Consider the following 250,612-nt stretch of genomic DNA (forward strand, 5'->3'; position numbering starts at 1 on the left):
GAAGAGAAGATGAAGCTGAATTCAAGTAGATGAAGGGAAGGAGTGAAAATGTTATTTATAAAACCTCTAATAAGTTCTTTGAAAAACAAAAAAGCAATCTCAAAATGCTTAAAACCAAAAAAATTTTTCTAAAGGTTACACATCCATGGTTCCACTCAGCCACTCCTGGGACTTTACATTCCCTGCACACATGGCAGCCCTCACAGCTCTCAGCTGGATGCCCTGTCCCACAGCTGCAGAGTAGACCCCGCGCTTTACAGGACAGGGTCCTGGTATTTCTCAGAGTCTTTGGAGCCCTGATCTCCGTGAGGGGGCCAAACCCAGTGGTGGCAGGGTAGGTATGCCAAGCCAGCTTAAATTCCCTATCAAATGATCCTTTTGAAAAACAGTTTAATCCAGTGCACCAATAAAATTTGAGGGTTGAGAACTCTTTAGAAGCTTGTCACGGGGAATTGCGTATGTGGGGCCTACAACCAAAAGATAACAGAGCTGAAATGAAAGTGCTATTCCCCAAGCAATCTACACTCACCTCAAGGTCTGCCAACCTTCTATATTTTTTAATATATTTTCCTTTCTCTTCTTCAAATGGAAAACACGCCTGTTTTTTTTTCTCCACTCTACTTTCTTCTGCAGTCCAGCCTCTTAATATGGTCATTAATACTGCCCTTGAACATTGACTAAAGCGATTCTGGCAGTAGCATTTTCCTTTCTTGTGGCCTCTTCCACCACCCTTCCTCAAGTCAGATCTTCCACACAATCACACCCATATGGCTGCTTCCCCTCCACCCAGACCATCAATTATCCAACCCCTTCACAAGCCTTCTCTTGGCCTGTGTAAGACACTCCATGTTACAATGCCTTAGAGCCCACCTTCCTGCTACCTCCAAAGTACCTCTTAGAGACCTCTTCTCTAACCTGTTCCATTTGTGTGAACTGCTGCCATTCTCTGTTTGTTCTGCACTATTTTGTAACCAGCTACAATTTTTTCATAGAATCAGAGAACATCTCAAGCTGGAAGGGACCCACGGATCATCTGAGTCCAATTCCCTGTTCCTCACAGGAATGCCTTACCTCTTACAGAGAAAAAGGTGTTTTATTCCGTGCTGCTCTGACACACAGAGATCATACTAAACACAAGGCACTCATCTGCTCATCCAATCATCTCATTTATTCAGTATATAATTCTTAAATTTCTAGAGACTCTCAGCAAGAACATCTGGGAAAAAACTCCAGAGTAAACACAATTCAAACCTCAATTACGTTGTTAGTGTGGTTACAGGAAAACCCTGAAAAATCCAAGAGTAATTTTTGCGATATTTTAAATTAAGAATAAGAAATTCAGGTCAATCCATCAGTTTTTGGTTTTTAATCCAAGGCACAACAACTTTCCTGGCTTTCCAGCAGTTACTACTACAAATCCTGCCATATGATGAGCCCAGAAAATGTCAATCCCCTCTCGCAGAACCTGCTTTTCAAAGCCGTATGTCCTTGATAGTTTATCAGGATGACATCTCCAGTTTGCTCACACTGGAGTAATGAAAATAGTGTTTGAAAAGCACTTACTATAGAATTATAATCAAACAAACAAACAAAAAGCCCCTCACTTTTGACAAGCAATTAGAACTACAGGAAAGCAAAGACACCCAGGAATACTCAGGCTCATCCATCTTCTCACCATGAGGACACCTCAGCGGGTGGTTTGTGTCACTGTGGCGGCAGGGAACGCTTCCAGCTGCTGGAAATGGAACCTCAGCCCAGACCTCCACTCCACCACAGAGCTTCTCCACTCCCTGGGGTTCTTGGCTTCCCAACCCCTCTCTTTGGTGCATATCCAAGAAGCAATTAGCCAAAAAGAGATGGATAAGCTGTGTCCCTTCTGAAGCTGTTCCTGTGTTGTCTAGTGCTCAGCTAACAGTGGAAAAAATCATCCATCTCCCTTCTCCAGCACATACTGACACCAAAGGTCTCCCACAAATTCTCACACTCACTTGTCACAGGAAATCTAAAAAACTTGAAGTATATTAATTGCTTGAGTTTAAATTTGGGAGGAAGATTCCTGCCTTGTATGATGGAAACAAACAGCCACAAATCTGGCTATAACTGAATTTCCCTTCTAAATATTAGTTACTATAGAAAGAAACTCCAGTTTTTGCCCAGCTGCTTTTGTAGGTGCAGTTTTGAGGCAAAGTTTCTTAATGGATATTAAGTGCCTGGGAAAGTCTACTTGCCTGGTCACTCTTTTAAAAACACATGTAACAGAAGTTCATCTTTTCATTTACCATTCTGAAGACTTTAAGACCCTTAATCAATATTTCTTGTAAACAAAAGCTTATTTCTTCCCTCCTCTTTTTTTTTTTCTTTTTCTGCTGCAAACAGTAGAAAGACATTACATCAACAATAGAAAAAAAAATCTCCTCCCTATTACAAACCTCTTACAGTCTCCATTCCAGTTCAAAGTAGTACTTTATTCCTCTAAAGCACCAGTGGACACTTGTTTATGTCTTTCTAAATAAAAATTTCTCAATATATGCTTAATCTGAGAATGCCACAGATGGCCAGAACTTTGTTTTGGGTTGTCTCTACGAATGTTGGAAACACAACAGCCCAGCATGGCTGAAGATAAGAGAACAAACAATCCAGTGAGGTCTAAATTGGAAGTAAAACAAAATTTCTGTAGTCCAGAATAATTGCACTTGGAAAAAGATCTGAACTGTCTAGAAGCACTGGCAGCTGTTGCAGGTCTAAGAGATGGAGCAGTGACCTCAGCTTATGAGAAATGAGAAATAATGGCTTAAGTACAAATATTTATGGGGGTTAGAGTTTAGAATTAGCAAAATCACCCCTCTCCTTCTCTCCAATATACATACAAACATGTATACACACCCTCTCTCTCTGTATCCACATCACATAGAGCAATACATCTAAATTAGCAAAATTACTCCAGGCTAAGAAAAGAAACAATGTCAGTATAAAGATTGATGATATACATTAAAAATGAAAAAAAATCAAAAATACTTTGCAATCAAACATCATGAACTCAAACAATTTCAGTTAATATTGGATTTCAAAGAAATTCAGACTCATTGAGAGATTCCTTAATGGGAACAATCACATCTCTTTCTCATAGCATTGCATTGTAACCATAAGATCGTGGTTTAATTATTTATCTCTCCTGATCCCATGTCACTGGAAGGGTGGTAAAAAAATGTCCCAAGATAACTTGGCCCCTGCTCAGGACTCAAGACACATTTTGTTGTATTGCTACAGGGTAAAGCAATTGTTTTTGCACTGGAAGTGCTTGAACGCATGTTCAGAGATTAGAGGGAGATCTTTTTCCCTGTGTTTGGGGGAATATCAGTGTTTGTGGGGCAGATACAGCCAGTGCCTGCCTGTGTGGCTGTTGTCATTTCAGAAACCCATTATCCCATTTGATCAGAGCACACACAAATTGTTAGGAAGCAGATATTCACATAAACACAAAATAGTTAAGGTTGGGAAGCTCAAGCAAGGCTGCTTGCACCAAGTCTGCCTGCAATAATTATAACTCTAAATATTTCCACATCAACTACAAACCCCTCGCAAGTCACAAATGTCTCTTTCACTGTCTCTCCTAGCAAGTGATCATGAAATAGTGGAAGTTTTGTTATAGATTTGTCTTTCTCTTCTTTTAAATTAGATTCTTATAGAGGTCATAGAATTCATAACTTACACGTGGGCTAATTCTGCAGAATGTTCCATTATTCACAGGACTGCAGCTGGAAATAGAAATATAGGTGGAAGTGGGGAAAATACTCTTTCCATTCCCTGGTATGTTATAGTACAAAGCCAAAGTAACCTCATGGAGGAATACAGCAGACAGACTATTCCCAAGGAACAGCAGTTACCACATCATGCAGCTTTCATCATGTCACACTGAAGGGCAAGAAGAGATGAGATCAGCGGGACATTACAAAGAAAAAAATTGTTTTACTTCATCATGAATTTAATTTCTGCCACTTGCACAACCAAAATCTTGCTCTGCGTCATTTCTGTAGGATGTTATTAGCTGGCAGGTAGAAAACAGCAAGAATAAAGAAACAACCCCAAACCCCTCTCTCTTGGTAACAATCTGTGCTGATAGTATTCCAGAAGGAATGTCACAACTCTCCCATTTGTTTTCTCTTTGTTTCAGGACTGTTTCCATGGATCCCCAAACCTAGGCCCCACTGAAGGGTTCCCCAGAGCATAACACCCTGCAGCAGCAGGTCACAGACCAAACACCACATGCAGAACACAAAGAGAGTGCCAGTGGCACATTAAGTGAACACATTAAGCCCTTGCAAAGACCACTCCCTGTACAGGGTATGGGCACAGCAGCATCTGAGAAAGGAGAGACAAGCCCTGGAATGCCTTTGGAAATGCAAAGAAATTATGTGGTCCCTTGTGCTGCGTTAGCTTTTATTTCTAGGGAGGGAGAACTCTCCCAAATGAGCCTGAGGCAGTGTTCAGTGCTGGGGTGGATGCAGTTATTGCTCCACCACACCCCAATGCATCCATCCATGCACTGACCAGCTGGGGACAAACACGTTCTGCAATCCCCCCCTTTCTGAGCTAGGAAACCATCCCTATATGTCTTTAAGTTCACCATGACTGCATCCCCCACGATATCTGAAGTTACAAGTACTGTAAGTGCAACTGAAGCCAGCTGGCTCTTGTGAAATCTTGTTTGTTTCTTGGAGAGACCAGAGCTTAGCGCAGCTCTTCGTGGTGGTTAAAGGACTGTAATCCACTGTCCACATGCCAAAATGGAATCTGTTATCTGCCAGAAAATTACTTTCCCAACACTGCCCAGGCTATTATCTCAAAGCTGACCTGCAATCATTAACTTCCAAGCATCTGGGAGGTTAAATTGCTCAGTGTTTTGTCTCCTTTTATGCAAAAGCAATACTCATTACATAAGAACCACTAATTTATGTCCTTTTCCTCCTCAGGAAAAAACAGAGAATGAATGCCTGCGTAAGTCACGTTGTTATACCCTCATTACTTTTATCAAGTGCAGTCTTGATTGTTTTTCTCTGTAAAAGCTGAATTACCTGCTCCATGTGCCCCCAGCAAATGCTGAAGAGGAAGTTCACTCTGTCATTAATGTGGCCAGCTACTAACCTCTGCCTTGTTTAACTGCTGAACTCAAACTGCCATGAATTCCAGCCATCACATACTTCACATGGCATTTGGGAAGACTTTTCTAGGGAAAAACCTAGAAAGAATGTACCTTAAAAAGAATGATGAAGGTGCAAACTCCAAGCAACGGGGACCTAAGAGTGAAAGACGAGAGTTACGGGTGGGTGTCATTACAAGTCTGAATGTTTGCTCTGAAACCTTTGTGGGCTGTTCATGTTGTTGATCTAACACTCACAAATTCCCTACCCATCCCCTGTGGGGGCCGTCAGCTGACACCGGAGATAAAGCTGGGCCCACTGGCTTTGCCACAGGCCACAGTGACTCTGTGTCCCAAACAGAGAAAGGTTGTCCTCTGGGGCAGGTCGTCTGCTGTGTAGGAGTCCCCGTGTGCACATTATCAGGGGATGACAGTGTCTCCTGACAGCAGATGAAGGGAAAGGCTGTGTAATGCCAGACCCAGGAGTGAGAACCAGGAGGACACTGAAATAGGCACAGACTCATCTTCCTTTCTCTTGGCTGCCCCACCCTCCACCCCCAGCCTGTTTCGTCTCCTCATCCTTTGTCCCCACCCTGTTCTTTTCCCTTCCCCTGCTGTCAGGCACAGGTTCCTGGCCTGTTTCTAAATCTTTCCCCAGCTCCTCATGCCAAGCTCTGTCCTCTGGACTACTTTTGCTTTGTATCTCACTATGGCTCCTAGCCATGTGCTCCAGAGCTGTGTTTCCTTTCCCCAGTGCTTCTTAATCCCTGCCTCCTTTCTTGAAATTCAAAGCCCACGTTCTCCTTCCTCAGCCAATCCTCATAACCCTATAGTTTGTTTTTTCCATAGGCTCCTTCATTTTCCTTTCCCCTGGGACTTCCCCATCTCATGGTAGTTCCCAGCTCCCCATGTCACTCCTGGCAGGGTGGCAGTCTCCCTGAGTCCCATCAGACTGCCCATCACCTGCCTGCCACAAGTTACAAACCTCTTCAGAGGTCTTCTTCAGAGAAGGTACCATGGCATCGATTACCTCAGCAAGTGCAACCAATCCCAAACCCATACTTTGTCTAGGAGTGCTTCACTGCAAGGAAAAATAACAAAAATATACGTGCCAAACTTTATTGCCATAAGTATTGAGGGCTTATTCTGACTAATCGCATGCCTTGAGTCATTGCACCACAGCCAACAACTACCTTGGAAAAACAACAAAAAACTCAGCAAACAAGCAATGATAGAAGCCTTCCCCTCAAAGACCAGGAAATCAAAGTCATTGCAATTAACAATATTAATGAATTAACTGAAATCCAGGTGGCCAGACAGCATTTTTAATGCATCTGTTTGCATACACATATTATACATGCAAGGATGGATAGAACTCTGAAGTTTATTTTGTAAAATTCATCCTGGCCAAGATGAATGCTGGATTTTAGCTGTTATTTCCATTCACAATTGAATTGCAATGTTTTAGACAGATTAATCTCAGAGTTTTCATATTAAGATGACAGCTGTTTATGAATCAATTTATGGGCTTTGTCATCTAATGATTCATTTGTTTTAAAATGACCGAGCTAATATCGATGATTGCTTACACTGGAAATAGGAGTTACACATCCCATTTTACATCAGTTGCTCCTAGTCTGAAGTTGGCTTTTCCTTTGACTGCTTCCTTGCCCATTGTCGGGTTTGCCACTTTTGTGGCTGACGTGCACACAGAGACAAGGAGAGTCACTCTGAGCTATTGGCTGCTCTCCTGACATCAGTGTGTGGGTGCACAGCCAGGGTTAGTCACTGAGCCCAGCTGTGTGGGCCTGCAGGGAGCACCGTGTCATCTGTCACATCTGGGAGCACGCAGCGGCCGTGCGCACGCGGGGCTGTGCCGGGGCTGGGATCCCAGGGCAGCTGCAGCCTGCCAGAGCCTGGCTCCCGGGGCTCAGCTCCTGCAGCAGCTCCCTGGGAGTCCACACATGCTCAGAGGGTGCTGCCAAGGCAGGCCATGGAGCAGGCGCTGCTGGCCAAGCCCTGCTTGTATTAAGTAGCGCTTGTACAGTTCAGAGCCAACATCCTTCCTTGTTTTTACTGATGTAAAAAAAATTGCTCTGGGGTGATTTGAAGACCGGCAAGAAGAGAGTGGTTTTAAGGTTAACATTCCTTTAAGGTTTTTACTTCCCAGTGTCTTCCCTGGTCTCCCTGAAACTACCGTGATGCTGTAGCTGCTGTACCTAAAGCTGCTGTCCCTCAAAGCAGGAGAGGTGGGGACACCATGCCAAGGGAAAGGGTGGATGCAGTTAGCAGGGATTTCAATCCCCATGCAGAGTATGGAAGGAAGAACAGGATGTGCACAGGATACATCCCCAGGCTACCTCACCTACTTGGTTGGAAGTTATGGTAACATTACTTTTTACTCACACCCTTCAAATAGCATCTCTCACTGACTTCTTTGGCAGCCACCTCCAGATGGTATTTTTAGTGCACACAGATATCATATGAAGGTATTGAAATCTTTTTACCTACAGCACTTGTGCATTCCCAAGAAAAGTGTACAAGAGCCTTTATGGCCCTGCATCAAATGACCTCAACTCATGCTGAACAATTCCTGTAATTGTCACTAACAGGTCTCTTGTCATAATCCCACCACCACAATGTACAGTGACACCAGTGCCATGCCAACTACTTCATTTTTATCAAGGATATTTGTAGAGGTGACTTTCAAGGACAATAATTTCTTCCAGCTTCTTACAAGTAGCCCATAAGGCATCATTAGTTCATTAGTTGCTGAAGTTTGGCTCTTTTTTTTTTTTTTTTTTTTTTTACTATTTAGCTATTTATTTTCAGATTAAGAGTATGACCTCATGCACAAATTTATTATTGAACAGAGTTATTTTTATGGAACATTGGGTTTTTTCCTAGTGGCCAGTTTCACCACAGAGACATGAATGAGAATAAATACCTTTCCCAGCTGTGGCTGTGGAATGGAGAACAGAATGGAGCAGGAGAGAACTGTGATCTTTAGAAAACCAAAGGTTCAGAAATTCTGAAGGGGAAGAGGCTGAGTATAACCTGAGTACTGCCCAAAGAATTTACTTAGGGAAGTCAAAAAAATGCCTTTCATTATGTTTGTTTGCGGTTTTTTTTCTGTATGCACTAGAGCCAACCCTTTCCTGCTTTTCTCCATCTATATTGTGTGCTCTTTTCTGGTTTCTAGAAGATTCCATGCTCCATAAAGGCAAATAGATGAGACAGTTATAAACATCATAGCAAAACTCAGTAGCTCAGGGCAGAAGAGCAGGAAGAAGTGGCAAGTGCAATATAAGGAATGAGTTACTGCCAATGCATGTTTTCTCCAGAGCTGATAAGAAATAAAAAGTTAGGTTAATCATCTAATAAACCTGTGATTTTATTAAGCAATTAGTTCAGAACCAGCTGTTCTGAACCAACCTGATTCCACGTTTAGTGCAGCTTGGCCAGTGCCACTCGACGGCCAGACACACACAATCAGTGTCTCAGGAGTCAACTGGACCTATTTGGGAGCTCTGTTTGAAACTTTTTTCAAGCTTAGGGGATGCCGACAATTAAATTCCTGTCACTGGAGTTGTTAGCTGGACAACAGACCTTTTCTGTCATTCTTCACTACACTCTCACCTTCAGTACCCCGAGCATAAGCTTCTAGGGAAATTAATGTTTTAGGGTATCCCTATATTGCCTGCCATTTCCAACAGTTGATTCCCAGACATCTCCCATGCTGTCCAAATTAAGCACCAATAAAGCATCTCAGCACTCTGGAGTCAGTTCAGGCATCAACCCAAATCCCTTAAAAAGCTATTGGACTCTTTGAAGTGATGATGGCAGTCATTGTTTTTAAGGCATTTGGGTTCCCTGCCAGCTCTCACTAGAAGTCCTGGCTCCATGCATCACATGTGTGAAACTGCTTGGGTCTGGGACGTGCAGTAAGGACAACGGAGTAAAGATGTGACAGAAATAATGATGAAGTGATTTGTATTTAAAAAAAAGTAAAAAGCATAATTTTTAACTTTATCCAACTTTTTTTTTTAACAACTGTACTTTGCAGATGGAAGTCATTTTTTTGCAAAGAGGAAGGAAAAGAGGCCCTTGAAAATTATGAGAGGGTAAACAAATGCTTTTTGGCTGCCACATGCCCAAGACACAAGACCAAATTCCTAGGAAAAAAGCTGTAGCTTGTGTGTTGCTATATCCTGTGTTAGGAGCCAACAGAGGTGAATAGGTTTGGTTGTTAGGAAGAGTGAAGTGGGGTGCCTTTGTTCTTCCACTGAAATACAAAATAGATCGGCACTGAATAGCCTGTATTCTTATTTCAATTTTTTTACAGGAGCTTTGTGTACCATCTTCAAAAAAAGAAATTAGTTAATATTATGATGTTTGGATTACTCCCACAGAGGATAATTGAAAACACAATTACATTACCTCTCAGACACAAGTCTTGTTTCCAGGATGGTTACATGCAAGAAAGGCAAATGTAAGCATTGTAAGCAATGGGGATGAAGAGACTGGAACAAACTGTATGCAATTATCACAGGAGACTGGATGGAACTGGCCAGAATCCAGACGTGGTACAAAGGAGTGTGAACAAAGGAGTTGCATTTGCTTACCTCCTGTCTGAATCCAATCTATTGATTTTAGCATATGAAAAGCAGTGGTACTGGGAGGAATTTAGGTGTAATTCCTACTCTGTTGTGTGGAGCTGAACTCTCATTCATTTCAACCTACAAAAGATTGAGAACAGAATTTTTAAGAAATTCAAAGCAGAACAGGAGTAAAACAAAGCAGAGACAGGGCCCAGAGGTCTGATCCCAACCACTTTTAAAAGAAAACACAAATATTACTAAGATCTTTGCTATGAAACTTGAGTGGAATCAGGATTAAGGTTCTTGGCCACAAGAGAAAAATCACATGTAATAAAGTAACACTGCACTGTTCCAAAGGGGTATAAGAAAAATGTACTGGAGTGTGCTTCTGGTGTTAAAAGACAGGCCAACCAAAATTTGTTGGATGAAACTCCTCACAAATCAGCAGGAATATGAAGCTGTATTCAGCACAGCTCAGAGGAGGGTTACACATAACAAACAAGTGACGTTCCTGGTGAAATGCACTTTCACTGGAATGTATTTTATGATTTTCATAAATTTATTCAAATTAGGAATGAGCCCATTTTCTCTGACCATAAAGTGTAACCTCACAACATTACTTTTTGTTGCTTTTTCAAGGAATTTATTTGTCAGAAATGTTTGTAGACACAGCACCTGCTGCTAGCCTTTTCCCAGGAAGCAGCTGCCAGTAGGGCAAAGATACAGCCCTAACAGCTCATTTTTATCTCCCTTTGCTGCACAATTGCCCTTGTTGATCTTCAACTCCCAGCTGTTAGAGAAAGCAGAGATTTTTGACTCCAGGGACTGCAGCCACAGCCCATGGAAAGCAGAAGTGAGCAAAAGTCAATTTTGGTACACCCAACTACCTCCCCACAACAGTCAGACCTCATTTTTTCAGATGAGACACATCCCCGTCACGCCACTAAACAAAAATATTTTTTTTTAAGTGCATGACACAATGGAGGAAAGAGGTTAGTGCTGAGGATAAATTCCAAATGGTTGGGATGTTTTCCTAGACTGTCTCTTACGTAACCCCCAAAATTCAGCCTCCCAGCAGCCTGCTGGGAGCAGAGGGGAGTGGGCAGGGAGCTCATTGACAATACCAGGCACATGTGCACATACACACACAGCCACCACACACGAGGCAATGAGAATTAGCTAGTCCACTCCAAATGTCAGCCAATTTATGTAATATCCTTTTACTCAGCATTTCTTATTCACTGGAGGGGAAAAGAATCTCAATAATTTTGTCAGCAGTCTCTGGAGATCTAAAAATGGGGGAAGTCAGCTGTATTTATAGTGTCTCTCCAGTCATTGCTGTTGTTGTCTGCTTGACAGTCTGTACATCAACTAAATAACCAGTGAGCAAGCAGGTATTCTCTTCTTACAAACCACCAGTGGACTTGGTTTTAATAAGCTCTAATTGTTATTAAGAGCAGTTGTCATTTCAACTTGACTTACCATAACAGCTCTGGACTGCTGCTGCTGCTCATCTTTATCCCACGGGGCACAGAAGGCTTATTCCAGAAAGCTCTTTTCCAGGGAATGGTTTCTCAGATGGTGGAAAGCCAGGAAGCACAGATCAGATGACAGCAGTGTGGGACTTCCTGATTTAACACACCTAGGGCATGAGGGAAGAGGTGAGAAGTGGAAGTATGGAGATTAACAGACTGGATAGAAAGAATGGCAATTATTTCCCATACAACCTCTCTGTGAAAGAAACACACTGGTGGTAATTACAATCAGAAACAGAAGTTTTTGTGACCAAAGTAAAGCTTACAATCAAACAGAATTCTGAAATTAAATAATCTCCCTTCAGAGGTATTGAAAAATCTAAGAAAAATCTAAGGTTGAAGTTCCAGAACTAAGTAAAGAAATTCACAGTGAAATGCATGGTTTTTATTTCTGCAACAGGAAAAACAAGGGAAAAACAAAACACTGGATCAGGAAACAAAGAAGCTTGAATTTTTACATTTATTGCAGTACTTGTGTTTATCAAGGACATTTTCATTGGTTTCAAATGTTCAAAGGAAACTCTGGTGGGCCTTCCCTTAAAAGCCATTGGTTTATGCTCCTCTTCAAAGCAGAAAATTCATTTTTTCCTATTCCAAACATTTTAATAACTGTTTATTTATTTAGAATTATATATACAAGGTAGAGAATTTTTCTTTTTGTTTAAATTAGGAAGGTTCCAAAAACTGTATTGTGTTTGATGTACTCTTTTGTGCCTGACAAGTCAAACCATTTTCTTGCAGCTACTTTCAACTTTCCTGAAGAAAAAAAAAGTTTATTTAGTCTCAGGATTAATCTGATCTTCATGGAGAAATTTTTCTGGAGATTTTTGTTTCATTACAGTTATCTTCAGTTCTTAGGAATACTTCTGGTTTCAATGGAGAGGAAACCATCTATTTAACAGACGGATCTAACCTCTAAAACTGAGGGTAACACTTTTCTGGGAAAGGCAGGGCATGCCTAGAAAAAAAGAGTCTTGTTTAAATGACAAAATTGTTCAGCAATAATTTTAAATATTGTGTCATCATCCATTTCATTTATTTACAGAATTCTTCTACTGGCTTTTCTTTTTCCAGGACTAAAGTTTCCATTTGTTCCCCTTGCAAATACAGCAGTAAATGATAACATAAGTTGTCATCACAAATACTTAGATGATTTTGCTGAAAACATTTTAACCTCAAGTGTGCCCCAAGAGCCATCAGATCCAGTCTGACTAAAGCCAGAAAAATGTTCCTTTAGATAAAAGCAAGAAATAAGAACATATTGGAGAGTGTGTCCTAGTTAAGTGTAAAATGATTATGTCTCAACATAAAATGGCCCTTTATTTCAATGAATCCAGTTGCTATGAGCTGAATAAGCCATCTCCTGGAACAAGAGGCACGTTTCTATATGCCATGAACACAGAATGTCATTACCTGCCATTATGTCAGAGCTCTAAAAAACATAGCAAGCTCCACACTTGCTCTGAATCCTCCTGAACTCAGTCTCTTGAGTGAAACATGGATTTGAGCAATGCCCCATGAGGTGCTCCCTCCAAAAAACCCCACCTGTGGAGGGCATGCAGACTCCCCAGACCTTGCAGTTTGCAGGAGGATAGGTGGTAATTTCTAGAACTGAGATTAATATCATCCTCTACCACAAAGAAAGAAGCAGAATTCATTTTTATTTTCAATGTGGAATTTGTTTTAGAGATGTTCAATTTGTAATTATATCATGCTGGCTGAATGCTTGTGTTGTGGCACTCTTCCCAGGGATCCTTGTGGATGCAGCTTTTAACAATTTCTTTCTGTTTCACAGATGGTTTGTATTTGCCTTTTGCTTTATTTATTATTTTTTTAAGAACACTAATTGCAAGATTTAAAAATGAAAACTAAGAGCAATAATGACAATGGAACAGTTTTAGGCTTCAGGTGGTAACTTGTCTCCAAAATTTCTTGTGGAACAGAGCTGCTTCAGATTACTGCAAAGGCTGCAACATAACACTGATCTCCAATTATGGTTTGAAATTTCAGCAATATGTAATTAATGCCCTCAGAATTATGTCTGAGCAGGTCACACAGTTCTCACAGGTATCCCTATTATCAACTGCAGCCAACCTCTGCTAATCAACTCATGAAAAAAACCCAAAGCAAACAGCAACAAAAAATGGATTTGTGATATTCTCCAGGCAGGTTTTCCAGACTCCAGATAACAGCAGGAAGGGGGTCCCAGCCACAGCTGCTGCTATGCCCCAGGGAAGCTCTCCCTTCGTGCCCTTCATTCCCAGTGACATTTCTTTGATGGGACTGCTAAGTCCTGATTGATTGCAGCAAATCACAAGCAGCCCTAGTTCTCAGAAGCAAACACTGGGCTCTTGATACCAAATATTCCGTATTTGAGGATGTTGTGGAGCTTGGCTTTAAGCCCCTCACTTTCCTGCCAATTTCAAATGTGATTCAAATCTCAGTTAATTTTCTCATCTGTTACAGTCATTCTCACAGGACTTTGTTAGAAGCAGAATACAGAGGGGATTGTAAGAAAATTAACTGGGAGAATTTCTAGAGCTGGCACCTCCAGAAGGATTTAAGAGGCCAAATCAGATGATGAGGCCATCATCTTAATATTAATCCCTTCCTTCCACGCACATTTTTTACCCCTATGAAGAATTCTCTCTTGCCTAGACTGTAAATACAAAAAGCTACTCACGCAGGGACAACCTCCACTGCAGAGGATGTGCTGTTTGACTGCTCTGTCATTGATGAACAGGAAATTACCAGCTAATAAAAGATGGTGACACAGCAAAACAATCCAAGAATAAATCCTAGACCACTTGTGGCTCCTTCCCAGTAAGTTAAATTTCAGTGGAATTTTCACTGCTGTTCTCATCTGACCACAAAGAGAAAGTCAGGCCGTAATCAGCAGCGATTTTAAGGCAAATAAAAAGAAGTAAATAAATGCCACAAGGAATCCTTCTCAGGCTGCTGGCAACAGCACAGCTACAAAATTAGCCTCTGCTTGGGACACTCAAACAGATGGGTGTCACCCAGGTGGAACAGATGACACATTAAACAACAGACAGTCTCTCACTCCATCATATTTGACCCCAAAATGACAAAGCTCATATTTAAGGAACAAATTACCCTGATCTGTTAGGCATACTATTCTAAGTCATCCATGTGCATTTAGAAACCCAGGTACAGAACAGATTGTGTGATGCAAGGGCTTTATCTTCACTGAATTAACCTACAGGCATTACAGAAAGATAAGCCTGTAGCTGAGCTTCCTACACAAAACAAAACCTTTTTGCCCTGTCTGCAAAGCAAGTATTTTGTTGTAAAAATACCAAGAGGAGGGAAGATCACAGTTAGCTCCATTCCAAACAAAAACACGAATCTGTACACTGCACTTTATTTGTCCATTGTAAGATTTGCTGTACAGCACAGACAGGCCCCAGAGGATAAGGGACATTTTAAACACAGCTGGATCAGGTCAGGTAGAACTGAATTTGAGCCCTGTGGAATTCCTGAGATGTCGAGCCAGGTAACCCTCAATAGCTAGAGATGATTGGTGGCTTTACAGCTTGAATATTTCAAAGAGAATGTTTTCCATCAATATCACAAGAGGGAAACAAGCAAGACCAAAATAATGTCTCACAGCTTTTATTTTGGGTATGAATCAACTGGTCTAAAGGAAATAGTTCTTTGACTGGGAGCGTGGAAGAGTTCAGGGATACAGTATGTATTTTTAAAGGAAAACCTAATACACATGTTTGGAAAGGAAAAGGACAAGACTTAAGCTGCTGGCAGTATTTGCAGACATCCCCAGACATTTTGAATGGAGGTATTCTTCTGGGGGTTTTCACCTTGTCTGAAGGTTTTGTACTTGTTCCAGGTCTTACACTGTTTATTATATTTTATAAAGTCAAGTTATTCTTTCCTACTGCACTGCTAACTAGAACATTACTCTTGCTAATTTTGGGGACTCAAAAGCAAACAGACCAGAGGAAGAGGCAGACAGATGAAAGCACAATTCTAAAAAGCATTTTAAGTTTCCACTTAAAAAAATAAACCACAACCAAAACAACCCCAACTAAACCAAAGAGGAGAAGGAAGGACTTTCCTCTAACCTGCAGCAATAAAGTCTGTCAATTTTTCGCTTGCAATATTAAAACCATTGCTACAAATCTGCCTGACCCAGCACTGCACCAGCAATACAGAAAATGAGACAAGGAGCAACTTCCAACACTTTTGTCAGACCAAGACAAACAGACACTCAACCCTGGAGATGAATATTAAAGCCACAAATAAAGAGATGGCTTGCAAAGGAAACAATGGCAGATTATGGGGAATTATTTCAAAGATATGTTAAAAAGAATTAGTGAAACTCCAACCCCTCACACAAATACTGTGGTCTCACTTCATTTCCCAGGCATTTGAAAAGACAACATTCCTTCCATCCTGCCAGCTTGGACGTAGAGGAACCGTTCTGCTCCTCTGAGTTTGCACTGTGTGTTGGAGGACTACTCAGAGCTCTGCTTGGCACATTATAACTGCTGTGGTTTAATCTTCACCCTGCATTCCAAAATAGAGCTACTGTGTTCATTGTCAAAGTCTACTATTACTCTCCAAGAGCTACTCTGATATTATCCCTATGGAGTTCAGACTTGTGAGAATTGTGTATGGCAAGTGAGAAGGCTTTTAGAGAAATTCCATCAGCTTCATCAGCTTTGCAAATCAAGGAAATTTCTTTTGAGGTGAAGAAACTGTATCTTTGGTGACATCAAACATTCATTCATTCCTAAACAATTCTGACTCCTGATCATTATCCAAGGCCTCCTTTTGTTACATACCATATGGACAGAGTAAAGAGTTTCTTCTCTACAGAGTTTGCGGTTTTAAGATAAGAAACAGATGGACAGACCTGGATATGCCTGTTTAGAAAGCTGACTGTTCTTCCTGAGTGACATTCCCTGCAGGAGGCATCCCTTCACCTAGGGATGAGCTGGGCTTCTAAACCTCATCAAATTCTTCTGTGGATAGCATGGCTCAACCTATTGCATCTCTGAAGGAAATATTCTCCATGTCATCCCTAACCAATGGTTATTGCTTCCAGAGCTTATTAGACATTCATCTGAGAGAGAGTGGCTTTTAATGAAGGTTCCACTCCACATCATTTGCAGTCTTCAGTTTTGCATTTCCTCCTACTAAGAATTATCCAAAAGCCACCCTTTGCCAGAATTTTGAAGAAGGACAATCATGGTTTTGCAAAATTCAGTTTGTCAGGGACTGATCCCCAAAACCACGGAAACTTCACTGATGTTTTTAATGAGAAAGGGATCGGTCCCTGTATTAATTCAGGACCCAAGTGTGATTTCTCCTTTCCCTCCAGTCTCCTGAGAATAACATATCTGGGAAATTTCATCTTGTCACACACGCACATCAGCAAAACCATCTGGGAATTCCCATTCAAGGTGAGCAAACACAGTTAATTCAAACACAGTTAATTCAAGCAGGACCTCGTGGCACAGACAAAACTCTTTTAAATCAGCTCCTGTATTTTTGGAAGGCCTTTCTTCAGCACTTTAATAATAAGTCTGTTCAATAATGAGATGTGAACAAACAAGAGACACTGGATTTCCTCCAGCTTCTCCTGGCCTTGAAACTTCTCTCTTCTTCCACAGTTTTATGGGCCTTATGAATGGCTGTGAGAGGAATCTGGGAAGCTGGAGGTCCTCCTCAAGCTCTGCTGGGAAACAGTCCCAAGTATCCAGCACTGGAGCTGAGATGTGAGAGCAGTTCCCAAATTAGCCACAGTAATTCTGTGTACAGCAATGACTGCTCTGACATTTGGCAATTCTCAGTGCTTTTTTACAGCACTGCTCTTGTGTTTGAGATGTCAATTACAAGCCTGAATAATTGCACAGCCAGGGTCACAATAAATGGCCATTTTTCAAGTTAACTGCCTGGTACTTCAGATAAACAAAGAGAGATTTGGGCTTCAGCTCCAGAAAAGCTCCCTTACTGCCACTGACATCTGAGTTTCCTGGCTTCTGGCAGCCATGAGCAACACTGTCCCAGCTGAACAGCTCCAGAAAGCACCAGAATTTGGGTGGGATGGTTGGGGGGGTTATTTAAACAGTGCTCACATAAACCAAGAGATGAAGGGCACTGAGAGGTACTGAGCAATGATTGCCCCTTACCGTGAGCAAGGAATACTCAGGGAGCTGGAATAATGTTATATTAGCAGGGCTTTGCCAGTTAATTAACCTGATCTAATCAATATTATCTGTATTGCTGCAGATGTACCAGTTAATTTTCATCAGTGTAGGGAATCAAAGACATACTGATGTGGAATTACCCATGTGGAATTGTGCTCACTTCCCCTAAAACTGGTACAGGCGTGTCTTGGAGCTGTGACTCACAGGTAGAACTGCAAATGCAGGGAGCAGCAGATGGAATACAGGAATTAATACCCCAAACAAGACACAATTTCTTTCAGTTTACTGCAGGGATCCTTTTCTACAAGGCTCTTTTGAAAAAAAACCAAAACAATTACTGATAATAGGTAGCCATTCTAACAAAGGAGGTTTTTGGATGGTTTTCTTTGACATAAACAGGAGGTGAATCAGTTCAATCAGTTCAGAGTTGTATGACTATGTTGTAAATTAATGCTGCTGATTGAGAAAGTGCTCTGCTCTAGAATGTGTGAATATATGTACATATATAAATAAAATTTATTTTATACAGCTCCTGTGGGGCGATTCTGGCTCTCCAGTCCTAACGAATAAAGTTTTTGTTGTTTGGTTTTGTTTTGTTTTTAAGCGTAGTCAGTGAAAGCAGTGACTCAAATCATACCTTGGAAATAAGTAAGTTCACCAACTGTGTTATTTTTAGTCATCCCTCCAAATCTGCAATGCTGGTTAAATATTTGGTCTCACAACACAGTGGACAACAGTTGTGAATAGCACCAAACCCCATTCTACTGATTTCAGCTGGAATAAAACACAGTCAAGGCAAATCTTCCCATTACTTCTAAATCAAAACTGCATGCTATCTTTGCTACTCCTGCAATAATGAAAAAATAATCCTATTGTTTGGAGTAGCACTTGCTCCCCAAGGAAAGAATTCCTTTTGAACTAAACAGTTTTTTGTTTTGAATCTCTGCTAGGCAGGGAAACCAAATACAGCCCTTGGTTTCTCTCCTGTCTCATGAGCTCTTTCACCATCTGTGCATGATCATGGCCCAGCCTTTCCTTCCAGCCTCTGAGAAAGACTCCTCCCAAACACCATGGGAACACATGGCTGTCTCACCATGGGAACACATGGCTGCTGGGAACTCCAGGTTTGATTGCATGTGACATGAAGCCACTCCACAGGGGTCATGAAGGGCCTGATGCAGAAGGAGAAACTGGGGAATACTCTCTCCTTCCATTCTTCATCTCTGCCCCAAACTGCCCTTGTCCCTATAATTTTCAGGGATGCAATGCAACAAGCTGAATCCCAGTACTCACAGCAAACCAGCATCGAAATCAGCAGAAGCACAACTGTGGGTGCCTTTCAAAAATCTACAGAAATGGGTATTATGAGAGAATAAACAGGTAGGAAGCCAAAACACACAGAGGGGTGTGTTCTTTTTTTCCTCCCACTATTCAGTATCAACCCCAGTCTCTGGTTTGTGCATGCACCTGAGCTGTTCTCCCTCTTCTCTAACCTGGGCTGGAATCATTCCTGTGGACATTAGTTCTTGGAGCAACATTATCTGTAAAGAAAAAGCCCTTTAAGACCATGGATCTATTCATGCTTGGTTAGAAAAAAGGTCTTGGTCCTGCAGCTTTGCAATAAATGGTTAATTAATGCAATGATGCTGGTGGCAGATGGAGGAGTTAAATTTGTAGTTTTTTGATTTTTCCAAATTATGTCATACAAACTATGCTGTGACTGTGCTGGTGTGGAATTATCTCAAAAGGATTGCTGATCTACAGAGAGAGGGATAAAACTGGGTAAAACAAATCTTCAGGCTTATAATGGGTCTCTGTTACCTCCAGAAATGCCTGTTGTTCACAGCAGTCCTGGCAATTCAGCTGGTTCCAGAACAGCAAGTCCATCCTTGAAGCAGCAGCTCAGCCGCATTTGAGTTTGGCATTTTCATGTAACGGGGAGTTTACACTGGAGTTTTATAGAGATTACACACAAAAAGATACAAAAAAAACCCCAAACAGTTACAAGACATTTCATTCACTTGATACCTGGTGATGTTGGTTGAGCTCCTGTAGATGTTCGTTATGGGAAGCCAAGGTGCTTTGCATGGAAGAAGGTCAGTTCTTCCCCTTCTTCAGAATGATTTTTTGCTGGCAGTGTGACTGATGGGATGACTCAGGCATGCCAGTCGCCTCATCCTTGTGAGCAGAGCTAAAAATCTCTTGTCACTCCATAACTTTTCTCCTAGATTCTACTGCCCTCTCCAACTCTCTCTTCTAAAAAAAAGGAAAACGTTCTCCTAATTTCTCCATCAGCCCTGGTCTAGGGTATCTAAGGGAGTTCAGTGCAAACAAACAGTCTAACAGTTTTCTCCTCACCTTCCCACAGTCGCTGCTTTGCCTGCCTGGGGAGCACTGTAGGCACACACAGTCTCCTACATTTCCCAGCTCACATTTTCAGCACACCTGGTAGCAGACAAACTCTCAGGTGCCTCCTGACAGCCACTGATCACTGGGCAGAATTTGCAGGTGGCTGTGTCCTCCAGGCTGGCTCAGCTTGGGACAAGAGTTGCTATGAATTAGGAGACCTCTACTACATTTCAGGAAATCCTCAATGTGCAGAGGCCTAACATTTTGTTTTATAGAGAGAAATATCAAATACAATGCCATCAGCCCCAAACAGAAGGTGGAGTAAGATGAGAATGACAATACTGGGATGCAATGGAGAAACCAGGCACCTGACTGGGACTTGGTTCCAGCGGGGAGCAAGATGTGCCAACTCCAGAAATCTCAGCCATTTCCCAATTTCCCAAGCACATCACATGTGAAAGCTTAGCTCTGCCATCACACCATGCTCTACACAAACAGCCTTTGTGTCCAGAGGAGGAGCCTCTGCCTGGCAGGAGCTGGAATTGCCTGTGGCAGATGTTGAAATCATTTCTGTGCCGAGCGCCATGGCACACAGGCCCAGGATCTCCACTCCATGGTGCAGAGAGTTTTAGGAGATCTGAGGCTGAGGGAGCCACACCAGTATGCTGTATTCCAAATTGCAGGAGAGGATGCCTTAAGGAGAGCTTGCATGGTAATCTTCTGTGCATATCAGACAGAATTTTAAGTAACCCAGGATACAGGATGTACCTAGTTTATAAATGGTTCCATTTCGTTGGCCTGTAGAAAAACAGGCATTAATTAATCCAAATGTAACATCTGACAGCTTTTTTGAAAACCTCTTGTCCTGGTTTGGCATCACAACATTTAAATATATCATTATGTGCTTTTCAAAAGCCTGATTGGAAAAATTACATCATTTTGGACTTTCTCAACATTTGGTGCGTCAGCTCCCAGTGTCTAAGAGTCTCATAAATAGATGTTGGACCACCTCAATACAATTCCTGTCTGCAGATTTTCCATAACACGCTTCACTCTATTATTCAAATAAAGTCCAAGTGGATCTTTCCCTGGGAACAGGGGTTATGCAATGCTCAGCACAGGAGGCTCAAGAAAAACAGTGTAAAGCCAAACATGAGCTGCAAACGCTTGCAGAGCAGCAGAGTCTGTTTATATTTATTTATATGTTGTGTTTCCATTTCATTCTCACTTAACAGCCCCCAGCTCCTTTTGTCTCTTTTGATCTACCAGACTCTTTCTCACAGCTTGGTACATCAAGAGTGCAGCCCAGCAGCTACACATTAAATTGCCAACCTTTTAATAATGAAAATAATAATTGTAAGATGATCAAAACTGTAATCTAATGAGATCCTTATGCTGCTCAGAACTACTGTTCCAAATTAAAATTATAAGCCCCTATAGTATGTTGCCAAAATCCATCAAATTCTGGGATCTGACAGAAAACTAGAATATTTTAGTTTCAGGTCAGAGATGTAACATTATTTTAATACAGATACCCCAAATAAGTATCTAAACCTTATTTGTGGATGAATTTCATTATCTGTGCTGCCAGCCATGAGCATTTTAATGAGAAAGTTCTTGAATGCAAGGATCCTCTTTAGCATCACCATTTCCATTCGTTTTCCATTCTATTTTCACCAGACTGGTGAGACATTTCACTTTTAGTGTGACTCAGAATGCCAAGTTCAGAAAAAAAATATCTCCATAGTTACACACCTCTCTCTTGCAATGAAGTGCCAGCTCTCCAGTGCCCAGCTTTCAAACTGCCAGTGCTGTAACACAGCAAAAATGCTGTGCCTCAGTCATCAGGAGAGATTCGTTCCCAGTTGTTAGCCAGCACCTAAAACTTACAGCAACATTTTCCTCTCTGCAGGGACAGCTGAAAGACCCCATGGAAATTATCTAAAAATCCAGTTGGCAATGTAAAAGAAAATTTTGTGCAGAGATGCATCCAGTCTGTAATACCAAAAGGAAGGATTCAGCCTGAATTGGTCAAAACCAGAGAAATTCCAGAGGGTCTACACCAGAAAATCAGAGATGTATGGACCACATAAATATGCAAGAATAGAATCTATTCTTTCAACTTCTCAGTGTAAAATGTAACACTCACATTATTTCAAGTTTAACTCTTCTGTTTGCAATATACAGAAATTAAGAACAAGGTATTAATTAAGAAATAATTACAGAATATTCTTTCATTTAACACAAGTACAGCAATGTAATGTAAGAGATCTCCACCTTTCTTCAGAAGACATTAGGGGGCATCCATACAGGCAATACCATTAGCTAGAAATGCATGGCCTGGGTTAGAGATAAACCCACAATGTTTTTTTGTTTGTTATTTAATTCTCATTCCTAGAAATAAGAAATTACCTTGTGACTGTCTCTCATTCTGACTTCTGCTGTTACATTCTAAAGTCACAATCACATCTCACTGATTGCTTTATAAAGACATGTAGATTGCACCCAGGCTTCTCCCAGGGACTTACAAATTTGACTCATGGACTTACAAATCCTCAAAATCCTATAAAAACATAAATTCGCTTGACACAGGTGAGTTCAGGATCTGATTCCCTCTGGGGCCTGTGATAATTTCGGCATCAGTTTGAAGCACCAGCAGCACCAGGTCCAGAGCTCTCCTCCACGCCTCTGTCTTGGCTGCAACGTTATCACAAACCTTTAAATCTGTGACCTGGTCAGGGAAGGGCTCATAGCCACTCCTGAGCAATCCACCTCTCCTAAACTCTTCCAAAATGTAAGCTGAGGGAGAGCCACAAGCCGCTGCTTTCTGGAGGTGATGATCCACGGATGCAGCTGCTTCCAGCTCCGAGCCGGCCTTTGCAGTGTTACACAGGAGCACGGAGAGGTACCGCTTCCAGCCGCTGGCCAGTGCCTGGAGCACAATGGATTTATACTCTGCCAGCCAGGGAATGGGAAGTTCTCTCACAGCTCTGTCGCTTCCCGGTCGCCCGGGCTGCTCTGCGAGCGCCTGGATGTGACTGAGGCACAAGAGCTCCACTGCACCGCCCCCAGGGAAAACCTTCCCGTCCTTTAGAGCGTGATGGAGTCGATAGAGCAAAGCCCAGAACTGGTCCTCGAGGAGCTGCGCCTTGGAGGGCAGGGCGGTGGTGAGCACGGCCGTGAGCAGGGCGATGCCCCCCGCGCTGATCCGCGCCGGCAGCAGCTCAGCCAGATCCACAGCGCGCCCATCGCTGCTCTCCCACAGCTCCGCCCAGGCCCCGTTGCCGACGGAGGAAGCGTTCAGCTGGCTCAGGTACGTCACCGCCTGGGCACCAGTGGCTGCCCCGAAGGCACGCAGCACATCCCGAGCCACATAGCCAATTGCCAATATCCTGCCGGCGATGCACCTTTCCATGAAGTTTTTGCACACGTTTCCCTTGACCAAAACCAGGTTTACTTCAAAGCTCATCAGAATATCCGACATTCTGCTTAGCCACACATCTCCTGCCCTGCCTCCCTGTGGATTGGGACGCTCCAAAATGGTCCTTACGTTAGGTGGTCTGTTAAAACCTAAGTGTCGGTACCCTTCCGCGAGGTCACCGTCCACCAGCAGAACCCGGAGGGGTTTGTCGGCAAAGTGTTTGATGACTGCGGCTTGCTCCGGTGACACCAATGTGACAAAGCCTGGGGAGACACAGGAATAGCTCTCGGGCAGCCCCAGCACACAGCACGTCACAATCTCTGCGATATTAACCTGGGCAGAGCCACTGCGCTCTGCTCTCTCTTGCTGATAAGCAGCAATGCTTTGTAGCAGCTTCACGCTGGTCTGGTTTCCGTGGCTCAGAGCCACTGCCAGGTGTCCTAAACCACAAGATCCACACAGATCTGCTGATGGTCCTGAAAGGTGTCCCTGAACGTGACCGTGCTGACTCGCAAAAGGGCTTTTCCCTAGAGTGCTGAAGTGCCTGCTGTGGGTTAACTTCCGTGCGAGGCAGCTGGAAGCAGTAACACCACTTCCAGACAGCGCAGATGAACTTCTGTCACCCACTGCCTTGACAACAGAAGCCACTGAACCAATGCCAGCCAAGGGTGAAACCAGGAACTTGTTAAAATTACAATCATCTCCTTGATGGGAACAAGAATTTATTGGAATTACCTCCTCTGTTGCAGAATGATCTCTCTGAAAACACAGCAAATTCCAAGGATTTGTAAGACCGTCCCATCCAGCTTGGCCAGTTTTGCTTTCAAAAGCCTTTGGCCTATCTCTGCTAGAACACAGCTCTTTGTTTACGTGGTGTATTGGCATTTGAAGACACTGGACTCTCTCACAGCAGGAGTCCAACCCCTCAGACATCACAGACACTATAGCTGGAACAGGAACGTTCTGCTGGAGGCACTCCAGCACAGCACTGCTCCATGCTCCAACCAGGAACAACAGGGTACTCACCCCCGTCTTAAACTCCTTGTTCTGAGCCTGAATGGTTTCGTTAAGAAGCTGTCCAGCAGCACTTGTCAAATCCAAACTTTCCATCAGCCTAACAGCAGAACAAATCAATGTGCTCTGGTTGGTGATGTCATCCACAATGAATTTATGTGATTTCATTGGCCCCAGGAATGTTCTCCCAGTGGATGCTAAGGCTGAGAGCTGCTGGAGTCCAATGTGTCTCCTGGCATTCACATCGCTGAAAGCCATGGGCAGTGGGCAGCATCTGTGAACAGATGACAAATTACTGCCCCATCCTCACAGCACACCAGAGCACAAATCACCAAAAAAATAATGTATCAGTCTACCCCTGAGCACAGCTTTCTTCCACATAAAGCTTTCCTCCTGTGCGCTTATTACGAGAAATCAATGGGCAGAGTGCTGAAATGGGGCACTGTTAGAACACCACGGAATTGTTTCTGGCTGGCTGATAGTAAGGAGCTGTTAATTCCCACGGTTCCTTACACTCCCGGCAGTAGAGGCTGAACTACCACCTCCTCCTGCCCTGATGTCTGGAATTTCAGTTATTTGCCTTACTTAGGGCAAAAGTTCATTAGAGCAGAATGGACAAATTACACGCCAAACTCAAGAGCTCTGTGCGGCTCCTTCCTGGTAACAACAGTCATGCCATGCTGAATTTAACCTTCAACTCTGGAAAAACATATTTTACTCCAAATCCTGTTTAGATGCCACTTTTTCATAACTTACAAACTGCCGAGATTTAAAGTTCTGATCGACTATTCATTCTTAACACAGCAAAAAGGAATCTGTCCCTCAAAATCTCTTCCATGCCATGGTCCCGTGGCAGAAGACATGGATCAAAATAAAGCTCCCTTTTTGAATAATGAAATATACACATGAAGAATTGAGAACCCTGAGTCCTGTATCTCTTATGCTCAGATTCAAATCACAGAATGGTCTGGGTGGGAAGGGACCTTAAAGACCATCCAGTTTCAAGCCCCCTGCCACGGGCGGGATCATCTTCCACCAGACCAGGTTGCTCAGAGCCACATCCAACCTGGCCTTGGCCACTTCCAGGGATGGGGCATCCACAGCTTCTCTGGGCAACCTGTTCCAGCCCGTCATCCTCCTCACAACATTTTCTTCCTAATATCCAATCCAAATCGACTATCTGTCAGTCTGAACCCATCTCCCCTTGTCCCATCACTATATGCCCTTGCGAATAGTCCTGCCCCGTCTAAGTTCCCTTCAGGTACCGGAATTTATTCACATAATTTATCCCAGCTCCCTAAAGGCCCCTTTGCGTAGCTACTGCAAATCCAAAAAGCTTTTTTTTTTTTTCCTTTCTTTTTTTTTTTTTTTCTTTTTCCCATCCCTCACAGCGAAAGTCCACTTGAATATTATGTCGCAGTACTGCTAGGGAGAGGAAGCGCGTCCCGGCCCGCCTGCTCCACACGGCCACGGGGAAGCCGCCCGGAGCGGACACACCGGAACTGCATTGGCGGCAGCCTGGCCGCTTCCTGCGGCCCGGAGGGTGCCCGGCGGGCCGGCGCGGGTGTCTCACCGGAGGGGCCGCGCTCCCGGCGCTCCCCTGGACGCGGAGTTGCCTGGACACGGCCGCCGCTCCCTCAGGCTCCCCGCGGGCCGGCCCGCCCTCGCGCTCCCTCAGCTGTCCCTCACGGGCACGCTGCGCTGTGATTGGCCGGCGCCGCGAGGGGGGCGGCTCCCCGCGCTCGTTCCGCCCGCTCATTGGCCGGCTGGGCGGCGCGTGCCGGTTGCGCGCGGCGGTGCGGAGCTCCCGTCCCGGCCCGGCCCGGCCCGTTCCGTCCGGTGCCAGCCCGGAGCGGCATTCCCGGCCGGATGGTGAGCGCGCTCTCCCCGCCGCGGGCTCCCTTCCCACCGCCGCCTCCCCCGAGCCCCTCCGCCCCCTCCCGCCCACACCGTGCCTTGTGCAAACCCCCTTGAGGTTCCACCCCTGCCCAGGCCGTCGCCGCTGCCCGGTTGCCTCGCACAGCGCACCCCACTCCAGCGGGAAAAAACACGCCCGGAAAAAAACACCGGGATTCGCGAAATACGTCACCTGCTCTCGGCGTGCCTGGTTCTTCTTGGCACGGCTCACAGAGCTCCGCATCGCTCGGGCCCCCGCAGCGTTGTCGGAATGGCAGCGGCCAGGCCCAGAGGTGGAACCTGAAAGGGATTTGCAGAAGTCGGATGTGAAATAAATGAGCAATAAGTCTCCGTGGCCAGGAAAAGGTCTCGTGTGGCTTCTTCCCAGAGCAGCATATCAAGAGTAAAAGTCTGATACGTGTGCTAGTAGCAGAGGGAGGTCAGGGGTGAGCCAGGCAAATGGCTTTGCAGTCCAACCTGGGAGGGACAAATCACGTTGGAACACGAAATTTTATTAACAGATAGAAGAAAATGGAATATTCTGTGTTAGAAGAGAGATCCCAGCCCTAAAACGTTAACATTTCAGCAGAGGCAAATCAAATCACTGGTCAGCAGTAACTAGGTAACAAATTCCTTGTGCTTGTTTTATTTACTTCTATAAAGCCGAGCCTCTTGGAGCTGGGGGTGGCAGCGACTGCCTTTCCTCCACCATTCTGTGCAGATTCAAGGCTGCAGGACGAAAATCTGTCTGCTGCCGATTTAAAACCAAAACTATACCAGAGGAAGGTGTTTTCCCCTGCTTTATGGACGGGGTGGAAGACACCCTATACTGCACTGGCTTACACCAGAGGCAGGAAAGGTCTTGGAAGTGTCCTGAATAATGATGCACCAGCTCAGCACAAGTAGATTAGTTCTCCTTATGAGACAGATTGTGTGCTGATCTCACTGCTCCCACTGTTTTTTTGCCATTGTTCCTTGAACTGATAATATTTCAGTTTAAAACAGAAAACAGGTCCAAATCCTCCTTCCCCGGCAACAAAATTTGTTTTTTTCTATCTACAGTAACCTAAGGAAATTAACATAGAGACTCAGTGTCTACCACTTGCAGCAAGGAATGTCTCTCACCTGCTGTCATTTATGATTAAGTGTATTTGAAATTCTCCCAGGAAGGTGCTGTTTCTTATCTGTTCTCTCCCTTCACTTTCTGAAGGCATCCAACTATAGAAAACCTGGCTTAGGTACAGCCCAGAGGAAGAAAAGTGGCTTGAAACCTGAACTTACAGAAGAGCAAAAGCAGGAGATCAGAGAAGCTTTTGATTTGTTTGACACTGACGGATCTGGAAGCATCGACATAAAAGAACTGAAGGTTTTAAAACTTTTTTTTCTTTTTCCTCTGAGGTGAAAATATCTTTGATCTCAAAATTATAGCTGCTTTTTCTGTTTGTCCAACCCTATTTTAAAACAGTTTTGGAGTACAAAGAAGAGTAATGGTTTGCTGTCATGACTGAATTTGGGGTGCACTCTGCATGTAATGCATGAAGCAGACAGGCTTCTCTCCTATGTTGCTATTTAAATCTGACAGCTTTGAATTAGAGAGCATTAGAGAAACTAAACAGTTTCAGGTTTCGTGACTAAGGTGCTTGTTCCTGGGAAGTGGACTTGTGTTGTTCTGGGATGAGCAGCAGAGTATCAAATATTACTTCACCTGAGAACTAAACACAGATTGTGCACGCACTCAGGAAAGTTACAACCGTATTTGCATATATGTAATCCAAAAATTACCTGGTTTTTAATTTAAAAAAGAACAAAACAGAGATCTGAGTTGTGTTTCAGTTACGAGTCAGGCAGTGTCTGTGCACTTGCACACATGCAGTAGTACAAGGAGGAAGAGATTCTCAGTTGTCTCCCTGTGATTTTATGTGTTTGATTTTTTTGTAAGCATGAACACTTTATATTTAGTTATCTCCTTTACCTATCTCCTTGATTTCTCACATACACTCTGCTCAATTTCTGCATCTGTAACCTGAAAACATAAGTTACCTATGCCTGATACAAACTATGGATTTCCACTACCATATAAGAAAAACAACACCTTAAGAATATCAAACCTACACTATTATTGCTCAGCAAGATGAAAGAATAGGTGTTTTCATGGCAGTGAGTTGTGACTAGAGTTCTGGACAAGGAAATAAAACAGGCTTTAGCTCAGCTCTTACACCAAAATTCTGGTAGCCTCCTAACAGAATTGGTTTTGCTATTTTGGCACAGGTAGCAATGCGTGCCTTAGGCTTTGAGCCAAAGAAGGAAGAGATTAAGAAGATGATAGCAGACATTGACAAGGAAGGGAGTGGCACCATCAACTTTGAAGACTTTTTGGCCATGATGACACAAAAAATGGTAAGAATTCTTAGGAGAAATTCTTGTGGCAGCATAAGAGAAAGGAACATCTCAGTGTCAGAGGTTTTCTGATTAACATATGCTTTACTCTTGGTTTAGAGTGAAAAGGATTCAAAAGAAGAAATCCTGAAAGCTTTCAGATTATTTGATGATGATGGCACAGGAAAAATTTCATTCAAAAACTTGAAAAGGGTTGCCAAGGAGCTGGGAGAAAATTTAACAGATGAAGAACTTCAGGTAAATTCTGATTTGCCAGAGCTTTTCTAACAGGCACAGACCATTCCTGTAGCTCCTAGGGACTGGGTGGGAATTTCATCCTATACCAAAAGGGCTGAGAGATCAGAAATATGAAAAGAGTCAAATACATAGTTGTTTTCACATGATGTGATTCTGATTTATTGTTGTTTTAATGAGTGGAATGTCTTGTGTTTAGAGTCCAGTGCCTGATCAAATGTACACTGTGTTTTGTAGGAAATGATTGATGAAGCTGATCGAGATGGAGATGGGGAAGTAAGCGAGCAAGAATTTTTGAGAATCATGAAGAAAACTAGCTTATACTAATATTTGTTGCCTTGCTATACTGCTGGTCCAAAAGATAACCTGGAAAAGGTTTAAAAACTGGGCTTGTGCCTCCTGCATGTTTTCTCCATGTGAACAAAGTCTGAAAGGGCAGATTTTTTGGTTTATTTCTCTTTTTCAACAAAAATAATTGGGGAAGGAGGGCTGCAGTACCCAAGACTGCCAAAATGAGATACTGCAGAAGTCAAAGAAGATACTGCAAGGCAGGATCCCTTCCCCTCTACCATAACAACTTCCCTGATTGCCATTTTGGATAAAAAACACTGTGTTTTACTATTTAACTAAAAAATATTCATTTGAGATGAGAAGATGCCCACTGCTGTTGGGAAAGGCTACTTTGCCTTTCCTAAGGCTACTGATTGAAGGGACAAGCACAGTATTTTTTATTCCTTTGAAGGTTTTTTAAGTTATCTTTTGGTATTTGTCTCCTGTTGTTTATTTCCATGAAAGACTCTAAAATTAATTGTATATTTGTCTGTATTTCTGTATGAAAAACTGTTTTCCTATGGCAAGTTGTTTTTGGATGTAATGGAAAGCAAATGTAGGTTTGGTTCTTCCTTTGGAGCTGTGTGCCATCCATACATGTTCTTGTGTTTATCTGATCACCTGAAACCAGAATGAAACTTGAATGTAACCTGCTTGGGTGACCAAAGTTTATTGTTTATAACCAGGCAACACCTTGTGCCATTGTTCTTACTCCCCAGACATCACAGAGCTGCTGTTACTCCAGGATTTCAGGTACCTAAAAAGTTCAGTTCCATGCTGCAGTAGAGTAAATTTTGTCTTGCTGACAGTTACACTGCAGAGAGGATTTGCATCTGAAGTGAAAAAGTAGCTCACCATGACAGACATCTGTGGAGCTCTGCATATGTTTAAATCCACGCAGTCCAATTTTGCACATCACAGGTTTTGGGGTGTTTCTTGTAGGAGTACCTTCATTTTCTTCAGTGTTTCTTTCATATACTGTCAATGCAGGACTTACTGGAGAGCCACATTTCCCTCTGAATTCTAGAGCAGTGACACACAGCCTGCTATCTGATTATGTTGCTCTGCAGGAGGGTTTATCCTTTGTAGACAATCAGCTTCAAAACCTTCAAATCCTGTAAAGCTCCAGAGGCCTGAGAAGTCCCCCTGTTAACATGGTGGCTGTAGATGTAATCTGTAGTACTGCAAGTGTTTTAAAATGTCTTACCTTTGTATAAGTGTGAAATAAAACTGTTTTGCAAATTAAGAAGTTTTTGTGCTTATTCTCTTTTTTTCCTTAATTATTTTAAAGTCTTAAATGGTTCACCAAGCACATTTTCACTTTCATTTATCTCTTCTTTCTAAGAGAGGAATTCTTAGGTGCAGTAGTCTGTCACGTAATTCCTCTTCCACTCTGCTGATTAAAAGTTACTAGTACTAACCACATATATTCAGAAAGGGAAATTTGAAGTTCTAGTTGATTATGGGGAATCCCAGAGCCTATTAGAGTGACTGTACTTTTTTTTATGTTGCCACAGGAAGAGACTGATGACTGTGGTTTACCTATGATGCATGTCACTTCTCGCTTCCTGTTCTAATCCCATTATCTGCCCTGAAGGTAGGAAAAAGCCACACAATCATCCCTGCCATATGTACTACAATGGTGAAATGTTATTTCTGGCTTGCCCATTAATCTCTGAAGTCTGGAATGTCAAGCAGTGTCTGGATGAGCACAAAACTTGCAAGTGTTAACAAGTGTCTCAAGGTGCTTTATTTTGCAAGACAGTGAAGGAAATCATCCCCTTTTCAGCCTGGCAGCTGGCTGTGAACGCATCCTTTGCATCCCTCCTCTCCTTATGCTGACACCAAGTGGGTCCTTACCTGGCACCTGCAGATTCCCCTCAGCTGGCTGCAATTCAGGCATTCATTGTGTGCACCCAGCTGAGATCCTCCCTCTGCACCATCAGCAAAGCCTGGTTTTCACTCTGAGTGTTCATTCTGGGCAGACACTGCACAGAAAGGAAAGTGGAACTGCAGTTTGTGTCTGGCAAACATCTACATTTCAAAGCATTGGTAAGGCCAATAAACAGCTGCTTGGGAGATAATATTGCAAATGTCTTCTCATGAGATATGTTTTGAACTGAAAAAGTACCAGGCTTTTAATAAAATACAAAATAGTTCAAGAGGAAAAAATTGCTTAAAAAGTTATATTCCAAAATATGACAATTGTATGGCAATTTTAATCTCCCATGTGCAGCTTCTAACTTCTGCATCATCTCTCAGGCCACAGTACAGTCCCACAGTCCTGCCAGTCCCACACTAAGGCAAATCTTCAGCTGGCTTTAGGGAAAAAAGACCCAAGGAACTGCCAAGGAGTGCTGTGTTCTCACTTCATTAGGTGTGAGTTTATTTTCAGAGCAATAAGCACAGGATCAGCTTCTAACAGCAGAAGAAAAAAGGCTTCTTTTCAGGTACACCTAATCTTGGCATTTAAAAGAGGATGGGGGGGAGCAACACAGGAAACATTTGTGTACATTCACATGCCAGGAGTCTTACTAACAGAGCCCAAATAGTTCCATAAACTGATGAGGCATTTAATATTAAAATATTTAAATTGGTCATTTACAGTTTTGAAGACTCTCGCATCCAGCAAACTGCCTGGTGAAGTCACACTAAGCATTTGAAACGTTCAATATTAACTCCTTGGAAACCTCCTCGCCGAGTTAAATAAATTAAATATTGCCATACTACAGCTGCTTTTAAATGCCCCTATGATAGCATAAGTGGATTTGGAGCAGGGCTCAGGGCAGCAAACTGCTCCGTCTAGAGGCTGAGATGAGCCCCTAGAGGGCATCCAGTTACTGACGTGTGAGGTGCGTGAGGCTTTGATGCTTCTTTGCCTCCGCTGTGGCTTTCAGTGAGGAGGGAATGCAGGCACACAAACATCATCCAGACTGGGCTTGAAATACGTGGTTGAATACAGAATTATTTTCTCTGAAAGGAAGAACGCAAGGCTTCTCTCACAACCCATGTGCAAAATGCTGTAATTATTAGTCAGTTGTTCAAAGCTAAACCCCCAAACCACACTTTCTGAAACTCCCACTCTGTATCAATAATTTCAGGCACTCTCTCAGGAGAGCAGAGAACTCAACTTGCCTTTCACACAGTCCCCCCGAGTGCTCTGACCACTCTGTAGAGTTCTTTTCTCTCTTTGGGAATACTGCTATCAAATGGAACCACTTCCAGCTGAGAGACAGAGCCAGGCTTGCTGCAGGATGCTTGTGGCCCTCCCTGGGGATGTGGGAAAGCTGGAATCATGGCCTAGCTTCGAGTCAACAGGAACAAGGATTTGACAATTAGACTCTAGTCCCCAAGGTGAGTGTGTTGACCTTTAGGGATGTGGCATAACTCCAATGGCCTTGTGGGGACCCAAACCTATAGCTCGTGAACTCTTTGCAGCCCTGGATGCCACTAATTGCAGAACCTGAAATTGCTCAAGGTGGTTTTTTTTGCCTTTTTTTTTTTTTTTTTTGCTTGTCTGAATTGTATTCAATACAGAAAATATTAACAAAGCAAACTGTAAAGCCTGGGCTGCAAAGGTGTAAAATTCCCATGCTCTCAAGGCCACTTTATTTCCTCTGAAATCCTCGGACTGGTTCTAGCAGTGACATAAGTTTCACTATGAAATGAACCCCCCACATTAAATAAAGCCATAAAAACCAGGTTTCCATAGGAAGCAAATGGAACAGCTAACCTAGCACATTTCCAACATTATTTTGGACCACTCTCTACCCAAAAACATAGCTTAGTGCAATGAAACAAAACCAACATAATTCACACATCTATGCTATTGTGTGAAATTGCTTCCTAGTATTGTTCCTTCTCCACCTCAATACAGAGAAAACAGATACATACTTTCCTCTAAATTGTTTCAGACATCCAAATGAGAAGTACTATAAAAACTCTAAACATCAAGGAAAAAGTGACCGCAAACATTGTAGATTGAAGGTATTTCAGTTAAAAAAGCAACATTTAAGCAGCTTCTAAAAACATGGTATTAGATCATCTCAGTGTAAGTTTTAAGTCTGTGCTTCTCATGTTTCCTCTTTAGAGAACTTAGGACATGATTGGCCAAGAAATCCACAGAAGCATGGCTTCCACAAATCTTTTGAATGTTTTGTTTAAATCAGTCCATAATACAGTTGTGAGGTTGAACAGAATTGCTGCAGAATAGCTCCTTTTGGAAAGGACATAATTTTAACAAAGTTTTTAGGGTTTGTTTGGGTTTTTTTCCTATCGGGTTAACTAAATTATTGGTGAAGTTATTGATGTTAGTTGTGGAATGACAGGTACCTTTTGCAGAAGTAAAAAGAGATTTTTGCCCAGATGAAAAAAATCCATGTCAGTGAAGGTACAGTCCATCTAAAGCAGAAATCAGGCAAAACAGGTGCTAAAACTGCTACTAATTATTTTCTCTAAGCAGACTATTACCATGCTTGAGACTAGTGTTCAGTAAACATATCCCTTTACATGGCTCTTTCTCATCCTCCTCCTTAACATTAGGAACCAATAAAGTACTCATCAAAATGGCCAAGAGGTTTGAATATTATTTCTTCTTGTGCTGTGAAATATATATAAATATTTTTTGTTGAATCCTGATAAACTGGGCCACTGTCTGGCTGGGCTAAATGCTTCAGCTCATTCTGTAGAAAACAACTCTATTATTGCCAATGGCATTAAAAATAGCAATATTACAAATCCAAGAGAAAATGTGAGTTGAAAATGCTTATGTATCACAATTAAAGGAGTTTTTCAGGAAATGAAAGAGCTTTTTGAAGGCGGGAGGGAAGAAACAGGTACTTTTATTCTTCCTACTATCAACCCAAGATGCAACAGATGAATTAACAGGATATTATTTATTGTGTGGGGATTTTTGTGCTGAGATTCAGAATTCTCCCGGCTCTCAAATGCCTGCAATGCTGTGACTCACTGAGTCAAGGTCTAGGATGGTGCAATCCTGACCCCCTCCTGCCAAGGGCTCAGCATCCTCTATTCCCATTGCCTGCAGCGGGACTAAAGCGGTGCTTAAGCACTTCTGCAAAACTGGGCCTTAGACAATGGAGGCTTTAGGTATGGGCTTCCTATTTCCTGCGGTGGATTTGTGTAGGTGGCCTCGTTACCAGAAATCCATACTCCTACACAGCAACTTCTGACTGTGTTTCTGCAGAAATGACTATGATGAAAGGAATGAAATATTTTGCAAATAAAAATCATCTGTTTGTTTCTCCAAACCAGTTGGGGTATCTCCTGCTGGCGATCAATTTCTTCTCTTGTGTGGCAAAATTAGGAATGGGGTGGAAAACAAAAGGATTAAGGTTTGCAAGGGCACCGTGGCTTGGGCTGCTGCACACACAGAGAAGGGAGAGCCCGTCTGAACTGTCCTCTGCCCATCGCTGGCAGCTGAGTCACTGGCCCAGCCTGCAGAGCTTCTTGCTGCTGCATTTTGCAGCCAGGAAAATCCCACATCCTCCCAGTGGGTGTAGGAAACGCAGCTACAACCTCTGGATGCATGGGCACCAAAAACAAAGGGGAGACTGTGGTGCGGGCGGTGGCTGCGGGCTCAGGGCCAGCGTGCCCGGACCTTGCCGACAGCATCCCGGGGAGCTGCGAGCAGAGCCCGGGCCAGCACTGCCTGCCCACAGCCCCACTGCTTTGCCAAGCCCCACACTGCAAGGTGTGTGACCCACAGGGACATGCCAGGGCCACCAGCAAACGGCCTCTGCCGTCCCACCTCATCCTGTCTCCCTGCTTTTTGGCGAGGAGCGCGTCACACCTTGCCCTTCCTGGTCTTGCCCAGCCAAGGCTGTTTGCCTTCAAGCACAGGGAAGTCTCGGCTCTTGCCGGGCTGTTGTGGCCAGCACAGCCCTCGTGGCTCCAGCGAGTGTCACCAGAGGTGCTGCTCTCACCTCCCACCCATCTCCATCCCAGTTTTATTCCATGATTGCAGAGCTGGGTGGATTCAGCCAGGGCAGCTTCAAATTCCGATTTTCCAGTACTGGCTGAATACTGCCAACGCTGGTTCAGATGATGGCTCTGCAAGCATCCTGCTGGGAGAGCAACCAAAGACATGGCTCACGGATCCATCTTGTTTCCTGCCATGTGTTCCCTGTGGCACTTGCCAAGCTCATGTTGAGGGTGATGTTATTCTGAGAAGACCGCAAGCATCCTGGGTCAGGCAGCCAATGCCTGGCTCTCCAACCTAGGGCTGGGTATTGCTCTTGGGAAAGGAAACACAGGAACAGACCAGCATGGGTTTGCCCAGCTGTCTGGGCAGTTGCTCCAGACAAAAGCTCTTTTGAGAAGCTGCTCCTGTAAAGGGGACAAGAAGAGACCTGACATCCCTAAGTGTGTGCTTCCACACTGAGGTGGCAACCAGAGAGCTCTGCTGGCACTGGGAAAGGTTGCCTTATGAAAGCAATCAAACAGCCTCAATCAGCCCCGGGCAGTACAATCCCTCCCACCCCAAATCTCCAATGGCTTATAGGCCACTTGGCTCACAACTGGCATCAGTGCCCCTGTGCTTTCTGTTTAGCCACCTGAAACTTCTCCTAGGAAGGTTAAGCAGCAAGACTGTGCAGAAAATAAAGGAGAGGAAACTTCTTCTGACATCCATTCCCTGTCACATTTGTTCCATGCCCATATTGACCAAAACACAGGAAAGGACAGGCAGGAGAAAATAGCTACATGTCAAGGGAAAAACAAACCAGCCTTTCCTAGCTCGGTCTAGGCATGCATCCATTTACCAGACCAAGTGCTTTTGGCCAGCCTGATGGGCAGGCCAGAGCCTGCCTCTGTAATCTATGCCAACAAGGGAGGAACAAGACCCCACAACTCCTCTACCATGACTCGGTAGCCACTGGCATGTTTTAACCAACATTTTCTTCTGAGGAGGTATCACAGGTTGGCTCCATCATGGGCCTGGTTACACCACAGGTGCTCCCTTTACTGGGTTCAGCATTTCCCTTTTCACCCAAACTACTTTATAGTGATAATTCAGAGATCTATCATGGCCATCTGGGACATTTCTAAATATCTACAGCTGCATTCTTGGGCTGAATTTCCTTCTACATGTTGGAGTCAGAATGAATTTACATCAAGGAATTGCAGCTGAGCTGCAGCCTCATTGTCCTGGAGTTCAAAAGTTTAAGGTGGCTTTTGAATAGCACCTACAAATGTCAAGGTGGCAGATTAATTACCTTTAAGACACAAAACTATTTGTTGTTAAGAGTGAAGCACTGATTCAAACTGAAGTTAGGTATTTAATGGAAAATGAGTCTAGAACAGTAATTATTTGTGGCATTGTTGCCACCCTGAAACTTTCACAGTTCAAAAGGTGGCATAAGCCTTAGACAAAAAGAAATCATTTCACACTTATTTCAGCAGTTTCCATTGAGAGACTGGCTTGTTCAAGGCCCCATCTCTTTAAAAACATTGCATCAACCTCAGTAGATGTTACTTGATAATGCTCACTGAGTTCCTAGCAATTACCACTATTTTTTATCTGCATATGAGTTGTTTTAGGGACTATCCAGGCAGAACTGTAATAGCCCCATGCCCTAGAAAGCTTTCAGCCTCAGCAGAAGACAGATAAAACCTAAGACAGTACTGGCCAGAAATCCAGGGAATGTTAACATCTTTCCAATAATCATTTCTTAGAAAGGCAGCCTGAAGAGGACTAAAATTGGGATGCTTTGGAACCACCCAAAAATGTGCACTCTTAAATATGTGACAGGAGGGTGACAGAGCCTTGGAGCACAGGTCAGTGGGAGGTGGAAGGGAATGTACCAACAGCAAGTGAGAGACTATCACGAGGCTGAGAGTACATCACAGCTGGCCTTGGAGGAACAGGCATTTCACTTGCACCTAATCTGGCACAGACATCACAGAAATTATTTAAGCAGAGAGGTAGGCTTGGAAAATTAGCTTTGCAATGGCAGGCAAGGATTACACGAAAGCCAAGGAGAATCCTGCAGTAACAGAGATATAAGAGGAATGTTTAACCTTGTGAATAAAATCTTCACATTACTGAGTACACACATCCAGAGTTAAGCATCACCTGGATACAGAATAGTCCTAGACTGATGATGCTCTGTCCTCAGTCTAACTCCTAATAGTAAACATTAGTGCCATTTTTCCATATTTCCTTCTTAAAGATTAAAAACTGAATTCTAAAGGAGATTTGGATGCATTTTCACCTTTTACTGAAGAATAACACAACAGAGGACCATTCCAAGACACAAACGAGAGACACACACCAGAGAACAATGGAGGAAGTTCTCCAAGGCTTACAATGAAAGTGGAAGTTCTGTATCCCAATCCCTCCCAATGGGCAGATTGGCACAAAAGTATGAACATCTTTAAACACAAGGATGTGTTGCACAGTGTGATCACAGGTAGCTGCTTGTTTTACATGGGTATGGGAGGGAATAGCTATGAGAGAGATTTTTGGCAGATACAATGCACTGAAACCAGCCTGAGTATCATCTTTACTCCTCCCTGCTTTCTGCAAAGATGATCCTTTCTGCAATGATGTAATTGCCAATACATTCCCTGCCCACCTGTGCCCAGGGAGCTGTGATTCACTCAGGTATGCACAATCCAGAGCCCAGGGAAACATGGTGCTGTTCTGAAACCAACAGCAGCCATGCAACTTCAGGGAGTGGCTGTTGATCTGACAGCAAGCAGAGGGATGGTACAGTTCAGCTCACTCCTTGAACATCTCCGGTGACATGTACCCTTCCTTCTTTATTCATTTATAATAAGCTGACAGCTTCTTCCACGTGCAGTAAAGAGTTTGCCTTCAATTATTAAAGGAAAGGGGCAGGGAGCAGGCTTTAACAGCAGTGTTAAAGACTAAGCACAAAAATGCACACTTGCATGATAAATTTACTAGTTGTCAAGCTTTCCATTTGAGTTTTTAGACACTACAACACAGCCTCGGTCCAGAAACTGTCCAGAAAATTTAGCAGCCCACGCTCTGATGTTAATAACTCAGCAGCTCATTGGATACTCAGTAAAGTCTTCAGGCACACAGGTCTATGTGGCTTTCAGTGGTCATTTTCCATCAATGCTCTTTGCTTCCTTCCTAATTCAAGTCAGTCTCTCACCGTTATTGATCAAAAGATAGAAACCCTTAATAATTTCTTCTTCAAATAAGCAGACAAGGTTTGATTTATTTACATCACATCATAGCACTTGCTATCAAATACAACTTCCATGCTTTAACTAAGGATGCAAAAGATGAGGAAAACCAGGATGCTGTTGGTACTACACAACTTGCACAACTCAGTCACAGGTGACTGCTTGTTTCATGTGGCTGTGGAAATGCATCCGAGGGCTTATTTTTGACAGATACTGATCTACTTTAATCAAAGGATTTTAAGTGGTTCAGAAATGCTTTTGTGCATAGAAACCCTGTGAAACAGTTCCAAGCACCTCCTCTTAGTCCCTATCTCTCAACACTGAGATTTGCTCTGGTAGAAAAGCATGGGCAGGTGGATGAAAACACAAGTCAATAGTGAGAGACTAATGCAGAAAATAAGTTTATAAGAGCAGACTGTACAGGCATGGACCACACCTCTGCCTGTGGCTCTGCTGTCAGTGAGGTTACACAGTTGGGAAAGAAAAGCAAGAGATAGAACTGCTTCAATATCAGCCAAATCTGGTTCATTACAGAGGCGTTTTTACAGCAATGCTGGTTGATGTATCTGGAGGTTTTGGAGGTTTTGTTTTTGCAATGGATGGAAGAACACACAGGCTTTTTCTGCCTTTAAAGAGGACAAATCTCATTACACAGACCTAAAAGGACTCTGATATGTCTCAATGTCTCAAGCACAATGTCTCAAGTTTTACTTTGGGCAGTTCAAAGGACCCCAAAATGCAGGTTCTGACAGGAATGGCAAAATTTGAACAACATAACTGAAAATGAGGGAGAGCTGGGAGAAATTTTTGAGATTTTCGAACTGATCTTGAGAAAAGTGAAAACACACAGTATTTCAAAATTATACTTGCCACTTTGTTAGATCTCATTACGCCATGATTTAATACCGTAAGGTTTATGTAAGAAAACAGCACTTTGCTTTTGGAGTAAAACTGGAATCACAAAGAAATCTGTCTGTGAATCCAGGAAAGGCACAATTAATTAATCTCCTCAGTGTCCACAGATCTCTGGAGGAACAGAAAATTGCTAGGGAAAGGCAGCACACTTGAAAAGCCCAACTCTCATAATTAAAAGAGCAGCAGCTATATTCACTTGCTGAACCTTCTTTCAGCCTGTTGCTGAGTTTCATTATTAGCCTTTAATTGTATGACCTTGCCAATTTTCCCATTAGATTCTTGCTACTGAGAGAAAAGGCACTAAATTTGTTAATCTTTCTCACTGTTTGCATTATTCTGTACACCAGATAAATCCAGCATGAGGTCTTGTAAAAAAATCCACAGTCTTTTGTGTGCTGTACTTTTCCAAATGCCCTTACATTCCTTACAAATACAAACACATTTGCTTTCAGACAGCTGTTAGGCAATATTGTGTTGTTTCCCCATTTTACTCATAAAGTGCAGGAAAATTATTGGAAGTGAAGATTAACAGTAGTGATAATCGCTCTGCTGCCTGACATAAAAGCTTTGGCCAGTGTGATCTGCAAACAAAGTGCTTGCATCTCAACTTGTGCTGGCTGCAATCCACACCCTGAAAAAACCTCCGCTATCCCCCAAAAGCAAACCCCTTTAATTTTTTGTTTAGAATAAATCACTCTAAAACAGGCTTAAGGATTTTAGGAAGAAATATTCCCTGAGGATGATGCCAGGTTTTCTCAACAGGACGTTTGACTATGAGCTCTTTTTCGTTTGACGTGATACATGCCCTCAACTACACATTTCATTTCATGAAAATTTGGGGACTTTTAAAAGTCTAACATCCAAATTTGAATCCAGAGGAGTCAAGCACAGTCTATTTAATCAGTAAAGTCTCTCACCTGTAGCTGGAGACTTTTATCTTGTTGTACTGATATTCTCTATTTTATACATCTAATTTTTTTCAGTGTCACATCACACCTTTTAGCGATCTTTGCCCTGAAAAAGTGGGTGTCTCCTGGCTCCTGCAAAAGTTCATTCCAGTAACAGGAGTTTATGACCTCTGTATGTTTTTCATCTTGAACAGATCTTAAAAACTATGTTGCAAATGCCAGTACTATCCTAATGCATTACTCTTTTCTGTCTAATTTAGTTGCCATGGTAAAGGTTCCATGTGGTTGATGGGATACACGGCAAACAAATGTTCCTGTGAATCTCACTTAAATTCTGAGTAACAGAAGCCCCCACAAGCCAACAGATGTATTTAATACACAGGCAGAACCAGTTAGGCTGAATTTGTTTTAAGAAGCCTCTTTGCAGACCTGTTTCTTCTTATACCAAAGAAATGCAGAACTGCAGATATAGGCTTTTGTCTTGAAGCCATTGATGGAGGCAAATTGTTTAATCATCTTTTTTTTCCCTTGGACACTCTCGTGTCAGTATTAGCATTTGCAATTTTATGGATCAGTAATTTGGAAGGAGAATGCACACTAAAAAAAAGGTAAGAATACAGATTAGTGTCTCTAGTTTTGTGAAGACTTTAGCTCTTGTTTAAGGAGATGTTCCTGCTCTGCATTTCTAAGGGTGGAATCTGGATCTGCTGAAGAGCAGATCTTTCTGAATAACTTCATGTGCAGACAGGTATATTGTGGATTAAGATTGATGCGTGCCCATATAGATTATCTATTTTTATTCTTTCTTGTGGAGGTTACCAAAAGAGAGGAAAAAATCTTGCAATGGTGAATACTTCTACTAAATATTGAATTTCTAGGATGCATAGACAGACTTTGTCTAGCACAGTAATTCTTTTCGCATATTTCTGACAGAAAAAGTGGTTAATAATCTCCTGCAAATCTTTTTCCCCCACAAATTTAATTTTGTCTAGATTAAATATTAGACAGTGCTCCGCCTCTCACAAGCCCTTTCAGGAAACCGTTTTCTCCTTTATTATTCAATCAAAAAGATGATGTTTGAGAAACTGCAAGGTTGTAGCCAGAGACATAAATCAAAATTAAGGATCCCTTTCTTAGTCCACTTAGACTAACACTTCAGCATATGTATTGAGTTCTATAATGTCCATCTAAATCCAGTGATTTAAAGGAAACTACTCTTTCTGACAAGAGCTTATCTCTGGAAAAATAAGTATTCTTAACTGGAGCTAACTTGAAGTGAAATCCTAGTGGAGATTAGGCAGGCTTTAGTTATTCCTATAAACTAAAATTAGGGTTTTTGGGGTGTTGTCTTCATAACACCAATGACAAAATCAAATGTGGTATGGTATATTCATGTTCCCTGACTCCCAGTTGATATCAATCTGCAGCCAGACCGTGTGCAATTTGTAACAGTAGAAATACACAGCCCAAACCCCTGTGATGCCCTAGCTGCCCACACAAGTTCCCTTCTGTGCTCGGCACCCAGGACCTGTGTGCTACTCTCTGACATTGAGAACAGACCCTGTCCCAAGCCTGCAGCCGACAGCAGGAAGTCTGCTTTGGCTCTGGTAAACTGAAGCTAAAAGAAAGCCAGACCTGATTTTCTTGGCTACAGATACGCTGAAAGAAATCAGTGAAAAATCCGAGGGCAAGCTCAATCCACGCTGTGGCTGTGGTCTGCAGCAGTCACTACAGCTGCTGTGGTGTGCCATGAATTCCCCCTGCTCTGCTTTCCTGCTCTCACTCGCGCTGCGGTGGATTTTCTGCCCCAACCCTGCTCACCCTGGTAAAGCAGCATGGCCAACAAAACCATCCTGGATCGTCTCCAGCTGCTTCTGATCGTTGATTGCCACTGGGCAATTCCACACTGCTTAGAAAGAACATCCCGTGCAATGACAGTCAAAGCAAAGGCCAGCAGACAGCCTGAATATTTCTGCGTCATGGAGGACTCCGTAAAGGGCAAATTCTTCCACTTCTAAAAACAAGAATTCTTCTCTTCTTATTCTAGGTCACTTGTGGAACCACACAGATAACAGATCTCAACAATATGTCACTAATGATAAGGTCTGGGGCTTTCAAAAGTGTTTTTGAAGGCGGGCATTTTATTTAGGTGTCTAAATAGAGGAGGCAGTTTTCACCCACTATTTCCAAGACTCACTTCTGAAAGCACTGGCTCTGCTATCACTGGTATACTTGGCTATTGAAAAATCAAGCAGGCTGCTCTGGGTGTTGCACCAGGGAAAGGAAAAGTGCAGTGGTCATTGTAAACACTGATTTGCTCAATAGGTTAGGACCAGCCACAGCACCCTGCGTGCCACAAACATTGCTATTTTCTGACTGACTGTGACCACACAGGACTGAGTCACCTAATTTGTAGCTGCCAGTGCAATGTAGGCAGCTCACAAGCTGGGAACAGCAGACTGGACTTTATCCCAAAACACACTTCTTAGCTCCCTACTCTACAGATTGTTGCAAGCTGTTCAATAGCTTGCAAATAACAAAGTCTAAGCACACACAGGCAAAGGATGATTTTGCAAAATATAGAATTGATCCTTGGCTGTACCGTGGATTCTGGAAGCTTGGCACCTGGATGGTGCTTCCCCACAATCTCCTCTGTGGTTCAGCCATCCCCAGGGGAAAATCCAACAGTCACTATTCCAGATGGTAAAATAATTACTGTTGGCTGCAGAAATTATATGCCACTGAGCCATAATCAAAATATTGTTTTGTTTTCAAAGAACACTTCAGCTCAAAGACCACTGAGTCCATCTCTGACTGTGCTGTGTCTCAACACATAGGAGGAAAAATACATAGCCTTGTTTCCACTTTTCTGTGTTCTCACCTGAATGACTGGATCAAGGTCGCACAACCGCAGACAGAAGGAAAAAGATCTGAACAGGAATGGAAATGTGAAATACGTCAAATGGCATTCTTTTTTTTTTTTTTTTTTTTTCTTGTTGTCAGAAGTGCTCAGGGCTTGTGGCCAGCCAGGCAAGAACAGGCAGGGTGTCTGCAGAACGGGACATTTGTGACGGTGAAGTCCTATTGGGGTTTTTTGGGACAGTTACATATAAGACAGCAAAGGAATGGCTCAGAACTAAGATCCCCACCTACAATGTTTCTTTTCCTTTACACTTACGGTAACGATGTTTGGGCAACAGTTTGCTTTTTTCAGTTCCCACCTACGATTCATTGTGAAACTTGGTAAGATTGGCCATGCTATAATGTACTCCATGAGTATGTGGATAAAGACATTTTTCTTCAACACCTTTTTGCTGTATTCACGAACCTGTGCATTGTTTGGGTAATTCCTTAGGGGACAGAACATAGGTGGCATTGCTCTGACAGAAACCTTCTGCTATCCCTTTCATGTTTATTACTGTGTGTATGAAACAGATGGTTTCTGAATTAATTAGTCTGAAATCAGAGTTTCTACACTAACCCTCAACATGGGTGTAAAGGAAAGAAATTCATTGGCTATACTAAAGGACAGCTTTCTAAACTGTACAGTGAGTGCTTTTTTTTTTTTTTTTTTTTTACTTCATAATAATAAAATTCTTATTTTAGGTTGCCTAGACCTCTGATTCATATAAATGTAAATTTAAATTAACTTCACATTCACTGATGTTAAGTCACTTTATTCAATTCAGAACTTCATGGAATATCTGAGTCTTAGTCTGCTTAGTGAACCTCGACTTTCTACAGCGGCAACCAAGTAAAAACCTCTCTTATGCCATTCCCAGCTGCAGAAATTATATCTAAGGAAACACCCTCTGACAAAGTCTTCAGGAATAAACATTTCCAGTAGACGGACAAAATAATTTTAAAGGCAACCCTGAATGAGAACTTTTGACATCTGATAATCTTTTCAGTACCTGTGGATTACCTGCTGCTGGAAAACTCTCACGTGGCTGAAGACTGCTTTGGCAGATGTGTTTATCTTTAATTGTCTGTAATTAAGACCAAACCTACAAAACACCTGTCTATACTACCTTCAGAAATACAAATCTGTGAGCAAATTTTTGTTAGAATAAAAATTTACTGCTATTCATGTATGGGATTGCAGATTGTAAGGCAAAACAGTAGAAGTGACAAAAGATCAGCCTACATCTTTATATTTCACTTCATTAAAACAAAGGTATCTTTAAATCCCTTATTAGGCTGCCTTGTTCTTTTTAGAGCACTTTCTTATTGTCATTCACAGGCTTAATGTGCTTGTGGGTAGTTACAGCTTTGGTCATCTCTTACTCACCATCTGGGTAGAGATGTACATTACCAGGGTACATTTCTAAGCTGTAAGACATGGCCTGGGCCATGAAACCCATAGAAAGTGTTAGTGAACGTTCTCAGGGTCCCTTTAGCCACAAAGCAGCACAAGTTTTCACACACTGACATGAGCTGGCAGGGAACAGACGGACACCCACTTGTGCCCATGTGTGAGTTCAGTGACCACACAGCCCTAAGGGATTTCTGGAGGTGCAGGTTTTGACACTTGTAGACAGAGAGCTCCTGGCTGGTCTCAGGTTTCGGGTCACTGAGGGAAGGGGGGCACCAATGTGCATGTGAAATGAAATTTTAGCACCCTGGTAGGAACTGCAGTGCTCATGTTGCTGTAGCTTTTGTGACTTATGGGTGTGAGTGAATCCAGGTTTGTGAAAGAAAGCTTTCATTTCTGCCCTTAAGAGGTGGTTGCTTACCAGTGTGACAGCTCATAGACTTAAAATACACCAAAAGCAAGAAAAATAAATGTATTCTTTTCTCTCTGTGATATATTTCAGCTTGAAATTCAGTTATTTCAGGGGATTTCATTTTTTCCCACATGAATATGACTACCCTTAGAATGCTAAGAAGAATATCTATTATACACTAGAAGAACAGTAAATTCCCCCAAACAAAGCACACTAGTTTAATAATGTAAAATTATTTCTAAATAAATGATAAACAAATCATATCTGCTATCTTTGCAATAGATGTGGTTGGTAAGTATATGAAATGCAGCTGTAATAAAATGTGTAGATTGTGAAAATTTGGTTAATCTTAGAATAATAGAATGGTTGGAAGGGACCTTAAAGCTCTTCTAGTTCCAACACCCCTGCCTTGAGCAGGAAACCTTCCACTAGACTGGGCTGCTCAGAGATACATCCAACCTGGTCTTGGAGCACCTCCAAGGATGGGGAGTGCCAGCTTTTCTGGGCAACCACTCTTTGTGCCTCACCACTCTTACAGTAAAGAAGTTCTTCCTAAATCTAATCTAAACCTACCCTCCTTCAGCTTAAAGCCATTCTCCCTTGTCCTGTGTACTTGTGAAAAGTCCCTCTTCAGCTCTCTTGTACCTTTACATAACTAGAAGGTGCTATAAGGTTTCCCTGGAGCCTTCCTTCTCCAAGCTGAACAACCAAAGTCTCTCAGCCTGTCTTCACAGGAGAGGTGTTCCAGCCCTGTGATCAACTCAGGGGCTCTCCTCAGGACTAGTTCCAGAGACAGTTTGGCTGGCAGTGCTAGCAGAGCCTATCTGGGGAAACTGTCAGCACGTGGAGTTTACGTGCAGCTGCAGATGTCACAGCAGCACTGCTGCTGCTGTGCCTGTGCCAGCATGGGAAGTATGCCCTGCCAGCAGCACTGCTTCTGGCCACACTCAGCACTGATCCCTCTTCATACTGCCCCCACCCTTCACGAGTATTAATTAAAAGTGATTCACAAAAACCTTTCACCAGGCAGCAGCTGATTTCTAGTCCAGACAGCCCTCAGTGAGAGAGCCAAGGAGCTCGGCCATCCGACCTCGTGTGCCCTTCCTGCAATTCACACCAAGTATGTCAGCACTGCCATAAATGTCACACCTCCTGTGACAGGGCTTCATGGCAGCCTCCACTGACTTTTGTCACCCTCTTAGTCACCCTTCCTCCTGGAGTTACCAGGCACTGCACTGACCTGCAGGAGCTGAGGCTGGCAGCCAAGCAGGAGGGGCTCAGGAAGAGGCTTGTGCCACTTCTCTGCTCCATTGCTCTCACCTGGGTAGCAAAGCTTTGTTACTTCACAATCCTCCCTGCAATAATTTTGAAAAAAGCCTGTTAGGGAAATGGAAAATTTTGAAGTATTTCAGTACCCTTTATTTACTACTGCACTTATATTTTTTTTAATTTAAATCCAGTGCAATTTGTTGTGAGCTCAGGAACTTCCCTTACCCTCACAGACCAATCCCCCAAGTGCACCCAGTCCTGCCAGTCCAATAAACACTGCTGGGTCTCTAGAGCGCTCCTGCAGCTGGTGCACAGCTCAACTTCCACCAAAGCTGATCTGTGGACTCCCTCTTTGGGAATAATTTGATAACAGAAAACTGCTCACCATATAGAACTGGAAACAGACTTCACGCCAGACCAGACTTTTGGTCTGATTTAATCAAGAGGGACAGGAATTTTGGTGCAGGTAGGGGAATCACTGTCCTTTAAAGCCCCAAGAAAGCCAATGCACCACCAGATCCAAGCATCAACCATGCTTGCCAAGCCTTACAGAGGCTGCAGAAACACTCACAGCCTTTGCCCAGGTGAAGGGAACTACAAGGTCAGGTCCAGCTTGAGGGGACTGAAAAGCAGCCCCAGCACCCAGCTGGGGTAGCCCTGGCAGCCTGTGGCACCAGGCACTACTCCTGCATCTAAAGGAATGCGTGACAGGCATAGCTGTCCCCCAGGTTTGATGTTTTCTTTTCATCCCTCTGCTGTAATTTAACTAGAGATGATGTTACCAGTGTGCCTAATTGCACTCGGCCTCACAAAGGTCTTGCCCTGATGACATTGAGGTTCCACAGCTTGTGTGTCACATAAAAAAGCAGTGCCTCACACTGGCTTTAAGTGTGTTGCATTTTGTACTTATTGTTATGTTTTATTATATATTTACTTTTACTTATATTTTCTATAGTCTGATATATGCTTCAAATACTTCATGAAAGAAGCAAAAATAACTTTGTTGGTTCTAATTTACCAACAAAGTCATCTCCCAGAATGAATCAGTAAAAGCCATTTTCAAGTAAAATGATACCACATTGCCAGAATGACAAGCACAGAATTGCCTCACAGATTATAAACCAGAACTGAATTTGAGAAACCTCATGTAGACTTTCTACTGTGAATCATCCTTTTTTAAAATTATTTTTAGCTAGAGGTTGAAGATAGGGTGATTCATCCCATTCTGAAATTGTTTTATGTTTCAATACAATATAAATTTGTTTTCTGCAACATCTTTTAAGCAATACTGGGAGAGCAGAATAAGAATTAAATCAGTCCCAGTAGAAGAGAAAAACAAGTCTGGGGACAAAAGGAGGCATTTTCCATCTGAGATTTAGGAAGGAGTGGAGCAGCAATGAGGCAGTTTTACAAAATAGTCTCTCTCAAGGAAAACAAAATTAATCTGTTTAAAACAAAACCAAGGTTTCTGAAGGCAGAGAGAGAAATAGCCAGTATCAGGTGAAAAAGAGGAACTGGGAGATATGGGCTTCACAAACAGTGAGGCCCTGGGAGCTGTTCCTTTGCCATCAGGGGAGCACAGGGCTTGTGATGTGGACAGGCCATAGCAAGAAATGAGCAGGATAAGTCAGGTTTGGGAGTGAATCTCTTGCCCATAATAAGGATGTCTGGCTTTGAGACTTGTAGCAAGGAAGCTGAAACAAACCCACAATTTTTTCTTGCTCAGACAGCCTGAGTGACTGTGGGTAGCCACTAGCTGTGACTAATGCCACAGAGATTCTTACCAGTGCCAACACCAGGCAGGTCCCACTTCTTGCAGCAGGACATACATGGCTGGCACTGAAGGCACTCACTCAGGTACCTCTTACCTACAGATTTAGGAGGAAAATATTGCCTGTACATTTAATCCTCAGAGCTTTGGGTAAACTAATGTATTTGGTGAAGTCATCCCAGGAAAACTTTTGCCAGCCTTTAGTGTAAAGAACTGTCTTTACACTTAAACAACAACAAGAACATTGGTGAGGAACAAGGCATTAATGAGGTCAAGGTTTCAGGTTATTTACTTCCCTCCTAGGTAATGGTCTATCAAAATATAAATCACCCCACCCTAGTTTCAAAACACCAACATGCGGCACTAAGGTGGGGCAACCCAAGGGCATTCCCTCCCTAGTGTTTTCTTAACAAAACATTATTCTTGATCTTTATTTAAGCAAGAGCAGTTGGGCACAGACACAATGTCTATGAGACCCACCTCAAAGAAAATCTTGATTGCTGCTTTATGTCTTGAAGCTCTCAGGGGACAGGGATTATGGGCAGCTTCCCTGTATGCCAGCCTTTTTCATTTCTAAGAGGCAACTGAGCTTTATCCTGCATTGCTGTGCACTCTATAAAGCAGCAAAGAAATAAAAAGGGAGATATCTATTTTTTTTTTAATTGAGATGAAAGTTTTTAAATTTACTTTGATTTCTAAAGCAAATAAAGTGCTTTGACATACACAAGGCTGCTTGTCATGGAAGCAGTATCCAAAAGGAAACTCGCTCATTCTCTTATGCAAGCTAAGTTAGAGAATGCGGCCTCCTGGTGATTCCTCTTAGCTCCTAAGTAAATCCACCAAACCTTTCCCCTGAGCCTCACATTTCCCTAAATCTCAGTCTTGGCAAGGAAGGACTATGCATGTATTTTGTAAAATCTTTTGTAAGAAGACTGCATGAGTTTTGAATTGAAAGTCCTCAAGGCATTTAATAATTTAGAAATAATATGAAAATAATTTAGAAATAATATGACAATTTGTCTTTTGAGTTACTTCCTACCGTATCCTCTTGATGAAATGAAGGCTGTACGCCTTCACCATTTTCCATTTAGATAGAATTCCACCAGTTTAATCAAAGTGAAACATTAGGTACTGTTATGGTCCTTATACCTTCAGATTTCCTTACTGATAACCCACATACTATCCGTTAACCCATTGCATCATTCACAAGAATAAACAACCTGGGCTCTACATACAGGAAGCTGAACAAAAAGGAAATAGACAATATTAGTTTTCATGTACATATTTTCACCTCTGCAGAGATCAGACCGACATATTTTCACAGATCAAGGTGATCCTTCAGATGTGCCTGTTAAGTTCCCTATGGATAAAAAAAAGCACTTCCTGTTTTTAAAGATTGAGCCTTTTTCATCTAAACCACCATTACCTCACTCCCACCAAAGGATGGAAGCCATGGTCCATAAGGGTAGCAAAAGTCAGATTTACATCCCATTCACTGCTATCATCTGTACTGCAATATTAAGGGTTAGGTGCTTGTGTAATGCCAAAGAACAATACCTCACATGTTCAAATGTACGCAATGGAAAGGGCAATAGACAATATATCCATTTACTTGGGGACACAGACTACAAAATCCCAATTTTTTTACTTAATAAGGTAAGGAAGTCTTTCCTCAATTTCAGTAAAAGGAAGGTGTTTAATACTCTGCTCTGCAGTGGTGGAAGCCCTTCCAGACTCTTAGTTTAGCTCCTCACTTCAGGCACAGAACCACATACCCTCTTTCAAGATACTTAGATAGGAGAAGGACTCAGTGAACTCCTTCCCAATGGGAGATGCAAACAACTATTCATGAGCAACAAAATAACAATGAGAAACTGTGGACTTTGTCCCTGCCAGAAAAGAACTAATGTGATTTAATGTAACCAGAGAATTCATAATCAAACCAGTTTTATCACTGTGAGTGTCCCAGCTCCTGCAAGGATGGAGTTGCCTTTCTTCACAGCAGTGTCATTGGAGCTGTTGTTTGGATTTGTGACTAAAATACTCTCACAAACAGACCAGTCCTTTCTCTGAACAATTCTTGCACAGCACCAAGGCTCTCTCCAGAAGGCAATTTGTTGCACACTTAATTTTGCTCATAGTATTAAAGACTAATTTTTCAGTCTCTCCAATAAACCTTTAGTGGGTTTGAATCACGCTATTTGGTTCCTAAGTTATTTCAGGGGCTGTTTATGAAATGTGTCACTGATTTTTTGCTGAAATTATTGCAACAAAAGATTGTAACTGATAGGTTTGTTCTCAAATTCTTTTTAAGATTATCTTTCAGTGAATCAATACAGGCAGAAGATCATTGCTTGGGGCATTTTGGTGGATGTAGGAGAATTCCTTGAAATGTAGTGGACAGCAGGCTAAACAGTGAGTCAGTGCAGCTGCTGGGAAGGTCAGGAATAGCAGTGCTGTCCCTGGGGGTAGGAAGCACTGCATCATACAACATCCAGCCCCAAGGACCTGACTTCCCAAGGCCCTCTGTGTGCATGCACTTATTTGACTTCAACCCACAGAAATCATTAACTTGTCTCCCGAGAAAGCCCAAGAAGACCTCATGTTCCCAAAAGTGAAGGTCCTTTGTGCAGCAGATATTTTTCCTTCTGCTTTCCGTGCCGCCTCAGGAAATAAGCACTTGTGCTTTGAACACCTCCCTCTTTTCCGATAAAACAGTTTCCCTTAGCTCTAAGATACTTGTCACTCTCAGGATGCTAAGTGGAAACACTGTCCTCTGCAACCAAACCCACAGCATAGAGACAATTAAATATTGCCTCTCCACAGCACTGGACCGGAGATAATTTTTAAAGCTTTTTTTTTTTACTGTAGCTCTGGTATAAGTCAGCCACAAAGAGAAGGGGTGACAAGAAGGTGAAGCAGCTGAACTCACAGCTGTAGGGACTTTTCACCTTCTATCTCTCAGCAGAATATCTATATTATTATTTTCTGGGGATAAGTGTACTCAGAGCTGCTGACACTATTCACAAGTCCACTAGAGAGCAGCTATGCCTCACACTCAGTGAGGTTCTGTTTTAATTAGTTTCTCTGACATTTATTGCACTTCACTCAAATGACTAATCAGCCCTGGGAAGCTTTCTCAGTACTAGACTGAGAGGCAACAGGGGTGTGGATTCAGCTGCTCTGATTTATACACAGATATGTGAATGCCCACCCTGGCACTGAACTGCTCTTGTTCATGCACAGTTATTCTTGAAAAAGTCTTGGCTCACAGGAGAAGAAAAGTCAATCAACAACCTGGAGGTGCAAGTTCCCTTAAATCTCTTCAGTAAGGAATATGCAGATTTCTTGGAAGAAGTGTAGGGCAAGAGGCAGCTAAAGGGATTCATTCCAGCCAATAGATAAAATGGGAACAGAAAAATAGCTAAATAAGGCTCTTTTACCTCATTTTCACTAGGTGCAATAAAGTGCTGTGTAGGTCTAAAGAACTAATAAGGCACAGCAGTCCAAAGCAACCCATATTAGGCCATTTTCCACTAACTTATGGAAGATTTTAAGTAACACTGAAGAATGATTTACACTAATGAGAAGACAATGTATTGTATGAAATCCAACTTTATACAGAGAAGACAATTTAAGGTACAAATTACTGGCTTCTCCTGACCATCCTCTCAGCTTTAATAAAAACATTTTCTTTCTTTAAACATCAAGGAGCGGTGTAAAGACAGTTTGAATTCCAAAAGTTTCATTACTTGTTTTTTTGTCAGAGAAAAAGGAAACTACTACCTGTCTGAACAGCTGGCAAATCCACATTCCCTAGCCTGGAAGTTAATGAAAATTGTCCTGGCCCTGTTAGAAGCAGACAAAAAGTATTAAGGCAGAAGTTCTTTTACCTTTAACCTACATTATACCTGCCCCTTATGAACTGCCTTCAAGTGCCTGGGTCTTTCTACTTTGGCATGCTGGCTTACTGACCTCCTTTTTTTATATCAGATCACTTCACCCTCCTGCATCAAGTACAAAGGACAAGAACCAACTTCAGGTTTTTTATACCAAAGGTCTGGTTTTACTTGTGTCATTTTCCTTTGTCCAACATCTTCTGGAATACTGGTTACTCACTGTATATAACCCTGGCACTGTTTGTCACCTGTGAAAAAACAAAAATTTTTCAGAGCATGCGTTCTGAATTATAAAAATCTAAGAAAGCACAGAGAATGACTGTAAATGTTAGACTGATCACCTAAACAAGGGAGAGCATTTTTAATTTGGCAGAAACCATATGAAGTGGCATAAAACACACTGCAACTATTGAGATGAGCAAGAAAAAAAAAAATCTCACTACAGGTTGGACATTCTGCTTTAAACAATGAAGAAAGGTCTATTTCCCAGCTTTTAAAACTATTTCAGCTAAAATTTCATCATTAAATATAATTAATGGAAAATTGAAATGATCATATGAAAGCATCCCCACAGAACACTTTTATATTTCTAGTTATTTATTAGCTTTGACATAAATTGGCCAAACTTAATAAAATAAATCAGGATACGATGAACAGAGCTAAGAGGGAAAGTTTGTGCACTGAACTAGGTCTAGCAATAAAGGAGAAAACAATGCAGCTCAGACAACGAGTAAGGAGAGCTTCCATGGTACATGATTATATCAGAGGGTAGAACTGCTTCATCTCTGCTCAATTTAAAGGCAATTTAAAGTGAACGGCGACATTTCTCTCAGCGTGGTCAAATCAGTGCTGGAGAGGGCAATGGCAAGGAAAAGAGACCCCAAAAAATCCTCAGGGTCTGTTGCTTCTCTGCCACACTCTGCATTTTTCACAGCACGTTCTTTAACCTCTCCCTGCAGATCCAGCACAAACAGTGTTTGAAAGCGCATCAGCCTCCTTTGACCTCCGGGTATTGTTTTGGAAATTACATCTTTGTCTCCTTTTTTCTGCAGCCCGTTTCTGAGATTCTCGTGAGTTTTCCTGTTCTCAGGTTAAATGTTTCCACTTCCCTTCACATTTTTGCCCTTTGTGCAGCTGTGTCAAGTACAAACATTCTGCAGCCTTTGGAGTGCCATCGCCATCTCTTCTGACTTTTCAGCTGTGCCCTCAGCATAGGGGTTCAAACCTGCACAAGGGGAGATTTAAGAGATGCAACTATCCTGGAAGGGTTACCTACCAAGTAGAAGAGGCATTGACAGGGTTTTTCCATGGGTTGAATAACAAAGTAGTTGTGTAATCCTTATGGTAATCAGAAGAGGAGGATCCAGGAGTGGAAACTGAGCTATATGGGAAGGAATGATGAATCCTATGATATTGCTTCTGGGTAAAATTTGGGTGCTTCAAAAGAAAGCTAATCCTTGGTTATTTGCCTATCTGCATATCTTGCAGTGATAATGGGAAAAAATGTGATTTTCAAAAGCCACCATTGTTCTGGGCTAGGATCTTCATTGACTCCTCGTTTGCCTTTTGGTTTCCCACAAGAAATCAGAGAAACAGCACTGTCCTGTTCAAGGAACATGCATCAATTGTAAAGTCTGCAAGAAGCTCACAGGTAACAGGCAAGAAAAATGTCCTTGAACAGAAGAGTAATTTTAGAAACCAGTTTTACTATTTTCTTGTATATTCATTGACAGATGCAGACATCATGTTTACTGTCTGAGATTTATGAAAGCACAAGCAGGACAAGGCTTGTGGTGGACAATTTTCCAGTCAAAGGTACAATGTTAGAGTAACACTTTTAATTTTTTTTTCCTTGAAAAGGAACAACTCTCCACGATGGACCAATGAGACAGTAACGAGGAATTAAAATCTATGGTCTTCTATTGATGTTTTGATATGGAAATTACTGAAAATTATTAAGATGAACCGTGCTATCATCCCTCTGAAATAGCTAAGGGGGTGATAACACTTTCAATCTTTATTCACAAAGAATGCTTTGACTATGTTTTCAGACAGATTTTGGTACTCCCACAAACACACCGAGTAGTTTTTTTCCACACAAACAGTAATTTCACTTACATTTCAGCAAGACACTTTGTTTTATTAACTTGAATGTTATTTTTATTTTCCTTTGTTTTCTATCCAGAGGTCTTTGCTCATTTTTAAGTCATTCCCATAGGTTCATTTAGAGTGAATGGTGAAATGCCTCTGGGAATTTGCCTGGCAGAGGCAAGACTGTTGTTGGTGCAAACTCAAAGTTTGGGCACAGTCAATGCAGCCACTGCTGCCAGCAGTGAAGAGAATGGGATTTGGCAATATTAGAGGTTCAGGTGTTCTGTATTGCTGCAGCTCAGCTTTCTGGGGAATTACAGGATGGGAGGCACTCACCAGAGCAGAAGGGAAGAGAGTGAGGGGAGGAGTCATACAGGTGGATCCATAGCTCTCCTGGCTCCAGTTAAGCGATGATTCTGTCATCCTGAGAATCAATTCACTGATTGCAGTGTGGAACTCAACTACAGAAGGAAAAACATTCAACTGATCAACTGTCCCATTATGTTCTGTTGTGATTGCTACCACTTCTGCTGCAGCTCCCTCTCTCTGTCCTACTTTTAGATTCTTTAGTCTTGGATTTAAAAAAAAATAAATTTATTTAGACCACCTTTTCAGACTAGAAGAGATACTGCTGGTTACCTTAAATGGTACCAGTACCATCATTTATTCTAAATTATCTTATTAAGCTGTTTGGGGATTTTAAAACCAAATTCTCAGGTGGAAGATTTTATTTTAAAATGCCTCTGTCATTTCCCACAGTTACTTACTCTATTTGTCTTCACACTTCAGAAAATGCTTTCCTCTCACATCTGGCTGTCTGTGTTTAATTTAAAATTTCCTTCCTAAACTTTAATCATAACCAAGAATATCTTGACTTGTCTCGCTTTTTGAGGTCAAAAATGCTCACAATGCATCTTAAAAAATTTCCATTACTGTTTCTACTGAATGCAAGGAAAATATATTGACTTCATTAAAACAAAAAGAATAAAATTGAACCAGAGATAATTTTCATAAATTAGATGTACAGATTTCACAGCTCAGAAACAAGGATGTTGAATGTGTCCAGCCTATACAGCCTCCTACACAGAAACCACAAAGTTTCAACGACAAGTCAGTGAAACCACAGCGTTCAGCTTTTTATCCAAGACAAGCTCTACCCAACGGGTGCTGCTGCCTTGGTGTGCTGACTGCTCACACAATAGTTTTTCCAAGGTTCGCTTAAGGTGCTGACCTGTGAAGAGAAATGAAACTCATTATGCAAACAACTCTGCTATATAGCTTCTCAAATCTGTATGTGTGTGCACATAAAAGATAAATCTGCAGGCACAGGTACACATCCCTGAGTTAGATACGGCTACTTACAGATGAAGACAGAGACATCTGGAAAAAAATTAAAAAACAAGACTGTTTTTACGATGTTACTAGTTTATCTGTTAAGGATAGCACAAGCTAGTCACCTCAGCATTCTTCAACCTCCTGTAAATGTTAAACAGCAGATCTATTTATGAAGTTAAAAGTCACAATTAAGTGCATTTCATTACCAGAGCAATTAATGTATGAGAAACAGAAGAGTATTCCCATTTAAGAGAGTTCTAGACTAGTATAGCTACTTCTGCATCAGGGCTTTTATTGATACAACCACCTGAAAAGTAACGACAAATCCTGCCTGAACAATACCATCATACCTTCAAGAGTCCTAAAGGTAGGCAAGGGTGCAGAGTTAAGATTCCCCTAAACACTCTTCTATAAAATAATTCTGCCAGAATCCTGAAATACTGTCTGCGCTGGCACCAAATTGCTGTTCCGGGAATGATGCTGCTGAGTGGGAGCCACTGGCCCCTCAGCCTCATGTGCTAAGGAGGCACTGGTTGCATAGGAGATCACAGTTATGTTCAACAGTAAAGCCAGCAGAAGGCGAGTTTCAGGCTTCTGGCAACTCATTTCTATTTGCAAATTTGTTAGGTGTGCTAAGGAGAAAATAGGGTTGACAGTCAAGTGATTGCAATTAAAACAAAGCTAAACAAACAGGCTCTCAAGGCCTTTGCAAGAGGGATTTCACTGTATTGACCCAAGGCCCTGGTAACAGAGGCTCATCAGATTGTGACAAACTGTGACAGAGAGTAGCAGTGACCTGAAGTAGGAATTTCTTTAAATGGCTTTGCTACTGAAGAAAGCACCTGCATTTGTACTCCCTGAGAACTGCAGACGTGGCTTCTGCCTCAGCCTTCCTTTCAGCTACACAGTGTGACACCAAAGCCTCCCCTCTGCTGCAGGGGCTGAAGTACACATCGGGTGGCTGACCCAGTGGTCTGCAGCACACACAGCACAGCGGTGGTGCTCAGGGCAAGCTGAGGAGCTGGTGTGCAAGCGAAGACTTGGAGTCACTCCAAAGGGAGGCAGACCGCATCCTCCAGTGCAATGTCACACTGCTTCTCTGTCCTCACTACTTGCTGTGCCAGCGGTGCCCCAGCACCATGAGATGGGACACCGTCCCTGGGAAGACACAAAAGAAAAGGCAGGAGAGCAATGTGACTGAGTTCATAGGATTTGGAATCAACACTATCATTAAAAATAATTCTATTAGAAACTGAGTATAAACAGTAAACACATATACATAGATGAAAGAGGGTACAATCTGTAGTATTTTGGCAGTACCTGAAAACCAGAAAGCAGAACTAGTCAGAAATAAATGGCATTCAGTCGTCTGCTTCTACCAATAATAACGATAATTAAAAGGAGAAAATTGCATTTTATGTTGAAGATAACTTTATGTAAAAATTATTATAAAGGCCAAATCAGAGGAGATCTGCTGGAGGAGGCAAAAGGGGCCACAGCCCCTCAGTGGCTGTGCCCTGTGTTTATCTTTAGACTATGTAAGAAGGAACAACTGCACTGCTGTGGAAATCCCACACCAGCTCAGAAGCTTCACCAAACCCTGGGAGTGACTTCCAAAAGAATCTGTAACATCAAACCATGAATTCTGTTATCAAACTTCAAACTTTGGTATCATGCTGATCACATGCAAGGCACATCAAGACATAGGGAGCCCCAGCTCCCAATGTACCAGACTGTGCACCACACACACCTTGAACCTGTAACGGTTCAGTGGTTATTTGTTTTATGCTACTGGTATTGTAACACAGAAGTGAGTCAGTCTCTTCTGACTTTTGCTCCTTCTGTTCATTAACAACAGTAAATGAACAAAGGAAGCATCTTGCATTGTTCCACCCTGCATCCTCCATTCACTGTCCAAAACCTGTGTGTATCTCTTCTGATTTTTCTTTCTCAATATTTGGGATGAACACGATACACGCCGTTGGGTTTCAGCATTACCACATTCCTGCTTTTCACACATAGGCTTGTCTCTTACTGGAATCATTGGGAAATGTGTTGGGAATGTTGGGAAACAGACAACACTCCTGTGGTAGAAAGGTGGTGCTGTGTGCCTTCCTTCACAAGGAGACCTGCAGACCTGCCATACATCAAACCCCTGAGCAGCAGAAGTCCTGGCTGCCACACAGAGCAGAAGCAATGACTAGCCTCAGCCTGTCCCTATCTGTGGCTTTGAGCTGAACAACTCCCTTCTGCCCTCAAAATTTTAAGAGAACTGTGGTAGCCAAACATCCTGTCAGCTGCTGCCTTGTCTTCTGAACGTGGCTGTCCTCTGGTATGAGGAAAGATTATGAACACGACCTTAAAGAAGAATGAAGCTCTCTATGAAAGCTTGAACACAGCTCAGGCACAGCTCTAAGCTCTTAGTTACAGAGATCAAACTGCTCAAGCCTTATGCAGGAGGTTTTAGCTGAGATGTGAAAGGAACTGCATGATATGGCTTACTGCAGTGGCAGAAGATCCCACTAGGTCACGCAGTGAGGCTTCCTCCATCCTACATGCAGGGAAACATCCCACCTTCCAGGAGGTGGGAAGCTGCTCCAACCACTAAAGGAGACTTTAAAAGGATGTGCCCACAAGAGGACAGTTCTGAATATCTGGCTCTGTGCAGAGTGGGTCTAAGCTTGTCTCAGGCTCTAGGTGTTGACAGGATGTTTCCTTAGTACAGTTTGTCATTAGTAGTTGTTAAGGACATAAATACATCAAATTATGTGCCTAAAAAGCATTACTGGCTTGACCTAGGAGCAGGATAGGAAAGAAATAGGCTACAGGTTAGTCCTGGAGGAACATTATAGAGAATGTAAATGATTTTAGATTGCTGCCTATTAATATTTTAGTATCTGTGTCTCAACATTCAGAATTATATTTACTCTGATTTTTTTTATAGCAAATACAAGTTAATAATAGATTTTTTCCCAGGTTAGGTTTTCTCTTTACAAAGCAAAGTCAAAAGACCAAAGAATTATATCAAAGCTTATAATAGGAAAATAAGATTACAAGAGGTCTTGCAAAGCTGTCAGGAATATTTTAAAGACTAGTTTTTCTAAATCTGTTTCACAGGAATCTTCTTCCTAGTCTTCCATTTTCCAGCATAACTCTCTCCCCTTGTCTCCTAAAATCCCCCAAGTCATGGATAGTACACACATGAAATTTCACAAACCTAAGTTATAAAAATTCTTTGAAAGCAGCCCTGTATATTACAGACTTTTTTGGCTGAACCATAGCAATGACTAAGCCATGGGAAAAGCCTCCATTCAGTTCTCCTGTAAAGGAAAATGTGGGTGGGGGAACCGGGCTTTCAGGGTCGAAGTCATGCAGCTCTTGGGTGGCACCATCGCGAAGAGGAAAGAGGAGGACTCGGCCCGGCGGGGCTGGGCCGGGAGGTTTCTCACATTTCCTCTTTCCAGCCATCCCTGTGCGGCCGGGCCGGCGACAGGGTGAGAGAGGCTGTCATTGTTTGACTCAGCGTGTTCCTAAGCCACAAGAGAGCAGTGACGTATGTAAAAAACTTGCTGCTCACCCTTATCTGATAAGAGGGATATCAAGGAGTTTTCTCCACTGCCTAGACAATAGAGGAAGTCCTCCTTTGTCCCTGCATTTCACTTTCTCTGTCAGCATGGCTTCCTTGATGCAGTTCTTGTGGCCTTACAGCCTCTAACACAAAACAGAAGACTATACAGCAGCTTTAGAGATCTGATATGCAAATACAAGTTACCACATTGTCAAATGCCTGTTTAACTTCCCATTTACTCCACCAGCTTTAAAACTGATCTCAGATATAACTGATTTAATCTGGAGTAGCTCAGAAGAGCCTGCCATGATTTTGGTGGAGATCTGCCTCTGCCCCTTTAACCCCTGTGCTTCTGAAAACACAAGGAGAGTTACACTGTGCATTAACTTCATGTTTTAAGTGGTTCTGAAGTTGTCTGGACCAGCACAAACCTACACGGATCTCTTTGCATGAAACACTGCCAAGCACCACAAGATGTCACAGTTTAAATAGAGTCCTGTTACACATCCAAGTGGGAAGTTTCCAACCTATCAACCTAATAAAGATGTATAAACGGCTGACAGTGCTACCATGACCACCTATTGTAGCTGGTCTCAAGAGAATCCCAGAAGAATCCACAGTTGAAATACTGACAAAAGATGTAAAAGCAGACATTAGCACCAGCCTGTTTCTTTACTATGAACACTTCCAATAGTAAATCAAAAAGTGGATTGAGGATAAATGAACGTTCATCCATTTTACCAGGCAACAACCTAGGTAAAGGTTATGGTAAAGAGAAGCAGAACCAAATCCCTCTTTGTGTAAAGAACACCACCATTGGAAATAATCTCTTTGTGTTCTCAGCAGCCTCAGGGAGGTGTTAGACAAAAAAAAAAAAAAAAACCAAAAAAAAAACAAAAAAAAAAAAAAAACCAAAAACCAAAAAAAAAAAAAAAAAAAAAAAAAAACCAAAAAAAACAAGAACAAAAAAAAAAAAACCAACAACCAAAAAACAAAACAAACAAACAAAAAAAAAAAAACCACACAAAAAAAACCACAAACAAACAAAGGAAAAAAAAAAAACCAAAAAAAAAAAACCAAAAAAAACCCCAAAAAACCAACCTCAAAAAAAATTCCGCACTGCTTCCCAGGAATGGGATGGAGGGAGAGAAGAAAAAAAGAAGTATTGGTCACCATGTGGTTTCCCAAACCAAAGATGCTGTTGATTTCCTTTAATGAGTCCTAGCTATAAATTAACAGACGTTTCAAATAAAACCTAATGAGATCCTCTGTACTTCACAATGCAGCTGTGCTGCTTATCTAAAATTATTTTAAGATGCTTCCATGGCAGGGGGGGGGGGGGAATCATCACGCTACCTTTTCTTCAAGAAATAAAATTTCAGACTATGTGGTAGAAGAAAGTATTTTTTTCTTACTTGTTTCAGTTCTCATTTTTCAGAATTTCTCTTCTATTGGGTGTTAGTAGTTACCCCTTTCACCAGGAGAGAGTCTGTGTGTGCATGCATGAGACTCTGAGTGCAGTTGTGTATTTACACATACACCTATAAAATTTATTCCTTTAGGCTATTCCTTTTCTGAATGGTGAAAAGCTACTTAAGCACATAAACAGCACAGAGTAAATAATTATTTGTACACAGAAAAGAAACATGCCAGAGCATGTCAGATAGAGCTCTCACCAGCTCAAACACTCATTTTTAAATGAGCAATGAACAAGTGACCGAGCCTGACAGCCCAGACTCACCCACCAGACAGATTTATACAGGGACATTTTATACCATGTCAGAATATTGCACAGCTTACCAGACATCCAACTGCAGTCCAAACTCTTTGCAGATTATGTAAAGCATCCCCAAAGCCATCTGGAATCCTCAGATTTTCAGAGGAAAAGATGTAATTTGACAGACACATGACCATCTTTTTATTCATCATAGGTGAAGGTGCCCATGTGACTTTAACTCTCTACTAATATCACATAGGAACCCTTCAATGCTATTGATAGTAATTAAATAATGATAACACATAAAAGTAATTTAAAGCTGGTTTCCCCCTCTTTGTGATGAAATATCAAGATCAGTGATTTTAAAATTAACTGACTCCTAGAGCTGGACAGTAAGTCCCTAGTGCCTGCACAGACTTTTGTTTGGACTTCATACTTTCCTCTGCATTCCCAAGGAAATTCTCAGCTGCTGAAGGATGTAACTGAATGTGTTTAGGTGCCACAAGCATTGAATCACTGCCACAAGCAATAGTGTCCCTTGGGACTGACACACCAGGATTTAGTCCCTGCTCTTCAAGTGCTGCTCCCCTCTTGGTAATGGACGTGCTCCAGGGATTCATCTCTCCCAGGACAAGGTATCTCCCTGCAACCTTCACTCCCAATGGACATGCCCTCCACAATCTGTTCATGTATCTGCTACTGGTTCCAAGCAAATATAAAGTAAATTTCAGCTGGTTTAAATGCTAAGATGAGCTTTTACTCACAGCTTTAACACAATCCAAGCTGAGAATGAAAAAGCCACAGTTCATATATGGCAGGAGGATATAGCTGACAAACACTCCTTGGAGCCATAAAGTGAGATAAATTTAAATTTTGAAAGAAGTCCTGTCATGTTTCTTCAGAACAGTATAGAAGAGCTGCAGATGGATGGAAGAGATTCATGGCTGCATGACACAGGAAAAAAAATGCAGAATCTTTGTTTACCTAGGCCTATGGTTTCTAAGTACCAACTTTTTAGTGCGTTCATTTCTTGACTCAAAGTGAAAATGGGAATTCACCCTTTTCTCTTTTTTCCTGCCCAATGTGCAGATGGGGCACATTTTCTTTCACCCCATCAATCCCTGCCCCCCCACGCACAAGCCTGCATACATGCACCTAGCCAGTGGAAAAGAAAAAAGGGTTACTCATTAATCCACTCTACAAAGCTTTCCAAACTGAAATGGGTGGGTTCTCCATCTCCAGCAGGGAGCAATATATAGGTAGGTGCAGAGCTTACCTGAGCACAGCTCAAACTGGAGTGTTACACTTGAACAGCACAACTTTGCTCCTGGCACATTTTAAAACAGAACTCATCAGGATGAAGAGGATGATTATTTTCTGCATGCTTTTCTTCTGCTCCACTATGATGCTGACTGCAGCTTCACCCAGAACAGTAAAATACAAACAGATTTTAAAGAGAATTGGAGTCTTAAAAAGACTGGTGAAAGATAAGGTAAGTGATAGCATTTGTCATAATATTGAAATTACTTTCAAGCATTGTATATTGCTTAGTATAGATCTTATGAGGGACATCACTTTCAAATGTTAAAACTTTTCTAACTTAGATTTGTTTTATTTTAGGATGCTGAATTGCTGCATACACCAGAAAACTTTGTGGTGAGGCTGCTTTAACATTTTTTTCATAATTATATAACATTGATTTTGTGCTGGTTTATTCCATTGACAAATGGATAATGTCTTCTTCTTCACATCTCTGACATAGTACTCTTAATGCAAGCTAGACTGAATAAGAAAATACTTTCTAAAAGTTCCTTTTCTGGATATTTAATAGCAGAAGTGTTTATATTTTGGCATCACAATTACTATTTTGCTATTTTATGTGTATCATAACCCACCAATAGATCCAGAGTTGCACAAATTCCATTTTATTAAGAAACAGTGCTAAGAATAAGGATTCATACATGACCCAGATGAGCAGCAGTGCTTTTGAGGATGCAGGTATTTGGAGTGGAAGTGCCTCTAGCTACCATGAGCTCCAGCTTGGCTAAGCTGCCCCCCTTGTCTCCCACTGCAGCCAAATGGCAAGAGTGGCACTGCAAGACCATGTCAACGAGTGCCTCCTCTCATGTGCAGTCACACTGCTCTCTCTGAGACTATTTGTGCAGGGACTGTGTTACCAACAGAAAGAAAAACTGCACTTGCGAATATTCTCTTCAGATTATAACCAGTTAAAAATGCAAGAGCAGCTCCCTGTGAACTCCTTTTTAATACAGATATGTATTTATACATTATTTAGTGCTGATATTTTGCATCTTCCAAGGTTCAGATCTTCTTATATACAATGAGTCACCAAGTCTATGCACTCTCAAAAGTGGTAGGATGCAGGATGTACTGTGAATTTAAATGCTAATCATAGTAAAATCACGTCTTAAAAACTTGGAGGGTAAATGCATGCTACTTTGATAATCCCTGAACATGCAACTGAGGTGTGTAGAGCAACCTGTGGCTACCTAATATTATATTTGTGTTATCAACTGTCTTAAGTTTTTGAGCCCTATTTTGTAGCACAAACAATTTTCATTGACATGTAAAAGCCATCACTATGCACTACTATGCCATAAAAGCTGCAGACATTCTTAAAAATTTATCTACTCAGGATTCTAAACTCCCTTGCAAGCAGCTACAAGAAGAAAGGAAAAAAACTCACCTCATTTCACACAGGTTTTGGTTAGCCTCTTCCTAGGCTTTACAGCTCGGTACATGTTTAACTTGCCAAAAATTATACAGAAGCATGACGAAACCAGATGCATTCCTTTGAATTGCTAGAAACAGCTTCAGTGCACAAACTCATTGCTGGGCTTTTTCCACTAAAACTCTTTCTAACTTGTGGTGTCAAAGTGAAAAGGAGGAGATTATTTGCTGTCATTTTAATCCAGCGTTTGCCACTGCTTCTGAAACTAAGCAGAGACAACTAGTGACTAATTGCTTAATGAGGTTGTTGGGGTTTTTGTCTTAAAAAAAAGTCATGCTCACCCCAGGAAGGAAAACAACAGCTCACTTGCAGCTTAGAGCTTTACTGTCTGATTCTGGGAGGTCGTAAGTGCCTCCTCTGAATACTAGAGAAGACAGAGAATTCACATATTTATAAAGTATTGATATGGGTTCAGCTTCTGATGCAAAACATAAAAAAACATTAGTGTGCTAATAGTAATTATCACTAGCAACCAAATCAACAAACTTTTCATCCTACACTGTGACTAAAATATGTATCACAGTGCTAAACAGCACTCAGTGATTAGGTGCCACCACAGCCTAGTGAAACTCAATTTAATAAAAAGTTGCTCACATAACTGCATTTCAAATATCAAAATATTTGGATTTTTTCTTTTTAGAACCTGCTCATGCCAGATTTGCACTTGGTCTTGAATATTCAATGAGAAAATCACCTAGTATAACATTGAGAATTAGGTGGTTTATCCCGATCCATTTTGGCTTTCTTGAGGTTCTTTTGTGTGGACTGTTAGCCCCAGTTCAATCCCATATAATTTCCTTGTACTGTCAACAATGAAGTATCCTTTCCTTTGACTAAAGAGAGTTTAGAGGATATCAATTCAAGGGAAAACAGCAATGTTAAAAAGTAAAAAAGCAGTGTTAAGGCTGAGGCAATTCCAGTCTGGAGGGCAAATGAGCTCTCCTGCTGGTGACTGGCAGCTGAAGTGTCACTGAGTGACAAGATGCTGACGTGCCCTGGATCTGTATCTCACCCCGCTGATCACTAATTCCGGAAGCAAGGGCTCTACAGGCTCATCTGTAAAGCTAGTTTGAGTCAGATGCAGAGTGCTGCTGCCAACTGCCACTGATACAAATATTTTACATATTTCTAGCTCCCCTCAGACCATTTCCAGTGGTGTGTGCTCCTTCATGCCTCACCCCCAAAGTGTCAGCCCGTGACAACACGCCGGGCCCCACAATCATTGCGGTGCCCAATCGTTGGCTGCCTCAGCTAAAAGTGACAGCTCAGCAAAACAGAAAAGGCAGCACAGATGAGAAATGCTGGTTTCTCAGCTCAGCACGGATGAGACCAAAATGTTTTCAGTTTCAGCTGGAAAATCAATCTCTTTAAAACACGAGTAGTTTTTTTCCAGTAAGCAAGGCCAGTTACGGTAAGGATGCTTGAAACAAACATAAATGTGTGGCTTTTAAGGAAAATAAAATGTTTTATCTGACCAACACAGAATGTTGCTAGCAAAATTTGCTCAAAGCAACATCCATGAAGGCTGCCGTGTCCTTGCCCAAGCAGCAAACTGCAGTGACATCTCTTAAGGCAGATGAGACTCAGCTTGGGCAGCAGTTGGTATGCCGAGAAGGATGATGGCTTTGGAGCCTTTCTAATATGTGCAATCAGCAGCTTCCTCCTTTGGAAAACAGAAAGCAACTTAAATTGGCTCCAGCAAATATTGCATTACTTTCTCTGTTGACTGTTAGGTTAGTTTTGGGGATAGTTTCTGTGTCATTTCTGATGCTATCATATAACAGCATTTTAATAGTATTTAATAGTATTCATCAATTCTAATTATTAACTAGGCATTATTAGAAAGGGCACCAAAATGAGGAAGAAAAGGAAGTATATTCCCATACATAGCGCTGAGAGATATTTGTAATTTTCAAAAAATAAAATGCTTTAGCAAGTGAAAACCTACTACATGTAACTGATCAACTCTTCAGGATTGTTTTCTTTCAAATGCTGTCATGATTAATAGCCAAGTGGACATTTATTTCATTAGGAAATACCTAAGTAATTATGCAAGAACAGCCAAACTAAGGCTCAATATCACTTGTGTATTAAAAACTAATTTAAAAAAGAAAAAGGTATAGCTGAATATTCTCAGTTAATATCCTGGATACCTTTTTCTGCACATGGACCACAATCTAACATTAGCAGGAAAAAGTGCTGCAACACTGGCTTTAAAACAGTTCCTTCTTCTCCTGCCCTAGGAGGGATGCCTGTCCACAGCTGTGACCTGCTTCAAGAATGGCATCCTGAAATTACAACCAGCAAGCAACCAAGATAATGGGGAGTTCACCAAAGCCATTAGAACCGTGCAGAACTTTACCTACAGAAACTCTGGAAAGGTAGGATTTCCTCACAGTGCTCATAATTGTGATCGTTGCGCCTTATTTTCTATAGCAGGAGCCCCCTGCAATGGGGGAATTGTAGAAAGCAAATCTGTTAGAAACAGTAATCTGCCTTTCATTAACTTTGGAAATTAAAAAGTCCAAATTTTGAATTTCTGGGAGAAGCATTCCCTGTGACCATAAAATTTCGCATATGTGTATTCGGCAACAACACAATGTGCTGGCAGAAGGACAGGGATCACTGCAAAAAAAGTGAATGAAAGGTGTCATTACTAAATTCCTTCCCTTTTGAAAGAGCTTGTGTCAAAGCTTTTCCAGCTAGAAAAGGCATTGGTTACAACCCTCTTGATTTTTCAGTGAGAAAGCTTTGATTTAGGATTGTGATGTGCTGTTTAGAAGTGCCGTGATTCTCTTTATCTTCCAGAACTGTGAGTTGTATGAGAAGACATGTGAATCTTATGAGAAGAAAACCCCCAAAGAATTTTTGAAGGGCTTTGAAAATCTTATGCAAATGGTAAGCAGAGTTCATTCCTCCTGGGTGCTTCTTGACATTTTGCCAACCATTACAGATATCCTTAGTTTACATCCTTACTAACAACGTGTTGTTTTTACAGCTATACAAGAATGAATGTAGGACACACCAGAGCTGAAGGCTACTGAAAATCTATTTTTTAAAGCAGACACTATGTTATGTTTAAGATGTGAAAAATGTAAATACTTCCTAGTGCTATTATGTGTTCTCTGTGTGTGGTAAGTGAAAACTTTTCCCAAAATATTAAGGTGTCTTATTTGGATAAGTATTTGTAAGATGGATCATATTTTGCCAGTGATTCTAGCCCCACCTTACAGGGAAAATTAAATTCTAATTTCACAAAAAACAGCTCTTGTAAGGGACTTAACTGTCCCCCTTCTGCTAAACTAGAAATACAAGAGATGGTTACTTTTGTACTTTTGCTTTGATCTTAACTGAATCCCATGCAGAAATTTCTACAACTTTTCAAAGAAAATTAAAAGAAAAATTATCAGGGGTTTTGAAGCCTCAAAGGAATCTGCTTGGACTGATTTCCTTATTTACAATAATACCACACACAGAGCTTTATTTATAAATTCTTAGACTGCATGTTAGCTAACTATGGAAAAATGTCCTGCATTTAACTGCCTTCTCAATACTGGAAAAAACATTTACAAATCATACTGTATGGCTGTGATTAACATCTTGAAGCTAATGGCACATTTGCCACAGGATTCAATAGGGAAGAGGTGTAACCCACATGCTCTAAGTGGAGATAAAGGATTCTGAGGGAAAATCCTGTTTCGGAAAATGGAATTTCATCAACACTGCCCCAGCTTAACATGACAGATACAGCAAAGGCATGAGAGGCTGGTGCAACCAGCCACTGCAAAATGTCCAATAAATACAGTAACTGATGATTAGTCAGAGTGAAACAGCTCCAATGCATACTGCTCTTTCTCAGAGGACAACATCTACCCTCATATTAATGTACCATTAACTCTATTCCTTCTCTCTCCTCCTGATAAATTTTTACAGTTTGTTATTTGACATTTTTTCTTTAAAAATCTGTCAAGTTTTTGTTCTATGGAAACCTTACTGTACAGCTCCTGAATCCTGAACATTTATGTGGAATTATGGCCAGAGATACCATTGAAATTTTTTAAAATGAAAGCGAGTATCACTTAAAGCTAGTTTTGGCAGCTTTATTATATTCTGCTTGCAAGGATTCTGAACCTCTGGGTTCTTCCATTTGGGTTAATTTGCCCAAACAGATATTAACCCCACAGGAGGAAACTGATATTGGAAAAGAGCATAAAGCCTTCCAGTAAAAATTAACATTTTGTCTAATTTTCTCTCTACTTAGTAGAAATGTGGTAGAGAGAGGAAACTGGAAAACTGCATCTGGTGTTAGGATGGAAAATTATAAGCTTAGTTACCTCTAAAAATAATGAGGTAGTATTAAAAATATTTCCATTCCTACCAATGTCGTTGGCCTAAAGGAAAACTAATACAAAAAAGCTTTGCTGCCTCCACATTTTCACTGTCCTGAAATGTGAACCTACTCAAAAATGTACATCAGTAAGAGGAAGGAAGATCCTCAGGGCACAGCAAACCAAGTGAACTCTCCTTGTTTCTGGTGATGGTCATTTTGATTTAGAACATATTTTTCTTCTCCTTTCCTTTTTCTGTTTCAAAACTCGCTTTTCCTTTGTGTGATGTTCTCATACCTCAATGTTTCCACATTACTGTGTCAGAATTAACATTCTAAAAAATATCTACTACTCATATGTAAGTAATCAAAGTACTGAGTTTAAATTATGTTCTTTCTGCACCTTCTATCCCTGTTTTTCTGACTCACCTACCCATGAAGCCCCTTCATCACCAATCGGTGAGCACTATGCAAAGCTGCTACTGCAAGAGATTTTAAAGTCTGGGTAAAATTCCATCGCAGATTTGAATACAAGCAACTGCAAAAACATTGAAGCATGTCCTGCAGTTACAGCATACCTGCTGATATTTCTACATTTGTGTTTTTATGGAGGGGTTTTAATTGAATGCCTTTATTATTAAGTGCATTTTTATGTGAGTCCTAGGAGGACAACCAATAAACCAGCATTTCTCATGCAGCTCCATGGAATATTTGCATGTGTAGGTTTGTGGAGAAAGAGTTTTATTTTTGTACAAAGTATGTGTTTCTTTATCTGTAAATGTTTTTTCCAGGAACTTGCCAAGTGCATTGAAATCACTGTTCTAAAAGAGCCTGTTAAAATCCTTGTTGTGCACACGAAATGGGATTAGCATGCCCTGACAAACACAACATTGTGTATTACATATTTATTAGCAATCATTACAAAGCATTGAGAAACAACTTGTGTACCTGGGATGGACATTTAATGAATGAGAAGCAATTCCCTAGGAATGTCATAAGCTAACTAGGTACTCCTGCCTACACTGCAGCAATGCCTGGGTTTTGTCCAAGAGGCAGCACGTAATGCATAAGCAATGCACCTACTTCTGCTTAGTGACTTGCTTCATCGTTTTTAACTATGGATTTTATCACACCAAACATAGTGCCAAAGCTTATTTTTTCTTGTTTTAAACACAATATAGTTGTCTATTAATTGAGGTTATTTCTTGTACCTGCAAAACAAGTTAATTTAAAATGCTCACTTGTAGTATTCAAAAAACTAGTGAGAAACTGCAGCAAATGTAACTTTAGAGGATTAATTGCTGAGAGATCTTGCTGAAAACTGAAATTATTGGACAAGCCAGTCCAGCTACATATGGAGAATATTAATCACAAAATTATGATTTTGGCCAACATCACACCCCTGGACAGTGTCAGCACAATCATTGTGGGCAACTCTGTGCACTTCAAATATGCACTGATTTACAAGATGTGAGGACTTGAGTTCACTCTTTGATTTGTCAAGAGTGATCAAAGACTGAGTGTATTATTCAGGTTGTGCTATTTGAAGAACAGGATGAATGAAGAAGTGTTCAAGAAGACATCATCTTGTTCTGCAACAGTGTTCTCAGAAGGAAAAATGAAGATGCTCCAGGAGGAACTTGTGACTTTAGGAAGGACCAGACACCACAAATCTAAATGCGTACACCCTCTTGACTTTTTTCTTTTCATGAGATGAACTCTCTTTGTACTAAGTGCACTCTGCAGAAACAATGTGTGTTTCATTTACAGAGTACATAATGCAAGCCATACAAGCTCATTACCTCCCAGGGAGGCTTTACAATATATTTATGATTTTGATCATAAGTGCCCTTTGTAGGCACTTCGAGATGTGTTTTAGCATGGTATATACAATTTTGTATAATATTTACTTTTCCTGAGAGGATTCTTTATTTTTATACCAATTGATTAATCTAATTTAATTATTTATTGCATTTCTGTAAAGGGAATGTTTGTACTAAGGACTATGTGGTCTGATTAATTTATATGCCTGTGATATTAAACAATTTTAGCTACTACCATTTTCTCTTGTTCTTTTCTTCAAGAACATATTTTTGTAGTTAGCAGTGTGAGAACTAATCCTTGTGGGATTTCCAGCCACCTGTTTCACAGACCTGGTCTGGAGTGGGGTAAATTGCTCCTGTGTATTTCTTCATCTCACTGATATGAGTCAGACTTGACTAACAGTTAATTCTGGATGAATCCCAGCATACATGATTCCTGCTGTTTTCTTGTGTGCAAAGACAGGAGGGATCCCTCCATCCGGTGGGAAAACCCACAGGGAATAGTTGTCACTACAAAGAGATAACTACAAAACTTCCCTACAGTGTTCTCTGCTTTGCACTTGTGCTGGTGACCCATGTTGTAATAGGAGCAAAGGTGAAAGAGAACGTTTCCTACTCAAACATCTTTGCCTAAGCTGCTGATCTCCACTGCTGTACTGCCACCTTTTGATGGCAGTTTGGAAATTCAAAGCAGTTCCAGACAGAACCGGCAAGCTGAGTCACTGTCATGACAGTGAGCTTTGAGATACACCACAGACATAACAACTAAGTTCTCCACTTCCCTTTTAGTTTTCCCTTTTCCTCTTCACACAGCTGAAGGTCACATAGTGTTAGTGTTGTAACATCATGAAGCCCATGTTTAAACACATCCCTTACCACACCAATCAGGCTCTTCAGCAGCTCCTTTCCCTTTGCAAGAGGATGTACAAATGGATGCTGTGTCCATGTGTTCCTTCATTAAGTGTCCAACAACCTACCAGGAGCTCTTTTTAGACTCTTTGTAAACAATCCTCTTACCTCTTACCATTTTTTGAAGATGACCTTATTATTAAACTTCACTGCCCACTCCTGGTTCTCCATCTTCCTCCCATTCTAATTCTCAACACTTGTTCTCCCAATCCCAGTTCACTTTCTTCCTCCTGTAACACTTCCTCCAGCTTCCTTTCTGTTACCAGGAAATTTTCAGACGTTCAGGTGGTGCAAGGTCATCAGCTGCACAATTCCATTAAAATGGAAAAAGAGTTGAACATAATGCTAGTAGCCCACATAAAGTTTAATTCCTTACCATCCCCAGGAGAATATCCTGACAACAAACAAGTCAGAAAGATTTTCCCTTCTAAGCCAAAGAAGTGAGGGAAGCACTCACAAACCAGCTGTAGGAGGAAATACAGTAGGTTTCATATGAAGCTTATCACAACAAATCAGACAAACACTATGATAAAGCAGCTCTCTCCATTCTTCCTTGAAAAAATCCTTAAAAGATGTAGAGACAATGAATGACAAAGGGGTCAAGGCCAGTGCCAGTTGATATGAGGACAGGATCTGCCGGGCATGAAACACAGAAAAGCGTTTGAGCTCGGCACCCCAAATCCAGTGTTTCATCAAACCAAGAAGCAACTCCAAGTTTATCACTGCCTTTATGAATGGCTAGGAAATGCACCAGTGTAGAGAGCAGATCATTGCACAAGAGGGCAGCAGGCAGCTGAGAAAGGAAAGGAAATCTTCACTCTTCTCCTTCTCTTCCTGACTCCGCCCAGCTCATAACAAATTAATCTACGAACCCTCAAATGTGGGGAAATACAGTCCAAAAAGGGTACTTAACTAAAAATGCTCCCATTTCTGTGATCTCTTTTACAGGCACATTTCAAATACCACCTACTTGTAATTCCTACTTCTTCCTATATTCTTTCCCAAACACTTTACTCCTCATTCATTTCACTCCTCCCCTCTACTCTACATCTCTCCTTTCAGGATACCACTTTAGTTATGCCTGACACTTACAACTCTTGCATTAACACCAGACAGGACAAAGCATTGGAAAAACTTGCCACCTTACTTCAGTGGTACCATTAGAAGAAGCATCACCTGAAAACAAAGATTAAGGGGGAAAAAAAAAAATTACAGGATCTGTAATTCCTGGGAGATTCACACTTCCCTTCAGCATGGAGCGTTTGGCCCATTTCAAAACTGCAAACCCAGTACCTGCAGCTGAACAGTTCCAAGCATTCCTTATGGATTTATTGCCTCTCCCTTTAGGTGCTCCACATCCTGTTAAGACAACTGCTACACTCTACTGCCCCCTTATTTTACTTTTATCAATTCTTTTCATTTCCTGTTTTACACCCTGCAAAGAGCTGAACAAACACCAGGTAACATGTGGAATGCAGCAGGTGCAGCTGGAAGTGGTGGGAAAGTTGTAGTACAAATCCCCAAACACCTGAGCTGGCATTAAGAATTTTTTTCTTACGGCACTGAAGAACAGAATACTGGGAACCTACTTCCTCAAGCTCCTTTTCCACCTGTTGCACTGGGCAGGATTGGCTTAAACCATTCGCACTTTTTCCCCCTACCAGTCCCCAACAGTTGAATTTCTGGGGGAAGAGCGTGAGGTGGCAAATTATATTTGCTCTGGGTCAGTTCTCTGACCCAGACACTCCGCCTTTTAAAACATACCCTCATGAAGTGTAACTGTTCTGCATCAGAAGACTTCCCTTAAAAATATGTTGTACAAGGCAAACTCAGAAGCAGAGTTGGTTGGGAATTTTTCAGTGCAAGTTCTCCCACTGGAGGATGACAATTTGTTGAAACTGAAACTTTACAACTTTCACTGCAACAGTCTGACAAAAACCTTTTCTGAGGTCCAGGATAGAATTTCTGTTACAAACAAAAGCACATAAACAAGAGCAGAGCAGAATGCAGGTTTTTGGGATAGGAAGTGATTGCTGGAGTTGGGCTCCAAACGCTGTTTTGCTTTATTTGGCTTCTCCACTGGGACACACTCCATCAAGGTGCCAGAGGAGGTGCCTACTCCACTACTGATGGCTGTGGATCAGTCTTACACTTTCTTGAGTGCTCTTTTATTAAAACAGCGGAGAGTTCTCAACATCATTTCAGAGTGACACAGAGGGAAATAAAGGTCAAAATTGGAAAAGTGACACTTCTGTGAGATGGGGAAATATTTTCTAGCTAGTTCTATGTGGTTCTCATATGATTTGTCTCAGTGTTTGAGGCAATTCTCCGGCAAATTTCCCACTCTGACACATATGCCTTTTTTAGGCTTTAAGAACAACTCAGTGGGCAGCAGAGCAACAAAGGTCAGATGAAGAGCAACAGAGGTACACAGCAAACAGTAAATTCCTCTGTGGAATGAAAGAAACCGTAGGTTGAAAAGTCACTGGGAGGACAAAGATGGATAGTAATCTCATTTAAAACTTCTCCCTCATTGAAAGTTTCTGTATGAGTACTGATCCATCAATAACCCATTTTGCAATCAAAAGCACCCAGGGTGCTTTCCCAGGCCCCACAGATCTCCTTATTTTCCATCAAGACAAAGCGCCAACACTACGAGCTCAGTCCAGTGAAACTGCTCTGCACCGACAGTCAGATATCAGCAGTCACATGGCTTTGGATAATTCATGCTCACTTTTTCAGGTAAAGAACAATGATTCATGTCTTAAAAGATATGATAAACATATTTTAAACTCTCTAAGTGTAAGACAGACACATAGTCCTATACATTTTTAGAATACTATTTTCTAATTGTCATTCCAAGTATGATTAAAATTTCAGTTCTGTTGCTCTGTTTTAATGTTGCTTATATAGAAAAAACTATTCTGACAGTGTCCAGCTGTTAATGGTGACCAACTGAAAATTGGCCATGTTGATGGGTTCTAGCACATAACCTTAACAGGAGCCTGATAGTGATTAGATCTCAGACTTTTGATACCCCAAATCATACTAGAAGTAGCCCACCTTTTTATTATTATTTACACAGATTTTATTTGGTTTAGCTGCTTTGCAACATATACTTCTTCCTTGTTTTGCATTGCATGGCTTTCATTTCCTAGCTTATCATGCAAGACTTAAATGGTGAGAACAGGTTCTCTTCAGTGAAAGCAGAGGGATGTGACCTCAGAGAGAACACAGACTACACCTTGTACCTGATGCACGGCCACAGGCTGGAGGAGGAGGCACCAGCAGATGGGGCCTCACGACAGGTCCTGTGTCACCTCCTGGGGTTTCCTGAGAACCATGCATCGGCCCAGCCCCGGCAGAAATGGCTTCCTCTGCACAGCTCTTGGCACACTGCTCACAGCACTCAGTGTCCCTGAAAGTATGGAGCAGATAATTTCAGTTTCCATCATTATCAATTTCCAAAGTACCAATTCACCTAATTTAAAAAATACTTTTATTAAAAAAAAAAATAAAACATTAATCACAGGGAAAGCTTACAAACAACAAAGGTCTTTTACAAGAAATCCTTCAGAGAATATGACTAATGCACCTGTACTTTTTAAATATAATAAAACATTGAGTCAAGGCCAACTCATACTCTTACTCTGATATTTTTTCTTTTGTTGTTTTGTCCTTACAAACTTTCAATCATTTTCTGTATGGAAAAAAACATCAACTTAGTTTCTGAACACAAGTAAAAGTCCTTTCACTTCTACTTAGAATTCAGGATTCTCACAAGTGCTGCAGTGCAAGAGGCCCCACACAATCCTTTTATCTATAGTAGCAAAGGAAATGTTTTTCACTTTCAGGGCACTACATAGTAGGTCTGGAGTTTTCCCAAATACAATGATCTTGAACTTGCTGTTTGTTGGTTTGGTTTTTTCCTGTCTCTGCTTCTACTGATTTGCAGAGATGTCCAGTCACACACAGATTCAAAATGAATATCTTTGTGTCCAAATTCTACATGTAGAAAATTACTACTAATTGTCCACTTAACACTGCTATGCAGGAATTGGGTATTATTACAGAACATAAAGAATAAGAAATTCCATATACAGCACAAACTTCAGATAATTTTAGTATTGGAGTTGTCAAAGAGTGAACACAACTCCTTTTTTAAGCTTGGCCAAGCTATATGACTACAGGACTAGTTGATATTCCTCCTATCAGCTGTTTGGCAAACATACAAAAATTATTATTATTTCTTCTCACCTACATAATTTCCAATTTAAATTAGGTGGCTTAAATAATTTTAAGTTTCCCATAAATGTGCTAATAATACTTAGGGATAAAATGAGTGAGAAAATGAACATGTGCACATCTGTAGACTTATTAACGATGCTTCTGCTAATCTTTCTGCTGAATATTTGTGCTTCCTGTTTAACACCAGAAATTTCTCTCCCACACTCTGTTTTTTTCCTTAGGCATTTAGGTGGAACCTTTTGACATTTTTGTTTTGCCACACATAGCTATGAGTTCTGGAGGCAGTAACAATACTGCTCTATGGGATAGATCATGAAATACACAATGTCTCAGAAAATATTCCCCCAGTTTTTCTGAATCTATATGTAGAGATTTTCATAGACACCAGACAAAGAACAACTTATAAAATTTTACATGAATATAGAAACCAGCATCAGGGAAAAATCATTTAGCCACATGGCAATGCAAGAGTTAATCAGAATAAAGTAATAAAATTACTTTTGGAATTGAGAGATGCTCTGGAGATGAGTGGATTTTTTTCAAAACTACATGTCATCCTTCCTACTATTATTAAGCCAAAGTGCATTATTTTATCACCAATTCCATTGGGGGAAAAAAAATGAGCCAAAATCAGGAGACAGACGTATAAGGTAAGTGTTCCAAAGACGTACATCAAAATGAGGAAATTCATTAATGCAAATCAGCTCTTGGTTTCTGTGAGATCAGGATTAACAGTGGATTATTCAGAAGGAGGCACCAAGTTCCTGCAAAATGCAGCAGTGAAATTTCACTCTCATTTACTCATGAAGATTAAAGCAGAGTCAGCACCTTCCCCAGGCACGGGGGAGGCAGTGTCATAGACAGAATGACAACATGGGAGCCTCTGAACCACAGCCCTGCTGAAGGTCACACTTTACCACTTACCTTGTAGGTAATCCTGCAACAACCCATCAGGACAGGGCAGAAAGGAAGATATTAATACACAGTCATCTAAGAGAACAGGAAGAATTAAGATTCTATAGCCCAGCTAAAAAAGCAGGAGAGGGAAAACCCTGAATTACCACAGGCAAGGATCTACTACATAGCACAGGGGGGAAACCCCTGTGTTCTACCTATGAATCACATTCATTAATAATGAAATTATAACCCAAACCACAAGAGGTATGCTGTATCTTAACCTTTTTTTTTCTTTTTTTCTTTTTTTTGTCATAAAGATTGGAAATAGGGTCAGAATTCCTAGTGTTTCTCGTGCTGTAAGAGAAATCTGTCTCAATCACACAGGCTTTGCACATTAAGATTGTGAGACACTGGGGGATCAGTTTTGCAAGATAACATTTGCAATAATAAATATTTGAAATTAAGCAAAATTTTAGATAGATGTTTAAGTCAAGGAACATAGAGTCACACAATATTTTGGGCTGGAAGCCACCTTAAAGATCATCTAGTTTCAAACCCCTTGCTATGGGTAGGGACCCCTTCCACCAGACCAGGTTACCCAAAGGACAATAAACGTGGAAAAAACCAAAAACCCCAAAAAAACTTCCCTTGTACTAGAGCTACCTTCATTACACATCACCCATATGCATATCCACTTTCTAAAAGCCTCCTGAAATTATAGCCATTGAATAGCATGAGATAAGCCGTAATTTCTTATTTCACAGACAAATGCACACAATCTTAAGTGCTGAAAGACTGAAGCTGGCAAAATTCCAGCTGAAATCTGATCCAAATTTCTACTATATGCCATTTCTACATTTCCTCTACCCTGTGCTTCATCAGCTAGAACTTCTCAACATAACTGGGATCTTCCATGAATCTAGCCAAATAGCCAAGGCTAGGTTTAAAGAGGGGAAAGGCATGGAACACTTCCTAAATTTTTAAGCCTTAAACCATTTTTGGTTTGGGAGTAAATGCAAACCAACAATCTACCACAAACTTTTGTACTGATGTCACAGCACACCTCAGGAAAATCTGTACATCTCTTACTACTCTGTTTTCCACAGCAGCTGAGTCCTTTTCCACATAAATCCAAATCCCAATTGTTTCAATGTGACTTTTGATCACTTCTAGTCACTTCTGATGTTTTTGGCAGAAGTAACAATTTTGCTATTACACCTTCAAAAATGGAAGAGAAGAGGTGTAGTAAGACTCAATAAAACTCAGTGGATCATTTTCACACCTCCTAAACAAACAGGAAATGGATTCTTGGATTTAAAAAGTCAGAAAATCCTCCTGCCATGCTTAGGTGTTGGCATCCTAAGAAGGGACATCTTCCCAAAAAATCCTTCCTTCTATCCATTAGATATTCTTCTTGGCTCTACTTTTTTGTTTTAGGAAACAATTGGTCAGTTAGTTCAGCAGTAAATGTTCTCATTTTCTTAAATTCTTCTTATTTTTAAGAGATTTTAATGTCTAATATAATCAGTTGATATAATCTCCCCTTTACAAAGGGTATTATAATGACTTACCTCTGCCATCAGGAGAAGTAATTTTCAGCCATGAAGTGTTTTACCCACTACAAATTCCAAAACAAAAAACATCTCACCAGAAAGGGAACAAAGATCACCAAAAATATATATAACTCTATTCATAAGCTTCAATTTTCAGATGCTCATGCTCACAATGGCTAATTCTTATACTCCATAACCAATTACTCCATCTTGACAGGATCAGGAAGAACCATCAGCATATTTAAATCTCTTTAAAACAGCAAGATTCAAAATTTGATAGTAACTCCATATCAACATGTGAAAAAAAAGAAATAAAAATTGTGTTACATCAAAATGATTAGAAAATCCTTTGAATAGGAGATGTTTCACAGCAATAATGTTTTGTTTCCTTCTGGAAATATCAAGAGCTTTGTCTGGGGCATGCAAAAGCTGATCAAAGCCCCCAGTTTTGCATGGAAAGCTAATTACCAGAAAAGGCTTCTGGAAAGCAGGGATTAGGAACCAGTGACAAAAGCCTGGTACTTTATTTCAATATCTGGCTCAAATCTTTATGCCTCAATTAAAAAAAAAAACCAGCTTGTGTCGGATTGTTCATTAATGGCCAAAAAAAGAAAGGTGTTTTGCAATAAGAAGTAATTATATAAATTTAGCACAAATATAAAAGCAGTTTTCTAGAAGCAAAATAATAACAAAATTGCATGTTCATGTCTCTTTCTGAAGTCTAAATCTGAAAAAAATACACTGAAAAGTCCTTTTATCATTATTGTGATAATGCACAACAGCAGTTTCATGCACTGAGCTTCTAAGGTGTAGGAAATCCTCTATTTTCCTACAGGAAATCCTCAGGTGTCCAAGATATTTATCTGTATTTGAGGAGACTGAGGGGACACCTCATGGAGGTCTTCAGCATCCTCACAAGGGGCAGGTGCTGATCCCTTCCTTCTCATGACCAGGGACAGGACTTGAGGAAATGGCACGAAGTGAGCCAGGGAGGGTTAGGTTGGACATCAGGAAAAGTTTCTTCCCCCAGAGGGTGGTTGGGCACTGGAAGAGGCTTCGCAGGGAAGTGGTCACAGCACCAAGCCTCACAGAGCTCAAGAAGTGTTTGGACAATGCTCTCAGGTACACAGCGTGACTCTTGGGAATATGTTGTGCAGGGCCAGGAGTTAGAATTGATCCTGATGGGTCCTTTGCAACTGAGGATAATCCATGATTCTGTGATATTCATGGGCTACATCCTGCAGCAGATTGAAATCCTTCACTTATCCCTGTGCACAGGTGGAAGGTCCATTCAGTTACCTCTTCTCATATGGGTTTTTTTGGTCCATCCCATCCTCCTCCCCCACCTTTGTCTCTCCCCTTCCAGAAAGCAACGCCTTAGCATTTGGATGTGAATGTCACTCCATGGCCAGCAGCATAGTTAGGTGATTACAGTAGAATAAACCACAGTAATTTTCATACTTGGTTCCACAACTGGTGTTTTTTGTGGCTAAAAAGGAACTTCTCACCCATCACACATTTCCTGGTCCCCACTCTATCTCCTGGAAGCCTTTCTCATGTGCTGTACTTCTGATACACCAAATCCGAAAGATGCTTTTCTTAAAAACTCTGAAATCCAATAGGCACAAAATTACATATTCAGGGACTTCTTGGCTCCTGTTCACTGATATAAAACCCTTTGTAGTTTTAAAACGGGATCTGGACAGTGCGAGGGGACCAAGTGCTTACTCTCTCATGCATCTCATTATGGAATATATGACTGAAGTTGCTGTGATGCACTTGCCACCAACAAATCACTGTCAATCTTTCCTTCAGTGAGATATGGAAAATGAAAAGTACAGTAATTTGAATAACGGTGGGAAGACCAATACCCCAGCAAATTTCTCCATCGCTTTTGCTTCCATTGCCAGATTTGTCATGAAGAAAGTCCAGAGACGAGCACCAAAATTTCAACCTCTCTTTCCATAGTAGGTTCTACTGACCTTCATATCTGGCTATTGAAGCAGAAAATCATTACAACACATTGTAATTGCCTAATTTAAACCTTGTACTCTGTGGTTTAATAGACTTCTCCTACTCTATTAAGATTGCAGAAACCAAGGAGGAGTATAAACTCTAATCAGATCACTGTGGTCCCTTATGAAACCTCGAACTACATGATCAAAGTTTCTATTTCCTGCACTTTTTAATACTAGTGAGAAAAGTAAATGGTAATAGATGTGATGAGGTCACCGACCAAATGGTTTTATAGTATTTGGATACTTCAGCCCACTTTTCTCAGAGTACATTCCATTGCTTCAGAAGAGCAAGTGTGAAAATCAGTCATATTCTTTCTGCTACTGTGCTGTTCAGTCTCACCTCGGTGTAAATAGCCATCAGAGCTGCAGAAGTGTAGAAGCATCTTTGCCAAACTCCAGGAAACCTTGATGTGCAAGACTTTACAGCTTAATCCTGCTGAACTCAAGTCTTCTAGGAATTATTATTACCCATAACTGCTCAGCGGTGTGTTCAATGTAACGTGACAGCAGCTTCCATCCTTCTGTATTCATACAGTGAACAGACAGTACTTGGATTTCACTGGTCACAGGTGGGCATTATTATGACATGAATAACAACAACAGTGCATGCATTTAGACAGAAAACATGTTCTAGATCTGCAGTGTTTCACACCTCTTGCAATTTTGCCACCCAAGAAGTCTCCACCGGTTTGGAATGTAATACTCTGTTACCTAACTGGCTGAGTACTGCAGAAACTTACCCTCCCCATTCCAACACAACCTTGGAAAAACTTGCTTCTACCAAGATCCATGGATTTTCCGGAGCCTTTCATGACGCTCTTTAGGCACCAAAGGGAAGAACCACACACGTTGTCGTGTCTGATTTCTCCACTGAGGCTGCGAGCTGGGCGGGAGGTGACACAGGTGTCACCCCAATCGTCCAGATCAGAGGCGAGCTAGAACACCCAATCTCCTCTGCAGCCCACGCAAGAGCATTTCCTTTCTGAGAAAACCAAGCTGCAGGAGGGAGGGTGACGCACGCACGGGGCTCGCTCGGCTACGGGGTCATGATGTGGCTGGGGCAGATGTGCAGCTCTAGGGGCAGGCCTTTCTAAAATCACCACAGGATTTGAATTATGAAATATGCTCGTACCATACTGCATAAATTTCATCACGTCTCACACATATTACTGAGACCTTGGGCAGGGTGTAACATTTAGCTCTGATCCCTGTACTGATACTCTTGTGCCAAATCAACTGACCATAATTTTTCTGTACATGAAACACTTGTGTTGAGTGTTTTTGAACGAACTAAAGATACTGGACTGCTGTGCCTAATAGGAACAGATGTAAACTCCTTAAAATTGTCATTTTTAGTACTAACAAGGCATTACAGACATGTAAGAAATTCAGCTTGTCTACTACGGTATTTGCATTAGGACCAAAGATGGCTCTCCTCCATCTATGTTAATAAAATTATTTTCATAATGAGTAAAAGTTAAAGAATCAGGAACTTAGCTCTGAATCCCACTGGCACAGAGGACTTTCCTAGCAAAAGATATTTTTTCTCCAGCTTTATGTTCAAATTCACATCTTGCCAGATCACTAGTACAGAAATTTACCTTTGTGATCACAAATAAATTTGCATTTGTTTCATTATTTCTGAGGGGTGTCCCTTAAAACTCTCACTCAAAAAATAAAGCAAATGGCAACTTTGGATTGTTTTTGGTGAAGAAGGGAAAGGGATGCAGTCCCCTCATTTCCAAAGAACAGCAGAGCTTCACAGGGCTCAAGCAAGGGCAACAAACACAATCAAATTTCTTTTCTTTTGTTCAGCAAACTAGTAGGACAATAAAGAAAGGCTAGAAAAGAGACAATTCTTGTGCACAAAGTTCCACCTAATTTTGAGTGTCACGGCACAGGTAGACAGGAAGACTCAACACCTCTTCCAGTACCAGGATCAAAAGGTAAAACCATCAAATAATCCTAAGCAGGACCCAGGATCAAAACATGCAGAGCCACAGTAGGCTGATGTGTAGAACCTGCCCAACATTTGTGCTGTGGGTCCTGAGAGCAGTTCAAGGAAGTACAGGAATATCATACTGGCCTTGGGCATGGCAGTGGGAAAAACAAATCAGTGTGGGCAAGTCCCTGTTGTTCCTCAGTAAATTCCACACAACCAGTCTGAAACAAGCAGGAAAAGTGAGCAATGGCAAAATGGACTCAAGAAAGGGACCTTTGAGAGAAAGAGAACAACGGTCATAACAGTACCTGCACAGAACTGGGAGCCAGCCAGCACTGAGGGGGTACCTGAACACCTTTTGTCCCTATCAAGTGACAAATCTAGGCCATCTGCATAGCATGTACATTATCACAACACTCAGCAAGGCAAGACATGGTTCTGTGTTTGTGGGCTGTTAGCATCCTGTATGGTTATAACCTGACACTGGCCTTTTGACCCAGTAGAGCAATTTCAACTTGCATTTTGTCATACATTTCTTAAATCTAGACCCTGAAAACAGTTTGGCAACAACCTGGCTAGTCAGTGTATGTACCAGCCTCTTTTCCCCTGCAGAACAATAATACTAAAAATCAGAAATCTTTTGCCTTTGGCTTTCGCTTCACTTCTCATTCCAAAATGAAAATAAGCATTGTTCTAATCTGAGCTACTCAGAGTAACTGACAGACCTCAGTTTCTTTCCAGCCACAACAAAGACTTTTTCCTATTAAATTCACCAGGATGCTCTGATTTGATTTCCTCTTTGCAGGACACCTCCATTTGGCTTTCCCTAACAGATTTGTGCCTCATCATCAGTGCATTTGTATTGGTCTCTACAGCTCTGCACCTACAGAGAAGTGTGAACCAAAACTAGCAGAGGTTAACACTTGTATTACTTTGTGGGTATACCAATAACATTGGTACTAAGAGGAAGTTGGTAACTAAAGTTTTGGCAACACTTCACTATAGAGATAGCTTTACAAAGTCCATTTGATTGTAAAAGGAAAACATGAGTAAACAGGACTTACCATCCTTGTAAATATATGCTGGACCTCCTGAAGATAGATTATCCCTAGACAAAAAGAAGCCATTCAAGTTCACCCAGAAATCTTGCAAAAAATAAACTATTTCATCTGTAAACACATCACACCATCTTACCGTGCATTGCATCCTACCTTAATTCTTACCCTTTATTGATCAACCTTCCCAACTTTGCATTCAGCCATAACTCTCACAATAATTCATCTTCTCATTCAGACTTGCAATCAAACCAAATTTTACCAGAAAACAAAAACACTGACTCCAAAGTTCATAACCTTTTAAAAATTACTTCCTGAAAAGTAGCCTACAGTGACAGGAAACAGCAAGGGCTCCTCATACCTTAACTAAATCCAACCTACTGAACAATCACAGACAAGATTTTTAGAAAGATGAAGCTCATGTGTCATGAGGAGAGATTTTAAAGTTACTTTCCCCAAGAACAGGGTCTTTTATAACTTTTTTTTATTTTTAAAGTATTCCCTCTTAATGTTGGTCCTTTCAAACGACAATTATAGCAAACATTGGTTTTGTGAAGAGATTCCCAATTGTCAACTATTTCCAGGTCATTGCAGTCAAGCCTCCAAAACCAAAAGTCTTTCTTTAAAAAAAAATCCCCGCTGTCATCCTTGCAGGAAAAATTCACTCTTACAATTACTCACTTTGGGGTTGGGGTTTTTTGGCACTTTCTCCTGAAACAGTGTCCCTGATCAAGTACAATATTCAACTAGCTAAATCCATTCTTCACTCCTCCATTTAAATACTAATACATTAGGGAATCCACTGCATTTATCTGGAAATTATTGTACTTGTAGCATCTAGCAAAAAGATGAGAAAGACAGAGAAAAGGCTGAAGAAAAAAAGTGCTAAACGTCTCCTTTTGATGGTGTAAACTCAAATGAAAAACAACTGTCACTCAATCCTTTATTCAAGTCTTCAACATGTTTCCATGAGTCTCTCCACTGAGCAGAACAGGAATACTAAAGGTTTATTTTCTACAGGTTATTGCTTAAAATTATGAGATCTGCAAGCAGAAGTCAACCTCCGTTCCCCCAAAATTCTCTGAAACACAGCTAGAAAGTGTTAAATCAACAGACCATGACCAAAAATTGGTTATTGCTTTCATCAGATGTACGAACTCTGCTGTGGTTCCTGTGCCTTTACTGACAGTACTCTTGTACTATAATAGGAGTTTGAAAAAAACCTGCCTATGAACTAAAGTACTAACCAAGACATTCACTTCAGCTGAATTCTGCTTTGTTCTGGGGATGGAGAAAGGAGGCAAGCACCTTGATCAACAAGATGCCAAATGCCTCCCTGAAACGACAGCCTGTCCCCAAAATTCACCAGTCAGCAGGTTTGCAGAGGAAGAAAATGAAAAACAAAACAAACAAACAAAACCAAAAAAACAAACCCAAAAAAAAAAAAACCAACAAAAAACCAAAAAAAAAACCAAAGAGGGAAGTTTTCAGATTAGGAGAAAAGTTAAGTCTAAACTGAGAGGAGTCAGATCCTATGTAAAAACTTTTCCAGACTTTGAAGTTGTACAGATTAGGGGTTTAGTCAGTGTGTGCCATTTACTTTTAGTCACTTTCTAAAAGAGAAAATCAGCCCATCTTTAAATTAGGTACAAGTACTACCAAAAGTATAAACAATCCACTAAAACAAGAATCTTTTCCCTTTCCCAATCCCTGACACACAAATACCATTTCTTTTTAAAATATGTGGTTTACTGCTAATTAATCTTCCTTGAAAATTTAGGCAAGGCTTTTACAGTGTTTCTTAAAGCTTTTCAGTCAGGGTGCATTTTTTTTATATCATTGTTTAGTGTAATTAAATTTGGAGATGAAATGAGATCTAAATCAACTTACCTTTCATAATAGTGCATTAAAACCAAAAAAACCCCACTGTATGATATGGTCATTGGTACCTAGACCCAAGATTTTTTAAAGGCAGGATTTTTCCAGTTCAGCATTTGTAGCACTACTTTATCCTCTGTGACTCCAGGACAATTTAAAAGAGTAACTTCATTTCCTGTTAAAATGCTAGCAACTCTAGTGAAGTAAATCTGGGAGGATTAAATCAATGACTAAAACCCCAAGTAATTCCTTGTCCTGTAATAAATATAAGCACAGACTGAGTATGATAACTGAAATCCAACCAGCACAGCAAAGTTATGTGTTAACATTGACTGAGGGTTTGCTGTTTCTCAGCTCATCAATACCAATTCCAAGCCACCTCTTCCTCTTCCTCACCTGCGACATCCAAGTAGAATGGTCAAAACAAGATCTGTTGCTTTCTCCTGTTGGACCACAAATCCTGCAGCACAATATTAAGCAAAAATGAATCACTCAAACTCCTGTGCACAATTTATTAAATGCTGCATATTAAGATTCCATCCTCCTGCCTGGATGTGCCAGCCTCTTTGTCTTTGAAAAGAATGAGCACATAAAGAACTGTTTCCAATTATATTTAGACTACAGCTAGAATAGTCTACCTTGTACTGACCTGGCTGCAAATTTGCTGAAAAGTTCTGACAGAATGCTCAGGCTTTCTTTTTGTCTAAGATCTCCAAGACCTGAAAAAGAAAACAGTAGGAAGCTGGAGAAAAGTTGACAACCCAGTGCTCAGCAGCTCACCTCATTACAAATTGGTTACTATCAAGAATAAATACAAGATACAAATATAAGGTGCCAGAAAAAGCTTGAAACTGCACAAATATTACAAAATTGCAAGCTCCAATAGCTACTAGGACTTGCTTATGACCATAGACATTAAATGTTTGTACTTATTTCAAAACCAGGAAATTAAGATGTTCTCTAGAGCTGGGATTGCACTGCTAATTAGCACTGAGGTAATGACTAAGGGGAAGAACATACTAATAAAAATAATCATACTAATGGCTGTGTTTAATCCAAGTCCAAGTGTATTCTAACCAACTTCCAGCAGATCCACATCCCCTCTGATGGCGGGATCAGAACATGTAATGTGGGTTTCCATAATGCAATGGCAGGTGAAATAGTTACTAACCCAGTCCTGCACATTCTAAATGCTACAAAACTTCAAACGACAGCAGTGTGCAAACCAGAATTTATTCCACACAGCTTCAGCAGCTGAATTCACTGAGCAGAACCATGTTTCACATAATGTCAGAACCTCCTGGGCAGCAGGGGGAGTATTGGGCTCAGAACTACACGCAAAATGAAGGAAACCATGAATTTTAAACACTTCACATCCCAAAGAAATCAGCCAACAGGCACATGAAGCAGAAAAAGAAAAAAAATTTAACAATACTATCTTTGCCAGAGTTCAGTGTCAAATGACTGCCTACTATCAACTTCAGTGCTGTGATACACACCACAAAATGCAGCGGGTTAGGTATCAGCAATAAAATCTGTAAACACTTTACAGTGGTGCATTTTCATTCTAAGCTGCAGAAAAGTGAAAGTTGCACACAATGAAAAAAGAGTAGTGTTAAGATAAAGAGCAATAGAAGGAATAGCTTCTCATCCCCAAACAAGGGATTCTGATGGATTTTTTACATCAATGTTACAAATTTGATGCTATAAAGACTGAGTTAGGCACCTAAGCTTACCGTGCCTTTGCAAAAGATGACAGGTAAAAACACCACCTTCAGACAGGAAGCCAACTTTCTTCCTGTTGTTTAATCAACAATTACTAAAGTTAGAAGGCTTCTTTCTTCTTCACTAAAGTAATGATTACAAGATACACCTTTAGAACAACATTTTGTATGGCATGAGTATATTCTGTGGCCTATTCTATGGGGGAGTAGGACAGCACAGGGAAAAAGTGTTTCATGCAGGAAGCACAAAGAGAGGCTGCCAAAAGTGAGTGTGGGCTTCTCTTACAGCAGTGAATGTAGGTAAAATCCCTCCTGCTTGATAAAAATTCCAAAGTGTCATCAGGGGAGGAAAAACAAAAGTAATGATTCTTGCCATACAGGTAGAACATATGAAAAAATGTGTAATAAAACCTCTTCTTCGTGACGCCCCCATCTTTTTCCCCCCCAGAAAGAAGAGTATAAATACACTAAACAGCTTAATGACAACTTATCAGCTCTCACCATCCATCTCAACTCTAATATTGGCATCCAGATAACACTGACACGATGTGCAAAGCCCTCATCTTTGGCTGTGTTGCAGCAGTAATTCTCATGACTGCAGCTTATGGAGCACCTCTTAATAAGACTGACAAAGAGGCACGTCTTCAAGCTTCAATAGCTGATTTAGAACTCCTGAAAGACATCAACAATGTAAGTGGTGACTTTCTTCTATCTGAAGATTAATTTGGATTTGGTTTTGCTAAGTAATTTTTTCAGAAAAATTAACTTTCCCCCCTCCTTCTCTACAGGATTTTCTTGACTTTTACACACCGAATGACAGACAGGTAAGTTTGAATTTTAATTCAGTTTTAATTCAATTTAGGGAGTGCAATTTCTTAAAGGAACTTCTGCTTTTGCTTTTTATTCTCAAGCATTAAAAGGCTGACATGCAATATTATCTCATTGCCTCTGTGCATTATTAACACAAAATGAATACTTTGTATTCATCCTGCTTAAAACATGCTTGAATTCACAGGAAAAAAAGTGGTTCATGAAAAATTTAAAGATGGTATAAGATTTACAGGAGGCAATACACAGGAACAATTCTAAGAATGAAACCAGACTTAGAAATAGATTAAAGGAGTATCCACATGAAATCAGCCACATTTTATCTAAAGTAGAGGTAGAGCCAGACTATACCTAGACTTTATCTAAACTAGAGGCAGAGCTGGTTCTGTTTAAGATGTTGTAAGTTTTCTGCATCCCATCAATGATGAAACTCAGTTATGCTCTACTTAATTCTCTTCATGAATACAACTTAACCAAGCCCTTCCGGATACATAAGCTGTACATTATTATGTATAGCACTGAGTTAATACCTGAGACTTATTCCCACAAGAATACCATCATTGTGGCCACCTCTCTGAAACTCAGCACATCAGTGTGCAGAGAGTATTCTGAATACAGCTCTACTGCAGACCGGCTGCTGATTTGTACTACCTTTCATTCAGCAACAAGAGCATGAATTATTTAGTACTGGGAAGTAGTTAAAAGCTTTATACAAGTTATCTGTTAGCTGCTCTGAACCTCTGCTAAGTTTCTAATGCAGAAGACTTCTCACTTGACAACACTTTTGTTTCAGTACAGATTTAAAGTCAGATTCTGCAACCACTTCCTTATCTGTGTCCCTTTTCTCGTGTGCTGGCAGCATTAAGACCTGGCTATCTCAGAGCTCCAAGTCTTAAATGCAAATGTTTGGGGCTATCAGTAAGGTACTGCCAGCGAGCACCTGAAATAGCTTGCAAAAGGGAAGGGGTGTGTAAAGTTATTCACCCTGTTCCAAAGCCAGCTCTGATGCAGACATGAGATAGAGCAACCGAAGTGCATCAACTCAGGATGCCTCTAGGAGAGGCCACCTGTTTGCTAACCCATGATTTTCAGATAGCAACCAGGAGGAAGACTCACTTCAGGAATAAATATTGCAGCTTTGTGTCCCCCAGAGATATTGCAACACTTCAAGTGTCTTGTAAAGGTTACTCATTTTTCAAAAGCTGCAGAATTAAGCCAACATGTAACATCCCCCAATACGACTTTGAGGGCAAAAAAATGAACTGTAATGCACTGCAGAAAACAAACAGCTCAGTTCCTGAGATGAGGGTAAAAAACTCAGGGAACTGAGATTTTGGAAACTGGAACAAGGAAGACAAGTCACAAATATAACAATTTTGCTGATTGTTCTAGGAGTGCAACTACACAACTCTAGCATGCTTCCTGAAAGAACTGAAGGTCTTGAAATATGACGTGGAAGAGAAGTACAAGCGACCTGTAATAAATATCGAGAAGAATCTTGAGGACTTTATGGTAGGCAATCTTTTGCAAGTACTACCAGAAAAAAAAAAAAAGGAAATAGTGTTTCACAATTAGCGAAAAGCCATGCCAGAATCAGCATGTTCATGCATCAAGACCTGTGTTATCAACTCACAAAATACAGGGCTTTGTACAAAAAAATATTCTAAGATTAACTACGTGAAAACATCTATTTGCATGGCAATCTAACAGAGTAAAGTAGATTTGAGCTTGTAGATTTGAGTCATACAAGCCAACATTTAATAAAATATCTTTGCTGAATCATGCAAAGCATCTTATGCTGACAAAAGCATAACAAATACTTACATAGCAATGGCTTTGAAAACTGTGCCAATTTTCTAAAAAGTTTACGACTGGAGGGCCCAGGGATGAATGTAGTACACCTTGACATACTATTAGACTAAAATCCATAGCCTAGATATTCTTGCAGCATTTTAGGAGTACTCCTCAGGCTACAAATATTAAGGGGTTTTTTTTGTTAAAGGAACATCTTTACAGAAGTTGATGTGTCATTGTTAAAACCAGCTAGCAAGGAAGTTACCACCAATCAATAAAATTCTCTGTATTGCAGGGCCCTCATTTCTCAAACCCGACATGCAAGAAGTGTGAAGCCAATGAGAAGAAAAAGTTTCCTGAATTTCACCAAGAAATGACCAGATTCCTGCAATCTATGCAGAAACAAATTTTATAACAATTTTTATTTTTACTGCTACATTATTTATTGAAATATTTAATTCTGAATAATTTATATATTTTGCCATGTGGCATACTGCTAGCTTGTTGTCCATTTTGGGACCACTAACAATTCTTAATGGGAGTGGTAAGAGTCTGTTCTAAGATCACACTTGATCCTTTCTGTAAGCCCTAGGGGCTCAACGTTCTTTGGAAAACTCATTGTCACTTTGTCAACAACCTGAGACAACTATTTATTGAAAAAGCTATTAAAAGTTATTGTGGATTACATTTAATAAATGTCATGGACATATAAAAATCATGTCTAGAGTCTTCTTTGTTATGACACTGTCGTTTTTATGGGTGACTTAATATCTATTTTTTTAAAAACACACACTAAAACCCCCAGTGAAGCATTCAGCAGCATGCAAGTGTGCAGGTACCAGGCTCAAAGCAAGACACCTGCAGATAACCTTTTTAAGCAATATAAAATGCCAGTTTATGCTGGCATACAGCACAAGGTATAGAGCACCAAATTGCTTCCCCTCAGAAAAGAAAACTTCTTTTTTTTTTCCTGAGCTGTACTACTCAGCTACACAAGCTTCCTGCAGGACACATTTTTCTCATTGGTGTAAGCAAAATATATAGTTCTCAAAATTCTTCAGAGACAGGGAAGCATTACGAAAACAGTAACACACTTGAAGTAACAATTGTGCAGGTAACTGAGGTCCCAGAACACTAAAACTGACATGAAACTGAAGATAGAAATCCATGTGAACACACTGCATTGTCAGAAATCCTACCATGGAACCTCAGAAATATCCTTACTCCCAACGCAGTAAGGGAGTGTCCATCCCAACGCAGATGGACACAGCTCTGTGACAAAGAAATCATGTAAGAGGCTTCTTTACTACAGAAGAGCATTTTTAACTACACAAAAGCCCCAAGTCAATACTAGCAAGGCAGGCTATAATTGATGAAAGTGAGCCTACTACAACAGCTATCAGCTATCATCGTTTAGACTTTGATGTGCTTTCCTGGTGGGTGTGGTATGGAGTACTTCACCTTAGACTTAAAACCAGACTAGCAATGGAAAAAACAGCAGTTTCTTTGCATGCTGCAAAGAGAAAATGGGCGTTAATGACAGCTTTCTGCCAAAACTGGGAAAATACTCACAGCACTGCTGTCTGTTTCTCCACTCATCTTCTCTTCTCACGGTGAAGGAGCGCTCTGTTCCCACCCACAAGGACTCAGGAAAGTAAATACTGTCAGTCACCTCAGCCACAAACAGATAAGCCCCACCCTCTCCTCAAATCAGATGACAGTAACAACAAAAATACTTGAATACAGTAGGACTCAGAAGATGAGAAAACAGGCAAGAAACTTCAGCCTAAGAATTCCTTCCACCTTGGCAATCTTTGGAGAAAAATCCTTCTTTTTACATAGATTCCTTCTTACTCTAAAAATTCTTAAATGCAGCATGTAGAAACAGCATCAGCCACAATATATGGCTTTGCAAACCTCTTTCAGTATCAGCTCAGGTATTTGTCTGTGGGCAGTGTTGTGGCAGTGCTGCTCCAGCTCTCAGCAACCAGAGAGAGGGCAAAGTAGCAGTTTTCATTAAACATAATTCTCTTGATAAATAAGGCTTTCTTTATTATTTCCTTAAGCCTAAGAGCCCTCAGCTTTGGCAGCTCAGTTAAACCTACACTGGAGCCAGTCTGTGAAGCTGGACATCCCATGTGGAATAGCCAAGACGTTTCCTAAATCCCTGAACAGTAAACATTAGATAAAGGCAGGAACAGTCAAACAGCTCAGAAAGCAGGAAAGGATGGTAAACAGATACTCACCCATGCATTCATAAGGAAAGGCAGAAGCTGGAGCTCATTAGCAATTTCACAAACACAAGCAGTGTGAAACTACGTACACTTTTTACTGTATTTGGTCTGCACAAACTGGAGTTGGGCTATTCTGAGACACCTGCAGGTTCACAGACACAGAAAGAGGAGGCTTTGCTTGTCCTGGCTCTAGTTTTGGGGATAACATTACACTTGCACAGTAGCCATGATCTGATGTAGAATTTCAAACCATGCTCAGGCTGCCTTGCTCCGCTCAAAGCACCTCCAGCAAGAAGTTCAAGATACTTTTTCAAATACTTGTATAAAGACTGCTGACACAAAGAGCTAGCTGAGGTGTGAGAAAGGTGCTTGTGCTACACATGGTTATGTCTGTCAAATCTACATCTAATTATAGGAAGGCTCACATTCTTAAACAGCATCTGCAGGACCAGCTTCTGTATTTGCCCAAACTTTAAAAGATGTCTTTAGAGAACAAGGGTGTTGTTAAAAGCATCTGAAAATGCATAACAAGGTGAACTTTACTAGACATACCTTCCCTCACTATGCTGTAAAAAAGCCACAGAACCCATAAGAAGAGTTATCAAAATTGATTTCCTGAGCTGCCTTCTCCCAATTCATTGCACAGCTCTAGTACCAAATTAAGAGGCTTGACATGTGACACAACAGGGGTGTGCGCATATGTGGCACGTGACATTTATGTGACATGCATGTGGATGTCCGAAGTCTGAGATGTGGTGTGACATGATACAATGCATGACATTATACAGTGGATTAGCCCTGCCTCAAGCAGAGGCAAAACCAGCTGTGGCATTGTTTTTGCCCCCAAACCCAGGGGCACATGACCAGTAATGCAGAGAGATGGGGAAACGCAATTTGTACCTGAAGGCAATTTGATTTCTGGGTGAGAAGAGTCTGTAATGTTGAACTGTGTAATATTGTATGTATTACATGTACATCTAGGATAGACAACCCACAGTGATGGACCAAATTAACTCAACTGACATCTTGGAGGGAGAGCCATTGGCTATGGAAATGAGACCTGTGTTCCTACATAAGGACGAAAAATGTTCTGGTTCCATCCAGGAAAGGGCACAGCCAAGACACAGAGGTCACTGTATCGCCACACATCATTACCAGGGTTGGAGGAAAGGGATCCTCTTCCAGGGAGGATTCCCTCCTGGTTCAACAAATGGTGGAAGGAGCTGTCAACTATTGTTTATTATTGGGGTTTTTCCCCCCCCATGTGAACCATCACTGTTTCCAGTACATTGTTCTTATCCCAACTCCATGGCCTTTGCCTTTCAGCCCCAAATTTTCTACTCCACCCCACAGCAGAGGGAAGGTGAAGGGAGCAGCAGAGAAGTAGAGAGAGCAGCATGTGGTTTGGAGAGTCTCAGTGGGGGCACACAGCTGGGACGTACTATTCCTGAAGGTCACGGTGTGCAACTCCAGCTGTGTGAGCCAGGTAGAGCTTCATGAGTTGGAAAGCACACCCCCACAGAGCACCCCATTCCATACCCATGTGTACATCCATTCCTCCCCCGTGAGCTCAGTTCTTCTCAAGCAGGGAAGGGAGAGGCTGAGCTCCGCCACAGACCGCTGCTGCTGGTACTCACCTGCCTGTCTGCTCTGTGCCACATCTGTGTGATGCACACCTGCTCTGTGTGCAAGGAATACAGCTGTTGGGAATACAGCTTCACCCTCAGCACTGGAACTGCAGCACTCTTGCCTCTCTCAAGCTTGTAGGGTCATACATGTTGGAATCACTGAAGTAGCCGAGGAAAAACCTGGATGCAACGTCTCCATGCTTCCATTTACTAGCTTAGTGCATGCTGCATATGCTACTACTTAATCAAAGAAGAATCCAGATAAAAGAACTGGACCTACACTGGTGCCATCAAGTTACTGCTCAAAGACACAGTGATCAAGTCCAGCTAAACACATCCTTTTCACTAATAAACATGTCTCTTCCTAAGGAAGCACCTAAGCTCTATGGAAATTTCAGTTTGCTGTTCAATTAACAAAAAGCACACAATAAAAGCTTGTACTAAGTATGTACTTGAGCATATTTCAAGTTTCTGAGTCAACAACAGGAAACACCTTGGTGCCAGTATTTCAGCACAAGACTAAGGCCATCCAAAAAATAATCCAGGAGTGTTCAGAATGCGAACATGTGTGGTATGCCATGTGTATGTCAAATTTGACACGTATATAACTTCCCACCATCTGTATGTATGAAGATACAGCTAATGCATTGTCAAGGACATTTATTGAACTTTTTAACACCCCTCAAAAAGGCAACACAGTGTTCTAGCCCACAATATTATGGCCATTCCCAAGCATTCTTAGAAAACATTACAAGGAACAAGCAGTCTGTGGAACATGTGCCACAATTAACCAAAAACCATCACACAATCCCAAAAACTTAAGGGACAGTAACAGAAAACAAGAGAGCACAAAAAAAGTCGAAGGACTAAGCATTAACAAGTCAACAAGTTTCAACAACTTGTAAATCACCATAAGATCACCCCCACACAAGATTCTACATATTAGCTGGAAGAACAGATTAAGGAAAAAAACAAACACCAGGAGGAGAAAGTTCTTTGAAGAATCCTCTAACACTAAGAAGGTGAAACATGACTACAGCACTACCCTCACTATCCCTGATGTATGAGAACACTGTGTAACTCCCCACTTGCATGATTTACAGGAACCACAAACATAATCCAGGTGTAGTGTCTAGCTCAAACACACCACTGTTCACAAGACCACACCAACTCCAAACATGGCACTTCATAACACCTTCCCAATGCTACCATGTTCTTCTTACCAGGACTTAAAATTAAGTAAATTCCCTTGGGACAGGCACTATTTTCCAGGTTACTGTGTACACAGATGATTCCACTAGGACTTGTCAGTGCAGCGATGAAGTCATCTTCAGTGCAGGAGTCCAACTCATCCACAAGCATTAACACTGATGGGGTTTGAGGCAAACCACAGAAGCTGAAGAAACCTGGTTTCTGGAGACTTCTGTACTACATTGCATTATTTTCTGAATTACAGCTTTAACACCTGCATAGTGCTTTAAAGGTACTACCAGAACCAGTAATTGTCATAAAAAAGTTGAATAGCAGCTGGTCATTCCAGGTTTCACATTTGGAAATACAAAAATTATTATTTAACTCTTCCAGCACAAACAACATAAATAATAAGCCACTTGGCAGATTCACACTAAACAAAACTCTCAGCAAAGGAGGAATTCCTAAAATTACAGCACAGACTGTCCATTTCTTTCTTCTCCCTGAAAGACGCTCAGGATAGTATATGGTTTTTTAAAGAAATCCAGCTTTTACTGATTTTTTCTTTTCTAAAGTTATGAGAAAGGGAGGAAAAAGAAGAAGTCAATATATAGAAATCCTGAAACCATCAGGAAAAACACATGTTAATTCCACAGGGTGGGGATTTGTAGGAGTCAGGGCCAGTGAGCTGAAATGAGGGGGCACTGGGGGGGGCAAAGCAGAACAAAGCTGTTGGACACTCCCAAGTATGAGAAAACATAAATTTTTGGGAAAAGATTGAACTACTACAGGTGGTTTAAAAACTGCATTTAAACTGACAAGAAGCAATTCTGGAATTGTTTTCTTCCTGTAACTACAAACTTAAAAGTTGCACATTCACTACTCAGAACTCTATTTACTGAAACAGATCATTCAAACTGACTTGACATTTAATGCACCTCCATCAATCACTGAACTGTTCAATATGCGAAGACTTCACAATCCAGGATCCGTAACTGTGTTGCTCCAAGTAGCTCTGCAGCAAGCTTTTAGCTTCTTGGTACAACTGAGATTTAACCTAAAAGACGAGAAAAGAAAAAACCTTGAAAAATCTCCGGATTTACGGTTACAGAGATCTGAGTTCCTTACCACCAGCATGTTACAAGCACAAACGCTGCCCAAATGACACCTCTCCCTGTGTCAGCTCACCTTTGCCTCGTGGTATGTTGCAAACTGGAGCAGGTCAGCCCGTCCCGCTTCCCTGGCGAGCATCCTGAAGCGGCTGAACATGGCGGCCTTGCACAGGCGGCTGGCCAGGCAGGTGCCGCTGCGGAACGGGGAGCTGCGGGCAGAGCAGGGAAACGGGGATGGAACTCGGGAACAAACTCACTACACGGAGATGCTCTGGTGCTTCCAGGGATTCTCCCCTCCCTCCTAACACTTTGTGAATGTCATCATGCTGGAATCCACCTCAACTGGAATCCTAATTTGTTTTATGCATTGTGAAAGCTAAAATATTTTCACTACTACAGGCAATCTCCACCGGGACAACTGTTTTGTTTGGTTATCTTGGTATCTCACTGTGAACTTCCAAGAGCTCTAAAACTTCACCTAAGCACAGGATGCTTTCAGCTAACACAGCAGAGAATTTCTCTCATAGCTTAAAAACTGAATACTCAAGTAAACCAGCACAAACCCATTATATCCAACAAAATGAAGGTAAATGCTGACCTTTCAGTGGTTTTCCCACTTAATCCATCCACGACCTCCAGAGATGTATCTGACAATGTCCAATTCAAACTAAGCGACCACTGGTTCAAATCTGTTTGGATTGGCAATGCAGCTTTCACCAAGTAAATATGAGATCTATTGACCAGGTAATGCACAGGAAGCTTTGAAATAAGTTCATCATCCAGACGCTGCTTTATGGTTATGTCCAGTCCTTTTGTATCCTTACAACTTCCATTTCCTAGTAAACAGGACAGGATCAGTCACAAGCACACCAAACTAAATAGTTAAAAATGCAGATATTTCTGCATTCCTAATCTATTGTAGGCATTTTTTCACATAAAATTCATGTTTGTAAAGATCAGTTCCAATATTCAATTCAAAGAACAAAAATGTTTTCCCACTTTCTTCTCCAGAAGCACCATTATTTTCACTGGATGTTTTCTCTTTCTGAACCACTGTTTTTCACCAACTCTTTATGCTCCCTGCTAAAACAGAATTTCAACCTTTCAGACTAGAAAATCTGTTGAGGAGTTTGCCCACATGACCGCACATCCAACAGCATTTCTGACTGCCTACAAAATAAATACACTTTGGTCCACTGCATCTCAATGAACAATTCTGTAATTCTTCAGAGAATTTTTGGTTTAGTTCATGCTTTATAAAACGCAATCAAATTGGAATACAGAAACACACAACCTCCCCCCACCTGGAATTTGCACTGAACATACCCACGAGAATGTTGCTGATGTACACAGGCTCAATGAAGTGGCTCAGCAAGGCTCCCTGAAGACCAACCACCTCCCACTTGGTCAGTTTGTCACCAGCTGACATGCTGCTCACTCTGACAGTCTTGGGGGGACAGCAAACAGCCAGGTAAATCCTGCCTTCTAGAGCAACGTGCAGACTCAGTTCTTCGCTGGCTTCGTAAGCGGATATAGACTGAGGACCAAGATGCCTACGGGAGGGCAGGAGAATGGATTTCAGTGAGAAAGACACTGCTTACTGCAATCTCTGATCAGAGTACTAAGGCTGTTTCTGAGGAAAAAATTGTCAGTAGATCTAGGCCTTGTATTATCTTCAATGTCTGTAATTCTTAAAAACACCAGATTGAGCTGATTGAGTCCCTAGAATACTGAAATCAGTATTTGAACAGGAAATAGCCACTCAATCTAATCTCAGCCGCCAGTCTAATTTTAATGCACACATGAAAAAAAAAAATCAGCTGCGAACAGGCAGTCACTTTTTGTCTACTCACACTCCAACAGAAGTTACTTGTGAAAAAACAGCTCTAAGGTTCTTAAAATCTCCTTTAAAACGTAACTCACACTGTAATTCAAAATACTTAAATAAGAAGATACAACCCTAAGGGAGACAAACCAGGGACTGTTCTGAAGCAAAACAGTTTTTTCCCTTAGTTATAAAGAGGTAAGACATCAAAGCAGCACCTCTTGCTCCAATTCAAGGCTTTTTGTACTCCATTCTTGTAGTGCATATGATGGCATTAAATCATTACGTCCACCTGCTCAGTGGTTAAAGTAATGATTTAATGGTATTGGAATAGTATCTTGAGAGAGGGGTTAACAGGTTATTGTCTGTAACAAACAAAGCCAATAAACTTCTATAACCCATGCAGAAATGAAAATTGTATCATCATATTGATCTGTATTGCATATTTATCACAACTACCCTGGACATTAATGTTCCCAAAACAAGATAAAAATTCATCTTCCACTATATCTCAGGAAATGCCACAGTACTTACACCTCAGATTTTAACTGAGCAGTTCCTTTTGGAAGCTGGTTCATGTACAGAGAGAGAGTTATATTTTGCTTTAAGGTGAGCAGCTTTGAGCCTGGGGCTGTGCAGAATATGGATCTCTCTGCCTTGGCTGGATTTTTGTTATAGAACAGCAAAAGATGCCTGTACAAGTATCTAAAAGTAAAATAAATAATATATTTTACATGAAATACTTTATTTTTCATAAATTATATATTTTATTATGTATTTGTAGATAATCTAGATACATATTTATATTATTATTATTCACTATTTGTTTATATAACTACAGAATTCAAGTGCAGGAGTGAAACTGACACAAACTGGCAGCAAGGGAAGGATTTGCAGAGACATTCCCACCTGAGCAGGGAACGCCTGGCAGTGACAATGGCATGGCTGTCATGCAAGAGCCTCCCACAGGACTCCAAGCGCCGGCTGTAGTTGCATTCTCCTGTCCCCAGAGCCACCACTTCCTGCTGCCCACCTGAAACCAGAGACGGTGCTGGGTTCACCTGGGCTGGCTGCCCACCAAGCTCTCCGTGCTCTGTGGGAGCAGGTTTCCCACTCCCCAAAGCTCACAATCAAACCAGACTTGCCCTTTTCAATGATGAAGGCAGCCAGGGAGCTGCCACAGCTTTGGTACTCAGGGTGTTGGGTAGTCAGGCGGTTAAACACTTCCTCAAGCATTTGTGAGAGTTTTTGATAGATATGTTCTCCTCCTAAATGAAACAATAGAATCCATCAAGATGCAAATTTGCAGGTAGCAGAAAAAGCAGACGTGAGCAACTTGTGAAATTATAACCCTCAACACACGGTATAAGCACAACCACACGTACTTTTGGGATTCTGAAGAGCCTCAGGATTAAAAACAGCTCAAGAACACCCAAACACTTTTGTCATCCATTACAGTAACAACAGATACAGCCCAAGTTTGATCACCTACTGCACTCCAGCTCAAGTAAGGACAGAGATTTCTATTTCTACACCTGGCCTGGGGACAGAAATTCAAGCCACTTACTGAACTCAAGCAATTTACTGAAGGTATGTCCTTTTTTAGAACCCACCTAGTAATACTAGTTCTTACAGCCTTCAAATATGTTTAAAACAATACTAACAACACAGAGATCACTAAATGTATTAAAAGGTGAAAAATTTTTAAAAGAAACTATTTGAGCAATTTGAATCACCAGAGAAAAAGCAAGACTATTCCTTACCAGTCCTTGAAACACAAGCAGAGTTTCCTGGAGGTCGGGGCTCAGCAGGAACACAGGGAAAAGCTAAGAATTGAAGAACATTTTCAAGTGGGATGGACATGCCTAATTTCTAAACATAAATCTCACACTATTTGCAGCAAATCAAACTTTCTAATTCTGAATGAACTTCTGATTCTGAAGTCCTTGTAATATTAGAATGATTCAGACAGAAAACTCAAAAGAAGATAAAATATTATGGCAACTGAACTCTGCTGAAAGCAGTATCTCAGTGGGGAACCCTTTTAATCACAAAACTTCAAACCCACTTGAGATGTACTTCGTGTTGCTGCATGTAGTGAGAAGCAAATCAAGTGCAACAGCAATGACTTAATTCCTTCAGTATTCCTGGCATCAGCTGATGCAACTCTTAATACACAAATGACAAAAATGAAGAACAGTTTCAGAACTAAACTACAGATTTGCCCCAAGGATCCAAAAAAACCTGACAGAGGCCAATACTGCAGCATTTAATAAAACCACAGATGTTTTGCACAGGACGCCAAGCATTTCAAGTTCTAACTAGGTGTTGCTACAGTATTTACCTGAATCTTCAAAAGACTTTGCCCCTGTGTTCTCCAGGTTAAGCAGCTCAGCAAGAGCCAGTTTAGCTGCATTTAATTTAGATTCCTTCTTGTTCTTTCCCAGCCCAGTCTTGTAGCAAACACCATTTATCACAGCACAAAAGGCAAAATAAGGCCTTATGACATCGCCTTTAAGGGAGAAGAAAAAAGCAAACGCAATCAGTGAAATGATTTTAAGGCACTTCATCCCTAGCTTTATGTCCTTATATTAATTCCCAGAACAAATACAAGACAAAAAGACAGTTTTGGCAAAGTTTTTTACTCATCCCTAACCTCTCCAAAAATTTTGGCAGCTTTCACTTCACGCACTCTTCACAAAAGCTCTGGTAACACCAATTAATTAAAGCCAATCAACCTGATGGATTTCTGCAGCACCCCACAACGAGAACCAGCTGTGGAGGCAACGCAAGGGCAGCCAAACCCCAGGCTATGGGGGGCCGTGCAATCAACAGTAACAAGGTTCAGCTTTATCAAATCAACTCAGGTACTCTCAAGGATAAGCAAACACCACTTTATTTGGCAGCAGAAGTGTTTACCTGCCACGCTCGTTTCTTTCAATTCAAGCTGCAGCTGGTGTGTTTTGGCAAAGAGGTGCAAGGCAGATACTGAGTTTATTACTCCCTGTTTGTATCTTTCAATCAAATCCAGGTCTCTCTGTGAGGGAAAGACTGAAAATGTGGTGGTGTCAGCTCCTTTAAAAAGAAAAGGTCCTTAAACAAAATTAAGGCGAGAACAGAAAACAACCTCTGAAAATCTGCTTACAATAAATGCTTTTCAGATGCTTCTTAAAAAAGCAACCCACAATTTGCTGTAGAGCGTTACTGCTTTGTACTGAACCCTAGATTAGCAACAACAGCAATTCCAAAGCAGTGCGTGCATCCTCTTTTACAAGCATCAAACCTTTTACTGTAGTAAATCCCGTAATCCCTGAATATATACAGAGAGATACACTACAAAAAAAAACCCCATTATATATATCCCCCCCCTCTTGTAAATAAACAATCAAATCCAAGTTGCTGATGACAGACACCAAACGGTGGACTCTGTGTTTTTTCCACACAAAGCTGAGCAGCAGTGGGACTCCTTGTTGCAAGACACTATAGAAGTTTCAGCAACCACTGGATAGATGAAATTAGCAACTTCAGGGGCGTGATACACCCAAGCACAACCACTTCCCAATCAACAAGTGTAAGACATCCTCATTTTTAAGTGTCTTTACAGGTGCCTTTACTGCAACACAACTACTCAAAGCAATTCAAAATACATCCTGGGACATCTCAAACACTTCACAAGGTTATTTATGAAAATTCATGCAGCAGAACATCATCTATACTTTGTCATTCGACAGTGCTTTTTAACTTGAACTTTATAAGTAAGTAATGCTGCAGACTACACAGGCCACTCCACAACAAATGGCTAAAAAAACTTCCAGCACAAAAAGACCTTAGAAGAGGAGGGACAAGTTTAAGGAGATGCCGAAGAAGTCATGTAAGAAAATACAGCTATAAGAAAAAGCAAAGTTACTTTCAATAGCATTAACAGCCAATCCTGGTGTATAAACTGCAAACTATACCTGGATTTTTCACCACCCCTGGTTCAATGCACGTCACACAAGGTGGAGGATTCAGCCTTGCAGTCACAGCCTCGGAGAGATCCTTTGAAATTGGCTGTCTGAAAACCTCGGGGGGCAAAATCTTCTCAGGCGCGGGGTCGAAGGCGAACATTGCCGCACCCTCAAAACAGCCATTGCTGCTCGCCATTTCCGACCGACCTAAGGAAACTCAACTCACTAACGCTGCCAGTAGTAAAAACACCCTGCAGAAGCCCCATCAGTCTCCTGGTCAAGCTATTCCACAGGAACACCAGGAGCAACTCGCCCAGGGCTGGGGTGGAACCAGCCCCGGTGTCCTTCCCCATACGGCGGCCACTCTCCCTCACCCCTAACGCGGCTCTGCCCCTCGAAGGACACACCAACTCCTCAAGCCAACTCTCCTGAGGGACTGAGGCGAACTAAAGCAGCAACGCTGATCCCGCTGAAGCTTCCAGGACAGGCCGTCACTGGAGCTGAAGCGTTTCGTACCTGCACCTGCTGCCCGGGTCCTGCTGTGGGGGGTTCCCCAGCGCTAACACCCCGCGGGCAGGCGGAGCACCCCTGAGGGCGCCCGGAGGCGATGGCCGCCAAGAGCCGAGCAGCCCTCCCGCCTCAGCCCGCCGGGGCTCCGGAGCGGGGGCGGCCCCTCACGGCCCTTCCCGCCCTTTGGTGAGGGGCGCGGCCGAGGCGCGAGGGCGCAGCTGTGCCTGAGGGAGGAGCTGAGGGAGCGAGGCCGCCGCTGAGTTTTGCCCCTGCGCCAGCGATTCGGCTTCAGCAGCGCTTCCCGGCCCCCTGCTCGCCTTCTCGGGCCGCTCCCACCGGGCAAGGGCGGCACACGAAGCCGCCGCAGCCGTCAGGGACCGGGAGCAGCGCCTTCTCCGATCCCAGCGAAAGCGCCGCGTCCCCGCTTCTCTGTCGGGGCGCGCTTCCCGCCTTCCGGCTGCTTCCCAAAATCCTGGTGCCCGGCCTCTGGGCTTTACCTCACTTAAATCACAGTCTGTAAAGATACGCTGAAAACACTCTTCTTGTTGCTCATCTTCCTTGATCAATGCAAAAAAGGTCCTGTACAGTAGTTAAATTTTATTACAAGTGTAATAAACTTCATGATTTTTAGCACTAAGGCAATCACAGTTTCATAAGTTATATATATATATAATTTACACCAGTCTACATTGACAAATCAATTACTGGTCACATCAACAAGGGGTTGGTGTTATGGCAAGTAAAATTTTAAGAAAATTCACAGTTAATCTGCAAGTATTGTAAAGATGCAGGATCATATTGCACATCATAAAATGGAGGCTGAGGAGCAGATTTACAGTGTTCCAGCTATTCCTTCACAGAATATACATTGGTCATCATCATCATCATCATCATGCAATAACTACAAATACAGAATGGTATCAAGTACCACAGTAAACAGTTACTCACAATGTAAGTTTTAAATAGAGTAGCAAAAAGCTGTTAGGTTTCTCTTTAAACCATATTTAAGTTCTTAAAATATAATAAAACACTTTGATAAAATCAAATGGAGTTAGGGTTGTCACATTGTACTTTTAATACTCTTCTTTGTCTTTTCCTTTCTTTTCCTTTTCATCCTGTAGTGCAGTACCAAGTTTCTTTATTAGAACTGACAAAACTTTGTCCAAAGGATCCATGACACCACGCTGCAGCCACTTAGGGATAGTAGTCCTTGCATGGTGAAAGCCCAACTTTTGGAGGATGTAGTCAACACCAACAGGATCGATTTTTCTCCCAGTCCAGGATATTAATCTAAAAAAAGCAATAAATAGAAGACTCAGTCTCAAATATATAAATACAGCCAACAGGCATTTGTATATACAAAAACATCTCTTTTCCCCAGTGTTACTCATGACTAACTTAAATCTAATAGGCATTGTTTCAAACTTGATTTAGACAGATAAGCTCAAGATGATCAATGGAACATTTTCTCAAAGGAAGAAGATCTTTAAGGAGGTGAAAAATCTGACTGAAATTAATGAATTTAAGTTTACTGTAACCTAATTCGGAAGGGCCTCCAACCTCTCCAACTTCTTCTAACCCAGAAGTTAATGCACAGCCAAAGAGACTGCAGCTACTAAAGGTGTTTCTTACCTGAGCGTGGGTTCCAAATGCCAAGTATTGCACATAAACTCCCTCCAGTCAACTGTAGTGTAGGAAATGCTTTCCTCTGCCTCTTTGTCAGTGGAACTGTCCTCAAGGACACCAACAGAGTTCTTCTGCCCTGGACGAGCAGCCAGAATGCGAGGAGGAAAAATTGCTGCCAAGGGGAGAGAGGAAAACCACCAGTCAGCCACAAGCAGCTCCCTTGGATTCTTTTTGTACACAGTTTAAATAAAACAAAAGCACAAGCCTCAACAAGAAGAAAACCACCTCATGTTTCCAGATTTTCTGCAGAAGACTACATATTGCTTAAGAATGAATATGCCAAATCTGAATGCTGCAAATGAACATTAGAAAGGTAGAAAAGTAATTCCTTCTGAAATCAGAAAAAGGCAGGTCTTGAAAGGACTCCACCGATGAAAGGACTGCAATAACAAGAACAAAGCTTTCTAAAAGTTTTCATCTGCCTATACCATCTTATGAAGAGAAAGTTAAACACCAGGTATCAAAATGGGAGCATGATTATGACTTAAGAGTATTTACTGTCAAATAATCTTACAACTGCAGATTGCCAGACAAGTGCTACTTCATGAACAACTCACCTTTTTCTTTTTCTTTTAGATAAGCAGACACCAAGTCATGCAGAAACATGATCAATTCAGCATCCATGGTCACACAGATGTGGTCTGTAAATTCAGTTACCACACTGCATTCCACCTTTGGTTTAACACTTGTATCTACAACCAGATAAAAATAGCATCAATACACTTACAAATACATACAGTAAATCTAAAAGTACATAGGATTTGAATGCAAATCATTTGAAAAAAATGTTTTTCATTGAACCAGCAACTCTTGAGAGGAAGAACCACAGTTAATATTTTAATAAATATAAAGAAACCAAGCCTATGAAAACAGCCAATGTAGCTGAAATGTTCATTTTAATTTCTTAGTTTTTTTCTACAGCAACCAGTCTCTGCACTAGATCTTCACACTCTCAAAATAATTCCCTCTACATTTTACTACAAAATGTTGTCATTTCTTGCAGATCTGCAGCAATTCTCATATTAAATCCCCTTATCAGCACACTACCTTTGCCTTTAACTCCTAACTTGCGAGAAACAGTTTTTCACCAAGGAAAACCACATTATGTTTTACTGCACCTTGTAATGAAGGCTCTTGGGGCTCCTGAACATGAATAGATTTAAAATCCAGCTGCATCCTTGGCAATGCAAAGATGGTTTCAGTTTCATGGTTGTAACTGGAGCCACCCCTGAAGCCACTTAACAAGCTTGAGCTTTTCACTGTTGTGCTGCTCTCTGGGTTGTTGGCATCAACATTCCGTAGCAGGTTCAACTCTACAGGAACAATGGGAGATGTTAAATCATGACAAGGCAAAAAAGGTAAGAAAATTCATTTGTACAACTGCTGCTATGTGATTATTGAGAAGATTTTATCTTTTATTCTGCTCCCAAAAGCGTGTCTAGAAAAGGTCAATCCAATTTGTTACTTATACACTTGAGATGTAGCAGCTTTTCAACAGCTCCATCTGCAAGCAGATCAATCCCCAGACTGCATGAACCTGATTCTAACCTTCATTCCTTGTGGCAGTCACATAATTGAACCACTCCTTCACACTGGCAACTCCGTGGGGGGGATTTTCGTGGCGGCGCCGCGTGATCTTCGTGATGGTGGCCATGGGGCTTTCCAGGGCCCCACAGGGCTTGGTGACCATGGTGTTGTGGCCCAAATGGAAGTCCAGGGTTTGAACAATGTACGTGGAGTGTTCACTGGTACCTGCATTGAAGGTGTGGGCAGTGTGGGGTGGGAGAGGAAAAAAGAAAAAGTAGAAGCAGCTTAGTGAGGGTAGCAGAATTTCCCCTATTCTCCTACATTCCTCCTAAAAGGAATAATTAGTGTGCCAGTGGAATAAAACCTGGTATAAAGCTTGAAAACAGATAAATTAAATCCACAGTAGCTACAGACAATAAAACTTGACAATATTAAGACAAATACAAGCAATAAGGTGATCAAAATTCATCATACAGCTAGAAAGGACTACGCAAATACATACAGTAAAAAAGCCAGGCAATCCACCCAGTAGGCTCATTATCAGAGACATATCCAGTACATTTGAAAATGTACTTTATTCCACAGATAAAGCAAATTGTGGTAAAGATGTGGGGGGAACAGATTATCTTTACATAAGTGGTATATTTTTTGGAAATATTCTCAATTCAGACAAAGAAAAGAAATTTTTCTTTGATTTACTCTTATGTAATAATACATTATTAAAAACTCATTTAAAGAAATATAGAGGAATGAGTAAACAGCCTAAATTACCATCTTCCAAAACTTTCTGGGCTTCTGTCCAAAATGCAATATTGGGTTCTTCCAGGTGAAATAAGGCCCATGATTTTGAGCGGAAATTAGGTCCATGAAAACAAGCCAGGGTCATATGGTTGCCATGCAGGCTCATGGATCCTCCAAACTGCATCCCATCTTCTGGCAGTGGCATCTGGAACAGGGATATGTGGCACCCAGATACCACCTTCAGAACGCCTGGCCAGTGCCGATGGTGGGCTGCATCCAACACTGCAGAGCAAAGGTAGACAACAAACCTCAGGCAAGATACAGAAAAAACTGCTGGCATATTTATATTTTTAGTAAAAACTGGAGTTATGAGCGATTTTTTTCTTATCTGTTTCACTGACACTGTCTCCCAGGTAATTTTTGCAATGAACACATTTTAATTGGGAATCATCATATTTTTTGGTAGCACTTACATTGCTCATGTGAGGTTCTCTCTAAGTTGTTTGCCACTGTCTTGGGGGGGAGATAAGGAACAGGTCCCCACGTGGACAGAGCTCGCTTGCTTGTATCAAACTGCTGAGTGAAGAACTCCTGGAGTTTCATTCCTATTTTTATCAGGTCTGGTGTAGTTGACCTTGAAATCATTACTTGGAAGATATCCCATTTCAAGTCCCCATGGACAAATATCTCACTAGGTATTAAAAATAGCAAGAAAATTAGCAGTTCATATATTCCCTACTGACAATTAAAAAAAAAACAAAACCACCAACCAAAGCCATACAATGAACCCTTTGCATTTTAGCAGACACTTATATTTCTGGTTAGCAGTATTGGACAGAAGACATTTCACATTATCAAACATCATACATTTTAACCACAAGAAATATTATTACCTTTTATCGGTCATGCTCGAATCCAGATTATTATACAGATTAATTTTCCATTCATCCTGCAGTTTAAGATCAGCATTACTGAAGATTCCCATTAGGATACTGGATCCCATGTAATCAACACGTGCTTCAGTAGAACCCATAGTAATTTCAATTTTATGATTGGGCTGTTGGTTTGGGTGTTCAGAAATATGAGCTGAAATAGAACCAAAGCAATAGAGAAATACAGAATTAAAGAGATGAAAATCAGTTTTTCCAGTGAAATCACCTTTACTGACTGGAGCACATGCTAACAGCAGGAGGCTTTCCAACTTACCCACCATCTCCAGGGTGTTAACATCTATGGTACCTCCAACAACTCCCCCTCTGGAGTCCAGCTGGGATCTTCCCAAGCCCACAGACATGCTGATTTCCCGATCTCTGCTACTGCCCACAGACAGACGGCCCTGACTTTTCAAACCACTGGTGGTCCACCTAGAACAGAGGTCAAAATAGACAACTTTCCAGGCTGCCAGAAGAGAAACTGAATATCATCTACTGGAAAGCAGCAAATAAGGTGGTTTAGGCATATGTGACTTCAGGATTAAGCAACTACAGTATTCATGAGAGGATTCTCAGTTCAAAACTGAAAAGGGTAGGATTTTAAAGCTAAAGGGCAAGAGGCTGTTAACAGTCTGTGGGGAAAAGATTGGGTTTTTGCCCCCAAAACACCACCATGTTAAAACATGCTTAATCATATTTTGTACTTACGTAGTATTGCCCATTACATTGCTCATATTCATTTGAACATTTAATTGTTTTAGGTTCATAGCAAACACAACCAGTGTTTCCCACGGCGTTCCTTGCTGGCTGCCAGCTTTATTTGACTTATTAAATGGAGCTGATGTTTTTGAGAGAGTATCTAAACAGAAAAAAAAATAGACAAAAAGGTAAATTATTCCACATGCTAGGAAAAACTGGCAGAATACATCCATTTTGAATATTACAAAAGGACTGACAAGCACCATATTCATAAAGAACACAAAACCATGAGAGAAGATAAGTGAGAACTAGAGGATTTGCAATATGCATTGCTTTAGCTGTCACAGAAATTGACTCACAGATAGGGAAATTTTATTCATCCTATTTTAGGTATTTTTCCTTCTCTAAGTCATTGACTCTCCAGTGCCAGGCACTGTGGAAAAGAATATTTTCAAAGTGGTAATGACATACTTCTTTCATACAGCTGATGCAAATACTTAAAATATACAAGCCATTATCTACTCACCTCTCTGAGGCACTGAGGAGTCAGACACGCTCCTGGATCTTGTGACAGCTGGAGACTTGAGGCTGTGAGATGCTGCCCCAGGTGACATACTGCTGCTGGCACTGTGCTCACTGAAAACATTGGGGGACTGTGCCATGTGAGTGAAGGAAGCAGACTGGCAGGGCTGCTCCCATGTCCTACAGTATGCCTTCCTTGAGGATTCAGGAGAAAGGTGCTGGCTCACTCCTTCAATTGAATCTGGTGTGCCAGGGCCTGATGCTACTGGAGAAAAAGCAGCACAGGAAATACAGAAAAACTATTTCATTTGTGTCTAACCATATCCTCACATATACTAAGAAGTATTAAGAAATAAATGCATTTAATTTAATGTAACTAAAAGCTTTCTACTGGTTTTTTTTTAATGTGTCATAGAACTATAGAATGGTTTGGGAGGGGACCTTAAATATCATCTGCTTCCAACCCTGCAATGGGCAGGGATGCCATTTATTACACTGGGCTGCTCAGGGCCCCATCCAACCTGGCCTTGGAATATGCTCTTGAAATTATTATTTTTTCACTTCTTCTGTCTAGGATTTCCTACAGAACATCTGAGTGACTGCATATGGAGTAAATCATAATACTTTTACATCTATTCAATGATATAATATGACACAAGTAATACATGCTTATAAAACTCCTACTGTAACTATTTGTGCAACAAGTCTTTTTGTGATGAGCAGCAGTCTCCTACCTGGCAGATTTATTGTCTGATCACCCAGGAAGAGCCTTCTAGCAATGCTTCTCCTGTACCAAGCCCTGGGAAAGGCCAGGATCTCACTGAGGCGGCGCATGTCGTATTTGAAAGAAGCAGATCCTATGTCACACACAGCTGAAAAAGCACATGCACACAGTTGTAAATTCTCAGGAATAAAAGGTTTTGGTAACCAAGTCATATTCTCCTTCACCTAATAGTATTGTCTGTGCTGTCATGAAAAAATAGTTTTCCTGAAGTGTTGCCATTTCTCCAAGTCCAAACATTAGATACAAATGCATTTCATAAACACACAGTAGAAGCCAAGAATACAGATTATGTTGAGTCCTGCTTATGTTGCATGTGCCTCAGACTCCTCATGGGAGGATTTCAGTGGCAGATTAATCACAACCATCCTGTTGTTTTCCCAGTAAGTCAGGATCCCATGTGCAGGAGCAGAAAATAAGTACACAGATCTTACAAAAAAAAAAAAAGCTGCCAAGGGTAAAGTCCATCACTGGAACAGCAGTTCTCTAATTAGCTGGGATTAAAATGAAAGCAGCATTTACCAGATATGTTGATCAATGTGGTGTCTATCTTGCTGGTAGCTTTGCTTGCAGACTGACTCTCAAAAAAGGAGGAGCCTCCCGATCGCCTGATCCGTGACAGGCTGACTTTCACAAACTCCAGGTTGATGCTCAGGGAGTCCTTCCGGCCAGTGACCGAAGTTGGCTCCTCATCCACGTTCCCTAGAAGCAGGAAGGAAACATTTTCTTCTTCTGTAATCCTTTCAAATCTGCAGTTCAAAAACCCATGCCATACTTGAATCATGTTCATAAAAGCAAACAAAACCTTGTTCCGTACCCAAGGCTCCCGATCCAGGGGTTAGCACAGTAACAGCTGATTTTTGTTTTCCAGCTCCGTAGGGATGGAACACATAGAGGGAGAAGTCAGACATGCAGGCAGTGAAGCTCAGGCCTGAAGAGCTGCTGCTGGAAGTTGTCAGATCTGACTGACTGCTGCTGTGCCTTGTCCTGCCCAGAGGGCTGCCAAGACCAGGTGATGAACCTGCAGTCATTTTTATGGGGCAAAAATCAGATTTTTAAAGCATTTTCAAAGATGAAATACTTAATGTTAACAGCAGTATTAAACAGATCAAATACGTTTCAAATTATCCCCTCTATCAGCAATATAGCTTAAATATTCTGAATCAGAATCAACATTTACACACATATTACCTGGTGCTCCAGATTTACCAGCTGAATTCTTTGAGCCACTCTGTGGAGTACTGCCACCAATGGACACACTTTCTGATGGGTATGTTGTGCCTAATGTTTCCAGTTCTCCTCGGTTGGAAGAGAAAACAAGATCCAGGGAAGGCAACTTCAGCATACATTCAACTCTGGATACTGGCAAGCAGCTGAACTTGATTTGAGAGGGCTGGCAGGCAGAAAGAAAATAATGCATTCAGAGGGACACTTGACTTTTTATTCTTTAAAAATTCTTGAAAAAAATTCTTATCTTTAAAAATCAGACTTAAAAGGATGGATTGTTTAAAGACAGTGATTAAAGCAGATGACTAGCCTGAATGTTGAGTTAAAACCTCACCTGGACTCGTACATAAACCACCACATCTACAGGGAAGGAGGAATATGCTGATGTTGAGGATGACACCAAGGATGTTGTGGACTCTTCCAAGGGATCTTGTATATCAAACTGTCCCATGTCTTCATCCTGGGAACTAACAGCTTTTAACAAGTACAAGAACTCATTAGAAAGTGGAATTTGAAGGGAAAAGCAGCTCAATACCAAAAAAGCACAGAGGGCCAGAACACAACTGTGCAACTGACCTGTGTAATTCCTTTCAATGGGTGTGATGGGAATGGTTTCAAGGGCTTTCTCCAGGAAGTCCAGGAGGCAGGGGCTGATCACCATCTCCTCTGGCAGTGACTGGAGCGCAACCCATGCGTAGAGTTTAGCAGTTTTCACTCCACCACTTCCTTTCCCTTTGGCTGCAACATCGAGAAGATACATTTGCCTAAGGTAAGACCACTGAGCAGTAACTGATAAACATTAGAAGACACTTCATAACTTATCAAGTTGTGTCCTTTTATTTTCTCTATCATCTGAAGAGATCTAGATCACATCTGCTAGAAGAAATGAAGTAATTAAGTTTTCACTTTGCAAAAATAACCATTAGTCTGTAAGGTTTAATTGTAGTAATTCCATCGCTGCTCATGTTCTCAACCAAGCACTCTCTTGTCATTGTCAAGGTCTCACTTTTTATTAAATAGTACTGAAAGTAAACACAGACAGTTCTTCTCCAAATACCCAGTGCGAAGTAACCACAGCTGACCAGAAATGAAAGTGGTATTAGGAAAAATAAAAGCACAAGTCTGGAAAGAATATCAGTTTAAATAGAGAAAATACACAAAAAAACCCCAAAACCTGCAAATGGCAAGTCCTACTGTATTTATGCAAAGAATGACTATATATTCTAAACCATAATTTTTGAAAGCTTTAAACTAGCCAGAGTATAAACTAATAAAACGGTTACTGTCTTGTAAATTTGTGGAAGAGGAATCTTGAATCCATGGTCATCAAAATATTAATATGCAGAGAAGATATTAGTACCAGCTCACTTACTGTCTCTATGCAATATAGCTATTAGAATAAATATACATCAATGGAGACAGATTTCAAATTCTCCAAGACAAATATAAAAATTAACTACTAAAACAGATTAAAAATCCTTTCACTTGCTAAAAAAAAAGAAAAGAAAACACTGATTTTTCATTCTGTGCAAACTATTCTGCCTCATGTCTCTGACTACATTGTCCTATCTTACTTTTACTGGAAACCAAAGACAATACAACAAGTTGGTCTCCATTCTAGAGGAAAAGTACTATTACAAATAAGTAGTATAAAAAACAATAGATGTGTTTCAAAACCATTTAGTACTAATAAATACTTATAGAAATAAAATGCATAAAGAAATAAAATAATTACAAGCTAATCTCTAGCCTGGGGAGGGGGGGGGCATATATATTATTGTACAAGTGCAATTTCCACACCAATTGCAGAGCTTACAGACATTTAAGCAGCAAGACTCAGTACCTGGACATCATGTGGTAAGAATTCAAAGGCAAAGATTAGAAAGAAGATAGAGAACAAAAGTGAAGAGAAGTAGCATAAACCACTACATAGTATCTAGTAATCATAAAAAGGATGGCCACCTAAAGGAGTAAGAGCTAATGATTCAACAGCATGGAAATTGATTGAGGAAGGTACCCCCACCATTTCACTCTTCTCTCCCAGCATCTCTGGTGATTTTATAAGGCAAAGCCCACAAGCACAACACCCAGTTACTCATTTTGCTTGGTGATCAAGTTCTGATAAAACTTCTGATAAAACTTTCAGCTTTGTGTTTAAAGAAGTATTTAAATGCCAGAGGGGAAAAGAGTGAATGTCTCAGAAATTGGAGATGCAATCTACATGCCTCTGGATCCAACATGATGTAACAACAGCCTTCTGCTTGAAAACATGGATCATTGGAGAAACAACAAAGCTTGTATTAGAACTCATCTTACTGCAAATCATGGCTATTTAAAGGCCTTCAATGGGTGAGATATTTACAGGTATCTACACTGCTTTCCAACATTCTTTTGTTAAATGAAAACTGGGAGAAGGCAGTGACAGCCCAACACTGGGATACAGTGACTATGACAAAAATTCCTGACATTGGTTTGGCAAACAACATCTGAAAATGAAGCTTTATGAACTGCATTCTTGCTTCTGGGGTCAGGTTTATGCAGCCAAATCAAGCCTAGATAATCATAGTGATCCAGGTAAGGTGCAGCCACATCTAAAGGCAGTAGATTACACCAAGGGAAAATATATCCATGAAAGGTTCAGAAAGTTTGTCTATAAGTACCTGATGGGATGGGTGGGGGTTGGGGAGGAAGTAAGGTGTTAGTCTTGCTGTGGATAGTGCTAGAGAGAGGAGGAGATGTGGCAGTATCTTTCATACCATACAGCTTGGACTCTTTGGAAAGGGTGCGTGGCAAAGAGGATCCTCGAGAAGTGTTTGGCGATTCAGTCTTTAGAGTCTTGGAGTTGTAGTGCAGCTGGAAAGCAAAGCAAGATCAAGTTACTCCACATGAAGAACTCAATTTCTGTACAGCCATTTGGTATCACTTCTTCCCTGCAAAATTTATTTCTTTTCATTCTTTACAGAAATATCATTGTAAGATACATTACATTCCAATTTACATCCTATACACAAAAAGAACTGAAAACTTAGTACAAAAAATAGATAAATTAATAAATTACTAAAAAATTCAACAAAATACAGAGAAACAGAGGAAATTATTTAAGAACACTAAAGCTTGTTTCTCTCTCTGTTACATCACATGCATCCTGTGCCTCCTATGCACACAGCCTCCTTTCTGTCTCAATGTGTGGTGGAACTGTTCCACTACTGAACACAGGCTTACAGAAACTGGCATAAAAATTCAAAATACCTCTTGAACCCAAGGAGTTCACACCTCCTCCATGTGCACAGTAGACTACTACTGAGAACACAGAACATAAAAAGTTGTAGAGAATGTTTAGTCATTCCTGATTTTGACTAAAAGCAACAGGCAGGACCTGAGGTATAACTGTTATCCCTGAATACAGCATGGAATACTGGACATGGACACACATAGTCCTTCTACACTGAAAGACTAGAAAAACCAAGCTGTATCAAGTGAGGAGCATTTGATTTATGACATTGTCTCAATAATTACATCGAGTTTTTGTTCAGTGGTGACAGATTTTTCCCTGTTCTTACTCCATTACGATTTCAAATCACAAAATACAAGGACATTTTTGTTGAGACCCATTCATGCTAGGATATGGAAACAATTATTAGAAAACCAAGGGAGTGTACAGTTTGACTGTGTTGGAAAGAAAATATTGTCACTGCCTCCCTGCTGAGTTATCCCTTCATTTTACCTTTACATCCACCCCAGGAATATAAAATACTGTTGTTTCCACATCACTGGATTTTGTCTGTAGAGATGATGGTACTTTCTTGCCAGCAAGTAAGTGAGTAGTAGATGCATAATTAGTTTGAAATTTCTTCTTTTTTGAAGGAGACTCTTGATCCAAACTCCTGGAACTCCGATCATAGCTCCTGAAATGAATACACTCATGTTATTAAAGTAATTTCCTGTGCCAGAACAATTGCAACTTATGGTGCTGTTATTAAGCAGTTATAATTACCACAAAAAAAGTGCTGGTAATAAACTAATGCACGCATTTCTTACCTTCGCAAACTGATGTCGTCGTGCTCTTGCTGGAGCATCGTGGGATGCAGCACACACTTCCCACAATCAATTTCAACCCTGATATCAAGCTCAAAGTCAATGTTTCTCTCCGTGGTGGTGCCAGTGACACTCCTGTTGGTGGGCGTTGTTGGCCAGCGCTCGGTGAACAGCTGGTGCACAGCAGCAAAGCCCGTGGCTTTCTTGCGAGAGGTGCTCCTGCACAGGCACAGGTGGGGGGGAGCAATCAGCAGGATATTTACCTCAGCAGGGGCTACAAGGCATTCCCAAACTATGTCCACACTGTAGGGTCTTATAAAAACATTTTGGGAAAAGGCCTTATCTGATATGCAGCAATAGCAGTACAAAAACTGAAGCTTTCCTAAGATTCTCAATCAAAAAAGGAACAAAAATATATATACACAATAGATTTCATATTTTTAAGTATCCACATTTTCACATCCAGTTTGTGGAACTACACCCTCTTCTGTGCCTTAAAAACCTCACTTTCCGAGTTTTCTTATTCTGTTCCAAGACCTGAAATTTGTAACAGTTACCTCCTTTTCCAATCAGGATCCCTACTTCCCACACAGTCACCTCTGGTGAACACAACCTCACCTGCCTTCCACATACACACCTGAGAGTATTCAGTACTTCATCAGCAACCAAATTTGTAGCTTTAAATTCAATATTTCAAGTGTGAGAGTACTGAAAATATATTCAGGTATCTTCTTCATTTCTGTGTTGTTCCTCAGGACAGTTACTTACGGTGGTTTCCTATAAAAATAGGTCCTCTCCTTTTCATGGTCATCCTCCTTCTCTGAGTCCTCACTGCTGGAGGATAAGCTGTCATCCCGGCGTCCTTCTTCAGGCTGGAAGGGAATGCCGGGTGAGAAGACAGCTGGAGTTTTGGGTGAACCAAATACCGAGCATGAGCCTTCACTAGTAGATGAGTAATGGGAGGGACCATCAATAGTTACGGACAAAAGGTCCATTTCTGTCTCCTCTGGAAACTGATTGTGAAAAGACAAAAAGATAGTAAATTTCCACAGATTTGATTTCCACAGAGAATGCAGTAGATAGATCTGGAAATAAAGAAGCAGGCCTGCTATGAGAAACTCTCACTTGTGAGTTTCTCATAACATGGAGAGAGCAGGTAAAGGAATTGCAAGAGGGATTATGAAAAAAAAGGGAATGACAGCTTGGTGGGGAGACCTTTGCCATTGCCTAGTGATTGAGCTCAGCCTGGTAGACAAGGACTCATCATGCTCTTACCAATTTAGAAGGAAAGGAAACATTTCATTTAAATTTAAGAACTATTTTGAAAGAAAAGGACAGAAGGCAGCCCAAGTGCCCGTGACTTGCAGGAAGCATTAGTGAGGGCACGCAGGGCACTAGACAGAATGTACAGCACTGCCCCGGGCATCCCAGCCCGAGCACGGAACCCAACGGCCTAAAGGAGCCTCCTGCTTCTCCCAGAAATCATGCCACAAGTCATTTTCCAACATTAAATTCTTAAAATGCCTGTGAAAAGCATCTACAAGTCTTAAACACCAGCACTTCCTATGCAGTGTCACTGTAATGTGACTGTGTCACTGGGTAAGTGCTGACAGTGTTGTCTGCAAATTCAAATTAGAGCTCTGCTGAACTACTGGCATGATGTCAGCAAAACACATTTTAAAAAAAAAATTCAACATTTGATACCTCTAAGTGATTAATAGTTTTTTGCTATGCCAACAAAACCTAAGCTTAACTGGGCTTTTACATAACAACGATAGGCAGGGTAGCTTTTAAACGTGAAGATACTTAAATATGCAAAGCACATTCCCATGTGTTATTTCCACCATTCTCTTAGAAATAGGAATTTATTTCCTGGGAGCATAAGGAGAGCTAGAAGGGAGAAAAAGTACATTGCTTTCTCTTCAGTTTGGTTTTTTTTTTTTTTGTTTGCTTGCTTAGTTTTGCCTTTCCTGATTTGTTTTGAGTTTGCGTGATTAATTCTTTTTTTTAGAAAAATACTATTTTCCCTAAACATGATTTTGAAAGCAGTTAAAAAATTTGCCTTGTTCTCGGGATATTAAGTTTTGGAACATACCCTACTTGCTATTGTTTGAAAATGTCTTATTCCACATTAAATACAAGAATTTAAACAGAAAGAGTGTGAGAAGAAGTCCTCCCACCTGGTAATTATTTTGTACCAGTGTTCACTGCCCCCACATAGGAACACAATGTAACAGGTGAAGGCACACACTAAAATCATCCTCTAAAGCACATTTCAAGGCTAGACTTGGGTCACTTTACATGAGCTTTGATCAGTCTTCAAGAAAAAAGCCAATAATTCATTTCAGAAGAAGTTTTAAGTCTACATAAGGGTGTAGAAGCACTTTGATTGTTGTTCATCAACAATATACCACGTTCCTCTACTTAGTTGACATATTTAAATATTTTCAAGCTCTATATACATTCTGTTTAGCTGAGTGCAAAAGAGATGAAATACTGAAAAGCAGCTCCTTATGAGATAAATTAGTTCGCTGGCAAAGAATACTTGTTTCTGCTCAGAAATACCTGAAAACACCCTTCCCCTGGACAGCTGGATTGTTGGGCAATCCCCAAAGCTGTTTGATTCAACTTAATAGAAATGAAAAAAATATAGAAATTAAAATAATTACAATAATCTCATAATCTCTGCCATGCAAAATAAACATTTTAAACATGAGAAAATGTAGAAAAAAAAAAGATAAAAAAAAAACCCAAACCAATTCAACAATCCATTTCAACCACTGAGAAGGACATACCTGTACAGCTACAGCCAACTAATACCCATTTCCAAAACTCTAAATATATTCAAACACAAAAAAATCCTAGGTGATTTTTTGCACACCTCTGACAAAAATTCCAAGAAAATTAGTACTCTGAGAGCCTAAGAAATAAATCAAGCCATTTTAAAATATTTTTCTCTCCTGAGTCAATCAATTTCTGTGCCAAGAAATGAAAATATATCTGTCTTCTAACAAAATAAGTCCATCTTCCAAAACCACATCTGCAATTTGAGGCAAAGCAGACACAATTCAGGTTTGCCTGGATATAATTATCTCATGAAGTGGTGACCAAATGGCAGAGGAAATACAATTATACGGCATATAAAGTAATTCTTACAGAATCTTGTATGTTGAAGGTTACTCTTGGCCCAGGGGATGCAGCATCCACACGGATATCTGGGAGGTCTTCACTGTCTCCCAGTCGAGAGCTGCAAGCAAAACAGAACCAAAACAGCTTCTTGAGTTGTACCACTCAAGGTACAACAAGGATTATAGGGTCATACAAACATTTAACTACACATTGAACTTATTTTTTTAAGGGAAGAACATATAAAATCATAATTGAAGCACGTGGGTACGTGAAAAGGAAGGAGGGGGAGAAAAGAGAAGGAAGCTGCACAGGGCTTGGCCAGTACTCTATCTCTGCCAATTTCTCTATGCAAGCTTTTCAATCCTGAGCCAACATGCAGAAATTACAGAAAAATAAGCCATTTGTAATCTGCCACATGGGACAATTATTCACAGAGAAAAAAGCATCTCCCTTTCTTCTTCTCATTACAACAGCCCTTTAAAAAGGCAGATAATTGCGAATCAGGTGTAGAAAACAAGATTGTTACACTATGCCATTTTTCTTATATACATTTCTTTAATATGTTTTGGAAATAGGATTCTATAGAAAACCCCAAGTTGTTGTAGAAGTGAAATCTTCTCAGAGGTTTCAGAAAAATGAGAAAAAAAGCTTTTTAGAACATGCCTGCCTTGCAAAATTACATCTTTCTATCCAGTTCCACCACAAACAACTGCTGCGTGTAGTAAAAGGACTCTTGAGAAAAAAGTCCAACTTTTTTCCTGTTCCATGTGCTGCTGTGGCTACCACAGATCCCAAATTCCCAGAGGCTCACCTTGTTCTGTCCATTCTCTTCAGAGGTGGCCTCCCTGATGCTGAAATGCTCTTCGATCGGCTGTAGCTGGGTTTGTAGCTCAGACCCCACTTGTCCTTCAAGGAGGCAGCCTAAACCAGAAATAATATGGAAATGCAACAACTGAGAACACAAAGAAAAACTCTGGCAAACTAAAATGCTACTGTACGTGGGATGCCAGCAAAGTAAAAGGGTTTTTGGGACACAAACACTCAAAGCAGCCTAATCCTGCTCACCCTCATGCTGGATCTCCGGAGCTTTTTGCGGACGTCCCTGCGGATGTCGTTCACAGCCACTGACTCCAGCTGCTGATAGCGCTGAATTTCTTGGTTTATGGTCCCTTCACTTGCACCTAATTTCCTGGAGGTAAAGCATGGCTGAGTTACCTTACATATATTATTTCCACAGCTTCAGAAATCTGTGTTGTAGGAATGCTTTATCTGGGAATTAGCCCATTTTCTCTTTTGTCCCAGTACTTATGACCAGTGCCAAATATAGCCGCAGAAGTACAAAAACAAACATTTAACCTAAATTCCTAATTTCAGATAAAATATCCCTCTGAATGGTGACAGCAATTTCATTTTCAGTACAAACAGTAAAATGTGTATTCCTTTTTGTTATTTAACACGTAACTACCAACCTCTGCATTCCCATCACAGGCAGATCCATTTATATTAAGTCTATCTTGGGGAAAAAGGGGGGAAAAGCCCAAATAACCCCAACAAACCACATTTCAAAATACTATTAATAAAACACATATAATGTAAGATGAAATTCAGGAAATCTCAAATAAGTTTTTCTTAAGGGTTTTCTCAAGTACAGTATAAGAAAGTTTTCAAGTTTTATCTTAAAAACATCTTGTACAAGATGCAAAAAAAAGTCAATTTAAATATTTTTCTTCTTCCTAAACTTATTACAGTTTCAAAGTAATATATTTTGCTAAAGTAATCAGCACGATAATAAATCAAGATGAAAGCATGATTTTGAATCAATAGGAAGAGGATTATATATCAGTCATTAAAATGCAGAGTCATGTGGAACATGTTATGGAACAACCCAAGATATTTGAGAGAGTACTTGCATATATAGCCTCTGCTTCTGGAATCCTTTTATTTTCAAATAAAAGCAATGATTTGCACTTAACCCTAACAGTGCACAAGATGTACGATACAAATATGAAGCAAACCCCACTTACTTTAGGTCATCAATGACTTTTGCTTGCTCGTTGAGCTCTCTGATATCAACTAAACGCTTCATAAATTTCCTTCCTCGCTGTTCTCCAGTTTGGATGCTGGAAGCTCCCTGCCGCCGGTGATCAACAATCTCCTGTTCAAAATGAACATTTCATTAATGTCATCATGAAAAATTGGATATCAGTACATTCTGAACAGCAGGCAAAGTGAATTTCACACCTTCAGATTTGGATTAGTGCATGCAAAAGAATCAATTCATGTGAACAGGCAGCTGATTGGATTTTTTCCAGTGATCCAAAGCCCATCATTCAGTTAGACACACTGTAACTACTACATACATGTCCCCATGAGCAGGATCTGCCTGCTTTCATATGTGCTCTGCTAGGCTGGAGCAAATCCCGCTTCGCTGAGCCCAAGAGATATTCTACAGGAACAGAGTATCGGTGGGTTGGGGGGCTCAAACCCAGCAGGTGATTTACAATCCGCTGCCCAAATGTGAGCTTGCGTGCATCTCCACCCAAGGAGCCTCCACCTGATTTCTGAACAACAAACAGGACCATTAGTGTGCTGGGATAATGTTTCCTCTGTCAGCAGGCTAGAGACATTAAGGAACAGCTGTTAAAATGGTTTTGTAGAAAGTCAAAAAGCAAGGTCAGCAGCATATTGAGTAGAAATAGGTTTTTAAATTTTTTTTTCACGTTAGTAACTTACTCTCCTGTGAAGAAAACCTAGAAGAAAGCCACAGCTTTTACAGTTCAGGTACCTGAGGTTAGGTGCTATGTCCCCTCCATGTTTTTAAATCCAGATTGTTATTTCTACACAACACCAGTAGAAATATGATCTGCAATTTGTTGCCTTTGAAATATGGAGTTAGAAAACACACACACAAACGTTTCTGATTTGCAACAAGACGTGCATGAGCTATAAAGACTTGCATGCTGGACTCAAGATTAAGACCTTTCCATTTGACAGAAGACTTTCTCCAATTAGTAGCACTTATTTTGGTAGATTCACTTACTGCATGTATAGTGGGAGACATGGTGTCAACTTCATCCTCATCTGAAAGGTCAGCTATGTTCACAGAGTTGAGGTCAGCAATGTCGTCAATATCTTCCTCTCCTGTCAATGTTGTCAGGGTGTTGCCCAAAGCATTCAGTCTTTTCCCAATGTTTGGATCCATGTGGACATCAATACCACACATCTTCCACAACACATTCAGTGTCCAGGTTCCAGCACTACTACTTTCTGTGTTAAAAGAAATAAATCAGTTTAAATAGTTTTTCCTCTTTTAAAATATCCCCCATAGTGAATTACCTACCCATTAGCCAAGACAGTGTTTTTCAGTTACAAAGAAATGTCTTTTCTGCCCATTCTGGGAAAAACACATTCCACAACTGAAATGCTTCATTAAAACACTTCACAGTATTTCTTTAACAAGTGACATAACACAGGAAAATTCATTCCCTTCAGAGCGAGTAAAGAGCATCTCAAGCTTCAGCTGATACAAATGCAGGCAAAGTACACTATTCCAAAACAGAATTTCTAACAGCAAGAAACATAAAGCATTTCTTTCTGCATGTACAAGTGCTGACCTATTTATTCAAGTCTTGAACAATGATGCTGGAAGATACTATATTACGTGTTGTGTGCCTAGTGAATGTCCTGTCTGCCCAGGATTTTTCTGAGTGCCACTTTTCAACATCAAAATACAGACCTTGCTCTAAACCTGACAACACAACATGGTGGTTTTCTTTCTACATGGAAGTATGACTAATACAGAGACTGACTGACAGCTATTTCTGAATGCTCTGGAGAAGGTCCAGACTACTTAGACTGGGCAGAGAGGGAATTTGGGAAAAAGACAAGGCTTTTCTGGGAGATGAAAGAGATCGATGGCAGCTCAAGGTGCAAAGCCTCAGCATGAGGAAGATTGAGCAATCCCTAGGACAAGAAGCATAACATTACTGTTATGGCAACTATTGCTGACTCTTCTCCAGCCAATTAAATTAAAACACAGTTAAAGGAATTAAATTTCATATTCTATGAAATTTATATTTTTTACATATATGCTTTTTTTATGTAGGACTTGATTTATTAAAACAAGCACATTACCTGCTGCAGCTTGGCCTGTTGTCCTAGAACACACTTCATAGGTACCATCTGGCACAACACCTACATGAAGCACACAAAGCAAGTCACTGATTAGGCAGCCAGTAAAAGGTGCTTTAGAGCAGCCCTTCCCAATCCCATCCTCAGTCTCCTACCTGCCATAATTAAAGAATGACAGGAGTTCTAGTTTTATTTCCCATTGAAGGACTTCTCTTATTTAGTAAAGTGAACCTACTTGGTAACATAGAAAATTCTAAACATGTATTATGTATAAATATATATACATATATGCATTGATTCAACTTAAAAACCCATAGAAATTTTACAATTTTCACACTATATGAAAATATTCTATTTTAGACTATTAAAATCTTCCTGGGATCTTATGCAATTGTATAAAAGCAACCCATCCAACTCCTACAATATCTCTCAAGCAGAGCTTAAATTATTACAACGATATATAAAGCAGCAAAGTTTATTAATAAAGGCAAACAACAACAACAAAGGAGTATAACCTTTTGGATCCATATTATTTTGCTTTCAAAAGGCCAAAGTATTTTCTTTAGGTTTTTTGGGAAAGCTCAGCTGTTTTTCAAGTCAATGGGAAAGCAAAAGTGGATTTATATCTGAAATACACTTCAGTGTTCATACTGTATTTCAGAAATACAGTATGAAATCACCTGCACTTACATGCATTCATGACTAGATCTCCTCTTATTTCTGGTTTCCAGTCATCCCAACTTGTCTCAAAGCCATCAGCAAAGCGGATGCAGAAGTTTTTAAAATGACCTTTGCTAACTAAAGACTCTGAGGAGCAGGCAGTGATGAGTGTGCTTTCAATAGTCAGGACTAAAGCAGAGCCAGTGTCGAGATCTGCAGAGTGGTTAGACTGGAAAACAAAATCACAGGGAGAACTCACTGGTCAATGCAATGTCAAAGTCATTACATTTACTAAACGCCATTTCTCTTTCCCTATTAACTGACTCCCTACTTATATCTCCTGTATTTTTTCTTCTCTGCAGAGAGTTTCAAAAGCATCACCTCTGTCCATACCATGCCTTGCACTGCTGTCTCCTAAATGCAACATCTACATTATAAATTTATTATAGCAGCGGGAATCAAGCTTGTCTGGAAAAGGAACAAAAATCCATGTTTGATCAAGGGCTATAATCCATAAGGCCCCATGACCACAGAACACAAGCCAAGGATCAATTATTTTCTCCAAGAAAGATGACACCTGACTTGACTGAACAATGACAAAAAGTAGCTTTAATTTTTATGTGATTTTTTTTTGGTGTTTATTTTGATGTGTACAATTATGTACAATCCTAAGTGTACAGACTGACTGATTAATTTCTAGCTCTGTATATGTACACCTATAATTACGTTTCCCTGTAAAAAAGCCTACATATTTCCTTTTACAAACTAGACCTTTTTTTAAGCTTATATCACCTGGTTCTTGCATATATACACTCCACACAGACTGATGTTTTAATAGACTTCCAGTAGTCAGGCTTTTGCTTACCTGGGGTGTGTTTGTGATGGGCAGGCAAATTCCTAAGTCATTGACAGTCAGCTGAAGGAACAGGGTTCCAAAAGCCTGTGCAGAGGTTTGCTGGATTCCAGGCAGCATATCCACCACTTCTTTTGTGGCCATATGAATATCTTTATGCAAAGCCATTCTCTGTTCATTCCAGTTGTCATATGCTGCCTTGTAGTTCAGCCAGAATAGCACAGCTTAATGAGGAAACCAAAAATGCTTAATTGAAATCAACATCTTAAAAAAAAATAATGTGCATTCACTAAATAAATTCTTTTTGTTCTCCCTTTTTACAGCTCCTCCATTACTTTAAGTCAGAGGATGTACAACAATGCATAACACGTTCAGGGTGCAGCAATCTGGCTTGTGCTTCAAAGGACAAGATGGGAAACCTGATCACTTACCATCAAAGTTAATACATTAAAATACAGAAAGTCCTGCTGTTCTCAGCATTATTCACCTGTGAGGATTTACAACAGCAACTTTCTCCAAACCATCTGAAAACTAATCGCCTCAACATGTGGAATTTTTGATGTTTGATGACAGATTTATCAATCTCTTGGCATGGAGGAGATCTCCCAAATTTCTCAGCTACTGAACATGAAATATTAATCTTGAATAACCAAGCCTTTTGAGAAAAAAAAAAAAATCTCTTCCTCAGTATGAACAAAAACTTGTAGCAATTGTCTCTACAATACCTCTGTCAAAGGCCACGGGCTGGGCAAAAACAATGGGTCTGTTCAGAGTAATGAGCACAGCTTCCCTGTCTGATGAGCCACTGATTTCCTCTCGGAGAGCATTTCTTAATCCAATTCTTGTCTTGAAATAGGCAACTTGATGGAAGTCTGAGCCAGCTTCTTCATAAACCTTAAAATATTCCAAAAAATGGGAAGAGGGAGGGGTTTGCAGCAGGGAAAAGTTCAGGGATGGGGAGGGGGAAGAAAAAAAGCCCCAAATGACTGCATTTGACAAAGTATAAAATTAAAACAGCAAATTGTGCCCTTTCTCCTCTAGCCGAAGTCCCTTTGAGGATCTTCAAAATTCTTGCATTAAGGTCTGATCACAGCATTATTTTCTTTATTTTTCATAAATTGTTAAGTAACGTAGCTATTTATGTATACAGATCCTCTATGGTGACAGTTGATTTCTATGTCCTAAGATTTCTCTTTGTCTGTTTGTTTCTAGGCATCACAAAACACTTTCATATCCTAGAACAAGTGATTCCAGGTGACAGCAAGTTTAAAAGAGTACAAGAGGTACAACTGTCAAACCAAGACAGACAAACTAGGTCAAAATGTAGGTCTAGCAAAGTCTGGGTCTCCTCTGATCTTATTATTTCATTCAAATATTCTAAAAAAATTTTATTAATATCAACAAAAGTTTTGAGTTTGACTCAGTAGAAAGGCTATTACTGTTCTAAAGGGCTAAGAAGTTCTAAGATATAAATAATATGGGAAAAAAACCCAGAAAAAAAACCAGCACTGCAACAACCTCTTGGCTTGATTATGTAATTTTTTAATCACACATTATTAAGAACATTACATGCAAAGATTTTGAGCACTAACCTGATGTTTAACAATCTGTCCCAGTGCCAGATTCAAATCCACCTGGCATTTTCCAAACAGTTTGAGGTAGCTGCTACTTCCAGGCATTGCTTTGGTTTGCAGTCTGTTGGAGAGCTCAAGCTCTATTAAGCCCGTTTCAAACCTCACAGCACGCATTGAGGGAGTTGTAGCTGTCACCTGAATTCCCTAATGGATAAGGAAGGTACCAAGTTAGGAGCATCTGGTTCAGATGATGAGAATGGAAAAAAAAAACCCACTACTGTTTTGTCATCATAAGATTACCTTAAACTGCAGGCTCAAGGAGTAAAGAAGAATTTTTGGTTTATCTCCGTCTGTTGTGCCATCATGTTCATTCCAAAGGGGTATTGGCTGCTCCCCTCCTGTACACATTAAATATGCAGTCACAGTTTTATCAAAGAAAACATTTTAAAACCAATGCATATTAAAAGGTGACCATGAATTAAGCCTCATTTTAAACAGTCATCAGTTGAAGGTTTATAAAAACAAGTGAGGATTGGAGACATCAGTGCATATTCAGCTTCTGACATAGAATTAATATCTCTCCACTAAGAATGAAGGGACAGAGACATGTTACCCCCTCCTGAGAATCTTTCCACAGTAGTGACACCTACTTTTCAAAAAGATGTTATTTGTCTCCTGCACCAATGTATCTCCTAGTTATCTGACAATACAAGTTTAATACTTGACCAAATACCATGCAAATCCCATGAAAATGAGGAATTGAAATTATATCAGTATTTTTCCATGAGAGGAGGAAAGAGTATTCTGCAATTATTTTATTTAGTATTCTGCAATTATTTTATTTTTGGGTGTAATTCCTCATCTTGGCACATTTCATTCCAAGTTATGTACCCTTGAAGAAGCAATCCTGGTTTTAATTCTCCTTGATATTTATCTACATTCCAACTTAGGTTATAGGAAGGGTTTGCTGCTGGAAAAGGCCAAGCCATTAATTCTCTCCAAATATGCCAATTGATCTAATTACAGTTATTTGGTGGTAGGGACAAGCAGTTGAATCATGGATTCAAAAAAACCCCAAACAACAATAAATTTTTATCACTCCATTTTGTATGGATAATTTTCTTTTAATCAACACTGCCTTCAATTTCCAGATGTAATTATTATGGACTGCTCTGTTCATGAACTAGTTCTCAATCTGTGCAACTTCACCTTCAGTAATTGGTACTTACACAGTTTTTTTGTAAGGATAACATGCAAACAACAGTGCAACACAAACAGTAATTAGAAAAAATACTGCAGCACATCACACTAATTGGTGTTTTCAAGCCATTAAAAAAATTACTCTGCTCCAAGCCAGAGGGACCAAGCCAATTTCTGCCCCTATTGTTCTACACTGAACATCCATACAGACCCGTGGATTGTTGACCTGACCATGTCCCTGCTGAATTACCCCAATATGGAAGCCAACAGTCACATTTCAAAAATCATCAGGCTGCTATGTGCAATACAAATTTACAGTCTGGAAAAGCAGAGAACCAGCACTGGTAATAAATTCCTCACATAAAAATGCAGTGGAGATTGAAAGGCAGGCTCTACAAAATGCTGTAAAAGCTAATAAAGGTTTCCTGGTTCAGCACTGTATGCTCCTCCACAAAAAAAAAAAAAGTTCTAATAGAATAATGACAGCTGTCAGAAGATTTATTCACTCCCTAAGCATTTTCTTACCCAATACTAATATATTTGGCTGGAACAAATATCAGGGTGTTCCTTGTTAGCCTTCAGGGAATTTGGCATTTTCCATTTTCTCTACTGCGTTTTCTAACTGCCTCAAGGGCACATCATGTGGACCTGCACCATTCTTTTACTGCATTTGTATAGCTGAACACACACACAGAGGGACATGAAATGAGGTAGATGTACACACAGACACTTTTTACTTAATTACTACTTTTTATTCTTTCTTTCCTAATTACGTTTCCAGCTATTGATGAATCTTTCCACTAAAAATCAGGTGCATTTCTGTAACAGTCTTTTAGGATAACTCAAAAAATGTTCAAATCAAACAAAGTGAATACACAAAGTAACCCAGCCAAGGTCAGACCATAGTGGGACACAGAGGCTGATCCCCAGAATGCCAAACAATCCTCCTTTCCAAAAAAAGTCCTGCTTTTGATAGATCTAGAATAATTTCCAGAGCCTCTGTTATCATTTCAAAGTCCAGTTCTGCTTCCTGCTGCTGCTTGCAGTGCTAGAGGTGAAATGAGGATGTCTGTGAAATTAATGAGCTGATCCTGAGAGCTACATGGCAATGTTGCCATCAAACAAGGTTTGAGGATCTTACTTACAGCAGCTTTTAAGTGTTCTGCTTACCTGAAACCTTCTGTATGACCTCGTTTACTTCCTTCATGAACACTTTTTGCACAAATACTAAATGGTTTAAAAGGTCAGTCGTGAGATTATGTTCAAAGGAGCCAACCTGTGGAAACAGAACATTTGAGAACAAACCTTAGTTTTAAAAACAGTGGATTTTATGGTTTTTTTTAAGCTGGAAACATCAGAATTCTCAATTACAAACATGCCAGACTATTTTTTGACTAAAGAATTGGTCAGTAGGAATGCCCTGCTTTTCCCCAGCAGATTTTTTTTTTAAGCAGCATCCCTTTTCCCTCTGGAAAAATTAACCATGGAAATTGGCACACAAGTAGAACTTATGAATAGAACACTCTGTGTTGAACAGAACATTTTATATCATTAAGGTTCTATGTCATGGCATTATTCCACATATGGAGCTGTCTAATCACAAAAAAAACCCCAAACCTACAGCTATAAAATAAAAAACCTTCCAGTTTTTCACTATTTGGATTAATCCTGTAAACCTGAGAGTTCTGAAGGAGACAGATGGTTTAAAAAAATGCAAAGATGCACAGACAGAATCGTAACAGAAGGGAAGTAAGTTATCAAAGATGCCTGCAGCCTTCAAGAGCTACCTCAGCCACACAGCGCAGGTAGTTGCCCTGCAGGTAGTAGCCTTGCTTGGCAGGGAGCTCATCGATGCTCCAGATCTGGTCAGAGTAAGTGTCGTGCTCTTCCATGACATATTTCCCTGACATGGTGACAGGAGGCAGGTTGAGACTGGCCGAAGGAGGAATGGTTGACATGTCAGTGGCAGAAACTTTTGAAGTGAAACGCAGTCTGTGGTTTGGAAGCTCAAAATTAAATCTGGTTTGGGCACCTGTAAAATGAAGGTGGGGAAAGAAAAGGTATGAATTGGCAAAAGAATCTCTTATTTATCCTTAAATTTAAGAACAGTTTTAGAACAATAGAAAAAAATTTAAACGGTTAAAATGTTACTGGAGTTCACAGACCCGAGGAACTATAAGTATCTGTCCACATGACTCTGGGTTGTCTTAATTTCTAAAGAAAATGAAGATTCCACAGTAATAAGGGGGAAATCATACAAACCACCTCAAGAGTACTGAGGCCATACTATTCTCAAGTAGCATTACAAATTAAAACTTAATTAAGCAAAGATCATACACTTATTTCAGCAGTTAGAGGGAAGCTTCCTGGTAGGATGCCATATATGAATGCATACATGTCTTCATGTGCTCTTGCATTCTGCCTCTGGGAATTGTCTATAATAACCACAGTGAAAATTCTCTTTATGGGCCCACCTGGCTGAAGCCCACGTTAAAAAAAAAAAGCTGATGGCAACAGATTCATAGCTCTAGCTATAACTCAACAGAAACACCAGGTGCTTTTGGCTGCTTAAAAGCAGTAATGTTTTTAAAGCTCCAGAGAACTGTCACCTGTCATTCCATGACTCCTCATTCTTCCCATCTTGTATTCCGCCTTCAGGGAGGGCAGGAGCGCTGCTCCGATAGCAATCCCATCTATCATGGCACTGAACTTCAGCACTATGGGCTTCTTTTCCAAGCCTTCTGGCAGCTGGGGGAACTCATTTGTTTCAACCGGCGTTTGGTTGATGCTCGTTGGAGTCTTCTCAGAGGGCAGAGGAGTGGCCACATCTTCTTTGGCTGGCTGGGGCCTGCAGACCGCGACAAAGAGAAGGAAACCCTTGGTGTTAATCTGCCACAGACACCCGAGGTGACAAAACCCTGGCGGGGGGAGGGCTTTGGGAGCACTCACGCGGTGGAGGGCTGGCGGATGAGATCGGAGATCTGCTTGGAGAGCTGGTGGGAGCTGCGCACCATCATGCTGTGCAGCGTGGCCGGGTGCTGTGGGATGTTGATGCTGATGGCGCCCACCTTCACCACGGCCGCGTTGTTGGTTTTCAGCCCCCTCTGGGCGCTGTACAGGGCCTGGGATTTGGCAATGCTGCACTTCACCACGGTTCTGACAGCAAAAGGGAACAGCAGTCATTTGCACGCCCTTCCAGTTGCATCTTACACCGAGTTTTTAAGTGTTAGCTGAATTTTGAAGTAGTGTTGTTTGTCAGCTACAAACATCCCTTTTTCTTTCACTTTACACACAGATGCATTACATGCCACAAACAACTACGCTACACTTAAGGGAACTACACATCATGCATGGCAAAAAATATCTATTCGAAAGTGCTATCCTTGCTCAAAGTAAGATCATTTCAGTGCATACACACCAGGCTGCACATAGACAAATTTGCACACACAGAAACAAAAAAAGAGCCTTCCATTTCAGCTCCTGTTCAGGAATAATCTTGAATCATCCTTTTGGTAAAAAGTCAAATCTGAGTTTTGCATCCAAGTGGGGTGTTGGAGGAAATACTTAACAGTAAATACACAGCATGTGACAGATGAATTTGTGAATTATACTGATGTTTAATTCGAACATATTATTCTAAAATACATCATATAAACTTGATTTTAATATTGAGGAGGATATGGTTCACAATGGTTACCCAAGATAAAAAAAATGTAATTGCACTAAGCTGACAGTTTTTGATGTCATAACAGAATTTTGGCATAGCACAATTCACTACACTCCTATTACAAGTATATTGGGGTAACACATTGATGTTTCTATGGTCAATTCCTGGAGGATTACCCAATGGAAGTATATTATGCAGCCAACACAGAATTACAGCCTTAAAGAGAAGGCATGTAGTTGTCAAGATGCAATACATCAGCTAAAATAGCTGAAAAATAGACTATAAAATTGCAAAATTCAATGCAAGTTTATCAAATACTATATTTCAAGGGGTAAAACACTTTTCGTATCATATTTCAATTGTTTATGGACAGTTTGGTCTCATGGTGGAAGCTAGAATATTCTATGAACTCTACTCTCTAAGTAATGTTTCTTCTTATTGTTATGTTAAAATATCAGCAAGCCCAAAGCAAACCAGATGTGGAAATACAAACTAAACCAGAAAAAAGACATCACCTTTCTGCTTACAACCAAGAAATACACAACAGTGTAAGGCAACGACTGGCCTATCAACAGGAAATTAATTGACTGAAGTTCAAGGAACACTCAGATTTTCACAGCTATTCAAGTGACCTAAAGCAGTTCAGAATTAATATTTTAAGGAAGACCATCAAGTAAAAATTATTTCAAAATACGTGAAGGAGGAAACAATTCACAACAATATTCAGAAAAAAAATACAAATAAACATTACTTAAGAAAAAGCCAGAATTACTTTAATCCACCTCTTTAAAAGAAAAACATTATTTTTCTTGATGCTTGCTCATTTCCCACTCACTTCCTGCTACCATTCTGACTCAACTGTTGTGAAGCCAATCCAGAACACACTTCCATCTCCATCTATAACACAAAATACTACTGCATTCAAACGACTTTAAACATTTCCCTAATTAAAAATATATTACACCAGTATAGCTGTTGCAGAAGAAAAAAAGCTCAGCAAAATTAACTGTGCTTTTCTCCTTATTTCATGCAACAAATTAATTTCACTGCTGCTTGCCTACAAATAAACTATTTCCATGACAAGAATGAAATGTGGAACAACTGTCTGGCTAGCCATTTATTATTAAAAATCTGCAGTTTGCTCAACTACAGAGACATGCCTGTAACACATCTGGTTGTAGCTTATTAAAATCATTAATGATTATTTCAGTTATATACCAGTAATGCTTCCAGAAAGAATTCTATATTCTCACATCAAGACCATAAATGATCACTCTCCAGACAAATTTGTGACAAAAAGTCTTTGTCCCACTACAGAACCTATACAAGGCCAGTACTCAACAGATTTTTGAGAATGTTGTAACAAGTATGTGCGCGGGGGGAAGTCAGCAGGAGGCCTGTAACACACAGGAGCTACTGCACCCAGGCAGCAGCAGATACCTGAGACGTAAATAAAAGGATCCTTCAGTGAATTCCGGCCATAAGGAACTGTAACTTTCTAAACCAGAGGCTGTATCATGTTCATGACCCACCACTAGACCTATCCAACACGGATTAAAAGGATTTATCCAATCCTTTTAATCATTTATACTCTTGTTGACCACATCATATGGCAGCCAATTCAACAGCTCAGTGATGCTCTGGTTTAATGCTGCTACCGGACAAAAAGGAACACAAATCCCAATATTTTCCCTGCATCACTTGCAGTTTTTCAGTCCATCACCTCTCATTCCAGAGCCATAAGAACATGTTAAAGTTAATCCTGCATTACCACAACACTGAATAAACAGACACAGAGAGGAGACCTGCACCCACACACACAGATCTTCAGCATGCCTGGGAATTAAACCAGCACACAGGGAAATAAAGACAATAGGGACTGGCCCTGTTCATGATTACACCACAACTATCACTCCAAGCACAGCAGTTTCAAAGCAAATCTCACCTCTGTGTTCCCTTGCACTTATCATCAGTATTTCAGCTCATTAAAATAAGTATAGAAGCAGATCTAAAGAACTTAAGGGCCAGTGAAACTATTCTAACATTACATTAGTGAGTGCAGTGTAATAGCAGTCCCTAAAACTTTATTGCTAAGATTGACAGGGCTTTTTTTAGGCAGTATTAGCAGGCTTCATCAAAAAAAGCTTATCTAGGTAATACTAGGTGGTGTACCAGGATGTATTCAAGCAACATCTGCCTCCACAATCACACACAGTAAGAAAGCAGCCATTATCTACACAATACAGTATTAACTGCAAGACTATTAAACATAATAATATGACATACAGAAACTCTTGTTTGGCTGTGCTTGTAGGAGATGTAGGAAAATCCTCCAGTCTACAGATGAAGATTGAAGAGAAAGCAAGAAAAACAAAAAGCAAATAAAGAATAAACAGTCATGCAAAATTAGTCAGTTAATTACTTGTAACCCACAATATGACATTTATTTCCAAAATTACCAAGGTGAAAGTTTTGGTTTTGCTCATGTTTGTTCTTTGCTCTTGTTGTTTTTAAGATTTATGATTATTTCCACCCTTTCCTTTTGTACCCTCCCGATATGTAAAACAAACATGAAGAGCTTCAATCACCTTCATGACTGTCAGATTGGAGCTTTTATTTATCCCTCTGAAACAAACTTACTGGAAGCAATTTAGCTGAGGAAATTATAAAATTCTGTAGGTTTTAATGTCTGTGTAGCATCCTCCAAACTACCCAGGAATTAAAAGGAGAGAGAAACTTAAGTGACATTGTTTAGCCCCATTCTACAAGAGTCCTGTTCTAAGACCAGTACACATACTGAGGGTTACCCAGCTAACACCCAAATTGTGTGAGGGTGATCTGTGCTACAAAGAATCGTGGTTCAGCTCCTTCTGCAACTCAAACAGAAAGAGATGCAGCTGGGAACAAATTAAAATAATGCGTGGCCTTTTTGAGTCTGTGAACCTGGCAGAAATAAAAAAGACAGAACAATGTGGATGCTGAGCAAGTGATTCATTATGTTCATGCACAAGAAGTGGATGTCTTCCCCTCCCCTGCCACGTTGTGTCTATTACATAAAAGCTGGAGAAGGGATATTAGAACTGTAAAACTAACATGAGAGAACAAAGAATGATGCATCATGAGAGTTGAAAAATATATCTATTAAAGAAACACTATAGCTCTTAAACAGGAATAATTAGCATCAGTAGATTAACTACTCCCTACAAATCTCATATGGTCTCAACCTACAAGTTTCAAAAAGCAATTAGAAGCATAAGAGAAAGAATACAACTCATACCACTTCTATGAACTTGAATAATTTTCAACTGTGAGATCTCCTACTTACTGGATATTTGGAGTAATTCCCTCCAGCAGGACAATATTGACACCTCCTATGTGAGCAGTGGCACATGTCTCAGTCATCTTTTGGTGTAACACATCTTTAGGAAAAAAATGTATTTAACAGCATTTCAGTCAGTACAATACTTCAGGTAATGCTTACTGCTTTTTAAAATATTGCAGCAGGAAAATAACTGAAAAATTACAGCTTCAGCAGCCACAACAAGTGATACCAACTACAAAATGTGACAAGAAGAAAGCTTTTGAAAATTAGTGACTGTCTTCTAAGAGAATTTCCTCCACGGCACTTTCCGAAAAGCATGCAGCATCCTTTTATAATCCTTCAGCACCCTAGTAATAATTTTTTAAAAGCACTTGTTGAATATTATTATATTACACACATAGACATACTGCACACACACAGGTAAAGCTGCCAGGAATTGAAGTACAGAGAATGCTTTTAGCCCACCCCACCTTTCATTTTCTCTTTCAGGGTGAAGCTGCCGTGGATCCTCTTCAGCTCGGATTCCATGGTGAGGCCACCAATGTCAGCCTCCAGGTGGGTTCTGTTCACCATCCCTATCCCAAAGATGATGAGGGTCACGTGCTGCGGCTCCGAGGTCACCAGGCTGCGCTTCCGCCCGTTGTCCTGCTCGTTCTCAAACACCACCCTGCAGGCAGGCTCCGTGGGGCTTCGCACACCTACAGAGACACCAGCACAAATTCAAGGCTTCATTTGTAATAAATCCCTGGCGTACCCCGTTTATATTTGTATTTCAAACCAAGGATCACATAGCTTTCACGTCAAGAAAGCTCTTCAGGAAAATTATCTGTGCCTTGTTCGCTCCACCCCAATAGCATTGCAACTGAACTGAATCCAAGACACAATGAAGACAGTAATGAGTGATGTGGTTTCATTATTACTCATAGATATGCTCTCATGAACCTTATATAAATATTTGTAATGATCTGATTTTATTGTTATACCAGAAAAAATGCCCTGACAGTTTCCAATCTTCCTGTTTATTTTTTTGATCATTCCACAGGCAAAGGTTTTTATAATTCTGTTTTGGATGAACAAGTTTTCCTTTTCAAAATTCAGGAGGCTAAAAACAATTTTAGAAAATTTACATTTTGTGCAGATATTGTAACTGTGGATATGATATTCTGTGCGTGAAAGACACTGGTATCTGTCCAATACTATCTGACATTTTCTCAAAGGTTTTTTGTTCTTTAGTTAAAAGAAGTCCAAGGAAAATATGGCAATAGAGCAACTATACCATCCCCTGCATATTCACAGCAACTAAGTTCAGCAACAAAGAGAATGATGCTAAGTCAGCTCTCAGACTTACTCTGCTGTGTTGAAATACAATGGAAATAGCAATAATCACACCAGATATCAAAGTTTTAGGTGAAAATATGGCCCAAACACTTGTAATCTTTGTGAAACTTGGCCAAAATCATTATTTCACCTTTCCTTCTCTCACAGCAAGATTCACAGATTTTTTTTTACTGTCAGTCATTCTCAAGGCAGAGATTAATTCCCTCAGGATGGCTTATGTACATGCTTGCATATTTTCACAGAATGATAATATACAGCATTTCCATACCCCCTTGAACACAAAACAGCACCTCAGGAGGAACAAACTCAATCCACACTATGCAATTAGTGAGAAAAGTTAAGCTTTCCTTTTGTACATCATCTTGGTGAACTAATCAAAAGCTCACCTCTGTCCTCACCACTTTTCCCTCTAATCCAAGTTAGATGGGGTGGGCAGCTGACGAAAAACACCTCATGAGCAAGTTTTAGAAGCACCATTTAAGCAAAAGCACACACAGTCACTTATTTGGGCTCATGAACCACTTTACCTGTTGGCCCAAAGGTTTCAGAAGACTTCTCTAAGATGCCGGTAGGATCAGAAATGAGTGAATAGAAGTTCAGTAGCTTATACATATTTTGCCAGCACTCCGCAGAGGGCTCGCTCTGCTCCGACACAGTAATGGAGTCAGAGTCATCCATATGGATTGTCACGTGGTCAACCACGTCTTTGGAGCCTTTCCTGGACACTTTGGACGTCCTCCGCTCCGACCTCCCCAGGGAATTCTTGTTGCGAGCCTCCTTCTTGTTGTTGTCATTGTTTGCTCTCTTGTTCTTGGTGTTGTTCACCCTGGTGCCCCCGTTGAGGCTGCCCCGGGAGCTGCGGCTGAAATCCGAGGAGCGGAAGTCCCGATGCTTGCGGGTTTTGAAGGTGGGGGTCGGGGAGGCCGAGCCAGCCGTGTACCTGCTCAGTTTGATGTCTGTCTGCGTGGCCTTGATGTCGTCGATCATGGTGCTGAACTGGTGGATGAGGCGCACCAGGGCCATGTCCACGTGCTGGCTGATGGACTGGCAGGAAATGGTGAAGTTGCAGTGGAAGGTGTTGTAATAGCGCTTGTTCAAGTCGTGGAAGGAGAGGGCGTTGGTGGAGTTGTGAGGCGTGCACATGGATTTCTCCATCACCACAGCGCTAATGCTGAAAGTCTCCAACATCAAAGCTGGTTTGAATTCCAGAGGAGGAAGATTGACAGCTCCTTGCCTAAGGAAAGGAAAGATACAAGTTACTGCTGTGCTGCTTTTTATGAGAGTGAGTGTCAAATACCTTTTTTACACAGCTTACATCTAATTTACTGAACCCAGCCTTTTACTTCCCTTAGGATATCACCTTTATACCACAGTTCTAAATATAATAAAATGAACTTTTACAGTTCCATACTGTGTGCTACTAACAGAGAAATCATCCAGTTCTATGAAACCTAGCTTGGCATGCAACAATTACATTATATCCTAAAGTTTTGCCCAGAATTGGTCTGGGGGAAGATTCAGCATTTTCACAAAAAGTCACATCGTTATTATTTACAAGATTAATTACTAAACACCATTTCAGAGCCACTCAAATTCTCCCCCACTGTTATTCCCACCATCTCTTCCCTTTCCCCAATCTCCAATTTTCAAAAGCAGCTGAGATTGTGACAGTTAAAATTCCCAAATCATTCCATAGGAAGATTAAAAAAATATTTTAACAGGAAGACAAAATGAAAGATTAGAAGAATAAAGGGCTGCTCCTTATCCTGTGAAAGTGCTTTGGAAATCTGTCACCACACAAAAAGCCTAACTTCTGTTCTTTAGCTAATACATGTGTGTTTAAACCTCTCATCATACCTTCGGGCTCGCTTGCTCTTCCTCTCCTTTGCTGTGTCTGAATCAACAATATCTGCTCTGAGGCAGTCCAGAGTTCCTGAGAAAGAGAGGTACTCTCCAAAGTACATCCTGTAGCACAGGGGCATTGCATCCTGCGACTGAATCCCTGTGTAACTCAGCAGAGGTTTGAAAACAACCTACAAAACAAAACCCACCCATTTAGTTATGGAAGGCCTTGATCATTTCCACATTCCTGCTCACCATTGGGTGATGTGCAACCCCAGTTACCTGTGCATCTGCCAGCTGGACAGCAGGGAAGCCCTGGTTACCTTCTTCTACTCCTGCAATGTCATCCTGGCTGGTGCTGTGCTGAGAGTGGGTGCCATCCAGGGTGTTCTGGTCGCTGGACAGGACTGTGTTGAAGTCTGAAGCAGAGGGGATAGTAGGAAGATTGGGCGCCACACCTGGAAAATAAATACCCATGGAACACTAACACCACAGCAAATCTTACCACCACTGACATGATTAATTCAGCAAGATTATTTACACAGATAAACAAACCACAGCGGGGTCTGTAACTTCACAAAGGTGGCATTCAGGACAAAGAAACAGCCTGATATTGCTGGAACAGGTAGAGATTGTCCAATTCAAATTTGGAAAGAGTCTTTCTGCAGAGAAGCACATACCAGTTTACAAAGGAGCCACAATAGTTCAGCAATATGTACAGCACAATGATGTTTGTAGGATCAGACTGTTGGTCCAATATTAAAAACAAACCAAAACAACTTCCTATTGCCTACGATTAATATAGCACAGTTGAAGGAGTGTTAACAGAGAAAAGATTCCAGTGTAGTGTTAGTGAAAAAGAAAATTAAGACACACATTGAAAAGTCTGAATGATGACAGGCCAAGAAGAAAAATAAATGAGCTGCAATAAATTGTTACATCTGATTCTTTAATACACTTATGACTTTCAGAAATATATTTTTTCTTTATTCCCTTACACCAGTTAACCCATTCCTAAGTTACTTTCAAAACACATGCTTGGTCTCAAAATTGAACTGAGAAAGAGCAAGAATTTCAATGCACAAATCACAAAATAAGCATATGCAAATTAGGTCAAAAATAGCCAACAAAACCAAGGAACTCAGCAACAGAAGATGATTTTATGGCTTAAGTTTTGGCAGCTACACATGGCTTTGGCAGCTACACTGACAGCTCCAAATGCAAGAAAAAGCTAAATTTTTGGAGGCAGGATGAGGCAAAAGAAAACAACAGTTTTGCTTAAATCCCATCTTTTCATTTTCCAGGTTGCTGCAAAGTCCCACAAGTAATACTTTGAACCAGTTAAGTCCTGTTGACCATAAACCACTCTCTTAATTATTTTCAGTCACAAAGTGGCAAACACAGGCACAGCCAACCCAGAACCACCTGGAGCTCAGCTGCAGATTAGCAATACCTGTTGGAAGGCTGTTGTGCCCAGACTTGGTGGCCGGACTTTCCTGCACGACACTTCCCCTGTTGCCCACGGCATTGGACATCCAGTTATAGAAACTCACAGAGGAGGGCTCAGACAGCAAAGGGTGTTCAGACAACATGTCTGTGGCCACGGTGTTTCCTGTGCAAGTAAAGCAGAAACTTCAGCATTTCTTGCATCCAAGCCAGGAGAAACGAGGAACACGGCATGATTTCACTGCCAACACCTATAAACTATAAAAATCAGCCTAATTCTCAAGGTTTATTCCACTAAATTATGTGTCAAACAGCACTATGGGTGCTACCACAGAAGTTATACGTGGCACTGATGGATGTTGCACTACACATGGCTTTGCATTTGCTCATCTCTACCATTAATTAGAGGAAAGGAGTCATTAAGAAACCAAAATACCTTTTTTTCTGAACAATATTTCAGTCCCTGACAGCAAAGGAGAGAGGTTTTAGAGAAAATACAGTATCAAATACAGTACATAATTTACATATTAAGAAAAACTGACAATAATACACTCTGAAAAATAGCAGAGAATAAACACTTCCATGTTGCAAGCTTCTAAAATATTTCTTGAAAATAAACATTTTCATAAACCATTACTAAGTCTTCAATTTATCATATGCAAACTATGTTACTGAATTATTAGTTTCATCTCTCTTTTTGAGCTACTCACAAAGTTAAGGAAAACAAATACAAAATGGTTATTTCCTTATTCATTCAAAAAGACTCGAAAATTATGCTACATCATACCTGTTTATGCTACATCATACTTTTTTATGCTACATCCTACCTGTTCTTGTTAAAGAACTACTTTTGACTGCAGTTGAACTTCTTTGAGGAGTCCCTTCCAAAAGATTGTGCAGGCTAGGAAAGCTCCCAGTGAGATAGCTGAGCAGACTTTCTTTCCTTGGGCTTTCCCTGACTCCCATTCCGGAGCGGCCAACGTGCACTGGTGAATCCGTAGCTGTATCTCCACTGGTGTAACTCAGGGAATGATATGGATGGATGCCCTGTGAGCAGAAAACAAAGAAATTACTGAAGTACTGTGGACACTGCAAAAACAGAGCAATATAAGGTTGGAACACAATAATTTTACTACAAGTTACTGGAGAGCCTTGCCAGTCTTCGATTTTGTACCATGACGGTTAAATCCTTGTTTCTGCTGCCATAAATAAAAGATCAAAGGCTGTAAAGGTTAGGTCACATCCTTAAATGATGCACATGAAGTTAACTGGCAAGAAAAACAACAAAGAACAGATGAAGAATATAGACCAACTGCTGGAGCATCCCTTTTGTAAGGTCAGGAGCACACCCTCCATGTGTGTGTAGTTACTTTTTGCATGCATTTTTTAATCTGCAGCTACAGAACTGCTCCTGAACAGGCCAGCTACAACCCCCTTTGCCCTGGTGCCCAGCCCTGTGCACTCACCTTGATTTTCAGCACAGAATCGCTGTGAGTGTGAGTCTTGGACAATTTCCTCATAATCTCAGCACCAGTGACAGGCCCAGAGGAGGCGCTGGCAGGGGGAGGGCGGTTGGCTGTTCCTTCCAGCAGCATCGTGTGCTCACTCACGGTAGCTGCACCCAAGCAAACACTTGTCCTCATTTAGATACATTTGGAGAACCAACATTATCTATTATCAGGCACATTTATCCACAAGCAGTCATGAACTTCAAGTGCTGGCACACACCCACACAATGCTGTCTGATTTATAGACAAATAAGAACACCTCAGACAGGGGTCTGCTGGGTTTTGTTTAATAATCCAAGTGTTTCTGCTTAACCTAAACATATTTGAGAGAAGGGGGCAAAAATTGCCTTTATACTGTATGATTACATACAAGTATCTCACACAAACATCTTTGCTCACTTAAAGCTGCTAACTGCTGCCTGGCTTTTAACTGAAAGGTAGAAAATAATTAAGTTGATTTATTTTGTGCAGGAAAAAAAACAAGACAAAAGATGTGAAGAAGAAGAAGAAGTCTCCTCTATTGTTTTTCCCTGAACAAGCACTAGTTATTGTAATACTGTAATTATCATTGTTAGCAGCAGCTTCAGAATGAAGATGATATAAAAAAGAGAAGCGTGATAATTCTAAAAAGGAGACTATAATGTGTCAAGCATTAAAAGTAAAGAAGATGCAAATGTCCGAGAGGAGCTGCTTGCCTCTACAAATTTTTATGGAGATGTTAACATGAAAATACCTGCATCAAATTCAAACTCTGCTCCATCAGCACTCGTGTCACTCTGAAGGCCCCCTCCGTTGTCCAATCCAAGGCCATCCTCATGCTCATGGCAGGCATTTGGCTGCAGTTTCATGGGCTGGGTTGGTCTGTGCAAGCTGACTCCTTTAAAGGCTGGGGTGACCACAATGAACTTCATCCACTGCCTTGCTAAGGCAACCAGACCTTTCTTTAAGGTCACTAAGGCAGGAAGACCATCACTCTTTAAATAAAAAATTTTAAAAGAGCCACATTAAAAATTCATATCACAGCATTTTGAAGTAAACTGGAGGGGAGAAAAAGTCAAAGCTCTCTTAAATCTCTACACTTAAGAAGCTTATGACAAACATGCTGGCACCACAACACATCAAGCAAGAAGCCAAGGAACTGAGAGATAAAAAACTACAGCTTCATTGAACACAGTAAATATATTTATCTATGTGACCTGAGGATCTAGCCCAAGAGGCCAAAAATAAACAACAGGAAGCAGGTTTGTTAAATAAGAAGCTAAAAGCACTTGAGTAATTATCAGGCTCTGAGCTATGGGCTAAGATTTATAGCAACTCTGTACAAACAGAACTGAAATTAAAAAGATTGTTTTTTCCATTGTTCATAAGGAGTGGTTTAGGAGCATAAATCTCAGGCCAAATATAGGGATTGTTTTGATTACATCACTGAACTGTCCTAAAGAAAACAAAAGCTTAGTATTTTGACCACAAATCAAACTGTGCTACTTGTGCCACAAACTGTGCTATTCCTGATCACTGGCTCTCAGCTGAATATGCTGAAAACCAAAGTGTTTTAATTTGACAGCTGTGGAATTGGATTATGAAAATGACACAAAATCAGGAATAAACACTCCTCCCTTCTGCCTGATGTTTGTTCAAATAACTTATTTCCCACTACAATCTAGATATTAACATTCTAAAGCCATTAAGAAAAATATTAGATTCTTAAACCATAAAGTTTTTACAATTCTAGCTCCTTCCTTAAACTGTCTGCATTACTCCAGTGTTTCTAGAAGACACGAAAACTAGTTCCAAGGACACAATTTGGAATAAACTAACCAGTTCATGCAGTTGCCTCAATAATTGAGACTCATTCAATTTTAAAACCATAAAAAATAAAATCTTATAAAAAAAGCCACTGAAATATGTTAGAGAGGGAATGAAATCTGATTTTAAAAGCCACATACAGTTTTAAAGACATCCCTTTTTGGTTTATGATCTCATGCATCTACTAATAGTTTGATAAACATGAATATATACAGGTCACAACAACAACAGCAAAGAAAATTAAATGAGAAAAACAGTACCCACTTATCACTTGAAAGATGCATATGAGTCTGGGTTATATTTTCTTGTTTGTTAACCTTCCTCAAACTGTTGCCAAATTTAAGACATTAGAATTGGCATATGTGAAACTAAAGGACTGAGATATTTCCAGTTTTCCAGGGTAACTCACCATAGTGGCATCCTCAATAATGGAGTAATTTGCTTGATGGAGGTAATGGTGCAATATATTACAGAGTAAACAAGAGGGATTTTCTTGCAAGAAACGAGCCACTTTGGTAAGCCTGTTGTACTTGCTTCTCAGAGGGAAGTGCACACTTTTATTCTGGATAAAAATAAAAACATTTTCAACATATGAACATACTTGCAAATAGAGCACCAATGCCAAGATTTCATCCATGAAACAACAAACTTCTAACCTAATTTTGAATTTCTGCAACAAGATTTGCCTCATGGGTACCCACCTTGTTTTAAATACTGCCTGTGAAAAATAATTCTGGATGCATATTTCTTTATATGAAGCAACAAAAAAAAATTCAAAATTTTCCATTTCAATGGATTCAAATTGCAGGCCTTATAAAGTTACATCTGCACTAACAGATATATATGCAAAGCTAGCTGCAGTTTTTGAAGAAACAGTTTATTCCTAGTTAAAGACAAAACAGGCACTTTTTAAAATTTGGTTTAATGCTAGAGAGAGGGTAGGAAGAAGAAACAGGAAGGCAGGTAGGAATAAGAGACTGCTGCAAAGGATAATATTTGAACAGAGCAGAAAATCAGTGTCACATTTAGGTCATCCATCTCACTAAGTAAGACAGGATCGCAGTGTGAGTATCATGTCCAAATCTTCCCACTAGATGGTGCCAATCCAACCAACAGCAAACAAAAATACTTCATAAAATATACCAGGCACCACAGCCATACTTCTTACTCTTATTTTACTTGGAGATGCACTCCTGTAAGAAGCATGAGACTTGGCTCTGAAATTCAGACTGTGTACAAAAAGCACAGCTCTTTGTGACTTCTTGTGACCAATACCAAAGGTTCACAAGAGATGCTCTAAATTTGCCAGTGAAAACATCCAGAATTCCAAAAACTACATTTTACCTATCACACTGTCCTGTTCTAATATGCTCATTGATTTTATAAAGGTGATTTACCTCTAGAGCTTCTGTCATAATGCACCCCATAACAGCACAGATTCGCAGGGTTCCTTCAGTTTCCAGCTTATTCAATGAAGACTTCACTTGATCTATGGGAACAAGCCAAGCACCAACTGCAGGTGTTGCAGTGCTCAGGAGGTTCAGCTGCCTGTGGAGACAGACAAAGAGAAAGGGGTTTTCACAGGCAGCAGCAGGAACAAGTAGGATTTTCTGGTGCTCTTATGAACAACAGCCAAATAGGTGGGACACTGATGCAAAGTAATAAACACAGAGTAGCTGCCCAGAAAAAAAGAACTGGCAAAAATTACCTGAGGCAATTTCTGTTTTACTCACTCACATACTCATGATTCTTCCCACTTTTGCTACTGCAATTCCTTCCTTTTCCCATTTGTATTCCCTACTGAAATCATACAGTTTGAAATTATCATCACTGACTGAATCCCCCATGAAGTGATGCATGTCATGAAGGACTTTTGCTAAAGGGCTGAGGCAAGAGTACCAGCAGAGTGTTTTCTAACTTATGGCTTTATACTGACAGACCGAAATATTTGGCTTATTCTACATACACAATGTGAAAAACTATCTTAGAAATACACATCTAGAACTTTATAGTGCAATGGTAGATCATGCATGATATCAGGCTGAATACCAAAAGCACTGAGCTGGTCTCTTCACTAGCATCTCACCTACTCAAAACAAACACCTTCCCCTGCCTTTCTCCCTCATACATTTCCATCTCACCAGAAGCTGTTAGTGAGGGCTTTTGGTTTAATTTGGCTTTTTCACTCTTCCTTTTTTTTTTTTTCTTTTAATCACATCTAAGAATTTTCTAGCAGCACTTCCACGGAAAATACAACAGTAAAAAACTGAAGCAAGTCTTACTGTGATATATACAAACTCAAAATTATAATTTCTAAAGAAGCTTCAAAAATTATTGAAATTCCATTCAGAACCTACCAAATACAAATGCAATTTAACAAAGCAGAACTGCCATTTTCTCTCCTTTATATCAGGTAAAATTATACCTTGAATATATATGGGCTGGGGAGCGCACATTGGTGGGAGCTGCAAAACTAAACCAAATTTCTTTGATTGTCAACTTCATGCTGCAGGAGTCAGGGGGAGGAGGCATCAAGGGGATATCTTTTTTCAGATCATCTGATTCAACACCTTCATCCTTCAAAAACAAGGAATCATGAAGTTAGAAGGGAAATCATCTCCCAAAATTATTACACTGAAAGGCACTAACATACCGTTTGTGCTCATATTTTATTTTTTTTTCCACAGGCATTTGGGCAAAGCAAAATAAACTAATGCTGTCCACTAATCCTCCCAAGAGACCCTGCAGAAAGCTGGAAGTTTAGTGTCTAAGCAAACAGGATGAGTGACTAATGATTTTTACCCAGTTTGAACATACCTGCTCATCTGAAACTGAATTTCCATTAATATCTGAAGAGGGACTTATTCTGTCACAAGGGAGGTTATCTTCAGACACATCAGTGTTGTAGCCACTACCAGTGGGGGAATCTGAAGAGTTGTTTGATGCAAGCAATCCACCTCTCTCTGTGTCTCTTGATTTGCCCATGACTCCAAATGTGTTATACAGCACTGCCCCAGACTGTCTTCCCCCTGGAAAAATACCCAGACTGTAAAGGTTGGCAGCACATAAACAGCTGTAAGTTATGGCCCATAGAGAAGTTCTGTGCTTAAGCATAGCAGCATAGAAATACACGATTTTGGTTAAACTAGATGCATTACCATTTTATTCAACAACTTATCATTACAATTTTGAGCCTCTTCCACAAGCAGATGAAGAGTACTCACATAAAGACTCTTTCAATATTATTCTCTGAAAAAAAAGTCACTGGAATGATAGAAAACACATGTATACTGGGGGTTTTTTTTCACTTTTTGTAACTAGCTTTCCCCTCCCAGAGCAAAACTCTGGCTCTATAATGCACATCCTGTGGATAAGGTGAGGATTTGAGTGATCAGTGAAAGCATCAATTTCAACCCTAAGTTCAGATACTTCTGAGACCAGTTTATATGAAATTATTTCATACTCTGTTATTAGTGGTACTTATACATAAAGACATTTTTAGTTGTAACCCATGAAATTTGTTTACCACAGATGTGCACTGTTCAGTATCGCCCAGATTGAACAATTTCTAATCAAATAATTGCTCAGCCAGAAGACCTATCAACAGAATTGTCAGTAATCTCATAAAACAATACACAGCCTTGCAAAGCTTTACCTTTTATAGTTAAATTTTCAATTCCACACTCAAACATTATCCAACCCCACTTCTCTTGACTAGGACCAATTCGAGCCACATCTGGAACAGCTTGTTGATCTGTTTCATCCACAAAAGTGAACTCATCCAACTCTTCCAAAGTAAAAAGAACTTTTGATTTCCCAAAAGGAATGGCTGTTATTGCACAAGTTCCAATATCTGTGAAAATAAGTAGATAAATAAATATTTACTACTTTGCTCCAAAATGGAAAAAACTTTACATCTTCCAAAAAGCTCTCTGAAGTTTAAGAGTGTTTTGGGGGAGTTATCCCTTTAGTATTCCTCAAACAGGAGGGGGGAAAAAAAAGAAAGGAAGTCTAAACTTGAAATATGAGCAAGAAAAAGCACAAAAGAAGATTAAAAAAGCCTTTTTCCTGGTTTGTTAATATGGGCAGGATAATTTTTAAATTTGAAAAAAAAAACCAAAACAAAACAAAGGACTGAGCCAAATTTTAAATCATTTTATGCCTAAAAGTCAAATACCTCAGGAAAAGAACTACACTGAGTCAATTATATCTCTTAAAATCCTTACTCTCTGCCTCCAATTTGTAACTGCACCCACTTTTGAAGTAAACATGAGATGCTAAGATCTTTAGAAAGGCTCTTCTCAAACCTTTTAAATAGAAGATGATGACATTTATTGGTTAGAACTCCAAGACCGGCCCTCATGAATGTCTGTAGCACACCTGACACAGGGCACTACTGACAAGATTCTATCCACAACTAAGTAAAAAGGGAGGTAACCATTTCAGTGTTCTCTGTTTTTGTTTTCCTCTAACTTCATTTGCTCACTCATCTTTGCACAGCAGTGGGATTTTCTGTAGTTGATTTATTTATTGTGTATTTTTTAATCATTCTGGCTATACAGAGTACTTCCTCATGTCTGAAGACTCCTGTTCCTTATGGAATGGAGTAAAAACTGGTGTAGATTCCATCAAAACTGAAGCAGTTTAACAAAAACTGTCTCTACTTTTGGTCATCTTTTCCTGTTTAGTTTTTTGAGGATCAGGAGTTATAGCAAAATTTAACTCATGGCTTCTTGAAGGCATTTCCTTAACACAAACAACAAAGAAGTCAATTGGGTAGATCTCATTTTCAGCTTTAGAGTTGTTATGGTTAACAATATACAGCTTGTCATGCTGACATTGCTGGCACAACAGGCACATTATTGAAAGTGTTAGAATGCAGTAAGAAAGCAAGTAAGTGCAATTCATTCCCTGCAAAAGGTGACAAGAAATGGTAGCTGTAAAGATATTAGCTGGGAGGAAGGGAGCTCAGGCCTCAAATTCCAGCAGTGCGGGTCAATGTTTACAGGGCAACACATCTGCCACACAAACTGCATACAAGTTTGTCTTGACAGCTTTTAGTTTGCCTAAGTTTAAATCTAGCACTTAGTGGAATAATAATTAATCCAAAACTTATTTTTCAAGTATCTGCAAAAGCTCTGGGTGCAAGTAGCTTTTTATCCATGTTGATAAAAAACCTACAACCAAACTACAAGATCAAGACCAACTGTAACTACTTGCTTCTATTAAAACTGACATTTCCACATGTTGTCACAATATTGTTCAATACCTGTTGTATCAAGACCTCTAAGCTGTCCATGAACACGATGGATATTCAGTTTAGCAGCAATTTCTTTTCCCTTTTCTGCTCCAGAATTGGATCTCAGTGAGCCAGAAGACTGGGGCTGCATTTTGCTGGTTTGGATGTAACGATCAAATGTGACAGAATTCCTCCCAGCTTCTGCATTGTTTGAAGTCTCCTCAACTATACCCCTTTACAATGTCAGGGAAGAAAAAACAACTAAGCAAATCTCAAGATAAACAAAAACAATCAAATGAAACATGTCTGAAGTTTATGACAAACTGTGACATGTACTATTGTTACCTGTTCATACGAACTTGAGTAGCAATTCTATCAAAACACAAAGCAACTAGGGAAACATGAGTCACTGTTTTGCTGGAAGAAGCTCCTGGGGATTCATCCACAGATGCTTGTAGCAAACACAGGTTCACCTGCACACAGAATTCCATGAAAGAGTAAAGACATTTAGAAAGGCATGTTACATTAATCATTAATTTCTGATAGAACCTTCTCTTATACTTTCAGTTAAAAGAAAAATAAAACCGTGACACCCAGAATATAATTTAAAGACATGGCACCAGATACCCCTATAGTGGTTGATATTTAACTACTGCATGTCTACCATCATAAAATTAAACAGCTCCAAAATTCAAAACTTTAGTTCTCTGGCACAAATGCACAGCTTCACTTCAGCTTTTGGGGAACCAACAGGGATCCAAAATAAGGGTCATTTTGTGAGGCATTTTTCCTGATAAGCTAAAAAAAAGTTGTTACCTTTGGAACTGTAACATTGGCCTGAAGACCTTTAATTGTCACATTATCCTGCTTAAGTGAGAGATTGGTCTGTGCTGGTCCCTGATTTGTTGTTCCTGTTGTGGTGGTGTCTATTTTTGTTCCTCTGATGTCTTGCTTCGAAGACAACTTGAAGAGGGAGAAAAATTATTTATTAGCACAAACTCAAGAGTTGCTGAGCTCAGGAGTAACAGGATATTTTATTAACATTGAAGCAGAAAGAGATTCTGACTTCACTTTAGGCAATTTACCATGATTTCCAGAACAAGGGCTGCAGCATTTAGAGGTACAGTAGGTCTAAAACCATAAGGGCAGCAGTGCCATTCTGCAGTAAACTTTAACAACCAGACTTCAGCTGGAAGTTTGAATTCTACACATGTAAGTTATACAAAATAACTTACTATGAAACTAGTTATTAGTGTCCACTACACTGTGAAGTCTAAGAAACCATAAAATATAAATATGGTCATTACCTTGGACAGAAAGAACACCTAATTCTGTAAAACTACAATACAATTCTATTTAAGTTAAATTAATTTTTTAAGGTCTCAGATGAACTGCAAAAAAAAGCCCACAGGCACTTTCACAGCTCTCCCTAACTACTATAAAACAATAAGTAACATCTCACTGAGATGAATGCAATACTTAAGAATACCAGCTATACTCATTTCAAAGAACAGAATGTGTAATTTCATCTGATGTAAATTACTCTAGTTCATCCAAAACAGAAAAACTTCTGTCCTGTAAAAGATTTCTGGAGAGTGAAAGACAATATGTAAGAGTTGATTATGAAAATGCATGTAAGTATGCATTCCAAATTAGTATAGCTATTAATTTAGCTATTAGATCTCAAAACACTAAAATCAGTTAAAACATTTTCTAGGTAAGATACAGAAAAGAGCATTCTCTCAAATCCATGTGGATTTCCTTGTTCTCTCCTCACATTTTCTGAGAAGCTGGTCTTGCTGTTCTGCACAGCATCCCTCAGAACTTTGCAGTGCAGGTCATCCACGATTGCCGCCGGGTGCCGGGAGCTGGCACAGTGCACCATGGCCTCGATGTACCTGCAAGGGGAAAAGAGCCACAAGAGACCACTGAAACTCCCAGTTTCACACGGCACACCATCAGCCACGTGCAATTAACACCACAGAGGAAAAACAAGCCCTGACAGACACAAAGGGCACTTCCCATTCTTCCAGCCACCTCATAGGAAATGCAGAATTACATCCGGTGGGCACCAGGCCCTGCTGCTCCATCAGCCACGCTATTCAATCATTTTACCTAAGCCTTTGCTGAACAGAACAGCTGTGATTTTAGACAATTTTTAGTACCATGAAAATAAAATTACCTATCCAGTGCCTCTGCTACAAGAGGAGTGAGAACTACATCTACAGTTCCTTTTACTTCCACGATTGCCGTGGTCCTTGTCTGGAAGACCGGGTGATCCAACGTCCATTCCTCTGTTATTGTTTCATCATCTGTATTCTCTGCAGACTTCTTATCCAAGGGAGTGTAAGGTGTGCTAAACAAGTCAAACACACATCAGTGATCAGGCTTTGTAAAAACAAATATAAAAGTGTTCTGGTATCATTTTCACCCTTAATAAAATCCACATAACAGCAGGTTTCTTCTACTGTATATCTCAGAAAGTACAAAAATACAATCCCAGGGTAAGGCTCTCCCTAAATTCAAGTTAAGCTTCTGCCAATAAAATGGACACTTGCCATTAGCACCCCCAAATTCATCTAAATGAAATCATCATCCATAATCTTGAAAATGTACATGTGAAATGATTTAACGCTTGCACTGTGTACTTTCTGTTTCACCAAACCCAAATATTTCACAATAGAATGACCTGTTCTGAAATAGATCTGGTACTGAGAACTACTCCTGTAAATCAAATTTTGAAAAGGCTAGTGGGAGCCAAAATATTTCAGAAGAGGATCTAGAAAATCCTACTTTGAAAATTATGCTATTAATGTCAGGCTGTGTTCAACTTACTTAGATGTTGATCCTGTCAGCTGCATGCCTCTGTCCAGTAATGAATTAGCTGTGAGACCCTGTTTAACAATCTAAGATAAAAGTGCAAAGAAGTTTATTAAATTCCTTCCATATGTGATAAAAACCCCAACCAAGGGATCTTTAAAAATTCCCCTTAAAGCTTTTTGTTAAAAGAACACTTAGAAACAGATTCTTCAATATAGAATACAGGAACTTGCATGTTTGCCTTTTAAATTCCTTCAAAAATCAGGTTACACTGCTTTTACATAAACATTTACTTATTGTTTTTAAAAATACAACCTTTAAATACTAATCTACATAAGGTTTGCATCAACACAAACCTTTTCTGCAAAATGATAACAAATTCAATTCCAGAGTTCAAACACCTGTTTTATATCAAGTCATTTCCATTATTTTTCATATATTTCAGTTCAGCTCCTTCCTTAAGCATGTATGCTCAGGACACTTAAAAAAAAATTCCTAAATCTGAGTTGCAATTTAATTTTGAAATAAAGCACTGAGAGCCTGAATTACACTTTATCAGTATTAAACATAACTGCTATTGCAGTTCTGTATAATGTATTTTAAACAAAACTCACATAAATGTCCTCCAGCTGCATATCATTCAACGGGCAGCATTTTTAAATGCAACCATGATAATTCAGAACACACATCCACAGAATTCTAACTCCTTTTTTTGCCCACAACCTTCCAGCCACTCAGCCCCATGATCTGAAGTCAGAAATTCAAGGTATTCTTTAACTAAAAGCAAAGGAATTCCAAGTTTCTTTGTTCTTACACAAATGGTACTAGGCAATTTTAAGTTATTTTGAATTTTTACTTTCTTACTCCTTTCTCTATTCCTGCATCTTCCATACCTTAAAAGTTGGGACAGAGAGTTGCTCAAAGGATGAGGAACTTTCTTCACTCGTGGGTGTGTCAAGGTCTAAAGGGCGATGCAATGAGGATTTAGAAGTTCTTTTGTTAGTTGGATGCTTTACTGACCAGTTGATCACCTGGAACTGTGTCAGGTAATTTTGGTAACATGCCATTACAGGCTGCTGGGATGTGATTTGCTCCCTTTCCACAGTCTTCTCAGAGTCCAGGATGTACATGTTGTCAGCGTGCTCATCCTCTCCTCCCAGAGCTGAAACAAATGAAGCCTGGGAAGGATGAGTCTTAATTGGCAACGTTTTCATATCTTGACTGATTTCTCTATGGATTGTGCTTGTTAAGGGTCCTTCCACACTGTGATAAATAGAGCCCCTACTGTATTCAGCTTTCTGAGCTTGCTTTTTTCTCTTCTTCCTCCCTGGATAGGTTCCTGGACCTTCATCACTGCTTATTGGCTCAAATTCTTCTGCAGCTGAAAAATAAGCCTCGCTATCCGCCATGGACATGCTGGAATCCATGGAGCGGTACTGGTGGAAGGAGTTGGAATCTGCTGACGGCGTGTAGGGGAAAGAGCCAAAGCTCCTCCTCTGCTTCGGGGAGTCCAGGACGTTCTCGTCGCTGCGGGACACGTCGCTGCTGAACTGCACTCCCACAGGCATGGCCTGCTTGTCCCCGTAGAACGCCGCCGTCAGGCTCTTGGTGCTGCCCAGGCGCGTGGAGCACACGGACGCTTGTCTCTTCAGGGGGGACCTCATGGGGGACTGGCCCACGGGCCTCTCCTGGGGGCCAGGGGATGCAGGCCGGCCCTCTGCACCCTCCACCGTGACACTGGGAACACAAACCAACACTTCACTTGCTTATTTCACTGGGAACACAAACCAACACTTCACTTGCTTATTTCGTTACTAATGCTTTTCTTCCTGCGCTGTAGCACAATAGTGATTCTGTGACTCTCTATTAGCATAGTCATTATTTTCATAATGCTGGTTACATACTGAACTCTGCCACTTGTCTACATACAGATCGAACATTTAACAAACAAAAAAAACCAAACATTTAACAAGTGCTGGTATGTTTACATGCTGGATTTTCCACCTTGCTCAGGTAACCATCCCCTACTGGGGGTCCAAATCAGCATTCAAACTAGGAAACACATTTCAGCAGCACCATTAACACTTGAAAAATAGCTAAATCAAAGGCTTTTCTTACATCCTAGAGCATTCAAGAGTTGAATCATATGCGTACCCGGACAAGAGTACTAACCTTCCATGAGCATCTTCCCTTTTTGCACTGGGCAGGAACTCCTTCTGTCCCAGGTGATCCTCAGCAGTGGATGAGGGGCTGTCCTTCTCCCCTGCAAGCAAGGGCAGGGCAGCACTGGAGCTGCTTGTTTCCTCTGAAGAGGAGGAGGAGCTGTGGGAGCGCAGCGGAACTTGGAGGCTCAGGTGTTGTGCTTTCCTTTCCACTTCTATCCCCACAGACCTGCAGTCCCAATCTTTTCTTTTGACACCATTTCCTTTGACACCTAGAATCAGGGAAGGAAAATAAAAACTGACTATCTGATAACACAACTGCAGTGGACTTTCCTTGCCTACTGAAATAAAAATTATTAAATAAAAGCCCTAGTTTTGAAATGCATGCACATACTAGCATGTTGTCCTGACAAAAATTAATGAAATCATGTCAGCAAAACATCAGATTGTCTCAGTTGGCTGCTTTTTCTTTAAGTAGAACAAGCCAAAAATCTCCTCTTCACTCAGCATGGAGGTGCATGTTAATATAAAAATCCAGCATACAAAAAGCTTGCTCAAGCTCTGTCTGCTCTTAGAAGGGGTCAGGCCACAAGAGACAAGCAGTTGTACTTGACTAATCAGATTCATAAACACTAGAGATAGCAAAATGTTAAGACATTATACTTTTGGGCAAAATACAGTAAAAATATAGTATGTGCATTCTCACCATCTAAAATTTTAGGAATTTCCTTAGTAATTATCCATTCTCCTGGCTGCAGTAAAGACTGCCCATAAAACATATCAGATTCTGCACTTGTGCTTGAGAAAGCAGAGCTGCTTGAAGGTGTCAGTTCCTCAAGTTTGAAAAAATCCAGTCCTGTTAAGGTGCCACCAAAGAACCGACAACCACCAAGACAGCCACACTTGTTCTTGCTTCTCTTATTTCTCAAATTATCATCAGGCCACAAAAACCACAACCTATAAAAGGAAGAAGAGCAGAAAACAAAAGAAAAACATGACCATGCTGAAGCTCAGTGAAAGCAAGATTCACAAATACTCCTCTCAAATGCACCTCCCTGGACCGCATCGCTCACCTCTTGGTTCGGTTATCGTGCGTTTCCAAGAAATGCCTCTGCACCTCGTGTTTAGAAGGATGATCTGCAGCCAAAGCAATGTCAGCAGTGATGAGGCCCAGGTTGACAGAGCCAGCTTCCAGCCAGTATGCCCTCCTCAGTATTGGCTGGAGGCCAGTTCTGCAGTTGTTCACCTGCTCGACGTACTGCCTGAGCTGCAGGTCCTGGATGGCAGCGCTGACGCCTTCCCCGACAGACTGGTTGTGGAGGTTGCAGTTGGCAATGCGTATGGCACCCATCTGCAAACAGGATTTACACAGGATTTACACAGGAACTCTGACTATTTGTCAGTGAAACAAAGGAAGAGTGGCCTTAAACCAGTTAACACATGCCAAACTACAGCCCAAGAAGAACTCAGTGAAATTCTCGCTGAGGAAGCAGTTTTATTTGCAAGTCAGCACACACACAAAAGAAGGCAAGCTTAGAAATTAATCTCAGACACTTTTTACCTAACAAAAAAAAATTTACTCAGAAGTATCCTTTTGTAAACAAATCAAAACAAAAAACAACGGTCAATAGACACTGTCACAAAACTTTAAAAAACTTAAATCATTAACTTTTTCACTGTCATTTAAAACGCAGAAAATTTGAATCTTTCAAACTTGTTTAGTCCTCAAACTTCAGATAATCTAAAGACATTGGATCAGATTTCCTGCATAGCTTGAGTCCTCTCCCAAATGCCACCATGAAGCACATGAAATTTCAGATGGAGTTTGCCAAATCTAAACCAAGAAAAGCTGAAAGATAACCGAGCCATAGAAGAGCTACCCACAGGGTTAAAATTAAATTATTGATTCTCATCTCTGTCACAGATTATAAAGGAAACCTTCTTGATTTAGCTATTTTTTTAATTTGAATGAAACACATTCAGGATATAATTTTCTAGAGTGGTTCAGGTTATTAAGCTGCCTTTGAAAATACTGCCATTCATATTTATGCCTACAGACACTGTTAATATTTATGATGGCATTTTTTAATATTGGATTCAAAAGAATTTGGAGACTCAAACTGTTTTTTTTACTGCCACAGGGCAGAAAGTCATTCAAATGATGAGATATCACGTCATTAAAAAAATGTTTAAAATAATTACCAGTGCCCTTTAGTTACATTCTTGCTCATAATGTGAAGCTGTGCCCAAAACTTCTAATTTTAAGTCTACCATTTAAAACTGCATTTATTAACTACCAGCATAATTACTACTCAGTTATGTCAGCACAGCAGTTTTCTTCTTTGCTGTTGTTACCATAACTCAACTGTATCTAAGTTCATATTTTACTACACTGAGTAAATTATTCCCTTTTTTCTGTGCAGTAGGATAATGGAGAGAATATCAGCTCTTCTCTGCACAGCCCTTTTTAAACAGAGGATTCAGTCAGGCAGTGGCACAAACACTTCTCCCTTCTCTACCAAAGTTACATCATGAGTTATTCAGCACTGACTTGCACATGATCCATATCAATCATTTCCATTTTCTGAATTATTAATTCACAGCAAGTTCTTATCAACTCTCAGGTACAAACACTGAGATTTATATTTCCCAGGGTGTTCAAAATTAATTTACACCAAACCTGCAGCTTCCACTTTCATTTTGGGAGACATATACTCCTCCTTACCATTTGCCAACACAATTAATGGAATTATTAAATAGAAGCCAAATTGATCTACTCCTGACCCAGTCCACTAAGACCTTTCATCACAAAGTTTTAGAAATTCTGCTTGCTTGCATGCAGTGGTTTAAGCATCAAAGCAGGTAGATATTCTATCACAAAGTACAAATATCTCCATTGACAAAAGTATTTTAATTGCTGTTAAGAGAACTAGTTTTACCTTGATATTGGTGGCACAGCCATGTTCTACCACATACAGATCTGCTCCATCCATGGCTAAGCGTGTCATCGTGTACTTTAAGTCATCTGAAGTTGGGCATGGCCCAGGCACAGAGTTCGTCTGAAGGAAAAGGGAAAAGAAAGAATAAAGGAAAAAACATATAAACATCTACTAGGAGCTTAATTTGGGCTGAGCCTTTTATTTATGTTCTGATAACATTAAGGATGGATTCCTGAAGTGCTCCAGAGAACCTGTGTCCATGCAGTGAGCAGCAGGGATGGATGAAAAGGTACCTTTGGGTCACAAAAGCGGCGATCGATGCCGTGCTGGCACAGGATTACGGATTTGGGCCTCTCCAGCTCAAACTCCCGGCACACCACGTGGAACACAAAGGTCTGCCCCCATTCCAGAAGACAGGCGAGCTGTAAGCAAACAACAGCACATTGTCCATCACCACCCACACAAAATGGACTTGTGGTGTTCCATGGAGAACAGAAAACAACCCCAAGGACTGGGATGTGGGCAGGAGGCTTCAGCACACCCTCCTGGCTGCAGCACCTTCCTGCTAGTCAAGGCTGATTTTTATTCTTGTGTGCACCACAACATGCGAGTCTGTACTTTCTAATGGAAAAGCACAGTGATATGAAACAATTTCCCAAATTATTTCTTAATAAAAGGCAGCAGCTTTTGCTGTTACAGTCAGTTGAGAACTTCATTGTAAAGACAGAGCTCCCCCAACTTTATCACAAAGAATAGCTCAAGGTACTTCATTACCATTCATAATTTAAATGTCAGATTTGCTTCTATAAAAGCAACAAAGTTACATTTAGATAGCACAGGAGGAAACTGGCTCAACAAAACACTGCTGATTCTTGCTAGACCTAGTAATTAGCCTATTGTTGATTTAAGTCTTTTATATAGTTAGCTCGCTCATAAAGGAAATGATTCATGACTGTCTGACTCTGTTATGAGAGGGAAATGGGTTTTCTTTGGCTTGCCAAAGGAAAGGGCACTTAAAATCAGCAGTAATTTGAATGGAATTTAATCTGGCTATGGTAGGATCCTACACAAAATCTCTCCTTCTCCGTTCAGTGTAATCCCTTCACAATTTCTTGCAATACATCACACTATGGAAGGAAAAAAGCCAATGAACCTGAAACAGCAAATTCAAGCACTGACAACTAAAAAAATTACAATTGCACACAACTGAGAATGGCTTTATAAGGGAAGAAAATCCTTCAGTTGCATTAAGCCTTAAGAAACATTTGTTAACCTTGGAGTACTTTGAATCAATAAAGTTTAATTTTGACCCATAGAGCAGTGGAGCAAATCCTACAGATGATCTAAATCAGTGGCAGCATTTTGCAAAGTACCACCACAAATGTCTGTATATGTAGCAAGAAAACGTCTATTCTTTAGATTTACTAAACTTGCTTGTATGTCTTATCTGCTGCAGAAGTCTCCCAGTTAAATAGGAGCTTAATCCTACCAACTTTTAGAGGAATAAAATGATGTAGAAGTGTCTTAAAAGTTATTTAAAATAATTAAAGCAAATATTAACTACTAAACAGAATGTATGGACTTTACTTGTGCCACAGAACAGACTGGCAAAGCAACCCTCCTTTAGAGATCTGGCAGACCATAGCAGAAATAAATCAGAATGATCTGACTGTTGTACACCTGGAGTCATTCATCTAGGTGGAAAGACAAATGTAACATAAATGGCAAAATTAAAAGGTGTTAGTGCTAAGACTGACCTAACGAAGTGCAATACTGGGAAAACAAATTATGTTCCAGTGGGACCAAGGAGCAGAATTTATGCAGTGAGCAGCTACTCCAGTGGCCTGTCCATACTATGCTCCCACAAATGATCTCATTTGCCTCCTGCTTTAAAACATCACTCTGACAATGGCTCATTTGGCATCTCCAGTCCCTTTACAGAAATTATTAGATTTTAAAGCCATAAAGTAAAGGTTACTTCAGGCACAGATCATGTGCTTTCCAGAAATCCACGCTACGCCAGTTCTAGGAGGAGGAAGAAGGGGAATACTTCAGTACTTCAGATTGGTTTCTGGATGGTACCTGTGGTGCTGTCACTTTGGCTGTGAGGCTTCCAGCCTGCACATCTATCAGCCAGGCATATTCCAAAGTGTCACTTCCCAGGGGCAGCCCTTCTGCAGAAAACATGGCATGGGCACGGAGCTGCAGGCCCGACAGGCTGATGTGACCCTCCCGAAGCACCTCGTCCACTGCAGGGCGCTGCCAAGGACAAGGAAGTGAGAGACAACTCTTGGAAAAGATGCAACACTAGCTCAATTTTATCCTATTTATTTTACTGACAAAAAAATCTGGACAAAATTAAAGATTTTTACAAAATACACATCAGATTTTTCTTATGATTCACAAGCCTTAATAAAACCTTTGTGCAACAGGAAAATTTCCACCAAAAACCAATTCAATTTTAACATCAACACAGCTTCCACAATACAGCCACACAAACGCTGACTGACCTGATAATTGTCATTCAGAAACAGATTCACTGGAGACAACACAAGCTGCAGCATTGTTTCTCTAAACCCTTTCTTCATCTCGAAACACAGCCTCTCCAAGAAAGCTGTAGGGCAGTCTGGACCATCTGGACTGCAATGCTGAAATAAAAGATAAAAACATCTGTTTCAGAACCTCAAAGTACATAACACGGCTGAAACTTGACTATCAGCTGCAAATCTGTGAGCAGGAGGTATGCTGATTTTCCTCTCAGTGGATACTCAAAAAGAAGCCTGTGCAACTTCAAAAACCTTTTGATAATTGCATAAACAGTAATTCAAAAAGATTTGGGTAAACCCAATGTTCTATCTGGATTTTTTATTCTGGGGTTCCCTCAGAAGTCAGGAGCATAGAGCAGACTGCACCATTATAAGATAAATTTGCTAATCAGCAAAGAAATCATAATGGTCAATTGAAAATTTCACAGAAATCAAATTCTTGGAATAACAAACATATAAAAAAATTATCCAGTTCTGCCTCCCAGATAAGCAAAATAAATCCTGTCTCAAAATTGTTTAGATAGCCACAGTTTCAGCAGAGTATCTACACATTTTGGTATGTATGCTTATATTTTGGTAAGCACCACAGCAACTAAATGTTTCAGGCAGTTAAATGTGGTTCCAGATTGTGAAACTAAAAAAAACATAAACCACATGAAGCAAATTCTTTTATTATTATAAAGTACTTACCACTGGCAACCTCCCATGCACTTTGTACAAATTAACAAGCACAGTGATATCCCATGGCCGCAAAGTAAGAGGGTGAATGGGCTTGACTGAAATTTCATTTTCTTTTCTGTCATTTTCCACTCCTACAGCTGTCCAGCCAGAGCTTGAGGATGTTGACAGGGACAAAACAGGGCTTGAAATAACCTCTTCAAAATCAGTGTACATGTCATCTTCCCCAAAATAATTTTCCTAGGAAAAAGAATGGTTATGATCATAGGGAAAACAAATGAAAATTATGCAAGCAATGAATTGAAATACAAATCAAATTTTCTGGTTTTAATCCTCCCTAAAATAAGTGGCATAGCTATAACCTATAGCTAAAGGAACATAGGTACTTTTATGAAAGCTGGATAGCTTAAATGTGCAAATTTAGGCATTGTGCTTTGCAGAAAATGAAGGCAGCTTAGTAGTTCTCACAGTACTGGTATTGGAGACACATGTAACACAAGTAACTGAAATATTACTGACACTTTTAAACAGATTCTGTGCTTTTAAAGATACATAACAGAGTAAGAACACAAAACACATCCTGCAGGAAGTCACCCTCCTCCAACTTTCTGAACCTTTTTTTCAGCAGGCTTAGAAGTCTTAAACATGCTTCTAAAATACTAGGTCATAAACATTTCTTGCTCGTGTCTAAAAGCCACCTTGTGTCTAAGCAAATCCTCTTCAATTATCTGAGGCCAAAGTAACACTGCCAAATTCTACAGTGAAACAGAAAATTCATCAGGTTTCTGGCAATCTATCACATCTTCTCCCTTAAAAGAACAGCTAAACTCTCAAGAAGAATTTTCTTCCAGTGATTTTTAATAAGGCAGACCCAGCAGAGGGTGGTAGGTGCTCCAGTAACTCACTCCTGACAACTCCTGCTGTGAATCATTCATTTCCAGACAGTAAATCCTTAGCAGGGTGTGCTACACCAAAAAACTACCTCCCAAGACTAGAAGGCTTAACAAAGCTGCATGGACAATATGTGTCCAGGGATTTCTACACTATGTATTAAAAAAAGATCAATGAAAACAAACTAAAAACAACCAAAAGTCAGGAAAACAAACATTAAAAAAAACCTCCTAGAAATTTTTCAAGAGATGATCCCAGCACAGCTGGACTAAAAGTTCTAAATAGACCCACAAAAATGCTAAAAAGAGCAATAGATGCACATTTTCATAAACAAGCTATTAATCAAAAATTTCTTTTGAGAATTACAATAGAAAAGCTAAATTTCACATGAGAAATCTGCACCTAAAAATGAAATCATTATAGAACCAGGGAGCTAATGTCACACAGTTTGCATTTATCTCCAGAAGCAAAAAGCACTGAAATGGTGCTGCTTTGCTTGAAAAGCCAGAACTCCCCCATGAATTTATGGGCTTCAGAAAGAGGGTTCAATAAACAATTCAAACATGGCTTCATTTGCTCTGTACCAGGAGAAAACAAGTCTTCAAGATGCAGTACTGGCCTAATTTTCATCCTATTTATTTTATCGACAACATTAAAAATCATGAGCGTATTTGCAAGTCCTATACTCTACAAAACAGTATTTTCTGCTGTTCCTTGCTTACATGCTATACTTTATAGAAATTCATGAAAATTACTGTTTCAGTGAGTCCTTATATTGATCACCTGTCTCAGAAAATTCCTCAACCTCTGCTCCAAAATGCCAGCCTCCAGAAGCATTACCTTAGCCTAGATCTGCACAGGTTGAAACATATGTTCAGAGAAAAACAAACCAGTAAAAACCCACAAAAAAAACCCCAAACCCAAAACATACAAAATAAAAAAACCCCACACATACAAAATAAAAAAACCCCAAACAACCGCAAAAATCAACCAAACCCCAAGCATTTTGCTCTTAGGCAAACAGAATTGACATATTCAACTGCCTTGGCTTTTGTCACCACAAGGGAGGGTGAGAGAGATAGGAAGGAATTCAATTTAGACACCCTAAAAAAACAGTCATGGAAGAGAAGACAAAAAAAAAACCAAAACACACATTCTGAAGCATAATAGACTAATGCCAAGAAAAGGATGCATAATCCTTCTCTAATATTTACTGAAGAAGCATTTTAAATTAAGCTTGTTCTCATGTCCTTCCCCAGTCCTCTCCATGATCCTAACTCCACAAATGTCATGGAATCTAGCTAAGAAAAATAACATACTGCAGAACTTAAAATGCACCAAAAGCATGGGTTCTGGTATAACTTTGCATAAAAATTGGAGTTTAGATAAGCTCTAGTCATGACCATGGAATTTTTTTTATTTTACTAGTAGAAAATTGAAAGAAGAAATTTTCTGCACCTGTCCAGGCTATGCAGTATTTCTTGAAAGAGTAAGTCTTCTCACAAGCCTGTGACAATAAAATTCATCCCAGCTATACCAGATGACCAAAGCAATTCTCAACCAGGACTAGTGCCTACCAAAAGTTTGCATCCAAATTGACATATTCTTCACAATTTGAACTTTCCATTTCACAACTCATTCTTTCCCTTTCCTACAAGTGGCCACCCATAAATTTGACGAGTCGTGCTCCTCTGCCTACCTTTATGGAGAGAAAGGCTTTGAGCAAGGGTCCATAAAGGGTTATCTGGGAATCTGGGGAGAGTTCCAGCTCCACGTGCAGCTTATCCGGGGGCAGCTCCGAGGGGTCGAGGGGGAGGCGGGTGGAAGCTGTGGGAGATGAAATCACGCTGTCGCTGGTTTTCTGCGACGGCCTGAGCACAGACAACATGGTTTCTTCCATTTCTGACACTTGGGAGCAAAAGAAGAGTAGAAAATAGATTCTGATTACAACTTAGGCTTCTGTTGGACACAGTTCAGCCAACAGGAATGTGTATTAAATATACTACTTTTGGCACCTAACTTGTATAATTACATCAGGATGTCTACGCTACAGATCTAGTTTTTCATCTCTAGTAACTATGGGAAGACAAGAAAATACTGAATATTTTAGTCAATGTTAATTATGCAAGAGAAAAACAATCCCTGAAGTTCTGAAAAGAAAGTATTCAGTGTATTTATCTTGCTTTTGAAGTTAAACAGAGACATGCTTTCATTTCAGCAGAGCAGATTTCCCACAACCACACAGCTACTGCAGGATAAACAAGAGAGAATAAACATGCAAAGTGCAAAGTTGTACTAAAAATCTATCCTGAACTAGTAGCTCTGTAGGCCAAAATTTTGTCTCCAACAACTCAATTACTCTAGTCACAAAACAATTTGGAAATTAAAATCCTACTTCCTACCCCTTCTTTCTATTTGGAGTTAGGAACAAGAGAGCCCAAAACCTGTCTTTCTTAAGCGAGGAAAGGCAATGAGAATGCAATGAGTAACTGGAAGTATTTTGGGGATGTGAATTGATTGCTGGGGAGTAGAGAACTCCATGGGAAAACCATCAAAAATTGATGTTCCAGCTGGAGGAAGATTTCAGATGCCAGTTTAACAGGAAGAACTGGCACGCACAGAACTGCAGACACCTGCAGCCAGAAACCTCCAAGGCTTGAACTCCCCATTATTGTCTACAGTGCTTGCACCACCTTATGAGTTATGCATCAGCCAAATGCTGCAGTGAGATGACCACTTTTTATGGAAACTACAAGTTTTGATATGTAGCAGATTTCTCAGAGTTTTATGGACTGACTCAGAATAAAATACAGATGCTGCTACTGCAGATTCCATCAGCACCACGGAGCAGGAGTGAGGTGCACTGCTGAAGTAATCACTGGAGGAAGCTGCAGATGAATTACCTGTGTATCTTCAAATTTGCAAATGCAGGTCTCAATTGCTACAAATACGAGGAAGTGTTCTCAGAATGAGAGGGATGCACATTTGACACAAGCTGACAGTCTTACAAGAGCACTTAATGAGCATCTGCAAAATCAATCTCACCTTTTCTGCTTCACCCTCACAAATTAGAGTTCTTTTAGATGTGAATTGTAGGAACTCAAATCCTAAAAATGCCATCCAGCATGTCTTCTAACACCTGCTGATTGTGGCCCTTTCAAATTAGCCCTCATTATTCTTCTAACATTTCTCCTCCATCAATGCTGCTTCTAGAATCTCAACTGCAGTTTTATGTAACCCCATAACCTCCTGCACACCTCTCTCTGCATTTAAATTAACTTATTTTAATCTCTGCGTTTATAACATTTTTTTTGCAAGCACATAATTATAGGATGCTAGTTATCTAGAAATATTTAGACAGTTAAAATAAATTCTTGGACTTGAGAATTTGACTGACCAGTCCAACACTCATTTCTGATGGTTCACTTTAACAGGGAACAATGAAATCACAGTTTGATATCCCTAAAAGGAAGACAGTATTTTACATCTCATTTACAATGTATTTAAACACTTAAATCATAAGATGAGATCACAACATCCAAAAATCAAAAAAACTTAGAAAACCTAAGGAACGTGATATGGCCAAAAATATTTTACTTCCTATTTAATATCCTGTTGTTTAATATACCAAGTGATACTTTATCTTGTGCAACAACCTATTTAAGAGAGCCACTTTGTTAAGGACAAGGAGAAGTGAACTGCAGACAGTATGCTCTTTTTTACACCAGGAACTGGGACACATCCTGAAATGTAGCAGCATGGAACCCTGTCAGGTTTTAAATCAATCCCAGTGCATTCTAATGATCAAAACACTCCCCTGAGACATAAAACAGCAGTTCAGTTCCAGGTTCATCTCTGCAGATGGAAGCAGTGTGATCCAAAGTCCCAGCAGCTTCCCAAATGAACCATGCTAACAAGGAAAAGGTAGTAACACTTACAGGATTGCTTTAACTGCTCATCTGCCTTCTGAGGATAAATTGGGTGCCAGGAGTAGTCAATTGTAAACACAACACTTGGGACTGTCCAGCATTCAACCCATCCAGCCCTTTCAAAAGGAAACGGCAACCTTTTATTTCAAGTACAATTCTTCTTTTGAGTATTTTTAAAGCAACCTCAAAAGTTCATGAATCAAAAACAAAACAAATAAATAAGAAGAGTCAACATAAATATATATATATATTTAAATATCTCAGTAAAACTCACTCTTCTTGAGTAATGTTCCTCCATTTGGGCTTGCCTGTTTTCTGACCACTTTGACATTCTGAAGAAATACAGGACTCAGGACTTATTTTATTGGGCTGACAATCCTTTACCAGCATAAAAAGGGAATATTTACTAGGATGGCAATCAGGCAGATACAAATGAAGATCAACATCTTCTCCCTAAAAAACAAACATCAGCAACGGGAAAGTTAATTTACATTCACTTCATGCACAAGGCTCAAGCTATTTTCATGTTCATATGTGCCACCATCTTTATTTTACATAAAGGCATAATTAGTCAAGAAATCTGTTTCCCAGCAAGTTTCAGTGCAATCCCAAGAGCTCTACAGCTCTGAATGCTTACAATTCCAATAACTTTCACATCACTAGAGCAATCTACAAATCACTGGACAGCTTTTAATGATCCCTGTTCTTCTACTGCAGAAATTAAATAACTAAAACAAGCTTACTCCACATCTCAACTAAATCACACTTTAAAAAGAATGAAATCTATAAAACATTGATTTCTTTGCTATCAAATTATACCAAATAAGCAACATCACCATCAACTAGTTTTTTTATTTTTAGCAGCAGTAGACAGCTTCTATTTTAAGGAAGACAAAAAGTACAGTAATTCAAATAATTATCTCCATCTGTTAAAAACACTTTGTGATCATTATTTATGTTACAGAACCTCTTAAAAATCTGGAAGATTGCTTTCCAAAATGGTTTGGGGGTACCCAGCACATTATTTGATCCTATCTTTGAACACACATTAGGTTTTCACATTTCATAAATAAAGGGGAACAGAATTCCAAGTGATAAAACACATACACACAATTTAAGTATATATAATAAACATACATACTAAATATGTATCTTTATGTACTGTGTGAATTGTATGCATGTTTGTATTTTTCAGAAATATTTTCATTTTTGTGCATATATGTAAATACAAATTACAACAGCCTATGATTAAATGCTTTACACAAGCAAATGGAAACCATTTACCTCTGGGTTACTTAAAGAAAAATTCTATGAACTGAAAGTGAAAAAGACTATTTTTCTTTCAGGAAAGGGTCTCACATTTACAAGACAAGTCTCACATTTATAAGATCTCCTTACCCTTAAAGAGAATCTAGTATTGCATGTGGTTGGAACAAAGTCAGTGAAAGGCAGAGAAAAAACAATGTTCAATGTTTCTCCACAAGCTGCTAGATAAACTGAGAGGGAAAAGGAAAAAACAAACAAATTTGTCAAAATTACCCCCTATTTTGTTCTTAGATGAAATATCAAATATAAGGTAGTAATAATTAAAAGATATTAAAGAACTCATGACACAGAATATTACCATTTAACTACACTGTACTTGAAGTAATAAATTACTGCAATCAATTATTCTGAAAGTATTTGCTACCTACAGCTTGTTCTTTCTAAAAAGACACTGCACTTAGCACAAGAAAACTGCAGGAAAACAATAAAAATAACTATAATATCTTGGTGCTTTTTTTACCCACCAGGTTTTGGGTGTAATTCTAGTACTTTCTCTCTATGTACATTTATGCACACTGTATTTTGTTGATGATTTTTTGTTGTATATGCTACTTCTCCCTAATAAAAAAAGTGATCTCACCATTCTCCTGTTGTTTGGTGGAACAGTCAATCCAGTTGTGCTGATTTGCTGCCCAGATCATTTCAAACTGATGGAACATTACTTTGAAGTTCCACATATATGGAACAAATGAAAAAATATCAGGTGCGCTGTCACTGGACCAGTCTTGGATCAAATCTAGACCCACCCCAAGCAATAAAAAGTGAGTTAGTAGCTATCAGGTGAGTGACTCCTTAGCATTTTTGTGTTTGAGAAGCTGATTTTTGCCCTGACCACAGCAGCAGGATACACTGGGCACTGTGGCACTACCCAAACAATGGCTCTGGCCTCACTCAGGGGATAACTTTATTAGCACGGCACCATGCCTGCACTAATTAAAACTTCCTCCCAGCAGGGCTAATTAGCCCAGGCAGCACTGCAGTGATGGGGCTGTATTCTTTCCATTACTGCAGCTGGAGATTCCAGCAACAGTTGGGTGGTGCTGTTCCACCTTGCATTGCCTTCTTCCTCACAGCCAGAAGCCTGAGGAGCAAATTACTTTTCCTCGTCATCTGTCAGCCACAGGGACACAATCCAAAGCCCAAGCAGTTGAAAATGAGCCAAGCAAAGAGAGATATCAGAAGAAATCAACATCATGGGTGACAAACTAAGCAAATCAGTAGCTGTGATAAGAGTTCTAGTAAGAAATAAATTTAGGATCACTTAACTGCACATTAAATTTATTTAGACATTACAAAATTAAATTATTTGTACTTCTACTCAAACGTAAGAATACCATGTTGGACATTCTATAGGCATCAGGAAGTTTGTTCTCAGAAACAATCTGTTGCCTTAAATAGATGAAATCAGAGAACCTGACCTTGCACAACTCAGCAAAATGTGACAAGAAATCCCAAAGAAAGAATATTTGTCATGTAACTTATTTATCAAAGAGGTTACCTGTAAAGAAGCTCTTCTGAGCAAAGATGAAATGATAGGTTGCTTTATAAACCTCCAGCTCACACTGCCATGTCTGTGGCATGTTCCATATCCGGGGATAGCTGGCATTGATGTGGAACTGTGGGCAAGAAATTAAAGCATCACAATTACCTGAAAAGATGACAATGCCCGACCCTGTCTCTCAGCAGTTTTCACGTATGTACCCTGCTGAATAATTAAAACTGTTTTCCTGCTGGGATGAACAGAAGGTACTTCCAGTTCCTTAATAATTTAATCTCTGTCTCTCCTTCTGTGTTTGAAGGTCAAGTGTTAGTGTATTCATTTATTTGGAAAGGTATAGTATGAGTTTCAGATACATCTGCTGCTGTAGATGTGCAAAGCAATTTAAAATGCAAAGTTTTTATTAAAAGCATCACTTTTAATGAAAAGAAAAAAAGAAAGAAAACCCCCCTGAACAGAGTGTTTTTCAACCATTGATATATTGTTCAAATTCCAATATTAAAAACATCAATTGAATAAGATCATTTAAAAACCAATAAGAAGGGTAATCTACACATCTACAATACTGCAGAAGTGAAATATTAAGCAAAAAAAGAGTAATGCAGCATTAAATATGTCTCACGTAGTTCAAGCATACTTGAGTGTTTTTAAGTACTTGTGCACACCCATCCTTTAGCAGAGCTAGTGAGCATAATTATTAATTAAGGCAAAACCTGTAGGAACACGTGGCTACATAGCAAATGAGGCAACATTTGAAAATAGGTAATTTATACACCAAGTTAGCGCTTTTTAAGTCACTAAAGGTTACACACATGCACAATTATTTTGGTATGTATAAATTCCTTATACATTAAAGGTCCTGCAAAACATATTAAAAATGCATTTTCCCACATTAAGAAACTAAAGACTGCTCCACAGAAAAATAAATATGTTCTTTTTTAAAAATCCTCTGGAGACTGAAGCTTTGTGCTTATTAATGCACACTTACAGCCAGCATTTCTGCTTCCAAGAGAGTTCTGTACTGCATGCTGCTGGTGGCATCCACGTGGAGGAGCTGCCCTTTAATTGTAGGTGAATAGCCTGGCAAACAAAGTTATCAAATGATCATTCAGGCACAAGAGTTAGACCAATATTTAAACAATTTTTACCAGTGATTTCAGCAGTCCACTATCAAGTAATATGCTGAGGGATATTTGCCTTAATATCTTGCAGTGAACTGTACAAGTATTTTTGTTCCTTTCCTTAGGAATACACATCTCAAGATTACAAAGGAAAAACACTACAAGATATTGACACACACAGGAATTAAGGTAACTTCAGGAAAATCAGTAGGGAAACAAATCAGGCTTAGCCTTAACTCACCATTTTCACTCACTGTCATGGGAATATTTATTTCCAAATAGGATCCTGCACCAACGTTTACATGCACAGCATTTGTTTCCTGCATTGCAAGAAAGCAAAACAGTCCAAATGTGATTTCTAGGTTTGTTTATGCCTCTGGCTGCCATTATCCACACCTGGACTGAAGCACCTGATGATCAAAGTTTTTCTTACCTTCAGAAAAATCACTAATGAACTATCAATATCTATTGAAACAAAATAACACTGTTTTTAGGCTTAACAAATGCTGACTGAAGTCCAGTTAGAGAAACAGCATAAAATACTCTGATCCAAGGCCTGGGAGGACAGACTAATGTATGTGTCTGACACTACAATTCTAACCCTTTCAGTCCCCCCACAAAAGAGCAAAACAGGGGTACAACGAAGTGACGCTGTACCCCACTTAGAAGAGTAGCAACAAGGACAAGAGAAATCCCCACTCCTACACATACAAGTTTTGTTCCCCCCAGTGTCATCTCCTCATTCAGAAATATCAGAAGAAATTGGGGTTTTTTATCTACCATGGTGAGCTTCATCAGAATTTAAGATTGCACAGGACATGCCCAGATCATGAAGCCCCAAGACTGCAGGAGCTGGCATGGCTTAAGATTACCTTTAAAGCTTAAAACAAACTTAAAGTAATGCCTCTAAGAATACATTTCTGTGTGAAAGGTTTGCTCATAATTATAAAAAACTAAGATAAAAATCACCTAGGTTTTAAAACCATAGTTCTGTAATAAACCCCTGAGACAAGTAAAACAGTGCACACCCAAAAAGCACAGTGCAACCACAGTAGACAAAGTTAATTTCTTAACAAGGTTTCACTATTTACCCTGTTCTTGGTAAAAAGTAAATCAATGGTGGCATCTGCAATGATATTCATTCGCAGCTCAAAAGCAAGGATCTGTCTTGGTTTCCCAGGCTGAGCAATTTCTGAGACTTTCATAACTTGGTAATCTGGTGGGAAGAAAAACTTCCACAAGCAATCCCTGGAAGAAAAAGAAAAAAACCAGTTATTTTTTGTTTTCAGAAGAAATACATATGTCAGCCCATATCTGTGCATCTACTTGGTTCATTTAACTATCTTCCTCTTAGCTGAGAGGTCTTGACTTTGACTGGTTGTCTTTAGACAAGCAGTAGATGTGATCAGGAAGAATTTTTGTTAAATATTTTCATCATTCCAACTTCATTTTCCAACTCATTATTGAAATCTCCGTAAGTGTCAATGGCAAGAAGTTAAAATTTATGGTTTTTGTCTGCATGTTAATTTAGAAGACAAACAAACCATGTTTTTCTTCTTATTTCTAACCCTTGGTTTATCAAAAAGCATAGTAGGAAGTCATTTTATTCTTCAGTTTGCGCATAAATAATTGATGTAAGCCCAGAAATGAAGAAAATACAAACTTTAGACCTCCGAATGGAAGCCACATTTCTACAGATTTATAGCTGAATGTGCCATGAAATACTTGACAAGAAAGGCAGAGTGATGAAGCACAGACAGCAGAGCTTACATAGGTCTCAATGAGGTGGAATTCCTTCCTGCACCCAGCACCTGGCTGTTGTAGCAGCTCAAAAGTTTCCAAACTTCCATGATCTATCCACAGCAAGATGCAAAAGTGTTCCTAGTATGTATCCAGGACATAACTGCTTTCTGACAGCACTAAACTGCTTTCTGACAGCACTAAACTGCTTTCTACTGAGCCAGTTAAGATTATAAAAAGCAGTCCATTACAGGGCAAGCTTTCTTTGGAGTATTAAAAGTATCATTAATGATTCATTGACCTCATATTTCTAGCAAAAAGTTCTAGAAAGCAACATTTTCCCTTAAATGCACTATCATATCTAATGACTACTCTTTGGGCTGCCATCCTCATACTCCTCAGAGACAGGAAATCATAACAGTTTCACAGGAGAATTAGTGAAGGCCAAGTACCAGCCTGTAATTAACAGGGGAAAAGAGGGAAAGCACTGATTATGTCACTTGTGCTTAATTGTCCTTCACTCTCTCAAACAATCCTATTGTCCTCACGAGAAATGCTCATGTGCAAAACATCCAGGGCCAAGTGAAGAACAATAGAACTCTAGGCTAATATTTTGTATTAAAATAGCTAGATAATAAATACTTTGGAGATAACATCAAGCAGCTGATTATGCTAAGCAAGGATAAATTATTCCTCCCTTAGTATTTTCGTAGCCAGATTTCTGCTTTCTTAAAATTTCCTCATCAATATGCAGTTTATTCCCATATTAGCTAACAGGAGCTTGATAAATCTAAGATCTCCAACTAACAAGTTAAACCTTTTACTTGATAAACAGTAAAAATACTTTGCTTACAAAAAGGGAACATAATCTATCAATTTGATAGTGAGAGTAATCCTAACTTTGGAAGGTCAATGAGATAAACACCAGTGAATTTACTAATCTTAAACCATTGTGGCAGTACTCTTCTTTCAGACTTGGTCTACCCTAAAACACACAAATTGTGAGCAATCACACAATGGAAACTTGAGAAAGCTTTCTCAGTAATACTGGGTATTAAGATGAAAGCTGTAAATCATGGTCATACCTCTGCCTATCAGCCCAAGGCCCATAGTTGAAGTCTGTCCCTTTCCCACACACAATGTCCAAACCCCAGCATGGTGGCAGGTCCTGTAATTTGCTGTCTTCATTGCTGGCTTCTCCATCATTACTTTCCTCTGTCTCCTCTGGTACAAGACCTGTATTACATAAAATATTAAACACATTATTAAAGGAAGCTGCTTCAAGTCAGCATGAGAGATGTTTGCTTAAGCACAAGACAAGTAAAGTGTCCTCACGGCAGTTTTATTTGAGAGCACTACAGTGTGTACATATCAAGACACAATTCAATGCAGACTTCCAGTGGAAAGAAAAGAAATATGACCAAAAATGATCCAAAATTGCCACCTATCCTATACCTGCACACACCATTACCAAATGCGTTGTCTTTTTTCAAGATTCAGGCAATACTTCAAGGGCAGTTAGAGCAAAAGCATATTCATGATACTTCTATTGGCTCCAAAACATTGCATTATCTCTCCTAGCATATAGATTTTTCTATGTTTAACAGGTTCATCCATGTAGTAATAGATATCAACATCATTGGATTGCATTATATGTACCTGGTTCATCCATGTAGTAATAGATATCAACATCATTGGACTGCATTACAACAAAACCTTCACCCATCAGCCTTGGTGGTCTGCAAGGAAAGTGAAAAGATGAAGAGTAAAAATCCACATGCCAAGATAGATCTTGATGAATTCAAGTAATTTTAAATGCATATTAAGCATATTAAGCATAATGGATTTGCATAATGATTTGAGAAAAAAAAACAACAAACCCTTGATCATAATGTTGCTATTATTATTATTATAACTATTACACTAAAGAACTTAAAAGTTTAGTTAACTGAAGCATGAAGGTACCAGGTTCTTCCCCCACAAAGGTATTTCTCAGATATCCTAAACCACAAGTAACTACTGAAGTTTTACTTTCAGTGTTTCTTTCAGTCAAGAGTACCTTTCTCCTTGTCCTATATTGTTCTTTCACCTGCTAATTGTTTTCTCACTAAAATAGCCCTCTACACCAAAGGGACAAGACTTTCAGTAATTAGACCATTAGTTAATAAAAAAAGAAAAAAAAAAAAAGCTGCTCTGCCTCAATACACTTCCCTCAATATAAAAAGATCTAAGTGATAAAGCTAAGAGATGAAACATTTCTCCTAATACTATTATATTGGTATATTACAATCCCTTTCCCACGTTAATTTACATATTAATAATTCTGGTTTTACTGCAAAAGACACCATTGAAGCTTCTCAGCCACTTTCATAAACTGTCATTTCTTGACAAAAAAAAAGACAATCCCTGTGACTGTTGAAGAGTGTGACCTGTTAGAGCACATAGCCCATTTTACCACAGCTCACTTTCAAAGGCAGGAAACCTTGGAAAACATGGAAGAGTATAGATGTAGAGATCATGTACTGCCAGAAACTTCAAAAGCAACAGAGCAGGAACCTTGAAACTAACTTTGAGAGTAACAACAGCAGCAAAATATCAAATACTTTAAGACAAACTAGATATTGGCAATAATTTAAAATGAGATTATCATTATCATTTTAAAGTATTCCCTAATATCTATCCTGAACCTTCAGCCTGCTGCCTCCAAACGTCTACTTTGACCTGCTTTCCCTAGCACCATTTTTTTTCTTTTCTTCAATTTCAGAGGACTTATTTGCAAAGAGTGACAGAAGTGTTGAGATGGATGTTTTTAACACAAAATGTCAGTTTCCAAGGTGAAATGTTGATGTTTGTATTGATCTGTCAGTCTGTTACAAATTTCATCAAGCCACTTGGCTGTTTTTCATATATTCACTGGCTGCAGAAATTTCTGTAAGTTAAACCACCCAGCTTAAATTTTAGCCACAGCAGGGTAAGAGGGCAGGCTCTAAAGAGCCAACTATTCTCCATTTCCAGTGAATTGGGCAATTTTTGAATTTGTCCAGTAAATTAGAGCACATTTTGTGCACAGATGCCATCCTTCAGCCATCAGGAGCTGCAGGGATGGTAAGAGCATAAAAAGCAAATACTTAGAGGAAGCAGGAGGAAAAGCTAATAGTTTGAGTACCTTAATCCTATTTTGTTTTAATCTTGTTTGTTTTCAATATTAGTTGCAGAAAATTTCCTTTGTCGTCATGTGGGAAGAGTAAGATTCTGTGCACAGCCACAGAACATTCTTGGAAAAACATAAAGCTCTGTTAAAAAACAGCAGTATTTGGCTGATAAAAAGCTAATTAAGGTACAAATGATGTACAGTTTATTTTACTACTTCATGCAAGCACTCAGGCTTGTTTGACTTCCTTCAGTTTGTTCAAGCTGCCTAACCCTGCTTATGCAGAACACACAGAGGTAAAAGGATCAGCAATCTGTCTTCAAAAGATAACACATTTTCCCCTCTACCAAGTATTACACAGCTTTTGCCCAGTTTTTATTAGTATTTCCTAAACCATGAATCAACTTTACAAAAGTCAACACCTTAAACCTTGCATTTCAGCTAGAAATTCAGTGGTGGCAAAGCCTGGGTACAGCTCTTGTACCTGAGAGAATGAAAACAGACCTTGGACACAAGATGCCACATCCCTGGAAACATTCAAGGCCAGGCTGGATGGGGCTCTGAGCAATCTGATCTGGTTGAAGATGTCCCTACTCATTGTAGAGGGATTGAACTAGATGGCATTCAAAGAAACCTTTCCAAACCAAACTACTCTATGATTCTATGTTTAATAGAGCAGAACACACACAAAAAAACCCCAAACCTATAATAACACAGAAAACCAGTGCTTTTTTGCATAAATGAAATTCATTCAAAGACACAAAATTAAAAACCTTCAGAGTGGTAAAAAACAGCAACTGTGTAAACACACTGAGTAAAATAAAGACATTGAAGCGCAACAAACATTCTCTTCATGTTGTTAAAATAAATTCTAAAACAATATGGATAAAAAAATACCCCAAACTTACTCATCATTTTGAAGACCAACATATCTTGGACTTGGAACCAGCATGACTCGAACATTTTCCAATTTTCCCTTCACAATGTGCATGAACTGATCAAGGTGGCTTGAAGGTGGTTTTGTGGTGTATGTCAAAAAGGCATCATCAAAGTTAATGCAAAGTGTTTGTGGCTGATAATGATTCCCAAATGCCAAGCGACCCTAAATCAAAAAGCAAACCCAGTAACTCACAGGTAATCACTGATCTCTTAGATTTACATATCTATTTACATAACACTCAAACTCTTACATTTAAGTATTTATTTACCTATAAAAATGCAGTTGAACCAGCCATGGACGAATGAAGAACATGGACAAAAATCGTGGCCATAACCTGTGCTTATCTATAAATATTACCTTGTATGTTAAACTCCGACTTTTTTCTTCTATTAACTCAATAACAGTTTTCCTGATTCTTCTTTGCTGTCATTCATTTGGATATTTTGAGGTGGGTGTGGTTTTGGGATATAACATGAACTTTTAAACAATGTGTCCAAATTCCCCTATTAAAACATGTGGAGGGGGAAAAAAAAGAAAACAACCCCAAACACCTGCCAGAAAAACAACACACCCTATACTGTACAACACCCACAATTTAATTACTTGGTAATTATTCTGGAAATCACTACTAAGCCTAAGGCATGAGTATTTCCCAGAAGTTAGAACATAGCTACGTTTCCACCAGCACCAGCAGGATTTGTGACTGTATCAGGGGAGTGCTGATGATGCAATTTTAGCTTTTTTAAAGCATGAAGGCAAAGAAAAACTTTCAATATAATGTGTAAGAAAAAGGAATGGCAAGTGTCATTTTTTAAGCAAATACTGATAGATAGTTTCCTTATAAGGGTCTTTTCACTCACCGTGCTCACATTGACTTTAATGACTGGAATAAGTGACCTCCATGAAGAAGAGGGGTCTTGAGATTCTGTTTTTACTTTAACACTGAATTTAAAAGAAGGAAAAAAGGGGGTTATTATTTTGCTTTTTTCTGAAGAAGAACCAAGCAAATTTTTCTTCTAGAGGTCGTCAGGACACAGATCCTGGGGAACACGCCTTCCCCAGGAGGGTGCCTCCTGCAAAGGACTTGCTAGCAGACAACTTGCCAGGCTTCCCAAGCCTGGGAGAACAGTAGGAAGCACATGGAGCTGCACCTTGGTGCTGGACACAGGTAGGAAACACAAGCCTTGTGTAACTCAGAGCAACAGTTAAATAAATCTTCCTCAGAGGATCTTGGCCTGTTCTAAATACTCCCCTTGAGGCATGGGATTTTTCATTTCCCAAGACATATCCTCCTCAAAGGCAGAAATCTTTCCTGTGCCTGTCAATAAGGGCTTGAGATAAAAACACAACGAGACGGGCTGGGAGGCAGAGCCCTTACTCAAACTCAGGACTGCCACAGCATCCTGCAGCTGCCCACTCTGACATTTAGCAACTGGCCAGCAGCAGTGGCAGGACTCAAGTCTCATTACATGCTCTCACGTTTCATTTCACTGCTCCTGACAGTAAATCAGTCTGGTGAGGTCCTGCCCAAAGAGAGGCTGATTATTGAACATGTGACTGCACTGCACATAAGCCATGTAAAACTCTTTATAGCTCCACTCCATGTTTTCTGGGGTACCCCAAAAAGTGGAATTAACAGAAGACAGTTTGTGTAGCTGAACACAAGACCACAGAGATCCTCACATTTTGCCTATTCAATGTCTTGAGCAGCTGTTACTGCTACTGAGCAAAACCATTATTATTCTGCCAGCATAATCCTCTTCAACACATGCTTCCTCTCCACACTGTATTCCAAATAGATTTTTCAGCCTGTCTCTGATCATTAAACAAGAGTGCTTGGTTTGTTTGGCTGTGTTTTTTAATTATTACTGGTAGGAAATCTGAGGAAAGGGAAAAGATTCAGACTGTCAGGCTTGTCAGTGCAATTTCTCTCAGCTGTGCTTCCCTCATTTGGCCTCCAGAGCACACTTTAACGAAACATTCCCCAATTAGTTCAGCACTTTGCAGAACAAAGCATCAACAAAACAGCAACATTAATAATTATTTACCTTTCAAGATTGGCGTGTGTCCTCTGCCTACCATTCACTTGTGCTCTCTCATCATCTTTCTTTGCTGGAATTATTGTGGGATCCAAGCCAAACAGTTCTTGAAGTTGTCCATAAAGCTCAGAGCGGTTGTACACATGAAATTCAAAGTCATTCACCATAATATACAGTCGAGTTTCTGCCTTTGGATCTAACCAAATAGTAGGAAGAGAGGTTCTAATTCTATTTCAACATTCCCTGGGAATATTTACAGTTTCTCAAAAATGCACATTTTGCAAAATCCAATCCACACAGTACTGAACAGCTGCTGAAGTACATATTAAAATGCAGTAAAAAACTCCACAAAATAATTACAGCATTTTAACCAAATCAGTAAAACTTGGCAAATAAGACAGCTGCATACAAAATATTAAATCTGAAAGGCATTTCACCCCTAGGTCACAGTCCAAAAATAAATCCAGAAAAAAACTGCACAAAATGGTAAATTAAGTTTTTCAGTCTCATGTATGAAAACAAACAAACAAATATCTCTCTTGATGCATAGAACAGAAGCCTTGGCAAAAATGTCTGCTTTTTAGCACAGATATCACTAAGAGCAACTCAATCTCAAAACCTAAATGGTTTTCTAGCCAAGCTCCCTGGTACAGCATGCCTGAAGTGAGAAGAAGCTTTCTTTTACAGAGAAACAGAAAATATTAATAAGCAGAACTAACCAGATCATACTCATTTTGCACCATCAGCCAACATTCTTACAAATTTAAAATTTCAACTGTTTTATCAGCTTGGCTCTCTGATCCTTAAAACCTATTTTAACATCTGCTGATCATATAGAGAGCTGATTGTGACATACTTTGACATACTTTTGCCTCAGAAAGTGTGACCTAATTATGCAGTTAATGTGAGGGAAAAGCTTGCACCACTTCCCCCTAATTACCCAGTTGAAAGAGTGCCCATTACACATTGACTCAAGAGACTTGAGCTGCTCTAAAAACCTCATCTGGTCTTTCTAAGTCAAACAGACTTCAGGCAGCTGAAGAATCTATGGTTATTACAGCAGTCCCAAAGGTGTGATTCAGGGGGTACAAACTGAAGGCAGCATTTCCCCAAGACATGAAAAATTAAAACTTGGAGCAAACATTTTGGTCAGGGTCAAAAGAAGAAATGCAGCTGCCCAAGATCCAAGGTTTAGAGATACCTGCTTGATTAAATGCACCAAATTTGATAAGAAACTCATCTGTCCCTCAAAATAACACATCTCTGAAACACGGTCCCAACAACAACCCACTTGTCCCCAGCACACCTAAAGTACCAGAAATTTCCATGTAATTATAAAAGTATATACGCATAGAAAGTAAGTTTCCAGAACCCATTGATATCACAGGTTCCTTGAACAGAAGACAGAAAAGTTAATGAGCCAGCTTCAGTTCCTTCCTGTTTTCATAAAACCACCATCAAATCCATTTGTTGCCAATCTTAACTTGCATCAATAAGAGTCAGGCAAAGAATGACATGGACAAAGATTGGGACACACAATGGCTCACCCGGGAGATCTCAGCAGCATCAAGAACACAAATAAATATAATTTTTCAATTCCTGGATGCAAGCATTAGACTTGATTTACTAAATGAAATCATATATACTAATTAATTTACTTAAAGGGGATTTAAAGAGACAAGTATCTCTTTTTCCTAACAACAAAAATAAGGTTTGACCTCCACACATTAATTTGGTTGGCTAAAACAGTTTTGGAAAGGAAAGAAAAAAGGGGCAAAGAAAAAGAGACAAGCAAATCTGAATGTTATGATACTAAATTATTCAAAGAAGCATTTATGTAGGTTACGTACAAGTAACTACCATATTGTTTCACAATGTTAAAATTGATAATGGGCTTTGGCACCTAAGCCAAGTCATTGGGGTGTGCCCTATCCACAACATGATCCCCCACCTTTTGTTCCTAAACCATTTCAATTTCCCAAATATATACAGAACCTCAAGTCCCAGCATGACTTAACACTTAAAGAGCATTTTAGTCACGTTACTTTTTTTGTCAGACCTGGACACCTCTAACTTGTGTGATTACCTGGATTATTTGTCCACTAATCATGTGGCCTTAAATGCCAGCAAGAAACGTTAAAGCCTTGCCATACTGCCAAGCAAAAATGCCACCATAGAGGACAAGCAACCATCTTCACTGCATTAAATTAAATTCATTTTTTTCATTCTCTGAGCCACCACAAAGATGTTTTTACTAGCAGATGAACACAATCCTATGAAAACCCGTTGGACAGTAACCTGTGGTTGGCAAAACTTAATTAACTCTAAGACTGGGTTCCACTTCTTGAATTACTTTTTTATAGTATAATGAATTTGAATGGTGCCCTACCACCTCATAGGGTAAGCAGTGCATCAGTAAATAGAAATGAGCAGCTCTTCCAAACTCATATCACTGCCCAGAGCAGTGTCTCACATTCACCTGACTGATTCTGCATGCAGTACTGCTGCCACTGCTGACTTGGTACTGACACAGCAACAGCTCTGTGAGCTTGCTGACAAGTCTAAGAGGCTTCACACCAGCAGAAGCCACTTCCAAAGACAAGGCGGGGGAAAAAAACCCTCCAAAGTTCAATGACCCTCTCAATTAGTGTACACAGCTGTAGATAGCTGACATTTCCAGACCTCCTTGAATGAGCAATGGAGCCGTGATGGCTCCAAAAGTCAAGAGAAGCAGGACCCGAGTCTCATCCAACAAGATTCTAATCCTATAAATGATTAAGCACACAGCCCTAGGCTACTTATGCTTTCCCTCTGTGTTTTCTGCAGATAGATTAATCTCTTGCATCTGTGCTAATCATCCATCTTCAGCCAGAGATAAGGAAGAAAAATGAATTTTTTTACACTTCCCCTCTTCTGTAACCACAGATGTCATCAAGACACAGGCTTGTCAAATACTGAAGGACATCCCTTACCGTAACACTTTAGCTAAAATACTGAAAGTACACACTCGCTGAAACTCAAACTAAAATCACTTGCAGAACATAAGACATCTCTATTCATCATAGTTATCAACTTCAATACAGAGACAATTATGCTTGGACTACAGCTAATGAACACTACTATTAAGATTAATGGTTTGTGTCAGGAAGGGTTCATGTCCCCGATAATGAATCCTGTATTTATCTCATCTCCTCTGCAACCAGTGAACAAATCCATACCTTCTGAGGATCCAGAGTACTTCAGGTACATATTAACAAAGCAACTGCATGCCTGTGATTGTGCAAAGGAAGCGTGTTTCTGTAGGCTACCTGTAAATTGAAACTTTGAAACCTTTTTGGAAAACCTACCGTGCTGCTTCTGCTTTGGGTTGTACATCTTCCACCAGCGAAAAATGATAAATCCATCTTGAATTCTAAATCAAATAAATTGGAATAAAACAGAAGTTGAGAGAGTGACAATCCAACATCCTACAAGCAATTTGTAAGGAGATCTGCAGCTGAGGCAGTCTACAAGCAACATGAAAGCACAAAGCATTACTGCACATGGTGTATTACACAATTCCTGCTTTAGCTGAAACTCATATAAAACCCCATATCCATTGCCTCCTCAAGGCTTTCCAATTCTAACAGCATGAACCAAAACTACAAAGTACTTGCTGGCGTGCTTTCATGAAACAAATTATTCTGTATCCCAGTAAGTGATTGCCAGCTACTTTGCCAACATGAATCTTCCAGATCTAAATGAAAACACAGTTCTCCTTCACACTCCAAAGTGGTTTATTTGACAAATATGAAGGACAACTACAATCTTATCCAGATCCAATTTCATTTCCAAATGATAAGGCTAAAGCAGCAAATGAGGTACCAAGTATCTAGGAGTGTTAAATACTAGCACCAAAAGAGACAGTCTAACACTTGTAAATACACTGCTTAGTTGGAAAACTGCATTCTGATTTGTGCTATTTAGAGCTGTATTTAAAATGCTTATTGAGAAGGGGACTCCCTTGGAAATATGTACCTGATGGACATGTCCTCTGTGATGAAATAGATTTCACGCACCATGACTTTTCCAGACAGCACAGAAAATGAAAAGGAACCTAATTATAAAAAAAAAAAGCGCTTATTACCCTAAAGCTGTTTATTTTGTGAAGAGAGAGAATACAGCATTCAGTTACCTGAACTGGGTTAACTGGGTATCTTGAGTTCCTTTTTGGATGGGAAGTCAAGAGATTCAGAACACAGAAGATAAAGTACTCAACTAAGGGATGCTGGGTTTGGCACCACCCAACAATACAACCAAGCCCCTGAGGTACATGACTCACTCAGAAACACCCAGGTGCCATGCAAATCTCAAAAGAGTTAGAAAAGCTGTTTTGAACATTTAGAGTCTCAGGACATGGTGTGCAAAAGCATAGTCAGAGGAACAAAGATTCCTGATGGACTGTTTTTAAAAAATTTAAATGGCTGTAAGGATTTTGGTCCAATTATTACAACCAATTATGTTTGCATCAAAAAAGGATTAATAAGTATGAAAAGATCAGCAGGTAAGGCAATAGCCCAGATTTTTCCTAAGGATTTTCACCTCACTCACAGAAAGTACACCATAATTAAAAAAAAATCCAAAAAAACAAAAACAACAAACCAAAATCAACATTAAACAACTGAAACCAAGCTGCAAATCATGGGATTTAATTAATGTTATGTTCTACTAACTGATGAGGTTCATAAAGAATACCACATACTTGGCCAGCCATATCAGCTGTCCTTACTTAATGGCAATCTCACAGAGAAATTTTAATAAAAGCTTATAGATCAAGTGTAGCTGCCAGTAAGTATTTAATCTATTTTGCTCTTCAAAAAACCTGGATTTGAACATGGTTTCTAATACAGTTCTTAGGTTCTGGAGGATATAAGCAACCGAATTGCAAGGAGGTCTGTGGCAAGCCAAGTGTGAGTGGGATTTTTTGCTTTTTTCACTACATTTATGAGTTATAGTTGCAGAAAAAGACCAGAACTGAAGTCATTGCTATTCTGTGAAGCAGACAGAGGAAGACAGAGGAGCAAGTGAAAGAAAATCAGAAGTGTGATCAGTGAGGTTGTGGGCTACAGCCCTCTATGACTCAGCACCAGATATTTTTGTAAGTGGGTGAATGCCCAAGTGATTTGTACTGACCTGTTTTATTGAAAAAAGTTTAAAATATTTTAATAAAAAGTTAATGGATTTTGATGCAAAATGTTCTAGCCAGTATCAATTGTACATATTATAGTCCCAGTATGGATTAACCTGTGATTAGTTGTTCTGACAGCTTATTTAGAAAGCAAGGGCAGTGCTGGAACAGTGCTGAAATGCTTGAGTCTCTGCTTTGAATCCACTGAATATTTTCAAATCACTCTAATGAAGGAACACTGAGTTTACTTCAGGTTTTAGCAAACTGAGGTATGATAAACAGCAGCAGACAAAGAGTGGCATTACATTAATCATAACTTACCAATATGGATGTAGCCATGTTTATATAATCTGTTAAGAACCAAGGTTAAAATGAGTCCAATGTTCCGGGAATTATAGTAAGTTAGGTAGATAATCCATCCACAGGACAATATTGTTGCTGTTGAAAGATTACAATGAATTAAAGCATTTTTTAAAGTACACTGACCCAGATAAAAAACTTACCTATTAGGACTACAAGGAACAACAGTATTCTTCCTGCTCCCCAAAAAAATTTGAAACTGATGGACAATTTAATGGGTGTTTTCAGAGAGATGGTGTGAGAAGAGTGTGAAGAGATGGAAGGGAAAAGGGGAAATGGGAAGTCCAGAGAAATATAGATTCCTCACTGCTCCTCCATTCCCCAATACAAAAAAAACCGTCCTCCCAGAGGACCTGCAGAAGGCACCACATTATTTCACTACATCACTTACCATCTAAGAAGCTAGATTTTATAGATTGAACTGTAACATGCATTGTCCCACATGGACATTTATTTCAGAACACCCTAAAACACCCCAATACCACCAACCAAAGTCATACTACATACCTTCCCTAATCTTCTCCAAATTGTGAACTGTAACTTAAATTTCTAGTCTTTCATATATTATCACAGGAAACATTATCATATACAAAACCATTTCCTATGATGCTGCCTCCTGAGAGAAACGTACCAGCCCTTGGGTTAGCAGAAATACCTCAACAGTTCAAGCATGGAATTTGATAGGAAAAAAAGGAAATAGCAATCCAATGAGAAACAAGTTTAAAAAAAAATAGGTCTGCTAATCCCCAAAGTAATTTTTACTTTAGTTGATTAAGAGCTAGTAACCTATTTCTAATTACAAGGGTTCTCTAAGCTTCCAGAAGGACAAACCCAAAAGGAATGGCACTGCCAAGGAATGGACTAGTTCTAATTCACCTTACTGATAATTACCATTCTGTTTCACCCAAAGCAGAGCAGAGGGAAAAAAACAAAACTCTGAACTTTGTAAAAGAATTTTTTATTTATGCTAAAAATGGAAAATTTTAATGGAAAATCTGAAGTGCAGAAACACATAGGAGCCTTAACTTTGAAGAATTCAGATAATTACTGAAAAAAACCTATTTGTTCTACACTGTTGCTTTATTTTTTTTCAGTGGGATACTCCACTGCTTCATAGCAATACTTTGTTGAAAGAGAAAGAGAAGGTGAAAATTACTCCCATGACTTTTGTCATTTCCTTACTAGAAAATGGATCCAGTGTGACCAAAATTCAAGCAGGTCATACCCTTGGGCAATAAGCTGCTTGACAAGTTAAACAAACCAAATCTGTGTGGGTGATTACACAGGAAAGAGCAGGGAGGGTGGAAGCTACATCTCAGGAAAGAAACTCCAGCTGCCATTGAAGACAGGCACATTCCAAGGACAATGCTCACCTCCCCCACTTTCAGGTGAGTAAGCTCCTCCCTGCTGGTCCTCTGTGGGGAGGGAGAAAGGTGGGATGACTCACACTGAGGGTCCATGGAGTTTAATCTGAGGTTAAAGTTCAACTTGGCACTGCTAGATGGTTGCAGTCAAGAAGGTGCCGTCTCAAGGTTAAACATACTGAGAAAAATTAGGAGACCAGTGCACTTTCCAGTCTTGATCCATTGCCTTCAGGACTAGACTCACCTCTGCCACAAACAGCAGCCTTTTTCTTGACCGAATCCCATAAACTTCATTATTATATTCTTGATTTTTAAAGCGTCTTCACTGAAACCAAGTTTTGGAAACTGTATTTCCTAAGTTTTACTGCATGTGATGTTTAGAAACAGTTCCAGAAGTGAGCAATGGCTCTTTGAGGAGCAGGCTCATTTCTGGAATTTGTCACCTTTTACTGAGAGCAGTAGTTAGCTGTTTCAGCATTCAGGAGAGGAAAACACTGATATCTTTTTATATCCCCTTATAACAGGATGCCATAGGTCAGCAGATAAAAGCAAAGGAGGAAAGGCTGGTTGAAATTGGATCAGTTAATAAACATCACTCAAATGTGTTTCTATCCAAACCTCATAACAGGAAACAAGTCAAAGCTTCTGAAGACAAAATTTTCAGATCTATTTGCATCTGTTCCACATTTTACCATGAGCTACTACCAATGACTTCCTCTATTTTCATCTCAACTACACTGAGAGCTCTATGTTGAGTACAAACTTTCCATTTCAACACACTAAAAGTGAAATAGATAAACAGTAAGCACCCTCAAATAATTTACCTATATCCTTTCTATTCAATTTGGCCTACTGAAAAATAATTCTAGTATGTCAATAGCCAATAGACTTTAACTTCTCAGAAGTGAAAGTGAAAAAATAAAGCTGTTGATCCTGTGTTGCCCCTCACTCCAAGAGTCAAGGCTGGAAAGCAGGCCTTATCTACCTTTGGAAAAGTCTGAATTCATTTCACACTTTCAGTATTGTTACATGGACCTGAGTACAACTTCGTATTTATTTTGCTGTCCTTGAGCCACTTCTTCATAGATGAATAAAAATGCCTACACCAATATAAGCAGTAGCACTAGTGCTAAAAAAAAATCAGCATACCTAAATCAAGCATGTTTACAAATGCAGCTCATAACTGATTAAATGACAGCTTGTCTTAAAGGCTCATTGTGGCACACAATTTAGTCAGGAAGCTGTGCCATTAAACACAATAGTCCTTAGATCACTTACCAAACTACACCAGATTAAATGGCAGGTAGGCACATATTGGCAGTTATTGTAGCTGACTGTCATGCTAATCCTTTGTTATGGTGTCATAGAAGAAATTCAACCAAAACAGAAGAGTTAATCTTACCTACTAATAGCCAAACCACGTTGGAGTCATGTTCTGTCAGGAAATCTTCCAGCTGCGTGATACTTGGGACAAAACTATCATTTTTTCTTTGATCCATTGCTACACTGTTTTTGCACCAGCACCTATAGAACTGAAGGAAAAAGAAAACCATTTCAAAACTAAAATGAGTTAACAAGCACAGTACAGTTTGGACAAAATGGACCATGTACCATCTTAAATCATCTTCATCAGTCTATTTCACACAAATACACATGTACTTGTTTTATTCCTTCAATAACAACTTCATGATTCTCAGTTACCTCCTCTTCTACTCCAGAGCTCCAGAAACGCTTTCACTCATCTCTGCTGGAACAGTTTCCTGGCACAAGACTGCCCCAAACAAACTACAGAGCAACAAAATACCAAAATATGCTCTCCAAATTTAGTACCCTGGATGCCCTGCACAGCATACAAAAGCAAATAAATGCCTAAAACTGTTATATCACTGCAGTAAGTCAAAAGACAACTGAACATACAAGTAAAAATGAGGCTGTATTAAGCTTACTAACATGCAAAAATGTAACATCAGACTAAACCCCTGCCCTTGCAGAAGGAAAGGCCAAAGGAGACACTTCTAGGAGTTACAGAAAATTCCCCAAACCCCCTGATCTGCTGTGTCCATGATTCTGTTTAAGGATGGATTTGTATCATTCTGTTAAAACTGTCTAACTGGTTATTCTGTTATAGAGAACAGAAAACCAGCCCTTCTGATCTTACACACACACCTTCAAATCACCTTGCAAATGGGTTTATATTAATTAAATGTGATTACCAGGGAGTTGCTCTACTCAGCAACATCTGTAATTACACAGCAGTATTTTTGTTGCATTGGTTTCATTTGAAGTCTTCTCCCTTGGATGTTATCTGTCAAATCTCCTTACAAAAAAAGAAGCATTAATTCTGCTTCTTTTTTATTTTCTAACACCTTCCAGCTCCTGGCAGCCTGTCTTCCTAACAGTATTCACCCCTCAAAAAAATATCAGTATATTTTATTCCCCTTTGTTATGAAGTCTCTGCTGGTTTCTCCATCAAGGGCTCTAGAACATAAAACTAATATTGACGAGTCCTTAATTTTTCAGCATAACAGCTTTGAATAATCAGTATTTGCAAATGTTTGCAGTAAATGCAGCAATTCATTTGTTTTTTCCCTTTAATACTCAAACTACTCTCATTATTTTAACTGGAAGAAGTTGGAAAAAAACTGCCTTTAATGCACTTGTTTCTCCTGTTGTACCCTGAACCAACAGCCTGTCTTTAGAACAACAATAAGAGTACAGTCCCAAGAATAAGGGTTAACAATTTGTTCATTACCCCTTCCCCAAGAAGGAATAGAACGGGGAGGAAATAACATGAAAGCAGCAATCAGAAAAAAAGAAACAACAAAGAAACACAATGAACCAAGAGCAGTTTCCAGCAGGGATGATAAAAAAGCTACCACCTTACTCCCCTACAAGGGGGAGGAATAAGAGGAATAAACACGACACACAGGCACACAGAATAAGAAAGGAGCCGTTGTTTCAGAAGGGACTTTAGAACAGCAAATTAAATCACATAATGGCACTGTGATTTGCTTTAAGACATCCACAGTACCTTAATAAAAAAGCCACATGTCAGTTTGTATGATGGAGCAGATGATGCCTCTGCAGACAGCCTCCGGGAGCCTTTAACCCCTGAATCACAGGGTAAAGAGAGAAAGCCACATCAACACTTCCAGCATAAAAGGATGGAAGGACTTGACCTCGTCCTTTCTCACCAAAGGACAACAGGGTCACCCTGTTGTGACCAAGACCACCACAGAAATGTTGTCAGTAGGTGAGGACTGTCTATCTATTGCCTCAACCACCAATACTTATCAAGGAAGCAAACCACGGCTTTTTCCTAAGAAATTATCACCCAAACCCACATGATACTGAAACATGATTAAAAATCACTAAAGACCACCATGGCAAGACAACTTGGAGACTGAAAGTATTGAATCTTGATACTTAGCTACTTAAATAAAGATAGTGTTCATCTTTTTTTTTTGGTCATCACTATCCATAACCATAAACTGGACATACTTTCAATTTTTTTTCTGGGATACATTTGTTACCTGCATGCAAATAAATTCAGGAATCCCCCACCACTCATCATGTGTCAATACAAGATATTTGAGTTTGAAAGATGATCCTTTAACACCCTGGCCCACTGATATTTTTTTTTCTTTAGTTAGGGTAGTCTTTACCCTTGATCAAGTTCCTTGAGGGAGGATGCTGGCAATAAAAGTATAACCACTCAATACCAGGCAGTAGCAACACCTGCACTGGATGTGAGCTCTCAACACACCTCTCAGAGCAATCAGGTGCTTAATCCACTCAGATTATTAATTACTGCAATAAAAAGGGGATACAAACAGAGACTTAAGGAGTACACACTGTTCATAATGCCCCCAGAGGACAAAGGGGCAGGATCTGCACCATCAGGATTGCTTAGAGGAAGGGATGCAGTCTTTTCAGAACAGGTATTTGCTACTTTCTGCCTGCAGTGCTGCACCTTCCAGCCCCTACACACTGTAACCACTGGCTTAAATCCTGGGCCTTGCAGCCTTCCTCTTCCATGCCTACACTCTGTAACCACAGCCATGAGCCCTGCAGCCCTCTCACTGCCCACACGGTGCCACATTTACTCCGGTGTGCAAACGCAACTCAGCAGTCAGAGCAAACTGCTGCACTCTCCAGGAACAGTAATGGAAAGTTCTTTCATACTGTATTCTCTGAAGTAAACTCCACAAGGAACTACTCCTGGAATGACAAGACCCGAGGGTGTGAGGCTGACTCTTGCCAACCATACAAATACACAACAGAAAACGTAACAAAGAGGAACAGAAGCCCAGAACTTCGCATTTGCATCTCTGCATTTATTTTATCATCTTTTCTCAAGGTCTGTGCTGTTCTGTAATGAACAGCTCAGTCAGCATGCTGAAATATAGTCCAAAACCATGACAAGGGTTTGGATTTATTTGTCTTCCCCCTTGCCTTATTTTCTAAGCACATTTTTACTATTCATTATGTCACTTGTGGCTCTCATTTACCACATACCAAGTTAATAAATACAAAATGTATTAGCTTTCTCCTGGGAAGAAGACAGCAGAAAAGAAATATTCTGTGTCACTGAGGTGACAGAACACTGATACTCATATTTTATCTTCACAGCAGTCCTTTAGGGTGTCATGTAGTTGTCTTTCTCCAAATGAATATCTGAAGCAAGGAGAGATAAAGGCCAAATCCCTCATTTATGATGCCCAAACTGAAATACTAGGGGCCTGCTTTTCAGGTTATGCATGTTTGGAGCACTTGGCAGGCTCAAGGCAGGCACTGGACTACCTTTAAGATATGAGGGTTTGATTTTACTGTGAAGTTGAACCTCATGGTCAGCCAGACTGTTTTTATAGCAAAACCATATACTTAACACACTGTAAAAAGTGAATTTTAATTACTTGTGTCACACATAATCCATTCTTCACAGTACTGAAAAGATGCAAGGGAAGTTACAATCCTGGGGGGATGCACTTCATTTTCAGCCTGCTTCCAGTGTTACAAGCCCAAACCAATTTTCACCGCAAATATTCCATCCCTAAAATGCCAAGTACTCAAAAGCAGCTGCTCCTAATCTTTATAAACTCATTCCAATCACATCAGATAGGTAAACTCGTTTTAACCTCAGCCTGGCAAATTAACACAACACCAAGAACAAACCTCTGCTTGAGCTAAGTCATTAAAAATGTACAGGAGGCATGCATATATGCAAGAGCTGGCAGAAGAGAAACCAGAAACTCGGTGACCAGAGTGCAGCCATTTGGCAGGGACAGCTGTACCCACCTGGAAAAGGTCCGTCCTGCACCTACAGCTGAGTACAAAGGCAACAAATGTTTTACTCAGTGCCTAGGAGCCTTAGGGGGATGTGGGTCTTGAGCTGGTCAAGAAGAGGAGAAAGAAAAAGAAATGTCTGTTTACCATGTCCTTTGTAAAGTAATTTTCCTGGCACGCCCTTGTAGACACAGCCAAATAAAAGGGGTGTCCAAAGGTGAGGGAAAAACTGGCATTATATAGTGATAAGAAATACTTTTATATGGTCATGAAGTGGGTAGGGAAATAATGGACATGGCCAATTCTCTAATTACTGCTGGAATTCTCAGGGGGAATAAACTAGGAGGTTAAATTTGCCAGACATATCCCCCAGATCTTCACAGAAATCAAGCGCTTATCGAATATATGTTAATTGGTGTTATTAGAGGTTAACTGCCATTCCGAGGATACTCCCAACTTCTACAGCAATTACTAATCAGTGGAGTTACAATTACACCCAAAGTGACACACTAAATGACAGGAGGCAAATCCCCCCGGTCTCAATAAATGCAAATAGATGACATGTCTGGATGCCTCATCTGAAAAAACAAGCCATACCTAAGGCAGCTCTTTAAAGGAAAGGAAAGGTACTTTTTTGCATTACCCACTCCATCACTGCCTTTCAAAGGGTCTCCAGCACTTCTGCTATGAAATCAGAGGTTTAGATAAGTAAATGATATAATAAAGGAGGCTCATCAACACAGACACAACTTTCCTCTCAGGATATTCTTACACTGTCAGCACCTAGAGGCACATTAAACACATCTCACAAAACAAAAAGCTGCCAACCTTGGCACCTGTCCCAAAACTCTCCAGCTAGGTCAAACACTTCAAACCCATCCCAGCACAGCTTAGGAAACTCAGCTACTCTTCAGTCAGCAAGCAAAGGAAAGAGGAAGGAAGAGAAGGAAAGTTGTTCTCAAAAAAAAAACCAACAAAAACCAGACAAAAAAACAAGGGAAGTGACAGCACCCACAGAGCAGTTCTGCCACAGGGCAAATTGCATTGCCTTCATACCTGGTACCCAGTTAAAATTAGCTCTGAGCTTTTTTAAGAAAACAGCAAAGAATCAGGTCCATTTCCCTCCCTCTCTGCCCGTGCTCGAAGTCCCACTAGCGGTAAACTGTAAACAAAATAAACTAGAGCTTTAATTATACTAATGAAATCCTGCTACAACCCCCAGCAGAAGCTGCTGTGCTGAAAGCAGAGCCCAGCAGAGCCACACCTGGCTGAGGCGGTGTGTGGACAGCCTTAGTCAAACAAAATTTGCACTACAGTAGCTTAGTAAATAACAGGTCTACTTCAAAATTAATTAAATCAAAATTAAAGCATACTCAAAGGAACAGTAAGATACAAGATAAAAACCAGTCTCACAACAGCCTACCCAATGAGATAGTTTCACAGCACAAGTGGTAGCTTTTATTTATCTATTTTTAATAGTACATGACATGAGTTTTCCTAGGAAAGAGATCAAAGACAAACTCCTGCTATGGCAACCAACATACAGTAATTCCACTGCCAGCCTAGGAATCCCTAGGTTGAATTGGGATGATTTTTCATTTAACTGCTTAAAGGTAAAAATATACTTCTTAACCTTGCCTTCCAGACTTCTTCAGGGGAGCCAGTTCTTTTCCTGCTTACAAAGCCAGACTTTGATGCTGCAGAGGAAAAGAAGGACAAAACCAAAAAAAAACCCTCCAAAACCCACGAGCAGCGGAACCTAGAGGCTTACAACAGGAGAAATAAATAAGAATTTCCCTCATGCACACTCCTCAACTTCAAGAGAAAAATAAAAATATTGCCTTTGGGGCCTTTGTTGTTGGTCTTAACAAGGCAATAACTTTTTTTTCCTCCCCTTTTTTTGATTTGTGTACAGCACTGTACCTTTGAAATACTCTATGAAACTAAGCCACCTATGAATTCTTCCAGGAGTATACTTCCTCTAAATTTCTCTTTTGACACATCACCACAATTTGGGGAAAGAGGAAGTCTTTGCCATAAATGAAACTAAGAGTCAGTCTTGTAGCTACATACCCCATCATCCTTAAGGGAACTACCTGTAGCTGGAATCACCACAAAGGTTTTGGTGCAGCAACAAGTGCTGGAATAAGTTATGTGAGAAGATAAGAAGTGACTAGGAGAAGCTATTACACATCACAGTAAACACAGGATAACTCTGCATGCTTTAACCAAAAGCATTAACTAACCTCTTGCCTATTTCCCACAGGATAAAATGGTGCAAAAGAGCAACCACCAAACAGCAGCTGATGCACATTTCACATGCCAAAGTTCTCTAACAGCATTCCCAAAAGGGTGAGTGACTTCAGCACACCATAAACAAGGATAAGATCTCCTTAAATGTGTCCATACCTTCACACAATGAACCCAGATGTTCCACCATGGGCAAAACCTACTCATGATCACTGTCAGAATGTGCAAATTGAGGCCATGACCCTAAACAAACACCCCTGAACCTCCACTCAGAGCCAACTGCCTAAGTGGATGCTCAATACTGCTTTTATCAAAGGCTGTTTGAGTAACCTATTAACATACTTTAACAAACAAGACAAATACTCCCTCCTCCCCTCCAGTTTTTTCCTCTCAGTTGCCAACATTACTGGCCCCACTGTAACTGCTCACTGCACATAAAAAGCAGAGGTGGGGAAAAAAAGCCCTGCACGGCTGCAATGAAAAGAACAAGCCAGAAAAGCAGAATTACTGGATTAAGTGACACAACAGAGAACTCGCATGGCAACAACTGTGGCCTTCTCTATATTAAACCTGATAAAGTTACACATTGCAGCAAACTGCCAACTTGGGAAGTTTTCACAAAGTTGAGTGAAAGCTGCCGTGGAGATGTGTCTTAGGATGGGAAACCAGTCCAGACAGAGATTGCGATGGGGATATTTGCTACACAGCCACCTCCAAAACACACCTCTGCCGTATCAGTGTTATGTTACACATTATATCTGCTATGCACACCTTACACTGGTAACTATATCGAGTTTTTTACTGATAATGCCAAGTGCGAGCACGTTATCATATCATTACATATGATAACCACTACAGCTTCAGACACACCAAAAAGCAGGGGCACGTCGTGTTAAACCACAGTGTGTGTGTGTGTGTGTGTGTGTGTGTTAAACCCTCTCAGGACCAGAGGCACTGGCAGACAGCGCCTTTCACCGCCCAGGGACCAGCACAGGGAAACTTCCCTCGCAGGCCAAGCACAACCGGAGGCGCCTGAGCTCCCGCCCCCGGGCCTCACAGCCTCTCTGCACGGCGTCACCCCACGCCAAAGGGAAAACACCGAATCCCCGGCACCCGAGGGGCTTCTCCTGGCACCGCTCCCCCGCCGAGCGGCCGGGACCACGGGCAGCACGGCGGGACCGGCACCGAGGGCCACCACACCGCCCTCCGGCGCGCAAGGACAGGCATCAGGCCTCCTCGCCGTCCCGGCCCGGCAGAGCCCCGCGCCGAACCACGGCTCCTCCCGGCGCGGGGGCGGCTGCGTGTTCCCGGCAGGCCCAGGGCGAGCGGCGGGGCCGACCCCTGCGCGCCGGGCCCAGCCCGGTGGGGAGCGGAGCGCAGCCCGGTCCCGGCTCCCCCCCGCACTTACGCCATCGCCCTCCGCGGCTTCTCCCCCGCGGACCCGGAACCGGCGGCGGCGGCAGACGGAGCCCTCCCGCACCTCACGGTGAAGGCGCGGCCCCGCCCACGGCGCCGCCGCAGCCAACCGAGAGGCGCCGCCGGCCCCCGTGGCCAATGGCGAGGCCGTCCGCCCCCCGCGGGGGCGGGACCGAGGCGCCGCTCCGCCAATGGCGAGGGGCGGTGCCTGCCCCGTGCGTGTGTGCGGGGAGCCGCCCCCGCCCCTCCGCGGCGCGCGCAGGCGCGGGCACAGCTGGAGCCGCCAGATGTGCGCGGCGCGCCGGGGGCCGCGGGCCGGGCCGGGGCCGGTACCTTGCGGGGCTGGCGGGCACACGGCCCCGGAATTGGAGTCTCGCTACTGGATCCCTCTCCCGGTGCGGCTGGCTGCCCGCTAGGTCGGGAGAAGGGGTGCTGCCCGCCCGGCGGCGGCTGGCGGAGCGAGCGCCTGCGCGCCCGCGGGCACCTGCCGCTCGCCCTGGTGCTCGCAGCGCTTAACTGCGGGGCACCGGAGGGGTTTGTTGGCCCGGCCGCCCGGTAACGGGCTGTTCGTTCTCCCGCCCGTTGTTTGTGCCCTCCTAAGCAGGAGAAGAAAGCTGGTCCCCCGACACCAGATAAAAAGTGAAATTTTCATGCGTTTTTGGACCCACGTGGCCATGATTGACTGCCGGGTGTAGCCAAATATGATAAATACACAGATTTCTGTGTAATCGTCCCAGACATGATAAAACACATAGATTTCTTTAAAATCAGCCAGGCGTGCATCCTCCAGCCTTCGGCAACACACTAGAGGAAACCAAACCAGTGACTTTGTGTGTGTGTGTGTTCATGTACCTTCTTCCATGAGGTCCTTGCACCTGCCAACGCTGGTGCTGAGCTCCACGTTCCCTCAGTGCCCCCGAGGTTTCCAGAAGCTGCACCATGCTGTGTCCTGAGGGATACCCATCCTCGGGCTCCTGGATCAGAAGGCTGTTGTATCCCCTGGTACTGACAAATAAATCCTGTGGGTGAGAAACACAGATTTCCTAAGCCGTGGTGCTGCTCTCGCTGCCCTGACAGTGAGACCTGTCTGTGGGCTGCCTGGATTTGCTTGGGCCAAAGTGAAACTGAGCCCGGCGGAGCAGAGGGCTCGTGGCTCCTCTCTGTGAGCCACGTCTTCCTGCCTCCTGGCTCATGTCTGCTCCAGCATTCCGCATGCTTTTCCCTGCAGAGCCAGCTTCCAGCTGGATCAGCAAACAGCGAGCATGAGCCCACTCGCTGCACAAGGGCATGGATGCCCCTGGGGGCCTGGCAGGAGCTCTTAACCTGGCACAGAAAGGCACTGGCAGGATTATCCCTTGAGCAGTGCCACAAACCACAGGTGAACCCTGACCCCAGCTGCCTCCAGCACCCTGCAGGACAGAGCTGTGCTGAGAGCAGCTCCAGGCATCCTCCACCCCGCAGATGGACCAGAATCAAAGCCAGCGTTACCTAACGAGGTTTATCCTCACTGTTGTCTATTGCATTCCCATCATACTAAGCATAGTAAGAAAAATATTGTTTAAGTATTCCTTATTTCATTACTTATTTCATACTGAAGGCCCCCCTTTCACCTCCTTCCCTGCTGGTGCACTCCAGCGCTCTTCCCTGGTCTGCTGTGCTGAAGGGATGGAGTCTTGGGAGGCTCTTCCAAATGATTTTATCCACATGGTGCCTGAGGGCTTTAATGAGGCCCATGCAGATAAATCACACAAAGAAATTTTAGCTCAAAGCTATCATTAGAACTTGGGGGAGGTGGGCCAGTGCCTGCTGTAAGAGATGGAAGTTAAAGCTTTAATGCTGATACAGGCCTGGCTGGAAAACTGAAATACGGAATTAACACGAGGAAAAATATTTAGCCCTCTACACCTTTGAACTTATTTGTTTTCTGAAGGACACTAATATTCACATTCTCTGTAAAAGAAACGTGCACTTTCTTCTCACAAAAATATTTTTATGTTTGACTAGACTTATTTTTAAACTCTTATCAATAATACAGGGCAGAATGTGTCCCAGAACAACCAAAATAAGGCAGAGGGAGAAATTACTTCTATTCTTAGTGTAATACCACAACTTAAAGTTACCAGGTTTGAAATAGAAAAGCCAGGATAGCCAAAACTCTGGGTCTTGTTCCAATTCCATTGGTGGGCAAGAAATGGAGAGGCTTTAAGTCTACTTGTGCAACAGATAAAATCACGTGCAGAAGTTATTCCACACAGTATTTTTAAGCAAAGGTCAGCTTAAGTCCAAAATGTTGATCTAAAAAATGAGCCCCTCTGTGTATTTGTAACCTGGGATTTAACAGCTTCACTTTACCTTAGGACAGCCAGCAACATTGTAGTTTTCTATGTCTTTGTTGCTTCCTTCGTTAATGCAGCAAGAATGAGAACTATTTCCAAAACTGGTAACAAAGAGTAATTTTAGCAATTAGTGCCAACAATTCATATAATTTTTAGATTTAGATTTGTTCTGTTTTCTGATCCCTCTATTTTTACACCAGAGAATTATTTTTCAGCATCATTTTACTCGGTTCAAGGAAATTGGTTCTCCTCAGGCTCTCACCATGCCTTGCACATGGACAATGCAGTGAGTGACTGCATCCCAGCCTGGGACCATGGAAAATGGGTGTCAGGATTTTCTCTTGGTGTTATGTGCAAGTTTCTGACCCTTGAGTGCACTCCCTGGAAGCAGGAGTGTTGCCTGGGTGTGACAGGGACTGGAGCTGGTGGCTGCTATAGGTTAGTGCTGACGTGAGCTTTGTGGATTCTCACAGCACCCCTGCCTGATTGCCTGCTGCTTTTTTGAAGATTGCATTTTTGGGATGTTTGCCTCTGATGCTGATTTCCATCACCAGTTTCATTCCTTCCATTGCCTCCCATGACCTTTTGGGGGAGTGTCTACAAATTAGCTCCTGATATTTTTCTCCTGCTTTCTTTTAGTTCTCTCTCTTCTTGAAGGAGATTTTCCTTAAATTTCTTTCCAATAAGGAATGATGCCGAATCAGTTTTCTCAGCCCTTCCTTCTGTACGCTGATTCCAGACAATAAAATATATTTGACATTTGAAATTTATTGGTAGAAATTACTTTTAAAAGGCCAAACTAATAATCAAAGCTTCAAGATACCTTAGCCACACAAACCTAAAAGCTCATGTCATAGGAGAAATTAATTGATCAATAATTAATTAATTAATTACCTTTGTCTTTGTAACCCAGTTGATGACTCAGATCTGAAGCACCAGGAAACCCTCTCCTGACACATTCAGCCATTCTCGAGGCAGCTTGAGATTAACAGATGAAATGTAATGCACCGTAACACAATTCAATACCTTTAAAGCAGAGTAACAAAATTACTGTAATACCTAGATTCACATTTTGCAGGCTGGGGCTAAATCAAGGGGTTCTTTCACCCCTGTCTGTTCTGTAACATACCAGAGGTTCATTTCCTTTTTGGGCCAAAGCTGGCAGCTTCTGATGGTGTTATGTATATGCACACAGCAAGAATGGCCCAGGCTTGAATGTTATCTCTAGGATATAACTTTTCAATCTTGCCCAAATTTTTTCTCGTGGTCCAGAAAACAGAGAATATTTCATCCTTTATTTTTCCCAGCATATGGTGTTGCATCTTTAATTATTAGCATAGCAACTGAAAAGAGATTTTATAAATGTTGTCTCATTATATAACTTTCAAGTTAAGGAAAGATAAAGAAAGTTACATCCTCTATGCTTTACATTGTTTTACATTGGGTGGCATCACCATTCACCTCAGTGTGTTTATTTTCATGCCTGAAATTCCAAGACTTTCTTCATAAGCAAATAGGAGTAGCTGAGTAAAAGGACTGTCTTTAAATTATTTATGCCTCTTCTGCTTTGCAGTGGCACATGCTTCTCTGAACACTGTTCTAAAAGCTCCCAAGTCATTTAGCCCATTGCTTTATCTTTGGGTGATGCCATCCAAGGGTCAAAAACAAGCTGATGTTGTGGCTGCCAGAATTTATTCAGACAGAACCAGAAGCTGCTGGGTACTTGATACTATTTAACAAAAGCAAAAATATGACTATGAATATTCATAGTCTTTTCTGGGACTTAAGCCATTCACCTTTTTAGGGCAGCCTTGGCATTTTCCAGGAGAATGGAGGAGTCACTCCAACTGACATTAAATGACACTCACAGGTATGACCCCTCTAAAAATCCTGCAACAACCCAGTGAGCAGAATGAGGCATTCACTATCATGGAGCTGGAAGCTGGTTCAGTGGCATCAGTTACTTGCAGAGACAATTCATTTAATCAGGAGTCTGTAAAGAGCCATTCCATAGACTTATCAGATTGAAAAGCCCTTGTCAGGCAATCCTCTTGCAGGGAGTTCTCTAAGAATACTAAGGAATTGTTTTCCTGATGCTGTGTGTGGTATCAAAGGAGGCTGCACGGTACAGACATGGGCATCTCATACCTTTGCTGGACCAAGAGCAGCATGGTAATCAACTCAGAATTCCAAATATTTCCTTCTTGCTCCCAGCTGAGGCCACAATTACAAATAAATAGGAAAGAGAAAAGCATATAACTACCTCTCTGTGCTTTATTCTGTCTTCAGCTCTGCTTTAGTTAGAGGTTTCAAATTGCTGGAGCTGTGAGGATATCAGTGGTTGATTTATGCTTCCTCTAAATAACATCAGCATTTACTACAAGAGTTCATTCTAGATTACATTAAAAACAAACAACCACTGAGCTTAGAGATAAAGAAATATAAATATTCCTTATGCAAAATATTCACAACACTGAGAAAACTCACTTCAACAAACCAGAAGCTGCTGGGTCAAAACACCCACATCCTTTAACTGCAGGGCAAAATCTTAAATTCCTAGGTTCTTTTCATCTGAGGATAAAATCATAGACACTTAGTTCAGAAAACAAACAAATATTAATAATTTGTTTTAAGTACATAATTTGCCAGGGCTGGAAGTAGCTTGTTATCAATTACAGAATTAATTTATTCCATACTTGACCTTTCAGTACTCAGTGTCTTTTTAACTTCCAAAGCATATTTATTCCAGGAGTTTCACTGAACATTGCCTGTCTTCCAAAGGAGTTCCCCATTCCATGGTGCACCCAAAAACTGATTCTCAAACAGGTTCCGTAACTGAGGAAATCATCCTTGCTCCATGAATAATTTACTGTTGTCTGGATCTGTGCACCCAGATCTTATGTGAATATAAGAAAAATGTAGAAAAATCAAGATATTCTTAATTCGATTCCTAAATAAAATGCAAAGGAAAATATAACTTAGCTTATATAAAGGATATGCTATCATATTCCTCTAAACTAAGCAATATAATTTGCACTTTGATCAGCAGTCAGAGTAGAATATGAGAATACTACCAAAACATGTTCATTTCTATCAGTTTCTTCAAACTATCACTTTCATAAACTCTTTCCTTCTGGTGTAATTAATGAGTATGACTGATAATAAAATCTGCATTTTAGATACGAGTGTTATTTAGCCAGATTCTCAGGACTGTTCTTGTGCCTCTCATTCAGACCTATTGGACACAGATTGTCCTGAAAGGAAACAGGCATCAAACACACAAAATTAACAGTGATTTCAGCAAGCCCAGGATATAGCTTGTAGAAACCAAAAACTTGCTAAAGTTCACCTATGAAAAGTGTTTTCAGACAGCATTAAACATCCTATTTCTGTGAAAAACTGGTAATTTTAATTTCAGAAAATGACAGATGAAAGCAAGCAAAGCAGTAGGGATTCCAGGAGATCCCATTGCTGTATCTTGGCAGTCCATAAAACACACTCGAGTGACCTTGTGTGGCACATGTTTTTTTTCCACATTTATTATTTTAAAATCCCACCTTTCTACCCCACATCACTTGCTGGATGTGCACATGTGAAGCTTAATTGTGCTACTGCTTCCTTTTTTCAGTATGGATTTTTTTTGGTATGGATTATAATTTCCTTACTCTTAAGAAAATGTGCAGCTGTTGTGTTTTGCTATGATCTGTTCACTGAACCCACTAAAACCCTGTGCCTGGCTTCAGGGCAGTATTTGGATGCCCCTAAAGACCCTGGACATCCTCCCAGCTCCCTGACATGGCCCCAGTGCCACCATATGCACCCCAGGTGACAGCAATATCCAGCTGTGTAGAGCTCTTTCTCCCCATCTTGTTTCTGGCCAGTTGCATTCTTGATTTATACTGGATTTTATTGTGTGTCTCCAGCCTTATAAATAGTTATCTGCAGGGTAACTAGAAGCAGCTGTGGCCATTCCTCCAGTATTCATATCTTCCATTTCACACACTGCATTTTATGCTGTTCTGCTGGTAATAAATGGCGTCAGATGGTAGGTTTGCTTTAAGCTTTAAAATTTCTCTTATTTTTAGTTATTCCGGCTCTCAAAAGAAGTGAATTATACTGAAACCCACTATTATTAGACTTTTTGTGCTAGATGTATAGGCATATAGTATAAGCCTTTTGTCTAGGCAATCTAAAAACCATTTTGAACATATAATGAGAAGTATTTACCAAGTAAAGTTTCTTTTTTAAACTGGAGACCCCATTCCTGGCAGTATTAATTATCTAGAAGAATGAACTGCCACACAGCAAGTGGGTGTTACACTCTGTTGCCAGAGAAAGAGGTGCAAGCACATTCTTTTTGGTGGTTCGTGACTATTTTTAACTTTAATTTCCTTTGTAATTATTTCCTTTCCTGGATTCATAAATCTGCAGTAGCCTGTTATATAAATCTCAGCTATTGCATGTTTACAAATAATTCTGGCTTATACTCCATGTTCTTTGCACTTTGGAAATTCCCACAGACTTGAAGTTTGGGTGTACAAAGACAGACACAGGGGTATCACCCCATGTTTAATACCAGCTCTGTACAATAAGCCTTTTTTAATAGCAAATATCCACCTACATTTCTTTTAAACCTCCTCCAGCGTTTTTGTTGGAGAAGCTACTTTTCACTTGGTGTCTCAATGATTGCTGTGTGGCAGGACCATACTGAGACTTTGTGGGAGTTTATTCCTTTCATTACTTGTTCATTTTTTGGTTTAAAAGTGAAAAGGATGGAGGAATCCAACAGTGAATTCTTCATGCACAAATATAACATGGATTTTAAGGGGTGATATAATTGTGCCACTGAGGGAATAATGATGCTTAAGTGCAGATTTTAGGAAAATGATTTAGGGGTGAAAGAAGAGATGTGAAGGTAATAACTGTGGCACAAAAACCAGACCGAATGCTGTCAAAATTGTGCTTGTGGAGAGCCATTAAACACAGGAAACAGTGATGGTTTGTTATTGTAAATTACTGTGCAATGCAACTTACCTGTGTTCAGTGCTTGAAATCCTTGTGCCCTAAGCGACCAAGGGCTTTGGAAGTTGCCTAGGAGATCCTCTGGCACATTATGCACCTCTAATGTCATCTTTTGCCATTCTTTTGTGGATAGCTGCTTGGCAGGATTACTTTGAGGCAGAGGTGACCACACTTGGCTAGAGCAATGCCTCCTCCTGTGAATGGGTAAAGTGACTTCTTTAGACTTATTTTCCAGGTCTCCTGTGTTTTCCAGGTTAATGGGAACAACAAAAGCTGTAAGGATGGTGTCTTAATTCACCGTGGATATCTCCACTTCCAAATGCTACAGTGTCAAATTGCAAAGTTCCTGCATCTTACCTTCCAGCTCACAGCACTTCAACGTGAGCAAGGTGACTTTAAAAATGTCCCTAAAATAACAAGCAGCAGTAGAAATGGAAGAGGAAAGGCTTCAAGACATACTGCATCCAGGGGATAAATTAATGAGGTGTCAACTGACCATGGAGCTCTGGCCCACGGGGAGCTCCCAAGCCCTCATCTTGGAGAGTGGGATCATGCCAGGAGAGAGCAGAGCAGCACATGTGAGGCTTGCTCCCGTTCTCAGTGAAATTACTGGAAGTTGTGACCATGGCATCCATGGAGGCAGGGTGCATGCCATTAATATTCCCCAGAGACCCAGAGGAAGTGTTGCTGACACTTTCACAGTGAAATCACTGCAGATCCCTCCTGGCTAGTGCACAAAGCAGAGCAAATAAATATAAAAGTTACTGATAATAAAATATGATGATGAAAACTGGCTGATGGTAACACTTAGCATTGCTAATACACAGTTCACAAGCTTGGAGATAAATGATTTTGGCGATTTTAACTAATAAATACTTCACTAATTATATTTACAAGGAATAAGTAATTTATAAACAAGCAATTTATCACATTTGCATTCATTAAACTAAGCAGCTTCCCTGATTATATTCTGACTATTCTGCCGTTTGCCACCCTGCAACAGTGAGGTGGCTTTTGCCTTCAAATAAAATCAGCTCTTCATTTTTTCCATCTCGTGGGTAGCTGGCAAATGACAGTTCAACATTTTCTGTTTGCACAGTGTGTCCTCTCTGTCTACCTGAGCCATCCTCGAAAACAGTCAACACCAGCAGGTGCTCTTGAACCACAGGTCAAAGTTGAAACTCTTGCTGAAAAGAGAGCAATGCTCACCATTTCTGTGCTGCCTCAAAAGCTGTTATCTGGAATCCTGGATGCTTCCTATGGCAGTGGCCAGAATGGGGAGATAGGGAAGCACTATCTTCTGGCAGAAGGAGCTGCAGAATTTCCCGTTCAGCCTGCAGATATCCCACTTCCCTGGCTCAACATGTGCACAGGAAAGGGTTTGCTGATAGACTTTGAAATGTGTTTATGGAGTTTACACTTTTAATTTTATTCAATTTACATTTGCAAGAGGCAGGGAAGGAAACAAAAAATCAAACTTACAGTGGAAAGTGTTTTCAGTATTAACTGAAAATACAAAAGGAAAGAATTTTCAGTATTAACTGTGCAATATAAGAAACTCTGCTCCTACCAGATTTTACAAGAGAGACTTCAAAACCTTTAGAAACAGTGCTTCTGCTAAACTGGCAGTATTCCTTTGACTTTGACCATATTAGTCATTGCTTTTGCAGACTTAGCAAAAAGGAAAGCTGCTGGCTTTAGCACCAGCACTCCCACAAAAAAGCAAGCCTACTCTCTTTTGGCCTAGTGCAGTGTAGATGCCAGCTTAGTATTTCAATCTAAGAACAAGCATCTTCATCAGTCCAGAGTCAGCCTTTCCTGGCAGGGAGCAGCCCTGGATCAAATGGTGTCCCCTGGGTGTATTTCTCTTTGTTACTGTCACCCACAGACACGTCCTCTGAAAGCAAAGGGCCCAAGAGTGATGCAGCTGACTGCTGAGCAGGGGGAATCATTCAAGCACCAAAATGGCTTTTGACCAGCCAAGCTCCTGGAGTTGTTTCTTAATCAGCTCTTTTAATGCTTTGTATTGATTACAGATCTAATCTGAAGCCCACTAAAACCAGTGAGGACAGGCTGTGTCACAGGGCTCTGATGATGACAGGAGTGATGGATGCAGTAACTATCAGCAAACACAAAATCCTCCTGAATACTCATTCATTCTTCTACTATTTGCTCTCAATTTTCTATGTTTCCCTCTTTGACACTGCTGCATCTCCCACCTGCACCTCCCCAGCTCCAGAACTCTCGGTGTATCTTATGCAGAGGGATGGAGGAGGTTGGTGCTGACTGGAGGAGGTTGGTTGGAGATTGGAAAGAGGCAAGGAGAGCAGGGACAAGGAGAAACTGCACACCGGCAGAGCAGTGAGCTTCTGACAGGGTGACTTGGCAGCTCCTGCTCCCCTCTCCAAGGTGGATACAACTTATGCAGAAGCAAGAGAGCAGAGGAGAAGAGTTATGATGAGGGCAGGGAGCTCAGAAGGGGCTTGGAAACTGTACCTGGATGCTTTCCAGCTGTGTTGTTGATCTCTCTTCTGACTTTGACATGGCCTTTTGGTGGTATTAGCAGTTTTCCAGTTTCCAGGACACACAGGCTTTGTTGTGGGGTCTGACAGAGACTTAGAGGTGATGCCTGTTCTCCCTAGCCAGGGGCATGTGCTGAAAACTTGCACCTTTAATCTACCCGTCCCAGCTGAGAGTATCACCAGGAGTGCTGGGCTGAAAATACCCCAGTTTGTCTCCCAGCAAGGCTGTGTCTGGTGCACAACTGGGATGAGATGTGAGCACACACAGCACAGCCCTTGATCTCATAGCTGAGACTCAATGACCTTGAGAAAATGAGCATTGAGCTTCTTTCCTACTTCCTCAGTCACCTCTGATGGTCACCTCAGCCCAGCCACAGCAACCACAAAGATGGAAAATCCCTTTAAACAAAACTCTTGTGTTTTACAGCAATACTGAGCTCTTTGGGTGTTTCTCTCTCTCTGGGAAAGGTGTTTTCTTTTAGCCAGGAAAAGACCGTGACCCGAGATTTGAAATTGAGTATGATTTTACCTTTAGTGAGAGAAGGGAATAATAAAAGCTGATAACACCTGTAGGTAACAGCAGAATTCAGTATACTAAAAAAGGCTGGTGTTTGGGGTTGGGGGTTATGGTGGGTATTTGTTTGAGGGTGTGTGCTCTGTTTACATTTTAGACTCAAGCAAGGGAGTCCACTCTTGTGTGTGCTGTTTTGTTTTTCTTGCCTGAACTGCAGTACTGTGTATTTTAAATTCAAAAAGTGGAAACTCCAGCACATACTTCAAAAGATTATCATGTATTGTTTTACATTCTGTGCTGGACCTACAAGAAAGTATCAGTGATTCTCTGAGCTGTGGGAGTCCTTCCTCAACTGCCCTGGCCCAGCTCCAGTAACAAAGTGCCTACCAGAACCTTCTGTTCAGCTAAGAACTTCCTAAAGTTCCTGACTGAACTTTATCAATGCCTTACTGTTAGCCAGGTCCTGTAAAAGACAAAGACATGCCATATTAAATTAAACATGTTTCTTTTGCATGTGCAATGTTAAGGGACAATTGCTCAGACAATTTCATTTACTGTTTCAGTAAGAGCTTTCATAAAATAATTCTGGTATTGGTGGACCTACATTGCCTCAAACATCAGCTTTATATTTTTATGCTTTTCAAGCTTTTAAGATGCTGCTTCTGTGGAGTCTCTGGCTTTACCCAGACTGATAAGGAGCCTCTAAAGCAACTGATATTGATTCCAGCCTGACAAAGGTGGCACTGGCAGCAGCATTAGGTGTCTTTCAGATGATCTATGCAGAAAGTCTCTCCTATTTGTCAACAGCAGCTGCTTGAGGCAGTTCCATCCCCACAGCTCAGCCAGGGAACAGATTACATGAGCTCTCCTCAGCCACTCCCGTGTTAAATCAGCCAAGTTACTTCAGGCAGCCACAGCAGCAGCACAGATTAGAATGGGCTGACTGCTGCAGCGGTGTTGGTCAGGAGCACTCCAGTGATTCATTCCCCTGGCTGAACTGTTGGGATGAGTTCTGGCACAGCACTAACAGGCAGCTCTGTGTGTCTAAAGCTGCCATCACCTTCCCAGCAATGATTGTCAGAACACAGCCTTAGTATAGGAAGTGCTAAAATTGCTGTTAGGATTTAAACCCAGGTATCACCTTCTCAGGAGTACATGTGTCACCAAAGTGCTCCAGAGCCTTTTCTACATGCATGTCCCTAACAGTGGGTCCTTGAAAGGGCAAAAGGTTTCTGGAAATCCTCTGAGTAGTAGAGGACTTACTGCCACAAGCAACACTGACAGGACTTACTTTAGACTCAGATGCAAAATCATAATTAAACTGAAGAACAGCCCTGCAGTCCTCTGTGTGTAATCCCTAGCTCCATAATTTCTTCTGCAAAACTGACTCTTTTCTCATTAGATGCAAACAGAACGGGCCCAAGTTAATTTTCTGCCTAATAACTGAAAACTTGTGATAAACTCCCAATATATTTGGCAGAATCAGTAGGTGAGCAGGTCTGCTGGCACTTTTGTGCTCCCAAGCAGCATGTGGCCCTTAGATAGGACTATCTGGAAATGAGCTTTCCCACCACAGTACCTACATTCCACACTCCAGGCTGACAGTATTTGTCTTCCCTTCCAGTTTCCTGGTTTGTAAATTCTCACAGCTCGTGACTCCCACAGGATAATACACACCACCAGGTAGGTTTTTTCCCCATCTGTAGCTGTACTTTTACCTTTCTCACCTGGTCTGACTGCATCTTGTAGGTTCATCTCGTTCTCTTTGCAGCCTATGAAAGAGAAAAGGAAATGCAAAATCCCTCATTCACTGTACCCCAGAACTCCTGAATTTGCTGGTCTTTCATTAAATTGATCTGTTTACAAGTTCAGAAGAAACAAAAACTACACTGACAAAAGAAGAAAAACTGATTTTTCCACCTTTTTAAACTTCTCATAAGTTAATTACCACTGTCAATCTATAATCAGAAAGAGAAGAGCAAATTGTCTTTTGTTCTTATTGAACCACATACAAAGACTGAATTTTATTATGATACAAAAGGAAAGAATTTGTCATCATTAACTGTAATGTTTTCGGGAAGGAGGTTAGATAGGAGACTTAGCATCATTAAAGGTTTTTATCTAAAGATTTCCTGCCTCAAGTAATTGTTTTGAAGAAGTAAACACACAGAGAGATTATGTCATTAATTCTCTTTAATGAAGTTCTGTGGTAAGTGCTGTTTTGTAGGCTCATTGGAAGATTTTTTGAAAAAAATCTCTGGGGTTTTGTTTATTTACTTATTTTGCAAATGCTTTGCAAAACTGTGACTAAATAATATATTTTGTGTTTGCTCTATTGCTACTAACTTTGTTCTTTGAAATCAAATGGGGTGGCTGGTTATGGGGGTCCTTTCCATAATTACCAGTGGAGCCTCATATATGGCAAATTTGGTAAAAAGATGATTTTTAAATTATATTTTATAATATTCATTTCTAAGCATAAGCATCTGTTTAAACTACTGGACATGTCTGTGCAGTGCTGTAAAACTTTGTGGTTTATACAAAATACCTGTGAAGGATCACCTACTCAAACACTATCAGTATTCCTTGTTGAATTATTCTGAATATTCCTCCCATTCACTGGGCAGCTCCTAACATTGCAGCATCTGCATTTCTTTTTCTGAATTAATACACATATTACACATAACCCTGATTTGGGCAATTTATTACTTCTGGGTTCCCATAGCTTGAAATACTGAAGCAGATTAACAGAGACCAGTTCCTCAACATTAGAAATATGTATATTTTCAACTTTTATGGGAGAGTACAAAGGTACTCTTCCTATCAGCAAATCTGCAGCACTTTTAACTTTGTCTTTTTTTCTGGTAGTACAACATTCTAATTTTAAAAGCGACTTTAAAGTGGTTTCCCAAAGAGATTTCTCCTCAGGTCCCTCAGTAAGATGTTTCTCTGAAGGAATTTAATGAGAACTTGTTGCCTGCTCTTGTACAGCAGGCATGGTCTATTAGAAATTAATTTAAAACACTTTCCAGAATGGAGCTGCATTCTAGCAGCTATTGGTGGTGCAAGTAATGCTCCATTGTGTCACCAATGAACTGTCTGATTATACAATTATTTTTCCTTTAGTGTAAGACCTGACCCTCTAGCAAAGTTTTGACCCTTCTTAATTTGTGTAAAGCTTGTCTTCATTGACTTCATTATGATATTACTTCTCACCTGTAACTCTTTTGGAAGCATGAATAGTGAGGGAAAATAATGTGCCATTTGCTTTCTCATTGCACTCTTCAGTGGAATTGCTGGTAGGAGATCGGTAATGCCTGTGATTTTTCAAGTGCTCCCATCTTTTTCAAGATTTCCATGAAATGTGGTTTCTTTTTCATCACATACACATGCAGAAAACTGGGTAAAATGTCCTGAAGGAAATAAAATTGTGATGAAAATAATTTTATCACTTCAGGAAATACCTGTTTGCCAGAGTGAGATTCACATGAAAATAATACCTTGCTAAACTTGATGACAAACTCCCAAAGAATGCATTCTCTTTCCATACACCAGCATAACAAATATAATTCCCCCCCCCAAAACTTACACATGCCTTAGGGGAATGAATAAAAGCAGAGAATTGTTTTATTAACACCTTCTGCTCCCAAGTACATCTGCAGCACCTGCACCATTAGTGAGGACATCATGGAAGAGGCTTGAGTGAAGGAGGTCAGAAGAACTGTGTAGCAAAGGCTACATGATTCCTCCCTTACAGAAGCACTAAGACTCTCTGCTCCAATTTCAATTTTCCAATTTTCCTGCTTCTTCATTCCCAAAGGCACATTAAAGAGGAGGGAGCATTTGTTCTCTGTCTGTTTCTTTCTGAATAATGAGCGATCATTTCTGTTATCTGATTAGGGCTTGCTACATTCCAAATTAATTAAAAATTAAAGAGAAAAAAATAAAAAGGAGGGAAAAATTATTTTAGCATCTGCAGGGTTGAATACCTTGAACAACACAGCTGCTTGGCTGTGTGGTTTGGGATGGCTGCTCTTGGCTCTTGCTGCTGTGGGCATGTGAAGGAAGCCTCAGCCATGGTGGTTTGGAGTAAGCAAATTCTCAGGATAAAGCCTGAGAATTTTACCCTCCTCAGGATGAAGTTTGTGCAGTTTCTTGGGAGGCTGAGCCAAGGTACTGCAGGTCCCTGTTCTCTGAGGTAAGGTTCCTTTGGAACAGTACAATATGCTCTTTGAGGTGTTTTGTTAATAGCATCCAAGCACGCAGGTAGGACGTAGCTCTCCTCCCACAAAGCAAAATTACAGGAACAATTAATAAAAGGTCTGCAATTCAGGGGATTATTCTGCCTGTGACTTAAGCCTGAGGAGGATCATTATCACCAGCCAGCAGAGGATCTATAAATAACCCATGGAGCTGAGTTTAGCCTCTCAGGGGGAATTCAGAGCTTTGTCTAAGTGTGGTTCAAGGCAAATATTATCGTAAAGCAACTTATTGTTTTACTTCACAGTGGCAAGAAAATCAGTGTTTCTTATTATCAGGACAACTGACATTATTCCAGCCTGTCACAAAGACTTGTGGCAGAACAGGGAGAAAGAATGAGGCAAAGCTGCAAGTCCCCAGCAAGCACCTTTCTCACAAAAGGGGAAGAGAGGATACCCTAATTCTGAAAATGCTCACTGACAGTTGTGGAAATAGGCCCAGTCCTTCATGGGCAGGTAGAGCAGGAGCAGCAGGCAGGCTCTTCCACACCAGCTTCTGCAGAAATGCTGTTTTCATAAAAATTTCTTTCATGTGTTCCTGCAAAGGCTGTGCACACATTCTGTCTGGCCAAGTATTTTGCATCTCCCTCAGCTGGGTGGTCAGGAGATGAGGACTTGCAGGCTCTATCAGATGGTGAAGTTATCCTATTAAGTTAGTTTGTACATTCAACCCCATGCCTAATGATGTGGTCCTTGCTTTAGTGAAAAATGTTGCATGCCTGCCAGTGAAAACATACAGTATTTTTCTTGCTAAAACAGTGATATTACCTCCAGAAATGTTGATAAATTCAAATACAAAAGCAAAGCAGTCCAATACCATGCTGCTAGAACTATGATCCCTTAAAAATAATGCTTGAGTAGGCTAGTTCTTCTATTTTTATCAATTCAATGTTATTTACTTATTATTAATGGCTACAAAAATTGTTTTATTATTCTTAAGAAAACAACCTCTCTGTTTTATCTGTCTAAAGATACCGAAGCAGCCTGATACTTCCCTTACTTATGAGTAGCAGCCAAGGGTAACTGATGAGAAAAAAAGGAGACTTATAAATGGATGTCCTATCCCTGGAAGGGTTCAAGGCCAGGTTGGGCAGGGGTTGGAGCAACCTGGTCTACTGGAAGCTGTTCCTGCCCATGGCAGGGGGTTGGAATAAGGTGATTTTAAGGTCCCTTCCAAACCAAACTATTCCATGATTGTCTGCAAAATACCTTTTTCTACATGCCAAAGCTGTACCACTTTACCTGGAAAATAGATACATAATAGTCCATCCAGTGTGAAAATAATTATTTATATACCAGTCTATGGAAATAAGTGGATAAAGCACTCCCATTGTGAGGTCTCTGCAGGGAAGCTGTCCTCAAAGCTTATGATTTCAAAATACTGTGATAATAAGGTGCCATGATTGCACTCAGAATAAGTCAAATTAGGTTAGAATGGTTTCAGCCAAAAAATCAATTTTTGATCTGCACATTGCACAATGAAATTAAAAATCAAAATAATAAGAGGGAAATAAGTTAGCAAGAGCTTACTTAGCATTTTTAGGGCCCTGAGTGCACCAAGAGAACAAATTACAGAGTTGTCATTTTGTAAATTAAATCCACTTTTTCATGGCAAGGGCAAAATAATTTTAAAAATTCTAACTTTCCAACTACATTTTAGCAATGCAGAGGTAATTGATAGAATTTGTGGAATCTGCATTTCTGGGCATGCATAAGAACAGGCTATACAAATATCTGTGTGAGTTAGCACACTTGATCCCAGAGAACAGAATTTATGGCTGGGATTATACACAGTCCCACATATCTGGTTTCATAGACTTCTACTGTAGCAAAGCAGATTTTTGTTTAAACATGGTAGTCCTTAATCAACCCCTGCCATATTATATTATTCACCTTAATGGTTTTGTAGGTAAGAAAGCTTGATGCATAATTTATAAGTTGTTCTGTACACTAGTAATGGATGTATACGAATACACATTTTCCACAACCTGAGTAAGAAACTCTCATCACATTTGGCCAACCTATTGACCTTGCTGTCTCCAAAGGCAGGAGAGGAAATGCACTCAAAAAGCAGCCAGACTAAGTGGAGTGACCTGCACATGTTCAGTATTTCATAATCTGAAAGACCAGTTGTATTTACTGTTACTGCAATCACAACATAAAAATGTATTCCCAGAAGCATTCTCTGGAGTAGAGCACAGTGACTGCTAATACAGCAGCAAGATGGCCAATCCAAATTCAGAGCAAAGGAGCTGGGCAATGACCCAAATATATTTGCCTGAGCTGTGACTTAGTGAATGAGAAATGAACATTTTCGTTGGTTAAGAGCAGCTCTTGCACAGAATGTTTTATTTGCCTTATCCCCAGCCTGGCCTGATTTTAGATATATGTCAAAGTCCTTTTTATCCCTGAAAATTAATGAAAATTATTTAATTTCTCGTGCACAGACAAAGAGGTATGCATCTTTTATATCAGCTACTATTTTTCGCTTTTTGCCAATGCTTTACTTAAAAGCTCATAAAACTAATGGGTTTGTTCTAATAAAAAGAAAAGCCCTTGAGACCTCATATTCCCTGGCTGCACAGAGCTGCACAGATGAGGGCAAGCTTCTCATAAATCCCTTCAAGCTGAAAGATGTAGTAAAACTTAGGTTTTACTGTGTTTTGGAAGCCAGGAGGCATTTGCAGGCATCTGCAGCATCGCGGGACATACCTGTTTACCTCCATGCTCCAAAGAAACATGTTCAGAAAGCAGCAGGAACCAGCAACCCTGAAAACTTGAAAAGAAACCTCGTCATGTAACTGTCTTGGCTTATTACCCACTATCTTCTTTGCTACCTCCGCTTTCAGGGTTCTCAGAGATGACTTCAGTTTGTGCCCAAGCTGTCATCAGTGTGAAAAACTACTATTTGGCTCATAATTTTTCAACTCTCACAAAATCCTGCCTGTCCTCTGACAGGGAAGTGGTTATTTGTGACAGCTTGTGCCTTTTCAGTGTCTTCTTTGGCTTCTGTAAAGGGACGAAATTATCATCATCTCTTTACAGCTGCCAGCTATGACTGCTTTTGAAAGCACTTTCAGATCTTTTCTAAGGTACAGGCAGATCATCTGGCCCTAAACTTCAACTTAACATTTTGAGTAGTGGATACACCATAGCAATTATTTATGTTCTTTAAGCTCTTTGGAAAAAAAAAAATGAAGCCCTCTGTAAGCATTAAACATCTGTTCATATAGCAACACGAGTGCAAATGCTTGCACAACGCTGAAAGGTCTAAAATGAAAACACTTTTAAGAGGCATGAAATTCAGGTGGACTCAGGTCTCCTTTCTGCACTTTGCCCATGGGGCCTGCTTAGCAGTGCCTACTTGTCGTGTTCACATCACTCTGACAAGTGAAGCTCCCTAGATGAGTTGGGATTATCAGGAAGGAGGAAGCTGAACACTGCAGGCTTTGAATAGAAATCCAAGGTGGCTTTTTTACTTGGGACCTTTTCACCTTCTCCCTCACGCCCTCTCCCTGTGTTTTCCCCAAGGAAGTGTCCAAGTCTGACAGGAATCAGAGGAAATCTTGCAGTTACCCTTTTGGCATTTAAACCCCCACTACCAGCAGTGGATTCTAGCAGAGCTGTTGTCTGTAAGTTCTTACCATTCCTCTAATGTGCCTGTGATAATAGAGAAAAATTTAGATAAAGCTGATAAAGCAATCCCCTTCAGAGCTTCCCTTTTCTGACCATTATGTACCACCTGACCTCAGGGGCCAAATGTAGGTGGCTAAACTGGAAAGCTAGTTAGATTCCCTTGTTACATGTCCTAACAAGGGCATTTAGAGTGACTGTTTGGAAGAGCTGCCCCTTTTCTCCACTGATAGATAAGGGAGGTAGGAAGGCTCTTAATTAATTACTTAATTTAGAAGTTATACAGTGTGATAGTTTTCTCTGCTCGTGCCATGGCTCACTGCAGGATGTTCACCTGAGCTCCGAGGCAATTTAATAATTATGATGCAAATTGGAGGGAGATGGATTTAAAAGGCTCTTTGCTTTTAATACTGCAATATTTTTCTAGCTTGAAAAAATGACATGCACAAATCCACTGTGTTGCTGCATGTAGTCCCTAGACAGCAATGGTGTTCAGCCATGGAAAATTATTTACTTGGACAAAGATGAAAGATTCTAGAGTAGCTTTCTAACAAAGCACAAGACAGAAGCAGGTGAAACACCTAATTCCTTTCAAAACAAGTCCCTTTAGATTTAGGGAGAGCATTTAGTAGCACTAATGGGTGCCCAGGCAGCAGATGCCCTGCCTTGCCCTTTTTCTACGGGTGGAGACCTGCCACAAAGAGGACAGAGTGGAAGATTATGTCATTCTGAGATATTTATCCATTCCAGCCCCGCCTTTGCCTGTAAAAAGGTTTAAATGGGATTTTTTTTATTTCTTAATTCTGGCTTAATTCTGATAAGAGGTTTTATGGCTGTGGGCTAGGTAGGTTTGTTGCATTACACTGGCTGAAAGGTTATAAAGACAGCCATCACTGAATTGTTTCTCTGTTTTCCCAGGACTATTCTTTCCTTCCATTTTACCTAGAAGTACTTCTGTAACAAGACAACCACACGTCCTAGCCACACAAATTTTAACTCCTTACATTATTATAATACAGTAATATAATTAATAACAATATTAAATCATGTGTTTCACAAATAAATCTGTAAATCAGAGCGATTCACAAAAAAATCAAGCTACCTAAAATAATGAGCTTTAACAAAAATAACGCAGCTTGTAATTTTTTTATATAGGCAAGGCTCAGAAGAATATATACATTTATTTTCAATCCCAAATTTGTGTCTGGAACAATGCCCTCTGCCAGTCAGTTTTAATAGAAACATAGGATCTGCCATGCTCCATTAAGCCCATGATCCATCAAGTCCAATACTGTCCCCTCTGCTTGGCAAATGCAAGATGCTTCAAAGGAAGGCAAATTGTCTGTCATGCACTTGGCCAATTTTTCAATTTGAATAGTCCATTGTGCAAAAGCCACTCCATCCTTCATGTCAAGTCCTTGTCCCATGTGGTTGCAAATGTTGAAGTAATCAAATGGCATGGATGACCCAATGTACTGGTTTAATATTTTAATAACATTTAAGGCTGTGTTTATGCTCTGGTTGGGTCTGTTTCTCTTGAACTGTCAATTGTTTTTGTGCACAATGCTGCTCACATTCATTCTCATTACCTCTCCCATTTCTATTTCAATTCAGCAGCTGAATAAATCAATAGTATTCACAAATCTCCACAATTTTGGGCCAGTATTAAAAAATCACTTCTGATTTTAAATAGACACGAGAGGATATTTCTATTAAACAGCTACAAACAGGATGCACTGATCAGAGCCTTGCAGGAGTGCTCCATAGAATTACCATCGTTTGAATCATATTCTGTTGCTGCTGAACTGGGTCCAGATGCCTCAGTAAGAGCTACTGATAATTACTGCTGCATTGCGTGGGGATGGCAGCAGAGGGAAAAGAGGAAAGATGGGCAAAGTAAAGGAATATAAGCAGGGAACTCGCACGGGAACAAGCAAATTTTGTGCCTTGGAACACAAAATTTCTTGCTTATTTTTCTTCATGGGATGTCCAGTCAGGTTTAACACCTCAGTATGTGACAGGGCTCTTTCAGTTCCTGCAACTCAAGAGCATCCTTGTGCCTTGTATCTGGATTTTATTTGTGGTTTCCACAAAACTGGAGGCTGATTATTTAATTGGCTGAGCATATCTAATCTAATAGGGCTGCAGGGAGACACTGCTCAGGACAGTGTCTAGCAGTCCTTTCAGGATCTAATGAGCTGTGCTGTGTTAATTGTGGGAATGTCACAGGGAGAAAAGGGCAAAAATGTTGATATACTCATGCTTCCTTCCCTCTCGATATCTACCTCCTTTCAGTGGTGATGTTACCTCTGAGGATGGCTGAAACAAGCTCTTGCCTCGTCCTTAAAATATTTCAGTAATTTCCTATGAATCTCACTGGTTTGGAGACAAGTCAATGTATCATTCTTGACCTTTTTCAGAACTTTGCTCATGTTCACAATAATTTTCACACTCCCCTTTTAACAATGTAAATGTTAGAAAGTTTAAGTGTGTGAGGCTCTTGAAGTTTTCTTTTTTAATGTAATACTGCAGGTTAGTTATTTTTGGTTGATTACATGTGTAAAAGGGATTTCATTAATTTGAGAACCCAATTTTGGCCACAATGCAATTTTTTTCAATGCTTCTATAAGTCTTGCAACGTACTGGTTTTACTCACAAGATTAATACTTAATGTATATTTACTCATCTGATTTTAACAAACCCTTGAATAACCTTTGGATCTCTTCAAATGAATTCTATGTCTACATCAAAGTCCACAATGTGCAGATTCCCAGTTTTCCAAAATCTCTGACTTGCCAGGCATATATTTCTGTCAACAGCTTTTCCATCTGATAAAGAAACAGTTTGTATGACTTTTCCCTTATGGACTAATTTTGATGCTTAGTATTTCAATTTTTCAGGGCTTACTCTACCTCTGGTTATTCAGATGAATTTCCTTTGAGCTCTCTGTTGGTAAGAAATCCCTGTTAGCTGAGCCTGGAAGCTGAGGGGGTGGGATTCCTAGACAAAGCCCTCATTGTTGCAGGCAGTTTCCACACAGCAGCTCTGGTAATGTAATGAAAAATACTGAAGGAGCTGGAAATACCTCTATTATAGGCATATAAATGCTTTCTGCATGAAAGACACTTCCTTGTGTTTGTCTGTCATGTTATCACAAAATACTTGGCCTTCTACTCAAGCTCTTCTGCTGAATAAGCACCTCAGCTCTCATCCTCTGAGCTTTACTGGGAGCTGTAGTTGCAGTTTACCCCTAAAAACCAGGACATGGATGTTTGAAAAATTAATGCAACATGTGAGGATCTCCTGAGTTTTACCTTTTCTCCTTAATTTGTCTGAGGTACCAGTCCAGCTGGACTTGGCTCTGCTCTGAAACCCTAGGAAAATTTCTCCCAGCTTTTCCTGGGTTTCTACTGAAAGACAAATACGACTCTTAAACCTCACTGAATGTGGTTACAATGAGATTGATGGAATTGACCTAAACTCACCAAAAAAACCAAACAACAAAAAAACCCAAAAAACCCCCAAAAAAACCCCAAAAAACCAAACCAAAACAAAAAAACAAACAAAAAAACCCAAACCAAAACAACAACAACAACAAAAAACAGAACAACAGAAAAGATCCCTAAAGGTTTTTTTGCTTTCCTTAATTTGGAAAGTGAAGTGGGAAATGTGATGTCCATACCTCTATGTCAGCACCTGGTCACACATCCTGGGGTACCACAGGGATCAGTGAAAGGTAGAAATGCTGAAGTTTTTTTCCTTATTTTTACCTCTACAAATTTCTTCCTTCCCAAAACACATATTAATTCAATGGGACATTACCTGTTATTGACAACAGAAGAGTTATTCTAATTTTCATGGCAGAAGATTTTATATCTTCAATATATTCTAAATTGCCTGCAGGGAATAATTGATAATAATGTCATAGCTCCCTTTTCCCACACTTTCTCATCTTCTCTGTCATTTGTTTCAAAGATTGTTACTAACAGTGTAACAGGAATAGTCTTTTTCCAGATATCCTGTTTGCTTAGGGTTTTCTTCTTTTTGTTATTGAGCACCTCTCAATTGCTAGAAATGTTGGCATTTCCTCACTCCTTTTTATGAATAGTGGCTTTTCTTACATACAAGGCAGGACAACTGTGACAGAAGTATATATAGGATTTTTGTTTTCATTTCATAACACAGTATATGGGAAGCCCAACCTTACAGAACACCTCAACTTGCCATGAGTTAAACATGTTCTATGCTATGGAAAAGCAGGGTGTTGGCACCTGTGGCTGCTTTAATCATACTTCAGGCCTCAGATATCAATTCTGATTAATTCCTAATTAATGTCTCTGCTTCTTAGCTACGTGAGCTGTGGCCTCTTTATAAGAAGTTTATTACCAGGGGGCTTAAGACTAACCCACCAATATCATCCACTATCATCTTGGATGATATTGTTGCCAATATAATCTCCTGCTCCCCTGGGAATCATGACACCCAGAGTGCTCAGCCCTTCACTCGGCACTGAACAGCATTTGAAGGGTAGGAATTATTTGGTAGAGCTGGAAACATGATTTTTGCTGTACCAGATAATGAGTTTTTTTTTTTCTCTTGGCCCCAAATGACTCTGGAGCTGCACAGGAGGATGTGCTCCCACTCACAGCATAGCTCCAGTGCTTAGCAGGCTCTTCCTTTGATCTCCTCCCCCTCATAGCTGTCCATCCCTCTAACACAGGATGGAAAGCAGGGTTTTGGGATGACCCCCTGAGTTGCTGTCACTCAAACAGAGAGCACCTCTGCTGGAATGTTATCACCTATTCCACAGCAGCCCATGGAAGGAGAGATTACATTTTCAATCGACCCTGTGCACTGTGGTATTTACTCATCTTCCATCCAGAGGAGTTTAATGCTCTGAGGCAAGGCAAGGCAAGTAGTTAGGACCAGATGGTATTCATCCAATGATGAGATTTAAGGAAAGTAGTCTCTGAACTATGACAGAATCAGGCAATCTTTCAGTCAAAACTGCCAGACACCCTAGACAAGGGGGCTTAGAGCGGTGCAAACCTGGATTAAGGGTTTTCTCCTCCTCAGGGAGCCACGTTTCTCACTCAGATTTGTCTTTCATACCAGTGAGCTGCTGCTTAAAGCTCTTTCTGCTAAGGAGTCACAAAGTGAGAATGTGTCTACAGATTAAAATACATTACAACAAAAAACAACATGAAAAAGCCACTTGTTTCTGAGTTTAAAAATCACCATGAACTGTTTTCATTCATCACTTGACCTTTTTGCCTCTTGCTATTATTTTTATTATGTCCTGCTTCCCCTGTTCTGATCCCCACAGTGACTCAAATCCCCCAATCAGAGACAGATCAAACTGTGTCCAAAAATACTCAGACTTAATTACTTGCACAGGATGGAAATCATTGATAACTTGCTAAAATAAGAGCTACTCTGCACTCCACGCATCCATCGCAACCCTCAGCCTCATTAGCTGAAACACTGGAAATACCCCTGCAGTAACTTCTGCTGTCAACCAGCAAGGGGACAGGAGGGCACATTTCACTCACCCACCCGTATTTGCATCACTGTCAAAAAGAAAAATGATTTGTTAAAGACGTTGGCTTGTGACAATAAATCTACTTAGCATGTGGTTCCCAGCACTCAGCTGTAGACTAAAGTTCATGTTTACATTTTCAAGGAGTATTGGCTGACACAGGGACAGGGAAATCAATCTAGGGGGAAAAATCCAGCCTTTATATATAAACGATAAGCAAATCTTAAGAAAGTAAAGTTTATAGAGGTTATAAGCTACATTCAGTCCCCAGGGCAATGCAGAGATAAGGGAAATTGATTCTGCAGTCTCTTTCCAAGTGGCAAGTCTGCTAACTTCTAATTTCTACTAGTAGGACTGAAAAGAGAGGAATAAAACTTAATTGGCACAAGCTCAGGATCCTGTGGACTTGTTCAAAAGTGGATTGGATTTGTCTAGAGATATACCTGGCTTGCCTTAGGAAAAAAAGAACTAATAGGTGCAGATATGTAAATGTACATGTAGTTGCCACTTAATGCCAAAAAAAGAAAGAGTATTCGTCCATTTCCTCTTTGAAAATGTAGCCAGTGTCTATCTCATGGTACCACTGGCTCTTCAGTAGCCTTCTATTATTATAAAGTAGACCACATAGTACCATTGCAATGCTCAGTTCTAGGGGCCTGGTTTGCAGTAGGTGATTTAACAGCATTTTATACCCACTCACTTCACATGGGCCTGAATGGCTGCACAGGGTGCCTGAAATTACAGGCTCAAGTCTCAGGAATGTGTCTTTTCATCTCATGTAAAAAGCCTTAAACCATAATATTAGTTCTGAGGCTGAGATCTGCTTACAGATCAGTGACATCACATCACTCCTTTTTCCTTCACGCTGATTTAACCTGTTTAGACTTTCATAGAAGTCCTTGATGTAGGAGCTAAATGTCCTTGAAAACACTGGGTTCTTGGCAAGTAGGCAAATTCCCAGTATGAGGCAAAGAAGGCCAATTTTGCTTTCATTACACTGTTGCTATTCCCACCAACTTCCCAATTTTTGTAAAAGTAGTACACACACGTTAGAGAAGGGTTCAATGTACTGCACGACCTGGATTCTATTTCTAGCATTACCATGAGTGTCTTTTTGCTTCTCTTCACCTGTCACTTCAAGCAAATAAAAACCAGTTTTATCTCTTGAGGGAAATTACTCTTCCTTTTTTTTTTTTTTAACAAAGCAGAAAAATAATAATTTGGCATGTAACATACAAGTTGTTCCATGAGGGAAATTATTACTAGAAGTTTCTTGCATGTTACTGGTTCTTAACTCTAAATCACTCGGTTTCAACAAGGAGGTATTAATGTCTACAACACAATTTTCAACAAACAAGTTGGATTTATTTTCAAATCAACAGTGTCATTGTACCTGGGAGAGTAGTTCCAGTAAGGGATAACCCCAGAGGATAATTCCCTAAATGATCTTTTTCCCCATCACTTTTCCCAGTCTTACTTAAGTGCTTATCTGCTCATTTAGGTGCCTCATAGACCTGCAAGGTCTTATTGCTATGGTAGTTTAGTCTAAGAACCTGAATATATTTCCTGCTATTCTGTTATAATAAATTCTAACTGTGCTATATGTTTTCATATTTCAGGTGTTGACTTCATTCATTCAGTTTAAAGAAGCTGAAAAAGAATGGGAGAGAGAAATACAGAACTCATGTTTCTGACAATATTTCAAGGAAATGCATTGCTGTGTGTTCTTTGCTTCCATTTAGAAAAGCTATTTCTTGATCATTCCCTTCCAGCTGAAGAACACTGCCAAGGGAAACTTTGAAATCTGAATTGTATATATCTCATAATTTTGAGGAGGACACAAAAATTCTGCCAGAGAGTAATCTATCCATATAAACAAAGCCCTGTCCCACTCCAATTCCACCCTGGCTTGATCAAGTCAGTTTGGAGAAAAGAATGAGGGATTGTATTTTGACTGCAATTCCAAATCCAACATGAAATAGTTATGGCATTAAACCCATGTTCTAAAAGAAAATGAAGAATAATCTAGCACCTTTAGTCATAAAGCACCACACCTGTTAGCTGTAACTATTTGGGGCTTTTCTCCTCTGTCCTCAGGGTAGTATTCCTTTCATTATTTCACTCCTCTCCAAGCAACTTCCAGGAAGCATTTTTCTAGATTAAAATTACATCACTTCCAAACCCTGTAAATTCAAGTCAGCATTCACAAAATGTACTGGATTGGCAGCCTTTGACTGTAGTCTTTACCAGCTGAATCTACAGCCAGCACAAGCTTGCCTGCCTTGCTTTGCCTGGTATTTCACATTTATTCATCTTTTCTCCCTCACTTTCTTCAACTTGGCTATGTTGACATCTATTTGATGCTGTGATAACATAAAATATTTTTAAGAATAAGTATTCAGAACACTGGCATTAATGAAATTATAAATGTTTTCAAAAACGTGAGCCATGAAGAGAAATCAGTTTTCTGGGACATTCAGCCCTGACCAGGATTTCATAGGTACAATTTCAGTACTCCTAGATTTCTCACTGTCTCAAAAGTGCAGATTCATGCATTTGATTTGTCTGAATCTGGCACTTGAGAGCCTCAACCATACCACCAAGGCACAGCAATGATTATTAAATTCTTACTGTCAGGTAGGGCAGCGATGGCAGAAGTTTAATCATGCAAGGATTCTCACATCCCTATTCCAATGGCAGCAGCCTGGCACTCCAAACTGTGGTAAATTTCTTATAAACTACTTCACTGTGACCAAGGTAACTTACCTACACATTCCAATTAGAAATATGCATTATTTCTAACACTGTAACCACACAATGTACATTTGAGATTTGCAATGGGTTCTTTTGTTGCCATGCTGGCTGGTTTTAGGCTGGATCTCATGGAAAGAAACAAAGGGGAATATTACACTTAATCTAAACAATCTTAAGAGCTGTGTATTTCAGCTTGGTGGCTCTGAGACAGTATGGGGAGAAAGAAAAAGGGATTTGGTAAACTCTTTTTACACTACACTTGTCCTTCAGTACTAAGATTGCTCAGGGAGTTATCATCTTACCCCTTGAAATGGAGAGATGTGTCATGAAGACTTCTGCAAGGATGACTCCCAAGTCATCCTTCCAAGGATGAACTCCAAGGTATTATCAGTGACCTGGATAACAAAATAGGGGACATTACCTTTCATTATAGGAACAGCAAACCAATCTCTATTACACAATATTCAAATTATGAAAAAACACAGCCCACAGAACACAGATCAAATTAGTCATAGGCGATGCAATGGAGAAAGCAAGAATAAGACTTAGGAACTAATATTAAAACAATTTTCTATTTATTTCTGAAAAAAAAAACCAAAACCACCAATATAACCTGACATGTGAAAGCCTTGCTCTGAGCATACATTTGTGAGGCAAGAGCATTTCTCATTGACTTTCAGCTGTACTTTTATGTTTTGTTCTCAAGGGAAATACTCAAGGCAATTGAAAGTCCATTCCTGTAGCCCCCTCTAATAACAGATGACTTTTTTAATAAAAAGAACACAATATGGGCAGTACAATTTTTTTGAGTCAAAGGATCCCTGCAAGAAGACAAGGTGTGATGCAGACAGATTGCTGCATGGCTGTGCTTTAAAATGTATGACACTGATACAAATGTATAATTAGGTTAGACACCTAGACTGTCTGAAATTAATAACCCCAAGCACTTCAGAGTTATAGTAACTACACTATATATTAGTTTCTTAGAGAGCAAAATTTGCTCTGTTGTGCACATAATTCCACTGAAGGTCAAAGGGCTTTTGCATGTGATGAATGACATAAAAAAACCACTTCCCTAAACAGTTCAAGATGCAAGTTAATTAAACTGATGAAAACAAAGCCCTCTTTTTCCTTCAAAGCCACAGCTGAGAAAATTATCTCTGTGAAACTCTTGGTTGGTTTTTCCTGTGTTTCACAATGACAAACTTTGTACACATGGAAAACAAAGGCATAACCAGGGATAGTACTTAAAACAGTGTGAGCTAATAAATATTTTACATTAAGACTACTTGTTGATGCTCACAAATGAGAATTTCATTTTAGTGATGATATGTGGATTGAAACTCCACTTTCTCCGAAGTAATTGGAAAGCTTAAATGAATTTCAATTTCAGCAGCATCTGAATGCAGATTTGGAATGTAGTTTCATGGAAATTTATACTGATACTGCTCAAAAAAAGTTTAAAGCAAGACAAAAAATAGCATCTCAGCAGGATGTAGACAAAGTAATGGCTTTATTATATATAAATTAACACATGCACTCTATATGTACCTACCAGTCTGTATGTTCTGCATAAAAAAAAGCACACAGGCTCTGCCTTGATTGTAAAAGGATTGCCCTCACAAAATAATTTTCCCTGTGAAATAATGCATGGAAAAAAAACCCAAAAACTCATAATAATGGAAGACGTAATATGTCTCTGTACAGCAGGAATCTTTGTGACTGGGCTCTATAGAGCATAATTCGTTCTGATTACATGCCATGGGCGTCTCAGCATCCTCCCACTGTTTTTCAGCTTGGCACCACACAGAAATAAAATAGTCAAGCCTAAGGCAGAGACATCTGGAACACTTTGGGGAACCTCGGCTCGCTCGGTAAGACAATCAAAAGCTCCTCTTTTTCACCTGCAAATTTCAACTTCAGCTGTTTCTAGTGTGGGGCTGGACATTTCCACAAGTACCTGCCGAGCTTCGTGCGGGTTTGGCCGGGCTGTTGGCCGCTTTTGGGCCGCTTTGGCCAGAATTACCTGGCCGCTGACAGACCCCCGCCTCACGGGTCCGGGCTCCCCCAGGACTCAGCGCCGGCTCGGCGGGCACCTCCTGAGGGCTCCCCTACACATTCCCGGTTCAGCGGGAGCAGGATTTACCTCACCCAGCGGTAGCAGCGGGCGGCTGAGGGGCATTTGTAGCTCTGCTGTGGCAGCGCGCCGCCCCCTCACGCCCCCCCCGCTCCCGGGCCATGAGGGGCGGAGGTGGGACGGGAGCGTCTCCTCCTCTCCGGAGCGTTCGCTGCGGGAGGCGGGTGTGCTCTCCGTGGCCCCGCTGCCTCCGTGATGATGCCGTCCTAGCGAGGGATGATGACAGGCAGAAGAGGAGGAGGAGGAGGGGGGCAGAGCCGCCGCCGCTGCTGGGAGCCCTGTCTCTTGCTCGCCTCGCCGGCAGTTCCCGGCTCCCGCTGCCGGGCTGCGCATCGCGCCGCCTTGCCGACGGGCGGCGGGGTGGCCGTGGGTTTGTGGTGAGGGGCTTGTCCTCTCCAGGTGCTCTGTCCCCCGCCGAGCAGGGCTTGTGTCTCCTTCCTCCTCCTCCTGCCTCCTTCCCCGCCGCGCACGCTGCCGGACGAGGCCGGCCGGGAGCGGGAGCAGCGGCGGCCGCCGCCGCCTAAGGGGACCCTGACCATGTCGAGCAAGAGCAGGAAGAGCAAGGAGCAGGGGAGAGTGACCTTCCCCCCGCAGCAGGAGGAGGAGGAGGAAGGGGCAGAGGAAGAGGAGCAGCAGCGCCGGCGCCGCGGCTGGAGAGGCGTCAATGGGGGGCCGGAGCCCCCTCCGCCGCCGCAAAGAGCTGTCAAAACCCTCCGGGAGCCCTACGGATACTACCCGCCCCCCCCTTTTGCCAGCACCATGTAAGTGGGGCCCGGGGAGGGGGGTGTTCGCAGGGGGCCGCCCGGCAACTTCCCCGGAGCGGGGATGCGGCTCCCGGCGAGTTTTGGGCCCGGGGGTGCGGCCCCGTCCCGGCCGGCCCCGGCAGCGCGGGCGGGAGCCAGAGCGGCCGCTGGGCTCCGGGTGCCCCGCGGGCACCGTCCGGCCCCGGCCCCTTCCCCAGCCCCGCCGCTCTGCCGCTTCAGCGTCAGGCGGGCGCAGGTGTGTGCCGGGGCAGGGAAGAGTCCATCCCTTCCTTCTTGTCCCCCCGCTCTCGTTCTCCCCCTGAACACAAGAGTAGCTGCCGAGAAATTGACCAGTTATTTGGCTCGGCTGAGGTTTAGAGAACCCGTTGCTAATGCATCCGCTTTATTCTCGCATATTTTTTAGACCTATGCTGAGATAAAACTGAATTCCCCACAGAAAACTAGGACGCCGATGCGGAAAAGCCTTAGTTCTGGAGATGTACCTTATCCTGTTTGGATGTGGTCTTCCAAAATACCCACTTATTTCCAAAGGTGCAATCATAAACAGCTATCTGCTTAGATATATAAAGAGATGCTGCCCATGCAACTGCAAGATAAATGCATTCAGTTTTACTAGTTAACTTTCTTTTCCGTGACTTGCAAAATGTAGGTTGTCCGTGAATTATTCACTAATTTTCAAAACATGCTGCCGTTTAGGTAGATTTAACCTCAGAGGATTGCTTGACTGTTTTATGTTTTCATTACAATGTTCAGTTCTTAAATATTTTAATTACCAGATAGCAAACACTGAGTTTTAAGATAAGACATTCAGCATTTGTAGAAGCCTTAATTAAAATCACCCCAGAGACAACTGTAAAATACAGAAATAATTAGGGTAGTGCTTAGAATGGGATAGCCACAAATAAAAGTGGGGTTTACCGTCGCTGTGCAGAAATTCTTCACAAATACCCTGTGCCCAGCAATTTGCACTTTGAGTGAATTGGTCTTTCACATGTCTTCAGCTGTCAGAAAGTTAGTTGTGCTTGAGTTACTTGTCTAGACTCCCATGTAGATGATGAAATGGGAGCAGAAATAGCAGTGGGAAAAGCAACATAACCATTTATCTTCTTTTTTGGAGGTGCCTGTCTTTATCTGCCATAAAAAGAGACTTGGACACATTATTTTTAGACAGTTGAAGCTGGCTCAGATGAGAGTCCTCAGCTTCTGGGTCCCAAGTGTCCTTCTAGAGAGGCTGACATATTCCTGTGTTGAAGAAATGGGTACTACACCACGGGGGGGATCAAACTGGAGTTCAGTTTACACAGCTGTAGGTGTTTGAGCCTGGAGTGAGCTCTGTCTCATGGAATTGTGTTTGGTAGATAATTATTGATATCCTGGGAACCTGTGAGCCCGATGGACTGACAAAAGGGCTGACATGGGTTAATGTAGTAGGAGTGTATTCAAGTGTTGGGGCATAGAGGCAAAAGACACAGAACTAGATTTTCCCTGTTATGTGACTGTGGTCATCCTTGGTGTAGCAGTGGGATTTTTCTCCTGGAGTAACATTCTGTGTTTGATACTAGAGCCCAAAATCATTGCGCATGTTAATGAGATAAAGATGAGTATCCTTGCTTCTGATGTGCTCAGATTGACACATCTCAGGCTTTAGCAGGCGCAGGGTGAGAATCCTTGGCTGGAAGGATTTGTAGTGTAAATACTCAGCACAAGGTGTAAGGGGAAAAGGCAGGAAGATGTGAAGTAGTTTGCCCACGAAGGCAGACATGGGTTTTGAAATCTCTGAAAGCAGTAGCCTGTGCAAAGTGCCTGTCAGTGTACAGCTGGCTCCCTCCTGTGCCAAATATTGCTGGGGAAAAAAGTAATTAACCTCGGATTCCCACTAAGATTGCAGACTGAATGTAATACTGGTTTCACAGGGTACTCTGTGCCCCAATGGGATAAAGGTGGACAAAACCTGTAAATTAAATGTAGTAGGCATCAGATACCTGACTTCTGAGTCTCTCTGAAAATCACAGCGTAGTTTTCTGGCTGGAGAGACAGAACACAAAGAAAGGACTAAGTTTCAAAGGAGCTTTACAATTCATTGTTGGTACAGCCCTGTTAACTTGGCTCTTTCCTGGTGAGATGTTTGCCTTGTTCTGTGTGTGTATAGATGCCCTCCTGCCATCAATATATAGTCCTTTTTTTCCCACAGGAATTCAGATGGTTGGTGTTTTCCTTTGAGGAGTTATTGAAGGGTAATGGTCAGAAAAAGCTCTGCTTAATTTTATGGGGCAGGAGTTTGTTCCATCCACTAAGTGCATGTACACCTCCTCCTGATATTTCACTGTAATTTTTTTCCATTTTTTTGGACTAAGTCTTTCCAGTTTGGAGCCAGAACTTCTGCGAGATGACATGAGGGCATTTTGGATGATGGATTATGCCGTTTCAGACCAGTGGGAGAGTATAGACCTCAGTCAGATCTTGCAGCTGGCCTGATTTATGTTCTACTGTTCAGCTGAATTAGCCTCCCTCTTCTGGAAAGCCCAGGCAGTAGCTCACAGAAAGGAAAAGGAAGCTCTCATTTAATGCATTTTGGATTTGGTGCAGGGACTCCCAATTTTTTTGGAAGCATGCATAAAGAAGACGCCAGTTTTAGTGGTGAAGAAACAAATTTACCAGTGGCCCATTCTGACACATGGGAAGCAGAAGTTGGAGACTTGGGAAAGCCTTCCTTGGGGAGAGGCAGTGAGGATGGGGGATTGCCCCTCCAGCGCTGCTTGTGGTCCTGCTCAGAGCCAGGAGCTGCTTCCTCACATGGAAGAGCTGTTTTTTTTCTGTTGCAGTAACAAATAAAACACTTGAGATCGCTTAGTTTGGGAAATCTCAGGAGTCATTAGCTACAACGCTGCTCTTGTGTATGTGCACATCTGAGCGCTTTTGTAAGGCAATTATGGGTCTTTAATTTTAAAACTGGGACCTCAGAGGTGACTTTTGGCAGAACAAGAGGCACGATCTGCATCTCCTGCTGGCCTGACTCCGGTGTTGTTTCTTTTAAACGCTGTTGGCATTATGTGCTTATCAGATCTGTCTGTTACCGCCGGGCTGCATTTCCTTTTCAGGGCTAGAACGGAGTCAGGATCACTAATGTACTGTAGTTTAGCAGGGGGGTAAACTGCTTGTAAATTGTTGATGCCATCTTTTATTGCATGTGATAGTTCAGGGAGAGTAACAGCCTGTTCTTCAGCAGAAATTGCTCTATGGATCTGGGAAGACCCAGGATAAAATCTGTGTTTCTCCAGCTACTCTCCTTTCCTTTAAAATTGCTTATGCTGTGTGCAGGGTTAAAAAGTAGACTTAGAAACAAAACTATAAATCTTTTGGATCACTGTAGATAATGAGCGGGATAAGGAAAAAGGAATTCTCAGGTCAACTCTTCATCCCACATTTCTTTTCTGCTGCATTTCTAGATTGAGCATGAAAAGGGATAGGTGGAGTGACAGAGTAGAAATCTGTAACTGAAACAGCCCATGGCAGAAGCTGTTGAGAGATTGTTGTGCTTTTTTTCCAGTCCTTTGCAGTTGCTGTGCTGCTCAAATGTCTTGCTTTGTACATTCCTTGTAGGAATAGCTCTGACCAGACAAGGATAGAATGCAATGTAAGGTCATAGTAAATGTGATGTGTGCAGAAAACAGGAGACAAGTGAGCATTGATTGTTCTGTGGAAAGCATTTTTTTAAATAATTTTTTATTTCCCATATGAAGGTCATACATTTGAGATGAAAATGTTTGAGGTAAGCATAAACATGTTATAATGTAGGATAAGTTTTTGTGTCTTATTTACCAGGTCTGTAATGAACCAATTAATTGTTCAGAGTGCACACAACATTGCTGTGTCTGAGAGTTTGTGATGCTTATCATTAGGTAAAGGCCTTGAAAGGTGATGTGCTCTTTTAGGAGCCTTGGCCTCACTCGTGTGGGAGTACTGCTGCAAAGCAGAGCTGAGGAATGAGTGATCCTGAAGGCTGCTGTACAGTCCCTGACATTCTTCCTTCTTTTCAGTGAAGTTTTTGAGTTCCTCAAAACAGCTGCTTAACTGCTGCAGGCTCAGGGCCAAGTGAAGCATGTCCAGATGTGGTGGGACAGGTGTGCTTCATTCAGTTAACATGACTGATCTCCAGTTCCATCCTTCTTTATCTCTAGTGACTAATTAATACAGAATAATTGGGCATTTTTCTTACTTGCTTCTTTCGTGATTTTTTTTTTGCCATGCATTCTACAGACATTTTTATGGTTTTGTGTATGTGTACTTTCAACTGTTTGAAACAGTTGGGAAGAGGAGCATCATGATTTCCATCTCTCCCTCTTTTAAATGTAGGTTGTCAACACCTTACAGAGACAAGGCTGACTATTTGAACTTTAAAGGCTTTGTAAAGAGAACACAAGTAATTACTGCACACTTAGTTCTATTTTAATATTTTTAAGCCAGTCTAATGATGTTGAGAGATGCAACTTGAGATTTTGCTGGTTTGATTATTTCAGATGGCAAATAATACCTATAAAATATGCTGAAAAAGTCAAACACTTAAAACTAAAATTCTAACTATTTTATTCATTCTTTGGGATAGCTAAAATATTGGATGTAAGAAAAGGAAAGCAGAAAATTGAATAGGAGACCTTGTACCCTATTGTTGCATGCATTACTCTGACCAGAGCTATGCTGGCTTCAAGGTCTTTATATTTGAGGGAAAAGTGGAAGAAAAGAGGGGAGAAGTGTGGATGAACACAGCAGCCTCATGGCCCTGTGGTGCTGCACAAGATTTTTTGCTTTTCATTTTTTTGGAAATGTCTTGACAATATTTTAGTCTTTAAAATACCAAGCATCATGCATCTTTATTTTGAGAAGGTATTGCAGTCACTTCAGATACATAATTTCTGTCACAAGGTTTACAGTTAAGGATATCTTCCTTCCTAGGAAGCCACTCTTGAAAGGACAATTTTTAAAGGATGTGTGTGTCTCTGCAGAAGTCAGATGAATCACCTCAGTGATCACCCAGATAGTGGTGTTTGAAAGGAAGGTAGATAAAATGAAAATAAATGTCGTATTTCAAAATATGCTGAAAAATTAAACTGAGTATATAAGAACAAATGTATTGTGTATTTCATAAAAGATAAATGAGATTCAAAGTGGCAGTTTAGAGTCTTCTTAAAGCAAGAGGTCAGCATGAGTCAATTTGTTTTGTCTGTGTTACATTTTTAATAGCTATAATTTTTTTCTTTACAACATTTCAGTAAACACTACATTTCTGTATCTGTGTGATTTTGGATGTGGAGGATGAGTGGAAGTGTAACAGCAAAAAAGACAATAAGATCTTGTTTAAAAAGAAACTATGAGAAGACGAGGTTTCTGGTTTTACTCCTGATTTTGCTGGGGAATAAGATAGCAGCGCACCGTGGCTGTTCACAGTGTGCGCTCTGAGCTCAAGCCTTTATTTCTGAGTACTCCTAAGTGGGAAATATGCCTGAGGTTTAAGACATTAAATCAATTCTGTGTTTAACAGAGTTACAAATCCTCTCTGTTATGCAGCCTTTTTTATAGATTTAAAGCAAGTGGTACAGAAGTGGGGGGGGGGGGGGAAAGGATCATGTTGTGTTTGCCAGAGCAGTTTTGCCACTTCTTCCAGAAAGTAAATAGTAGTTAGCATTGCTTATACTGTGGTGCCACTCAGGCTATTTCAGGTAGTCCAGAAATGCCAGCCGCAGCTAACAAGGTAAAAAGATCAAATGTTTCATCCCAGGAGAGACCTGCCCTTGCTAATGAGTTTCACAGTTTCTTTGCTTGGTGTGCAGCTGAGCTGCCCATTTGTGATCACTGAAATGCTCAGGGCTTGGACTGGGTTTTAGGATGTTTGTAGCTGTGATCAAGTGATTAAGATTGTACATGTTGATGTAGATAGCTGGAAGGGCAGGCCTGTCCTTACAACCTGAATGGAATTAGTTATGCCCAGTGAAAACTCCTAGGGCTGGCAGTGCTGTATCCAGTGATGGCAGCGGGTGTACTTTGTGCGGTGTCAACAGAGCAACAGAGCTCGTTGTTGACAGACCACACCCACAGAAATCAACCCCCACCAGCACTTAGGAGGCTCTTTCTCTGTGGATTTGAACCTGCAGCAGTTTGGGTGTTTACCTTCCCAAGCTGCCCACGCAGGTGCTACTGTGTCCACTTTAATGCAGAGCCCTTGCATGCCCAAAGGTGCTTGTGGCATTTTTCCGTTGGTTCTATCTTTTTTGCAGACTGACAGGGTTTGCTTACAAAGGGCTTTTTAATATTTTGGTTTGCCCTTGGCATTCATTACATGGACTCACATCTCCTCTAATGCACTGAGGGTAGAAGGATTAATTTCCTTTTCAGTTTTTCTGTCTGGCCTCTTACTCCTGTGTCTGAGTTTTCCAGTAAAGTGAAAAAAAAAAATTAATTTTCACAATGCTCCTGTAAGATGGGAGCCAACTGTTCTTTTTTCTACAGATGAGGAACAGAGGCACATAGGACCTAAGAAACAAATTTGGAACTTGAAAGACTTCTTTATCTCTATGTATTGTGTATATTTATATAAGTATATGTATCTATCTAGTGTTTATATGTATTCAAAGCACACCCTCCATTAAGTCATATTGTTTATCAGCAGCACTTGGTGTCCCCATGCCCATCGAATCATCCAAAGTGATCTCTGTCCCTCGAGCTACTGGATTAACTGACAGCAGCTGCAGGCTGCCTTGCTCACTGTTGAGCTGGACTAGAAAAGGCAAGAGAGATTGCTGACTGGTTTCATGTTTATATGCAGATGGTGAGGAAGGGAAGGTTAGGCTATCCTGAGTACATTTTCAGGCCTTTGGCCTCTGCTCCAGCAGGCACAAATGCTTCTGTTCTTCTCCCAGCTGTGACCATTGCAGCCTGATCCCATCCATTCTGTTGTTTCAGATCTTGCCAGGCAGTTGTCTCCTGCCACTTTTTTCTCCAGCTAGGCAGTGTCTGCTCCTCAGCCTCTCATCCTAGGTCCCTTCTCTTTGCCATTTCTGTCCAGTCTCACTGCTCTGAACCTCGCTACCCCTCTCTTGTTGTCTTGCCTTGCTAGATCCAGCTCAGCATCCAATCTGCCTATTCTCTCAGTACACTCACTGGTTTATAATTCCAGTTTCTGTGTTTGCCAAATTAGCTTGCTCACCCATTCTTTTCACCTGTTACCCTTCTCTTTTTTCCCTCTTTCTTCTTTTGCAACTGGTTTCTGTGAAGAGTTCATGGGTTCACTGGTTCTTTAAAACATCTCACTTTCCTACACCCATATTTCCTCTTTCTAGTGCAGCAGTTTATCCCAGTTTCCATTCATTAACTCTTTGACTTTCCCATTTTTTTATTGTGGTACAAGAATATAGACACAGACCCTCTCAGCTCCTGAAATGGGTGATGTAGAAACAGACCAAACACAATCCACAGCATTACAGGAGTCAACTGGAGTGAGAGTTGAACCCAGTCTGTGCTGGATGACTCCTGGTGTCTGGAACCTGTGAGCAGTTTAGTTGCAGAAAGTCTGCTGAGCGTGTATGTAGTATTGTTTTCCAAAAATCTGTAATTTGACCAAAGTGACTTGTGAGCAGAAGCTTCCTGGTTTAACATTTCTAGTAGTAACACAAGAAGCTGTTATCAGGCTTCATCATGTGTTGCTTGGCAAGACATCCTGAAGAAAATGTGTTTTCACCTCACTTTTATGTGATCTACAACATGGTAAGCATTAAGTATTGCCTTACTTATACCATCAGCTTGAATGCCTGTGATAGATAATATTAATTACTACTGACAGCAGTATAGTAGATGAGTTTTCATTTTATATATAGGAGGGATTTCTGAAGAGGAGCGATGTCTTAAAAGGAAATAAAATATGTTAATAAATCTTGACCATGCTAAGAGAACAGCAGCGGCCTGAGGCACTGAGCCTGTGAGTGCCTTTAGATTGCAGACAAGCAAGAGCAATCCCAGTACAGGATACTGCTTGTCAGGAAATGGGGAATGGACAAGGGACAAAATGAGTTGTTGCAGCCACAGGATTGGAAGTTACAAATTACCACCCGAGTGAAAATGTGTTACCTCTTCCGTGTTTTGTCCTTAGGTACATCGAAGAGAGCCCATCCCTGAGGCGTATGACCATGATGAGGGAGAAGGGAAGGCGACAGGCCATCCGGGGCCCGGCCTTCATGTTCAACAACAGGGGCACGAGCCTGACGGCCGAGGAGGAGCGATTCCTGGACGCTGCCGAGTACGGGAACATCCCCGTGGTGCGCAAGATGCTGGAGGAGTCAAAGACACTGAATGTCAATTGCGTTGACTACATGGGCCAAAACGCCTTGCAGCTTGCTGTGGGGAATGAACATTTGGAAGTGACAGAACTTCTGTTAAAAAAAGAGAACTTGGCACGGATTGGAGATGCCCTGCTGCTCGCAATCAGCAAGGGTTACATTAGGATAGTGGAAGCAATTTTGAATCATCCTGGGTTTTCAGTAAATAAGCGACTGACTCTGAGCCCTTGTGAGCAGGAGCTCCAGGATGATGATTTTTATTCCTATGACGAAGACGGTACCCGCTTTTCTCCAGACATCACTCCCATCATTTTAGCCGCCCACTGCCAAAAATACGAAGTAGTGCACATGCTGTTGATGAAAGGAGCGAGGATAGAAAGACCTCATGATTATTTCTGCAAATGTAATGACTGTACAGAGAAGCAAAAACATGATTCTTTCAGTCACTCTAGGTCAAGAATAAATGCGTACAAAGGACTGGCCAGTCCGGCTTATCTGTCCCTCTCCAGTGAAGATCCAGTGCTCACTGCTCTTGAACTCAGCAATGAACTTGCCAAGTTGGCCAACATTGAAAAAGAATTCAAAGTAATGTTTTTGTGTTTCTGTCTTCGCTATTGTTTTAAAATTGCTGCTACTTTATGTTGTCCTTAGATGCTGAAATGATTCCCTGTGCTTTTACTTTTTCAATTACAAATACTCTCATTTTATTGTCTCTTTTATTCTTGATACGTAAGCCTTTAGAAGGAATTTTTAATGGATGAAATTGCATTTGCACCTGCTGTGTGTGGAGAAAATTGGTGAAATTGGAAACTGGAAAAAGTGTGCGTTCTGGTAACCTTGCAGCAGATGGAAAACAATTCTTGTTGTTGCAGCAGACAAGGATTGTTCTTAGTTACAAGTTCTGAATAATATAAGTGCAAAAGCAGAAACATTTTGCTTTTCTTGGAGACACTGCAGCACTGACCTTATGCCCTCTTTTTAATTTGTACCAATTTTGACTGATGTCTCCAAATTGTTAAAAATACCCAAAGTGGATTTTTTTTGGATGCACCTTTTAGGAATGTCACGTGTTCAAAACCAGCTGTTTGACTGCTTTCAGCTGTTGGTCCTCTTACCTGGTTTTCAGCTGTATCTGGTTTTGTGTGTCAGTGCCCTGACTTCTTTATATATTTCAGCTTCTCCCTCTGACAATTAATGGCTTAGTTGACTGTTGCCCAGTGCTTTTTTTAATGCTTTTTCTGTTCACTTGGAAACAGAAAAAGCTTGAAAAGGACCATAACAGCCACCTTTTCTCTTGTTCCCATTCTCCCCCTGCAGCCAAACCTCACCAAAATCAAACCCCAGTAGACTGCTTGTAATGAGAAAAGCTTGGCGTGGGGAATGACAGATTGCTCTCAGTGGGTAGAGATATTCACAGCATTGTCTCTGGGTGTAGCAGCAACTTTGTTGGGGTTCTGCAAGGCCAGTATTGGGTACCACTTGCTTGCTTAATATCTTCAAAAATGATCTGAGAGGGACAAAAGCTGCATTAACCTCTCCAAACACCATCAAACACTGCTTACCCCGTGGAATACTCAGAAGGAATATGTGACAACTTGGAGAAAGACAAGCAGAAATTAACCAAGTGAAATTTAACAGAAGAGGAAGAATATGTCCATATTCAGCTGAGTGAGTTAAAATGGAATTTAAAAATAAATGTCCAGTGGTGAGAAGGATTAATGTATTATAGCACACACTGATGAAATGTAAAAATCAGCTTTAACCCTTCCTTCCCTTTCTTTGTTGAAGGAACTTGCTCATATAATGCTGTGTATTGTGTAACCTGGCCAATTAATTGAATACTTCCTTGATGTATTTATTTGGGGGAAAATGCCAGATTTTCCTTTTTCCTCAGAGGAAAAGCTAGCCTGCCTCCAAAAGCTGAATGAGGGCAAGCTGCGCTGTGAGGCAAGGATGTAGATGATGAGAATTGCATAGAAAAATTACAGTGGAAATAGAAATTCATGGGAGACTCCCATCTCACAGGTACTAATACCATGCATACAAATTTCATCAGAAAAAAAAAAAAGTGGCTTGAAATTTTGGAGGAGAAAAGGTGAAGTTTTTTGATTGAGCTTTTCATTTCAAACCAGAGCTTTAAAAAATTATTTCAGTTTTTAAAATGGTAATTCCCTGCTATTTTGGGATGCCTAAACCCCAAGAAATTCACTAATTCACCGTTTTCACAGATTTCAGTATTTTTGGATAGCATTTCAATGCCTACTAACCTTGCCAGGTGTATCAGATGATTTGGTTTTGGCATCTACAGTAAAAATTGTTCCTGACTCCCTGCTGGCATGGAAATTCCAGCTTCTCATCAACGTCAGAACATTCCAGTGAAGTAATTACTCTTCTCATTGACGTCACATTTCTTTTTTTTCTTCTGTTTCTATCAAGCTGAGTTTCCCTGGAGTTCCTCCCATCTGTAACTCCCTTGTCAGTGCTTTCTTCCCTACAGATCTGTCATCTGAAGGTGTTTGGCTGATAACTTGTGTGCTTTGTCACATCCCAGAGAAGGCTTCTAATCCAACATTTGCATTCCTGCAGACTCCTGCTGCACTGTCCTCTGGGATCATGACTGGAAATTCTCGAGTATTCCACTGAAATTCAATCTGTAGTGCAGCACGGAGCAGAGTTGTTTCAGGGTGGAGAAAAATGGGCAAAATACTTCATCTCTCTCACAACCAAAAAATGGTCAAATCTGTTTAAATAATGATTTATTCTCAGTATCTATGGAATATTAAGGCCCACGATGTTTCCTGTGTGTGCTCTGCTTCCAGAATGCAGAGCATTCTTACAGAAAATGCTATTCTGGGTGGTTTTCCCACAGAGAAAGAGCATAGGTTGAACCTGTTTCAAAACACCTGAAGGCCAAGTTTCCTGGTAAATGCTTGTTAAATTGAACCTAACATCCATTGCGTATGCAAAGTCCAGTCTGCCTTTCTTGCTTGTCATTTACACTAAGAAATTCTAATGCACAAACCACAAACCAAAGGGTTTGCACAAGTGAATTAGAAATGTGGGAAGGTGACTTCGGCCATTCATTCATGACAGTTAGTTCCTCAGGAAAACCTGATTAATCACACTGATTTTTAGGGTTTTGTTTTATTTCCCTTTTAGAAGTAAGGAAAAAGGATTCAAAGAAACCATGGAGCCCTTATTTTTCTTGGAAGTTGCAAGACACCTAGCCAAAAAAAAAAAAGTACTGAAAATTAATAAAAATAGATGAGGAAACTGGAGCCCTAAAGACCATTTCTTTCTACTCCTTTCATCTCCAAGCTTCCTTACTTCCAATTGTGAAATCCTTGTTTCAACCTGCTGTTTGTCCTTTTGCTCTTCGTCTGTTATATTTATTTCTTCTTGACACTTTTACTCATTTTTGATCTTTGTATCCACTTGTCTTCTTCCCATGTAGTCTTCTATTCAATTCTATCATGGCCAGGGCAGAGAGTACAGTATTTGACTCTGACTTTACTTGGTGTTCCTAGTCTCCTAATTCCAGGGATTGCCTGCAGGTTTTCAGATGACATCAGGAATTTCAGTTTGATCTTGGTGACCAATGCTACCAAATTGTAAAACCTGGAAGTGTATCTTGTCTTAATGTAAAAAAGTGACCATTACCATAGTTGGAGAATTACCTTCTCCTTTCCAGTAGCACCACAAAATACATCACAATACAAATATTCCCGATTTTTATGTTTTCCTGTTCTCCTATTTTTAGCAGACCATGGCCACTGCAACTTGGCTTGGGGAATGACAGGGTTGGGTTACTAAAGTGAATTGATGTTCACCCACCTCCCTGAGAACTTTAAAGCTGTTACTGCCCAGGGAAGGGAGGATTTCTGGCAGTCAGAACAGCTGATGGAACTTTCCATTGGAGTCACCATAGGAAGAGAGAGGACAAAGTAGCAAAAAACCACTGTGGTTATCTCTTTATACCAGCTTTCAACTAAATACTGTCCTGTCTAAGCAAGCTGAGTTCTCCCAGCTGCAATTGCTCTGGCAAGGATCAAAAAGGTTGTAGTCCTGCTTTTTCTGTAGGATAAATCCCTGTTCTCAGTTTTGCTAAAAGCTCCTACTGAACCAACGGAAGATGTGGACGTGCATCTAAAAGCAGAATCTGTCAGTGTTCCAAGTAAATTTACATAGTGTTGTCTCAGCTGAACTAACAAAGAGTGTTAAAGCTTGATCTAGGTTTAGGCTCAGCTTTTGAAAGGACAGGGCCCAGATCCATAACCATTAGTGCAATTACGTGCTTTCTTTGCATATACAGTTACATGTGCAGACTCACCATCTGTGTGATTTCCAAGTGGCTGTCTACCAGATAATAACATAAATTTATGATTAAGTATGATGACTGTGAATTAGTTGTGCATTGCTCGTGAATTTTGGTGCTTGCCACACTCCTCTAACAGAACACAGATCCCTACATTTTGGCTGCATGTGATTGCTCAGTATAAATTTGCTTTGCAGTGGTTACAAATCTTGAGTGGAGTCAGCTGAAGGTTTTCTGTTCATGCGCTTTGTTCTTTGCACACAGACTGATACCACCTTTGTCAAGACTCCAGATGAATTCACAGGGCAGTGCTTGATGTTATGAGTCAGAACAGAACACACAAATTTGGGCAGGCTGAGATCCAGCTTTTGATGTGTGTCAGAGTACTCTGAAACTGCTTGTGAGACACAGCTTTGCAATTCCAGACGTCGGCAGTTGCCCTGAATGTGCTGGAGTCACCTGCGGAACCTGGGAAATGCAGGGTGTAGGCTGGTATTTTTTGATGTTACAAAGATGTTTGTGCAACTGTTAGTCAGTGTTGATCTGGTGGCTTCATTTGTATGTTCTCAGGAGTGAGTAGAGGTGATTTGGATGACAGGGACCATAGATTAAAATTTCTGATGTTCACACAACACCCTAGAGGTAGAAGGTTGTTTAAGAATCAGGTGCTGTTTGTCTGTTTAATTCTGTAAAGCAATCAGATAGACTGGGATAAATTTGATTTGCTAATACATAGGTAAATAAAGACCTGGAGAGGGAAATCTGACAAATTTTCCTGCTACAAGATTCAAAGCCAGAGTGGGATATTAAGAATGCACGTACTTTGCAGTTCTCATAACAGCATTTGTGAATAATGTAGGCTGTATTTAATCCTTAAATTTGACAGAATTAAACCTCTTCCATTATATCGTTAATCTTATCTGGCAATAAACATAATTTTTATAAGCAAGTGGTGCATCTACCAATGAAGAAACCTGGCATTCATGTTTCTACTGTTATTCTACTGCTGTTAGAACAAATCTGGGTAACTCTTGTGTTAGGCAAACATGCAAAGCATGGAAATAGCTCTTGTTATTTCCTAACTATTAGAAATCCACTATTTCTTCTTCTATTTCTTCACAATTTGCAAAATAATGAGAAAACACTTTGTAATTGAAGCCTCTCCCTGCAACTGGATAGCCCATGTTCATTCATACAAGGGCAAAATTTGGGTTGTGTTATGTTGTAAAGCACTTGAATAATACAAAACCATCTCAACTAAACTTTGTTAAACCTTAATAAGATAACACTTTAGACTGTAGGTTAGATACAAATAATAGTAAAACAAATACTTCTTTTTTGTCTTGGTGAAGTTAAAAGTGCCTGGAACCTCAGGTGAGAAAGAATGTAGTTTCTCTTTTAGTTATGCTGTATTATTTATGAAGTCACTGCAGAAAATTTATCCTCCCATGTTCTTAGAACAATGGATTTACAGCTACTTTGAACTGCTAGAGAAAAGTTGATTATCAGTCTTACTCCTGTTGAATTAATGTTAAGCTGTGTCTGATGATTTTCATGGCTTTTGCTCAGCCACCTCCTTTAGTACTTCCTTTAGCTGTAGTGAAATGTGTAAGCAACTCTTGCTTGATGCTTAAGGAAGAGTGTTCAAGTTCTCACATATTTTTTTCACAAAATAATTACTAAATATATCAACAACATAGGACTTGAATAAACTGAAAGCATGGTATTGTTTTCAGCTTTATTAGATTGTCTTCAGTCACTCCTTTTTCTTCAGTGAATAAAATCCCCATCTTCTTTTTACATTGTGTCACCTCGTGGTGCTCTGCTTAATGTTGTCCATAACCTGAATTCTAGCAGTTATATACTTAAGAGTTTTGGCCTCTGTGATGGAGCTCTTTCTTGACTAGGCTGTCATGAAAGACTGTTCCTCTTTGTTGTTTTCCTATTTTTTTGACTGCTGCTATTTTCTAGCCATCATCCTGGAGTCTTCTTTTGCAGGGTTTTTCCTTTGTATTGTCACAATCTAATCACATTTCATGTAAAAGCTCTGTCTGCATTCAGACCTCCATGCTGGAAAGTATATTTCACTCCCTTGATTAGCTAGCTTTTTTATGAGACTTTGCCTTTTTCAGATTCCTAAATCTTGGTCATACATAAGCTTACTTATCCCTTCACTGAATTTAATCACACATCCCAGTATTATTTTTACATTTGGCTCTTCTGTCCTTTTCTCCTTGGTTACCAAAAACAAATCTAAAATAACCTTACATCCTGTTGCTTCACTGACACTGAATTAATTTGTCCTCTGTGACCAAAGGAAATAACAGGATCCTGTTTAAGGTCTATGATTAGGACTGGTTGTTTCCAAGTCCATATCAGGGATGTTAGTCTTGTGTAATAACACAATTTCTAGGAGTATTTGTTTGTCTCCTGTAATGTTTCATTTTGATTCATATCTGAATCTGACCTGTGGGGTTGATGGCTGATTCTTGCACTTACCCTATGCAGCCTCTTTTCCCGTCATTTCCCAAAATAATTTGAAACTACTGAGAGCACAGTAGCTTCTCTGTCCCATTATATAGATGCTGAGTTGAAAATTTAGCAAAACTACCAGTACAAGGAGATAAAATTACTTAGGACAGAAAGAAAAAGTAAGGGTTTCAGAAAAAAAAAAAAGAAAAAAAAAAAGAAAAAATATTAAGTGAGAAAATTATGAGGGCAAAAGCAGTAAGGAAACATTTTTGGGAAGACAGGCACCTCTAAGGGAAAATCTGCACCCTCAAAATGATTTTGAAAAGGCAATATCTGGAAATGAACAGTGAAACACACAAAATGGAGAGGCAGAGGGCTCAAAGTAGTGTTTTATTGGCCTGGTGGAGGAAAAAAAGAACCTGAAGAAAAGCTATGGAGTAATTGAAAAAGGTGGTTGTGCTGTTTCTAGTTGGGTACTGAAGGTAAAATTGGAAGATTCAGTCAAGTTTCCTCCTCTAGCTGTACCCTCATGTGAGGAAATCAGAGGCCACCTCTCAGATATGGAAATTCTAGAAGTCTGAGTCTAATGGATACAAAAATGAAGACTGAGGTTTGTGCTGAAGCAGAGATCAAGATAACAGTTTATTGGTAATGTCACAGAGGTGGTGGGAGACATTTACAAGTATAGACAAAAGTACAGGCAAGATCTCAGATGTGCATGCTTTACTGAATTAGCTAAAAATTCTGAAAGGCAGCCACAAATGTTTTGTCAGAGGAGGAAGAAGATTAGAGAGAAGCAAATATTTAATGTTGACATATACGATAGTCCTTGGAAAGACTGAACAGGTATGGAGGATGAATTCTCCTGTTCTTTCCAGAGCACTCCTAGAGGAAATTTGGGGTATTTTGCCCACAGTGTTGGTGTCCAAGTTTGTCCTGTAGTTACTCTATGCAACTGCTTTGTAACCCACTGTGCCAATTGTGTGTGAGACCTTCCAAGGGAAGGTGGGAAGCAGAGGGTGGAAAAGGAAAAAGGGGGAAGTGTACCTGGTGTACATCAGAGCAATGAGCAGTCAGCCACTTAAGCAGTGTAGAAAGAGCTAAAAGATATTTGTAGCTTCAGAGGCAATTATTTCATTAGTTGTCAGCAAATTTTTTGCAAGAATCAAGTTACTTTTTTAATAGTCCTGGTCCTGCTTTGTTTGCGAAATTCTTATATTTTCAGCTGCCCCTTGTTGCTCATTCAGGTTATTTTGATATAATGATACATGGGAACATGTATGTTCCTATGCTCTGTTCAACAAGGTGTTCACCTTGTGTCAGAGAATGAATGGTTCTGTAATATGTGATATACTCTGAACTTGACACGGTAAAAATCAAACACTTCATTTTTATCAATTTGTACGGGTCCTTTTCTCCTCACCCTTGACTCTTAAGCACATCTGTGACAGGCCTTTTTCTGTCCCCCCTCCTGTTCCAGAACGACTATCGCAAGCTGTCCATGCAGTGCAAGGACTTCGTGGTTGGTGTCCTGGATCTGTGCCGGGACTCGGAAGAGGTGGAGGCCATTCTGAACGGGGATGTGAACGCAGAGCCGCTGGAAGCGCAGAGGCACCGGGCGTCCCTGAGCCGCGTCAAGCTGGCCATTAAGTACGAGGTCAAAAAGGTAACTCTTCACAGCTCTCAGGCACTCTGGCAGGAGGGCAGTGCCACCTCCTCCTTCCACAGGTGTTGTGACCCCCTGGTCAGATGCACAAGTGAGACATGGGGTGAGTAATCAAGACTCTCACAAGGCAGAAGGGGACTGTAATGAAAGAGTTTAGTTTAATCTACTTCCCACCGCTGAGAAGTGGCAGGAGATTGTAATGGCATAAATGAGGTGTGCTAACCAGGCTTTGCACAGTTGGTCAGATCCCTCTCCTGATTAATCCAAAAGGTGTTTCAGTAGAGGCAGATTTTCACTCAGTGACACTCAGGCTGTGCCTTCTGTCAGTCAATGCAGTAATACTTATTCCAGAGAGAAGTCTGTGTTGGTCAAAGTGTTGGTTTCAACCCATAAGTAACTCCTCTGCATCTGCGGGTTGTAGTGAGAAATTCCACGTCATTTACCATGCTTGTTCCTTTAAAAATATTTTAAAACTCAGCCCTGGAAGTGCATGGAATATGTCTGTGGCTGCTTGATCAGTTCATTTCAGTTCTTCACCTTTGTAGCTGTGTTTATTGGTGTTTGGCAAGCATTTTCAGTAGATGTCTCTCTCAAAGTAGTTTGTATTTTGTGAATGAATGTTATGCTTTGAAAAATGGAGCTGTGCATCACACGTTTGACATAAATACATATCCTTTAACCATAGTTCTGATTGTATTGCTAGGTTCTTCTCCTCAAGATCCCACATTAGGCTAGCACAGAAAAGAGTTAATACTGTGTCCTGTTGTGAGAGGAGCCAGGAAATACAGCAGTGCCTATGTATTATTTACAGCTACCTATTTATATGATTAGCATCACTTCCATTCCTTGCAGCCATTATAGTTTCATCATCTCCACAAGAAGCCTTGTGTCTCTCAGAATAAATAACCCTGTGTTCTGTGGCCACCTCTTGAGCCAATCTGCCATATAAAACAAATTGTAAGGACCCTGCCAGAGCAACTGGGGATTGCTGTTGTTTATGACGGCCCCAAAAGATTGATAATAAAAATTGTAAACACAGGTCCCAAGCAGCAAATAATAATTTCCAGTAAAGGATTGGTCTACAGCAGATAAATGCATATTAATTGCCAAAAATCAAGGTAAATATATACAAGCATTAAATTAGTTTAAAAGACTGGAACTGGGGGAAAAAAATCAAAGTGCATAAGCATGCTTTAGTTTCTAAATATGTACTTCTTTATGCTATTGCAGTGTAATGTGTACCAAAACTTTGTTGATGCTTGTGTCTCAGCTTTCACGCTGAAGGCTGTGGTTTTCTTTTATGATTTTGTTGTCACTGATGAAATTCACTGCTGAGCAAAGGGCCACACAGATCTGTTAAGAATAGCAGAAATCTGAATAATAAAAAACAAAAAAAAGAGATAATTCCTCATAGCAAACTTGTTCTCTTCTCTTGCAAGAGAGAAACTCAGAGTGCTGGCTGCAGTTCATGACAAATACAGTTGGAAGCTACAAGAGGAATGATCTTGTTGGGAGGAAATAGATGGTGCAGAGTTGTTACCATATTCATACATGTGCAGTTCCCTGGAAGTGGCCATTACACAGGGCATGGCAAGGATGGAAATGTCTCTGCCATGGTGGTCCTTTCATGATGAGATTTGCCCTGTCAGAGCTGTGACAGATTCTAGTGATATCCTGACTGGAACAGGTTCAGTTGTGGGAACACCACATGGGACTACTTCAACCCTCTCACCACAGGAAGCAGACAAGGATGTGGCCTATTTCCTTAGCTTTCTGTATTTCTAGCTGTGCTTCCAGGTCAGGTCCATCAAGGTCAGTTCCCTGTTGCCAGCAGTGCAGCCAAACAGAGCAGCAGCAGGTCCATGAAATAGGCAATGAGCCTATGCCCTGTCCAGAGGGTGGAGAGGCAGGAAAAACATATAACAAGTAGCAAATGTGCTCAGAACCTCAGTGTTAGGGAAAGGGAGTTTTTAATTTTATTAGTAATGAAACTCTTGCACCTAATGCCCTAGGTACTGCAGCAATGTGGAGCCCATCTTTTAAACATGATGTGATTTTGAAGCTAAGGTTCAGACTGGAACTGCAGCCCCAATAGAGAAGGACTAAGGGAATTAAGGGAGGGAAGAAAAAAAACCCCACCAAATTAGTCTTGCTCTGTATGCTGAATTGATGCTTTTAGTTTTGTGTCTCAAATCTGTCTTTAGATTGCCAACAAAATTCCAGAGAAGAGCTAATACTGGCCCAACTAATCTGCAGTTCTTGCCGAGACAAAAATCAGTATGGAATTTCCAAGTGAAATTAATATCAGCTGATAGATAAGAAAGAAGATGCAAAATTCTCTTTGTGTTTTGTGTGTTAGTATCAGAGTGTGCCAGGATTTGTTCTCGCTCCATCTAAACCCAGCCATTATGGTGACAGAAATAAATAACATAATCACTCTGAGTCATACAGAAAAATATTTACATACTGATGACTTGATTCACGGTCATGAAACTGAAAACATCAGAAGTGTTACTGTCAATTATGCTTGGAAAAACATCTACATTAAAATTGGGATATTTTTTCTTTTAGTGATCAGTTCTCACGCATCATTTTTGTTCACTGAGGTTCTTCCTGGAGATTAAAGTATTAGATACATGTGATAATAAGTTCAGCATATGTAATGAAAAGTGAGAAACTGCATGGAAAATAGAGTGAAAGGAGAAATGCAGGAAGAACAAGGTTATAGGATGCTGTGAGCAGGGGGTAAAATGTGATGTGAGCTTACTGTCCTTGGAGGAGATGAAGCTGCAGGCAAATACAGGTAATACAGACACACATGCAGCAGGGGTGGGCAAAGTTTAAAGTTGCTGAAAATAAACATAATCATAAGTTGAAGTATTTCAGTAAAGACTGAGAGAGGAGGGATGAATTTCAGAGCTTTTATGGATGAAAAGTGACACAACTTGCTCTGAGGGCTTGGAAGTAGTACACATTGTGCAGTTGCCAGCAGTTAAATAAGTCACTATGATCCTCTCAAGAGCCTTTAGACTCACTGCCAGAGAAGATCTTGCCCATAACTCTTGGGATTTTATTCACTAAGTCTTCCTTTTTTTAAATTTTTTTTGGAAATTATAGCAGATCTCCTCTTAGTGTCAGATCAAAATGTTGATAGATCAGGAGAATAAACCAGCACAGAGCTCTGGATGAGGTGCCACAGGGCCCATGGGCTGATTTGCAGCCCTGGGTAAACTTCCTTAAAGCTCCTTTACTGTTTCTTCCCATTCCCCGTGGTAACAGAAGGAATGATGTGGGTGTTTCTTCCCTCCTCTTCCCTACAGTTTTAAGCCTGATTTTAAAAATGTCTTTGTAATTTGAAATAATTATTTACTTTCCTGCCTTTGTCCGCAGTTAATCTGCTGTGGGATTTGTCCCTTTGATGTCCTGAGTTGACAATGAAATTTATCTTAGCAGAAGAAGAGGCTGGGGGCATATGTCAGAACACACAAACACACAAAAACCCAATCTCTTCTTCTCAAATGGGCCAGGCTGGCAGTTTTTATGGTGCATAAGCTTCAAAGGTGACAGCCTAATAAAAGGAACAGAAGCAGTTTGAGTTGACATTAATTTCTTAAAGAACTTTTTTACAATCTCTTTATTTATTTCTCTTGGCCACTCCACTTTATGTACAAACTGCATTAATATGTGAAGTAATGCAGCACACACCAAAATGCTTAGGGACTTTAATTTTACAGCAAAGCAGATTAAAGTATGAAGATTGCCTCCCTTTTTAAAGTTTGTGCAGCACCTTCAGACTGCTCTTCTTGAAAGGTTTAAGGTTCCCTGTTTTCATTGCCAATGATTTAATTTGATTTTCTTTAAAAAGTCTGTCCTGTTGTACTACTCTATGCACTTTTTAATGAGATTTGGAATATTAATAGAGTTTTGCAAGCAAGACCTGGCAAACAACAGTGTATGTAGTACATAATGATCTCTGCAGAGTACAAGGGATAATAAAATGGGTATCCAACGTTTACAGTATTTTCATTATTTTTTCCAGAGTATAACCAACTGATGTCAAATCTCACTCTTAACCCAACACAAATTATCAGTTATCAGGTTTATTTTCAAACTCTTTTTTGTGAAACACCTAGCCTTCTTTATTCTGATTCACTAGTTACTAGTAAGTGTATTACCAGATTTCTTCAAACTGCTGTGAAAACCAGGCTGCTTCACCCTTGTGCTTAGCTGGTGCCCCCATGTTCTTGTGATGTGGCAGTTTCTTATTAACTTTTTTTTAAAGGGAATGAGAAAAAAGGCCATGGTTCTTAAATATCTGGTGTTAATTTAGACTTCAGGTGATTGCAGTTGTGCATGTTATGTAACTCTTATTAATGACAGCATGCCTTTTTTCTTTTTCATTTTCTTTGCAGTTTGTGGCCCATCCAAACTGTCAGCAACAGCTACTGACAATCTGGTATGAAAATCTCTCAGGATTACGGGAGCAGACCATAGCTATCAAGTGTCTGGTGGTGCTGGTTGTGGCACTGGGCCTTCCCTTTCTAGCCATTGGTTATTGGATTGCACCATGTAGCAGGGTACTGCATTTTATAAATTATGTGTCTTGTGCTGTTCTGAGAGCTGCTTTTCCTTTCCTGGCAGTCAACATGCAACTTCTGCTGCTTCCAAATTCTAACTAATTAATGATATTTTTAGCAATCCCTAACCTTGCGCCAAAAGATGCTAGGGGGGTTTTTGTTACTTGCACTGTAAAGAGGGAACCACAATAATGAAGTATGAATATAAATTAACATTAAACTGAAGGAAAGAAAAATGACCTTCTCTGAGAGCTTTTTTTTTCTTTTTTAAATTTCCCTAGTTTATGCTCACCTCACTGTATCTGCTGTGTAATTTATTATATTAGTAACATGGAGTTTTTGAAAGTCACCACTCAGATTCTTTATGAAGTCTCCTCTGGTGGCATCCTAAGGTCTCATGCTGTTCCCATATAAACCATTAGCAGAACATCTGTTGACTTTACTGATGCAGAACTTAATCTTAAGTAAAATATTTGTTATCCCAGCCCTAGGAGGTCTGTTTGCTAGCTGAACCATAGAGCAGAAATTAAATTAAATACATCATTCTGACCATGTAGTGGGGTGTATTTGTAAAAGAGCACAGCTGTGAACTCTTACCTTTTAAAAAATATGTGAAAGTGTAAGGGTGCTCCCTCCTTTCCTGCTGATCTCACAAGGAAAGGAACAGCAGTTTCTTTGAAATCCCGATGGTCTGTAGCACATGAATTGTTTGCAAATCAGGTGTATTCATAGATCTTTGGTATTTCTCTGTTGCATTAACATTTTTAAAAATTTTAAGTACATGTACTCCTGTGCTGAATGTGGTCTTTTAATTTTATTTCCGTAGCAAGTGTAAAGCAAAGAAATGTGAGTTTCTTTTATATTTCATTCTTCTAGTTCATCTCAAAGAGGATAAGGTTTTTCTCATCCACGTATTTGAAGGGAACCTCATCTTTTCTCGGGGTTAAATATTTATTTACTTTGAAGATAAACCTTTATGAAAATAGTGTAATTGTTACTCTCATTATCCTCTGAAATGTCTCTTTCCATTAATACCTTTAGTAAATATATTCCTCACAGCTCCATATAATAGGAACATCTTAATATATATTTTTAACTGGTGTCTAATATGGAAAAGAGACATTTGTCCTTGAGCTGTAATTCCCAGTAGCAGAAATATCTGATGTTTTTCTTCAGTGCTCATGTCAAATTAAAGTGCTATACATTCAGGTCAGTGGTTGGATATTGCAATTACAAAATGCCTTCTAAAGGTCAGGAGCAGGAAGGGAACCTGAGATTGTTTGCCCAGGTAGTAGCGTGGTTTAATGTCTGCTGGTTTGCTTAGTTCATAGTAGCTGACCCAAATTTCAAGGAAAACAATTCCTTGAAATAAGAAAGCTCATGTGGTCTTACGGAAGCAGCTGGTCCCCTCTTCTGGTGCAGACAGACTGCCCCTACTGCTGCTGTTTTGTTCTTTTACTAGGTGCAGATGTGAATTAAACCTACTGAATTTATTTTAAAAACCACTAATATTTCTGATCTTATTCTTCTTAGTCTGTTTTGTGGAACATTCGGTAGTTTTGATAGAAATAGGTACTTATTTTGGCACTTAGAGCTCTGAACATGTGTTCTGTGAATGAAATACAGTAACCAGAGATAAGAAAACAACTAATTGTTCCTATAGCTGTAGTTATAGAAAAGTTAATAGTATACTCTTGTTGTTAGGGAAAAATTTTTGCTGGAGTTGGAGATTTGAATAATTATCTTTCACTGGGCTTGCTTTAGAAACTCCTCCTGGTCACAGCCATTGTACATTTGCAATTCCTTGGAGTGTTTCCTCTCAAACATTGCCATCTAGAATTTGTGGAATAACATGAGCACTCACTAACAGAACAACATACTCTGTGAGGCTCCCTGTGGGAGCCTTTTGTCTGAAATGGCAAATCGGCACAGCTGAGTGCTCTTGGAAGAGTATCCTTTAAGAATGAGGTTTTTGGCTGTCCTGAGCTCCGAGTACCCATTTATGCTTCTGGAATGCCTGGTGTTTCTTTGAGAAAATTGAGTGACTGCTTTCATTCTGCCTTTGCAGCTTGGAAGAATTCTTCGAAGCCCATTTATGAAATTTGTGGCACATGCAGCATCCTTCATTATTTTCCTAGGCCTGCTGGTGTTCAATGCTTCAGACAGATTTGAGGGCATAACGACACTGCCGAATGTCACTGTTACTGATTACCCCAAGCAGATCTTTAGGGTGAAGACCACCCAGTTCACCTGGACAGAAATGCTGATCATGGTGTGGGTTCTTGGTAGGTATATTGCCCCTTCATCTTCCTGTTTTCCTGCAAATAGAAATTCTGAAAGGGAGGAGAGAAGCTCAGGTCCCAAAGCTTTGATCCAGCTGCTGTGTGCAGCAACTAATAAACCCTTAGGGCAGGTAAGAGGGCATTAGAACAGATTTTGAATCATTTGTATCTCCTGGTTTAAGCACTGCTTCATCCTAAATTGTGTCAGGGTAGGGAGTGAGTATCACTTGCATGTTGCCTTTTGGGAGTTCCAGCTTATTCTCTTTATTTGACAGAAGGCAAGGACTGGGATTTTCCAATCCAATGTGTGGCTGCTCTGAGTGTGGTTGGGATAGCAGCAGCAGCCCTTTTGAATTACACAGCCAGAGAAACAGAAGTTTGTGGGGTTGTGATTCTGCTTTTAGTTGGGTTTTTATTTTCCCTAAGAAGCCTCTTTGAATCAAGCAAAAAGTATTGATTCACAACAGCTGCATCTCATGGTTATGGTGAGGCTGTGATCTGTATTAAATCCACATAAATTAATTTCTGACAAGAAGTTTAAGTGAGAAAACCTAATTACACATAGCCAAATTCCACTTTCTATGCTGAAAAGAAGCTTATTCTGTAAAGTGGAAAAACAGTAGTATAATGTGCCCTTTATATTTGGTCATCTGTGGTTTTGGGTAATTGTGTTCTTGTGAAAAAATTAAACCATCTGATTCAGAAGTGGGTTAGGAATATAAATGGTATGAAAGTAAGAGAATGTTTTTCCCCCACACTTTATTTTTTCTCCTTTGGAATTACAGAGGTTTTGTTGTTTGGCCGCGATACTTTCACTGCAAAGTCAAGGCTCTACTCTACCCTGTGTGGGGTGATGTCTGAACTATATTTCCATTAATTAATCTCAATATCTTGCTATTTGATCAACCGTGTTGAAACCAAGAGAGAATAACCTTAGTGATGATGCTGTGATACTGCAATTAAGTGAATCTCTGCTCCACTGGTATCATACACTTCCATGAAATGGGAGAATGCAGGGAATTTAAATGACAACGGTTGGGCAAACATTGCTGTGCTTTTTCATTTCTTGTTGCAGGTATGATGTGGTCAGAATGCAAAGAGCTGTGGCTGGAAGGACCCAGGGAATACATCTTGCAGTTATGGAATGTTCTGGATTTCGGAATGCTGTCCATTTTTATTGCTGCTTTCACAGCCAGACTCCTGGCATTCCTTCAGGCCACAAAAGCACAACAGTATGTGGACAACTACATTGAGGAGAATGACCTCTCTGAGGTCACACTTCCTCCAGAAATTGAATATTTTACTTATGGTGAGCTTAGTTTTTCTGCCAAACACATCTGAACATAGGAAAGCTTGAAGGGTGCATTTAGAAGCCTCTCTTTACCATAAAGCTAAATTTGACCCCCTTGATTTTAGACATTTGGAGGTTATATTTTATTCTTGGCTAGTTGCACAACAGATGAAATGTTGATCTGATTCCTTTCTCTTTTTTTTTTTTGGTTCAGTTGTTTGATAGTTATTCATGGTCATAAACATCTATCAGCATTTCCTCCTGAAGGAAGGATGCTGGCCCTGTGAAGGTCTATTTAAATAGAATAAAACTACAAAATATTTATTGCAATGCAGAAATTGTCAATAAAGGTGTGATTAACAACACAAGAAAATGCTACTGACCATGTATTTTAGGATGGGCTTCGATATATTGTAACAGCAGACTTGGTCTTGTTACTTATCTTTATTGCAGTATAACTAATCTGAATATTGTATACTGAATATAATATCTGAATATAACCATTGTGCATATGTAAATACACATTTAGAAACACAGGGTATTTTGATATGAAACACATTTTAATTCAGTGTTGCTCTGCTAAGATGGTGCATTAATTCACATCGTAATTTATGAATTTCTGTATAACTCAATTGTTTCTGTGCACATTGTGTGTAAAACCCACAATCCTATTTCTTTTGAGGTAATTGGCAAAAGTCTTTATGGTCACTGTGGGAACTAGGTTATATCCTGCAAAAAAGCAAAAGCTTGGTGTGACTAATAAATGAAATTGTTCATCAGGCAGCACTTAACTGCCCATCAATGAAACACCAAATAGGAATAAATTTCCCAGCTTTAGCGCAGTGTTTGCTAAGGTAGCTAATACAGACAAGTTAAAAATGCAGTAAGAAATTGTTATTATCTAGTTCAGGTTAAAAGCCAAAATGCAGAAGAAAATGTTATGTTTCTTCAAGTCACTTTTCTTCTAACAGAAGGCAATGTAACTCATATTCTTAATTTATTACTTAAATGAAAAAGGAATAGAGCAGCATCTATTAGACTCTTCAAATATTTGTCTCAACTAAATTCAGACATGATAATGGAAAAGTCCTATCAAGGTTTATTCTTCAAGATTCTGATAAATGAGTAACCCCTGTATTTCATATCTTCCAGCTAGAGATAAATGGCTCCCATCTGATCCTCAGATAATATCTGAAGGCCTTTATGCAATTGCTGTTGTTCTCAGCTTTTCTCGGATCGCCTATATCCTGCCTGCAAATGAGAGTTTTGGGCCCTTGCAGATCTCTCTTGGAAGGACTGTTAAGGACATCTTCAAGTTTATGGTCCTTTTTATTATGGTATTTCTTGCATTTATGATTGGAATGTTCATACTGTACTCCTACTACCTTGGAGCTAAACTAAACCCAGCCTTTACAACGTAAGTATGAGGTTTCATTGTAAGTAAAAAGCCAATGAAAACTTTCAGGTTTTTCATTAAGATGACAAAGTCTGTGAGACATTGTGTGCTCTCTCTTAGCATTAAAATAAAACTGAAGACCTCAGAAAGCAGAACACAAAAGACCTATTGTTCCCTGTTTGTATAATGGAAGCTTTCATTTCAGCCTGAAATAATTTCACCTGTATATATTTCAGTCACACAGACTTGTGGGCAACCAGTTGGAAGAAAATATTACTTGATCTAAAATACCTTTCTAGTTCCTGTTGTTCTGCATGTATTATTACAGCTCCATTAGCTGTGATGGATAGGTGGAGCACAGAGGACAAATGGAAAGTACTGTGAAAAATGCTTCCTTGCATGTCTGTTGTTTTGATCAGTGTTCTGATTCACAGACAAATTATTTGAGGTTGTTTATCAGTCACTGTAAACACAACTTATTTCTTTGTGTGGTTACTAATAATGCCTTCCTCTTATTTCTCCTACAGAGTGGAAGAAAGTTTCAAGACCTTATTTTGGTCAATATTTGGCTTGTCTGAAGTAACCTCTGTTGTCCTCAAATACGATCACAAGTTCATTGAGAACATTGGTTATGTTCTTTATGGCATATACAACGTCACAATGGTGGTGGTTCTGCTCAACATGCTGATTGCTATGATCAACAGTTCATATCAAGAAATTGAGGTGGGCTCTGCTCTCAAGTTGTTCTCTTCTGTGGCTGTAAAAAGGGCAGAGAAAATTGGAATTATTTCAGTGGTATGCAAAAAGTACAAAGAAGAGGATATCACAGGAAAGGATATCAATAAAATGTGTAAAAGAAGGCTGACTTCATCTAACAACTCAGCCAAGCTGCAGAACCTCACAGCATCTAAACAAGTTTATGTCATGTTGTGTACACATTATATTTGGCATCCAACTCCAGTTAAAAAACAAATTAGAAGATGTATAGCATTGAAGTTACTTGGGTTTGGAAAATAAATCTCAGATTGCTGAAATGAAAGTAAAAGTGTATTTATAGTGCCAGCTTTCCAGATCATGAGTTCAAAGAGTACTACATTCACACAGATGCAGGCACACACCCACACAAACAGGAAGAACGATTATCTAAGACATAGTGTACAAATGGTTATGTCATTCCCAGTCTTTTCAATGAGTTCTGGGAAATGTTAGGGAATTCAGCAGGAAAAACTAGTTATAATCCAGCCTTGGAATACTTCAGTAAGAATGTATTAGGACAAAATAGGTTTGTCAGTATTTAACACAATTTCTTCAGAACCACAAAGTTTGCATTTTCTAAACTCCATTATAAATCAGAGTTGCTTGTCCTGGTTATGTAAAAAGTTGTGAGCACTACCATTTTAAGCCATTTTTTGCCTTGAGTCTAATACTTCAACACTTGTGCAAGTACCAAGCCCATGTGACCACTTTAATAAGAAAAACAAGACTTGAAAAACCCCTGAAAGCTCCACTTTAAATAGCAGGGAGTTTCTATGTTGGCTTTCACTTGGTGCAAAAATTATGCTTGCTTAAATGCTTCATGTGTTTGAACTAAGTGTTCTCAATGAAATGTTGCCATAAAGAGATGACTGAAATTTGGTTAAAATAGACTAAGTTAAGTGGTTGCATTTCTGCAGAACTGCTGGAAGTCTTACTAGCAAGAATACAATATTTTATCTAAAACCATAAAGATATTTCAAAGCAGTTTCATTTGAAAGAAGCTTTGCATTTCATAAAAACCAAGAGTATAATCTCTCTTATTTTCTAACACAGGATGACAGTGATGTAGAGTGGAAGTTTGCTCGTTCTAAACTTTGGCTGTCATATTTTGATGATGGAAAAACATTACCTCCCCCCTTCAGTCTTGTACCAAGCCCCAAATCTTTCTTCTATTTCATCATGAGGATCATTAACTTTTCTAAGTGCAGGAGGAGACGGCTACAGAAGGACATTGAAATGGGAATGGGCAATTCCAAATCAAGGGTAGGTTCTGAGATCTTCTCATTGCAGGGATTGTGTGATAATTTGTGTCTATTCCAGCGGTCTTCTTTTCTTTTTAGTTTTAGCCTGTAATCCATTATTCTAATGATAATAGAGTAATTAATCATTTATAGCAATAAATCTCTATTTCAGACTGCCTAAACATAGTGTATAAAGCAAGAAATTATTTTAAAATTTAAATTTTGTTAGAACAACCAAATCTGGAGAAACACAATTAAAACAGAAATTGATGAGTGTTCAAAAATGCAAATAATTCCCACAAGGAGTTACTTGAATATTGATAAAAGATACTTTAAGCCTATTTCCACAGAACAGGATGGCTAAAATTATCAGCATTAAAAAAACCCCAAACAAAATAAAACTGACATATAATTCAAGGCAATCTCATTTAAAAAAAAATAATATTCTAATATAGTAAAACATGGAAAGGTCCCCAACATGTCTAAAGAAAAATATTAATGGAGCTGAATCCTAACTGTGAATTCCATAATTTATTTTAATTTTGTCTCATTTCTTCCTAGTTAAACCTTTTCACTCAGTCGAACTCCAGAGTTTTTGAATCCCACAGTTTTAACAGCATTCTCAATCAGCCAACACGCTATCAGGTAAGTATATACAGTAATCACTGTCCTGAGCAATAGAACAGTGAGAAGGTTCTAGCAGAATTTTGTGTTTCAAGAACATTTTGCCTTCACCAGAGAAAGAAAATCTCCTGTAGAAATCAAACTCTGGGGTGCTCCTTGAAAAAAAAACAAAACAAAAAACCCCAAAATATTATTGTCCAAGCCCATAATTTGAAACATTTCAAAACTAGCTCATGCAGTACTTAAAATTGGTCTTTGATGTCCCCCTTGGGAAAATGCGAGGAGCAGACATCTGAAACTGGCGAAGGAATATCTGAAATGGGTTTCTGGGTAAAGGGATGTGAAAGCTGACTAGGTTGGCTGTTCCCTTCCTTTCTCAGCATGCCCCCAGAAAAGCCCATTTCAGGCAAGTACTTCTTCTGGGACTGTTCATTCTTAGGCAGATGTGACAGAGAGAGCTAAGAAAGAAAAATGAACAATGTTTAATTATATAATCTCACCTGATTATATAACTGTTTTAATCTGGCAGCAAATAATGAAGAGACTGATAAAGCGTTACGTTCTGAAAGCACAAGTGGACAAAGAAAATGATGAAGTCAATGAAGGTAAGAAAGAGACTGCAATATTTAGAGGCAATTTTTTTCATGTTGTATTAAGAACCAGTATTACAGTGATGCATGGGGGGTTTGAGTGAAAAGAGGGATTGTTTCTATTTCACATGCACTGAGGCTCAGATAGTAATGGAAAGTATGCCCATGTCATCAAAGAAATGGAAAAGTAGGACTAAAGAAGTAGAACTGAGAAATATTATGGGCCTCATTTCACAGACTGAAAATGAGGGCACAGACATAATGCACAGAGGAAATTTGTGAAGGAGCCATTAACTGTATTCACACTTCCAGAGTCCTAATCAAAACTGCAGGATCTTCCTCCCTATTTCATTCAACTGAGCACACAATTATACACAATTTAGCACTTTACACCCTGAACTATTTGTCCTCCCTTCCTTCACAAAGCTGTGAGGATTAATCACCTGTGAAGCTGCCCATCATTAAACAAAGCTCCACAGTCAGCTGCATGTTGATAAAAAAATGACAAATGTAACCTCTCTTTTAGTGGAAGATCTTTTGAGAAACAATGGATCTGAGCTCCCTGGCAGATGTGAGAGGTGCTTGCTGCAGTTGCACACCCTAACTCACCACTGGGATGAGACTATGGCAAAGGTTGTCCTCCTCCTTCCAACCTTCCAGGAATGAAACACAGGCCTGCAGTCCAACAAGGAAACTCCTGTGCTCTGGCAGATCCCCAAACAAAAACTCTAGCTAGAATGTTATCAAGCAATAGAGTGATGCAGGGATGGACTGAAGATGTTTTACTGGCATGGCAGCATCAGGCAGCTGTGTGCATGTGTGATGTAAGGGGCCTGAAAGGGCTGCTCAGCTCTCAGCTGAGGCAGCAAAGCTTCTGTTTTGCTCCCTAGTTGTTCTCTGCTTACCTATAACTCTCTTCAGCAAGAAGCAGGGAGCGAAAAGGATTAAATTAAATCCCCTTCAAATGGCAGCATTGTGCACTGACTGTTATCCTGACACTTCCCCATCCTGTGTGTCTGTACAGAGCTGTGATTGTCAGTGACAAAAACAGAAAGGCTCCTGAAAGTGAATCCTCTCAGTGTGCAGCTCTCCTGAATTCCCACCGCTTTCTTCCTGTTCCTTCTCTGTGATGTAGGAAATCATCTGCCTAGTGACTGATGAAAAGACTGTTCTGTCACCAGCAGCGCCAGCCCTTTCCAGATCCCTGATGCCACTCTGGTGTTGGCAGAGATGTGTTTAAATTAGAAAGACAGTGCAGAAGAATCAGGGTTTACTGACATCATGGTTCTGGCTTTGGCACCAGGTTTTGTAGAGGGAAGTCCACTTTGAGCAGGGCAAGTAACCCTTGAGTTCTTGAGTTTCACTCTTCATCTGCACAGCTAAGTGTTCAGTGTCCTGAGCATCTCATTGGTACCCAAAGCACAGACCCAGCCTCTGAAGACACAATTCTTGAAGTCTGCTATGCCCTAAACAGAAAACATTGGCATTTCTATGTACTATAACTACTTAAGCAAAAAGTCTCGAGATTTTCCCTGTTCTGCATCACTAGAGAATATAAGTGTCTCTTCATACTCCTTTCTTTCGTACATGACAAATAATTTCCCTAGGCAGATACTGTGTAAGAATTCATATCCCTCACACTTGCTGGAAGAACAGTATTTGAACATTTTTGAAAGCTTTTGCTCTTCAACTGAATATCCTACAAGGGAGCACATGCTGCTGCCTATTACGAGCCTGGCTTAGACAACTGTCTTGTTTAAATGTGTTTTTTGTATTTGTGTCAAATTATAACATCATGTTAAATTGGCTCACTTTTTCTAATTCCAAGGATGTTGGTAAGGAAGAGGAGAGACTCAAAAGCTGTGAGTTTTACTGCCAGCTCTGCCACACTTTTTCCTTGTGATTTTGGCACACCCCTTCAGAAAAAAAATCTTTTCCTTTTCTCTCTAAAAAGGGGATACTAATATTTACCAGCTGTTCAGCAGTGTTGGTGTGATTAATTCATTAACCTTTGTACAGCCCTTTGGGAATCTTTGGTGTTGTGTGTACACATGGAGCACAATGCTCCAGTGGACTGTGAAAATTCCTTTGGTGCTATTTAGGGCTGGAGACACATCTCACTGAGAATGAAGACGAGGTAAATCCTCCTGACCCATCCTGTACCTGCTCTCAGGAACATTTTGGGATGATAATCTGAAATAGGCACTGGTGTGACTTAACTGAATGTTAAACTTTGCTAAAAAGTGTTTATTTTCATTATTAATGCAGGTGAATTAAAGGAAATCAAACAGGACATCTCCAGTCTTCGCTATGAACTGTTGGAGGATAAGTCCCAAGCAACAGAAGAGTTGGCAATTTTAATACATAAACTCAGTGAGAAACTAAATCCTAATATGCTGAGATGTGAATGACTCAACAAAGGAACCGTGGCTTCGACTACAGCACAACTATTTATTGGCAATAATATTTCAGTATCTTATACTTGAAAAAAATGTATTGTAGATTTTTAGCACTAAATAACTTTATGTACAGCTTCTCTGGAATTTAGTCTTAGGAACTTTTATTAACTCACCACAAAAAGATTGCTCTCTTCATTTTAATTGTGTAAAAGCAAGAACTATCATAACTTTTTTTTTTGCATTTATGCATTAAAAATGTATAATGGTATCGATTGCTGATATTTTAACAGGTTTATGATTACATATGGAGAATTCTTTGCACTAAATTTGCAAGACAAAAAATTAACAGATACAGTGTTATACTCTGTTCCTTGCAGTGTCCAGGTACAAAATAGGATTTTTCATACTACAATAAACCAACTAGAGATGAGTGGAGGATTACTTGAAATCGTTGTTCTTTATTAGTGGTGCTAGTAACGCGTGTAAGCCCAGAACTCATGGTTATGACCACAAGGAATTGCTGAGAACCAGGTAAGTGGGAATGTAATGGCAGCAGCGCTATTTAACATGTCTCTATACACGTACCCGCACCACCCCTTTCTTAATTCAGTGTATTTACGCTGCGGCGACTATGGATTTATTTTTTTTTTAAACTGAGAGCCCGTGCAGGGCAGACATTTTTGGCTTCGTTGTTAAACAAACCATTCCTCCCGTGCCGTTCGGCACCGAGCCCGGGATGGCCCGGCGCCCTTCCCGCGGGAGCCGCCCCGGGGCGCTCCCGCCTCTGCCCGCCCCTCGCCCCGCCCCGCCGCCTCCCAGCCAATCGCAGCGCCCGTCTGGCCGAGGCCCCGCCTCCCGCCCCCTTGCGCAGCCAATGGGAGGCGGGCCCCGCGCGGAGGTTGCCGCGGTGACGGGCGGCGGGCGCGCCGTGCCCGCGGTAGGGACGCGATGGAGCCGAGCCTGGCACGCGTGGATTACCTGCAGGTGGGCACGGCACGGCACGGCACGGCAGCGCCCCGGCAGCGCCC

General features: G+C 40.5%; 6 protein-coding genes across 26 annotated transcripts in view; 3 read left to right on the forward strand and 3 right to left on the reverse strand.

The window, feature by feature from the left end:
• Positions 1–11,226: 11,226 nt before the first annotated feature.
• BBS12 (Bardet-Biedl syndrome 12) lies at positions 11,227–86,195 on the reverse strand. Of its 7 annotated transcripts, XM_039722410.1 has the most exons (13): positions 86,116–86,195; positions 84,540–84,609; positions 82,022–82,065; positions 75,219–75,311; positions 73,551–73,717; positions 63,522–63,604; positions 63,196–63,445; positions 61,765–61,906; positions 54,205–56,361; positions 51,932–52,025; positions 30,969–31,096; positions 26,341–26,447; positions 20,984–24,525 (listed from the first exon to the last, which is right to left on the reverse strand). In XM_039722410.1, exon 13 carries the CDS (start codon positions 24,507–24,509, stop codon positions 22,380–22,382), a length of 2,130 nt encoding a protein of 709 aa, XP_039578344.1. In that variant the 5' UTR covers positions 24,510–24,525; positions 26,341–26,447; positions 30,969–31,096; positions 51,932–52,025; positions 54,205–56,361; positions 61,765–61,906; positions 63,196–63,445; positions 63,522–63,604; positions 73,551–73,717; positions 75,219–75,311; positions 82,022–82,065; positions 84,540–84,609; positions 86,116–86,195; the 3' UTR covers positions 20,984–22,379. The 7 variants fall into 7 exon arrangements, 5 of the variants coding, with proteins under 5 accessions (XP_039578344.1, XP_039578370.1, XP_039578386.1 ...); XM_039722436.1 differs by lacking the exons at positions 51,932–52,025; positions 54,205–56,361; positions 61,765–61,906; positions 63,196–63,445; positions 63,522–63,604; XR_005629035.1 differs by lacking the exons at positions 51,932–52,025; positions 54,205–56,361; positions 61,765–61,906; ... (5 more) ...; positions 84,540–84,609; positions 86,116–86,195 and adding an exon at positions 11,227–11,380 and having other exon boundaries at positions 22,229–24,525.
• Positions 25,980–30,354, forward strand: LOC120508660 (caltractin). The gene is made up of 5 exons (XM_039722473.1): positions 25,980–26,123; positions 27,358–27,513; positions 28,416–28,544; positions 28,644–28,781; positions 29,016–30,354. The coding sequence occupies exons 1-5, from the start codon at positions 26,121–26,123 to the stop codon at positions 29,103–29,105; spliced, it is 516 nt and encodes a 171-aa protein (XP_039578407.1). The 5' UTR covers positions 25,980–26,120; the 3' UTR covers positions 29,106–30,354.
• Positions 86,196–92,741: 6,546 nt separating the features above from the next.
• ADAD1 (adenosine deaminase domain containing 1) lies at positions 92,742–101,154 on the reverse strand. Of its 2 annotated transcripts, none has more exons than XM_039722598.1 (12): positions 100,690–101,154; positions 100,183–100,380; positions 99,146–99,277; positions 98,571–98,738; positions 97,990–98,052; positions 97,372–97,494; positions 97,136–97,259; positions 96,761–96,931; positions 95,728–95,954; positions 95,000–95,237; positions 94,478–94,610; positions 92,742–94,346 (listed from the first exon to the last, which is right to left on the reverse strand). In XM_039722598.1, exons 2-12 carry the CDS (start codon positions 100,367–100,369, stop codon positions 94,233–94,235), a joined length of 1,680 nt encoding a protein of 559 aa, XP_039578532.1. In that variant the 5' UTR covers positions 100,370–100,380; positions 100,690–101,154; the 3' UTR covers positions 92,742–94,232. The 2 variants fall into 2 exon arrangements, with proteins under 2 accessions (XP_039578532.1, XP_039578524.1); XM_039722590.1 differs by having other exon boundaries at positions 99,146–99,301.
• Positions 101,155–101,260: 106 nt separating this feature from the next.
• KIAA1109 (KIAA1109 ortholog) lies at positions 101,261–188,284 on the reverse strand. Of its 10 annotated transcripts, none has more exons than XM_039722516.1 (87): positions 188,164–188,284; positions 180,622–180,751; positions 177,817–177,933; positions 176,346–176,424; positions 175,676–175,740; positions 172,338–172,524; positions 171,150–171,231; positions 170,258–170,451; positions 167,858–167,937; positions 167,284–167,434; positions 165,550–165,706; positions 164,700–164,778; positions 164,326–164,417; positions 163,338–163,455; positions 162,420–162,575; positions 161,912–162,009; positions 160,788–160,966; positions 160,523–160,629; positions 158,284–158,492; positions 155,706–155,933; positions 154,980–155,117; positions 154,552–154,728; positions 152,763–152,891; positions 152,470–152,589; positions 150,604–150,881; positions 150,237–150,487; positions 149,541–149,802; positions 148,262–149,105; positions 147,384–147,454; positions 146,731–146,904; positions 146,326–146,446; positions 145,365–145,511; positions 144,894–145,021; positions 144,579–144,781; positions 142,965–143,162; positions 142,127–142,338; positions 141,735–141,886; positions 140,707–140,857; positions 139,719–139,871; positions 138,237–138,477; positions 137,462–137,610; positions 136,823–137,042; positions 136,003–136,161; positions 134,832–134,968; positions 134,565–134,740; positions 133,235–133,941; positions 131,840–132,067; positions 131,373–131,466; positions 130,334–130,384; positions 127,330–127,536; positions 126,990–127,228; positions 126,168–126,412; positions 125,551–125,656; positions 123,481–123,578; positions 123,199–123,384; positions 122,332–122,500; positions 121,619–121,830; positions 120,784–120,982; positions 120,097–120,156; positions 119,003–119,229; positions 118,323–118,523; positions 117,987–118,117; positions 117,028–117,151; positions 116,774–116,883; positions 115,990–116,080; positions 115,399–115,461; positions 113,602–113,846; positions 112,837–113,052; positions 112,523–112,703; positions 111,459–111,651; positions 109,375–109,536; positions 109,133–109,272; positions 108,763–108,964; positions 108,389–108,592; positions 108,094–108,273; positions 107,525–107,662; positions 106,795–107,055; positions 106,278–106,428; positions 105,844–106,001; positions 105,531–105,723; positions 105,111–105,328; positions 104,668–104,919; positions 103,918–104,121; positions 103,488–103,682; positions 102,927–103,061; positions 102,316–102,481; positions 101,261–101,973 (listed from the first exon to the last, which is right to left on the reverse strand). In XM_039722516.1, exons 2-87 carry the CDS (start codon positions 180,716–180,718, stop codon positions 101,757–101,759), a joined length of 15,225 nt encoding a protein of 5,074 aa, XP_039578450.1. In that variant the 5' UTR covers positions 180,719–180,751; positions 188,164–188,284; the 3' UTR covers positions 101,261–101,756. The 10 variants fall into 10 exon arrangements, with proteins under 10 accessions (XP_039578450.1, XP_039578488.1, XP_039578479.1 ...); XM_039722554.1 differs by having other exon boundaries at positions 113,602–113,705; positions 134,832–135,007; XM_039722545.1 differs by having other exon boundaries at positions 111,555–111,651; positions 134,832–135,007.
• Positions 188,285–217,043: 28,759 nt separating this feature from the next.
• TRPC3 (transient receptor potential cation channel subfamily C member 3) lies at positions 217,044–250,009 on the forward strand. Of its 5 annotated transcripts, none has more exons than XR_005629116.1 (13): positions 217,044–217,648; positions 225,789–226,560; positions 234,243–234,428; positions 238,841–239,005; positions 241,074–241,290; positions 242,363–242,596; positions 243,731–243,995; positions 244,502–244,697; positions 245,784–245,993; positions 246,533–246,616; positions 247,125–247,200; positions 247,712–249,047; positions 249,454–249,558. XR_005629116.1 is itself a non-coding variant. In XM_039722969.1 (13 exons), the coding sequence occupies exons 1-12, from the start codon at positions 217,425–217,427 to the stop codon at positions 249,022–249,024; spliced, it is 2,640 nt and encodes an 879-aa protein (XP_039578903.1). In that variant the 5' UTR covers positions 217,044–217,424; the 3' UTR covers positions 249,025–249,047; positions 249,454–249,558. The 5 variants fall into 5 exon arrangements, 4 of the variants coding, with proteins under 4 accessions (XP_039578903.1, XP_039578895.1, XP_039578882.1 ...); XM_039722969.1 differs by having other exon boundaries at positions 249,014–249,047; XM_039722961.1 differs by having other exon boundaries at positions 247,712–247,818; positions 249,454–249,543.
• A 310-nt stretch (positions 250,010–250,319) lies between these two features.
• Positions 250,320–250,612, forward strand: part of BBS7 (Bardet-Biedl syndrome 7) — a 16,726-nt gene continuing 16,433 nt past the window's right edge. The window contains exon 1 of the mRNA XM_039722985.1: positions 250,320–250,568. Within this exon, the coding sequence (XP_039578919.1) occupies positions 250,533–250,568 (36 nt within the window). The 5' untranslated portion in view covers positions 250,320–250,532. The remainder of the gene's footprint in view (positions 250,569–250,612) is intronic.

This window comes from Passer montanus, unplaced genomic scaffold, assembly GCF_014805655.1.
Source record: "Passer montanus isolate IOZ18808 unplaced genomic scaffold, ASM1480565v1 scaffold108, whole genome shotgun sequence".
Lineage (NCBI taxonomy): Eukaryota > Metazoa > Chordata > Aves > Passeriformes > Passeridae > Passer > Passer montanus.

Coding starts and splice junctions, on each gene's coding strand:
- LOC120508660 (XM_039722473.1), top strand. Junction 27,514..28,415: donor TCGACATAAAAGAACTGAAG/GTTTTAAAACTT, acceptor ATTTTGGCACAG/GTAGCAATGCGTGCCTTAGG. Junction 28,782..29,015: donor TAACAGATGAAGAACTTCAG/GTAAATTCTGAT, acceptor TGTGTTTTGTAG/GAAATGATTGATGAAGCTGA.
- TRPC3 (XM_039722939.1), top strand. CDS start 217,425: ATGTCGAGCAAGAGCAGGAAGAGCAAGGAGCAGGGGAGAGTGACCTTC. Junction 239,006..241,073: donor GGATTGCACCATGTAGCAGG/GTACTGCATTTT, acceptor CTGCCTTTGCAG/CTTGGAAGAATTCTTCGAAG. Junction 243,996..244,501: donor CTAAACCCAGCCTTTACAAC/GTAAGTATGAGG, acceptor TTTCTCCTACAG/AGTGGAAGAAAGTTTCAAGA.
- KIAA1109 (XM_039722497.1), bottom strand. CDS start 180,718: ATGGATCAAAGAAAAAATGATAGTTTTGTCCCAAGTATCACGCAGCTG. Junction 160,630..160,787: donor AGGAACATTACTCAAGAAGA/GTGAGTTTTACT, acceptor TCCTTTTGAAAG/GGCTGGATGGGTTGAATGCT. Junction 106,002..106,277: donor AATGTAATGGGCAATACTAC/GTAAGTACAAAA, acceptor CCTCTGTTCTAG/GTGGACCACCAGTGGTTTGA.
- ADAD1 (XM_039722590.1), bottom strand. CDS start 100,369: ATGGCGAGCAGCAATGGCTGTTTTGAGGGTGCGGCAATGTTCGCCTTC. Junction 98,053..98,570: donor AAAGTCTTTTGAAGATTCAG/GTAAATACTGTA, acceptor TTCAATTCTTAG/CTTTTCCCTGTGTTCCTGCT. Junction 94,611..94,999: donor AGTGGGAAAACCACTGAAAG/GTCAGCATTTAC, acceptor CTCTGCCCGCAG/CTCCCCGTTCCGCAGCGGCA.
- BBS12 (XM_039722436.1), bottom strand. CDS start 24,509: ATGGCTTTCAGCGATGTGAATGCCAGGAGACACATTGGACTCCAGCAG.